The sequence below is a fragment of the Caretta caretta genome, chromosome 7 (assembly GCF_965140235.1).
Source record: "Caretta caretta isolate rCarCar2 chromosome 7, rCarCar1.hap1, whole genome shotgun sequence".
Lineage (NCBI taxonomy): Eukaryota > Metazoa > Chordata > Testudines > Cheloniidae > Caretta > Caretta caretta.
The window spans coordinates 67,541,771-67,830,128 of NC_134212.1; the positions used below are offsets into that span (position 1 = coordinate 67,541,771).

Below are 288,358 nucleotides of genomic sequence, written 5' to 3' on the forward strand. Positions count from 1 at the left end.
TAGAGACTGTGACATTGGCGATACAACCGCGAGTACTGGATGCAGTGTCGTAACTCTGTCCCCAACAGAGAAGACTTGCTCACAAGAGAAACCCCGCTAAATTGCAATGTGACCAAACTAGCAGAGGGCTAAAGGACAGAACTGGCGTGGTGATCTGCTCATTCTAAGGTCTGGGTTGTTGGGACAAGCTCACGCTACGACTGCCAGCACACGGTCTGTGCATTATTACCAAGAAACCAACACAAGTTATGTTAAAACCCTGAAACAAACAACTCTCAACAAAAGCACACAACTCTCTCACTGTGTTGTTGCAATATTTTAATACAGCATTAAAATGCTATGATACTAGAGGAAAGCTGTATACTATCCAGCTAATAAGGCACATGTCGGAATGCCATTTTATGGACAATCCACAACAGAGGCTTTACAGTCTTTTCAGCAACACAGTCACTAGTTGAGTGAGTTGTCATCTTGGTTGCTGAGGAAGGACTGGTCCCTCTGAGGCCTGTGTCCATAGGTTTTTGTTTTTAAGCTGTACAAGTTTATTAACAATTACAGAAAAGAAAATCATACAAATTGGCAACTAAAATTGACAAGGTCCATGGGTACAGCTGGTTAAAAACAAACAAAAGTCATAATAATTAAGCTAATTTTTAAAGCTGCAGAAATTCAGAAGATACAGTTTTAGCACTATTATACAATGTAGTGACTGCTGTACTAAATAACCTTTTAAAGGAAACAAAAGTCCAGTACAGGATTAGGCAAACCTTCCATTTAAGCATGGTTTAAAAACAAAATCCATTACATAATCAAGCTACATGAAACGTAAAGTGTAAAAATGCTTCAAATACATGCACATGCATATTCTATCACACTATGAATTCTAATTAAAATAGACACAAATCCCTACAACAATCTACCTTGATCCTTTTCCATTATGTCCTTTGATTGACAATATTGCTTTAGCCAGTATTGCGTAGCAGCTCTCAGTTTATTGTCTGCAAACTGCCATGAATGTCAGTTTGTCAAATGATGCCCCCCCAACCAAACCTTCACACACACCCACCCTCGCGTTATGAAAACAAAAACCCTACAATACAAAAATTGGATATCTGTGTTCCATAATTTCTGAAAGCTGAATAGTTACTGTGCTTTCAGCATTTACTGTGTCTCTCACAAGACATAAAGTGATAGTATAATATTATCTGATCCTTACTCACGAATACATCTAGTTATAGCTTTTCCTAAAGAGGCAATACTTCCCAAAATACACATATAAATAAACTGCATAAGCTCATTAATAGAAGTCTATGCACTTGAATAATACATTGGTTACTTAATACTGATATTTTCATCCAAGGAAACAAAAACAATATGGCTTAAAGAATTGCAAGGGTTTTTTGTCAGAATTATGTACCAACTTTCATATAATATTCTATGTAGACAATATTTCCTTCTTAATGTAGTTCTGTTGCATACTTTATACAAACAAAAGCATTGTAAAAAAACAAAAATGTAAATTACTTCCATAAATATTTTCTTGAGGATATACCCTTAGTTTTGCAAAATACTTAAGAAAACTCTTACCTCTGTTAGTATTCTAGTTGAGAGCAAGGCCCTTTTGAAAGCTTCCAAGTTGTAAAAACACTTTTTTAAAAAAACAAACAAACAATACTATTTTTCTTTTTTTAAAAGGCCCTCAAATATATACAAAAAAGTTACTGCAAAGAGTTTCCAGATAAGATAATTCAGTATTACAAGAAATATTTGTAACCATTCAAAAATTTTAACATCTAAAAAGGTTTCCAAAATACACACATAGTATTAAAACAAAACAAAAACTGAAATGAACTCCGTCAAGTATAACTCAAGATAAATACACATCTGCAAGTAAAACTGTAAAATACTTCATACAGGGGGGTAAACATTAATATCAATCAACTACATCTAGTAACTGCACACGATTGTCCCTTTGAAATTCATCCTAAAAACGCAAACTGTCATCCATACATCTAATATCTCTATCAGCCCTCTGAGCACTTAAGCAATATAAATGGACAGCAGTGGTTTTTGCAGATGTAAAACTGATATGCACTGATATCCAATCAGGAGTGGAGTGATGTCTTAAAAAACAACATTGTGAGGGGCTAAAATTCCATCAAACTTCTAATTATGTTGGCAGAAGCAAGTGAGAGAAACATGCTGAGTGACTTCATTTTAACAATGCTTGTATGTTGATGAATTATTGCATGCTATTCACTGACGAGCACTTGGAATATGTACTGGACACACACACGATTTAACTGCAAGCCATGGAGAACTAATCTATTTATTTCTAATACTTTCAAATGGTCTTAGTTTTTATCTACTGGTTTAAGTAGTTTCATTTTGGAATAATGGCTATAGCTTCAAGAGTCTGCAATTCATGTCTAGTCTAAATTCCATGTTGTACAAAAAGGTAAAATATAGAGGATCCTTCTATAAATGGTCTCCTCCGATATGCATAACTTCACATTATTGTTTACAGACTAGGTCCCATATAATGGGGAACTTTAAAATACACTTATTTGCAGAAATAATATTTACCTTTTGTGTATTTATTTGCAATTAAAAAGCAATTTTGAGACACCAAGGCCTTGGATTTTGCTCAGGTGGCATCATAATGTATTATGGGGAAGCAGCAGCAGAAACTGGGTAACCTGGGGCCAAGATTTAAATTATTGTGGGGGAAGTATCCTCAGCTGGTGCAAACTGATGTAGCCCTGTCAACTTTTTTTTTTCTTCCTGAGCAATAGTGATCCCGAAGATAGGTTATACATGAAGGTTCTGATTGACTAAAGGAAGGAAAAATTATGGCTTACATGGAAAAAAATGAATGCTAAAAGTCTCCAGAAGAAACAAGGAATAGGGTATGGTGCACAGTTCAGTTCACAGGTAGATAACATTCTAATGTCTATAATTAAGTTTCCCAAACATATCCATAGGGTCAAATCCTGCTTTCATGTGTGCTGCTATCAGCAGACTCAGTGAAGCAACTAGTGTGTATTCCTTCAGGCAGAATTAATTAATTCAGATGGAATTAATTTGCACTGAATTACAAATGTTTTCACTAAGACTTGCTTTTGACTTTCAATAAAACAGCTAAAACCAATTCAGGGAATATCAGTTGATGAGTTAAAAAACTAGAGCTGATCAAAGAAAAAATGGTAGAAATTTGTCATGAAAATTTGAGGAAAAAATAATCCCATATTTTCTGGGTCAAAATCAGAAATTTTGACGAAAATTTTCAAATCTGGAAAATTTCAGCTGGTCAAAAATGGGATGAATTTTTATCAAAAAAAAAAAAAGCAAAAATCATGTTGTCTTAGTCAAAATTAATTTTTTTATAAAGAAATGCATAAATCTGAAATTCAGAAAATGTAAACCTTTACTAAACACTGTGCCCTTACTAAAGACTAACAACTGTGAACTACTTTAGATTAACAGTGAAATATGTTCCAATACTGATGTATAAATCCATAAACAAATAGGATATTACCAATAAGGAAAAATACCAAGAGCTCAACATTCCAGTCCTAATAATCCCGTCAGGAGGGGGAAGGAGTTCGCTTGAAACTCTGGCCATGTGGACTTTTCCCCAGATCCACCCCTTGGGGGATGGGGTTTTTGATAATGCACAGTGAGTCTGGATGGCCCAAAAAACCCAAAGGGAAGCCAAATTTCATCCCTGTGGAAGTAGGGACAATAAGCATTGTGAGCTGACTTCTCCAGCTCTCTGGCATTTCATGCTATTCACTCTTCCTCCACACCCCATGGACTGCACCGTATATCTTGCTTCATTGATACAGATGGAAAGCATGGCAAGAATAAATTCTGCATGAAGCAACAATCTACCCCTACCAGGCTCAGAGAAGAGCATGCTGCTTCCCTTTCTGTCCCCTCTTCCTGGCTTATATATCTGTGGCGCCCCCATCATCTGGAGTGGTTTTTGTGGACTCTGGGGAGAGGGGAGCAGGCCCAGGGAGTGTTGCTTCCTGCTGTCCCACAGTCTTAGCTCCTTTGCTGCCTGCTTCTGGGCCCCTCTTCTCCAGCATAAGTGGAGAGGAGGATCCCATTCACCCCTTGTTTATTTCAAATGTGCTTACTAAGTATTAATTAAAGATGTACTTACTAGGTCACCAGTGTCAATACATTTGGTGTGTTTCATTCTACACCTCATTTGGGTATATTGTGCAAGTTTAAGTGGTAACTGCTTAATCACCACTGGCGGAAGACTACAATAAGAGGGGGATGCTATTGGTCATGAAAGGGGTTCACTGATAGAGATGTGTAGGGAAGCTTGCATAGTCCTTGCCTGGTTCCAGCAAGCAATATTTATCCTTTCCTTTCAAGAGCGTTCAAGTCACTAATTAAAATGGGGTGGGGTGGGGAGGGGAAACTCCAAAGCCCAGAGAGGTCAATGGGAGTCTTTCCATTGACTTCATCTGGAGTTGGACCAGGACACAAATGCATTTGATTTGTGTCTTCAGTTAATATGTTGACATTTCTAACATGTAGGATAATATAATGACATGAGTATTTAACCTCCAACAAGTATGTGTTTAAAAAAAAAAAAGGTTATTCTATGCATATGCAAATGGTAGTTGCATTAAAGCCACATGGGATGTATATTTGGGAACCTTGGTTTAAAGCATTCCCTAGAAATCTATAAGCTAAAAGCACCGTAATGCAATAGTGAACCTGAACAAATAACATTTAAAATGGTACTAATGTGAAAAAGACAACAATTTTGTTTAATAATGTCCTTCAACTGGTCTATGTTAAGATCCTGCAGTGGCTTAATTACAGCATGTAATTATAGCTACATATAGCTACATATTTTGTAGTGCTGATGTTCAGCAACAGTGTGTCGTCTTGGTTGCCACAAATTTGAAATTATTTTGAAATGGAGGGGTAGGTTGGTTGCTACATTCTTAGCTTTATGAAGAAAATGGCTTTTCTCTTAGCTTTTGTTTGGTGCTATTTCTTAGCTTTTCCTTTAGCTGGATATTAAGTGTCAAAGAAATTGCTGCTAATATACCATTAAGTGCTCAAGGGAAAAAATTATAGCCCGTTTATTGTATGGCCTTCTTGCAGTCTTTCCCTTTGAATTACTGACACACCAAACAATGGGTCAAAATTAACACTGATGCCAAGTTTTAAAAACCCACCTCTAAACTGGCATGCAGAAATGTTCTTATTTTATGGGCAAATTAAGAAGCTTTGTTTAGAAAATCTGTCCCTAAGTATACTTTTCAGTCTTCAGCTAAGAATGCATTCCCACTTGAAGATGCTAACTGTCTCACTTGATGGAGGCAATCAAAATCTGTGATTAGTGTTAAATTTCAGTCATATTTTTATTTTAAAATATGGTACTGCTAACTGGGCAAAATTAGTCTCAAAGTGTTTAACTTAATATTATTTTGTAATTATATAGCAGTTTTCATCCAACAACGTCAAAATGCCTTTAGACATTAAATAAACCTCACAACACCCTTGTGAGGTAGGTATGTTAAGTATTATTATCCCCATTTTGCAGATGGGGAAACTGAGGCATGGAGAGGTTCAGACAGTTGCCCAATGTCAAACAGCAGCCCACTGGCAGAACCCAGGACAGAATCCATGTGTCCTGTCTCCCAGTACACTACTCTAACTAGTAGACCACATTACTTCCTACTTGAATTTTTGGGTTCCCCATAAATTGTGAAGATTGAATTTTGTGTGAAGTTTCTAAACAAATCATTTTTGCCCTGTCAACATTTTGCCCTGTTCACAGACAAGCATGGAAATGGCAAAAGTTTCACTCTGGATCAACTTTGTGAAGATCTTCACATTTCACGTGGGAATGCTTACTACAAGTTTTTAATCTGCTTTACAAGACTTTGACTGGTTGTACTGGTACCACCTCATCCTACCTTGGTATGCGATAACTCTGGATTGTATCTATCAAATTTAACTTTGAAACAGCTTTAACTTACTATGAATGTTTCCAATTTAAAACATCACTACATAACAATAACACACAACCATTTCTTAAAGAAAATTTCATGAAAATAAAAAATGGTTGATTTAAAAAAAACACTCTCCTGTAGTTTTCTATAGAAGTGGATGACACATACAAGTCTTTTTCATTCTGTCCTTTTGCCAATGTACTCTTAAAAATACATACAAAACCAGAATACTGTCTTGAGGTACTTTCATTTCATGACATTCCCCAATCTCTGATAATATATTTTCCTTTGTAACAGGATCCTCCTGCACAAAGTTCCTTCTACCTGAAATAGGACAACCACAGACAGTTACTACATTTCTCCTAACCTATATAGGTGTTTTAGAAAGACAGAGAAGAGGGTAGGTTATGTTCTTCATGCCCCATACAACCCCTGTGGCTACATACGTATATACTTTTATATTAATAAATTTGCACAGTAGAAAACAGGACATAAAAATATTTCCAGAAAGTGGCTTTCGAACTAGTATAAATATTAAGTCTGGCTACTCACTCAATTAGGGTTTGGGGACAAATTTAATCATTCTCATTCCCCATTATTCACAGTAAATTTTGTGTGCTTGTGGCCTAATGAATAGCAAATACACATAAAGGGCCCATTTAAAAGAAATTATATGACAAGAGAAGGATTTCAGTCAATCACAGCCCAAAGAAAGCAAAAACACTATTCTCTCCCAAAAGATGCTGGAATCCTTACTGACAATCTGTCCAGTTGCTATTCTCCATTTCCATACCAAAAAACCACTCCCTCAAACAATTATACACTTGATTTTACCCTCACTGAGTCCACCTACGCCCTACCCAAGTTACATTAAGCAATGGAAGTCCAAGAAAGCAGCAGCATGGAACTTTCAAATCTTCCAAAGCAAGGAAAATATGATAGTTTCCTTTCTTTAATGCTGTGGCTTGTTGAATCTTCCTTTGTCTTGTCGTACAGCAGGAATAATGTTCATGGGGTTAGCAAGCACTCCCAATTAGTGGCCTTGCAGGTCACCTAAGTCCTGCAAAAGCCATTCATAATGTTTACTCCCCAGTGAACATTATACCTTGCCTAACAAACAGCACTTCTCTTCATTTCACCTGGCCATGATATAGGAACTGTGTAAACAATCAACAGAAACCACAGCAGTGGTTCCATTGTGAACACTATCAGTAACACTGTTTGATAGATATATAGATAGATCGATATATAAAACACACCATAGTCCTATAAATATATCTTGCACGTATACACATACACAGGAAAAGTGTTACATTCTATTAATGGTAAGGCATATTATTAGTTTAAAGATAGGCAAAATTGGCAATCTTTTTAGGTTTTTTTTTTGTCTTGGATTCTGAGTCGCTGTTGACCGCGTGCTGCCAAAAGATCTCGCAGGATGATGGGGACGGAAGAGGCCACCCTTGAAGGTTTATTGCACACGACGGCAGTAGTAGCCCAAAACTTTGCACTTCTCACACAGATGCTGAGGATGCTCCTTGCTCTGATCTGAAACATCCAGGCCATCCGGCTTTTCCAGGGGTCTCTGCAGGGAAGAAAGGGAATAGAGTATGCTCTAGTAAATGTCACTGACAATCGATTGTGTCTAGGCTTACAAAACCCAACTTTTAAGCTTATTTTGCTAGGCTTTCTCCCAGTGCAGCTAATGGTGCTATATTTTTTCCCTGAAAAGCCTAAACATGTTGCCAACCACCTGGCTCTGCAATGGTGGGAACTGTCTCGACAGCATGAATGTCATTCCCTTTCACACAAGGTCTTGTAAACCCTTATTGTAGCTGTACTGCGGAAAAAAGACTTAATTTATAACCTCATGCTATAAAACAGCCCCATTTATTGACTTGCCCCCAGTGATTATATCCCAAAGGACATTAGCACTTAGAACATAGGCATCCCATTGCCCCAGGCATGCCAGGGGGGTTAACATTATTAGGATTTAGTGCTAATACCAACAAGCCATCTTGCCAATGTACGGTTATGAAACAAGTGACAGAGGTTTGCCTGACACACACTTCCATATTTGGAGAGCTGGAATTTCCCGAACACAGCAGCTGCAAAGTGGGGGAAGAAAACTGCTCAACTAGTTATGTGGTTAAGTATTTGTAATAGCAGTTGGGTAAGATATGGCGGGGGGACAGAGGAGGGAATCAGTAAAACAGGGAGTGAAAATTCCTCAGATTTACTAGATCTTGTACTTTAAATTTCCCTGACATCTAAAAGCTTTCACATCAATTTAAAAAATAAATCACCCATACTGTATATCAAAGCAAGACTGCCTGTTTGAAAGGTGTGATGGGTACAAAGGTGACAGAGACATAAAGATGAAACAATACAATGTGCACTTTATAGTGGAATCATGAAAATGTATAACTTCTCTGGCTTTCTAAGAGTGCACTTAAAAGGCAGTCTGGTTGCTCGATGATTTGCAATAAAGGCGGCTGTGAGTGTTCAACTGTACTGTGGATAATGACAGCGAATGGGGTGTAATCTGAAAACAAGCCGAAGATTTTACACTGTGTGAGGAATAGTAACTTCTTGCTGATCATCTCAAAATATTGTTCTTGGGGAGGGAAGTGGAGAAATATAAAGTAGACATTTAACCCTGTTCACTTCCCATTCCCAAACCCTCGCTCCAGTCTTGCCTGAAGTGATAAAATGTTAAGAGCATTCGATGTTCTAAATTATCAAGATTTCTAAATTAACAACAATTAACTAGATAATCACAATGGTCCCTTCTGGTTTAAAGTCTATGAGTTTATGAATTTAAATGTCTGCTCTTCATTCCAGGGTAACCCTCTTAAAATACTGAGCATCAAAACGAAAAGGCCATTTGAAACTTTTAGAGCAGGTAGTAACAACCCAGAGTTGAAGGGGTACATTTTACTGCATTCTAAAAGAAGAATAAAATAAGCCAAAATCTAATATATTCTACTTAGCCCAAGAAAGGATACCTGCAACTTCTTGCTGTGTTCATTCTTGTTTCTGACTCCTGAGATGAACATTTTTACTTATTGCCTTTCACAGATAGTAATAATAGCAAAATGGAATTAATTCTGTGGAGATTGCCAATAGTTTGTTCATCCCTTTCTCTACAGTACATGGCCCAATGCTTTGTTCACTTGGGGCCAGATTCTGAACTGGTGTAAATGCGCATAGTTCAGTTTACTTCAAGGGACTAGCACATGATTAAACTTAATCACAAACTTCAGTACTTAGCTGGATCAAGTACAGTGTTCCCAGCATTCAAAGCCTGTGAAAGATTCCCACTGATTTCAAAGAGCTTTGGATCAGGCTATTAATGAGTTCCTTAAAAACAGAGCATTAGAATTTGGGATTAGAACTCCGGAACTGGGATTCCAGCCCCGTGCTCATTCCACTAGGCCACACAGTAGTTCTGCCAGTCTAGTAATGGATAGTTTATATATATAACCAACCAAGTTACCAAGATGAATAAGCAATGTAAGGTCTGTTTTCAATTGGGAAAAACTGTCAACTCCCCCTCCATGCTCCCCCTACCCACCCCTGCAAATATTTCCTTCCTATGTCACCCAAGGAGATGTGTTGGATAACACGTGTTTTCCCTGAAGTTTGACCCCCGTCTGCAATACAGTCTAAGTTGAGGTTCAGGCACTACAAGAGTTAATTTGTGGTCCAAGAGGAAAGCTCCTGGAAGCTTTGAAATGATACACTTAAAACAGAGCAGCCATTCGGCACAGCTCTGATTGCTTCTACATACTAGCTGTGCTCTGATTAAAGAGAAAAATACAACAGTTATCATGTTTATTGAAATAAGCCAGGTTTTTTTTTTTTTTTTTTAAACACAAGGCCTCGGGAATCGTTTTTCCTGGAAATAGTGCAAAGGACGTTGGGAATGCCTCGGACTGCCAAGAGTTTCTTGGACTGCTGTCAGAAACAATACCTCTCCATGGTTTGCGTTCCCCCTGTGATGACTGAGCTCAGCTTTTTTGGCCTGGGAGCCACTTAGATTTCAGAAATGTTATTGTTACCAGCACGTTACGACATACAGGCTGGAGAGAGAAGGGTTATGAACACAGGAAACCAGGTTGCTTGGGGCCAGCTGGAAGGCACAAAGCAGTATTAGGGCTGCTTTTTTGATGAGGCTAGAGAGCTATATCTCCAGAAACTACACTGTGTATCGAGAGGTTGCATCAAAAAAAAAGAAGTGTTGCTTCAATATTTAAATGCACCGAAGGGCTTGGCTTTGGCGTGTAGCTAAGTTATTTGCTGTAAAAATTAATCTGCCCCATTCCTATTATTCCTTTATCATTAGTAAAGATAAAACAAATATTTCATAATAAAAAAACAACGTGGAGAGTTATAGGATGAGAGCAGCATTCCTGCTCCACCCTTCTTACACCATGTGAAAGGCCCAGAGTGGTGTAAAGAGGCCCTAAAAGCCCCGTGTCCAGCTGTAGCAGAATTCCCTTAGCACAGGCATGGTGCAGGATAGCTATATGGCTGCCTCCTGAGGTTCTGGGAGCTGTACTGAGGGGACAAGAGGTTGATGGCAGGAGGGAAGTATTGAGGGCAGGCTGCAGAGACTCTGAGCTAGCTGCTGTACCACAGACAGGCCCACAGGGCTATCTAAGGGTATGTCTACAGTACAAGTGCTACAGCGATACTGTCATAGTGCTGTAATATAAACACTACAGCAATGGAAGGAGGTTTTCTGTCATTGGAGTAAATCCACCCGCTTGAGAGATAGTACCTAGGTCAGTGGAAGAATTCTTCCATCGATCTAGGTGCATCTACAGTGCGGTTAGCTCGACCTAACTACGTTGCACACGGCATGACATTTTTTACAGCCCTGAGTGATGTTGCTAGGTCGACCTAGGTTTTAGGTGTAGATCAGGCCTAAATTATGTCAAGAGCCTCTTCAACACCCCAAAATCTGGAGGGCACAAAGGTGGCTTAAAGACACCACAGCCCTCTTCCCTGGGCTGCAAGCTCTGTGACGCACCTCTGAGAGGCCCATCAGAGAATCGCACTTATGTTTCTTTGGTCACAGGTGCTGGTTGCTGGAAAAATAAGAGACTGAGAAGTAGAGATGGTAAAACAAAACAAAAAAAACCAACTGTCAACAAATTTTCATTGGGAAAATCGCTTTTCAGTTTATGAATGGTTTCATGGAAAAAATATCCATTTTTCACTGAAATTTTCCAAGTTTTTATTGAAAAACGGAAACTGTTTTAAACGGAAACAAAATGGGTTTTGGGTGTTTTGTTTTTTCAGTGAAAACCCATTTTTGTAAGTGATAAAAATTGAAAAATATCTGGTTTTTCACATAAAGTTTTCTTTGTGTGTGTGGAATGGGGGAGCGGGAAAGAAAATTCTTACTATCTCTACTGAGAAGGCATTTGGCTGCAGTGACTATCCTGTTGCCTGCATGGAATAAAGATGAAATGATTCTATAGTTAAACAGCAAGGCCTGCTTCCCAAATTAACTTTTAATTGAAGCCTTTTGCTAACCCACATTCAGCATTTTTCTGATTATAATCCCCACCCCGCTAAATAAATAATTAACAAAACAAAACCCCCCAAAAAACCCCAAATGAAACCTTATGAGTTGTTAGAAAAATAAGCAAAAAGAGAAGGAGTACTTGTGGCACCTTAGAGACTAACCAATTTATTTGAGCATGAGCTTTCGTGAGCTACAGCTCACTTCATCGGATGCATACCGTGGAAACTGCAGCAGACTTTATATACACACAGAGAATATGAAACAATACCTCCTCCCACCCCACTGTCCTGCTGGTAATAGCTTATCTAAAGTGATCATCAAGTTGGGCCATTTCCAGCACAAATCCAGGTTTTCTCACCCTCCACCCCCCCACACAAATTCACTCTCCTGCTGGTGATAGCCCATCCAAAGTGACAACTCTTTACACAATGTGCATGATAATCAAGTTGGGCCATTTCCTGCACAAATCCAGGTTCTCTCACCCCCCTCCCAAAAACCACATACACAAACTCACTATCCTGCTGGTAATAGCTCATCCAAAGTGACCACTCTCCCTACAGTGTGCATGATAATCAAGGTGGGCCATTTCCAGCACAAATCCAGGTTTTCTCACACCCCCCGCCACCGCCATACACACACAAACTCACTCTCCTGCTGGTAATAGCTCATCCAAAGTGACCACTCTCCCTACAGTGTGCATGATAATCAAGGTGGGCCATTTCCAGCACAAATCCAGGTTTTCTCACACCCCCCGCCACCCCCATACACACACAAACTCACTCTCCTGCTGGTAATAGCTCATCCAAACTGACCACTCTCCAAGTTTAAATCCAAGTTAAACCAGAACATCTGGGGGGGGGGGGGTAGGAAAAAACAAGGGGAAATAGGCTACCTTGCATAATGACTTAGCCACTCCCAGTCTCTATTTAAGCCTAAATTGATAGTATCCAATTTGCAAATGAATTCCAATTCAGCAGTTTCTCGCTGGAGTCTGGATTTGAAGTTTTTTTGTTTTAAGATAGCGACCTTCATGTCTGTGATTGTGTGACCAGAGAGATTGAAGTGTTCTCCGACTGGTTTATGAATGTTATAATTCTTGACATCTGATTTGTGTCCATTTATTCTTTTACGTAGAGACTGTCCAGTTTGACCAATGTAAATGGCAGAGGGGCATTGCTGGCACATGATGGCATATATCACATTGGTGGATGTGCAGGTGAACGAGCCTCTGATAGTGTGGCTGATGTTATTCGGCCCTGTGATGGTGTCTCCTGAATAGATATGTGGGCACAATTGGCAACGGGCTTTGTTGCAAGGATAAGTTCCTGGGTTAGTGGTTCTGTTGTGTGGTATGTGGTTGTTGGTGAGTATTTGCTTCAGGTTGCGGGGCTGTCTGTAGGCAAGGACTGGCCTGTCTCCCAAGATTTGTGAGAGTGCCCAGCGAGAAACTGCTGAATTGGAATTCATTTGCAAATTGGATACTATCAATTTAGGCTTAAATAGAGACTGGGAGTGGCTAAGTCATTATGCAAGGTAGCCTATTTCCCCTTGTTTTTTCCTACCCCCCCCCCCCCCAGATGTTCTGGTTTAACTTGGATTTAAACTTGGAGAGTGGTCAGTTTGGATGAGCTATTACCAGCAGGAGAGTGAGTTTGTGTGTGTATGGCGGTGGGGGAGTGTGTGAGAAAACCTGGATTTGTGCTGGAAATGGCCCACCTTGATTATCATGCACACTGTAGGGAGAGTGGTCACTTTGGATGAGCTATTACCAGCAGGACAGTGAGTTTGTGTGTGTGGTTTTTGGGAGGGGGGTGAGGGGGTGAGAGAACCTGGATTTGTGCAGGAAATGGCCCAACTTGATTATCATGCACATTGTGTAAAGAGTTGTCACTTTGGATGGGCTATCACCAGCAGGAGAGTGAATTTGTGTAGGGGGGTGGAGGGTGAGAAAACCTGGATTTGTGCTGGAAATGGCCCAACCTGATGATCACTTTAGATAAGCTATTACCAGCAGGACAGTGGGGTGGGAGGAGGTATTGTTTCATATTCTCTGTGTGTATATAAAGTCTGCTGCAGTTTCCACGGTATGCATCCGACGAAGTGAGCTGTAGCTCAGGAAAGCTCATGCTCAAATAAATTGGTTAGTCTCTAAGGTGCCACAAGTACTCCTTTTCTTTTTGCGAATACAGACTAACACGGCTGTTACTCGGAAACCTAGAAAAATAAGGTGAGTCTGCATGAGCAATGGAAGTAATACCAGGGACAGTGCACCACTGTCCATCGTAATTTACAGTCACAGATGTACATACTGTAATGGATCTAAGCTTACTGTGCTATGTCTCAAAGATATGGTACAGAGTTCATACCCTGGCTTTGATCATCCCTTTTGAGATTCACAGCCCTCTGTTTGTGGATCTTTCCCTGTCTGTATGGAAAGAGAGGCCCTCCCTCTCAGCCCCTACCTGTGGAGGCTTCTCAGTGGGTCCCTAAGTCTGTGTTTGCAGGAGGGTTGGAGACTGCACATGCAGGAGAAAGGAAGAGTTGGTTCAGAAGAATGAAATGTACTTAGGAGAGATATTTCAGCTCCTTTCCAATGGAGCTGTACCCCCAAGGATATGGGGTTGATAGGAGCATTAAGGTGCAGAGCCAGTGTGGAGACAAAATGTCTCTTGCAGATCCAGAGAGATTCTTCCTGTCTGGAGGCATGCTTCAAGGTCATTCCCATGGGATAGCGTGAGGGAATCTCCACATGAGGGTCCTCATGGACGTTCACTTCCCCCATCACAAGTTGTACCATGGACTGGAATGACCTGCCCTGTTCTTAGGTAATTTTTAAGCCTAAAATTACCTTGTTTGGAAGGGAGAACAAGCTGATATGCGGAGGAGAGCTATGAAATAATAAGAGCACAGAGAGAGAAGGCCAGCCAGACCCTGGCTCATAATAAAGGGGAATTTAATGAAATTCAAATGCAAGTGAACAAACAGCATGTAATTAACTCATGGGATTGTTTCAAGGTCTTAATGAGGTAAATAGATTAGCGTGGTTTAAATAAAGGATTAGACATGTATGAATTAAAATAGACTCTAAAATTACACCAGATAGGATAACAGTTACAAGCGTTTGCAATCCTCAAGTGGTCAGAAATTTCCCTCATGACACTGGTATTACAAGTATATAATTAATTATAGGTTTTGTTCTTGCTTTTCTCTGAAGGATCCAGCATTAGCCATTGTCAGATCATTGGCCTGTTCAAAGACAGCAGTTCCTATGTGAACTTTAAATGCAATTAATAATCTTATGCAGAGTATACACACTGTGTCTGTGGTGTCAGTCTACATTTTGCCCACGTGGTACATCTCCATCAGTCTTGTTATGCAGTAATGAATTTAGCCCTGAGAATGAAATTATGAAGTGTTGTGCTAAACCAAAAGGAAATAAGAATGATCAATCGTATTAGAAGTTTAAGTAATATTAATAAGTACAGCAGTTTGTATATAGCTGACATAATTCTGCATTTCTACTAACAGATAAAAAATGTTCTCCTGTGTTTAATTATGCATTCCCATTAGGGTGACACATTTTTAATGGTACAAGTAATGAAATTAATGGACAGCAGGTTTAAAACAAATAAAAGGAAGTTCTTCTTCTCTCAGCACACAGTCAACCTGTGGAACTCCTTGCCTGAGGAGGTTGTGAAGGCTAGGACTATAACAGGGTTTAGAAGAGAACTGGATAAATTCATGGAGGTTAAATCCACTAATCCCCATTAGCCAGGATGGGTAAGGAATGGTGTCCCTAGCCTCTGTTTGTCAGATGGTGGAGATGGATGGCAGGAGAGGGATCACTGATCATTACTTGTTAGATTCACTCCCTCTGGAGCACCTGGCATTGGCCACTGTTGGTAGACAGGATACTGGGCTGGATGGACCTTTGGTCTGACCCAGTATGGCCTTTCTTATGTTCTAAGTAGATTTGGAATAATAGTCTTATTTTCACTGGATTGCATTCTTACGTTAGTAGAAGTAAACTCTTTGAGGCGATTGTATGTTTGTACAGTTTGTACAGTGCCTAGCAAATGGAGCCCAACTTAGTTGTGTCCCTTAGGAAGTACCACAATAAAAATGTTAAACAATAACAAAAGACTGCTGTGTGCAAAACCAAAATGGCATTTTGTGAGGCAGAGCTGATGTAGCCTGTTAATTTGGAGTGATATATACACACACTGTGCTTTCTGATGGTTACTTTAATTCTTGTTCTTGTTCCTTGCTGAAATAAGTCATTCAGATTGGAAGTATCTGGTTACTCTTTGTGTATGGAAAACAGAACATTAGTATGCTGTTAGGCCATATGTTAGCACAACTAAGGTGAGATGTGGTTCTGGCTGTGTTAATGCCCTATTGGGTCAGTACGGCTATATGTTGATTAATGTTATTCCACTGCTATCTCTTGACAACTGTGGAATTAAAGTGCTGCTATGGTCAGAAAAGTAATTCTGGTTCAAAATGTCATTTGATGGTACTTTTTTCCAGCTTCCTACATTTCTTTTCAGCTAGATCAAGGCAGCTTACTCATGAGCAATTTTACTCCTGACTTCATGCCCTTAGAGTAAAGGGTAAAGTTAACCCCACTGACAAAATTACCTTTTTTTGGGTGATCCATACAAGCAATAGCCTGGATTCCATGGAGAATTTGTTTACACAATAAATTTATTTTCGGTCCAAGGGAGTAAATTCCTAACATCTGGAAGAAAATGGTATCCAACAAGACAAGTCAGTAACCAGCTGGCTGATTCTGTACCAGTGTCATAGACAGCAATGGAACAAGCCAGAAGGTCAAAGACATGGCTTGATCGGAGGCCAACCAGGAAGAAACCATAGACACAGATGCTACTACAAGAGGATAAGGGGAGAAAATGAATATTCAGAGCTTGGCATCTGGACTGTGATGCTGCCAAGAATGCCAAAAGAGCAGCTATGAGGACTGGGTCTACTGCTGGAGCACTATGACAAGCAACATAAATGGCAGCAAAATCCAATGCACTAGCAAGAAGAGAAGGTAGGATCAAGTGCCTCTTGGAAATTTGCTTTACAACTACCTTCTTATGTAAAAAGGCAATTTTAATATTTTTTCAAAAACAGAATTCAAGTGACAGTCCAGGAAATCCTCTGGAGCAGTGTCATGGGCTCTGTCAGTGTGATATGTTGTATTGATTTTCCGTGGTGAGGTTTGCACCACACAAGCCTCTCATGCTGCCCCATGTCCCAGCTCTCTTGTGATGGTCCATAGGGATTTCATGGCAGCAGCACAGGAAGGAGGAGTGGAGGACCAGCAGTGAAACAATTGAGGAGTGAAAATCCTAAGACATGGGGAGCTTCACACAAAGCAAAAAGAAACCATCAAAAGAAGCGACATCACCTGTGACAAGCTTTGACACTGCCTAGATCCAACCAAACTGTGTGTGATAATTCATTATAATTTATTATTTGGGGAGCATCGGCAACACCTTCTACTACACAAATTCTTCCATCCGTTCTTTTACAGAGCTCGAATGCCTTATTTGTACACAGTGCTATAAAAACATTGAGAAGACTTATCCTGCCCCAAAGAGATTCAAATCTAATTGGGACAGATAGGTATGTGAAATAACAGTGCAAGATTGAATGGAGACCTTCTCTGTGGGCAGCTGGCATTGGAACTCAATGGGTTGTAAGAAACAAAGAGGAGGTGGCCAACCCATGGAATTGTGGCTGTTCCAAGCAGAAAGGACCAAATGCTGAAACGTGTGCATGGGAGAAGACAAAAAGAGACTGCGGCGCATATGAAACAAGCAGCGGCACTGGAGCAGAGGGGATGGAAGAAGAGAAATGTAGGTGGGAACAGTCGTGACAAGCTTTGAAGTTGAGAACAACTAGTTTGTATTTGACACTAGGAAAGGGATAGAAAATAAGACAAAATTTCACAGTGCCACTGTATAAATCCAGGGTACATCCACACCTTGAATTCTGCATGCAGTTCTCATGTTTCCATCACAAAACAGATACATTCGTATTGGAAAAGGTAAAGAAAAAGGCAACAAAATGAATAACTTCCATATAAGGAGAGATTAAAAAGACTAGAACTGCTCATCTTAGAAAAGAGACAATTAACAGGAGATATGATGGAGGTCTATAAAATCATGAATGGTGTGGAGAAAGTGTATAAGGAAGTGTTATTTACCCTTCACATAACACAAGAACTAGGGGTGACCTGATGAAAAGAGTAGGCATCAGGTTTAAAACAAACAAAAGAAAGGAGCTTATGCTCAAATAAATTGGTTAGTTTCTAAGGTGCCACAAGTACTCCTTTTCTTTTTGCAAACGAAGTGCTTCTTCATACAATGCATAGTCAACCTTTGGAACTTGTTGCCAGTGGATGTTGTGAAGGACAAAACTACAACTGAGTTAAAAAAAGAGCTAGGTAAGTTGATGGAGGATAGGTCCATCAATGGCTGTTCACCAAGGTGGTCAGGGATGCAACCCATAAATCTCTGACTGGCAGAAACTGGTATACTGGACAACGGGATGGATCACTTGAAAATGCCCTGTTCTTTTCATTCCCTCTGAAGCATCTGGCACCGGCCACTGTCAGAAGACAGGACACTGTCTGACCCAGTATAGCGTTCTTCTGTTCCAACTAATGGAAGTTAGGAGTGATTTTGTGTAACTACTTTCAGGCCAGGTCCTCAGCTGGTGTACATTGATTAATGAGACTATGCTCTTATTTTAATGAGACTATGCTAATATGGCTATATCACCAGTTGAGGATATGGCCCTTTGAGCTTTTAATTATGTTCATGTCAAGATGCCCTTTTCCATTATAGGTCACAATCAAACATTTAGCAAGTGGTAGTGATAGGAATGAGCAGGGGGTTAGGATGCTAAACCCATACTGCAGATAAGAAGCATTGAACAGATACTGAGATTCTTGCATCATCAACCATCTTGTCAACAACAACAATTTATTTTTTTTAAAAGACAAACACTGACTGAAGCAGAGCACTGGCCATTATTTTTCCTTTATGGGCCAGTACCTCTGGATGTTGACTCCAAACAGCTGGTGCTATTAAGGCTTGCTGCATACCTTCTTCTTAAAAAAGGGAATTCGGAGTGATAGGGATGTATCCCTCGAATGACATTTTGAAGTGTGGTGACTTTTCAGTGAAAGAACAGACGCTGGAGTATAGTAAATTTGGTTCCTCTACTTGAATAAACTAGCATTTGCACAGCACACTTTGAATAGGGGACATACCCAGTAATACCACAAAGTACTTGGACTAGAACTGAGTGAAATTTTTCAACTGAAACATTTTCCAGCAAAAAATCCAGCTTCAGTGACACTGAAACATTTCACGAATTTGTATTAATCTTAGTGAATTGTTTCAGTCAAAGTGCCCCCCCTCCAAAAAAAAAGAAACATTTTGTTCTGACATTTTCCAGAAGAAACATTTTTGATTTTAGCATTCAAAATTATTTTTGATTTTCAAATTTCCTTTCGATTTATTTTTAAAAAATTTAAAATGTAATAACTTGCTTTAAATTAAAATGAGACATTTGATTTTGGGTGGAACAAAATGTTTTGTTTGACCTGAAATGATATTTTTTGCCCTTTTGATTAGCTGAAACATTAGACAAAAACCATTTTTGGTTTGACCCAAATGATTTTTTGAAATTGCCAGTGAACTGAAAAATCCATTATCCATCCAGCTCTAATTTCACAAGAGAATTTCCCAAGTAGTTCAGCCCAGTAGTCTGTGTCTTGTAGAGTATGTCTACACTGCCATGCCAGCTGACTTGGGCTAGGGCTGTGGGGTTATAACATTGCAGTGTAGGCGCTCGGCTCGGGGACCCTCCCCACTCTTGGGGTCTCAGAGTCCAGGCTCTAGTCTGAGCCCAAATGCCTACATTGCAATTTTATGGGCCCACAGCCCAAGCCTTGCGAGTCTGAGTTAGCCGACACAGGGTCAGCTGTGTGCGTTTTACTTCAGTGTAGACATGGCCAATGTTAAATGATTCAGAGCACCGCACAAATCCCTTATATTACTCTGATCCTATACTGTTGAAGTCAATAGGAATTTTCTAACTGACTTCAATGAGCACAGGTTCAGGCCCACAGAACCTAATTGCACCATGGGAGGAGGAACAGATTTCATCCTCACTCTATCTGCTTATGTCTTGAAGCATGAAGACTGAAAGCACTTGCAAAGCTAGTGAAACTGCAGATCACTTTAATCTCTTCACAATTTTATTAAGATGATGACCCCTCTATCAGAATGGCATAGCAAAGATAAAAAAATGACAGCTGTGATTACAGGTCCATATGCTTCAGCATGAGGGGAGGCTTCTTCAACTCCATCAAATATGGTGATTTATAAATCTCACGCTATTTTAAAAACAAGAACTGGACCAGGAAGGAAGAAAAGGACAAAACCTGGCTTCAGGGTCCGGTGTTCTATGTATCGCTTGCATCATTCTATGTATCCTACAAGTTGTTCTATGTATCCCATGTCCACAGATCTTAATGCACTTTGCCAATATTTAATTAACTTAAGCCTAACAACATTTGTAGGAGGTAAGCAGATCAGGAAACTGAGGCACAAAAAGGTTTTAGTTCCTTGCCCAAAGTCACGCAGTAGACTGGTGTCTGAGCCAACAATGAAATTCCAAAATACTAGCTCCCAGTCCTGGTTTTTGAATCAGCAGACCAAACTTAAGATGGGTTTAATAATGTGAAACTATTTATAACAGTGGTATTTCAGTGTGTGTGTGTGTGTGTGTGTATGCAAGCAATTAAATAATAAAAAGCAACTGAACAGTCCTACAGCTATAAAAACATTTTACTGTCTGTATTTCATGGCCTGTTCAGTATCTACTTGTATGGAAATGTGTTAAAATTCTTAGGGCTGAATTTTCAACAGCCCAGAGCCAGTCATAAGTGTACTCACATTTGCCTTTTAGGTGACTGACTGACCATTTGCAAATTGCTGATTTGTACGTTCTAACATAGTAACTGTGTGTGCAGACAGAATGCACATTTAGATCACAGCCTTGGAATATGGGCTTTTTTAAAAAATCAGGTCCTAAGTGTTTAGATTTACTAATTTTTTAATTAAAAAAATAAAACAACAAATTGTTTATGAACCTCTTGAAAACTATTGGATTATTTGGATCAGAGGATTAGTAACTGGATATACGTTGTTGTCCACAAAGTATTAAGGACCTTAATTAAGGACCCACTACACAGCTTCAAATCCCTATTACACTTCCTGATGTGTAGTCTGCCACATATCCTGGATGCCCCTTTGACAACTGACTACTCTAAGTCATGTATGGGGATGATAGTAGGAAGCATATTGAACTGATGCAGTCCATGTGAGCTGTCTTTTGCTGCTTGTTCTGCGTTTAAAACACTTACATATAAGTCATTTATAACCTCTTGTTAGGAACCAGAGCTCTCCCTATTTTTGTTTAAACAATTCTGAGGCTCAACTTGGATTTGAAAATCCAATTAGGGGTGCCTAGATGCATCTTTGGATGCCTAAATACCATTAAAAATCTGGCCCAAAGAGACTGGGCCTGAGTCTCTTCCATGACATCACAGGCTGCTAACAGCGGAGTGTCTAACCTCATTTGTATTGGATCAGTTTTCCTTTTTACCTATTGCATATATCATATGTCTGAACAATTCTACTATGGTTGGACAGCTGGTAATTTGATTTGCTCTTCAAATTTTACTGATTCACAGTCATTAGCTTGTTCTACTTGTTTTACAGAAATGTCTTCTCTCCTCCTTACTAGATAGTTCCACATTCTGCCTAAACCTTATATAGCTCTTCGTATCACACAGTGCTCTCTATGCCTTGTTTAGACTTGGCCAAGGTGAATTATATCTGCAGCAAACCACCTCCCTGGGAGTGTGTTAAATAATTGCCATTTTTCCATTTACAAAAATGTTCCCCAAAATTATAAAATCTCCATCACGTTTCCCCTTGAGGTATCTTGCATTTACTCCAAATTGGCTATCTTAAAGTAAGAAACTGTGGTGTTGCGTCTTTGGATACTTGCTCTAATAAGTATTTCACGTCTAATTATATTGGAATAACTAGATCCTAGATCTTGATCAGTGTCAACTGTGGTTTTCATACTTGACTTACTTCCAAGAATGAGGCCAGGAGTAGCCTCGGATTCTGTCTGGCTGCATAAGGAAACAATTCTGCACGAACACTAGCAATGTATGTTTTACATAGTCAGTATCCTATTCGATATCAAAGTAATCAGAATCTTCTAATATCAATGTTTTGGGCTCATGAGGAAATGATTTTACATGTAAGAGACCTGTGTGAACTGAATTCTCAAATGTGGGAGGTACCATATAGAATTTCCAGTCTCCCCTAACCAACTTAAGTGTTCGTTTCTACTGGGTCAAGCAAATTTAGTTTCCAGGTCCGGCGAGTGGTTTTCCTACATATGCAAGTTTCATCAGAAAATATTCATAGCATTTCTTTCTGCAGCTTTGATATAATCTCACTGCTACGGCAGCTCCATTTTCTCAACCCTTCTCTAAATTAGATCTGTGTCTAATCACACCTGAAAACTGTAATTCTCTGCCAGTGGACTCTGTGTTGCAGACTCCTAGCATTCGCACAGGATGGAAGTGTAGTGTGATGAGTGGAAGTGAAGGAGAGTAACATTTCAGGAGGGTTTCATGGGATGCTATTTTGATGGGATGCTGGGGGCTCACAAATACGAGTTGGGACCAGGCTGCTATTGCTGTCTCTAGAATCTCAGCATCTTTACTAAAGCTCTCTTTCCTACAACTCTGCTTGCTTGCTGCATCACTTATTAATACCAAAGCAAGACACCTTTTTCTTTACACCCAGGCTGTCTTGCTTTACTGTGTCACTGTCACTGTGTTAACCCCAGAGTATAGTATGTTGGGCTCATCTCTGGGTTTGTCTCCTTCACTAATCTTAAAACATTGTCCAGATGAATTGACATGGAAATGAGAATGTCATGTTCCTTAACGATGGGGTAAATCAGGAATAACTTCACTGGTGTCAGTGAAGTTAAACAGGAATAAAATTGGTGTAAGAGAGTGGAGAATCACTAATATTAGGAGGCCCGTTATTGTTAAACTTTATGCTTTACCATAGCATCTAAAGGTCCTACTCAGGGTTGGGACCCCATTGTGCTGGTTGCTGTACAGAGACAGACCTGTACTTCTGATCTGGAGACATTTTCCAATGAAAAGAAGGGTACCCAAATTTTGAAACCCTGAGACAATGATAGGCAAGCTAGTCAAGACAGCGAGCAACGGATGTCAGACTAGATGATCCAGTGGTCCCCTCTGGCCTTAAACTCTATGACACAGAATCTTGCTTGCCTAGAACTTGGCATAAAACCCACGATAATATTTGCTTACACTTGTGCTGCAAATCCTTTCCTAGATGAATAGAAATCGCTTGTTTGTGTTCACTAGGAACAAAAACCTGCAGCTGATAAGACTTGTCTGTACACTGTTACCCCAAGTTACATTTTGGGCCTACCCTGATTTAAAAGTCAGATCGGAATTCTCTTGATTCCATGCCTGTATCTCCAGTGGCCACGCTGCCCACGCTACCCTACCTGTTTGTGAGGATAAACATTGATGTGACACTTGATACATTCTTGTCCCATGTTAGCCCAGGAGTTTCCGCTCATCCATTTTCTCTTGCACTTAGGGCACTTGTATTCACCAAAGCAGCGTTTCTTGCCTTGGTACGGAGTCAGACCCTCTCCTTTTGGACGAGCCTAAATTACAAAAAGGAAAAATAAGTAGTAATGATGGGAGAACAAATCAATAGAAAATAACATTTAACCAGGAAGTTCATATAAGTTGTCCTCCCCACCCCCACAAATGGTTAGTGATACACAAAACTTCAATTTCACCAGAATAGAGATGCAAGGCTCACCAGATAGCTCCAAAATGACATTAAAAGGACATTTAGGATTCTGTGTACAGCATCTTCTGCAGTTACTGCTCTGATATCAATATCTATCCCATTACAGCAGGATAGTGTCTGATGATACTCCATCAACTTTTCAATCCAATCTTCAGTTTTCTCTTAGGAAACACAATAAATCAAACCAAACCACACTTATGACTCTTCTGTACGGTGCATCCTCCATGTTACGATAATAATAATACTTTGCGTAGCCTCAGCACCTTGCATCCACAGATACCAGAGCACTTCCAAAACAATTGAGAGCGAGAGAGAGAGAGAGGATTGCTCCCATTTTATTGACAGGTAAACTGAGGCACAAAAGCTAAGTGAATCACCCAAATTCATGTAATGAGACCATGGCAAAGCTGAAGCTCCACGAATCTGAACTCCCAGATAGCTGCTCTTAACTGCTAGTCAGCATTATTTATTCAAAGTATGTCATATATCTTAAGCACTTACACAGTACCTGTCACAGAAGTTTCAAAAATGAGTGCCTAAACTTAGGCTCGTAACTTTGGCACCTAAATAAATTGCCTTATTTTTTTCAAAAGCACTGAGCACCCAGCAGCTCTTACGGATGGTGCCCTAAATGGGCTTTAATCTTCAGAGGGCTGTTGGGCTTCCATTCCTATTTGACTCATGACCTCTCTTCTGACTCTAAGAACAAGGGTGTCAATTATTACATTGAAATGCATAATTTATCTATGAGGAACTGGATTGGGACTTATTTCATACTAGCCAGCAAATTGTCAGCAGTGGGTAATCTGAACTTACTACGAGCCATGGATGGGATTCGGATAGGTGACCCAGCAGTGAAAGCGGGAGGGACCTAGCAGTGAAAGGTCCCTCCCGCTCGGCTGGGGGAGGGGCCTTTAGCAGTAGGTGGGCTTGCCCACCCACTTCCCGGGATTTTCCAATAAGACCTAGCAGTGAAAGGCTCCATATCCCATTATTAAACCCTGGTCCATTCCCCATTGCTGTATTTATTTGCTAGCTGTAGTTAGGAAAGTTTTTTTCAATTTTGTTTGATACTCTGTATTCGTTTGTAAGTCTGTCTTACAGTGCACCTAAAGGAAATCCTTTAGGTAATTAATTGGCTCTCACAATAAGTCGCTAAATTGGTTAGGATTTGTTCAATGGCAGATTACTCTAAATAATATAATTAGTGGCGTAAAGCATCGTAGGGGGATTCTCTGATAACTGTTAATATGTTAGGTCATAAACTACATTATTTCCCTTGATTACCCTCCTGAGTATATTTCCTTCATTTCATGACTCACAAGGAAGGGCAGAAAGCAATGATTGAAATGCCCATCATCTAGAAAGTATTGAGATCCACATGGTTTCCATTTTAGATTTTCATTCTCCTACCCCAAATCCTGGAAACAGTAAATCATGTTTTTCTCTGTGGGACTGACATGTTTTTCTCTGTGTAGCCTGATAACTACATCATTGCCTCTCATAATAATGTTTACTTTTTTGCGTAACCTTTTAAGGTTGCTTAACATCCTCTGATGGATTCTAACAGCCCCAGAGTAACTTGAATGCTTTTAGGCAACACACATCCCAGTAAAGAAAATTTGTACTTAGTAAAAATAAAACTTCATCTGTGTACAGAATCTGTTTGCTTCTTGTCTCATCAATAGAAATCCTGCAGAACTTAGATGCTGATGAACTCTGATCTGGTGTGGGTTTTCTTTCACATGACTGAATATTAAGCCTTCTTGTATGTTACAATATTGCGAAAATGTGACAATGTTAAATACGCTATTACTTAGGATGGTTTTAAGTATTCTCAGCAAGATTTAGGAGTATAAAAATGCATGCACACTAGAGTACATCCATATGATCAATTACTTTATAGGATTCCATGGCTTTTTTTCCTCCTCCTAAACTGTTCCTTCACTAAATACATTAATTTGTTATATCATTGTTGGATGGATGGATGAAGATTCTAGTTTAAAAACGTACTGAAACTTGGGATTCATAACCTTAAGTATCCAAACCATGCATATATAATGTCCAGTAGCTAGAATTTGTGTGATTGATATGCTGCAAATATTTACAGAAAACTTTCAATTGCAGGTTTCATGTAGTGCAGCATTCTTTCTATTTTATTATAATCTATTTATGTCCATTGTTGCAATTTACAAGTGAAAACTACACTTAATTTATATGTAATCCAATAAAGTAGTACGGTAGGTCACAATATAAAAATATGATGGTCTCATCCTAAATGCCTGTTTATTCTTATCATGAAACCACCATTCACTCTAGTGCATTTCATAATTGCTGTTACAGCAAGGTCCAGGACTAGAACCGTAGATGGTCTTGAAGATTAGGATGGACATGTATTGGTGTGTGGGGAACCCTGAACAACACTTGTCTGCGTTGTGGCTAGGTCAAGTCAGTTCCAGTAGTAGTTGTTTTTTATTCTGAGAAGCACTACAATTCAAATCATACCAGTTTAAACAGGAGAAGGAAGCTGTGCTCAGTGCAAGTGTCCAAAAGGGAATTCTGCTGCTTCAAACCTTGCAATCTCCAGCAAACCTTCATTGTATTAGGGAAGAATCAGAGGCTGTCTACACTTTACCACAGTTACCCTGCTTGGTATTAAGTGTCATATGCAGCTGGGCTCCCCACCTCCAAGCTGGTGTTGTAAATGGTTGTCCTGCTGCTCTGCATCTGCTGTAAAAAAGTTCGTTCAACCCCACATGCTAACAGGAGTTAATCACACATCTGATGGGAGGTACTGAACACAGTTTGGACCTCCCCACACCAATTACCAAGTCCTGGATATACCCAGGTGACAGGTTTGGTCACAGAGACCCCCTTGGGACTGTCACCTGACATGCTGGAATTACCTCTGAGCCCGTTTTCCCTGCCAGCTTGGGACTCCAGAACCCTGCCTTGTTGAGCCAGACATGCTAGGCTGCTGCAACATAGACCCAGGTCTGGTCCATGCCCCCAAAGCTGCAGACTTTAACCAAAAACTGCTCAGCAGCTCACCTATCTCCAGTTCCCAATGGGATCCAAACTCCAAATAAATCTTTTTTATTCTGTATAAAGCTTATAAAGGGTAAACTCATAAATTGTCTGCCCTCTATAACACTGATAGAGAGATATGCACAGCTGTTTGCTCCCCCAGGTATTAACTCTGGGTTAATTAATAAACAAAAGTGATTTTATTAAATATAAAAAGTAGGATTTAAGTGGTTCCAAGTAATAACAGACAGAACAAAGTAAGTTACCAAGCAAAATAAAACAAAACACACAAGTCTAGGCCTAATACATTAAGAAACTGAATACAGGTAACTCTCACCCTCAGTGATGTTCCAATAAGCTTCTTTCGATGAAGTGAGCTGTAGCTCACGAAAGCTTATGCTCAAATAAATTGGTTAGTCTCTAAGGTGCCACAAGTACTCCTTTTCTTTTCACAAACTAGAGTCCTTCCTAGTCTGGGCCCAATCCTTTCCCCGGTATAGTCCTTGTTAGTTCCAGCAGGCATCTTAGGTGAAAAACAGGAGCTTTCTCATGACTGGGACCCCCCTTTTTCTCTTCCACCCCCTTTTTATAGCTTTGGCACAAGGCAGGAATCTTCTGTCTCTCTGGATCCCCACTCCTCCTTCTAAATGGAAAAGCACCAGGTTTCAGATGGATTTCACCATTCTTCCTGGGCTGGTTTACATGAACAGTGGAAGGCTTGCAAGTCAACAGAGCCATTTACAACCAATTGTCCTAGTCAGTGGGAGCCATCAATCATCAATGGCCCACACTTTGCATAATTACAATAGTATTTCAGCGCTATACTTTATATTTCTAACTTCAGATACAAGAATGATACATACATACACACATACAAATAGGATGAACACACTCAGTAGATTATAAGCTTTGTAATGACACCTTACAAGAGACCTTTTGCATAAAGCATATTCCAGTTACATCATATTTACACTCATAAGCATATTTCCATAAAACATTATGGACTGCAACATCACACCCATGTTAAGTTCAGCGCAACCCAGTTTGAGGGGTTGGGAATGAGGATGCAACAGTGTTTGATAACTGATGTTGAATATGGCACAGCCTGTAGTGTGCCAGAATAAATACAGTAGCATAAGGCCATCTCCTCAATCAGAACAGAATGATGCTAGCTGTTGTCCAGTATGGTCCTGCAAGAATGGTTTCTATGTACAATAATTATGAACGGTGCCAAGATGGATATTTTTTAATCAACTTTTTTTTAAGTTACTCACTGGCTTGTGCAGAATGTTTCCTAATGGTTTGAATCCATGACCAGCACAGTTACAAACTGTGTGACAACAACAGCGTTAGACTGCAACTAGGTTTGAAAATAGTATCACAGGCCATGACTATATGGCCTTCACCTGTATTGTTCCTAATGCCAGAAAGCCACTGTATTGAGACTCTCAGGACGGTAAAGAATTAGAGGCTAAAGCAACAATTCAGGAATGATAGCAATAGTGTTTTTCTGGTTTTGAAAGGCTGAAGACTAGAGAGAGCAATTTTGTCTGTCATTTTTGGACAGGCTGTGTGGGAAATTTACAACATCTGCCTCTCCCAGCATAGGGTTTCATTAAATTACAAACTCAACAGACAAATCAAAGCAATCTCTAAATAGCATGTCTGCATGGTGCTTGTGTGAAAACTAGTACTGGATTATCCTGCTAGATGTATTCAGTTATGCATTGACATCTGAAGTTTTTGTGTTTCCTCAACTTTCAAGTATATGTTGTAGTAATGCCAGTAAATCCTTAACTATATTTAAATCCAGGCTCATGATGGAAGATAACACACACAATGAATATTCTAACTAATACAGAAAGCTTAAAATGCAGCTTTGTGCTGAAAAGCAACTTTGCAAAAAATTTCGTTGTGGGGTAGCATGTTTATTATGTCTCAGTGATTTTCATGGCAAAATACTCATATTGCAAGTAAACAGAGGCTTCTTCTGACTGCCATTCCTGCAAACTTTACCGTGGGCTCAGTAAAGTTTTGTTCTATCCTTCTCATGCATTATCACGTGTTATAAAGGTTCTGTGGGCTAAATTAAGGCATCAGTGACCCCATTGCCTGTGTGAAAGATCTGCTCCTATAGATGTATTTATAATTTTACTTTGTTTTTGAGGACTACTTTTGAAGCAGGCACCGGAATTAATACAACCAAACAAAATATTTCCCAGCATCCTGAGGTACTAGGGGGGAATGAAGAGAGATGGGGGCAAATATTTTATGTTCTAAGAATGCAAATTTGGCATGGAAGAGGTGGGAAGCCAAGGTTTTGATTAGTGGAATAATGTGGGTTTTGTGAAGGGGTTAACTTGTGAGGTATCTGTTACTTACAGCATACATGTATACTTTGCATCTAGAAAGAGAGATGTGATAAGAAGGGATAATGAAATATCATGGACTGTCCTGACGTGTGAAAGTTAAACATTTCCAGAGAGAAGTTCCCTTGGTCAAATGGCTCCACAGGACAATTGTGGGAGGGCAGCTATTTGAGAGTTGGGGAATGGTCTTGATTGAATATTAGGTTTTTTTCCCCCCGAAGTACACTCAGTACAAAATACAAACATGTATTTAACTTTAAGGACAGTAGCATATAATGTGTGCATGTTAAGGCAAAGATGAAAAGATTGGATATACATGCTTTGAAAATATACGGTCAAATTCTCCAAAGATGATAGTCTCATTCCCAGAGGTGATTCAAACAGGTGTGGAAACACTTGCATATTTCCTGTGTAGCCACTAACTTTTGTCCACTGTTGCCTAATGGGAGTGACTTTTCTGTCATACCCTGTCAGAAGGGCATGGTGACCTATCAAAGGGTTGCTGTAATAGGGCAATCTGCCCATTTAAGGCCCTGTTTGATTACCAGTCCCATTCAGGAAGGGGTCAGGGGCTGCCTTTAAAGGGCTCAGGAGTTCATCTGGAGGGGAGCTGGCTCCTAGGCCTGGCCCTGGAACATCAAGGGAGATATAGAGTGAAAGGCCTCTAAGCCCCTACAGCCTGCGTGAGATGGGGAATGGCTTTGTTTTGTGTTACTTAGTGAGTTTTGTGTTTGAATTAATAAAATCTGCCCCGAGGGAAGGGCCTGAGAGAGACTGAGGAGCAGCACTGAGGTTTTCCTGGGCTGCTGCGGGAACCCACCAGCCTACAGTTCTTTGTTATCCATTCATGTGATAGACATTCTGTTACCCTCCTGAGACATTTTACAAAGTTCCCAAATTAAGTTTACAGAATTAAAATGGGCCCATCATTCTGGGAAAGGGTTTGTTTTGCTTGTACAGTTTCTCAGTGTGCAGGTCCTAGTTGCTCTGCATGTATAATTGTATGTAGAAAAAGCAGGTGCTTGGCAGAAAACCTGAACTTGGCAACAACTTTGGGACTCCAACTCCCATGGCTGATGGAGATTGTGAGTGCTGTTTTATTTCAATGGTTGCACGTGTGAGCAGTTGGGAACAGTACATTCAGCATATTCCATTCTGCATAGTGCAGAAAGACGGGTAGGGAACAGACGGACCACATAACTAGCCTGACCTTTTCTACCTGTAATATCTATGAAGAGAAGATTATCCGTGAACAACCTTGACTGCTTTTTACACATTTATATTCTTTGGTGTTGCAATAATTTTTTGCTTCTGAGATCAGACAACAATGGTAACCTGAATGAACTGAACTGACTGACAGCTAAGCTGTTAAAATAATCAGTTTACAGGGCTTCCCTGAAATCTGACTGGCAACTGTAACAGGAAAAAAACCTGAAATTGACACTACACCAGAAAAGTAAATTTGCAGCAGTATTGTACAGAGAAGCTGTGTGTGTGTAATGAGAAATCACTGGACATCCAAGTGTAAATGAGTACTGGCATGCACCCAAAATTTAATCCTCTGATTCACAGTCTCCTCTGATAAAGAAGGAAGATGAAAATTAAATGAGGGGCAAGAAAATGATTCTGACAAAACAAAAGCAGCTACCATTTTTTGGGTCAGTTTGTTTGAACATCTTTATTTGGGATACTTAATTGGTTGGGTCCAGAGGACTTCGTAGTACAGTTCAAGTCAATAGATTGTTGTGAATCTGCAGGCTCAGTGCACTCAAAATTCCTCATGGAAGTCAAAAGGAGTCCTTTGTGTAGAACTCTTTTGGGATGGGTCCAGGGTATCTCGTGAGATCTCTTCTGATCTAGAGGTTTCATAAATCATTTCTTTGTAGACTCAGCCAGGCCTTTTTTATTGAACATTAGAAACCCAAGTGAATTTTCTTCTAATTTCTTAACGTACTTTAATAACAAACCATATGCTATTTTTTTTAAATCTGGGCTAGTTTTTGAGGTTGGGATTTTCAAAGGAACTTAAGGAAGTCAGGCTGAGCTAACTTTCATTGAATTTCAGTGGCATCTCTACTTAGCCAGAGAATCTTACTACATGTAGACCTGGATATACATCCGTACTATAGTTCCTCATGAGCAGTAATTGTGGCAGTAAGGTGCAGGTAATGGGGTCCACTGACTCTAAAATTAATACGGCACTTTATGAACAATAATTAACTAAGCCTCACGACACTCTTGCAACGTATGGTAGTATCTACATTTATAGACTGGGAAACATGAGAGATCAAAATGTTAACTTCAAAAGGAGCTTCTAATGAAGGGTTGTTCATATTTTAGGTAGCCAACTTTAGACACACTTCAGCTGGAGGAGTGAGGGCTCAGCATTCCTGAAAATCCTGCGGGGGTCTACAGATAATCAGTCCCTTGGAAAATCAGGACTTCTGTGTCCATAGCTGGGCACCCAAAACACGGAGGCACTCCAATTTAGAGTCTTCTTTGAAAATTTGGCCTCAGTGACTTATTCAAGGTCACCCAAATCAGAAACAGAACCAGGAAATGAACCCAGGAGTCTTGACTCTGGTGGTAATTTCCTGCTTTAATTGCTAGACTACATTTACATTTGTTTTATTTTTATTTTAACCTTTAAGCCATCACAACTCCTCTCTGTCAGTAATTTCAATTAGTTTGCTGGCAAAACTGCAGCATTCTCTGCAGGCATTTTGATATTGTTTTTTATGGATGTTTATAGTTTGATGGTTTCAGAGGAACAGTCGTGTTAGTCTGTATTCGCAAAAAGAAAAGGAGTACTTGTGGCACCTTAGAGACTAACCAATTTATTTGCGCGTGAGCTTTTCATTTTCCTCCCCGTATCTTCAGTTTCCTAAATGCTGCATCAAAGGAAATCTGGATGTTCAAACAAACAAGCCAGGTTTCTCTAGTTAGAAATAGACTTAAGAAGTTGTGACAGCAGCAGAGGCTCCATTCGAACACTCTCTGGCCTTCAGTTCTGCCCAAGCCAAGCTGAAGAGGTTGACAAAACAAATATGCAAATGCTCACAAACATGCACTTGTGTGGAGGCAAAACCCAAATGTGATGATCTTGATGGGATACTAACCACCAAGAGAGAGGTCCTGGGACAGTCACTTCCAGGCCCTCTTGTTTGTTAGTACACACATTTCTTGTCTATGGGTTGCGCTGGGAGCAGGACAATTGAGTCAAACAGGACGTTCCAAGAAATTGAATGCTCCCTCATGTCCAAGGGGCTTGCAAGCTCCTCACCCTTCCAGACCAGAGGAGTCTCTCAGCCACAGTCCAAAGGTAACATGTAAATGGCTCTACTCAAACAGATTCCACAGCTTTTCCTTAGCTAAGTGCTAAGAAAGAGCAAGAAGAAACACACTTATGTGCTTCTCCTCATTGTACCTTCGTGGCTTTTCGAGCCCAAAGCCCCCTTCCACCGTTCACACAGCAGGGTTTGACTTCCCTAGACAGCTGGCCTCCAGTTTGTTTCCCCCCATGCTAGTTTCCTGTTACGCAATGGTTTGAACAGCATTTGCAGCAATCCTTTTCCCACCCCATCCTGTGGCATTTATAGGGCACCAACAACTGTTACATCTAGGCACATAATAGTGTGAAGTTAAGCACAATGATCATCCACTTGGACTTTGCTCTTTCCATCCTGTGGTTCGTTCAGTAAACTTTACCTTCTTCTCTTCCTGCTTTTTGTCTATTATGCAGATAGTTTTGTGCTAAAACACGGCCCCTGGCTTAACCTGGCTAAGTGTAGCTAGCACAGTACCCCTGCCCATTATGGAGGTGGATTGTGTTGTTAACTGCGCTAGACACACACTCTTCTCCCCTTCCTCCCAGGTAGTCTGTAGCATAGTTTCTGCGTTTAGTTGTAAATGGTAAGTGTGGAATCCAATCCGTGCTACAGCTGTTAGACTATAACTGTATTTGAAAATAACTGAAGCCATAGCATGGACAAGGCCTGAGTATTTTCAGCTGTCTCCCATCTGGGTAGCTGGGAAGCTTGTCCCAGGCTTTAAACCCTGAATTTGATAAACAGACCTACTCCCTCCTAAATCTCCAAGTCTTTCCCCCAGTATCTGACTTTTTCCCCGTACAGGGTCTAAATACACCACCATGCCAACATTTCAAATATTATCTAATGTTGCCCATAGGGATCGGTCGCATACATTTGGATCCAAGCTCTGATTAACAAGTAACAACAATTTGCTTCTGTTGACGTTCGTGTGTTGTCACCATTGCAGTTAGGGATCCAGATCCTGCCACCCCACCGTGGCCCCTTTGTGGCTGCTCTGGCTTAAGGAGTTTACTGGGAATTCCCCTCATACAAAGGAGTCCCCAGGTAGCACAGTTGCCATGCCGGCCCTGTGTCACCACCACCTTCACAGCCCCCAGTGGAGGGAATGATTCCTGCCTGCCAGTGGGCTCCTTTGGTTGCTGACAGAACAGGGCACAAGTTAGAGCAGCTGTCAAGCTGGTCTCACTACTGCCAGGGCTGAACGGGACCATAGCTGGCCCTGGGATCAGGGAATAGCAAAATTGTCACAAAACCACCTGCTCCACACCTGGTCCTGTGCCAAGTAGAGCTTAGCCTGGCCCAAGGATCTGGCCACAGACTCCTGACACTTCCCATCAGCTGACTTTTAACAATAATGTTTTATTTAGGACACATACAGAAATGCGGAAACCAAATAAATTCTCTTATCTGTCTGGTTCAAATGTTGGCTTTTAAAATCCAATGGATGTCTTTCCTTTAGCTAGATCTAGCATATGCACAGATCCATGGCCTCTTATTCTGTGCAGCATAAGCAACAAAAATGGCATCGATATTTCAGAACCCCTCCCCGCGGCATTCCTCCACATTCTCTTTTTTTATCCCTTTCCTTTCTTCAGCCAAAACCACCAATTGCCCATAATGAGATTTTAAAAGTGTTTAAGTTAATCTTTTCTGTTGGTAACTGGCCAGCAGAGCTCTAACAGGACCGATCAGATCATGCATTTCATGGAAGAACCTGCCAAATTGCTTGGCAATGATGGACATAATAAAGGTCTCTTTGCTTCCCCTGGACAATTCTGCCAAAGTATCAGTTTGCACACTCAGCAAAGAACAAAACATCCAGCTCCAATGCCCAGCTCTGAGACTGGATTCATTATAAACAACTTGCAGAAAGTTGTCTCAAAATAAAATGTAAAGGGAACAATTTATTAAACTCCTTCCCCCTCTGCTTCCCTCTCCCCCCACGCCATGTGCTCCAGGGACCAGCAGTTTGTTACATATCCAAAAGGTACAGAATGCAGCAAAAGAAAGTCAGCCTGATACTGGATGTGTGACTTACCCAGAGGGCTTCTTAAGCATTTGTGTGTAGGGGACCCTTGATCAAATAAATTCCTCTCCTTGTGATATAAGAGTAATAACAAAAACCACTAACTTGATCCACTGACTAACTCCCAAGAGAACCAGTGTTTTGTGAAGTGGGGGTAGAGGCAGAGCTTTATCTTGGAATTTGAGCTCTCTACAACCTATAAAGCCAACATTATTATAAAGTGGGTAGGGGGTAAAACCACCAAAAATCTCTGCTTTGCACTCCTTTGAGTAGTTTTGGAAAAGCGGAAGTGCAGAGTGGTCTTGCTCATGTTCAGAAACTACCATGGTATAGAACATACAGAGGCAATTGGATTGAAAATGGAGGAAGGATGGTCCTGTGATTAAACTGCAGCATTGGGAAGCAGGAATCCAGGGGTCCTGTTCCCAATTTCCTGCGTGACCGTGGACGTTTCACTGAACTTCTCGTTGACTTTTCTCTGCACAATCTTTTGGGATGGGACGTGACCTTTCAGCGCTAATGCTATCCATTAGGAGTCATCTCATGATAGAGTTCCTGCGAGGAGTCTGGTTGTAGTCCCAGACCCATGGCCATGCTCGGCAAGAGTAATGCCAAGCTGGCAGATGAGCCTCGCTCATGAGTTTGTCAAATGCTTTTCCTCATCCTTACCTGATTCTCTAGCTATTTTAAATCTAGGTTACAAATACTCTGATGCACAGATTGTGCCTTTCAGAAATGTCCCTGATATAATCTATCTATTTTCTGTGGCTATGTGAGGTCTGTGTTTGATGACATTGTTGCTTTTGAAGTATTTAACTGAGTTATATAGCCATATCTTTTTAATGATGTATATAACACAAGAGACATGCTACAGAAACCAATTTGAGGCTACTGCTGTGAGCATCCTAGTTTCTGGCCTAGCTAGTAAGCAGTAGCATAATGAGTATTCTTATTATTTGATATGGGAATGTTATGGGAAAGGAAGGGTAAGTGTTAGAAACCAAAGTGTTAACCAAAGCTTTGCTATTCAAATGGCAAACATCTATCATCCTGTTCATTGGACAACACATAGTGTGAGCTATCCAGATATTGCTGGTCAAAGGAGTTATGAGTTTGACACACTAAATCACAATATGTGGGCAACATGTGAGTGACAAACAAAGGGAATGTTACAGGAGAGGCCTCAGGTATTTTGTGGGGGCAAAATAGAGGAGACCCATTCAGCTCTCATCCCATATATGACACCGTGGGGTGGTGCCATTACTGATTCTGTGATCACTGGTTCGGGTGTATGCTCTTGACATTCCTGGATGTGTGTGAGATCTTATACAATCCCATTAATAACACAAGCTTATTGCCCTTTCTGCGTATCTTCTAGATCCAGTTTGTTAAATGCACTGAAGTTATTGCACTTGATAGAGTTGACTTTGTTAGTTATCGTTGGCATGGAACTTGTTTTGGATATGTTGCTCTCAGTTTCCTGCTCTCCTCATGTCACCCCAGTTACCATTACCATTCTTATAATCTGACCTGTCCAGGCAACAATCTTCTGATTTGTTGGGTCCCAAATAATGAAGCTAGGGCAGGCACCCCATAAAACAAGCAGGGCTTTTGCCTCCAGTCCTGCTGCAGTGGTGAGTAGGAGGCTGAGTGCATATTACACACAGTCCAGCAGGACCACCTCTTCCAGTCCTGATGATGAGGGGTCAGGATAGGAAAATGGGGAATGAGTGGCTGAAGGTGCTGCATGGCCCTCACATAGAATCATATACATTAGAGGTAGAAAAGACATATTAAGCTATCATTCTAGTCCATTTCCTTGTCAGTGCAGGATTGTTGCCTAAAGCAATGGTTTTACTGGGTCACGGCATGTAAGGCACTGGGTCGCGGCAGCTCTGGTCAGCACTGCTGACTGGGCCATTAAAATTCCCTGCACTGCTGGAGGTACGCCCACACCACAATCCCCTGCCCCAGCCCTGACACCCCCCAAACCCAGAGCCCCTTCCTGCAACCCAAACCCCTCATCCCCAGTCCCACCCCAGAACCTGCACCCCCAGCCCAGACCCCTGACCCCCTCCTGCACCCTAACCCCCTGCCTGAGCCCTGAGCCCCCCCCAAACCTGGAGTCCCCTCCTGTACCCCAAACCCCTCATCTCCAGCCCCACCCCAGAGCCCTGACCCCCTTCCACTCCCCAGCCCTGAACCCCTCCCATGCCCCAAACTTCTCACCCCCAGTTCCGTTGGGTCGCGGGCATCAACAATTTTCTTCAATTGGGTCGCCAGAAAAAAAGTTTGAAAACCCCTGGCCTACAGTACGCTTACGAGCACATTGTTCCATCGAGTTTTTCCGTTGTCTCATGCAATGAGGAGTCTACTTTTCCCTTTGAGAAATGTTTCCATGGCCCAATATGCAAGGAAGTGTTGACCTAAATCATCTCTTTCTTAATTTCATCCCAGTACTCATAGTTATACCTCCATGTGACACTGTAAGTAATTCCTTTCCCATGCTTGCATCCTACAAAAAGGTTTAGACTGTGTAGCGGGGTGGTCACCCACTCCAGGCCTGAAAGGGTTACAGCCAGCCCTGGGAGAGGGCTGGGGCTGCAAGCCAAAGGCTAGGCTAATGGGGAAGGCAGCCACAGTTGGGGCCATGCCCCAAGCAAGCCACAGCTGGCCCTATAAAAGGCTGTAAGCCAGGAGCTCAGGCAGTCTCTCTCTAGCTGTGGAGAGAGAGATAGGCCTGGCTGTGTGGGCTCAGCAGGGTACCTAGAGTGAAACAGGGCTGGGGAAAGGCTAGAGGAGCTGGGGAGCTCCAGGTTGGAAAACCCCCAGCCTGAAGGCCTTGCTGAAGGCTTAAAGCAGGTACTGGGGTTGCAGAGGGGTAGCCCAAGGTTAGGCAAAGGCAACAGGTACAAACCCTCCTTGCCGATGATGAGTGGTACAGACTGTAGTCCGCCCCAGTGTGCGGGGGCTAGACGAGGACTGGAAGTAGCTGCTGAGGCAAGGTGGGGAGACCCAGAGACTGTGGGGGAACTGCAGAGGGCAGAACCCCGAGGGAATGGGCACCGGGGTCTGGGAGGGACACGGGGGTCTGAGGCAAGTGGGACACTGGCCTGCAGAGGGCGCTCTGGAGGCTGGAGAGCTAATTCCCAGGACAACCAGCGGGAGGCGCTGCACCGGTGAGTCTCGGCCTTGCTACAGACTCTTATCACATCCTGCACAAAATCCCCAATTCGAGCTCTGCCCTACCCAAGGCATGCATACTTAGTTCTTTTAATCTTTCCTCTTATGACAGTAATTCCCCCCAGTCCCTGTTGGTTTCTATTGTTCTTCTAGGAAATCCCTCCTCTTGGTCAATGTCTTTCTAATAAGGTAGTGCTCAGAACAGAATGCAGTGTTCCAGGAGCAAAGCCTTAGAGAATGGGATGTGATACTTACTCATCATGCAACCCAAAACTGCACTCCCTTTTTATTTTCCTTCTACAAGTTTCCTATCCATGCTCTCTTGCAAATATATTACGAGTGCCCAAATAGACTTAATCTTTAGGATTGAATTGAAAATTACATTTATTAAGCAGTGTCAATGGACCTTTTACAGGTAGTTTTGAAATGTCAGAAGACTTACTTTACCATAGGTCACTTCGATGTCTGAGTAAGCATGTCTCTTTGCAGTGCCGGCTGCTTAGAAAATCAATCACCAACCTACTGTAATCACAACTGAAATTTGGATCTGGTTTCTACAATGATAAACCCTAGGTAAGATTTAGCAGCATTCATCAGTAATAGAACACACATGTTTTCTCATGCTGATTAAAATGATAGGCATGGTTGTGACAGATGAGCTGATCAAAGTCTAGAAATCCAAGAAGCTGGCTTGACAAACGCTCTATTGTTTAAATCAAATCTGTGCAGCAGATCTTTCAAAATCCTAGCCAGGCTTTTGGAACAGAGATTTTTCTTCAGTTGAGCTGATCATTAGAGCCATCCCAGGGTGAAAGGTATACAAGCAACCTTCAGACAGTGTTCAGTTCTAAGCACTGCAGCAGCTGGGCTGCCAAATATTTGTTACTGTCTGATGTCTCAACTAACAAGTGTCACTAGTGCTAGGAGAAGTCAGGAGTGTGGATACTGTTTTTTCTGTTGATGTTCAGCATTAATCCCACCCACCACATCTTGATGGAGGGGAGAGAGGCATGTAGTTTGCTAATTTACTATAAAATCCCCAGGAAGAATGGTTAAATATTTTCTCCATGGTACAGTGGTAAGCTATTTTCACAGTCCTCTGCCGTCATAATGAAGAAAAGCTGGAGGTACTCTTACAACGGAAGCACTGCACAATGAATACAGATGGACAATTATTTGAAAAGAAGGCCAGTCTTCTGAGACGTAAGTTCAATGCCCTGCTTTACCCCAGACTTCCTGTGTGACTGTGGGCATGTCACATAATCACTCTGTGTCTCGATTCCCCATCTGTGAAATAAGGATGATGTTACTTCCTTTCCCTCGCTTTTGTGTCTCCTCTATTTGGACTGTAGGCATTTCAGGGCAGGGTTTCTCTCTTCTTCTGTGCCTATCTCCATTACTGGATGTGTACAAGGATAGTAGCCCATTCTGATTCACTGCTTATCTCTTAGTAGATGAATAGTCCTTATGATCCATGTAGGCTACCACATCATCCATCTAAGATCTTGTTTCTCTGCCTTGTGTTCTTCTTCCATTATCTTTCCCTTCCAGTGCCCATAAACCTGCACTGCCCACTGAACCCCTTAAAATGTGCCCTGCAAGTCAATTCTTTCTTTTTCATAAGACTTCTGAGCGGCATTTGCTGAATTCCAACTATCTGCAATACTGTGTCTTATCCTTAGCACAATGGGACCTCAGCCTTCATTGGGTCACATAGGTGCTACTGGAATACACACAATAAATACTACTAAATTATTAATCAAACCTATCATTACTAAATGAAATCCTGTCTCTGTTGTGTACAGAGCAGAAAAGTCAATCTCTTTGGATGGGGCTTGCCGATGAAACTTCTCAATATTAACTAACCTCAAAGGTTCACAGTATGAACTAACCTCAAAGAGAGTTTATCTTACCTCAGGTTTGATTGCATTCTCAGGAACTGGTGCCTGGTGCTTCTCATTTGGAAGCTCAGATGTTATGCTTACATTTATGGCATATACAGTCCAGGCAAAGGCTGAGAGCTGTTACCATGGTAGACAAAGAGCAAGTTTCTCAAAGGCACAAAGGGGAGGTGGCTCAGTCCCCCTGTGCCTTCGAAAATTTCCGTTAGAATTAATGTCTTGCTAGAATAAAAGGAGTACTTGTGGCACCTTAGAGTCTCTTAGAGCCACAAGTACTCCTTTTCTTTTTGCGAATACAGACTAACACTGCTGCTACTCTGAAACCTGTCTTGCTAGACATTCCCTACTCCTCTCATCAAGCCTTTCTATTAAGGAATGACACTACATTGAGGAAAGCTGAGCATGAATTGTCTTGGCGAAGTGCACGTAAAGCAACAAAGTTAGGTAACTAAAGTAAGCAAATTAAGAAAGAAGAACAAAAATATAGTGTTTGGCATCAAACTGTTCTCAGAACCGAGAGAGGCAGTACCCAGTATACAGTGGTGATCTGCGTTAATTTGTGGGCTTTGTGTTACTTTGCAGAATTTCTCTCTCAGTCTCATGAGAGGATGAGCTAAAAGGAGGTTGGAGAGAGTGAATCACTCTGTCCAGGAGATGCTTTAGGCAATGACTTGTATTCTGAGCCAGAGGAAACACCTTCTCCAAGGAGTTTCTCTATTAGGGTTTCTTCAGACCACAACCTGCATAGTACAATAAGCTAAAGGAACCATATGTCCAGAAAGAATGGTTTTTGACTCTTTGCACATGTTCTTTCCTCTAGTGACATGCACTCTGCGACAAAGGAACCACTTTGGTTGGTTGCATAAAAGCTCAAATTGATTTTTTCCTCTAATATCATATCAATAACACTGAGCGCTGCTGTATGCGAAACCACTGCATTTGATCTAATTAAGTGCTGACATTTAGGACCTGATATACAAAACTGTGTGTATGCAACTCCACATATAATTTGCATGTGCAGTTACTATAAATGAACACCCAAATCAGCTGTGTGCCTTCAAATAGCCAGTTGCATGCACAACTGGCTTTTGTCTAGCACACATACCAGCAGGACCCTATGTATATCCAGGAATGTAACTGGCTGCCTAACTACCCTCCTTTTTGAAAATATATAACTGAACCTAATCCAGAATCTAAATTTTCAATAATAATATAAAAAGTAGACCTCTGGCCCTTATGGATGTGAAGATAACCATCAAACTATGAACCAAAATTTAGCTGACACAGTGAAGCAAACAGACAACCTGAAAAAACAGCTCTGAGGGAAAATAAATACTGTATTGATTATGCTATTTATTTTCATATTTAATTCACAAGGAAAGCTTCATGCGGGGGAGAGGCTGGGAGGAAGATGCGGTGCTTACATAAATCTGGGTCCTGCCATATAATTTAGGTCTAATGTGTCATATAAAACATGGGGACTTGTGTATCGGATTAGCATATGCAACAGCTAACACTGTATTTGCACACTACGGTGAAGTCAGGCATATTCTTATTTTTTTAATGGGGCCCTCGGTGTTACTTTTATCTCAAGCTATTTGGAACAATATGATTTTGTAAGTGGCTGAAGTCTTTCTTTCCCCATCTCTGATACAAAACGGCCCATACCGAGTTAATTATGAAGAAACTAGGAATGCATTCCCCTTAATAGCTTCCTGATGTGTGGTTTTTTCTCTCCCTCTTCATATGGTGCTTGAATACTTACAGTGGCAATCCCTCACTCCACACGTATGCTATGGTAAACATACTGGGACTTTTATGGTTGGCATCAGAGTTTGGGAGTGGCGAAGACCACATCCTTGCTGTAATCTAACTTGTAATCAGACTTGACCTCCTCCAGACTGAGATCAAGGCTCACGTTTTTGGTCTTATAGGACCTGTTTAATTGGGCTATGCTTGGAGAACGGTGGCCTCAGGTTGTGTTTCAGATTTCCCCAAGGGCTAATATGGTGCAGCTGGGGCACTGCTCTTATGATCACTTGGCAGGTCTAATGAGGACTATCTTTTTTCATTTAACTAGCAATATAGAAGCTCAGTCACAACCTTCTTACAGGTCACAGATCCCTCCCAGAGGTAAAGCAGATAGGAAGGAAGCCAGACATGAATGCAGGTCATACTGCTCCTATACAGGGGAAAAAAGGGGAAGTTTCTTCTCCTCTGCCATTGCTCCAGAGAATGTATATGTAAAGCACCGGCCAGGGGAAGACCATTTGGGTTGGAATTTATCAACAGCGTATTGATGACACATCTTTGTCTCCATTAGACCCAAACAGTTCAGTTTCTTTCTTAAGTGCCTGGACTAGGTGATGGATGAAGAATGAGGTTGCTGAAGATCCAAGTCAGGCCAGATGGATGGGCTTCTGGTTGGTTGCAGGAAACCTCCAGAAAATGTGAAGGGGTGGTATGTGGACCCTCTAATTGAGATGGAGGGTCAATGAGATTTGCACATTACAGGATGATTGAGTCTGATGGCAACACTGGCTAATGCTGCTTTTTGTCCTATGCATTTGGCTAGAAATCTGTTTGAACTATTACAAGGATTACTTTCCATTTAGAATTAGAAACATTTTCAAATTCTTTTGAAGGTTTTTATCTCTTCAAAACAAATCTTGGAAAGCAAAGGAAAACACTCCTAATGTGATACGGGCCAGGTGGATTTCAGAGGAAAGGATGTCGCTAAAAGAGTTCTGCCTTCTTCCTTCCTAGGCTTTTTAAATGGGCTTTTTCTCTTATCTGCCAAGTCCTGGGTTTAGAATTCTGGACCAGATTCAAAAGTTACATAAATGTTGACTTAAATTATATTGGTAAATTGATATAGTGAGTGGAAGTTGGTGTAACTTGGGTACTTAGGATACGAAAGGGTAGAGTTTTAGCAAGAAAAGCAGCCAACAGGAAGAGTAGTCTTGAGGTTAAGGCCCTGGACTGAGCCTCTGGAGATCTGGTTTTAAGTCCTAGCTTGACCACTGACTTCCTGTGTGAGCTTGTGGGCAAATCACTTAATTTCTCTGTGCCTCAGTTCCTTATCTGTAAAATGGGTAACAATAGCATGTCTCTCTATTTCATGTTGTGAAAATATATTCACTGATGTGCGCTAGGTGCTCTGATATTATGGAGCTGAGCAGTATGGAAGAGACTGTTGAGTTATGTAAAGTTCTGGCAGGTATTTTTTTTTTTAAATGAATGCTAGCCAAGGGCTGATACCAGTGAATTTGACCTCACTTCTTGATATTGCATTATTTTAAGCGTCTGGTGCACCTATATTTTCTTTTTCACACGTTTTCTCTTTTCCTTACAACTAATTGATTGGAGTAGCTGGGGCTCTCATTTTCCTCAAAACCGTCTGTGCCATCTCCACTGATGCCTCTCTCTCTCTTTTTTTGTAAATCCTAGGACCTGAGGTCCACCATGACAGCACTTCAACAAGCATTCCCAGTTTAGAAGATGGGATATGTAGATACATGGTCACTTTGAAGGATTTCTACTCATGAGTCCTTCGTGTTAAAGACAGAGTATCATCTCTTTCCTCTCACTTACTTCCCCCAAAATCAGTACAAAGACTCCCAACTCCCACCTAGTCTCCACTTCCTAAGGAAATGTAACAGAGGCTCAGTGCATGCTGGGACACTCGTACTCGTGCTGCAGCCTGTCCTTCTCTAGGATGAAATGAGCAAGAGACTCATTGTTTCCAGCTGGAATGGGCCCTTTGCTCTGAACTATTAAGAAAAGGGAAAGGAAATAAAGACCAGATGAGTAACCTCCATCCCTCCCTTCTTTTTTCCCCCCTTCCCTGAGATGATACATGAAAACACCAGTTGAGTCAGTCAGCCTGCTTTAAATTACAGCATTCTTTTTGAGCCTGGAAAAATACACGCTATGCGCACCCCAAGTATATGAACCTTGACTTTGGCTGCTGCCATCATCCTGAGATGAGTAAATGTTTATGGCATTTAACAATGCAAGTCAAGTACTTCTTCCATATCTTCCTCTACCCTTAACCTCTTTCTTCTGGAAAAACCTTGCCCTGTCATGCAAGAGTGTGCTGCAGAGCGGAAGCCCCTTCCCTTCACAACTCAACCCCTCTGTGCAGCTGCCAGGCATGATTACAATCCAACTCAAGTTTCCTTGAGTCTTAGCAGCTGGTCAGGGCTAGCATGCATGACAACACTAATGGGCATGGCTTACTGGCTTGGTGGACCTGGACTCCAGTGCACGTTTCCTTCTGGTGCAGATGTTAGGAAGGAGCTCCTTGTTGGAATAGCAACAAGATGCACTGCAGTGCATGTTGCCCCCAGCCCATCTGAACCATCTTTCATATAGTTGCTAGCTGGCTCGGCAACTCTCCACTCTTCATTCCCTTGTACTGCTCTGTTGGGCGAGTGCAGGTTTTCACTGTCTCATTAGTTGAGAGAAAGGCTTGGAGCAACAGACATCAGCACTAGATAGAAGACCACCCTGTCTCAAAAGCTTGCCTGCCTGCCTTCAAAACTTGCCCATATCTAGGCATGCAAGCACAGTGCTGGGAGAGTCTGCAGTCCCCTGCTGTCCCATCCTTTCCTCCTATTGCGGTTAAAAGTTCTACTACAGTTTACCACAGCATGGATACAAAACTAGCCTGCATCATTTGAGGAGCTGTCTGTGTCAGGCTACTAGAGTCCACTGGCAGCTGCATAAACTAATCAAGCTTTCTGATAATCAAAATTTGTTGATCTCCATAGTATTTTGGGAACTCTTAAAATTTAAATAAAGGACTAGTCAAAAGGCGATGGGTCAAATTTAATTCCCAGTGTAACTCCACACACTGTCACATTCAGACATATGGAGAGCCTTGAAGCTGAGGATAAGGAAGCTGAAGCTGATGTGGATGGGGGGAGGGGGAGAGAAGCTAGTAGGATCTGTAGTGAATGGGGCAACATGATCAAAATGGCAGGCAAAGAAGATGATTTTTCACAACAGCATTCTGGATGGAGTAAAAGGGAGCAAGGTGAGAAGTGAGGAGGCCAGAGTTTTCAGGAATGGGGGTGAGAGATGGCCAAGGAACAGAAAAGGAATTAAACAGTAGGGATGAACCATTTTTGTATTAAATCTTTCCACTAATGACCAGCCTTCAATCTCCTGGACAAAGGTTTGAGTTGTAGACCCTGGCAGCAAGTGGGCTGAGATTTCCTCATTAGTACTTTTATTTATTTGCTATTCTCCCTACTCCTCCTTTTAAAAAAAAAAACCCCTCCACTTCAGCACCTCTTAACTTTTCAAAATATATTTGGACAGTAGCCCAGATTGCTCTTCCTGTGTTAAATAAACATTTTTCCCATCAAAGACACACACAGTTTCCTTGCCATTGATACCTAGAATCTGACCACATGAGAGTCCCCACTTTGCATCTATGCATAGGTATGTGATTTCTTTCAAAACTGATGCAGACATTTTTATGGGAAGCCTGTCACCCACTGGGTCATTCTTCTGAATCCGCCTCGTTGGTGGCAGTGACCCGTAGTTATTGCCAGCTGATGACTGTTTGGTGGCCTATGTGAAAATGGGCCACTAGTCTTAGGCCAGTTGGCAGTGGTACTTCATGGAATACCTTTGTCTAGTTCCAAACACACTGAAGCCGAGAATTGAATGGGCCATAGGGAATGAACTAGCCTTGTTGTCCCAAGAGGCACCCCTCCGTGGGCCAGCTTGCAGTGTGGCTGTGTGGCTGTACCTGTTCTATAGATACCCAGAAGACTTTGTTCTCCAGCACTGGTGATCAGGCATCCTTCGCAAGCACTAAAGTCTTTCTGATAGAGCAGTGAGAGACCAGGTCTCCTCACTTCCTTCATTTTAAGGACCTAAGATCGGTGAAAACAGGAACGATGATTTTGGCCCCCATACTCATTACATTACTTAAGCAAAGACTACAAACTTGGCTGGTGACCACAGACTCAAAAGCGGGGGCTCCCTCAGGCTACATGGCTTCCTCTGTTGATTCAGGCCACAGGAGGGGGAAGCTGATCTGATTTACACTGATCCTGCTGTAGCTCTGTCTCCTAAGCACACTTCATGAGATTTGGAAGTGACCATCCACAATTCTTGTGTGGTTCTGCCTTACCCCTGATTTCAGCTATCCTATCACACACACTCCACTCGAGTCACTTCTACAGCCCAGCACAGTCAAAAGCAGAGATTAATGGAGGCCAGAAAGAAAGACCTGTTTGATGCCAGGAAGCTTCTCCTGTTTTGTGCCCATCCCCTCTGAGCTTGACCCGAGGCTATGCCACATTGTGAGAACACCCCAGGCATTCAAGAGCAGTTGTGTGTTAGAGTTGCCAAATGCCCCAAAATTCAAGACAATCACAACTTTCATGCATGTATTCTGCACCCTGCAAACCGTGGAGGTAAATCTGCCGTACAAACTAGGAAGAACACACTATGTATTAAGGAACAAAATGACATACAACTTGCTACCGGTCTTGCTAGCTGAGAACATCTTGCACTGAAAAAGCTCAAGGGACAGCTGCTGTAGTCGGCCATCATAAATTCTCCAGAGGCGTTCGTTTTGTTTCAGAGCAGCTAATTATACTTCATCTACTTGTCCCTGTTTGGAACATCTGATTCCATCCTCGCTCTGCTGTATTTACGGACTGTGCCACAGCGCTATCGCCCACGAGCAGTCAGCAGGGAACATGGCACACTTCATTATTAAACAATGGAAAAGATGAATCAATGTTTTTAATAAGAAAACGGAGGATCTTAGTAGAGGACTGCAGGGCTCCGGAGGTATGACGAGGCCATTTGTTGTTGTTCAGCACTTACATGGGTACTTTGAGCAAGAACAAGTTCAGCTTCTCTGAAGTAAAAGCCATTTATTCCTGAGAGAGACACTGAACAGACCACTGCAAATTGTCTACACTAGATGCTATTTCTCTTTTTAATGCCAGCACATATACCAGAAAATGAAATTGCACAGGACTCAGCTGGAGAAATCTGAAATATTGGTCAGTGATGCTACAGGAAAACAAAACAACATTGGGAAGTCAGGGTGAAGATGCGGGCAGAAAGGAGTTATGGTCCCCAGCCCCAATAGCCTTTCCCTACTTTTCTTCCCTTCTCTGTCTCACTCAGACATCCTGGTTTTATAACAATGCCAAACAAGGGAGAAATTCATCCCTGGAATAATTCCATTGGCCTCCGTGGTAACTCCAGGAATGAATTTGTCTTTAAATCTTTGATAAACACCTCCTCCAGAACCATCTTTGATATTGGGCGAGCCGTCTCCTTGCTAAAGCAGGAGTCCACCCTCCCTCGATCACACCTTTCACATTAAGGGCCCCCCTTTCCTTCTATCTGCAGCACTGGGGCACTTCCTTCAGCAACGTCACAGCATTGGAGCCTGATGTCTTAGGTTTTACACCTCCTTCTGTTCTGTTTGCATAGGAGGTATAGTCTGAAAAAAGTACCTTCATGATTTCGTTTAAGCACTGTGCAACACAGTTATTCTCCGACTGTTACGCTCATACCAGAGAAAAATGTTTTCAGGGCCTGATGCTATCCTTCGAGGCTTCTGGCATCACACATGCCTCCTATTACCGGCAGGAGAGGAGGCTGCCCTAAAGCCCCACGGAATCCAAACCATTTCATATCCAAGGAAACGTGTTGAGTGAGTGCCATGGGATGAATGACAATCGGTGAAGCCCATATGTCTTTGTTCAGGGACAGGGAAATACTTTCTCAGTCATAAGGGTGATTCCCTCCCCCCCCCCGCCCCAAACAGGGCGACATGGTGAAAACTGTGCTAACATTCCTGGGGGCTGAACTCGTTCTGCATCCACACTGAGAAGTCCAGACTTCTGGCTTGTCACTAGCACTCAGGCTTTTTAAAAAATCCCTTCCATTTCTGTGTTTCTGAGGACTGGTTAGCTTGATCTGCCCTGCAGGTTTCAGTGTGGTGCGCAGTTCACTTGTGTTTAGCGAGTGGCTCATTATCCAGTAGAGACTCAACTCTAGCCCTTGACTAAAAAAACAAAACAAAAGGAGAAGCCGGTCATGGTTTCCGGTCTTTAGCTGAGCCAGCATTCTGGGCTCCTTGATCACAAGTGCAGCTGTCTCTTTATAGGCTAGGATGTAATAAAAAGGGCTCAGAAGGAAACTGTCAAAATGTCAGGTGTGCCATGAAGTAAGAAACTTGGCCTCAGACAATGCCTGTGTGTGTGTGGGGTGGTGGTGGGCGAGCATCTCCCCACACTCAGGTTTTGTGTTTGGCTTCATCCAAGGGCCTCCTTGTCATAGCACAAATAATCTCATCCTGTAGTCTCCTTTTCTGCACTGTCTCTCAGCCAGCTCTGGTCAGAATAATCCCCTCTCTCAAAACCTAATGTCACAGAAGAAATGTCATCATTATTCTGCAAGACTGGTGTTTGTCAAGTTGATGGGAACAACGAGAGTATTCATTTAGCCAGGAGACAGACAAAGGGCTTCAGGAAATACCCTGCAAGGGGAAAGAAAATAAAGTTCTTCTATCAAACTCTGAACTCCAAAGGAGCTGCCATTTGTGTTGAAGCTTGATTGAACTGAAGACAGTGTGGTGCCTCATTCAGACCGTGTCTTCAGCAAGACTAATGGAGGTTTAAGTCCTTCAGATAGTAGTACTGGCAACAAAATCTCTCTTTTCACAGGGCAAAGTGGCTCTCTTTGGGAAAGAGATTTTGGGAAATCACACACACAGCAGGGGTTCCACCATTTGTGCACCCACGGCACTAGTTCACTCTACAAAATTAAAGCAATGTAAAATGGATTTACCATCACCCCTATTCTAATCACTGACGCTGCTTGCATCTCCCCAACGAGGGGTCCAAGCAGAATAGCTAGGGCTAGGCCACGCTTCCATGATGGGGGGCAGGACTTGAAGGAGAATTGCCTGCACTGTTTGAATAACCTGGCAGTCACTGCCAAGATACTTTCAAGAGTGCTTTTAAAGCATGTGCACAGCTGGAACTTCAGTGCAGAGCTCCCACTGCACAGGCATCAACCTTAAGCTGAGAGGGGAGAGAGAGAGATGTAGGCCCTCTTACAGCTTTTCTCTGTACATCAGCAGACCTCCTTCTAACAAAAAGTATCAGATGTTTCTCACGCAGTGTTGAGAGCTGCTTGTGAATCACAGTAAATGACCCAGGCTAGCATTATATTTTAGCAGCAGTATTCTGTTGTATTACAAGCAGATGACAGGAATTTAAAATGCTCAGACTGAGACATGAGTGGAGTGGGTACAATAATATACCGTGTCCTCTTTGAAATCACCACCCTCGGGAGGCCAGTCACTTGGGTGCGTTATCCTGAGGTAGGGATGGTATAATTAGAGTTGCTACAATGGAGATTTTGTATAAAGTAGTCAATGTTGCAAACTGTGTTCCCCTTGCAGGTTCAGCTGGTTAAGGTATTCTCGACTTCCTGTTCTAAATGGTTGTGTAGTGGTGCTGTGTTCTGTTAAACAGGCGCCTTGGCTGGCTCCAGAGGTGGCTGCATTTCAGTGAAAGATCAAATGATTCTTATTTTAGTAATAAAACACTTTGAGATAATAACAGTAATATTTAGGCTTACATAGCCACTTCCTCCCCAAGCGCTTCACAAACTATGCAGAATACATACATCCCTATTGATATGCCTGATATTCTGTTATCTGCTTGAAAAAGATGCACGACTGAGTTAACCCTAATCAGATTTGAACCTGTGTTTGTGGAAGTTTATGCATTCTCAGCCTGGTGCTTAAGCCTTCTAAGCTCTGCACGGGTGGATGAAGGAAAGAGAACATTTGGAAAGAAAGCAAAAAAGACAAGGAAAGAAAAAAAGGGGGGAGGGGGAATAGGGAACGGGAGTGAGAATATATTTATGGGGAATATATTTATGCGGAAAATGAACAGTGATAGTATCAGAAAATAGTGCTTTGAAGAGAAGAGAGATTTAAGAAGAACAGACAGAGAAAACTAGACAGAATTAAAAGTATTAACAACAAAGGATTACGGGCCCAATCCTACTCCCACTGAAGCTAATGACAGTGACTGTGAGGATCAATACATTAAAGACTGTGAGATGCTCAAATACTAAGGTAACAAGAGCCAAATATGTTTCTAAGATAGATGGTAAGGAGATGGCAAGGTTGGAGTCCAGCATGAATTCACCCCTGGTAAACAACACATCTGTTTATTTACATTGATTGCTGTAGATTGGTATAAAAACATTTCCTTGGCACTAAATAATGGATAAACAGCCTGCGTGTAGTCCCTTTTAAATGATCTGATCAGACTGTGTAGGCAACAAATCATAGGTAACCATGTGAATTGGAGTTTACTAGAATGAATTTCCCACCATGCCCCTCTTTGTTCTCTTTGGGCTGCTTCTATGCTTTACTGGAGTTACTAAACAGACTGATCTTACTGTATTATACTTAAATGTTTTCAGGCTCTGAATAAGGCTAGTGAAATAAAGTGCACATCTCCCAGACGTAAATTCCTGGGAGTTCCTGATTAAGTCAAGATGACCACTTAATTGGTTTGTTTCTCTTATCTCCTGGGGATCTGTGCCAGTCAAGAGCCTTCTACTGTGACGGATTTTATCATACTGGAGAAAAGCTAATTATGATGCCAGAAAACTGTAACAACACAAGAGAACTGTCTTGTTCCAAACAAGATATTTGATTACCCCAGGTACAGAAAGCCAAGATCACTGGATTCGCTCATAAATTGGTGTGAACAACTGAGCATGTCACTTGCACCAAATCATTAGAGTGCTATGGGAAGTGTGTTAGAAATGAAAACGTTTTTGCTGTGGTGGGGAGCTGAGATGCAATGATATATGGCTGGATGGTTCTGACAACAAAATATTTTTGAAGCAACTGCAAAATAAATAAAAATGCTCCATAAAGAGAAGATCCGCACAGCAAATGCCAAGGAAAGAGAACAGCTGCCCTGATCCTTTCTGTGCTTGTTTCTTTTCCAGTTTTAAAACAAAACCCATTGTATCATGCTGCCTCCAAACAAGCAGATCATTTCTATCTCTAGAGAAAATACATAGCATGCTCTGTCCACAGAAAGGTGGTAACTGCGCTAGCCATAACTGTATTTGGATGCAGCAGGAGTTTGGCTTCCTTGACCAACATGGACCAGTGTTCAAACCCAACTGTTAAACTTTGTATTGAATCCAGTTATCTATTCTACAAGATCAAACCTTATTTTAGCTGTGTTAGGGTACACTTGTATTATAAATCAGTTTCCACTCTGACACAGTCGATGTTACAGAATAGATGGATAGATCCATTCTGCAAACTACCATGTAGGGCTACAGTGTAACATTATTTGGCTAGGAAAAAATCCCTGTTGAGGGAGATGGGGAACTGTGCTAGCCACAATCATGTTAAACATGGTTTAGGGAGGTCTGGGCCTTATGTTCAAGGCAACTCTGTTACACTGAAGTAATTTATTTTTCTCCTCACCTAACAATTTCCCTCAAAGTGCAAGTTGGCTCTAACTGGAATTGTGATTGGTCTGCTGAAATGCACTTGTGCAATGTGGGATTTGCATTGTGCTTCACTATAAACAGAGTTTTGCTATATCAAGAGGTCACAAAAAGCGAGTTAAGCTACAATTAACGAACAACCACCAAGAAAGATCTCTTTTGGCTAACTCATCTCACGGTTAGCACAAAGAACAAAAGTAGAAATATATACACAGCTCCTGGCTAGCAATACAGAGCTCTTTCAAAAACAGTTTAAAGCTGATCCCAAGAAAAGCAATGACTAAGATTGCTTGGAATTCAGGCTGCAATGGCTGCGTCATGCCTGGTAGAAGCTATCAGTTCCTAGGGTGGATCAGGCTGGGAGCAGTTTGGTGATTATAACAGCTGTGAGTAGATCATTTTAGCCTTTGCATCAGTAAATGGGGAGGATGAAAGGGAAGAATGGGACATTGCCAGTAAAAAGCATATAAATAGCAGACAAAGGATTTTTCTCTCTAGGAAATACACTTGACATTCCCAAACCTTTTGTTTCCTCATTCTTGGGGAGCACAGAGCATTTCAAGTATTTGAATGAGGTGGTAGAATTTTTAGGGTGTTCAGATGGAGTTTTAATATAATTATAAGCAAAGGGGTGACACCTACACCCAAGTGACAGACAGATTCAACACAGAACCTTATAATGAAGACAGAGGATGGGATATTCAAATGGAATTAAGCACCCAAGTCCCAGAGACTTTCATTAACTCCCTTTGAAAGCCCTACCCTGAGTGTGTCAGTACAAGAGCTGAGCAAATAGTGAAGGGTCATGACCCATTACCATTTCAGCCAACTTGACACTGAATTTCACTTTGCAATATCTGCCTCGGTTGTGTATCCGATTTTTGTGAGCAAGATTTTTGATGAATGTTTGTGATTTTTGGGCACCGAGCTGCACTTCATTTTGCAATTACGTAAAGATCATTTCAGGTGGAAGTAGACTGCCATGTAAGGCAAGGCCTGTAAATTACATTCCACCATACTATGTGTAGGGCCCTACCAAATTCACAGTCCATTTTGGTCAATTTCATTGTCATAGGATTTTAAAAATCCTAAATGTCATGATTTCAGCTATTTAAATCTGAAATTTCACAGTGTTGTAATTGTAGGGGTCCTAACCCAAAAAGGAGTTGGGGGGGGGGGGGGGGAAGGTTGCGGTATTGCTACCCTTACTTCCGTGCTGCTGCTGACAGCAGCACTGCCTTCAGAACTGGGCACTGCAGGGCAGCAGCTGTTGGCTGGGAGCCCAGCTCTGAAGGCAGCCTCACTGCCAGCAGAAGTAAGGATGGCATGGTATGGTATTGCCACCCTTACTTCTGTGCTGCTGCCTGCAGAGCTGGACCCTCAGTCAGCAGCTGCCACTCTCTGGCTGCCCAGCTCTGAAGGCAGCAAGACAGAAGTAAGGGTGGCAGGGTATGGCATTGCCACCCTTACTCTGTGCTGCCACTGGTGGGGCATTGCCTTCAGAGCTGGGCACCCGGCCAACAGCCGCCACTCTCCGGTCGCCCAGCTCTGAAGGCAGTGCAGAAGTAAGGGTGGCAATACCGTGATGCCCCCTAAAATAACCTTGTGCCCCCCCACCCCCAAAATTCTCTTTTGTGTCAGGACCCCCAACTGGAGAAACACGCGTCTCGCCCGTGAACCCTGTATAGCACAGGGTAAAAGCACATAGAAGACCAGATTTCACAGGGGGAGGCCAGATTTAATGGTTCTTGATGCATTTTTCATGACCGTGAATTTGGTACGGCCCTAACTATGTGACAGCAGGAACAGCAGCACAAACATCCTTTTTTTCCTCGTCATACAGGGAAGGTGTCAATCACAAACCCCTTTTTTCTTCAAGGTCTGGTGCCCTCCTAGCTCCAGTGTGGCATGGCCTGTTAAGCCAGGCAAGTACACTTCTACAGCAGACTGCAGATCTTCCAGTGGAATACATTTCAATCTCGTACTATGGGTCATAAACTAAACTGCTTGCAGATCTTCTGAGCATTCATACGTGAAGATGAATGCAATTTTTGTGTGGTTAAGAAAAAACAAACCAACAACAAAAATTCACATTCACACTGAGAAAGAAACAGAAAATTCTGACCTGTTCATTGACTCTGGTGCTAGGTTGAACTCTGTGCTATCAGTCTGCCAAGTGCTAATGTCTGAGTAAGGACACCCATACTGTCCCCAAACTAAAAGTAAATAATCTCCAGAAAATAAAGTATATATTAGTGCTCACTGAGCGTCTCCAGGTTATTCTCCTCCTCTGGGCTGGGTGCTGGAACAATATGTATAGTGGGGGGTGCTGAGATCCATTGAACCAAACTGTAAACCCTGTATATCATGGAAACCGCTTCAAGCCAAGGGGGCCTGCAGCACCTATTCTGGGTCCAGTTCTTTCCTGCTGTGATGCTCACAGTCCTTCCTCCCCTTTTCTTTCTCCTTTTCAGCAGTAGAGCTGGTTGAAATGTTTCAAATATAATTTTTTTTTTAAAAGGAGGAAAAAAAAGTGAAATATCTCCCCCTCTTTTTTGACCAGCTCTACTCTGTGGAAAAACTATGACATATGTCTCATGCAATGAAACCTTCTCTCCAGTTAAACATCAGTATCACACCTTGTGTACTCAGCTGGGGAACCCCCATCTCTGACTACTTGCCAGTCTCAGTCTGAGTCTGACTGTGCTAGACAGATTCCTGGGCGGCTGTGGTGTGGCACTAACAGTGCCAGCTGAGAGGGTGACACAAGGCTGCTAGTGCTGACGCTTAGACTGTCACTTGGTCTCTGGACAGGACCTAAATGTGTCCTTTGAGGAGACCTCTCTTTCCCTCCACAGCCAATGCTCTTGTTCACTGCTTGTGTAATGACCAGCAAAAGCTGTTACGACAGGACAATGAGGAATTAATACAACAGGAGAATGGACGGTTTAAAGTATTCCTCAAGCTCTTGGCCAGAGTCCTGATATGTAGGCTCTTGGAGGAATGTGATCCCACCAACTTGGACTACACATGTACAGACAGCCATGGTGCAATTATTCATTAGTCTGGGACAATGGCTGTGGTGACTGGGTATCAGGGACAGGAAACTACAGATGGGTGAATTCAATCAATTCCCTTCAGCAATATTTCTGCTATCCTCAGGACACAGTGGTTAGCACCAACACAACACTCTGGGGACTCTGCTCCCACAATCTGAGGTCAGAGCACTGGGATTCCGGTAGGTAAGTGTGACTAACCAGAGTACGCAATTGCATACTTCACAGCTAGTACTAGCTCCCCAAGTCAGAGGTGACTAAATAACCCAGGGAAGGAACTGGTGACAATGGCTGGGACCAGGCATGCACATGCAATTAATTTGTATGAATGTAGCTCCAGACTCTGCCATCAGCATACCCTAATATTTCTGTAGCAGTGTTGTCACACACAAGGCCTGACTCAAGTGGCCCAGAAAAGGAAAAAGACTAAACATTTCCTTAAATCCCCATGTTCTGTCAACTTAACTCTGTCCTGCTCCCAGTCTGCCCTTGAAAGAATCAAAACTCCAGTGACTTGATCATATCCCATTCTCTTTGTTACAATTACATTCATCCAGTTAAGAAACAGAAGCTATAGTAACCAATCACAGATTGGTGATTACTAAGGATGAGCTTTGAGTACATGCAAGTAAAGTAGTTCACCAACTAATTCCATTAACTAATTCCATTCCATTCCATTAACTGGAATTTGTTTGCATACACAGGTAGACTAATAGTTATGAATAATGAATAAATCCACAAAAGAAATCGCATAATTTGCAAATAGGGGAAAAAATAAGCCAAAACCCAATGAGTAAGCTGTTTGCTCTGAATAGTTCACCCAGTTCCACTAAGTACTTATCAGGAGATTCCCATTGAAATCAGAAACTGAAGTAGTAGGAGAAATATTGTACAAACACAGTGGCAGCGGCTTTGGGTTTTTTGAACTTCAGTCCTTAAACGAGTGTAGACAGAAGCCTTGTTTATAATAAAAACATCCTGCAGGGAACTTGAAAAGGGAACCGGCTTTTCTCCTTCTGTAATAGCCTAGTTGCAAGCTTTTCCCTATGCCTGGCTGGAGAGGCAACTGTGCTCTCAGTTTATGGAAAAGAAGCATCTCCTTCAGAGCAGGTTGGTGACACAAATGCCTGTGTATCTATTCAGCTAAGACATATGTCAATGTAACACACATTTTAAAATACACAGTATAAAGTAGTATGCAAGCTGGAGGAGTCTTGCTAACCATTACTGTTCAGAAGCAGGAATAGGACAAACTTACCTTACCTTATCAAACTTACCTTACCACACTTACCTATTCTGTTTTATTCTGTACTATATAGGTTTTTGCACCACACTCATCACTGTCGTATCCGAGCACCTTTCAGTAGTGCATGAAACAACATGACTAACATCTGTCACATGCGGTTTGTTCCCTCATTCTCTCCCCAGGGAAAGAACTATGTGCAGTGGAGTATCTTATTTTGGTAGCCTTTTTCTTCCTTTTATAAATATACGTGTTGCTACGTATTTCTGGTCAAGAAGGCAGGTCAAAGAAATGTGCTTTGCACTTGGAGTGGAAGGTGGTGGTAAGGTCTGCGATGCACCTCACTTCCTGGGGGAGTTGATTCCACAGTCGCAGACAGACTCCTGAGAAAGTTCTGTCTACCGCCCAGATGAGCTTTATTCTCATTGCAGAGAGTGCCACTGTGCCAGAGAAGCACAGTTGTTGACCAAGGTCTTCACTTCGGAGCTTTATGCAGTCTTTTAGATATCCTGGGCCCAGGGCATGGAGCGCTGGAAGATCAGGAGTCAGACCTTGAATCACTTGAATATTATGTGGGAAGCCAGTGTAGAGAGCAGAAAACATGTGCGTGTGGGAGCCTGTGTTGCTGAGGCGATGCATGGCAATGTTCTCTACTAGCTGAAATTACCTACGTGCTGAAGGCTCCATGCCTAGGTGTATTGCTGTAGTCCAGCAAAGAGGTGTCAAAGGCAGTAACTGAAGCCCACTCCCCATCCCTGGGATTCAGAGCCCAAGCTCCAGCCCGAGCTGCAACGTCAAAGTGCTGTCTACAGAGCTACTTTTTATGGCACTAGTGTGAGCCCAACTCTATTCACCCAGACTGGTGGGAGGGCTTGCTCCCATGGGCTGCGTAGACATACCCCAAGAATATTCTTAGGCTATGGACTGAATTGAACGCTTGTGGGTTCGTACCTTCAGCTCTTCAGGATGTTTTCTTCTGCCCAGGAGCATCACCTTTATCTTATGCAGCTTCAGCTAGCTCTTCTTTATCCAAAAGTTGATCTCATGCAAGCACTGGGCCATCTTAGAGGTAATGGTAGGGTTGTATGCAGTGAAGGATATGTAGAACAGTGTGTTTTCTGCTTATTGCTGGCACTTGAGTCAATGTCATCTGACCAGTTCACCTACTGGCTTCATTGGGATGTTGAAAAGGACTGGAGAGAAAATTGATCCTTGTGGGACTCCACACGCAGTTTCCCATCACTACTTGTTGTGTGCATCCCTCCAAACATGACTCAAACCATTGTACTGCAACACCCTGGACCCCTTCCACCTGTCGGGTAAGAGAGCTGTGCCTTGTGGCAGATAGTATGGAATGCTTCAGAAAGTTCCAGGAGGATGAGAATGGATGGTTGCCTTTATCCACTGGATGGAGATCATCCATCAGTGCTGGTCTGAACTAGAGTAAACAGTGGATTCTCTAACTTGAAATCTTTAAATCAAGATTTGATGATTTCCATAATTCAGCCAAAGGTTATGGGCCTATTGCAGGAGTGGGAGGGAGGGATTCTGTGTCCTGCGATGTGCAGGAGGTCATTCCTGGCCTTAAAGTCTATGAGTGCCACGAAGGCGGTTTCAGTTCTGTGTCTTGCCCTGAATCCCGATTATGCTGGGTCTAGAATGTTAGTCAAATAAAGGGGCAGAGCCTTAACTCTTGTGAGAATTACACATTGCCATGGACAAAATGTTCCCTCGAGCAATTACGTTTTTGATCTATGCATGTTTGTGGAGCACTTGAAATCTGTCAGCCTGACCTCAATCTGTCCAATCCATGGTGTACACCTGTAAACGTTTGATCAGGCTGAATTATACCATAGATTTAACAACTCTTCCATAATTATTAAAAGATTAAATATGCATTTTGTCATTTTAAGTTGCTACTGCATTCTTTCAACCTGCCTCGGTGTCATCCTAATCAGTTCTACAGACATTTGGGATAAACAACTTCTGTCAGTAAAAGGAAGAAAGCATCCTTAGTATTACTGCTGAACTGCAAACAGCATCTTGAATAATTGTTATTAGATACAAACAAAATGGCTCAAAGCCTAGCTCCTGGAGTAAGAGTTCCTCCAGCAAACACATTTAATGGTCTATCTAAATCTCTCTCTCTCTCTCTCTGTCTTAAAAGGAAACATAACTATATATAAAAATAAGTCTGTAAACACCACTTTGCACTTCATTTTGAGGGGGAACATGATCCAACCAAGAAAACAGATTATATAATATAGCAGGAGTGGCCAAACTTACTGATCCGCTGAGCTGAATACAATAATCTTCAGAAGTTTGAGAGCCAGGAGCACCTGCCGGGGCTCAGAGCTTCTGCCCTGTGGCAGGGTGGTGGTGTTAGGGGTTTCAACCCCGCTCTTACCGAAGACTGAAGCCCCAAGCCTCGGCAGGTGCCTCCTGCAGTGCTGAAGCCCCTAAACCCCCCTCCCTGCTGGGCAGAAACACCTAACCCCACCACCCTGCCGCAGGGCAGAAGCCCTGAGCTCCCCCCAGAGAATAGGTGGGTGGTTGAGGGGCTTCATGAGCCACACTTGAACTGTAAAAAAGCCACTTGTGGCTCACGAGCTGGTTTGGCCACCAGCTCGTGTAATATAGCAGGCTAGCCGCATGGGCTATATCCAGATAGCAGCCGCCACCACAGTCAATGTTGTGTCTCGGTCTCACAAAATCCGAGGTAACACTGCAACTGTCCCTATTTATTTCAGTCTCCCAAAGAGAACTGTTCATTTGTTTTCTTTGTCTCTTTAAACTTGGACTTACCCCCATTTTTGATTGTAGTTAACAGCTGCAGTTCATACAGTGTGTGTGTGTGTATTACATTATTTCTGTGTTTCATTTGTTTGTGTTAGCTGGATTGTATTTTTAATGTATGGCCAAGGTGCCTAGAGCCTTGGAGAGGTTCTTGATGGTTTACTAAGGAAAGAAAGAAAGAGGAAGAAAATCTGTACTGTTTGTTGAGTGCTGCAATGATGGGCCAGATCCTCAGCTGCTGCAAACTGATGTAGCACCATTAGTCAATGGAACTATGCTCCCTAATGGCAGCCAAAAATCTGGCCCAGTGTATTTAGTGTTGTATAGCACTAAGAGAACACAAGCCTCCTACAAAGCAATAAGTTCTCAAGCCCCTTTGCTGCATAGTGTTTTGGGCTGTGAGAGGAGTATTGGGCCCCCATTAGAACTTCAGCTCACTGTTTTCTTACAATGCCTTACCTAAAGCTTGCAGGGTAGGAGCATTAATGAAAACAACACAAATCACAGGATTTGCTAACGTTAACTGTAGGCATATATCACATTGGTAGATGTGCCGGTGAACGAGCCTCTGATAGTGAGGCTGATGCGGTTAGGCCCTATGATGGTGTCCCCTGAATAGACATGTGGACACAGTTGGCAACGGGCTTTGTTGCAAGGATAGGTTCCTGGGTTAGTGTTTTTGTTGTGTGGTTGCTGGTAAGTATTTGCTTCAGGCTGGGGGGCTGTCTGTAAGCAAGGACTGGCCTGTCTCCCAAGATCTGTGAGAATGATGGGTCATCCTTCAGGATAGGTTGTAGATCCTTGATGATGCGCTGGAGAGGTTTTAGTTGGGGGCTGAAATTGATGGCTAGTGGGGTTCTGTTATTTTCTTTGTTGGGCCTGTCCTGTAGTAGGTAACTTCTGGGTACTCTTCTGGCCCTGTCAATCTGTTTCTTCTCTTCAGCAGGTGGGTATTGTAGTTGTAAGAATGCTAAGGTGCCACAAGTCCTCCTTTTCTTTTTGCAGATACAGACTAACACGGCTGCTACTCTGAAACCTGTATCAAAGCTGTTCTTCCCAGTGTACTCAGGATGCTTGTTAAAAAAATCACAAATTATAGTTTTAATTGAGGGGAAAAAACGCTATTGTAAGAAGTTGTTTAAACTCTGGGTAAAGAGCAACGAAAGGCGATTCTCTTGGTGGGAACAGTGATGGATTAAAGTGACACAGGTGCAGGGTTGTGATGCAACATCAACAAAACTCAAACATTGCTTCCTGGAGATCAGGTTTGCTGGTCTTCCTGAACTTCTGGGGCTGTCCATAAATTACATAATACATTTTTTGGTGATTTTTTTTGAGATCCACCCACCTCAGTAACACTTTGTACCACTGAAATAAACATGCAAAGATAGGGACTTCCCTACCCTCTAATGCATTACATAATTTACGGTGAGCCCACATCGAAGGTAAGAATTCAGCTAATATAATTGATAGAGCAGTTAATTAAATAGCTCTTCTTGTTTAGAGAGTTGGGTGTAAACTAGGTTTAATACACAAACAATGTGACTATATTTGCCTCGATCAAATCCCTGGAGGACAGCTGTGCTCCTCACAGCAGCACCAACACCGGGCCCTGCCCAAACTGGCACAATTGGCCGCCTTTTCTCAGAAGGCTAGCACAAGAGGGTCACTATGGGGGCACTAGTTGATCACACCTGATAGAGTTGTCTGACAGAATTTCGGTCAGACCACATGCCTGAGTGGATCAGCAGCGATCAAACTTGGGACCGCTTACTCTAAAACCGTGAGCCTCTACTGCATGAGCTGAAAGATCCAACTCTGTTAGCTTAAAGCAGACACAAATCTTTGCGCTCCAGCCACTAGGGGAGAACAGAGATCCATGCTGCGTAAGTGTGGATTATTATACTTGTATGGCACTCACCTATTTTATGGTTGGCTCCTCTGTAACATTAATTTCTATAATACACCGATTTTTATTGCACGATTGTATTAATATAGGTCCACATGAACTTTATGTAAATAACGCATCATGTATCACAATGAAATTTGTCAAGGTGACCTACTCATAAACTAGCCTAATGCTGAACAATAATCTAGTAGGTTTCAGAGCTGGATCACGGCCAGTGGGAGCCGTGATCGGCTGAACCTGCGGACGCGGCAGTTAAACAAACCAGCCCGGCCCGCCAGGGGCTTTCCCTGCACAAGTGGTGTCCCAAGTTTGGGAAACACTGTTCTAGAGCAGTGGTTCTTAACCTTTACTGCAGCCTGCACCCCTCTGGTTCTCAAAATATGTTCTCGCACCCCTTATCAAAAATCGTTGAAGTAGGTCAGTTCTTTAAACCTAGATATATTTTTTGTTTGTATATTACAGTAGTCGTTAAAAATGTATAATGTTAAAACAATACATAGGTTTGATGAAACAAAGTAATTGTACTTACATGCCTGTGCTTAATTTGTGCTTTTGATGATTTACCTTCGAAAAAAATCTGGCGTGTCTCGCACCCCCAGAAAGGGCCTCTCGCACCCCCAGGGTGTGCGTGCACCCCAGGTTAAGAGCCACTGCTCTAGAGTAACATAGCTTCAGTGCCCTCTTACATTAATGCTGTCAACCTTTCTACTGACTAATACAGCCAAACATTACTGCCCAGCCAGAATTTTAACAAATGGGACACTTTTACTTCGGGCACATGCTAATCCTCAGTTTGCGATGGACAGAAAGCACAAGAGGTTAACACAGAAAACGGCTGGCTTTTCCAACAGCTGGGTTCCATTGTGAAAGGGTCATGTGGTGCCAAGCAAAACAGAAAATAGGAAGGCGCACAGATTTGTTAGTTTGAAGTAATTGACCACATGGTGTCCAATGGTTTGTGTTCTCATGTTCTCTGGAGTGAAGTCCCCTGGGAGCTGAAGCAGGGGTTCCAGTTCCTAGCACTCTATTGTTTACACTGATGGTTTCCAGATGCTGGAGACAACGACAGTGAAATCTTTGGGACTCTGCCAAAGAACGGCAAAGACTAAAGAAAACGTTGAGGATTTTTCATTTTTATGAAAATCTTTTTAAAGAGACAGTACTTCAGTAAAAACGGCTTCATTTATAGACCTCTCTCTCAAACAGACACATGCACACTACCTCTGTGCTTAAGTAGCTGTGTAGTTAAAGTTGTAATGCAGCTAACCATGACAATGCAAGGTGTTTGCGGCGTTTCCCTAGCTCATCCTGTTGCATGTGTGCATTGTAGCATCATGTATGTGCAACATCATGGAGAACTGAAAATCTCAGTAAAACACTGAGGCAGACACGTCTCTGTCAGGCTATTAAAAGTGATGGGAAAGCCTCCGTAGGCTGTGAGTTTGAGTTTGGTTGGCAAAGCTCTCAGAAGTTCAGATACTTATGAAAGCTTGTCCAAACATTTAATTGGGGAGGGTGAGGCGGGGGAGGCTTGAAATCTCATCAGACCAAAGGGTTTGTTTTCCCCCCACATGATTTCAGGCACTTTCACGTCTGGTCCAGGCACAGCTAGGAAGCATAGAAGTGAAAGAGCAAAAAAAATGGGGCAGAGAACAATTAGGTGAATATTTCATAAGCCCCAGAACACTGAAGAGTCAGAGAAGGAAGTCTTTTGACTACAGCAGGACTCTAGCAGTTAGGAACCCTATGTTGTATTTCTAGCTCTGCCACTGACTTCCTATGTTAATCACTTAACCTTTCTGTGCCTCAGTTTCCTCAATGTAAAACAGGAATAATATTTCCTTTTCTCATAGTGTCGGAAATTGTGAGACTTAATTGATGTTTGGTAAAGGCTTTGACGACCTCTGATTAAGCGGCTATCGAAGGGCAACATTTTTGTATTTTATTTTAATTTTAACCAAAATATTTTACTTTAATATTTATTTCACATTTCCCAGTTTATCAACTGTAACTCTGGTTTTACTTGCTTTAGTTAGTCTGCATCATGGTCATAGGCATGACCTATACACAAGTTGTCCTTGCTTAATTAAAAGTGTGATGTTAAACTGATTTATACTGGTGCGACTCTGCATGGGGACATTTTTAAATGGATTTAAATCTGGCTTACAGCAGTTCATCTTGCTCCTGTAATTTATGAAGTGTGAGCTAAATTGCTATAAGCCAGGTTTAAATCAATGTAAAAGTGTCTGCACACCAAGCTGCACCAGTTTCCCTAAATCAATTTAACATACCTTTAGTTAAACCACTGCAACTTCTGAATGTAGACAAGCACTTACAATCCGATCACACTTCACTAACTTCAGTGACAGTTGTCACCTGAGTAAGGAAGGACTGATAAATCCTTTATTTTTCTTAAACATAAAACAAATGTTAATTATGGATCTCCATCTGTAAGCTGGAATTTTATGTGGCTACCAATAAAAGATCTTCCCAGTACAATCAATACTGCCCTCACTGAGGTACTTTGATTTTATAGAAATGGCCAGTAGCATGCTATTGTTATGGATTTATGTCACAAAGCAAGATTTTTACAGTAAACATTACAAAATCTCTCTTCAGGAGGAGGACAGAAGGGAAGGTCTCAACCTAGGGTAATGTGTATTTTATTATTATTACTATTATTGAAAAATTAATGTAGCCATTTTTAACTTACATGAGTCCAGGAAGAAAGAAACAGTTACCCATTTCAAATATTTTCCCCTATGTATTATCATTTTTTCTTTTTACACCATGCAGAAGTGTGCTCGGTGCTTTACGGAACAGACAGAAAGACACCCTGAAAAGTTCATAATCTAATTTTAGACTGTAATATCTTCCACTTATATTGTTAGGATCTCAAGGAATCTCAAGTTAACCTCACAATATCCCCAAAAGGTAGGCAAATATTATTACATCCATTTTACAAAGGGGTACATGGACAGGCTACAGTAAGTGGCTTGCTCAGAGTCACATAATAGTTATAAATGGAGCAGGGAACAGAACCAGGAACATGGTCTCCTAGTCCCCTGCACTGACTGGTAGACCACAATGCATGTTCTGAAGCTAAATAAGAGCACAGTTTTTGCAAATGAAAATGACCGTCAGTCCGATATATAGATTAATGGGACCTGATGTACCATTTGCACCTCAGTGCACCCTTTCCCGCTGAAGTGAGCCCTGCTGTGTCATGGGAAAGTGGTGGGGGCAGCTTTAAAAGGCCCATCAGGGCTCTATGATAGCCCAATTGTGGGAGTCTGCCCAGGAGAGCCTGTGAATCAGTCACGCCCTACTCACCCTTCAGATTGCCCTGGCTGGCTATGAGCTCCTGATTATAGAGCAATTACAGACACCTTGTTCTGCTGTGACCTTTCTCCTTCAAGAGGATGTCCACCTCATTGGGCATGTTTCCATGGGGGAAGTGAGTCTCACTTATATAAAACTGATTTTACAAAGTGCATTGTCAAAAGCATCAATCACAGTTTCTGCAGTGACTTTGTTGGATGCTGATTTTGTGCCTTCAGTATTCTGTACCCATGATACTTGTGAATGCCGAACTATGGCCCCACAAAGACATGTAGCCTTGATAAATATGTATTCAGAGCACCACCCCCCTGACAATGTACTGTGTGCTGTTGAATATATATTAAAATTAGTACACCAAACACAACCCATATTACGAACATGCAGAATGCGTATTATTATTTATCTGCCTTTGCAGCTTATATTGCAATGGCTTTGAAAAGAAATGCACAAACCCCAGTGCAAAGTATCATTCAGATACCATCAGGTTTTCATGAAGCCCTGTAACATGCAATAACAATTTCCCTATCCCCACTTTATTAAATGTGCTTAACATATTTTTGATTTTGTTTGGAGACAAGGCAGTGTGGACTTCACGTAGCCTTGCCTTCCCAATTTTTGGTAAATAACTGTTTCAACTCATTACATGGTTACTGAGAGAGACCTGTAAAAGGGTGTCTTCCACCTCTACTATCTTGAAACAAACTTTTAAGTCTGACACCTGAATGCCCTTACCCTGCAACCAAACATGTGAGCTGAAGTAAAGTTATTCCTTGGTAACTGATTACAGGCTCAGGGCCTGAAAAATTACCAAAAAAGGAAAGAGGATTTTCTGGTTGGATTCCTGCAGCTGACTGTTCTTCATGATATATAAGACTCTACATTGTGTGTGTGGGGCCTGAGGCAAAGCTGGTGGAACTCAATGGGAATATCAGGCCTTGACCTTTCTTTTGTTATACTGAAAGGACCTCTTTGGAGAACGGCTATAGTGACATCATAGCTACAGTTCTCCCAGCCCTCAGCTGAGACAGAGGGAGTGTTGTCTCTTTTGGGAGAAAATCTCTTTCTGCAAGCATTCATTGTCAGGAGTCTCCATTAAACAGGCTCTAATAAAAGCCACCCTCCAAAATGGAATAAAGCATTTTAACCAGAGTGTTGTAGCCTGAATCTAGACTCACTCATGTGAGTAAAATCACCTGTGTAAAAGCAACCTCTTGACTCAATATTCATTTCCCCCATCATCTGAAGTCTGGGAAAACAGATTTCAGCCTATTGTGATATCTCTGTCCTACTCTAGTCATTCAGTTCTCAAAAGAGTCTTTTAGTAAAAACAAGGAAGTCAAGAACTGAAGTGCAGTAAGAGTATGAATGATCTTCTTTTTGCGTCACAGTTCATGGATATATAGCATTTAAGAATGGACCCAAGGTCTGTTCCTATTGGAATTTCAGAGTTTTCCGTTTAAAATTGATTTTCATTCAGTCTATCCCTCAGAAATTCAGATGAGTGGTTCATTGCAGGAGACAAATTTCCAAGGGGAGAAGGGCTAAAGTAAACACATTAACCTCTGAGGATTTTTTATTTGTTTGTCATTTAGATTTCATAGATTTTTAAGGCCAAAAGGAACCATTATCTTCACCTATTCTGACCTCCTGCTGAACAGGCCATAGAATTTCATCCACTCATTCCTCCAATGAAACGAGAATTATTCTTCCTTACTTCAAGTATGCTAACACTAGCATGCTAAGGGTGAAATCTTGGCCTTACTGAAGCTAATGAGCATTTCATACTAAGAAAATTACATGCCAGTACAAGATATGAGAGATGGAACATCACATATTGAAATGGCAATGCCCAACAGGGCGAGTTAAAAAAGGCAAAGAGAGGCAGCCACAGCCTTGAATTTTTTTACTCTGTGTGTTTACATTAATCTTTAACCATATTCAAAAGTAGGGAGTTTTCTGTGGTTTATATTTGACTCTTTCTTGGTGCTCAAACAATATTTAGTAAATGAACTGGTAATTTACTGCTCTGCACCCAAGCTGTGGAGCAAATCTATTATTATTTTCTGTAGTACAGTAAAGACATCCCTCCCCCCAATCAGAGATCAGATTCTTACCGTGCTGGATGCTGTTCAGACATATAACAAGAAGATAGCCCATCGCAGGCAGGGACCATCTACCCCACACAATTAGAGAGCAATTAGTGTGCCTAGTTATACCCGGAGGGTGGGCTAGGCCCAAGTGAAGGTGAAGATGGGAGAGGAGTTGGGTGGTGAGCATAAAGGGAAGAAGGAGGCGGCAGTTGCTAGAGAGACCAAGAGAGAGGCAGTTGTATAGTAAGCCCAGGGAGGGCCTGTGGAAAAGGGTCTGAAGGAAATCCAAGGCAGTGAGGAGTGTGAGGGAGCAGACAGTAGCTGCTTGCCACACAATCCCTGGACTGGATGATGAAGGGCTTTGGTTCCCCCACTGGTCCATTGGAAAAGGTGGTGTAGAAACACCCTGATACACGCGGAGGAGGGCTATTGAGTTTGGAGCCCGGCCTCTCGGGAGAAAGCCCTGGGAGGCATTGCTCCGTATGAGAGTGGGAGAACAACCCTGCAGAGCCTAGGAAGGGATCAAGAGTCTGTGGAGGAGTGAGCCAACGTAGGGAGGGAGGAGTTTGAGTATTGGACCCTTTGCTTACCTGGAAGGGGTGGGACTGAGCCACCTGGCCAGAGAGAAGAGGCAGACTGCTGCAGGGTGGGAGTGGCTGTCGGCAGGGGGCACTTGAAAAGGAGAGGATGCTATGCCGTGAAGCCGCGAGGGGACATGCTAGCAGTGAGTCCACTCTGACACTGCCCCAAAGAGTTTAAAATCGTTAATATGGTTTCAACTTCACAATATAATACAGGCCAGATTCTGTTCTCAGTTACTCGGCTATAAATCCATTAACTCCATCGGAGTTGCTCCTGATTTACTCCAGTGTAACGGACAGCAGTAATTTGGCCCTATAACTTCATTTTGTACATATGCAAATGCTATTCCAGAATGCTGCACAGGAGCAAATCATCCAAGAGTGCTGGTGGCAGAGAGCACAAATTATAAAGAAACGAGTGAGTAAATAGTGGTGTTAAAAATACACTGACTAAATGGCAGCATTTAGTCATGGTTCAGATGTATGCAAAAAAAGGCACAACCAAACAATAAGTCTTTCCTGCTCCAATGCTAGCAGTTAATGAGAAAGCTAAGTACCAAACAATTAGCAAAACACCGAGGGATTTCCCCACACCCCTCCTGTTTTGTGAACTAGTTACATGTACTGTTGCCTATTTAGTGATTGTTTGGAAATTTGAATTGAAATTGAAACATTAATACACACTATAAAAGCATACACAGTGTATGATAAAATACATGTTATCTGAAAAAGTATAATAGAATTGAAAAGTATAAACATAGACTAGTTTCCTTATACAGCTGTTGTTTTTATGACAATATCAGTGCATTCATTTCAGTGATGTTGGCCAACCTAATAATTTCAAATTATGATTTGTAATCAAAGCCTAAATGAGCTCTCCCTGACAGCTAGTGATGACCTAGGGGTTGGGGGGAAAGGCTTCAGGACTGGATTGTATTTACACTCACACCTAATCTACCTAGGTATCCAGCAAACAGAGCTGTGTTACCTAAGTGACAGATTTTGGCTGGGGTTGGGTTACAAATCACTTGAATGCGGGCGAGGGAGGGAGGAATGAAATGCTGCTGTTCTTATTGTATGAGTAAAGGGCAGTAGAAATGTACTTAGCCTGTGCTGATTGAGGGCATCAAGAGAGAGGGTGGGGACAGGTGTTTCGCTTGATGGTCTGCCTGAGTCACAAGTACTATCTGACCTGCCCCGCTCCACTCCACTATTTAAAGACAGAGCTGATTAGGCTCCATAGATAGTCTTTTGTTTTGTTAAGTTAGACCTGATTTCAGCTCTAGTGGTTAAGTGCTTAGACCTACTGTGGGACAGTGTTTCTGTGGAAGAGATGACCCCGCCTGCACTAGCAGCGAGGTTCCCCCACTGAGAGCTGGGTGGAACCTCAAGAGACCAACTAGCAAAGGTCACGGTGGCAGCAGAAGGTGACGGCGCAGGGCCATTGGCAACAGAGCGACGGAGTGAACAGTGGCACAACGAACAACAGTAGCCAGAGCGAACAGTGAGCAGCTGGAGGAATGAGCAAGGTGCCTTCTTGCCCCCCACCTGGGAGGTGAACTCATGTGAAACCACCTCTGAACTCTGAGTCTGCACTGACCAAGGACAACACTGGTGAGTATTAATGAGGCTGTTAAGAATGCTGGAGACACAATACAGTTCATGAGAACAAACATGGCGGTGACATCATACTTTCTATTTAAGCAAGAGATACTGCACACTACAACTGGAGGCCAATGTTAAGTACATTGTCACTTGTTCATCCTGAAGTTAAACACTGGTTCTGACCATGACCAGCAAAGGCTCACTATCTTTCTGCAAGAAACTCAAATGACCGGTAGAAGCATGTTGTGCAACAGTGAAAGACTCAACAGTTGAAAAAGTGAAGAACTCTCTCACCACAAAAATTTTTTGCATACATGGCTGATGAATGCATCTATGCAAATGGGCATCAAGTATTAAGTCATTGTGTACGTTATCTTGATGTCAGTGGTAGGCCAGTAGAGGCATTTCTAGATGTTCGAGATATAGAAGACACATCGGCTGCATCTGTGACAATCCACATCTTAGAAGAGTTAAATGCTTGTCAGTTGGACCCCAAACAGATGGCTGTTTGTGCATTTGATGGAGCTGCAAACTTCTCTAGAAGACATGGAGTACAAGCTTTGCTCAGAGAAAAGTATAACCCTTATCTCTCCTATACACACTGTAGAGGCCATCTACTCCAACTAGCGCTAGTACGAGACTGCAGACTCTTCAAAAGACAGTTTAAAAAGCTATAAATTGAATGTCTTCATTATATACTTTTTTCAGAAAGAGTCCAAAAAGACTGAATATCTTGGAAAATTTAGAACATACACTGGGACTGAAGTTCAAATTAGTCCAACCTGGGAAAACTCTCTCGCTTTCTCATGAGCAATCCTTGGCTGTTGTCTTAAAATTACTCCAGCCATTATTACTGGCTTTGGAAAGTATCTACCAAGATGGGATGGACCTAAGTAGTGAGGTAGGTGGAGTCCAGGACAGCTGGCTGTATTTCAAGGAATCCCTGTTGAGGTTACAGGGACAAACCATCCCGATGTGTCGAAAGAATAGTAAATATGGCAGGCGACCAGCTTGGCTTAACGGTGAAATCCTAGCAGATCTTAAGCATAAAAAAGCAGCTTACAAGAAGTGGAAGGTTGGACATATGACCAGGGAAGAGTATAAAAATATTGCTCGGGCATGTAGGAATGAAATTAGGAGGGCCAAATCGCACCTGGAGCTGCAGCTAGCGAGAGATGTTAAGAGTAACAAGAAGTGTTTCTTCAGGTATGTTGGCAACAAGAAGAAAGCCAAGGAAAGTGTGGGCCCCTTAATGAATGAGGGAGGCAACCTAGTGACAGAGGATGTGGAAAAAGCGAATGTACTCAATGCTTTTTTTGCCTCTGTCTTCACGAACAAGGTCAGCTCCCAGACTGCTGCGCTGGGCATCACAACATGGGGAGTAGAGAGCCAGCCCTCTGTGGAGAAAGAGGTGGTTAGGGACTATTTAGAAAAGCTGGACGTGCACAAGTCCATGGGGCCGGACGAGTTGCATCCGAGAGTGCTAAAAGAACTGGCGGCTGTGATTGCAGAGCCATTGGCCTTTATCTTTGAAAACTCATGGCGAACGGGGGAAGTCCCGGATGACTGGAAAAAGGCTAATGTAGTGCCAATCTTTAAAAAAGGGAAGAAGGAGGATCCTGGGAACTACAGGCCAGTCAGCCTCACTTCAGTCCCCGGAAAAATCATGGAGCAGGTCCTCAAAGAATCAATCCTGAAGCACTTACATGAGAGGAAAGTGATCAGGAACAGTCAGCATGGATTCACCAAAGGAAGGTCATGCCTGACTAATCTAATCGCCTTCTATGATGAGATTACTGGTTCTGTGGATGAAGGGAAAGCAGTGGATGTATTGTATCTTGACTTTAGCAAAGCTTTTGACATGGTCTCCCACAGTATTCTTGTCAGCAAGTTAAAGAAGTATGGGCTGGATGAATGCACTATAAGGTGGGTAGAAAGTTGGCTAGATTGTCGGGCTCAACGGGTAGTGATCAATGGCTCCATGTCTAGTTGGCAGCCGGTGTCAAGTGGAGTGCCCCAGGCGTCGGTCCTGGGGCTGGTTTTGTTCAATATCTTCATAAATGATCTGGAGGATGGTGTGGATTGCACTCTCAGCAAATTTGCGGATGATACTAAACTGGGAGGAGTGGTAGACATGCTGGAGGGCAGGGATAGGATACAGAGGGACCTAGACAAATTGGAGGATTGGGCCAAAAGAAATCTGATGAGGTTCAATAAGGATAAGTGCAGGGTCCTGCACTTAGGACGGAAGAACCCAATGCACAGCTACAAACTAGGGACCGAATGGCTAGGCAGCAGTTCTGCGGAAAAGGACCTAGGGGTGACAGTGGATGAGGAGCTGGATATGAGTCAGCAGTGTGCCCTTGTTGCCAAGAAGGCCAATGGCATTTTGGGATGTATAAGTAGGATCGAGGGACGTGATCGTCCCCCTCTATTCGACATTGGTGAGGCCTCATCTGGAGTACTGTGTCCAGTTTTGGGCCCCACACTACAAGAAGGATGTGGATAAATTGGAAAGAGTCCAGCGAAGGGCAACAAAAATGATTAGGGGTCTGGAACACATGACTTATGAGGAGAGGCTGAGGGAACTGGGCTTGTTTAGTCTGCGGAAGAGAAGAATGAGGGGAGATTTGATAGCTGCTTTCAACTACCTGAGAGGTGGTTCCAGAGAGGATGGTTCTAGACTATTCTCAGTGGTGGAAGAGGACAGGACAAGGAGTAATGGTCTCAAGTTGCAGTGGGGGAGGTTTAGGTTGGATATTAGGAAAAACTTTTTCACTAGGAGGGTGGTGAAACACTGGAATGTGTTGCCTAGGGAGGTGGTGGAATCTCCTTCCTTAGAAGTTTTTAAGGTCAGGCTTGACAAAGCCCTGGCTGGGATGATTTAATTGGGGATGGGTCCTGCTTTTGAGCAGGGGGTTGGACTAGATGACCTCCTGAGGTCCCTTCCAACCCTGATATTCTATGATTCTACGATTCTATGATTACTTTTGCTACTACGTTCAGAGAAGACTATTGCCATTCTCTCCCTTGTAAGTCTACTGTTGAAACCACTTGGGTCATTAAACAATGCCATCCAGGCATCTGCTGCAACAGTAGTAGATCTTTGTCCAGCAATAGAAGCTACATTTGGATCAATCAGAGAGCTATACCTTGAAAAAGTACTGGAAGAAGCAAAGATTTCAGTCCAGAAGTTGACTAATGAAGGCATTTATATTGAATCTTTAAGTGAAGAGGACAAGAAGTGTTTGTTAAGACAACTGAAAAAGTACACAGACTTTATTCTTAAAAATCTACAACAGCAACTTACAGATTCTACTCAACCTCTTCGTAGCTTTTACAGATCCCTGTCCTATAAAACACCAACAGTTGAGTGGAGTGAGGGACTACCAGCAATGGGGCTGCCATGTGCTCAGGACAGAATAGAGAATTTGAACACCCAGTAGAATATCATATGACGAATGAACGAAGATTTTACTTCTTTTTTATCGTAACTAGTGGCTTGACCCAATCTTTATGCTGTGTTTCCTGGGATGAAAGAAGTAGGAATTCATCTCTTGTTACTCCCAGTCACAACAGCTACAGCTGAGCGTTCTTTTGCCTCATTGAATAGAATTTCGTGTTCTGAAAGAAGTCGCCTTCTGCCTGATCATGTGAATGATCTAATGAGCATATCAATTGAAGGAATGGAAGTACCGGACACACGAGAAGCCATCAAAGATTAACACATTGCATTCAAGAAGTTCATTCACAGAGTTGTGCAAAATTATAACAAGAAAACAAGAAGGATAAAGATGTAGTGCTTCATAGAAGGCTTGAGTAGCCAACTTTAATTTTTGTGATGATTTTAAAACAGGAGTTAAATCTAATTAAATGGTCATGAAACATTTTTCAGTTTTTACTATGGTGCCATAGAGCCACCTTCACCCTCCCGGTCTCACCCCTCATTGGCCGTGACACCCACCCTGTAAATTTGAACACCCCCCCCCCTTAATTTCAATTCCTGGGGAAAACACTGCACTGCAATCATTATCTCTTTCCTTCATCTCATCTCCCTCTAACACAGTAGGATGCAGATCAAATCCGAATGTGTCTTGTTTGGAGTCAGGGGAGAAAGGTTTTTCTACTTAGACTTGTGCGTTAGTGGGATCAAGAGGTATTTTTGATCACAGCTTAGCACTAATTTGTTTACAGAGGCATCTATTTTTCTCTATAAAGGTTCAACCAGGTTGTTTCTTGGTTTAAATATACTGCTTGGTTTCATGGCCTGTTGTATTGTGGTTTCTGTCCAATTCCCAGAGGACAAGCATTCCCAAGGCAAAAGCCTCTACCATAAATATCTCCCTTTTTGCTGGTCTTAATACAGGGGCCAAGGATAGAATGGGAATGGAGACTGAGACACCTATAGTGGGTCTCTTCAAGTCAGACATGAGAAGTGGGGAAACTTGAAAAGCTGCTATTTATGTTATACCTTCTCTGTGGATAAACAGAAGACTTCATTCTCCAGGGCTGTCAAGCCAACATCTTTCACCAGCACTTAAAAGAAAATTGAGAGAAAGTACTTGGACTTGGTAGCTTGACATAAAGTACGATGCAGGAAAATACTCTGGAAATGAGACTGTAATTCATGCTTTAATTAACACAGCAAACCTGTTTAAGCATTTCTTTCTTCTTTCTTTTAAACTTTGTTTACTGCAGTAAACATGGTTACAGACAGACTTATAGTCCCACTGGGACACAGGGCAGATTGGAGAGTTTTTGAACTAGCCTCCTTAATGTTTTCTGTTTTCTCTGGCAGTGTTGAAATGAACTAGGTATATAACTCAAAATGGAGTTTGGTACATGTGTAAGAGAGTCAGTAAAGCAAATGGGAGGATAGGGGGTAAAATGGACACAAGAGGTAAAAGGATATTTAATATAAGGTATTGTAGGCATGTGAGAAGCTCAGAAGAAGAGGGAGAAATGTTTGGGGCCTGGTTCTCAGTTGAGGATCTGACCAATAGGGTGACCAGACAGCAAATGTGAAAAATCGGGAGAGGGAGTGGGGGGTAATAGGAGCCTATATAAGAAAAAGACCCCAAAATCAGGACTGTCCCTATAAAATCAGGACATCTGGTGACCCTACTGACCAAGGAAGTTTAAAACGGAAGCTAGAGACAGTGGAGTAGATGCACGGTGGGAGAAGTTCCAGAGCTACTGTAAGTGCAGGGACTCTAGTCATGGCTGGCCTTTATGTGCACTGTGCCAGACATGGTGGAAAGTCGCATGTGCCCTCTACACCTCCAAGTACCAGGATGAGGGTCATCCCCCTCTGGCTTAATGAATGGTATGCTTGGTGCTGCTTGTCTTTGACAGCCTAATAAGAAACATTTAAAACACAGCATGGAAAAGCTTAAAGGCAGTGTGGAAACTTTTCAATTCCATTGCACTTTTAACAGCTGCCAAGCTGGCATTCATGTGTGCAAAGTTTGAATTCTGAACTGTGCGGTTCTTCCATGAAGATTTTCCTTACTGTAAAAATTCACTGCTCTTCTGGTGCTATTTCAAACGAACATTTCCTTTTTGCTACTTAAAAGGGTGTCTAGAAGGGTTGTTTCTCACTGTTCAGTATAGAACAACCCAAAGGAGATTTGAAAGCAAGATATGTCTCTTTACCAAAAATGTTTTTCTTCTGTTACCTATACACACTGCTTCGTTATTGTAGGGTTGCATGTGAATGCTGGCATTAAGGTTTTTTTAATACACATAGCACCAAAACATTTGATTTGTTTAGAAAAAATACATGGAAAGAAAGTTCTCCATCCGAAGTTCTCAAACGGGACTAGCGATTCTGGGTGTCAGTTTTTGGGTGCCCAAACTGAGACATCTTAAAGGGGCCTGATTTCCAGGGATTGCTGAGCACCTATCCCTCATGTAAATGTTAAGTACCCAAAATCACTCATTTTTTAAAATCTGGGCCATATGATTTAGCTAATAATGACAAGGGGGAGGGGGGGGCGGCCACATTTGAGACCCAATCCCTTTAATGTGAAACTAGCATTTTATCTTGCATCAACTTTCCTGCAATTATCATAGTTTACAACTTAAACATCTATAGTAGTAGGGTTACCATATTTGAACATTCAAAAAAGAGGACGCTCCACGGGGGTGGGGGATATTTGCTCATTGCCCCCCCCCCGCCCCAACTCCACCCCTTCCCCGCCCCATTGGACCCCTTCCCCAAATCCCCACCCCAACTCCACCCCTTCCCCGCCCCATTGGACCCCTTCCCCAAATCCCCACCCCAGCCTCGCTTCCTCCCCTGAGCGCACCGTGTTCCTCCTCCTCTCCCCTCCCTCCCAGCCACATGAAACAGCTGTTTTGCAGCACATGTGCTGGGAGCGGGCGCTCTCTCGAATGATCAGCATTCACTTTCTTTCCTGAATGATCAACATTCACTCTCTTTCTTGAATGATCAACTCTTCTTTGGGGAAAAATAATAATGGCAAAATCCCGGACGTTTTTAGATATTTAAAAATTCCTCCTGGATGGCAAGTTAAGAACCAAAAAGCCAGATATGTCCAGGAAAATACGAACGTATGGTAAACCTATATAGTAGTGCACTGATTAAACATTTTAAATCTGCAAGCAGCCAATTGCCGAACAACACCACATATCCAGCCCTAAAGCTGCAAAAGACAGGTCTCTGGGTCCATTCTCAATAGCAAGGTCTGATTAAGTGAGGGTGCATATGAGGGCAGTTTCACTGTGACAGGCAGTGAATGGGAGAGGTTATCTTCAGCACTGGTCTATGACTTCAGTCTGCTGGAACTGTGCTTGTTCACAAGCATCTGACTCCCTTCAAATACAAGTGACGTAGCAGATATCTTCACGTTAGGGAGCTATAGTTTATAGAAGGATCAGCTCCCAAAGAGACAATTACAGAAGGAGAAGACAAATAGAAAATGGTTTCAGTTGTTGCATATGGTTCACCGGTAACAAAACAAATACAAAAACATCCAAAATTATATCCTGCGTTTTGAGAGCTTCAAGGCCAAGCTCTGCTTGACCCTGCTGCTCTGGGCTGTCTTTAGAAAATGAAATGCTGTCTTTCCTCCTAGGCCTCAGAACTGTTTCCTCTCTAGGATTTATGGCTAGTGGTGGACCTCAGAGGGCTGCGGCATGTTCAGTATCATAGGAAGTGAAGTGGATTTGGCTGGAAGCATAAATTTAGGGGAGGATTTGCAGCAGATTTCTACAATGCATGTTCTTTTGTAACAGTGCCATGGTTTCTGAGGAGTCTTCTGTCCTTTTGGCTCTAAACATTTTTACACAATATGACACAATCCTTGGATTGCACATTGCGGTCAAAATGTCATCAGAATACCAGCAATTTTCACCTATTAATTTTGACATATTTATCAAGTTAATTTCATGCTTCCAGGTTCCTCTTGGGCTGATGGGCACAAAATAAGCTTTCATGCTAATCAATCTGATCAGTTTGCACAAAATGGAGAAATCTGTGATCTTTGTTGAAAGTGTTAAAAGGCTTTTGTCGTGTACAAACAAATTGTTTACTGCATACATTAGTAGTTTCACAACACACAAACACAATAAGGGCCTGGTCTTGCACAAAAGTCCTGTTGATTTCAACTGTGGCCTTGATTTTGCATCTACAGAAGTGTGCATTTACCTATTTTAGATGTGCAAACCGGTCATTGTGCATGCAAATCATGTATCTGAGCATCAAATTAAGTGCATGAACAAATCAGGAAAGGGAGCATCATCAGACTACCCACTTTGCGTGAAATCCTGGCTTCACTGAAGTCAATGTGGGTTTTGCTGTTGGCTTCAGTAGGGCCAAGATTTCATCCCTTATGTGTGTGCAAATGGAAACAAATTTTTCAGCTCACAATCAGGGTCTGTTTTGAGGGGAGCTGAAAATAGGTCCATAAATGCCTAGGGGCTCTACATTTTTCTTCCTAGGGTGGATTTGGGAACTGACTTTGATATTATAAATAATAATAATGCTTTGCACTTCTTATCATGGTACTTTTTGAATAATTGTACAAATATCACAATCCATTCATAAATATTTTTGAGTCACTAACAAAATATTTGAATAAGTTTGACTAATGGTCAAAATTTTCAAAAGTGGCTAGTGATTTGAGTGCCTCAGATTTTGGATATCTTATTTCAGAGGTCTTATTTCTTGGGAAAATATGGAGCACAGCCCCTCTGAATATCAGGACCTTTATTTATGAGTGTACAGTTTTAGATACCTTAGAGATGCCAGAACCACTGATCACTTCTGGAAATCTTAGTCATTTTGTGTATGTTTTGTCATTGCATCACTGCTACTGAATTTTGTTTTTTCTTATGGTAAACACTTATCTTTATCCTTTTCCAGACTTACAAGCCAGGTCTGTCCCCAGGACATATCACACATTTAAAGTACGAACAGTTACTGCAACATGATATATTTCTTTTACTGTGAGAATGAAGCCCAAAGCTAATGACTTATGTCCATCTCGGTATGTGCCATAATCTGCCACTTCTCATATTAACCATTTACAATCTATTTTGGATGCACGGTACAAAATATTTTAGCGGGGGATCATGAACCAGGCAAACTGACATCACTGACACTGAACTGGGAGTTAGGAGATCTTGGTTCAATACTCAAGTTTGCCCTCTTGGGCACCATAAGCCTATGTCTATGCTACAAGCTAGGGGTGCAATTCCCAGCTCATGTAAGACACTCATACAAGCTCTCATCTGAGCTAGCATGCTAAAAACAGTAATGTCGTCACATGGGCCGTAGGAGTGGTTGTATGATGTTAGCCATCCCGACTAAAAACCCGCCTAATGCCTGGGGGTACATATTTGAGGCTGCTAGCACATGCCGCCACTGCCTATGGAGATAACAGTACAGCCTAACAGAAACAGTTATAAGGAGAACTGTATTCATCATTGTGAGGTGCTAAATACCATGGTGATCGAGCTAGTGTGCTAAAATGGAGTGTAGCCATAGTGGTGCAAGCTGCAGGAGGGGCTAGCCACATTGAGTTCATACCCACCCGAGACCATTAACAGAACTGGGCCCAAGTTTGTGCTTTTGTCCAAGCAAAGCTCCCACGGTACTGATTTAAGGACCACAGAATTTGGCTGTGTATCTTATTAGTACCTATGATTCTTCTGGAAAGTGAAAATGAGTTACACACACATAGCCCTGCTTAGGCCACTTTATAGCCATGTGAACTTAAAAGCAACTTGGAATTTGCATGCATGGATCTAGTATAACTCGTTCAACCATCCATTCTACCATAGATCCCAGTCCAGCAAAGCAGTTAAACATATATGCTTAACTTTAAGCACATGAGAAGTCCCTCTGATGTCAAAGTTAAGCACACGCTTATGTGCTTTCCTGGCTCACATCCTTAGTGCTGTGAAGGGAGATTTGATTTTAAGGAATTTTAACTATAACTTTTTTTCCCCACATAGGGGGAAAAAAAAGAAAACAGCCTTATCTAAGCTCTGTTTTACTCCTCCTCTGTGTGTGTGTGTGTAGAGAGTCAGCATTTGTTACTTTTCCTAATACTTTCTCTGTTTTTTATCAGACAAGAGAGAAAAGAATCAGAAGTGAATGGGGCTCTGTTTCTGTTACTCAAAATGGCTCTAGTCTTGCTATAAAAGTATGTGTGAAAGCCAAAAAAAAAAGACAGCTGCAACCAAAGAGCCCAATAACCCTGAAATTTCCTGTCCCATTCTTTCCTGTGCAGCATGTGGGGAGTTGGGAGCTTCCAAGACAAATGTGCATCTATGTTCCCATTTAAGAAGACAGCACAGCTGCCAAGTTTATAAAATGCTACAGAGAGTCCATAAATGTGTCTGAGATAAATTGTGCTAGGAATTTAACTGCAGATAAGCCTGCTTTTATATTTTATGTCAGGTTATCCCCTAAAGTCAAATGGATGCTATTAGTAGGCAAACATTTTGATTCTATGGTTCTGAGAACCACAAAAATGTGGCTGCCTACCTTAAATGTATTCAGGTATCTCATGGTATTGAGTTGGGGTCATCGGGATTGGGAGCCTGCGAGAAACGAACTTGTAAGTCTTGCTTCCGGATGAGCTAGCAACACCATGAGACAAGACTTGCTGGTATCAGATAGGAGCTGTCCTGGCCCTGTTGTGATGTGATTGGCTAGACATTCAGATAAGAAACTTTTCTGCTGACTAAACTTGGGGTGCAATTAAAAACAGAGCTATAACAGCTAGTGAGATGGATCATACAGGATCCTGTAGTGTTACTGATGTGAGGCAGACATTCATGACCATCATGAAAATTTTGGGCTGGATGGCCCGTCTAGCTGTACAGCGAGCGGCCTTGTTCTCACTTTGGCTTTGAGAACAGCCGAGTATCCCATTTTAACCGGCATTCTGGTCTGTCCAGGGCAGGTGCGATGCCCGTGGATCACCCAGCCCTGCTGCCGTCATGTCTCCTTGATGGGCAGTGGTAAAAGCAATTCACATTCAGTTCTACTGTTCTTTATCAGCAATGTGTGTAGCAATCCAATCACTTTCCCTCTTGTCCCTTCCTTCTCTTTTCATACCTCTGGGACTAAGGTAACGGCAAGAGCAAAGACCGTCTCAGTGACATTCTTCCATTTAGAATGGAGCAGTGCAATGTCATTCCCTGCGTTACAATTAGATGTGAAAAGATTTATGCTACAGTTTGAGTGGAGGGACTCAGTGAATGGTGGCTAGTGGGGCTAGGCAGGAATATCTGTGTAATGTCTCTTTTCTCTTCTAACTGTTTTTTCAAACTCAGTTCTTCTACTCTCTTTAAACAGTAGTATTCATTCATGTGGCAGTGGTGGGGGGAAAAAAGGGAGGAGACAGAGACAAAGGAAATAAACACAAAGCAAGGGGAGTTTAAATGTCCCCCCCTCATAGAAAGACTGACCATGACCAAGACTTCTCTTGGGATGAGGGGTCATTTTATTTCATTAAATTCAAAATTCAGGAGTTTAAAAAAAAAATCTGATGGGTCAGATCCCCAGTGCAAATCAGTATAGCTTCACTGATGTCAAAGAGCTACACCAATTTATACCAGCTGACAATCTGCCCATTGCTGATCAATGAAAATAACCTTTCAGATAACAGCCTACAGTCATCTTGTTTTGGCTATGCGGATTTCCTTCCTCTAATATTTGATCTGCAACCTCATTATTGTCTACTACCATCTGCGATGGGGTGTACCTGGCCTTTCTGGCTCCCTACAGAAAACCCCATGGTCCTACGATCCTGGGAAACACGAAGTGAAGGGAAAGAATCAGAGAAGGTGGGTTCTCCAAGCATGCCTAGAGAGGCCTCATGGAAGACGCAAATCCGAGCCAAGCCGGCTCAGATAAAAGGAGCTGAAGGGCCTTAGCAGAGCAGTGCCTGTCTGGGACCAGAGGGGTGAGGAAGGGTGTCTCTCTCTGGCCAAAGGAGCTTGAGGAAAAACCAGGGTTTGGTTCTGGCTGCATTTGCTTAAGCTGGGAGAGAGAAGACCTGAGAACCTTAACCCTGAACTAAGGGTGAAGCTAAAAGGAACCAGGCAGGAAGAGGCCTAGGGAAGAAGCAGCAACACACTGAAATTGTGTAGTGTGTAGCTGCTGTTTACAGGGTCCCTGGATTGGAAAAAAGGGAACTGGGGCCCTCCCACTACTGCGTTCAGCCACAGTGGCATAAACCCCAAGAAGGGGACAGGGCTTATTTGAGAGCCCAAACAAAGGTCTGAATTTAAAGGGTCCATTATTGGATTCTTGACTGCCCTGGAAGGGAATCACTTGGATTTTGTGACTTGGCTGGATGACCAAGTCACTAAAGACTCACCAAGGTTAGCTGGCAACCTACAGCAGACATCAGGGGTGAGAAAAGGACTGTGATACCAAACCTAGCTGCTCAGAGGCACTTGTAGTGGGGCACTTACCTTTTAACATCCCTCCGCAACTTGGTACTATACTGGTACTGAGGCTTCTGCCTCCCATTGAGTCATAGAGTTTAAGGCCAGAATGGACCACCAGATCTCTAGACCACCAGTTTATGTGCTGTGGATTGCTTTTCCCTAGACTTATTAGCTTCCATTTTTCCAAGCTGATTTCATTTTGTTATTTTCTACCAACGTTTTAAACTTCTTGAGGTCCACTTCTGATATTTTTGTCTTTACTGGGTGCTAACAATATGGCCAAATTTATTATCCTCTAGAGTTCATTAGCCTGCTGACTACTCCCTCTTCTCGACATTAATTAAAATGCTAGGTAATGTCCATTGAAAAGACTGGTTTGAGCTATTCGAACGCATTGCCTGAGTCCAAACTAACTGTAACACCTCAGGGAACAAAACATCTGTACATCATTGTGGACAGATCAATGAAAACTTCTGCAAAATGATAGGATGTATAAAATGTGGGCTAGAAAATAACTGAGACTAGGTCATTGTATAAATCAATGGGATTCGCTCACGTGGGTTATGGTGTTCAGTTTTGGTCATCCAGAAATACATCTCCAGAGAGATGCAACAAAAAGGGTTAGAGGCTTGGAATGACTTTAAAGAGATTTAAGTAATTGAACTTCTTTGAGACATGACAAATAAGATGGTATATGAGAGAAGTACATAAAATAATGCAGAGAAGATGAATCACAAGCTTCAGTTGGCCCTTTTAAACATAAGAACATGGAGACATTCAATTAAATTCTAAATGTGTTGCTTTTCAATTTATAAAGGGAAATACATTTTTATACACTACATAGTTAACCAGTGGAACTCATTGCTACAAGACATCACTGAGGCCAACAGCTTAGTAGGATTTAAAACAGGATCTGACTTTTATAATAGCGAGAACAGGCTGTTATATTAGACAAGATAAAAACATTTTTAGATGCAAGCTGTCATGCTTCAGGACATAAGTCAACCACTAATTGATGGGGAATTAGAAAGAAACTTATTCTATATTCAGATTATCCCATAATTTACCATTAGGTGGTTTCTTGCATTTTCCTCCGAATGATTTGGGAGTGGCCACTGTCAGGTACTAGACTAGAAGGAAAACTGGTCTGATCCTGCATGGCAATTCCCATGTTTCCATGTTAAACAAGGCTTTCTCTAAGGAAAATCCCTGAAAGAAGATGTTTGGCAGGACTGAAGTGAGAGGATGCCCAAAACACAGGGGCCAACATGGAAGATGTAAAGGTGAGCGTGGGAGAAAGGTGACTTTAGAAACAGCTGGAAGAACATTAGAAGCAAGATTGGGTGTAAAATGAGAGCAGAGCTGTCAGCAAGAATGGGGTTGTGCAGCTCCCAGAACGTGAGCACAAGGAGCTCTAACTTTTATGCTTGAAGGAAAAGGAAGCCAGAAAAGATTCAAATGTTGTGGGGGAGGGGAAGAGGAGGGTGATGTGGCCAGAATAGTGAAAGAGAGTAATGGTTGCATGAAAGATTTGAACTCAAGTAGAGGGGCATTGTACTGCATGCATGCTTCTGTTTTAGTCCATATCCTGGAACCACAGGATAATTTACTGGAAATCCAGCCTGAAAATGCATTCCTTGTGTAATACTGTAAGTAGGAAGATACCCCCAAGGGATGAGAATTGCCAAACACTGTGACGCGGTGGAGTAAGAGACAAACCCAAACAAATGAAGACTCTCAAAAGCCTGTAGCTAAATATTTACATCTAAATCAATTTAAAAAACAGAACTTTCATCCAGTAAGAGCACAGAGTAATCCTAGAGGTCTAACTTGGCTCCACTGTTGGGGGCGGGAATGCAATTTGAAAAAACATATTTCAATGTTTGAAGCCTCCGGGACAATAAGCTGGACCAGAAAGTCCCTGGTGCTTCAGAAATTCCATCAGGTAACAAATATGGATGCTCTGCAGCTTTTCTGAGCGCTTACCAGAATAATACACATTTGTTCCTGGTAGCTAACACATCTTAAATCATGAAACACCACTGCAAATATAACCCAGCTATGCCAAGAAAGAACCAAAGAGAGGAATGGTAATGTGACCAGTTAGGATTTCAGCTATATATTTATCCAGATATTTGTCTAATAAAAACAATGTTTAATTCTTCAACCACTTTCCAGTTGGGATTTCATGGACCTTTAATCCACGTTAATGTAGCAAAATTACCTTACATGAGTTTGAAATAAACCCTTATTACAAACGTATTTTATCTCATTAGTGTGCAGATCCTGGGTGGTGGTGCAGGGTGGCCTGAGACACACAGGTCGGACAAGATGATGAGGTGGGCCTTTCTGGTCTTAGACTCTCTGACGCATTTGGAGCTTGCAATCTACATTCCTTTTTAAACGTTGGGATTCATTTAGGGTCAGTTTGTGAACACCTCCCTCTTAGTGAGCATTTACTCCCAGGATGTCAGTGGGATTATTGGTGTGAGCACCTGCTCTCCAGGGTAAGGGGCTCACAACCTGGCCGTTGGTATAACTTATCCTAAGGCACCTGCATAGTTGTTTTCATCTCCACAGAACCTCACAACTGATTCTTTATTCCTTATAATACCCCTGTGGGTTAGGTAAATATTATTATCCCCCTCCTGCCGCCGAGGAAATGGAGGAAGAGAAATTAAGTGACTTCCCTAGGATTGCAGGTGTCAGAATAAGGGACAGAACTCAGGAGTATTAAATATATTTGGGTAGCCTCATCTTCACACTTGTTTTCCCATGTTTAATTCCCCTTTTGGTATATAGCTATCAGGATGAGTAAGTTTCAAGTAACCTCTCTCTGACAGCCTCCCCCATTTCTCTAACAGTGGTAGCCTGTTCTTAATTTTCTTTATTTAAAACAAAGCAATACCGACCCAACAGGCGCCTGAAAGCAACAGGCCCAGGAATTTGTGGGCCACATGCCCAGCATGTTTCCTTATGTCTGAAAGGCCACATCAGTCTTGGTCTCAATTAAACTGGCTCCTGTCACCCTTAACTGTAGGGAATGGTTTAAAAACAAACCGCCTCTGTGGCACCTCATGGACTGTGCATAGGCCAATTTCTCTGGTAAATAAAGATTTTTAAAATTTTTACTATGATTGTGGCCAATGGAAGAAAAAGCACTAGTAACATTGGTAATTATTAGGGTTGCCAACCCTCCAGGATTGACCTAGAGTCTCCAGGAATTAAAGATTAATCTTTAATTAAAGATTATGTCATGTGATTAAATCTCCAGGAATACATCCCACCAAAATTGGCAACCCTAATAATTATAGTTGACAGAATGAAAAAAATGACTAGAAAACCTTTGTGCTCAATACATGTTCATTCCTCAGTGAATTCCAGAAGGTACCTTGATGAATTTTCATCTGTGGGCCTGTTCCTAGGCTTTGCAGAAGTAGATTTTTTTTTTTTTTTTTTTGGTGCTTTAAACCTAGCTTTTGTGTGGAGTAAACCTACATGAAGAAGATCCTCCGGAATGAATTCTTTCAATAGCTGGGTAGTGCTTTCGACTCCCACTGCTCTGTGTGTGTGGAGGGGGGGAGGGTAGGGAAGGGAAGGGTAGAAATGGCTTCATGACTCCCTGTGCAAAATAAAAGAAGCGTGATTTTCTCTAGCTTGTTACCCATATATGACAGGTTTTCCCCCAACTCCATGTGCCCACACATTCCTGGCCCCTTCCCACCTGCTTGTGACCTCCCTTAAGATGTAGCAAACCCTCTAACTTGTGTAGCTTTTAGTGCCAGCTAAAAGTTGGCCATAAGCAAGTGCCTGGTCCGAAAGTGAAACTTTGCAGGCAGCTATAGAATTCATGATTTGCCGCTCGCATCAGACAGAATTGGCCATGGGTCTCTGACTAAGCTATCTTGTGTGAATGTTGTACATAGGTTACAGAGGCTGAAGATTGCCACTGCTGTGACTTTCTCTCGGTGCTACATCTGCAATGGAAGCAAAGATACCCGCTACCCACAAGGACTTTGCTCTCCTGTCGGACTCGGTGCCATCATGTGCAGTAAAGTGGAAATGAGACTAAAATGAACTAAAACAGCTTAAGCTTCAGCTCTGGGGAGGAGGCCATCTCTACACTATCACTTACAGCAGTCTAGAGTTTGTTTAAGAAACAAGCCCAGAAGTTAACAGGACTGTAGCCTGACCTGAAAAATGGTTTCTTTTCTACGTGTGTGATCCTGAGTTATACTTAGCCAAGGCAAAAAAACCTCGTGAGAAAAAAGTTTCCCTTGTTCCTCTAGATGTGGCAACTGATTTATTTGTTATGAAGCAGTCACTCTTTTCTTCCTGTTAGGACTGGTGCCATATGCCCCCCTGACACTGCTGAATCATCCCCGCACACGCACACACACCCTACACACACACACTAGCAATATTTATAAATGAAACACTTATGTCAACAATCAACACTTGGCAGTGAAGAAAATATGACCGGAAATATCTTTAGTATCAAAAGGGTAGTTACACAGCAGGATGTATGCTACTTGAAATGCCCAGAGCCCCAGGCAGAGTACAACACAGATATGGGGGACATATCAATCACAAGAATGACAAACTGGAGGCAAAAGGAATGTGGGAAATTCAGGGGGACTTGGGTGCCTAATTCCCTCAGGTTCCTTTGAAAATCTCCGCTCAGTCTATTAAGTCAGTGCCTGTGACGTCCCACCTGCTTTCCAAGCACATAATCGCTGTCAGAGAAACAATGTAAGGAGGAGGGACAAACCCTGAAGTCCTTGCTCATGGCCTGGTAATGAGAGATGGTGATTGTTGTAGTAGTCAGGCAAGGTACTAACAAACTTCAACAGGACTTTATTTTTTAAAGTGGAAACCTCTTTTCCCAGCAGCTGCTGCACCCTCAGTACCTCTCCCTCAGCCTCTTCAACTCCTCCCCCTCCTTCCTGTTCCCTGTCCTTTCAGACTCCCAACAGCCAGTGCTCCCAATTCTAATAATTACAAGCAACATCTAAACACCACAATGATCACATACACCTCCAGTTGATTTCACTGGGGTTTGTGTGTGCTCAACCCCTTTCAGGATCTTAGTCTTTCTTTAGCTTTCTTTGGAGCTCATGGGCCAAGTCCTGAGAGATTCTCAGTTCCTGCATCCTCCACAGCCTGCAGGAGGAATGAGCAATGCTCATTTGCCCAAGGGCTGAGTGGGTTTCATTTGTCCAGCATTTGTCCCAGGATTAGCTTCTCATTCTCATTCTTTTGAAAACAATCAAACCCTAAAATGGCCTTAGTGAGTTTTCTTTTGGAAACCCTGCCTCTGCCCTGTACAGTTAGTGCAGCTTCCTGCTTGGAGATGCCTGTTGCCAGGAAGCGTCAAAGCAGAGGCCAACAGGAGAGAGAGAGAGAGCGAGAGAGAAAAGAAATATAGACCATTTGAGCTGCACCAGGGCTTGTGCTTCCACTCCGGAAATGAACTTTCCCAGTCGCTTGCCAAAAGGCCATTGTCTGGACAACAATTTCACCTTCAAAATGTTGCCCTCTCAAAAGTGAATCCCATCACAGTGGCAACATAGTGCTAGGCTTCAGCTTCTCCTCTACAGTCCCTGTGTCTCTTGATGACCAGAGTGTGAGCATTTTCAGGGTCCCACTGCGAGCACACACGTTTTCCCACTATCTTCCGCCCTATACGTCTCCCCCTTTGTGCAACTGGCACAAGAAATGGCTATTCTGTTTTGAGGGAAGAACGTCAATGGTTATGTGCAAGATGAATTCAGAACCTGCCTGCTGCAGGAGCACACCTTAAAGACAAACATCCTGCAATTGTAAATCCCAGGGTTGCCTTTTTTCCCTTGTGCCGCAGTTGGGAGTTTCTGGATGGGAGCTCAGTGCTTTCCTCTAGATTCGTCATGGGAGCTATGTACAGCTGGCCAGTTAGCTTAATAAGCATTACTAATATTTAATAGCATGCTGAGATTATGACCTAGTGCACATGAGAAAAAACTCAACTAACAGATTTAGTGACATGAATTGTATGAATAACAGTAAAATGATTAGAAGTGGGCCCAGGCTACAGAATTCAAATCCTGAGATTTTGAGTACTCCAAAACACATGGGCATTCAGATCCAGGGTTTAGATTCAGACCGTTAAATAGACAGGGCCAGCTGTGAAATTCAGACCTGAGTTAGGGCTCTGATTCTGAACCCCTCACCCTGCCAAAGTTCAGAGATGTTCAAATCAGGGATTTTGCATCAAAATCATCTCTGACAATAGCTTGCATTTAGATTTCACCTTTCATCCTCTATAGGCCTGACTGTATTGCTCTGGCATATGAACCACCAATGGGCTTCAAAGGAGGTCATGCCTGGTAAGAAACGTACGTGTAGGAACAAAGCCCTGCATAAATTGTGGGATGATTGCCTGAATTCTGCCGCAAGTGCTCTGGTTTGTGCAGTACTCTAGTACTGCAGACTGGCTTCTGATACAATTTAAAATTGCAGATTTGTGTTGAATTAAGTATGAAAAGGAATTATATAACCAGGACAGGATCACCTGTATTATTCAACAATTTGATTTTATGCTGCCCCTGAATTTTCACTGTGCTGCAGAATATTGTATTGAACCTGCCTTCTGCTGCAGAATTCTGCTGCAGAATCTAAGCTTCAAATTAAAAGGGAGAAGAGCTGTACAGTCCTTATGGCTGCAAAGGTAACTTGTCAAACAGGAAACTAATGTCAAATGGTGCCGAGTCAACTGCCTGAATGTGCAGATCTCCTGAAACAATAGCACAGGGAGGTGAAAACTGCCCCATTCGTTTCTACGGGTTGCTGATTTTGAAACCTAATAATAATTTAAATGTCAACATTAAAATATGTCACTGCTGATCATTTTAGTTGAAACATCATGTACAGGCATGCATAAAGACAGTCTTAAGTACAGGAGAACAGTACATTGGGAAATGCTTTTCATGACTATCGGAATAAGTATAATCAAAGACAAGGTACAAGCTCTGTCATGGCCGTTAATGCTTACAGATGCTGACATAAGCACTAATTGTCTTGTACAGTACACAGTGATACAGATATCTGACTCAAGTACTCAGCAGATGTGGGGAGGCTCCTTCTCTATAAATCAATTGCATCAATCAGTGGGTTAACGCATGTCACTTCAGAGCATGGCATGCATATTAGATGTTGCTCCATTTTTTTTGGGGCACTGTAGCCTGTCTCAAGTGTGGAACATGTCAGGTGACAGAGGCATCTTGAGCCTGGAATGTGAAAAATCTGATCTACAGTGTGTGCTGTACAATCAAGAAAATACTGTTTCACACACAGGCAAGAGTGAAAGAGATGCCTGACACTCATGAAACACATTACTTGCTGCAGGAAGAACAATTCATGAACAAGAGCATGTCTAGCACCTGAGAATGCAGTGGGAGAGATATGCAACCTTTCTCTATTCTTCTTTTTAACTGTTCTTTGCTTTCAAACTTCAGCCAGGACTATGAGATGCCCACTGCAATGCAACAGCACCATAAGGAGTTATGATATCTCCTGCCTCATTTACCACAGCATTTTCTAAAGCTAAAAGACTAACCCTGAGGGCAGGCTGGGAAGGGATACCTTCAAACATTTGTTATTTCTGTATCAGCCACCACCTCCCCCAGCACACACACTTCCTTGTTCTTTATTCTCATGATCAAATTAGTCAGGCTGAGGTGATGGAGGTGAAGTTCAGTTTGGCTGCAGAATTTGGATTCCAGACTGCTAAAACACCGTGGATGTGTCCTAGCAGAACATATATTCTTCCAGGCCCATCTCAAGAGGCCTATTCACAGAAGCGTTTACATGGAAACCACAACTCCTTGAGGAAAACAAAGTTTGAGAGGATCATTTCGGCCTACTTGCTAGAGTACCCTGTAATCTTTGATACTAGGTTACGCTCCAAAAATAGCTGAAGTCCTTGAATGATACACTAGAAGCAAGTGGGATGTCATGCCTTGGAGGCACATAGGCATTATGGCCAGTCGGGCTTTATACTGGACTCAAGGAGGGGAGTGCCCTTCAATGAGATTGCTCTGATCAAAGAAAGTGCATGAGTAACACATGCCATAAAGACAATATTGGGGTTTTGTATAGTGACTTTTAGCCAAGGATCTCATAGCGTCACAATGACAGAACGAATGACTGTACAGCTGGTGAGTGCTATTTGGCAAGGTGCTGCCAACATTTTAAGAAGGACTGCCTCAAAAACTGTCCCTCTTGGCTGGCAGTGAAGGTGAAATTCCCTGAGTGGGGGGAAAAAGATCTCTCAGTTCTATTCTCCTCCCTCTCTGATGGGGTCGGTTAAGGAGTAGCTCTCCTGGACAGTGAGGGCACCACTGTGCTTGTCTGGAGGAGGGGGTGGATTTAGTGGGGTTGTTTCCCTAGATGGAGGTGGAAGGTGTCGGGGTGAGCAGAGCTTCCACTCAGTGCAACAGCAGCTTGACCCTGCCTCTTCCTCTCCTCTTGCACGACTGAAGTCGCCAGTAAATGGGGAAGGCAGACTTTTGCTGGTAAAGTAACATGGTGGTGGTTGTGGGGAATTAGTGAGCAGCAGCTGGCTTAATTCCACCTTCAAAGAGGGCTGGACATTTTAACAATTTAACAGCTGGCATTTTGGAGTGGGCCTGCAAAACAATTTTTGTGTGTGCATGCACACATGCAGTACACATTTAGCATGTGGGGGAGGGTTAGTGAGATGGTTCTTTTGGGGGTGAATCACAAACCCATATTTACCTGAAAGCATGTTTGCATGTATATGTGTGGGGGTGGAATATTTAGGTTCCTCACCCCACCCCTACTCCTGCTGCAGAAATGGACCCTTGCTCAATCCGCTTTTGCAATCAGTTTATATCAGGAAAATGTCTAGACACTTACAATTAACAAAAATTAAACAGAGATTTTCCTCCACAGAGCCCAAAGGACACTGTCAACAGAACACCCTGCAACTACCGAGCTTTCTAACCTACCAAAGCTCAAATTCAGAGACCTTTTAATTCACAGTGGAATTTACCAGTACACAGAGTCTGTACTTCAGACACTAGTAAAATTTTTAATTCCACTAGAACTGCTTCACTTTCCTGAGAGCTCACACTTGCATTGTTATAGGATGTTATTCTTCTCCTGTTACTACATTTTCTGTTCCAAGCTCTGCTTGACTTCTTTTGCTCTTCCTGCCAGATTCTGTTCCTTGACACACACATTAGTTTTAGTTGTTTAGAGCCTGGGAATGCAGAGATATTCAGCTCTAGACAGATAGATTAGAAAGAAGCCCAAGTGATGAACTTCAGATCTGGATTCAGAGCCAAACTTCCCCCAATCTGGGATGTTTTGTTTCAGCCTATTATAATGATACACCTGAGCTGAGAAGTTTAGATCTAGATTCAAACTTTGGGAATGGAGGAGTTCCAGATGGAGTGTTCCTATTGGTGCCCATCTCACTCTGGGGAGGCTCAGGCCTGTGTAGAGTTTAAAAACCCACCAGGGCAGGCTAATTTCTGATCATGGACTAAGAAATTAATGTGCAACAAACTTCAATGCTTATTAAACATGCCAACAGCGGTGGGGGGAAGCTTTGAGAGAAAGGGATGGGTTTGTGGTCAAGGCATCAGGCTAGGAGAGCTGGCTTCTGGTCCTCTCTCTGGCTGCAAAAATCATTATAATGAAAGGGGAGGGGGAAAGCCTTCCATTATGTGAAAGAAATATTGCAGTGCTGTTTCCTGGAGCTGGCTTTGTCCCAGGATTTCTTGTGTGGGTGAGACTTGAAGAATTCCTCTAATCATAACTGGGATTGTGAAGAGTCTGCAGAGTAGTAATGGATAGATTCAGCGTGGATCTCTCGACCACCAGTTCTTTTTATTTTTTTATGCTGTGCGATCATTTCTTCACGAAGGGAATGGTTTCCTCAGATGTGACAAAGGGTAGCCCTTGATAACATCAAACCTTAAAACATGTTGTTTAAAAATAGGCTGGACCTGAAAATTTTTGTCCACATCACTAAACTATGGGGAAGTTAAGAGTGATCCAGATTTGAGCTTTGCAGCTTGACTGATTGGTGCTTCTTTTTGCATTTTGTTTACTGTTAAGGGCTTGCTGTGCTAAAATAAAAACAACAACACCACCACCCCCAAAACATGTTTTAAGTTGTGTTAACTCACACATTTTAACAACTCTAGTAAATGCGCTAGTGTTGACAAGGGCAGTCATGTTTAAAAATGTGTTAGCTCATGGTAAACGCATTTCCACACACAATGTGGCCATCTCTACAGTAAGTGCTAAGCTGCGTTTAACATCATGTTAGTTAATGTGATGTTTTTCCTAGTCTGGACACGTGACCTGCGTGAAGAATTCTGTTACTGGAGACTCTGAAGGGAGAAGAGAAAATGCTAGATATTCTCATGTGTGAGACCTCTGCAGGGCTCCCACTGCACAGCTGCAGTCCAGCACTGTGCAGTGTCACAATGCTAAAAGTTCACAGGGACTGCAGTTGTTTACTTTGGGGAAAGATGGGGGAGTACAGGGGAGAAGGGTGTAACCTCCCCCATGTTTTGCTAACAGCCTGACACCCCAGTACAGGCCAGTTTTTAATGATATATGCAGCTGCCGGACGGGGGTCTGGTTTCAGGGGATGTGAGCTGCAGGAGCAGGCGGGGCTCCTGGGCTTGAGAACAAAACAAAAAGAGAAATCTGTCCTCTTTCCAGACTGGGAAGAGGACTCACAAGGAAGTGCTTTGTAAGCTTAACTCATCTGTGAAGCCCTAAGAATCCCTACATGGCCACCTGCCAATGCCAGAGTGAGAGGATCCTTTATAGAAAAGCCACGGGATAGGCTCAAAATATAGTACAAAAAGCTCTTGCACGCCACAGTGTCTAGCATTATGACTTTAATAAGGAATGGGGATGTATTTCCTCTGTGTACTAGACATTCTTTTGGTAGGCAGGTATCTATGAACATGCACGTCCCCTCATCCTCTTAACTCTGGCATGCGGCAGTTTCTAAGCAGATATTTTAGAGTCCCGGTAGAAAAAGGGATTGGAGGCTCTTTAGTTTACTGCCACCTTTGTGGTTCTCGCTCAAGGGTCTGCTATCAATGTTTTTGGCATTCAAAAAAAGTTTAAAGCCAGAACACCCAGTCTAACAACAACAGTTTCTCTGTTGTGTCCTTGTGGAAATTCACATCCCTGTACTACCGGCCTCATTGTTTTGTTCAGTTTGCCAGCAGGTGCAATAATTTAGACAAGGGCAAAATAGACAAGTGCAATAATTTACAACGGACAGACTATAAAAATATATAAAACTTATATATTATGAGGGGAAAACCGCTTTGGGGGGAAAGAATGGGCTTACGGTTAAGGCATGGGAGTGCTGGTTTCCGATCCCCTCTCTGGAATACACTTCCTGTATGACCTCAGGCAAGAGACTACCTCTCTATGCCTTAGTTAACCCATCTGTAAAACAGGGATAATACTTCCCTGGCCTCACATAGATGTTGTGAGGATTAATTCATTCATGTCCACGTAGTGCTTTCAGGTCCTCAGACGGAAGGCCCCGAGTCAGCTGAAGTCTGTGTGCTGAAAGTTTAGGCCCTGATTCCCCAAAGCACTTAACTTATTTTACAGGTGTTTGACATCATCAAGTTAATCCCTTTAATTAAAATGATCTCATTACCCACTTTCCCCTTGGATTATAAACCTTTGCCTACTCTGTATTCTTCCAGACCTCAGGCAATGTAATGATGAAATTACTTTTGAAGAGTCTGGATGTTTGGACTGTTTCTTTTGGAAGGTGAAATGTTATTGAAAGGAAGTCTCTGCTTGGAAAGAGAGAGAGTGGAGAAAAGAGCTGATAGGTCATGATCTCCAAGTCACCTTATTTGTCTTTCTAGGGAGTAGCCCTCTACTCACAACTAAGACAGATTGTTAGGACACCACCATTTCCCCAGGCCTGCTCAGCCGCCTGCATGCTGTTTATGTTCCGCCCAAATCCCTCCTTTGGACTCCGGCCAGACACAGAGATTTGTGTTTGGGGAAATGAAAGCTCCCTGGAGGGTTGGAGTCATTCTAGGTGCAGCTCTGAGCCCGGCTTGGTCTGTGGGTTTTGCTGACATCTGGATGTTTCAGTCAGATGTTAGAGAAGAAGCAAAACATGTGTAGAGACTATTACATCAGACTTGGGCAAGGAGAAAGGGATAGCTAGCAATTCTCCTCCTCTGCATCTGGACGGAAGGTGCAGCTCCTGGGTTTGACACCTTTTGGAATCACACCTATATAAAATGGACACAATGGGCATGGAGGGAATGGTGTGGGAATTGGCAGCTCTGTTTCGCGTACATGCACACATGCAGGAACTGATTAAATTTAATCACCAACCATTTCTAAGAACTGATGCTCAATTCAAAGCAGTGGTGATGCACACTGAGTGATAACTGTGCCACCCATTGCATTGCTACAGGGTTTCTAAGAATGAGGATTTAACATGTGAAAATGTCCATCCTTCTCTGTGTTGCTTAGGCTGGCAGGTTGTCCGTTTAGCCACTCTCTCGCAAATGAGATGGGCCATTTCAGAGGCAGTAAAGAATGAGAGCTTTGCAAAGTTCACCGGGTTCAGTTTTCAGGCATCTGCATGAATCATTCACTTCATATGGGGTTTGTGCCCTTTGTATTTCAACGACCCCTCCCAAACGCCATTCAGCCAATGTCTTTACACCAAACCAACTTTACAAAACATAAATGCCCCCTAATTTTCAAAAGTGGCAAGTGGTTTTTTTCAGAGCCCAACTTGACACATTGTCTGCTATGTTTCTGTCTCCACCGAAGTGCTAAACTGCCACAACACAGTGGAGGACTATGGGAGCTCAGCTGAAGACCAGGGCTCAGGTATCCCAGGGGTGAGCACCCAAAATCAGCAACCCTTGTTGGAAATTTAGGCTTAGGCATGTATGTACACATACATGCATCTACAGTTTCTTCTCCCTCACCATTGCCCCAAACATTAAACAAATGCTGAGCTTGAAGTTCCCTGCAAGTGTACTTAGTGTGACGGGCGATTGACCTGGTGGCTCATGAATCAGCTCTGGTTACTAGTTTGTATTTCCTAACAGAAAGCAGTGATTTTTCAGCTCTCTCACACTCGAGATATTTTGGAAGGGCCTAAGGGTTAAAGAGAACCTCAGACCTCCAAAAATCTTGACTTAACATTACAGTGTATAAGTAAAATGTATAAAATGATTAAAGATGCAGTAGGATTCGAAACAAGTTCAGTGGTACAGAAGTCTAGCTGCCGAAGTTATCGTGACCATACTGCTTGCTAAATCGGTTTGCAGTGTTCTTACTTTTTTCCAAGTTCAATTATTCACAATAAATGAGTCAGAATTTCTACAGTCAGTCTCACTAGACTGTTTAAAAAAAAAAAAAAGTACCATGTGTATTTGAAATCAGTGCAGAGTTCTTCTATACCAGGTTACTTTCACATCATGTTAAATTCCACTTTCTAAATTTCCACTCGTGCCCATAAATTGAAAAATCTTCCCATTTCTTTACAAGAGCTTCCAGGACACCACTCTGGCAAAGAACCCTGGAAAACTTAGATCTGTTTTAGGGTTAACTTAGTTTCTAATTTTACTAAAAAGAAACACGCAGATCTGTTTCTGCTCTTTGTCACAAATGTGGGTCTAACTCCTCAACTTTCTGCTGCTTGGAGAATTCGCTTAGTGACCTGCCATATTAACTATTCAGCAATTGATTAGGTAAACTATGTGCTAGATACCTCAGAAAAAAGCCTCAAATCACCTAATTATTGCATGCATTTTCCTTTTAAATCTCTCAGATGTCATCGTTCCATTAGCTCCCTTCTGTAATACAGACCTGCAAAGTCATCAACCTAGAAATCAAAAGTGCTAACACCTCTTTTACAGCTACATCTTTATCCACAAATTGAGCTCAATCCAAAAAACCTTGACCATTAAGTTGATAAGAAATGTTGTTCAGTTCCCTGATTCCAGGCTCCTCCTTTCAGAGTTACACACAGGAATCAGCTCTGTACATTTTCTTGGATGGGTGTTTTTAGCTCCTAAGTAGCAGCTCAAAAACGCTTGCTTGCAAACTGCACTTGCTCGTTTTAGCTCAGCTATTTAGTACATGGTTACATTGCACTCACGGCATGCCAAGCAAGTGAGGGTTTCAGGCTACCCCAGTTCCATTCTGTGCCGAACTAGACTGGTTGTAGGGGGAATGCACTACTGAGACAGTGCAACTTGCATTTGCTTTCTCTAACTTGTATATCACCCATTAGGATTCAGTGGATGTATCACAGGGGTTCTCAAACTGGGGGTCGGGACCCCTCAGGGGGTCACAAGCGTATTAAATAGGGGGTCGCGAGCTGTCAGCCTCCATCCTAAACACCACTTTGCCTCCAGCATTTATTATGGCGTTAAATATATTTAAAAGTGTTTTTAATTTATAAGGTTGGGGGGTGGGGGGGTTGCACTCAGAGGATTGTTATGTGAAAGGGGTCACCAGTACAAAAGTTTGAGAACTATGATTATCAAATGGTATCCAGTTCCTGCAACTGCAGTGAGGAACAGATCCTCCTATCATTTCTGTCATCCATGGGCCTTCCTCATGTAATGTCTTGGGATCGCTTCACTAGTTAGTTATAGGCACCTCACATTTTCTCAAAAGCCTCGGTATCATTCTAACCCTGGTGGCCCCCCATTCTTGTGTATACTCGAGATCTTCTACTTCCTTAAATTCATTCCTGCCTTCACTGTGCACTTAGTCCAGGATGAACGCCATAAGCTACAATTTTTACTGTAGCTTGAGTCTTTTTATATACAGAGTGAAGATTTCCAAACTTCTCACAATTGTGCAGAACCTAACAGGACCAAATAGGTGCTTTTCCAATTCTCTCCACCCCCTAGCTCCCACAAAGAGGTTCCAATCCCTCCCCTTCTCCCCAGTTGTGGAGGTGAGAATCTCTACTAGGGAATCACAGGAGGCCAAGCTTCAAACACAGATAGAGAAATACAAATCTCAGTGTTTTATAACCACAGCTGCTGCTGTTTTGTTGTTAGCAGAAAAGTCCAGCAGTTGTGAAGAAAAGTTGTCATCATGGTGCTTATGTGGGCTGAGAAAATTTTGCTAGTTGGCAGTGGCTGAGGAGGGCACTCGTCATGATTAAGCTAATGATTCGGTCAGTGAAGAGCCAAGTATTTTATAACGTTCAGTGAATTGATGTGCTGAAAGGTTGTCAATAAAGAGCATGAGACATATTCTCCCACCTAGTTAAGTCCCACATATTGGGGATGGAACTCAGCTCTCCCATGCAGCAGTGCCAAACACTAACCTAGACCAGAGGTCAGTAATAGCATGTTGTCAAAGGTACCTTTATGGGACGTGCCGTCGTGTTGGATTTCAGATTCTGTTCTGAACCAGAAACATTTAGCTTGGCTATTTATTCAAGGTCAATCAAGTTGACATATGCCAGAAGAGCCAGTCAGTGTATTTCTTCTCGGTTTTAATTCTATTGGCAAGAGGATTTCTCACGATGAGTCTCACTAAGCATTCTGGGAAATGCTAATTGTTGCTCTTTCAGCACATCAGAAACAAATACAAAGCAATTTTTTGTATAATTAAAAACCAAAGCCAAAACTTGAAAAAACCCACCTTCGGCAACTGTTACTAACAGTGGGTCCTACTTTTATTTCCAGTATTTGTGCTTTAAACTGACCACTTTGATTTGATTTCCAAAAAAAGGTGTGAGAATTAGTGATGAAATCAGGGTGACCTCATTCAAAGAGAAGAAAAATATTTCCATCCCACTTCAAGCTTCTTAATGCCTCTGCATTTGACAAGATCAACATAGCCTGACATTGGTTTGGCACCATCAGCCAGTCTGGGTGCTGTTGTTGAAAATCATATTATATAGTTTATGAATATTAAGATGCAAAGGGTTCCTAAATTACTCAGAGTCAAAGATCATGCCATATGTTGATGGAAAGGTCATTTTCCATATAGTTTCAATAAGGTCTATGATTTGATCTTGACATTTGACCTGTACTCTGAACATTCATACTCTTTATGTATGATTTTCTTTGTAGGTTGGCCAAAATGATTAAACTTAATTAGTAGAACTCATTTATTTATAAAATTTAAAATTTAATATAAAATTTAAAATTAATTGATTGTATTTACACAGAATAGACTGTTTCTTGGATGGTAGCTGCAATAGTTAAGGTGATTCTACTATGTACAAATAGCACCTTACTCAGCAGATCTGCCCTCCATGGGCTTGATCCAAAGTCCATTAAAGCCAATGGGAGTCTACTGACTTCCCATGTGCTTTGGATCACACCTTATGGGTGTATTCAGAGGCATGCCTGGTTTACTGAGTGACAGCAATAGGATTTTACTTCTTTTTGCTACTGTTTGTAATATAGAACCAACACATCTACAGGCAGAGTGAACTGGATTATATTCCTGCTGGCAAAGCAGCAACAGAACTGATACTAATGCAGAGCCAAATCTGGCTCCTCATTAGTTCTCTACAATGCCACTGAAAACAATGGAGTTGCTGAAGGGTAATTCATGGAAGAATCAGGTTGAAGAATCTTTATTATTGGTGATAATTAAAGCTATGATCTAATCACCAGTATTTTTAGTAAAAATCACAGACAGGTCACGGGGCAATAACCAAAAAGTTACTGCCAGTGACCTGTTCATGACTTTTACTAAAAATACCCCTAACTAAATCTTACCTGCTGCAGGAGGGGGGCAGTGCTCCAGCAGATGCTGCTGCTTCTGAGGGTGGGGGGCAGCCTGGGGCCCTACCACTGATGCTCCGGGTGTGGGGGAGGGAAGGGGCAGCCACTGCTGCTCCTGGACTGCTGCTCCAGGGCAGTGCCCAGCACCAGTTGTCGAGGCCACTGGGTCAGCCGCACCAGCCGCTGCAGCTGTGGAAGTCACGGAGGTCCTGGAAAGTCACAGAATCCGTGACCTCCGTGAAAGATTTGCAGCCTTAGCGATAATCCTGCAATTGCAAAATGAGGTGTGAAGGCTCTGGTGCTATATTCAGATCAGTAGCCTGTAAGTGGCAAGGAAACCTGAAGTTTGGGCTCGAGCTCTAGTTGCAGAGCTCAGCCAGTCCAAACTCCAACCATGATAAGACATTGTGATCTAAGGTCATGAGTTAAATGTCATCATTTTGGTTCTGTGCTGACATGGCAAATGCAATTGTATTATGAAAAATAACAGAGAGAGAAGCATAGATAATGCAGCAGAGCTCTGTGCTATACACTGGATTAACTAATGACGACTCATCTCACAATGGCATTATCGCAAAGAAATCTGGAGGATAGTTTGTTCAGCCATAAGGCACATCCAGGGCTAGTCTTAAGACACAACATGTGCAAGCAATCGCTTTAAATCACATGCATTTGGGAGCCCTGCAGTTCTGTAACACTACTGAGAAACAGGCTGTCCACCTCTCTGTCTCTGGCAGTAGCACCAAGAAGAGAAGAAACTAATCACCAGTCTAGATCCCCCGCAGACTTGAAGGCCAGACTTAACCATATTCTCTCCTGTCAGCAGAACAGGAAAACCATGTTCTCTCCTGCAACAGAAATGGATTTCTGACAAGCCAGTGAAGGGACAAATACGCCATACAAGAACAACAGCGAAAGGCTATAAAGGAGAATAAATGAATTCCAGTGTGGGCCAAAGTGCTTACACAAGAACATTTACACAATCAAAGCATTGTACAAAGAAACAAAGGTCTGGCCTTGAGGAAGTCACTGCTGTTTTGTAAGTAATAGTTAAAAAATATTTGCGCTGACTGTACTGAAAAAATATGCCTTTAGAGACAGGGGCCCTAATAAGGAGCAGCCGCCAGCACCCCCATGAGTAAACATGGCTCCCTGACCCCAAAGACTGCCCTGAAATAAACACAAAAGTCTTTATACAGAGTTGCATATTCTGGCAGGATCATGGAGCTATGCAGCCTACCACTGGCCATCACATAAATATTTCAGAGCTGAATATACTCTTAGAAACACATGGGGACAAGAGGTTTCACAGCAAGAGCTTTCATAATTATTTTTTTATTATTGTCTACATCACTGGTGATTTCAGAACCCGGCACATGCAGCTGTGTTTTAAGAGTAAGTTCTCCCACTACTTCTTTGTTCTCACCCTTCTCCAGTCTCCTCTGTACCTAGGCTCACAGAATGGGATGGGGACAGGGTGATCAGATGTCTCGGTATTATTGGGACTGTCCCGATATTAGGGGCTTTGTCTTATATATGCAACTATTCCACCCCTCCCCCAACCCTCCTGGGGGGGAAAAGTGTTCTGATTTTTTTTTTATACTTGCTATCTGGTCACCCTAGGTGGGGAAAGCTTGCAATTGTCTGTAAAATGTTAGACTATAGACCATGTCTGCTTGTTCCGTGCCAGAAATTTAACAAACACTATAAAGACTGTTTAATCATTTAAGAAACAAAGCTGACTGGGAAAGGACACTGTTGAAATGGGGGATATAAATAAATACTGAAGTAGGAATTTTGTAGCTTACAGTCACAAAAGCAATGGAGTCCCAAAGCATCATCAAAACAGTGGAATGCCATGTGACTTTATTGGATCAGCTGGTTAAAAAATATCTTGGGGATCACTATTTGGGATGATGGGAATTTGGCTATGATGAGATTTGTTGCTACAAGAGATGTCTATTGGTTAGAACCTCTTTTATTGACATATTAGAGGGAAGCTAGCTGCAAGCAACAACATGATAAAACAAAAGAGCTGGAAAACTGACCAAGGAGGAAAAATTAAAAGAACTGTGGCTGGGCCTTTAAGAGAGCCTAAAGGAACATAAGAATCGCCATACTGGGTCAGACCAAAGGTCCATCAAGCTCAGTATCCTGTCTTCTGAGAGTGGCCAACGGCAGATCCCCCAAAGGGAATGAACCGAACAGGTTATTGTCAAGTGATCCATGCCCTGTCACCCAATCCCAGCTTCTGGCAAACAGAGGCTAGGGACACCATTCCTGCCCATCCTGGCTAATAGCCATTGATGGACCTAGGAGGTGACTAACTGAACTGGACACCTAGCTCCCTTAGGATGCTACAAAAATTCCCGTCTAAATATGTACTGATTAGCTAAACAAAGACTAAGTGGATGTAGGAGGTGGTACGATACCCTTATACATATATTTATAGGTATAAACTCCAAGGAGGTCGAGGAGTTGTTTAAGGCAATCCCAGGGTTACAACTGTGAGTAATCGGATTTTTCCCCCCTGATGTTCAACCTAAATTTCCCTTTGCTCAATTTCATCATAACTGAGATCTATTAGGGTAATAATCTCCCAAAGGAAGTGGTAGAATCACCACTGCTTATGATATCTGAAACTATACTGGACAAGGGACTTAAGAGTAAGTGTGGAATAGTTTGGCAGCAGCAAGAGGATGTCAAAATAACTTAGTAGGCCCTTTCTATTTCTGACTGTGATTGCTCTTTCTCCTCTTCCTTCTTTGCACCCTTCCCTGCCATATTGGTCAGACATTCACCACACCATTGGCTGAAAAGATAAGTTGTGGCTAAACCACTACTTTGGCTAAGTGACATGAAATTCTTTGTAGATACTTTGTTTTCCCCTTGCTTCCCCCTATCACAATGAGTGCAGAGAGATAAAGAGCTGCCAAAAATGGCACTTAATCTGACAAGAGAAACTAGGGATCACGCTTCAACTTCCAAGACACCAGACTCAGTACTTGAGAGGAAAGAACTCACTTGGCACTGGTGTTAATGACTACAACAAGGTGTGGGGGGTAATGGAGATTCCGGTCTTTTATGAGGAAATACATTTTTCCTTACCTATACTACTGACACTTTAAGATACAAACCAGAAAGGATTTTGAAAAGATTTCTTCTACTTTCTCATTGTTTATGCCATTTCTTTCTTTTTTTGCCTTTCTCTCAGCTTTGGTCCAACTTCAGCGAGTGCCGAACTTTTAGCAAATGAGTAGTTCAGACACATGGTTAAGTACCTTGCTGAAATGGGGCCTTGGACATGGAATATAGACTAGTCAGTTTCAACCTCGGTTCTAGACAATTACACTTTCAGATTCTTCTGCACTAACACAATGGCATTGTGTTTCAAGTTCATAACGCAGCCAAAAACAAAACCAAGGAAACTTTTCTATTGATCTTTTTTTAAAAAGTTTGTTGGTACAAATATCAAAATTTCTCTCTCTTTGAGGTCACATAGATTTGCGTGATCGGATTTACTGAGTTGTATTGGTGCCTAATGGTTTGAACCTGCCTCTGCTTTTATTTTTATTACAGTGCAAGTGTTATAGGATCAAAGACCTCCACAGCCAGAGAGAGGTTATGAAAGAAATGTTTCCATCCCTCCGTGCCAGAATAGTGCAGTTGCTCTGTGCTATGGTTTACAAAAGCAGTTCTCTTTCAGCAGTAGAAAGCCAAAAGCAAGAAAGATAAATTAATTAGTCTGTGGAACTGATTTAAAATGTAGTTGTGGAAGCCTTGTCAATGATCCATTTTAAACTGGACATTATTAAAGAATGTAGTTCAGGGAAAAATCTACTACTGGCAGTACTATGGACTAGATGACCCAATGAGTATGTTCCATTTAGAATTTTGAGGAATCTATGATTCACTGAAATGGTGACAAACTCAGGAATCTGTTTTACTACCTGAGAGTTTAAAGAATAGCATGAAGACTTCAAAGTGGATCATCCTCCCAAAATGGTGCATTTTTGAACCATTGAGTAATTCTCTAATGGGAATTTCATGTTCGTGTATCAACTAATGAGAAAGACAGCCAAGCAACACTGACTGGTATTAAATTAACCCTGGAGAAACCGTTTCTGTAACTTGCTGTTTCCAGCCATAGTTACTGTTGTCACACCTTGCAAGAGGATATGTGAAACAACATGAAAGGGACTGTACCCTCATTCACAACCCAGAAAAGGACATTTGATTGGTTAGAAAGATTTCTCCGTTTCCTCAGGTGTCTTGTTATATTTCTCTTTTCTAATGTAAGCTCTTCTGGACAGGGACTGTATTTATATTCTGGTAGTATACATCACCAAACACAAGACAGCAGCGCTTAAATAATAAAAGACTTCAGTATAAACTGAAGTGGCAATTCACTGCTGGGGTAACTCCAATGAATTCAGGGGAGTTAAGACAGCAGAGAATTTGAACAGCAGCCTCTGGAGCTCCTAAACAACAGCCAAAAAACCCCCAAAAGGCATTAAAACAAAGTTTAATAGAGAATTTGAGCTGATGGAGGTAATTGGAATTTATCTGCAAGTAACTTAGACTCAGAATGGAAAGAAAAGGTGTAAAGCGGAAACTTCTCCTTTCCAAAGCTGTAATGAGCGTGCATGATCTCTGTTTTCACTGCCTGGGACTATAGGCTTTTCCAGAGTATCCATAAATGCAGCCTTCTATAAATACACACTTTATCCAGGGTTCTTGATCAGCTTACTTGTAACTCTGCAAGACTATTAGCCTCTAAAACAGATTCCATAAACTTGCCAAAGCTGTCTGTAGACTCAAAGTGAAACAAAACATTCCAGTGTATAGTGAAGAACTTTTCCACATTACTGATGACCCAAGAGGAGATCTCAGTGATCCAAGAGGATGGATACAGGCCATGTCACATGATGAAGGTATTGTTACAGCCTGGGACATGACATCACAATTGTGCACACATTGATGGCAGTTTTAACACCTTTGTTTTTAGATAAAATTGTGCCAGACTAAGGGCAGATCTATACTTAAAATGCTGCAGTGGTGCAGCTGCTCCAAAGCTTGTCCCATCAGCTAAATTAATCCACTTCCATGAGAGGCGGTAGCTATGTTGACCGGAGAAGCTCCCCCCTCCACCTGTTGACATAGCACTGTCTACACCAGGGGTTAGATCGGTATAACTGCATCGCTCAGAGATGTGGATTTTTCACATAAGTTCATAGTGTAGACCTGTCCTATGGCAAAAGACAGTGCAGGCGGGTGAACTACCAAATGTCATCACTCAGATCATACATTTTAAAAATGCATTCTGTTCTTTCCAACATTACACATTTAGTACTAATCCAGATTCCAGGGTCCGGGAGTACCTCCTGATAAAAGAGCTCCAGTTACATCAAATATGTGTAGTGTCTATAGAAAACAGTTCACCTTTTTTCTACTGTGTCTTGCCAAGAGGCTGTAGTATTTGAGTATAAACTCACTTCCAAGCCATCCAAGATACTCTCTTCCCTAGGGTAATGACTGAAGGAATTTGGCCCAGCTCAGGCAGGGGTTAGTAATGAGACTTCCACCCGCTATTTTAGTCTGGGCTGACCTGTTTCCCTCATCTAATCCCATTTGATGAGCAAAATTCAAAAAAGTTTCAGAGGTTGGGTTTAGATTAACACCTCCAAGTCTGGATTCCTATCCAAACCCCTTAAATATGCGAAAGTAAGATGGAGATGTCTAGATGATGGACTCTCTTCAGATTTCCAGTATCTCCTGCCTTTTGGGATGGTTATACCATAATAACTTTTCCTGTATTCAGCAGGTCTGCTTCTTATTCTTGCTGGAACAACACAGCAGAGGTGTATATGATGAAACACGATGAGAAAAAGCCAACTACCCAAACTTTCAATCCTCAATAAAAGGTCAGTTGGGATTTGGTTCAGACAGAGATTTTGAAGAAACATTCTTATTTTACCTAATTTTGTTCATCAACCGTTCCCAACTCCTAATGGCTATACTCATTCCTGTGGCTCATCTTGCTGCAAGAAATGCTTCCACAGCCATCTTCTAGCGATGCAAGGAACCGGCATGAGCTGCACCACCCTTGCAATCTGGAAAAGCGAGAGATTCCTCAGTGCTTCCCCGAACTCTCCCCTGAGCCTTGATCCCTGGCATGGTCCTCAATCATGGCAGCAGCCAATTTAAAAGAAGAATTTCTCATGCCAACTAGTGATATTTGGGACAGACAAAAATATTGTCTTAAAGTCCCCAGAAATATCTGCAGTTGTGGGACACACTCTCATTGCCAGTCTAAAACAGAACTTTAACCCCTTCCTTTAGGGTCATGGAGATTTCTATAAAGTCCCCATAATAATGCAAAATAACCCTAAAGGATGCTCACTATACTAAGGAAACGTGAATGCCACTGAAAGAACTAGTGACAGTAAAGTGTTGAGATTCAAAAAGTTAAAGCTCTATAGCTGTTAAAACACCATTTGTCAACACTGCATGTCAAAATATACAAAATAATATTCTGAAATCAATCCCAAATAAGTTCTCAAGAAGCATTTTTCTTATTTCACCTATCTGTACATTTCTGTTATCAATGGAAATATTTTTTCATCGGTTTGTGCGTACAGTGAAATTAATGTATACTGATAAAAATGTGGTCCTGCCAAGCCTACTTAAAATAAAGGAATAAAAAAAATAGCAAAAATCAGTGTGATTCCCTTTGAGAGCCCAGGACAGTGAATATGTTGTGTAAACACCACTCTACAAAGCTATCACAGCATCAACACTTATTCCAGTAAAAAGAAAAGGAGGACTTGTGGCACCTTAGAGACTAACCAATTTATTTGAGCATAAGCTGTCGTGAGCTACAGCTCAAAGTGAGCTACAGCTCACGAAAGCTTATGCTCAAATAAATTGGTTAGTCTCTAAGGTGCCACAAGTCCTCCTTTTCCTTTTGCGGATACAGACTAACACGGCTGCTACTCTGAAACTTATTCCAGTCTTTACCTCCCCTTTAGCAAACTGGCAATCATATAGAACTGTGCAATGGTTGCCCGGCATGTGTCATCAAGGACTGCAAAGAAGCCACCATTTTGTTGTTCTTCCCATTAAGACACAGATTTCTGGAACTGAACGAATTGTTCTTTCATTTAAACATCTCAGAGAAACGAGAGCCTTGTGTAAACGTCAGCATGTTGCACTGTGTTCTGGTCCCGGCTATCCAGCCTGAGAGCACACATCTAGATAAGTCCGTGAAAGGGTTTGCTGGTTTGAGCTTTGTGCTTACATTTTAAACAAATAATTATGAAGGAAAAAAGCTTTGGTTTTCCCGCCGCTGGATATCACAGCTGAGCAGAGGGCTCAGTTTTTGCGTCTTGTTTTAATAAAGAGATAACCGAGGCAGCATTAGTAGCAGCCTATTTTTACAGTCTGAGAAACAGCGGTAGTTAAGAAAAAGTACAGACCAAATGAAATTTCAGTAGCCTGGTATCGGACCGTCGCCTGCCTCCAGAGTGCACTCAGAGTCTCTGTGGTGGGTCCAGATATGTGCACATATGTTCCTGGGTGAATCTAACCAGGTGAGGACAACCCTCTGTGCTACACCGAAAAAAAGACAGAATGACTGTGGAGGAAAAAAAAAGGATCAACTCAAAGGCAGCTCACCATCAAACTCAATATGCTGCAACTTTTGTTTTTAACAGATTATTGCACAGAAAGGAGCGTTTGCAGATGGACGGGGTGAGAGAGAGTAATAAGGCAGGCACGCTGGCACAAACATCACTGCATTTACGGCAACACTACAGATAATCATGAGCAGGTTAGATAAGATGCTCATGGGGATGGTCTATTTAGTACTCCTAAGAAAAGACTGAGGGGAGTAGGATCAGACTGGTCTAAATTATCTTGTTTGGCCTTGCTAACCAGGGGCCAGATCCTGTCCTTTGTAAAGTGGATGCGCTGGGAGAGGGGAATTGTTATTTCCTGCATTAGCTCACCCATGCAGAAGCAGAACAGTATTCCTACCTATCATTTGACAGGACTAGGCAGGGTGACCAGCCACTGCATTGCCAAAGGGACAAAGTAATGATATTACCATCATTGTTTACTGTTTGTATTACTGTAATGCCTAGGGATCCCACATGCGATCAGGGCTCCAATGTGCTAGGTACTGTACAAATACATATTGAGGGACACTCCCTGCTGTGCTAGATAGACAAGATGGACAAAGGGTGGGGAAAAAGGAAGTAGCAGTATCCACATTTTAGAAGTCTGCTGACTCGTACACTTGGGGTCTGATCCTCTGCTCATTTAAGTCAATGGCAATGCTCCCATTGACTGCAATAGGTGCATGAAGCCTATGTTGTGGTCTGGCAATATGCACTAGCCAGATTGCACACTACTGGTTTTCAAAGCAGTATTTCTGCCAGCTCTTTCTTCCCTTGGCACTACACTAGCAGGAGGGCTTTAGTGCTAGCTGAACAGCCAGCACTATTCAGTTCTCCAAAGGCAGCCACCTTTCTTAAGATTAAGGTTTTGCCTTAGGCCTCATCCTCCTCTGATTGACATTAATGGTGAAACCCTGACTGATTTCAGTGGGGCAGGATCAAGCCCCCAGCGAGGTACCATAATCCCAGTTGTAAGAGAGGGTGCATGAATGTAAAAACTTGAGTCTGCAAATGAGGGCTGGGTACAAATAAAATATATGAACTAATATGAACTTTGCTGCCTGTAGCTGAAGATCAAAAAACTTTGGCTAATTTGCTTCCTCAGTGAGTTTTTAGTTTCTCATGGCTCCGCTCCTCTGGGTTCCAGCCGGGACCAGAAGCAGAGGTGTCAAAATACCATGAGAATAGCAGCTCTTGCAAAATTTCTGGCCTGACCAGATGTAGGAAAATCTCATGGAAGAATCTGTTCCTGTTTGCCTTCCAGCCCTGCTTGGCAACCTCAAAAGGTTGAGAGAGGTTCTGTGTGGAAGTTTTGAACCTGAACTGAACTTTTCTTCGGTTCACCATCACTCCTGTAAACAGTCAGCTTGCTGCAAATCGGTGAGATGTGAAATGTACTAACTTCTTGCTGTCCCCAAATGCATGAAAATCAGGGAGTGAGGAAGCTATTTCTCCCGTTGTCCCAAAATTATCATTATATTAGAGTAGTGCACAGAATTCCAAAGATGGGGTCCCCTTGTGCTAGGGGCTGTACACTCAACTCAGAAGAGACACTCCCTGCTGCTAAGAACTTAATCTAAATAGACAAGGGGTAGGGAAAAGGTGGTATTTTCCTTAATTTTATAGATGGAAAAAAAATTGACAAAGAGATGACATGACTTGCCCAAGGTCACACAGGAAGTCGGTGGTAGAGACATGAATTGAACCAAATTGCCTGAGTCCCGGTCTGGTGCCTTAACCCAAGACCTTCCTTTTTCTCAAAACAGATAACCCAGACATTGTGCGATGTCTAATAGTGAACTGGAAACACCTTTAAAAACCCAGTTCTGAGGGAGTCAGGTTGGGCTCCAGCCTCTTACCACTGAGCTCACGTTTAACCCTGCTCCTTTCAACAACTTAAGCTTGCTGCTCTCAAGTTTTCTCTCTGATGGACAGTAAGCAAAACCCACAACATTAGTTCTTATGAGAAGTCAAAAAATGCCACTTTCAGGTCCAAAAACGGCTAAGACTGCACCTGACCTGCAGAGGAGGGGCGGGGGAGGGGGACATGGTTTTTACCTTCCAGGATTTGTAGTTCTGTAAAGTGTCAGACTGCAAATTTCTACTGGAGCTGCAAAAAAGGGAAAGAAAAAGAACAGCTTGCTGACTCAGCAATATAAGTCACTTTCTTCAGGGGCTGAGGACAGGAATTTGTCCATAACTTCACTGTCAGTTTCTGAAACCCTTGTTCTGCTCCTTTTAGGAGACAGCTATACCGAACTGCTGCAGTCTAATGTGATTCCCTTTGAAGGCCTCTTCCCCTTGGGAGTCCCCAAAGGAGCAAACAAAGATGAGCGTCTTGAGTGAACTGCAGAAACACAGTCCAGTGAATCTTTACATTAATGAAACAACACAAAAAACTCATGCTGTTTCCAGCATATATTTTATAGCTAGGACTTGTAGCCAGTAGCAACGGGGTAGACCGAAGTTCCAGTATTTACCAAGGAGGAGCTGGCTACAGTTTTGAAAAGCATGTGCTCCCTAGGGAGAATGTACGGGGCACTGCAACACCTCCGGGCGAACTGGGAGAGCCAGGGAATATATTTCTGACTGCGTTAGAAAGATGCCCATGCAAAGTCCATGAGTCAGAACAAACACAGCTCTGTTTCACATGATGTGGCTGGATTCTAAGGTTACATTACCGCCTTCTTGTAAATAAATTTTAAAAAAAAGGATGCTCTTTGTGACAAATTCCTTAGTATACTGCACACTGCAGCTAAATCAGAGAGGCCCCCACACAATGTCTCTGTTGTGTTACTATGGCAAATATGTGACATTGCAAGAAACAATAGCTGAATGGGACACAACTGGAACTATCTTCACTGAATAGTAAATGGGATTATCTTCCTTAGGTGTATATCTGTCCCATAACTACTGCAGTAAAACCCAACTTACTGCGCTTTGATATGTGAGTGGAATTCAAAGATCAGTTAGAGGGCTAAAGGCAGCCAGAAGAAGTTCTATTCTGTGGCCTGCAGATCTCCTCAACAGAGGGGCAGCCCAGATAGACCCAAAGATGTAAAGTTCCACTTTTATTCAAGTAGCTAGCTAAAGCATTGTTGACAGGGATCTGTCGACGGGAAGGATGATCTTGTGGTTAAGGCTAAGACTAGGACTCCTGAGATCTGGGTTCAATCCCTTGGCTTTGCTGCAGATGTCTCATGGTATCATGGGCAAGTATTTAATTGCTGTGTGTCTCAGTTCCCATTATGTAAAATAGGGACCCGCTCTCCCATCCTTTATTTGTCTAGTTTATTGAGATTATAAACGCTTTAGGGCCAGGACTTTCGTAAGTATGTATATTGACGGTGTTTAGTACAATGGGTCCTAGATCTTGGTTCAGGACTCTAAGTGCTACTGTAATACAAATAACTAATCATCGTAATAGTCTCCCCAAGGTGCACTTCCACATAACGAGGAGTTTCCCTGCAACAGGATACAAATTATGTGTGATCCTTCGTTTCCTTCAGTTTGCCAATGTGGCACCCAGTTACCTCCATGTTTTTCATTAGATCCTGCTAAAAAGCTGCAGAGTTTCTCCAAGCCAGTAACAAATAAGATTTCCCTTTGATGGATTAAACAGAACACAGTTATGTCTTTCATAATCTCTCTCCTCTCAGCTGCTATGGGACTTATTCTTGCTATCAAGCTCTGTGGCTGGATGCCACAAGTATGGGAGGGATGTACTGGTTGAGCTAGCATCGTTTGGATGGAGAGATTGTTTCAATGGGCCTGTCGCACTGTTATCTGTGAACCAAGTGGATTTCCTTTCCAGTGATAACAAACTAGATGGTCAAATATCGAACATACCCATCCTTTTGGACACCCACTGCTATCCCAAAATATCCAGTGCACTTAGGAGTCCACCTTCCTGGTAGTGCTGCTGCTATGCTCTGACCTCATGTCTAATGTACCTGAGATTTCAGATACACCTCCCAGAAAGATGTGATAGCATCAATCCTTCATCCTCCAACAATGTAACATGATACCCAGCTGTGCTGCCAATTAGAGACTGGCACGTGCAGGAATGATGTAAAGCTCTGTCTTGATCCACATAACAGGTACAGCCCAGGTTGTGGTACTGCAAACTTCCCCACACCAGCCTGTTGGCATGGCTGGACATCCCTTATAAGTGCGAGGGTCTTTGTGACCCAGTTCCATGTTTGGCTCTCTATTGAGGCTGCCAATAAGGGTATCAGTTTGTGCCAGTCATGAGAGTGGCATCTGTGATGTGGACACCTGCCCACTAGGAACTGGACTGAGACCATCATCTTATTTCCCGTGGCCACCAGAGAGCACTTTTTTTCAATATCAAACAAAAGTTTTATAGTCAAATTTCACTTCCACGAAATTTTGTGTTTTGTACAGAAGTACCTCAGGGGGAGACTGACCTGCATACAAATTTGACCTATCTCGGCTGGCGAACTAGACCAAAGGGAAGTTCTCTGACTCTTAGATCAGCAAACTGCAAGGAAGGCTACATCCCCTTTATATAAATCACCACAGCTGGCAGGAAACCCCTCTCTTACTCTTAACTTTTGATTTCCTTTTTAAGGAAGTTTAGTCAATATGCTCTCTCCCCACCCCCACCCTTGCCTTTTCCTCTCTCCCCCCCCCCCCCCTTTTCCTTGGGTGTCGTCTATTTTCTTAATTTAGATTTTAACCACTTGGGCCTGTCACTGGAAGTATAAACAGACCTGGGCTGTAAGATAGCGCAGTTGAAGTTGAAATTCTGATGTCATACGGCTATTAAAGTTTTTGTTTACTTTAACAATGACCGATCCTAATCCTAACAGTCAAAAATCATGCAAGATTTATGAAAATGTGTGCTTTTGAAACAATTATATTTTCTTAGGACACTTATTTCTTTAAAGTGGACTAAGAAGGAACTCTGCCTACTCTGTTTCTGATATTTAATATTTCAGAGAGTAACAAAATATAGAAACATGTCATTAAAGGCAGGTAATCATAATGAAATCATCTTTTTTGTTCTTGTAAGACCACATGAGTAGTTTAATCACAGGTTAATGAACCTGGTGACACAGCTTTGCCAAATCACCTGAAATACTGTGCCCACTATGTAGGGCACCAAAGACTTCAACAATTCTCTGTAGTGCAATCTTACTCTAAGACTCCTGTCTCTAGAGCTGCAGTCATCTCCCATCTTGTTTTGTTGCTGATAGAACACCTGCAAACTAAGGGGAAGAGAGGAAGACACCTAGGGTCCACTTCATTGAGAGCTGAGGACCCAGAATTATTTTAAATTCCTATTGACTCACTGATGGAATGGTCTGTGTGAGGGACAGTATATCTCCATCCGCCCAAGCTCTCTAGAAGTGCTCCGGTAGTCCGGTCCCATTAACTTCTGAGGGTGGATCATCAAAACAGGAAGTGGTGCAGATCTTAAATAGGAGATTACTTTGGAGCAGGGAGAGGGGGAGAGACAGACAGAGACTGTATTTTATAAAGATGGCTAATAAATGTATTTAGCCTACAAAACAGAAGGGCTGCTGTAGCTTTCAAAAAGTTCACCAGCAGGGGAGCCTACAGTTGCACACAAGGGTCCAGTTCCACGAGCCATTAGCAAATTGTTGAGCCACATGAGAGACAGGGTTTCAAAAGAGACTTGGAGTAGATTTCTCCAAGGAGGGTGAGTAACTTACTGGTGAATTTTGTTGCTGTTATTTTCTCCTCTTCTCCATCTTTCCTGTTACTTACAGCGTGCTGCTATGACTCCTCCTTCCAGGAAGCAAAAGACTTGTCAGTCACTCCGGTATACATTAGGTCATGCTCCACCCAATGCCCTGCAATCTGAGTTCTCCCCCAGCAGCCTCAACTCCAGAAAAGTTTCAGAGTAACAGCCGTGTTAGTCTGTATTCGCAAAAAGAAAAGGAGTACTTGTGGCATCTTAGAGACTAACCAATTTATTTGAGCATGAGCTTTCGTGAGCTACAGCTCACTTCATCGGATGCATACTGTGGAAACTCCAGAAAAGTAATACAGAAAAATACTCCCTCAGTGACACCCCACTATGAGGGAGGGACGGAAGAGACGCAGGGTGGGAAAAGCAGAAAACCACAAAAGGAAAAGGATTTACCATACCCAGCTGCTTGTACAATGCATCTGGCAAAAGCTACTGCAGCCGTGGTAGAATTCAGAAGGATCTGACTGTAAAGGAAAGATGGGAAAGAGGCCCGTCTTGTGATAGGAAACAAAGCTTTAAATAGATAAAACATGGCTGCCCTGTAGCAAATGACCTCAGTATTCAGCCTTTTTCGACAAGAAGAGATGGTCAGAGCACCCTAAAAAAAAATGAGCCTTGTCGGACAGGTATGTGGTTTGTTAAGAGCTTCCACTTCTAGGAAAACTAGTTAGCTATTAACTTGTTCCTTTCACTTTCTAGGCAGACAGAGACAGGCCACCCAGGGAAAGACAAGTGGTATACATGATGTTCCCCTACTGATGAGAACACTGAAAAAGACGGGTGAGGACAAGGTGGAGGTGATTTACAATCTCCTGTCTTACCCAATACCCCATGCTTCCAGACCACAGGATCCTTGGGAGTCTCCCTGTCTGTGTGTGTATCTCTTTTACCAGGATCTGCTCCTAATCAAGAATCTGGATGACCTGTCTCTGCCTGCCTGGAGAGTGAACAGAACAAGTGCCAGATGATGACACGTAACTGCAAATGCTTTAATCAGCCATCCCTTTGCAAACCAGTTATTGTAGGGGAAAACCAAGTGAGCGCACTCCCAGGTAAGGAAATATTGAAGGCTTCAGACTCCTTTCTCCAGGCAAGAATTTCTGAAGACCAAGCCTAGCTGCCCAAGAGTTGTCCTCTAAAGGTACATAGCTCACAGAGAGAGCCAGTGTGATTTCAAACACAAGCAGAACTGAATAGCTTTGTCAGGGGCTAGCTACTGTGGGTCGTCCCCCCTGTTTGTTGACACTTGCCTTTTTGTTGATGGGGGAGCACATTCGGCCAACCGCACAGGTTGATGGGGAGAGCACATTCTGCAACTGACCCGTGTTCCTGCAGGCAGGAATTCCCAAAACGTGCCTCCCACCCCTGAGACTGGCATAGTCAGTGACACACCATAGGGAATTGTAATCCCACACACAGTTGCTGAAGTCATGACTCCAGAGTCCATGACTATTTTGGGCACAAAGAGGCAGTCCTCCAGGAAGGGGAAACTGTGAGAGGAATCCCTGTAGAGGCTTCAGGCTTAACCACACCGAGAGAACCAGATCTATATAAGCCACAAAGAGGCTCTAAGATTGTATAACGTTCTTCAACTGGACTGGGCTAGCAACTAGAGGTTGAAGAGCTGACTTGAATGAGGGGTGAGAAAAAACTCCAGGAGTTTAAAAGGCTTTACTCTTTCTCTTGGCATTTTTCTGTATGGTAGAACAGTGTTAGTTAAAAGAGAAGTTGGGAAGTGGGAGGAGAAATGAGAAGGGAGAGAAGTCAAATAGCACTTTGTAACCAAAAGGAGGATGGAAAAGAAAAGCAACACTCAAAATACAATTACTGTAACCAGTCCCCGATGCCCACTCCTCAGAACTTTTGACTCCCTTTAAACTACCATTCATTAAGATACAAAGTTGAAAGGAATATTTTAGAGACCAGAGGCAAGTTAGAAAAATAACACCAGTGTGTGTTGACATTTAGTTCATTGAGGCTACTCATGTGTTTGAAGTTACTCAGGTGTGTAAGTGTTTGCAGGATCAGGCCCTAAGAAATCCTGGCTCCATCGAAGTTAATGGGAGCTTTGCCTTTGACTTCAGAGGGGCCAGGATTTCCCCCTAAGTCTACTCAACTTGATTGAAACTGCATTAGCAAGACAGGTGTGTGTGGGGAAGAGAGAATTCTAATTCCAGAGAAACTCAACCCACCAACACTCTTCCTTGGACTATCAAGTTACGAGCATTACATCATCATTGACAAATCCTAAAATTGCCTGTTGCAGGATTTTTTAAAGATGCAGTATCTTAAAGTTATGATGAGAAAGGTTCAAAGGTGTTCTGGCTCTTTTCAAAAGGTGTGAATGTTAAGTAGTGATTTACAATGTCTCATTCAAACTCTTTTGTGGAAAATACATTTTTTCACTGACTCTCCTGGTTAAACCTTGCGGGGGTATATTGTTACTAGCAGCTTATATAAGCCCGAGTCCTATCACCAAGGGCAGGTTATCAGCATTTTAAATAATGGAGTGCAAAGAGGTTTACTGATGTTACTGTAAATCACAACTTAACATTCATAACTTTTGAAAAGAAAAGAGCCAGAACACCTTTGAACCTTTCTCATAGTAACTTTAAGATACTGCATCTTTAAAAGATCCTGTAACAGGCAATTTTAAGTTTTGTCAATGATGATTTGTTCAGCGCCAAATATTAACCGTTCCCTGATTCATAAACAGACCAGAACTGGATGTAATGGGTGCCTTTCTTGCTCCCCAAAGAAGATTTTTGGGGGGCTAGCAAATCCTAAAGCAGAAATTTAACACGGTTCGGAACATTTTAGTAACGTTTTTTCTTTATTTCACTACTATTTGGCATATGTGCAGCATGCCTCAGGCGGCACGAGACCAGGGTTCATCACCGAATTTGGTCCGCTGGTTGGATCATTAGCTTCCTATGGAAAGATGATACTGAGCAGCAGCCACAGTAAGGCACAAACCAGTCCTGTTAGCAGACTACTGGCTAGAGAAAACACTCTTAATTAATTCACACTGAGCCTGCCACCTCCACTTAAGTAAAATATAAATCACAAATAGAATGGGTGGGGAAATGTCTGAAAAGGGATAGAGCACCAATCACTGACCCTGCTCCTGTAATGCACTCAGTATGCGGTAGACATCCTTCTCTGGGTCACATCAACAAAAAATAGGAGTCAGTTCCAGCTCTCAGGTTAGGAGTCTGGCTCTTTAGCTCAAGCTGTAGCAACTTATGCTTTTTTAGCTGTGGAGGTCCCCCTGTTTTGATCCCTGGTGTCAGCCACAACGGTGTTGCCATGGCTGTGCTTCATGTAGCAATGGGTCAGAATGCACAAGACAAAGTAAGGCTTTTTTGCCCCACCCAAAAAATAAAATAGATTTGATTTTAAGTAGCCATTTTTAACTGATATAAAATTAACATATTAGTTGCACAATTTTGTAGAAGGTTTGATTCATAGAAGTAGTATTCATACTTTACATTTATACAGCGCTTTCCACATGCAATCTCAAAGCACTTCACAAACAATATACACACAGCACCATTAGGACATAGCCCTCTTGCAGTGGTGAAGCTGGGTAACGGCTAAACCACAATAAAAAATAAAGGCAAAACATCATGCTAGCTAAGGACTCCCATTCAGTGAAGGAGTAGCCTCGAACTTTCTTTCTATTTGTAATGCAAATAGTTATTGTGGGCAAGATCCTCAGGTGGTGTAAACAGATGCACCATCATTGACTTAAATAAAACTGTCCCTATATACACTATCCCATGAAACAGCTGTGAGATCTGTCAGTCTACCACGTCAAGGCTGAACAGAGACAGCTTTGTGAAAACTCTGGCAGTGGGGAAGGTTCTGAGGTAACACCAGTAGAAGGCAGATGAAAGGGAGGAGAAGCAGGTGTGATGGAGGAGTAGACTTCAGAAATCCTAACCCTGCGATTCCATTTAAAATGAAGAACTACTCGAAAACTGGGTGCCTGCAATGTGAAAACTGCAGCATACGCACTTTTTTCTGGCAGGAGTCGAAAACACAGGAAGGCTGTTAAAATGCAAACCCCAGTGCAGCTGTTATGACTTAAAAGTTAAAACTGAGTGGTCGTGGCATTTTTTAATCCACATGGGAGACAGGGAAAGTGGAATTTGTGGTAGCCAAACTTCCCCTTGGGTAATAACTTTACCTAAGGTCAGTTGTGTATTTCCTCAGGTTATACCCAACATGTCAGGAGCATCTCCCAGAAGATCTAAGATTCACTAGATGCCTTGAGAAAAGTTCCCATATCAGCTATATAAAGAGGCTGAATTCTGCCAGCCCCTTGGCTTGACCTGGAGACTGTCTCCCCCAGGCCCTACCCTGGTCCAGGAGAAAGAGTATCCATCCATCTGGTAATGTGAGTCATGTTTTTTGCCTGCTTTGCAGTACATTTAGGGTATGTCTAAAGAGCATTTTCGAGCCCACGGGAGTGAGCTTCCCAACCCCAGTCAATGGACTTAAGCTTGTGCACTCAAACTACAGCTCTAAAAGTAGCTGTGTAGGGCAGGGGAATGAATGTTACACACAGACCTGTCTGCATCTTCTGGCTTCAGGCACACACAGAATTAACACTAGTGCTGAGCCATTGGTCAGCAGCAGCTTTCTCTCAGCATCTCTGTCTCCCCTCATTCCTCACACTTCTCTCACTCTTATCTCCACCAGCTTCTGATCTTGAACCTACACAACAACCAAACGTATACGGGGTGTACATGGGAGGAGGTTTGGGAGCAGAGGGAGAAGACACCCAAGAAGTGCTTGTGAGAGAGATACTCATGAGATACTGCTGTTCCTCCTGAGAGAGTTGGCAGTGTTCCAAGGGAATGTACTAAAATGGTCCGCGTCATACACCCAACAAGTAATGACAGGAAATCACACCTCCACCACTAGCCCCATCACTCGCAGAGTCCCTAAAGGATTTAACATTGGCATGAAACCACTAGACAGACCGGTCAGACAACATGGACCCAAGTGCCACCAATATGCAGATGAGACCCAAATCTACCTCTTCTTCACCATAAACTACCAGCTCAGATGAAGAACGGCTGATTGAAGCTAAACCCAAGCAAGTCAGAGATGATGCTGGTGGGCAGAGAAAGGCGCTTTGAAGAGACTGCAGCCCCAGTGCAGTCTCCTTTGATTGAAGGTACACCCCCCACCATTGGTCAATTCAAGTCCATAGTTTTAAAAGTGCTCCTGGATTTCTCCCCAACCCTAAGCTCTCATCTAGCAGCATTCACAAGTAACACTTTCTACCACCTCTAATGGGGTAAGATACTCTGTTCCATCCCTGCAGTCAGTGACCTGGCCTTATACACTGTTATGTTCTCTCTGAACTGCAGCAATGTAATATACTTGGGCAGGAAGCCATCAGCCCTCAGAAACTCCAGCTCCTACAGAATGCTGCAGTGCATCTCCTCAGCAACACGGTCGACCATGAACACATCAGACCTGGCCTCTGATCTTTACACTGGCTTCCCACAGTCAAGTTCAAAGTCTTGGTCCTTAGCTTCAAGGCCCTGGGCCTAACATAGCTAAAGGGGAGCGCACAGTGGTCAACAACTCTGCTCCTCAGGCACAATGGAACTTCCTACCAGCAGGGTAAAGCTCATTGGTATAGGAGACTAAGTTTAGCTGGGGGCTGGTCAAGACTGGGGAATGAACTGTGGACTATCATGAACATCAACATCTTCCACGCCATGTGCAAAGGGCATTTCTTTGACCCGCCTTTTCTCACACTAAAAAAAAAAACCCCACAAAAAAATACAGCGCTATACATACAATTCTCCTCCTGAAGCAAAGGCACCATAAGGCTGGCTTACCCAGCTTTCTGGGAAATATCCTTGTAGAGGAGGATTCTCCAGCCAGGAAAGACCTGGAATAACAACTCTGCCAACCTCTCTACCAATCTCACCCAGTAAGAGGCCATCGGGTTGGTCAGAGCTCTGCTGCACTCTGGCTATTCTCAGCTATCAGAATGGTGGCTTTCGGAAGCCAGGATGAAGTCTAAGCAGCCCTGAGACATCTTTCAATTGCATCAGGATATGAATCAGCCTCTCACTAGCTCCAGAGCACAGGGACTCTAAAGGCAGCATAAAGTGACTTTTGGCATATTTCTGCAGTGAGTAGAGCTCTACTGAAATAAAGAATCAGGCCCCATGTGCCGGAGGTATACCTATGAAGATCTGTATCTTGAAGTTCTGTTGGAGCCTGTTTGGAAACCCATCCCAAAGTCAGCACAAAGTCAAAAGCAAAGCTTTCCATTTTAATTACCCACCTACTGTCTGTGTGAAGCTGCTGCCCCTTCCTAAAAGGTGTCTTCTCCCACTTCCTTTGTGTTAAGTGGTGGCTTCACACCAAACTAAAGTAAAATGTATTTTTCTTCATTCTTCCCCTCCCTCCCCAAAATGGAAGAAAATTCCCCCATTCTTCCCCCTCACTTCATTACCAAAGTTTTGGGACAACATTTTCGGGACTTTTCTCACAGCTGTGCTTAAGATGTGACAGTTTCAAACATTCCAGGAATGAAATATAGTAGAGTATAAAGCATGTTTGTGCATCCAGGCCCACATCCAGCAAAATGAAGGAAGAAAAGAGCCATGCTGCCAGTTTTATAGTTGGACTAGTTTACTTCATGTTGCGCCTTTATTTCTGACTCAAAATTGCCATCTGTGATGCTCACTATAATTTTCCAGGACTCTGGCAACTAACACGCTACAACACTTCCAAACTTCCCTTTCCCAAGAGAAACTAAGTAACAAAAAGGAGTGGGCACTGTGTGCCTATTAGGGTTCATAACATGAACTAAGGACCATCCTCCTTCTGTTTCCTGTCCCCCTGCCTTGTGGGGAAATCTTGATTTGCTGTCAGCCTACCTCCGCCCCCTCCCCCAGCTGCTCCTTCTCCTTGAAAACTATTTGAATACTGGAATCTAAAGTTTCAGCTGTTCTAGGAATCTCTCCTGATTCTCTCCCCCCCCCCCCCCCCCGCCCCCCGCCTCAATCTCCAAGAAACCTGAGCCACCAGATGGGTGGGAGAGCTTATTGGGTTTTTTGTCTGACATCTGGATTTCATTAGCAGTCTCATGCGTGCTGAATCAGGAATGGGAGCTCAGACCAGAGCAGATGAGAATTAAGTCTTTTAGCACTGAAGAAACTGGCTTATCCCCTCCCTACCCCCACCCAGTCAGCAAACACAGCCATAAAAGTATGGGCCAAATTCAGCCCAGCCATAAAGTGATGCAGGTCCTGCTAATCGTCCTCATAGCTGCTCCCATTTATGCCCGTTTTGGATACAGTCCCCCAGATTGCTCCAAAGCAGATTACATTATTTATTTATTATCGTCACTGTTAAAAAGCCTTTGCCACAGTTTCACATTAATAGCAGCACCTTTCAAGTCTGAAGCTACAAACTCCCGTCTCCTACAGAAATGGATTCAATACAGTATGAAAGGAACTAATCCGCCAAACTAGGGCTATAGCTTGCTGCCTCGGAGTTGGATGTTAATGATACCAATGAGTATCATAAATAGGGTGGATTTGTGCAATTAAAAGTGTCATGGGCAGCAGCATGAGTGGCTGTTTTAGTCACAGTATTGCTAATCACCATAACCTTTTAGTTACTGAATAACAGAAATGTCAATATAAACAGGGGCTTTGTGTCAGGCCTATATGTGATGCTATGCAAACATTCCCTCTGTGCAATCCTTCTCGTCTTTTGTTATATCTTATCTTTTGTTAATTAGTCAACCACTTTGATGCTTGCAGATATACAACATTCATCTGTCCCTCCCCCCCAAACAAACACATCACCTTTGACTATGCCATTTATCAAGAGAGATCCATTTTCTAAAGACACGTGTCAGCCTGTGGGGGAGATTTGGGTGTGCTTCTGACTGAGCCACAAGCTGAAGCACACTGAGAAAGAGGAAAGAACAAAAACTTCACTCTAGATTTAAAAGGTGAAACAGGTCTAGAATAAGGAACCAAAACCCCAAACCAAAAAGCCCCACCGAAGAAACCAGGTCAAATGATAGATATTGGAGAAAAGCTCAGTGTGGGGTTCAGGCCTAACAACTCTTTACACTATGCATTTCAGAAGGAAGCATTTCCCAAAGATCTGCACCTCAGCATAGTGTGCATGCATCCATGGCAGTTATACCGATGGGAGCAGAGGAAACCACTACAGTCCATCGTATCAAGGCCAGGCATATCAATAATAATGCTAACAAAAAATAGACAGAACCTTTCAATCACAGATTCCAAAAAGCCAATTTTTAAAAACTCATGACATGCTATTTTACATACATGCACACAGAGAACACTTCACTCGCCACATCCATGCGACCACCTCTGGGCTGAAATGAAGCAGCTATTACACAGCAATGCTATGTAACATGTAGTAAGACAAAGTGAAAAATACCGGGCCTGATTCTCCATTGTCATGTGCCTTGTGTAGTCATTTGCAACAGTGCAAAGTGAGAATAAAATGCTACCGAATCAAAATGGTTGCATTTTTACGTCCACTTTGCATCGATGTATGTGATTACCAAGAATCAGCCTGACTGTTTCACCAATCTTCCCAACCCATGTAGTGATTGCATGGGACAGGAATATGTATATGACTTTTATATGACCATTTCAACCGTCACCTACCCATGCAAAGCAGACTGAGCAGATCACAGAATCATAGAAATGTAGGGCTGGAAAGGACCTTGAGGTTGTGTAGTCCATCTCCCTGTGCTGTGGCAGGATTAGAAACCCATGCTACAAATATTTGTGAGGGTGAAAGACTGAATTGCGGCTTGAGTTTGGGCCTCTTACTTTGCTGCCTGACATTGCACCATTTGAACTGTTGCATAAGTGGGTAGATACACATGCTAAAGTGGCAATATTGACTGGCTGGTCCATTGCTGAGTTTCATTGATTTCTTTGTAGGGACACCTGCAACATGGGTTAAAATTAACAGCTTCAAACTGATGCTTTGCATCTGAAGCCCCTGAACCTGGGGAAAATTCTGATTCTGCTCTGAACCCAGCTGAGATCCAAAAGTCCAAGTCTAGTTAAAATATGGCTATTCCTTATAACTTGTAATGTGTTTTTTAAAAAAGTCTATCGTCTACTGAATTCTGTTTAATGGAAATGAAGATCTCAGCAGAATTTTCCAAACTCTTATTCAGATTTTGCTAGTCAGAAAGTGAGTAGAAACAAAAGGTGCATAACAGTTTAATAGAAAATCAAGAACCATAGCTTAAGAATTGATTCATAAATCAAGAATGAATTACCCCCAGAATGTTCAATAATGATGGTAAAACTCCCTAACATTTTAATCAGTAGTCCATCCCAAGTTTCTGGTGTGTTAGCTATTAAACTGGCATTGATTAGTGTCTAGTATAAAATTCTTTCCCTTCTTTTCTTTAATTACCAAAAGAACACTGTAGCTTCTCTCTTCTGGAAGGGCGGGGGAGAAGTATAGAAGGAAATACTAGATCTGGGAAGAAAAGGTAGGCCCAGTTTTGGACCTATGAACCTTGGTAATAGCTTTTTAAACTACAGTATTTCATTAACAATACATCAGTTTTGATTCCAGTACCTAGTATTAAAGGCTAATGAAAAGATTATATAACTTCTCAGTATGATTATAATTTAAGCTTGATTAGTAGCTTTGCTTAGTGTATTTTTGCTACTAGGGATCCAGGAAAGGATGTTTATGAGAATATTAAGCATTGCTTTCTGGAATTTGAAGATACAGACAGACCTGTTGCCAAAGTTTCATTCACTAAATATGCAAACAGGAAACATAGTCCAGTAGTTAAAGCACAGGACTGGAATCAGTATTCTATTCCAAGCACTTTCATTTGGTGAGTAGACAAATCACTAAACTGTTCTGTGCCTCTGTTTACCTATCTGTAAAATAAGGATAACCATACATCTCTCATCCATAGGAGTGCTGTGAAGTTACATTAATTAATTAATTCTTGTGAGATCCTTGGATGGAAGACAGATCATTAATTAGCTCAAACCAATTAACAGAGTGGTCAATTTGCACAGAATTCATTCTGTACTCAAAGCGTAAGTGCTGTAAGTTTGGGGAAGATGCATTGTATTTTTCATACAAAACAAAGCGGATGAATCCCTGTGTTATGTACAAAATAGAACTCCGTCTTCTCTATGCACAATGACCCTCCATAATATAAGCAAAAATATGGCACAAGTGACTCTTTTAATACTATTAAGAGGGTGTCAAATATTTTAGAAGGAAAGATCAGAGCACTAAGAATGGCCTCTGTTGAAAATCAGTCAGAGCAAGCAAAGGAGTTGCTCTCATGAGATTATTGCCCTTGGATTTACAAGAAGATTAGCATGGCTGGGCTGACAGGTCTTCAAGGATGTATTTCAGCAAGTGTACAGAGGCACTGTCCTTTTCAAAGGTATACACTGAGTGGTGCTGCTGCACCAAGAACCTTCAATCAGTTCTTTGCTCTGGAACACTATTAATTTAAAGTTATAAAGTGTGACTTTCACAGTGCAAGAAGCAAACTGCAGCCAAATCAAACTTGTTCCAAGGACTAATGACCAGGTTTTTTTTTTTTTTGTATGTACAGTGACTTTTTAAGATGATAAACTATGAACATTAAACAAGCCCTTGAAGTGCCACAGCCAAGAGCCAACACTTTATTTTCTAATATGCACAATGATCTCTCAAACAAAAACTGTTAATCCCTGAGTCTCCCCCTGTAACTACAAGAAGGCTGACTGGCATGTGAGCAAACACGCACTGCGCTGGTAATACCTCTACTCCAGACAGCATCACCTGGAATACTTCATTGATGGCGTGTAGTACGTGATGCAGCTCGTACTTAATGTACTAGTGCTTGATGTCCATCGTTAACAGGGATTTTACAGCTACAGCTAAAGTGGTGGTTATCCAAAGATATGTGGCTCCTTTTACCTCTAATGGCATAATCCAGACGGGGTGGTGCAGCTTCAGACAAACAAGATGGGAATGATTGTGCGTGGCTCCCAATGGCACAATGCAGGTAGAGTGGCAGAACGTCAGGAGAGTGGTGGATGAGTGTCTGTCTACCTCTGATTTCAAAATCTAGTTGAATAGATTGGACATCAGGAGGGAGGTAAATGGTTGATTGAATTACCTTTAAAGTCTGAATTGCTTAGGGAGGATAGGGCAACAGGAGGGAGGGGTACGATTGACTCATTTATTTTGCTGTCTACTCCCACTGGGATGGGATGATAACTGGAAAGAGAGGAATGTTTGGGTTTTGTCTCTCTCCCCAGAATCTCCCAGACTGTCCTGGGCAAATCAGAAAGGAAGCAAAAGGTTTGAGCAATAGCTGTCAGCTCTAGCCACTAGAAGCTGCTGGTTCCACGGCTGACAAGTAGAGGGGTGTTGCCTCCTCTGCTGCTTCCTTGTTGTTCTCTCCCTACCCGTTTCCCAGCTCCCTGCTCTATGCATTAGGAGGAGGGAAGGAGAGAAGGCGCCAGTCCATTCCGCCCCCATCCCCTCAGCTTTGGCAGCAGCTCCAGCCTGCAGGGGAAGAGATAAGGAGGCACAGGGAGGTGGGGGGTTGAAATCCTGGTGATGTCACTCAATAGGGAAAGGAGGACCATGCAGATGGGAAATACTCGGGTAGAGGGAAGAAAGGGGAGAGACACTACAGCTGGTGAAGTGAGGAAACAGGGGGCACAGTACAGGGAGTGACTACGGAAGAAGAAGAGAGAAGGAAGATGCTGGGAAGGGTGGTGAGTCTGAAAAGGGGGGAGAGAACAAACCTGGCACCCCTAAAAAGGCAACCCTGCCTTTTAAACAGCCAGGCTGTAGGACACTAATCTGAACCAAGCCCAAGCCTCATTGGGGTTCTTTATTTGTGGGCAGAACTGGAATTTTCATCCAATAAGAAATGCTGAAATTAGAATCAGAAGAGTGTCAAAATACTGATAAATTTCATGGAACGAAAAATTCCAGAAAGTTTCTAATCTGAACCATCAAAACAAAAATGTTGCCATTTTCTATTGAAACAAAACAATTTGTCATGTCAAAACGATACTTTGTTTTCAAATGAAAAGTGTTATTCCTCCCCCTCCCCAAAAAACGTCAATTTAAAACAAAAACTTTTCATTTTGCTATCCCAATTGGAAAATTGAAAAATGTTGCTGAAGTCATCATTTTCCCATGGAAAATTCCTGTTGGAAAATTTCATTGACATTTAAAATGTTGATGTCAATGAAACTACATTTTCCAATGGAAAAATATTTTGTCTCAAAAATTTCAACCCACTTTTTTGCAGGTTTTACTGTATATGCATTTTTGCTATAATGCATATGGGGTTTTGCTGCTCTTTTATGTTTTTGCAATATTGCACTGTAATTAATTATTATATATAAAGGCACGGTCATGGTGTAATCCGGCTCTGGTGGCAGTTTGATCTGATAGAGGAGGAGATCTTGAAAAAGAGTCAATACAGTATCAGTATGGAGGTATGAAAATGTAGTTATTTAAATATTAAAGTAACCCAAAATACATCACACTGTCTATACAAATACATAGAAAGCCTCTGCTTATTTGGTGAAAAGCCCATGGAATTTTTTTCCTCTGGTGCTGGCAGCTAGTTGTGTTATGTTTTATCCTGCCCGTGTTGCATAGAAGGTGCTTGTTTTATGTTGCTGTGATTAATTTGAAACAGATTAGTTCATACTGATAATGAATTCAATACCCCCCAATCCTTCTCCCCATCATGAAACAACAGTCTGCTTGGAGGAGTTGCTTTTCTTTCCAGCCCCATCGCACAGGCTTTTCAGTGGGGGATCTATTCCACCTTGCTCATATTGACCTCTCTCTTATTAACATTAATAAGGAACTTATAAAAGCTATAGTTTTGCCCTAATATTCCTCCTGCTTTGTCTATAGGTCACCTTATGGGAGAGTGAGAAAACAGATACTTCTCAGTTCTACCAAATAAAACCTTGTGCCTTTCAGAGGGAATGCTTACATTTAAGTTCCCAGCTGGATATTTAATTCAGGTTTATTAAGACATTTATTGCACACTGAGCAAATATCATTTTGTTAGTAAACAGTGTTAGGAATTGCGCAATGGATATGCACCTGTGGCTTGCTCCATAGCTCACTGAGGTCAGTGGCAATCCTCCCATTGACTTCAATGGGATTTGGATCAGGCCTGTGGTATATGATTTTTTTAAATCTAATTTGGCATGTTTATAGTAACCAAGTATTTTATTAACATATGTTGACACTCTTAATCAATTGAAATATGATGCATATATTAGGGCCTATGTTTAACACTGTCCTTTTCTCTCCATCTAGGGTTACCAGAAAGCAACTGTGAAAAAACGGGACGGGGGTGGGAAGTAACAGGCGCCTATATAAGAAAAAAAACCCAAAAACGGGAGTGTCCCTTTAAAAAAGGGACGGATGGTCACCCTATCTCCATCCCACTTGATCTCAGTCAATGGGCAATAGGCTTTGAAATGAAATTGTGATTACAGAACTCACTATTCCACTGACATGAATGGGAGTTCCATGAAGGGTGATGCCACAGTACCAACCCCAAGGAAATCCTGGGGCAGTGACAATGGGCCTGTGAAGTAGCCTCTTGCTCTAATCTAGTATGGTATAATAAAAATAGACTAACATGTAAGGCTAAAGCTCCAGTCAAAAGGCACCATAACCAACAATGGAAGATCTAGAACGACCTGTCGTCGAATTCTAAAATAGAATTCTAAAATAGCGGCGTATGTTATTTTTAGACCATTTCCCTTTCTAATATCTGTTTACATTCCATTTCCCCAAACTAAGAACGTTCATAGCACTAGCAGAGCGAAAGTAAGGTGGCTGTCTGAGAGACAGCACATCAGGAAATGTTTGTTTTCGGCTGGTTTGGTGCACTTTTTGGAACCCATACGCAGAATCAAAATGTATGTTACACAGGAAAGTGGCATAATAAAAATCAAAGGGGTCGATTGGAGATTTCTTTATTTTCTCTCTCTTTGTGTAGTCACTCTCATGTGCTTGGATTAGGATCCATTATCCTTTCTCAAAACAATATCAAACTTAATCCAAATTTCAAGGACCCTGCTACAGATAGAATTTTCAAACTGGAACTCCGTGAGCTTACTATGAAAGCACAGACTGTTTGGACTAATGTGCTATCAAATGTGGCCACAATAGGCCCTTCTCTGCTTGCATACAGAAGTCTGAGTTACGTGCTGCGCTGCTAAATGATTTGAAGGCACAACACACACAGGTTATTCAGAATTTCAAAATGCAGACACCAGTGAGTGTTCTTCGATATCTCAGACCCTCAACCAGCTTAAGTTTCCAGTGTTGAAAGGGATGTTACAAAATCACAGACCACTGCACTGAGTTATTGTACACAAGACATCTGCACGTTTTCATAACAAAACTTGTAACAATCTGAAAACAGTTCTAAAACCCATAGTGCAAAGTTAAACAGCCCATGAGAAAAAACAAATCAACTAAGATTTGCTTTTTTCAAGCAGAGAATTTAAACAAATACATGTGAAAAAACCTGAACCAATTTCAAATCACATAAAACAAAAACAGTATGATTGAGATAGAAAGGGGAACAGAGTTAATATGCAATAATGAAATTTAAGGTTGAAAACTGCATATTGTTTCAGTGCATTAAAATGTGCAAACTTAGGACAGGATATTGTAAACACAGTATTTAGTTAAACATGTGCATAAGCGTTTTCAAGATCACAAACTGAGAATTAATCTCTGTTTCCAGAGATGTACGTATGTGGGAAAAAATGTCTTACGTAAATGGATGCTTAAAGTATATTTTAAAGATATAAGGCCAGATCCTCAGCGGATGTGAATTGGCTTCGTTATGTTTAACTCAGTGAAGCTACACTGATTTATACAAGCTGGGAATCTGGTCCATAACATATACAACTAAAACAAATTAATTCACTTTATTAAAAGTGTATGTTATTTTTTCTTACCATATAGGTTGTTTGCAGTGTTGTTGTAGCCATGTTGGTCCCTGGATATGAAAGGTGGGTGAGGTAATATCTTTTATTGGACCAATGGCTGTTCGTTGAAGAGACAAGCTTTTGAGCTTCACAGAGCTCTTTTTTACCTTTTCCAGATCTGAAGAAGTGCTCTGTGAAGCTCAAAAATTTGTTTCTATCACTAAATTGGTCCAATAAAATATATTACCTCATCCACCTTGCCTCTCTCAGATGTTATATGATGTAAAAGGGGGCTAATTTCTTTATGTTACAAACCAGATATTTGTTTCACATTATATACAAACACATGTATGACATTTAAATATCCCAACTTTCCATATGTAAGACTCAGAAATATAGAGGTTTGATAGCAGAGACTTGTGTGGAGGAGAGAACCAGATCTGGAGCATCCTTTTTAATTTCTGTCAGAATGCTAATATACTCCCATACAGTACAGGTGAAGAGTGCTCTCATTTCTGGATAGAGATGCACTGGATCAGAATCATCCTTGATCTTAAAGAAGTCAATGGTGTTACAGCAAGGTTGAATTTGGTCTGTTGTCTTCCTGTAGAATGTATATCACAGAATGTCCACTTACCCAGTGTAAGTAAAATACTACGTGGGCTGGTGGTTCAAATGCCATTTGTTTCTAACTAGAACTTGCATGATCCAGATCCTAAGTGATTCACAAATTCTGGGGACTGCAGCTTGTGAAATCCAGTCATATGTAACAACAGATGCCCATACGTATGGTCTCCAACCCAAGAAGATGGGGGAGTTATGCCAGCTAGCTTTGAAAGCCCTTGCTCTGCATTTGAGGGTTTGCAGAATCATGGGGATAATGTATCTGATCCCCAAATCCCCTGACTGAATAACAGTCCCAGGGCTGCAATCCCTGATTTGCCAGAAAGAATGTGTGCATTTGTTTGTAAGCCACACATATATTCACCAAGTCAAAAGGAGATCCTTCTGTGATCATCCCTAAAAACACCCCAATGCATTGTCAACATGTACTTCAGTAACTTGGCCAGAGGTTAGGGGTCTATTACTGGAGTGGGTGGGTGAGGTTCTGTGGCCTGCCATGTGCAGAAGGCCAAACTAGGTGATCATGATGGTCCCCTCTGGCCTTAAAAAATTTGCGATTCTTTGAGTCTATGTAATTGTTTAGGATTTCTTCAGGATATGTGTGGATGATTGTAGCCTTAAATTCGCTGATGTTTCCATGACCTAGAGCTGGTTTTAAGGTCTCACAGTCTCTGACTTCCTGACCTGATTCTGGGGAACCATAAAGGTAAAGGAGGATCTCATCTTTCGCTTAAAAACAAAAGTAAATTTTTCTTCTTTTTATGAAGAGCCTTGACACACACCAACCACTTGGGTTGACAGCTTGTCACTTTTTTGTAAAGATTAGATTCTTCACCATCCCTATCACAGCTACCCAGGGCTGCCCTTTGGTGTCTGTTAAAAAACAAAAGCCACACATCCTTTGAATCTTGGGCACGCGCCAGATCAGTTGACTGTTGTAGGGAGCAGTACTGCTCAGGTTACCACTTACGGTCCGAGGGTAACTACAAGCTCCCAACCAGAGGGCTGCCTCCTGACCCAACTCTGCTGCAGAGCAGCCAGCTTGATCTCTGATCACAAGGAGAGACAGCTCAATAGCATGAGGCAGCATGGTCTTGTGGACTAAGTAATGGACAGAGTGTGGGATTAAGCTCAGTTTATAACTGATGTGGTCTATATCTGGGTCAGTCCATATGGAAAAAATGTCTAAACTTGAGTGCCTGAAATTAGGCATCTCAATCCAGATATGCTGAGTGTCACTCTCCTTGACCTGAATATGTATATAGCTTTTATAGGGTCTGATTCAAAGCCCATGGAAATACTCCTCTTATTAGTTGCAATGACTTTGAATCATGCCGATATAGTGATTTTCATCCCTAGATCCCAAAATGCTTTGCAAGTGTCATTATTCACTATGCCTGTGTCTATACTGGTACATATATATTTATGTAAATATAGATATATACACCTCTGTATGTATATAGCTATCATCTACATATACGTACATATATATTCACAGAATATAAACAAGGTGGTGGAAGATATTCAAACACAAGTTTATGTACCTTTCAACTCTCCTTGGGTGGGATTAATGATTCAGTGTTTACAGTACCTGAGCGCGGAATTAAGACCACCACCTATATTTTCCAGGGCGTCTTACATACTGTCTCCATGATGAGAGTTCCTTTCCAATGTAGTGAGTTCAAATGGTTCCCTCTTTGTTGACAAGACCGTTCTAGACAGCTTGGCAACGACTAAGGGGTCAGAAGAACTCTTTGGCCAGCATTCAGAACCACATGGCTGAGGCCATAAACGTGGGATGATGTTTACCTGACAGGCCATGCATGTAGTCTTACAACAGGTCTTGCAGGCATTTGGGTAGTGATGGGACACAGAGACCGAGCAGCTGGAATCAGTGCTTGGCAGAAGCAGCAGACAGAGAAGGGGTTTGGCTGGAAGTTTTGAACACAGACCTGTTTTGCTGGAGCCCTGAGATTGAACTGTATTTCTGTTAGCTTTGTTACTGCCTTTGCTGTTAATCCACCCTTGCTCAAAGCAATAAAGGGAACTATCAAATTATAAATATAGCCTAGGAAAGACTATCCTGAATCTGCGTCCACTCATTCCTCTCCCAACAAGGAATTAAAACAGTCCAGAAGCCCAAGCATTTTGTGACTTCCCGGAAGTTGGGGGGCAGGTGGTGGGGGAGGGAAGGGCATGGAGGGATGGAGGGAGAGAGAGAGAGAGTGTGTGTTTAAAAGTACACATAAAACTAGTACAGTTAATACATGATAGTGTGATGTGGTAAAGATATTTTATTGTTTCATTGGCTTGAGTTTGGGATAGCTGTATAAGTCAAGAGTGGTGAAGCAGTGAGTGAGTTACCCGGATTATCCCAAATGGATGCCAATAAGATATTTATATCACAACGTGCCATCATGTATTGGGTATATGCCACCTATATCTCTGGGGAGGAATACCATTTTACAAATATTGTAGATTTTTCAAAAAAAATTGAGACTCCAACTATAACACCTGGGAAGCAATAAAACCTTCTAAAAATGACCTAAAATAGATTTTCTACACATCCCTATCCCCCCAGACTGATTTTCAGCTTCAATATTTCTGGATCTTTCCTGTTGGAAAGTGAGTATTGTCTCCAACTTCTAGCCTTGCAGGGCTGAGAGATATCTGACTAGAAAATCATGACATTTTATCTATATGATAGCTGTTACTGGCCCAAGACTGAATATTACCTGTCTTGGGGAAGATGTAGAGGGTGAGGTCAGAGGCAAGATCTGAGATTTAGGTTAGGGTGGAATTGTGTAGGACCTTGATAACAAGGACAAGAAGCTTCTACACAAATTAATGTGTGTGCGCATATGCCCATCTGTGAACAAACAAAAAAGTTCTCACATTACCTATCATTTTAAATTAATTATGTTGAATATTTGCCATTGTTAGATATAATTACAGAGATCCAAATTAAATTGAGGTGTGATGATTTTGGCCTCAATCCTGTAGTCATTCTATGATTGAAAGTCCTGTTGAAATCAGTGAGAATTTTGCATTTGAAAGAATAGTAGATGCCTGACTGGAGTGGAAGTTTAGCTGTTTTGGCTACTTGGATTCAAAAAATTAGTTCAGAGCAAGTCTAGGAACAGATGGAAAACAGTGATTAGTTGAAAGTGTTGTCCTCTTGGCACAATGACAATGTGACGAAACCACACGGAAACAGCTGGGTCCCAAATAATTTGGTTTACTAAATATACACAAACCTACAGTGTCTAGATGCATACATACTACTGCTCTTACTGGTTTCAGGGAGCTTCTTAAAATATAGAATACATTGAGCGCCACTAGATGGCTCACAAACTATTTAAAGGTATATTACCCTATTTCTACATGCTCCAAAAAAGTGACAGTAACCATGATCTTACAACAGTCTTTAGGGATCCCAAAAACCTTTGTAAAATCAGAGCTTTATAAAATCATATTTCAGGTTTGATACAAATGCATTGAGATGGAATTTCAAATGAAAAGAAGCTTTGGATATCTGAGGTGCTAGAAAATCAGATTCTACCTGTTGTGATTTATGCTTCTGGACTGGGTCATCTCTCAAGGTGTAATCTGAAATAAGTGCTTATATTTCTGTCAGAATGGTATAACGTCAACTCATATGGCAGTAGGAAAAGCAAGCAGTGTGTTGTTATGTTTGCAACAAGGAGAATAAGGGAGGATTAAAAAGTCCTGAAGTTAGGTAATTTTTTTATTATGTAGAAGAAACTCCATAACAAAATCTGTTTCTTATTAGGCAATTATATAAAAAAGAAAGAACAAGAATATAAATACCATGTGATTTACTGGTTTGCATATTGTCCAAGTCTGATTATTTTATCTTTCCCCCTGTCCGAATTAAAACATATTTTAAAATATGGAGTAATATTTTTAACCATTGTACCATATTCAAAATAGCTTTTGTTTTCGCTGACACTGGGAGGAATTAACCACCAAACCCTACAGCTATTACACAGTATATTAATCATTTTAAAAACCAAAATCAATTGCAGTTAGAGGGATTGGTAAAATGAAGGGGTTTTATAACATGTACCCCAATCCTGCAACTGGATCCATGCTGTTGGACCCGTAAGTTTGCACTGAGTTCCCACTGAAGTCAGTGGGGTGCCATATGTGGATCTGATTCCAGATTCAAGGCATTTGAAAATAAGACCCTGATTCTACAAAGCACTTAAGTACATGCTTAACTTTAAGCACAGGTTTAAGTACATCACTATTCAACAAAGCACGCAACTGCAGGCTTGAGTCCCAGTAAAGTGCTTGTGTTTAAGTGCTTTCCTGAATCAGGGTTTATTTTTGATATTACACACAATACTGACCTAATTTCATACCACCTCCCTTAAATATGGTCTGAAAGTATACACTGATATACAAACACACAGGCACATAGATATATTTGTTTATATAATATTACAACTCAGCCACAGAGCACATACTGTAGGTAGTATTCTCCATTCCTGTTTTGGTTCAACGGATAGCTTAATATATTATTGCTTAAATCATAATAACTCAGATCCTCAATAGCATTTCAATGGGAGTTAGATGCCTAAATACCTTTGAGGATCTGGGCCAACATGCATACAAAAATTGGATAGAGTGTACCACACAGTCAAGTTAACCTTGCTGTAGGAACCTTAACTTTTGCATGTGCTGTGCTTTAATTGGCATTAACCGATTTTCTTTTTTTTTTAAGTTATTTTCCTTAACTAACCCTGAATCTCCATTCAAGATATTGCTGATCATTCTGCCCGAAATGTACTGATTGTTAGGGAACCTGTTGCATTTCTCTCATACATACACAGAACTGCACTGTTATCTCACACAATATTGCATTGGAGTCCACTGCTGGGTATATTCAGTACAGTTACAGTTAGTATATTTCTATCCTAGTATTGAACAATGTATGTTATCACACGATCATTTCTGTGTATTTTGCAAGTACATGCTAAACTGAGTCAATTAAAAATTAAAACACATTTCTAAATAATTTTTGTCTCATTCCTGAACAAAACGCTCCATTCAGTGTATTCTGAAACAATACAATGTACAATATTTTGAAGTGCGTTTGCCAAGCTGCATGGGGCATTTTTGTCCCACAACTTCCCTTAAAATCAGAAGGAGATATGCAGCTAAAACTTCATGGAGATAACCCCCTCTTTGGTTCACACCTCTGTGACCAACTGCAACAGGAACACACTCAGTTAAAGCTCATCTGACTTTAGACTCAATTTCATGCAGACCTTGCTTAGCAGGCAAACATTCCTTCTGCCTGCAATTCTGGCTTTTATATGTCTGACACCCCTAGCTGCCATGGACTGTAGTCAATTTTACTGAGAGAACAAAGGTTACATGTTAAGAAGCGGAGTTGAAAACTGATCTAGAGGATGCCACTAAACGTGCACTTCTGTATTTTTGGAACGCCATCAGCATTTTTTTTGCCTCCGGACTCTAAGTACATTGCTTGTTGGAGCTGTGAAAGTTTGAACCGTCTCTACTTCTGTGGGAACCAGAGCACCTTAGCAATGCCACGCTGAAACCTGAGAAGATGGGAAAACCTGGCACGCTGGGTTTTGGCTCTTCAGAGAAGAAATGCAAATTAGTATATGGCTTTAGTGCACATTACGGTACCCCACATCTTTAAGGAAATAATAATGTTACCAGTTTTGCTATTGCAAAGGCAATCTACTAAGCCAAGAACGATCAAGAACTCTAGTCAAGTAGCATAAACCTCTTATATATCAGGCAAGGAACATTTTGCACTAGCTATACCTGGAGCTTGGGTTCCTGCAACAGTGTCTTAAGTTTTTCATCTGATATAGCATTTTCTCTTTCCTTACAGTGTTTAGTGCTGGGTACTTCCATTACTTGCTATATTTTTTATTAAATGTTATATCCAAAATAACTAAGAAACGTGCAGCTTTAAAATGAATTTAGCATAATCTTCAAAATGGAAAACTACACAGTAACAACCTTTACCATTGCCAAAATCTACCCACTCACTTGCCTAGAGTGAGGTGTTTTTTTGGGGAGGGAGGCGCATTTGTGTAGGTGCAGGGGTGCTGAAAGTCATTGAATCAAACTGCAAACCCAGTATATGATGGAAACCACTTTGCGCCAGGGGGTGAGACGACATCCCCCACACCCCTAGTTCCAGCACCTATGGGTAGGTGGGGCCGACACACAAGTAAAATGTCACGGTAACAGGCCCCATGATAACAGGTGGATGAAAAGAACCTTGGTCTGGCCTGGTAAAACTGTCAAGACATTTCTGCAAAGCTGCTCTGAAAAAAAAAAAGTGAGTCAAGTTCAGGAAATTGTCTCATTAGATGAGTGGTGAGGTGAAGACTCTTACAGACCATCACACATCACTTACCTGTGGACAGTCTTTGATGTAGTGTCCCTTGTTAAAACAGAGGTGACATAGGTAGTTAGGAGGTGGCCTCTTGCTGGGTTTTCTGGCTTCCGAGGAGAGGGATAGGTCAGAGAAATGCTCAGTGAGTGAGCTTAACCCATCCACTATGTTGTTAAGAGAGCCATAGGGAGAAGCACTCTTATACAGACTGCTACTCAGCGCCTGCAAAAAAAGAAAGAAAGATAGTATTGTACTAAAGGTTCTTCTAAGAGTGAGCTGAACAGCAGCAGGCTAAAAATAGCAGCAGGAACTTGGAGAGAGTCTTTTCATTAAGAACAGGGCTGCATACTTTGTGAAAGCAATATATGGGCCATTAATATAGAGGCCTCTTGGTTGTAAGCCTAAAGATAGCACGATGGATCAGGTTATCCCATTGGTGGAGAAAGTACTGAGCTCACCACAAAAAGAAAAGGAGTACTTGTGGCACCTTAGAGACTAACCAATTTATTTGTGCATAAGCTTTCGTGAGCTACAGATGCATCCGATGAAGTGAGCTGTAGCTCACGAAAGCTCATGCTCAAATAAATTGGTTAGTCTCTAAAGTGCCACAAGTACTCCTTTTCTTTTTGCGAATACAGACTAACACGGCTGTTACTCTGAAACCTGAGCTCACCACAGTTCACTCATCCCAGCCTGGCCACGAAACGATGATTGCTTTCTGATGTGATACCCTACCACAGTCATGGAGTGGTTAGAGCTTCCAAGCAAAGTGCTGAAGAGTGACCCACAAAAAGGAACATTTTTGGTGTCCACAACTATTTGAAGGGATAATATTGAAACCAGAGAAATGAAAAGAACACCAATAAAAATGTAAATGTTAATTTGCAGGCTGCTTGATGAGACAATAAACACAGTGTCCTGAGTTTTAAAGTCAAACAATAAGAAGTGCTCAGATCCGGGGGAAACTGCTGTGATTTAACTATTTCCTCATAAATAGAAAATACCCAGTTTTATCTTTCATCTGCAAGGGATCTCCACTTTCTTCAACCGGCAAATCAAAACTAAAGGAAGCCCAATTTGCCATTCTGAAGCTTCAAAACAGCAGGAAACTCAAAATCGCCTACATAGGAATTAAGTGACAACAAAAAGAAAAGGAGGACTTGTGGCACCTTAGAGACTAACCAATTTATTTGAGCATAAGCTTTCATGAGCTACAGCTCACTTCATCGGATGCATGCAGTGGCCACTGCATGCATCCGATGAAGTGAGCTGTAGCTCATGAAAGCTTATGCTCAAATAAATTGGTTAGTCTCTAAGGTGCCACAAGTCCTCCTTTTCTTTTTGCGAATACAGACTAACACGGCTGCTACTCTGAAAAGTGATAACAAGTATTCATTCTCTTTAATGCCCTGGGGCACAACAGAATAGTAACTGGCTGATAGGAGCTTTAAAACATAAAGAATAGCTTTTTCTCTGGGTTTTGCAACATGGCAGTTGTGCAGACAGGACCACAGCATGGACAGTTGTTCCCACCCAATGTTTGGGGAGGACACATTTGCCAGGGTAATGTAAGAAATTTGCACTTGTACTTATTAGGCCTGGTTCTCCTCTCACACTATTGTAACCTCACTGATTCAGTGCAGTTACTCCTAATTTACACTGATGTGCAACTAGAATCAGACCTGTTCTGTGACCATATTTTTTTCAGTGCTGTCAATCAGAAACTTTTAATGAGGGCCAAAAAATGAATTAAAAATCCTTTATATAAATAAATGCTAGAAGCTGAGATTTAGTGAGATTGTGAAATTAATTCACTAATCTTTGAAAACCTCAGATATTCATGATTTCTGTCCATCTGATGTGATGCTCAAATAATAAAGGAGTCACATAGGGATAGCTGAATAAGACTCAAACATGGATCTCTGCATAATTTGAAGGTATCGCTACATCCTAGGACAGTGGCTTTGGATATGCAAATGAAAATTAGGTGCAAGCTACACTTTGCAATCTCATTTAGCCACACCAGAGGCAAAAGTGACCAGTTACACAACTGATGAAGGGTCTAGTAGATAGGGCACTGGATTGGGAGTCAGGAGACTTGCATTCTGTTCCTGACTTTACCAGTGACTTGCTCTGCGACCCTGGGAAAGTCATTGCAACACTCTCTGCCTCAGTTTCCCTCTTATCCTTTGTCTTGTCCAATTGCATTGGAAGCTTTTTGGGGTGGCACAGTCTGTACTGTGTGTTTGTACAGGGCACTGTGCAAAGAGTCCTAATCTCCGTTGGGGGTCGCTATCTGTACTTACCTGGTGGACCTGATTCTCCCCTCATTTTACACCAGTGTAACCCAGGAGGAGCTACATTAGTATAGTAGCACATGGCATAAATTTGGTGAGCGAAGAATTGGGACCTCTGTCTTTGGGGTTGATTCTGTACATTTTGAAAATGAAAATTATCCCAGCAAGTGACTGAAAAGTTCTAACTGCTTCAGTTGTCAAGTGACTAAAGATGCTACAATAGTCATCAGCACTTATTTTCTAGGATTATGGAATTCCGTAGGAATGAAAAAATCTTGGCAACAAATTGGTAAGAGGAAGAAGTGCCATGGAACCCAGATTGTTGTTAATTAAGAGACTTCAAGAAGTTCTTCTCTCCCAAGTAGCCACTTTCACTTACACACACTTGGAATAATATGAAATGTTTTTAATAGCACATTTTGACTGAAGACTCTCCAAGTGTTTCATGTGCATTAAATAATTACAGAAGGAGAAGAAGGAGACTCCGCTGGTTGGAAGGCATGAGATGCGCTGTCCTGAGGTTGGGAGTTCCACGACCACCACTCCCAAGAGGAGAAGGCGGGTGGTGGTGGTCGGGGACTCTCTCCTCTGAGGGACTGAGTCATCTATCTGCCGCCCTGACCGGGAAAACCGAGAAGTCTGCTGCTTGCCGGGGGCTAAGATTCGCGATGTGACGGAGAGACTGCCGAGACTCATCAAGCCCTCGGATCGCTACCCCTTCCTGCTTCTCCACGTGGGCACCAATGATACTGCCAAGAATGACCTTGAGCGGATCACTGCGGACTATGTGGCTCTAGGAAGAAGGATAAAGGAGTTGGAGGCGCAAGTGGTGTTCTCGTCCATCCTCCCCGTGGAAGGAAAAGGCCTAGGTAGGGAGCGTCGAATCGTGGAAGTCAACGAATGGCTACGCAGGTGGTGTCGGAGAGAAGGCTTTGGATTCTTCGACCATGGGATGGTGTTCCAAGAAGGAGTGCTAGGCAGAGACGGGCTCCACTTAACGAAGAGAGGGAAGAGCATCTTCGCGAGCAGGCTGGCTAACCTAGTGAGGAGGGCTTTAAACTAGGTTCACCGGGGGAAGGAGACCAAAGCCCTGAGGTAAGTGGGAAAGCGGGATACCGGGAGGAAGCACAGGCAGGAATGTCTGTGAGGGGAGGGCTCCTGCCTCATACTGGGAATGAGGGGCGATCAACAGGTTATCTCAAGTGCTTATATACAAATGCACAAAGCCTTGGAAACAAGCAGGGAGAACTGGAGGTCCTGGTGATGTCAAAGAACTATGATGTGATCGGAATATCAGAGACTTGGTGGGATAACTCACATGACTGGAGTACTGTCATGGATGGTTATAAACTGTTCAGGAAGGACAGGCAGGGCAGAAAAGGTGGGGGAGTAGCACTGTATGTAAGGGAGCACTATGACTGCTCAGAGCTCCGGTACGAAACTGCAGAAAAACCTGAGTGTCTCTGGATTAAGTTTAGAAGTGTGTGCAACAAGAGTGATGTAGTGGTGGGAGTCTGCTATAGACCACCGGACCAGGGGGATGAGGTGGATGAGGCTTTCTTCCGGCAGCTCACGGAAGCTACTGGATCGCATGCCCTGATTCTCATGGGTGACTTTAATTTTCCTGATATCTGCTGGGAGAGCAATACAGCGGTGCATAGACAATCCAGGAAGTTTTTGGAAAGCGTAGGGGACAATTTCCTGGCGCAAGTGCTAGAGGAGCCAACTAGGGGGGGCGCTTTTCTTGACCTGCTGCTCACAAACCGGGTAGAATTAGAGGGGGAAGCAAAAGTGGATGGGAATCTGGGAGGCAGTGACCATGAGTTGGTTGAGTTCAGGATCCTGACGCAGGGAAGAAAGGTAAGCAGCACGATACGGACCCCGGACTTCAGGAAAGCAGACTTCGATTCCCTCAGGGAACGGATGGCCAGGATCCCCTGGGGGACTAACTTGAAGGGGAAAGGAGTCCAGGAGAGCTGGCTGTATTTCAAGGAATCCCTGTTGAGGTTACAGGGACAAACCATCCCGATGAGTCGAAAGAATAGTAAATATGGCAGGCGACCAGCTTGGCTTAATGGTGAAATCTTAGCGGATCTTAAACATAAAAAAGAAGCTTACAAGAAGTGGAAGGTTGGACATATGACCAGGGAAGAGTATAATAATATTGCTTGGGCATGTAGGAATGTTATCAGGAGGGCCAAATCGCACCTGGAGCTGCAGCTAGCCAGAGATGTCAAGAGTAACAAGAAGGGTTTCTTCAGGTATGTTGGCAACAAGAAGAAAGCCAAGGAATGTGTGGGCCCCTTACTGAATGAGGGAGGCAAACTAGTGACAGAGGATGTGGAAAAAGCTAATGTACTCAATGCTTTTTTTGCCTCTGTTTTCACTAACAAGGTCAGCTCCCAGACTGCTACGCTGGGCATCACAAAATGGGGAAGAGATGGCCAGCCCTCTGTGGAGATAGAGGTGGTTAGGGACTATTTAGAAAAGCTGGACGTGCACAAGTCCATGGGGCCGGACGAGTTGCATCCGAGAGTGCTGAAGGAACTGGCGGCTGTGATTGCAGAGCCATTGGCCATTATCTTTGAAAACTCGTGGCGAACCGGGGAAGTCCCGGATGACTGGAAAAAGGCTAATGTAGTGCCAATCTTTAAAAAAGGGAAGAAGGAGGATCCTGGGAACTACAGGCCAGTCAGCCTCACTTCAGTCCCTGGAAAAATCATGGAGCAGGTCCTCAAAGAATCAATCCTGAAGCACTTGCATGAGAGGAAAGTGATCAGGAACAGCCAGCATGGATTCACCAAGGGAAGGTCATGCCTGACTAATCTAATCGCCTTTTATGATGAGATTACTGGTTCTGTGGATGAAGGGAAAGCAGTGGATGTATTGTTTCTTGACTTTAGCAAAGCTTTTGACACGGTCTCCCACAGTCTTCTTGTCAGCAAGTTAAGGAAGTATGGGCTGGATGAATGCACTACAAGGTGGGTAGAAAGCTGGCTAGATTGTAGGGCTCAACGGGTAGTGATCAATGGCTCCATATCTAGTTGGCAGCCGGTATCAAGTGGAGTACCCCAAGGGTCAGTCCTGGGGCCGGTTTTGTTCAATATCTTCATAAATGATCTGGAGGATGGTGTGGATTGCACTCTCAGCAAATTTGCGGATGATACTAAACTGGGAGGAGTGGTAGATACGCTGGAGGGGAGGGATAGGATACAGAAGGACCTAGACAAATTGGAGGATTGGGCCAAAAGAAATCTGATGAGGTTCAATAAGGATAAGTGCAGGGTCCTGCACTTAGGACGGAAGAACCCAATGCACAGCTACAGACTAGGGACCGAATGGCTAGGCAGCAGTTCTGTGGAAAAGGACCTAGGGGTGACAGTGGACGAGAAGCTGGATATGAGTCAGCAGTGTGCCCTTGTTGCCAAGAAGGCCAATGGCATTTTGGGATGTATAAGTAGGGGCATAGCGAGCAGATCGAGGGACGTGATCGTTCCCCTCTATTCGACATTGGTGAGGCCTCATCTGGAGTACTGTGTCCAGTTTTGGGCCCCACACTTCAAGAAGGATGTGGATAAATTGGAGAGAGTCCAGCGAAGGGCAACAAAAATGATTAGGGGACTGGAACACATGAGTTATGAGGAGAGGCTGAGGGAGCTGGGATTGTTTAGCCTGCAGAAGAGAAGAATGAGGGGGGATTTGATAGCTGCTTTCAACTACCTAAAAGGGGGTTCCAAAGAGGATGGCTCTAGACTGTTCTCAATTGTAGCAGATGACAGAACGAGGGGTAATGGTCTCAAGTTGCAGTGGGGGAGGTTTAGATTGGATATTAGGAAAAACTTTTTCACTAAGAGGGTGGTGAAACACTGGAATGCGTTACCTAGGGAGGTGGTAGAATCTCCTTCCTTAGAGGTTTTTAAGGTCAGGCTTGACAAAGCCCTGGCTGGGATGATTTAACTGGGAATTGGTCCTGCTTTGAGCAGGGGGTTGGACTAGATGACCTTCTGGGGTCCCTTCCAACCCTGATATTCTATGATTCTATGAATTACGCTCCTCAGCTGCCCTGTGAAATAGCTATATTATCCCCATTTTACAGATCAGTGACTTTACATACAGCGAGTGAGAAATTCCACTCCCTCCACCCCCAGCAGAAATCCACAGATCTTCCTTGGGTTGGGACACATGCAAGTCCTCTGCAACTCATGGGGGGGACACGAGGCTACAGTACAATCCGCACATGGGTGCTTTTTCTTCTCATAGGACCCAATCCAATGCCCATTCTTGACAAGAGGAGTCCTTCATTTGACTCCCATGGGCACTGGATTGGGCCTGTAGATTCCAAAGGTGGCCACTTTCCATTCCCCATCCATGAGCTACTGAAGCCTCATGGCTGTGTTTTATGTTGGTGTATGCAGGTGCTACCCTAGGGCTTGCAGAGGGAGCCTACTTGGCCATTCCACTAGCACCACATTGTACCCTCTCCTACAGCAGTGAATATCACTGAGAGAGCACACAATTTGTCCCACAGTGAGTCAGTGGTCTAATACTGACCACCATACTTTGTAATCACCAAACACTATCTATCACTGGAAAATTCCCTTTGAGCTGTGCCGAGATTTATAGAATCCATCAGATGTTGGCAGTGAGAGGGTTAACTCTCACTCCCCAAGCAGAGGAAAGACCACAGCCACATGTCCTAATTACAAGGATTGTGAGGGTAGGACGGCTGGGCCAGCTGTGGTGAATTAAGGAGTTCCCTATTAGGCTGTATCAGGGATGTGGGTTAACTGGTGTTAGGAATTAGTGTCTTCTGGTTGGGAGAGGATGAAAATGCTAGTTGGCAAAGCCTGTCTGTCTCTTTCCCCCAATGACTGTGCAAAGCTTTGACTTGCTTTAGTTGAATCATGGGGATCTAAGCTGAAGGAAGCATTTGGAAATCTCAGTTTAAGTCCCCTATTGTAGAAAAGTTTGTCTGTGTTCAGAGTGTGGATGCACCATCCAATCAGATTTCAAGTCCCTTGTGTCCTGGTTCTGTCTGGGTATGCGGCTTTTTCACTGGTCAAAGAACTCACACACACTTATTTTGTAAAGTGCTCGTTAACTGAGTACATTAGCTCAGCTGTAAGAAGCAGGGTTAACTCTGTGTATTTGGTGACCCCATGTGTGAGAAGGATGGCTGTAATCCTATCCAGCCTCCTTATTCAAGCCTACATAGGCATGTTGGGTAACATTTTCAAGGATGCCTAAGTGATTTAGGTGTTAAGAGCCAAAGCCTCTTTTGAAAATGAGATTTGGGCTACTAAGTCACTTGGACACCCTTGAAAATCTTATCTGGGTTGCTCCTTCCTTGGCAGAGACCACCTCCTATGCTCTTTTCAGGACTCCCATGCCAAAAGGAAGACTAGAGAACCATGAAATCTGAATTTGCTTCTCCAGTTACTTAAAAATGGAGACCAGGGCAGCAATAAGAACAAGATGACACAACACCACAATTTAATTTATGTTTATAGATAATAAAAATAAAATAGGCCCTTAGCTCGGAGTGTCTATGCTGCACTTTTGCTCTAAAACTTCCTTTTGGTGCAAGCACCAGCTCAGGTCTAAAGGCAGTGAGCAAAGATGGGAATGCTAGCATAGACAAGGCTCTGGTGTTTGTACCATGATGAGTCCTGCTCAGAACAGACCTGAGAACACAGTTGCTAAAGTGCTGGTAGTGCCCTGTCATCTGTTTGTGGAGTTGAACCAGTTCTAGTAACAATGGGAGATGCCATGGGAGAAGAACCTACTGTTGTCAAGGCCTCCCAGGGTTGGGGACCAAAACAGCCAGGCAGATGAAACAACAGGAGTCAGAGTTCCCCTGAGCAGCTCCCTGTTTAACTTTAAAAAGCCAGCTCCTATATGACCAGAGGAGTTAGTGAACAAGAGGAGCAAGCCGGGGAGTTTTGCGAGAGAGTTTTCCAGGTGAAGGAGGAATGACTACGTGACCTTTGAGGTGAGTTTGTTTGTTTGTTGTGTGCTCGCTGTTTGATTTTAGCATGTAGTGTGGCCTGTTTGGGGGGAAGTGCCTGCACCTAGCAGCCCGCTAGGCAAGGCTGACGGCTTCTTGATGAAGCTTTGATCCCTCATCCTTTAGGATCCATTAACCAGGGCAGGGCTACTCAGGGAGAACCGGGGTTTAAAAAGCCAGCTTCTAAGCGACCAGAGGAGCTACCAAACGGGAGAGTTTTTTGTGAGGGGGTTTAGAGCGGGAGCATGGGAACCAGATACACCTAACATTCAGACAATAAACAACTTCCACACCACCCCCTGCCAAAAAAAACAACACCTCCCCACAAAAAAGCTGAAGGAGTAAAAATAATATAGGCAGAAGTCCAGCAGCAGAGATGGGAGAGAGAGCCTAACCCTAATCATGTATGATTACTTGCCTGGTGGCCAGGTGGCGTATGTGTGCATTCAGTGCAAGGAGCTCCTGGCCCTCAGAGACCAAGTATGGGCTCTTAAGACCAGAGTAGATGAACTGGAGGAGCTAAGGGAGACAGAGAGGTACAAGGTGAGACTTTCTGGGACACAGTGCGGTCCCACCCGTAGTCTGACTGCTTTTGTGCTGCTGAAGAGGATTAAAGTCTTGGGGAAGGACATCATCAAACTGGAATGAAGGGAAACGATCCTATAGTTGGGACCCTCCTTCCAGATGATGCTGTGGTATCCTCTTGCAATGAGGATACCTGTCTGGGGGAGGGAATCCCAGTTATTAGGAAGAAACAGGTAACAGTAATGGGGGATTCAATCATTAGAAATATGGATAGCTGGGTTTGTGATGACCGGGACAATCACACAGTCAATTGCCGGCTGGGTGCAAAGATTGCAGATTTCTCGAGACTTGTAGTCAGACTTATCTGCAGTGCTGGGAAGGAGCCAGTGGTTGTGGTAGGAGAGAGGTTCTCGAGGCCAAATTTAGGCTGCTAGGCAAGACATTAAAGTCCAAGACCTCCATGGTAGCATTCTTCGAAATGCTTCCAGTTCCACACTCAAGGCCAGTTAGATTGGCAGAACTGCAGGATCTCAATGTGTGGATGAGATGATGGTGTAGGGAGGAGGGATTTAGGTTTATTAGGAACTGGGAAACTTTTTGGAGAAGGAGGAGCCTACAGAGGAAGGATGGGCTCCACCTCAACCACACTAGAACCAGATTGCTGGCATGTAAAATTAAAGAAGTCATAGAGGAGTTTTTACAATAAAGGGCAGGGGGAACAGGTGCAGAGGAACACATGGTTCAGACACAGCCATCTGTTTGGGGAGGATCTATTAACAGGGATTCTCTATATGCTAGTAAAGAGCAGAGAACAGAAGTTGAGAAAAGTACAGGTAGGAACTGAAGAGAAAGTTAACCGAAAAAGAGTTCCATTCAATTACATAACATGAAGGCAGACAACTAAAAAGTGACAAAAGTGCTTATACAAATGCTAGAAGCCTAAATACTACGAGTGAACCTGAGTGCCTCGTATTAAATGAGGATATTGATATAACAGGCATCACAGAAACATGGTGGAATGAGGACAATCAAGGAGACATGGTAATACAAGGGTACAAAACACAGGAATGGCAGAATAGGTGGAGCTGATGGGGGAGATGCACTATATATGAAAGAAAGCATAGAATAAAATACAAAGTAAAAAACTTCAGCCCTATAATAAGGGTGAAGTGTTGGTGAAGTTGCTGAGGCCACAGGAAAATAGCCCAGGGAATCATAGCAGCATTTTGAGCAGTTGAAAGCTACGCAGTGGCCCATTGCTGCTATTCATAGGATCCCTGGGTCAGGACCCAGAGTAGTGAGTGGGCCCGGATCCCCTCACCAGCCACAGGTGAAATAAATTACTCCCTGAGGAGAGCTTTGAACCTAACCCCAGAAAGAGGACTGAAGACCCTGAAAAGGGTCAGCAATTTACTGAATATGGAACTGTGATACAACCCAGGAAGGGGACCTAACCTATTTAGTGTCTCAACTGGAGAGCTGGGGCCAGAAAGGGCAATTGCCTCCAGAGAGCAAGCCTGGGGGGGTACGGCTCGATACCAGCACCAGGACTGTTTAAAGACTGTGGACCGAGACTTTACTGTTTATCCTGGAAGAGGTTTTGTTTTGTTGAAAGCCCTCAAACTGTGTGTGTGACTTGGCTGGAGGGCTGAGTCACCGAAACTGCCTGAGAAACCACCAATACTAGTTCTTGAAATAGAACTGTGGATGTTGTGAAAAGTTTAAATCTAGACATCTTAACCATATCAACTAAACAGAAGACTCGTCTACTACTACTGTGTTTCCCTCAAGTACTGATAAGTTTGAAGAGCCGCAAATAGATCTAAGGCTAGTGAAGGTATTCTCTCTAATCAATGACCCATTGCCAGGGTTTGTCTCTCTCTTTGGTATAGTATTTATTTTTCTTAAATGAAATCTTCTAACAATAGTATCATATTTTGTAGCTGTTGAGAGTGCTTCTGGATTCATGGCTCCACAGATAGGGAAAGTACTTTTCCTGCCGAACAGGTTCAGCACAGGCAGGTGGTCATGCAAACATCCCCTCCCCTTCTCCACGAATATCTCTTAAATCGGACCTAGAGAGAGCTTTCCAGGAACAAGATGGCAGTTCAGTCTCCATGTACATTCAATCATCTTCCGAGACTGCAAGCAAGGGTCCAATTAGGGCCAGTTGGGATGGTGGCTTTTGTGCTGTGAACTACTGTCCATGAAGAACTGCACTTAGATGACCAAATAACTTTGCCTACAATTCCATTTATGTTGTTAGGTCACTGAGCATGAGAAAACTCCCTTTGGAACTGGCACTGCTGCCAGATCATCGGAGCTGCTCTCTTACAGCCAAGGTAGCAGAGAGGGTCTGAGAGCAGGATCTTTCAGTGAAAATGAGACAGTGCTGAGGAAAAGGGGACTCTTGGCAAGGTATAGTGCAACACTGTGAGAATACAGTTTCCACGGGGCAATGATCTGATGATACAGAAAGAGACAGAAGTGAAACTGGACACTGCACTGTGGAAGCGCTGCTGCAAGGTTAAAAGCTCTGTCCCTAGGCTTTACCATTACCTTTATTGAAAACCGCTACTGCTGATTCCTCAGCTGACATTGGAGAGAAGCACCAACATCTTCTCAGTAGCATGGAGAGAGGCAGGTCCCTCATGCTTGGGTGGCTTCCTCAAAATAAAAAAAAATAAAACACTCGGGAAGATAGGATTTTCCCTATTCCATTGGGCTAGTGACCCATCAAGTCAGCATCCTGCCTCCAGCAGTGGGAAAAACCTTGTGTCAGAGAATCCCGTGATCCCCCTCATCCATCAGAGTACACTAAGATATATGTGCCGTGCTGTAAATAGATGGGGGTAGAGTGAAATACCTCTTGACTCCTGCATTGCTCACCTTATGCCCTGAAGGATGGGATTAGAGTACCCATATCTTGGTATATTTGACTACAAATGCACTGGGCCAGTTTGAAATCTTAGGGGTGAAAATTAAAAACCATTGATTTATGCTGTGCAGGCTGACAAGGAACTACAGTAGCACCTAACTAAACGACCCATTTTAAAACCTATACTGGCAATCTCTTTGCAGTCTTGACTTAATTGCCATAGTGAGGTATCATGACTAACTTTCCTATAAAATATAGTCCAACATGCCACCTATAACAAAAATAAACTATAATTGAAAAGCAATCAGCAAAGAACACTTGTCTGATGTTATCCTTGTCCTGATTCAGCAAGATACTAAACCACATGCTTAATTTCAAGCAGCAAGTCGTCCCAATGACTTTAAATCACTTGGATTATTTGATGCTCGTGGTTGGCTGAATAAAGAGCTTTAAGTTTCTCCCTGTCACTTGTCCTCTTCTTATACACTGGAAATGATAAATACCACAAACTGACAAATAACATGTCACAGAAGTTAGAATGATTATACTAACGGGTCTTGCAATGAAATGCCAAAAGATGCTCAAGTCATAATAAATTGGCTTGAATTTTCTTGATGATGGGAAGGATTGTGCGTGCAAGTGGCCTCTTGGGAATGAACTAACTCACCAGTTATAACTGTCCTCACCTTCACCTAAAAACACCTGCTCACAACAAGGACGAACAGCCAAAAGAACTTGTTTTTAACAACAATAAAAGAGCTATTTTGGAAATACTGGTATGTGGGGAACAGCACCTCAAACCTGTGACTTTGTGCTCCTGCTATTTCTAAAGAGCTGAGAGGATTCCATTTTCCTATGCCAATTTTCAGTGGAGAGTGAATTTTTATAGCTGAGTAATAAACCCCTGAACATAGGGGTTTTAATGGAAATTGTGACATCACTTTAACTACAGCAGTTCAAACAGGCTCGAATAATAAAATAGGATATGTTAGCTATCAAGGCCAAGAAAGTGTCAGGATAGAGCTTTTTTTAGAAGATCTCTAATTCAGAAGTAGCAATAAACATTTGGAAATACGTGAGCTGAAAGCACTTAGTTTGGTTTAGCCAGATTCTGCCCCCAGATAAGCGTACACAACTCCCATTGACTTCAGGAGGAATGTTTGCACCTGAATGAAGATTCAGGCCTCCATCATGCAATGAGCACTGTGTGGCCTGATTTATTGCATGATCTGGCTCTCCAGTATGGGCTTCAAGACAGCAGCCTTTCTAATTACTCACCGAATGTTACTCCATTACTTGGTAAAAACATAGAACACTATACATATTAACAGAGTGGGCAGATGGACACAGTGAATAGGCTTCAAGTGAGTGACCAGATTCGTGAAGAATTATACCTAAATCACTGGGCCACTCCTGGAAGATTTCAAGATGTGATTGAGGTAATTCACTAATACTTATCCATAAAAATATCCATCTCTTATGTGGCTCTTCACCTGTAGGTCTCAAATCCCTTTACAAAGAAAAGAAGGTAAATATCATTAGCTCCTTTTACACATGGGAGCAATTGAGAGAGGTAAAGTGACTTGTCTGTGGTCACAAAGCCAGACAATGGCAGGGACAGAATCCAGCTCTCATAAATCCTAGTCTGGTACCCTATCTGCTAGATTTTATACTCTCATTTTAGATTAACTGACCTTTAAGGCTTTGATCCAGAAGAAATTCACCTCTATGGCTAATGCCATATAGAATTTACCCAGGTACCCTGGGCTGTATAGCCAAAGAAACTACTCTTTATGCTGTGGAAGGAGAGCTGCTTACTACCCCATACCTACTTACTAATAGCTGAGTAATGACATATTCAGAGGCTGTCCAATCTGATGGTACTGGGGGAGTGGTGAGAAGAGAGCCGGGGAGACATTTTAAAGGAGTTGCACCGTTTCTCTTTGGCTGCTGGCTCTGGCTATATCAATCACTCAAGTATATTTTTCTGTGGCTGTAATTTAATGAACATGATTTCAGCTGGAATTCTGTCTGGAATGAAAAATAATATTCCTTTATTCTGTGCTGGTCAATTAACCATTGAGGGATTTCCTGTCCCAGAATCAGTGGTCACAAAAAAACCCACTCTTTATAACTTAACATGATTAAACTTACATGTGATTGTTGTTTGTGCATCTAAGCAACAGAAACAAAGATAACAAAATAAGACAAGGACAACTTCATTCCTAGTCTGACCCTATTGACTTCCGTGGGGTTATATTTGTCCTGTTAAACTAGCTCCTACACCTTACATGATCGGTTTGATAAGTATGAGAATGAGACAGAAATCAAGCTCTCTCAGAAATAACAGACCACAGCTAGCCTGCTTACTTGCTAGCTTAATGCCCAGGCACCCCAATGAGAACAGCTGGACCCCAATTGAGACACCTGATTGGCCAAGCTGCCTGATTAGCTGAGGGAATCAGCAGACCTGCTCTTAAAACCAGCAGCAGGAGCAAGGCACTGGCTACTCAAAACATTCCTCTAAGGCTCTGATAGTGTCTATGCTTGTTTGTTCCCAGCCCTACTCTTGTTTTCACTCACTCCAGGTAACCTGGCTCTGACTCTAGCTCTGACCTCAGGCTCTGACTCCAGCTCATCAGACCCTCACCTCTGATTCCTGACTTTAGTTCTGATCCTTGGCTCTGGCATCTGCCCCCCAACCTCTGCTCTGATCACCAGGTATGATTTCCATTTCCTGATCCCTGACAAGCTCTACATGCAAAAACCAAGATGTACACAGCACTAAAATGAAGAGTTGGTGTCCCTTTAAAGAAGTATGCACTGGTGGTCTGTTACCTCCAGAAACTTTTGAAGCTAATACTTAGTTTAAATAGTCAGTATGAATACAGGAGGCAGGTTGGGGAGGGGAACTGTTGTTGAATGAACAATTCTACACCCCAAATAAGCCTTCACCTTGGCACAGGGAAGGATGACTACTCTTTGCAGCTTGCTCCAGCTGCCTTGATGGGGGAGAGGGAGAGTGAAGTGTAAACTCCTGTCTTTGCTGTAATGCTGGTGTGCTGGTATTAAAAATCCTTGTTAAATGATATATTAGGCCCTTTTCAGGCAAACAGTTTTGCATAAAAATTGTAGATCCCAAAGGGTGTCTATCAGAAAGCTGCCAGGTCTGGATTCAGAGAAGCACCTCAATATCTGGATCTGGACCTCTTTAGTGAGCTATGCCTCTCGTGACAATAGCCTTTCCCATAGTTTCTCTCTTCCAGAATTCTGAAATGCAGAAGCGAATAAGGATGTGAATTTAACTGGGTGAAAGGAAGATGCCTTGCCTACCGTCAGATTCTGGCAGATGCTTATTTTATCAAACCTGGTGCACCAGTGTCTGACCCCAAACTATGACAGCTGTTCCTTCCTGTAGCTTCTCAGCGTGAGGGGAAAGGAATTCTAGACCACTGTATAATCAGATATGCCTTTCTTGAGGAGAGGAATTGCAAGAATTCTCCAGAGGGATGGTGCTTTCAGACACAGATCTGGAGCTAGAGGGGTAGTATAGCTTAGTGCACTGTGCAACCTTAGGGAAGCCACCCAATCCTTCTGTGCCTCAGTTTCCTCGTCTGTAAATTAGAAGGGGTGATATTCTTGGTTTGGTGAGGATTAGCTAAAAATTCTACCCGAGACTGGTCACTTCTATGCTTCCTGTGAAACAGGCATGCAAAGAGCTCCATCAGATTTCATCACCCAACTTCCCTAAGTCTGTGCCAATGGCTAGAGAACAGCTGGGGAGGTCGGGGGAGAAGCCCCAGACTGCCTACTGAAATGCGCAGCCTAGTAGTCCACAAAACTACACGGGGCTCTTCTGACAAATTTTGTTGTACTCAAAATGACTCCCAAGTCCAAGTAGCTTCCCTTGCCCCTGCCCCTTGCTACCTGCTCCTGCTCCCTTTGCTGTCAGTGGGAGCAGCACTGAGCCCCAAATCACCATGATAGTGTAGCAGTGACCCCGGAAAGAGCCCTCAGGGTGGGAGTAAGGGATGAGAAGGCAACTATAAAGATTTCCACTGGTCAGACATACAGTCTTGAAGGAGCTTTCTAATTCTTGTACCAAGCTCTGCAGGGAGCCTTTTCATCTTCTGAATGCTAAACAACTGCCCACTTATACTAAAGAGATGTTCTAACACATGAGCACTATATTAGGGACAAGGGAGACCATTCACACTGCAAATTACTGCTACACATCCCCACAGGAGCTTTCATTCCCTCTGTCTCTGGACTGCATGCAGCTGAATCTCCCCAAGTTACAGACCACTGATCTTCCTTACCTTCTGAGGCGGGGAGAGGGATTGCAACATATTAGATCTCTGGCCAATAGCTCGATTCAAAAGTGCCTCCTTACTCTGTTAAAAATAAGCACAGAGTTTTATGGGCGTCAAGGCAGGTTATTCAAAGATGTGAGGTTAAAAAGCAATATGGGGAGTGGATGGACATATTCTAATTTTTGCACTTTAATACCTATGGTCACATTCTATTAAGTCTCTCCTTCCTACAGGAGATTTTGTCTCCGTTTGACCTATAGAGTGAAAAAAAACAAGGGTCAGGTTTCCTTTTATTTGGTGGGTCTTCTGACACTCCAAATGCATGAAAAATAATTCCTGTTTAAAACACACTAAAGAAGGCATTTACCTCCTGTGCAGTTATCTGATGGTTAAACATTTTGCTATAGTTCAATTTAACCCATAAATCTGAGACACTTTTGTTTATATACTTTTGATTTAATAATGCCTTCTTGGCACGGCAACCTGTACAATGGCTGCCAAAGTTTAAGAGACAAACTTCAGGTTACTGTCAGCAGTAGAAAACAATAAATCGTCCAGCCAGATTGAGCTTCACAATATGTTTGGGGTTTAACGCCAGTTCTTGAGTAAGATAAATGTTGTATTAACACAAATAGAAAGACAACTGTTTACGAAGCTGTAGGCTGGAATTGTAAGTTGGTAACTCCAGGTTTTGCATAGTTTTTTATGTGTCTACAACAACTCTTCTAATTGGCTGCAGTGCTGCTCAGATTATAGTCCAAGTTAGCTAGCCCTTTACCATATGATCTCTCTCAAACACTTAATTTACACGTTAATAAAGAAACAGTCTCCTTTTCAAGTCAGTTTTAAAGATTTTTTTTAATCTAGGCTTATTTTCCATGATATCGGTTGGAGGTACGAAGTCTGCCCTGTTAAATGGAAACTAATTAACAGGGGTGGCGGGGGAGGAAGGATGGATGAAAGTACACATTTACATCTTAATCATGTTCTGTTTTTTGTTTAAGCTTTCATTTACTTGTTTGGCTTCCCACAATTTAAGATGCAATCAATAAAATAACTTTCTGATAACTACAGAGTAACTTTTGCTGCTTTGGATCTATCCAGCCCAAGGGGTCCATAGCTCTGAGACATGTAACCTGGTTGTCTAGCAGTTGATCTAACCTGAAGAAATGTGGACTCCCCCCGCAAACACACCCACCCACCCTCTGGTAAGTTTGGGAGGTGGGAGCTGTTAGCTTGGGGGAAAGCCTTCTCTGAACCATGTACCTCTTTGCTGGCTGGCTGGCAAGTAGCTGAGATAGAACCAGCCTCCACATCCTCTTAAGATGTTGCTCTGTTATGTGGTTGTCAGATGGGGCAGAGCCACAGATTCTTGCCCCTTGAAGGTAATGGATGCAGGTGGTCATGCAATGACTAAAGCAGCATTATGCAGTTGCTATAAGGCTGAAGCAGCCCTCAGAATAGGCTGCAGGACTCAGAGACTGCAGCGCTTTTGTGAGCCATGCAGAAAGCTTTTACCTCACTCACGATCAGTCTCAAGAAATGCAGAACGTAATTCCTTAGTTGTAAAGAGCATGCAGTAAGTTTCAGCCGTTCAGTGGGACCTGAAGTGCTGCAGAATGAGACATCTACAATATGCAGGGATTTCAGATTTCTCTGGTTCTAAATCTGGGACTTGTTAATACATATTCAGACTTAACCAATGCCGAAAAGTCCATGATAGATCGGTGACCGTTTTAAAGTGTGATATCTCACAAGCCACCAAGGCTAGAAACAACTGTCATATCCTTGGAAAGCCGATAATCTTGGCTTCCCAAGTGTATAAAACATCTGCTTCCAGACCTGATAGGTTAGGGGATTAAAAATAAAAATGCACAAACTCTTCGTTCTGTATCTCATCTTATGTTCCCCAGGTGAATCTATGTTAGTTTCCTCTGTAACTAGATACCAATATTTTGTGTCACATGAAAGATTAGACTGACCTCACATGTCAAAGTATTATCTAACTTATGCCACTCATGAAACATTATCTGTTTAAGTCATATCAGATTTTAGTGAAATCCTGTCTTTCTAGATTTTTTGAATCTCAATAGTTTTGCAAAACTTACAAAATACTTTCAGGTTCAAGAGGAGCTACAATGGCTGAATGAAGTTTCCTTCATATAGTGTCAAAGGAGCAAAGCCTAATATTCTCTGCCTAATGTAAGCATTTCATTGTAGGTCCTCTTAAATGGAACTGCCTGAGTGTGGCAAAATGGGCATCAAATTGCATCTCAGATTTCACATAAAGAGGGAAGTGCAAATACTAACTCTTATATCTTCTGGAACGATGCAGCAGTTTTAAGGAAACATCCAATATCATTGTACTTATGTTAAATCAAGTGTCCTCTTGGCTTCACTGCCCAGAAACTTTGAACCAGAAAACATTTTCTTTTTTTTTTAGCACTATTCCTTGCCTAGTAAGCAGAGACAACATGGTGATTTTTTTTAAAGTCCATTTTCCTTCCAGAGGACCAGTACAACTACTGATAGTTGTTGAATATTAGCCATGCTTACCCCTCCCTTCATTCACCTCCCCACCCCCCCAAAAAAATTTACAATAACAGGGGGAAAGTTTTCATATCTTGGAAGAGAACTTGGTTTTATATCTGGTTTTGAGGATTTAAGATCCATGTCACTTTTCACAAGAACAGGCATGTTAACAAGTGTCCTGGTCAAATTCCTACCTCCCTACCCACATTACCTGTGCTATTTCATCAGCAAACTTGTTTTTTGCTTGCTGTTCTAAACAGCTGAGTGGTTTTCCTGTGGACTGTTCCGCCCCACGAGGATCTCTGTAGGAAGAATGAATGAAAGATCACTCCATGGTACTTAGCTACAGTAACAGCTTGTTCAGGTCCTTTGGAATGCAAGGTAAGATAAATACTGCAGGTTTACATATTCTGTGTGAAAAACCGAACTAAAAAGTCTTATGTGGTTTATCTTGGGGAGTCTGGGTTGGGACAGAAAATGAGTGCTAAGTCTGCCATCAATTAGGGGTTTCTGGGAATGCAAAATTCCAAATTGTTTATATGAGATTGGTGGAAAGATCACTGGCTGTCAGAATGAAAATACATGTAACTGGGCTCTTCTCTGCTGCTGACTTTTCAAAAACTAATTAATAAGAACTTAACTATAAATGATTGGTTCCATGTAATTCTCCTGGGAGCTGAATTAGGTTTTGCAATTAATTAATTAATTAATTCTGCTCTCTCATGCCCTTGCCAGTTTTCCAAATGTGGTTCAGCCTTTGATATGATATTAAGTGGCTATGGAACAGTGTGTGGAGGTCTCCTTTGTTGCCATGATGTAAATGCTCAAGTGTACATAAACTTTAACTGCTTAGATAATGAAGCAAAAGCATATGCACTGCTTAACTCAGCAGCGTTAATTTCAGAAACTGGGAGGGTAAAGGAGCAACAGAGGAAAGGCTTTTGCAGCTGAAGCTACTTCAAAATCAGTGGGACCAATTTAGGGCTGAGTCCTGCTGTCCTTACTCAGGTGAGGAATCCAATTGTATTCAATGGGATAACTCCACTAAGTAAAACAAGCAGGATTTCCCTTTAGTAGCCAAACTGCTCTGCTGGTTAATCCTGGCTCTGCTTTAAGAATAAGAAAGAGTTGGCATGTGTCATAATGTGTAATTTGGTCACTTGTGCTTCTTGTTTCATGCAGTAGCATGATGGCCTCAATCTGATGCACTATTCCTTAGGGTACTTGCATGCATGCTCTTTCCCAGACTCTGTAAGATGGTGTTTACCAGGACAGCAGTAGCAAAACTGAAACTGAACTGACAGCAGCAGACATATGAAGAGATGGGTGAGGTATGATAGAGAGCAGGTTTGGTACTGTGGCTTTTGCCCCACCATCCTAAAGACCCTTCTGAAAATCAACAGAGGAACAGAAACCCCCTTATAAATCTCTTAGAGGATTTTTTAAAAAAAATCAGGACGTACTCATTCAGTCTCTCTTTTTGGTAAGTGAAGTTGACTGCCTCCCTCTAACACAGCTGGACGGTGCATCTCATAGGAGACTACACAACAACAAAAAATACGTAGCAACACAGGCGTTCGAAATAAAGCAACTGTTAATGGGCTATGGAGCCTTCTATATCGAGACTATTGTTTTAAATCTGCTCTGAGTTGGTAATGACCAAAATCCTTTTCCATCCAAAACCTCATGCAGTGGCATAAGTAGAATCATAGAATATCAGGGTTGGAAGGGACCTCAGGAGATCATCTAGTCCAACCCCCTGTAGTCCTGTTCAGGTTTACATTACACCACAGAAGTTACAACTGCATTTGGCACTAATTGGCAGTTTCGTTCAAAATCTCAATGGAGATACTAAGCACTGAACAGACTGTGAAATCTGACCTCCTCACCCTTAGGGGTAATTTCTCCTAAAGAGTACTGGGGCATGCTGGCTGGGCAACAGGGAGGAAGCTTGCACTGCTCCTGGCTGCTTCCCCATAATGCCTGTGAATAAAAGGGAGGATTTCAGGTGGAAAATGACAAGCATTAATTAATGAAGAAAATGTAAAAATAAACTTAATACCGGGGCCCCAAATACATTATTGGGATTGGTATCTTGAAATCTCAAGAGTTTTTTGTTGTTTTTTTGGGGGGGGGGTTGAATTCAGTATTTCTAGGGTTACTGAAAGGAAAGATTTAAAGGGACACAGTCAGCATAAAACATTCTCGCTTCCCTCTGGAATTTTTTGCCTATTGTTTCAAGTAAGAGATAAAAATGATAGAACTGAAAAGTTGGGGTCAAAAAGTTATTTTGTTCCAGTTTGATTGCTTTGTCTATTTGACAATATTTTGTGTGTCTAGTCAGGTTCACTCTTTCACCTGCGTTGTCAGGTTCCCCTGTTTGTGTGGGGAAATAGAAAATAGCAGGCAATAGTAGCTGGAGGGGTGTACATGAAACTATTTTTAACTTGTTTTTAATTGGCTAGAATTAAAGTTCACTGTTACTTTAAATGGTCATAAGCTACTTGTAATTTACAAAAAAAGTGATGGTTAGTCATCTCCTATTATTCTGAAAGGAATCAGAGGGCAGAGGATTGTTGAGCTTTTGCCTATCATGTCAAGTGTGCAGTTCACAAGTGCCAGTAATTACATGAACAATAGTGAGAAAAATGACAATGAGGAAATTAATCAAGCATAAGAAACAGACCATCATCGTTACAGCATGTTTTGTTATAATTTTGGGCCCATAGGCCTGTTCATATGTTTAACACTGTATCGGTCTATAGACTGTGTTTCAAGCGTTAAATGCCTTTTTAATATATTACAAATCTTTGGGGTTATAAACATAATATATCCACAATTATTTTTCCACTGACCTGGAAATTCCAGCAAATCTTTGATTAAAGAGGAAATGAGTGAAAATATGTTTTGTTTTGTTTTTGTTTTTTTACAGCTGTTTAAATTTATTTTTCTACAGAGAAGAGGTAAACTACTCTGGCTCGACAGACAGGTTATGGGCATAGCTGAAATTGAAAAGCTCTCCAGAGAAGAGCCGTCAAGGAGGCTTATTGCCGTGGCCCAACACAAGGCATAGTCCTGCTGTCTTCATTTATGTAAGTAATCATTACTTGCATGAGTAGCCCTACTGAAGTCCATTTGGTACTTTATGGTTAGGGCCTTGAAGACATTGCTCTAATGGTAATTCTTGCATTTGCTTCAAGGATGACAAGCATTTGGCATGAATAAAAATACTTATTTTTGTCATCTTAAAACACACCTTTATGGTACTGAAAACAACCTTTTTAAATTTCATGGCTGTGGCTATCAATTCACCTTTCCCACACCAGATCTTAAATAAAAGTTGGCTAGTAACTGAACTTATTTATCTTGAAATGGAGACGTTAGGAAACATCTGACTGAAATATTTAAGGGATTATACATTAGTATGGATGATGAGAATATTCAGATTTAGAATAGTAAAAATTTTAAATAATCAAGAGATCTGGAAGGGATATAAACTCCCATGCTGCAGAGCATAAGCTAACTTCTATGGGGAACAGGAGGAAACTTGCCCTAGGGACAGGTTATCCCAGAACTGCCTATTGAAGGGTTTCTAGCATCTTGATCTGAGGCATCTGCTGTCAGTGACAGGATACTGAACTTACTGGACCAGTGGTATGATCATGTATGGCAGTTTGTACGTTCAGAAAATACAAAGAGTGTAGTGAAAACTCATCAGTCTCTTTTCTTACCATCTCACTCAAAACTGATAAGTTTAGAAGAAAAGGAAATCTCTCTTCACAAAGTATGAAGTTAGTGTGTGGTGTTCCTAGAAATGAGAGATGGATAACAAGTCACCTGATCAATTCCTCTGCAAGTACAAGTTAGGTCCCTACACAGTTTTTACTAGTGCTCAGTTTAATTTGAAGAGTCCGAACCTATGGGACTCCCATCACTTCCCTTCAAAGGGAAAATTCACCAGCTTTTAGACTTTACTTTGGGGAAGCCATTCTTGATATTTTGCCTTGATTTTCCCTTTTTTGATTTCATCCCACTTATGTGCACCACCATAAGTAATTCCTCTCAATACTTACTATTTACATCTTTCACATATTAATATACAGTAATATTCCTCCAGACTTTTAATCATTGCTTTGCTAAAAGTATAATTAGTCATTCTGATCATCTGCACTCATTCCACTTTGGCTCTCTGTCTGGTAATGAATGAGGTGCTCAGAGCCACCTAACTACAGCAAATGCAACACTTCTGCTACAGTTTATTATCTGGTTTCAGAGTTGCAGCTGTGTTAGTCTGTATCCGCAAAAAGGAAAGGAGGACTTGTGGCACCTTAAAGGCTAACAAATTTATTTGAGCATAAGCTTTCGTGAGCTACAGCTCACTTTATTGGATGCATGCAGTGGAAAATACAGTGGGGAGATTTATATACACAGAGAACATGAAACAATGGGTGTTACCATACACACAGTTTATTATCTGTATAATAGTAATGCCTAGAGGCCCAAGCCCCGTTGTACAAACATGTAATCAAAGGCCCCAAAGATTTTACAATCAAGTTGAGCTACAGATATACAGGACTATTTCCTACTCCCTGAGGTAATTAAAGCTTGTCTGTATTCAGTCAAAATTACAAAGGCCTTTTTTGTTGTTGTTGCCATGTAACATTTTCAGTTTGCATCTGATCTACTGTCCCCATCACACCTATATTTCTTCCTCCCACTGAATATCAGTGCATGGGAGTATCTTTTCCCGGTGTATATGTACTTACCTTTTACTATAGTTAATTTCATTTTGTTACTTTCTGCTCATATTGTTAGCCACACTTAGGCACACGAATCTCTGTTTAGGCACATACAGGCTGATATGAGGCAAGTAAAGTTGATATTTAGGTAGAAAAAAAATTAGAGATTTTAAGCAAATAGGGCTTCAAGTATCTTTGTATTGTCTCTGTCCTCACTGGCATTCACATTTCCCAGTTTAATATTACCTGTTAATTTAATTAACATTAACCCTTTTCTCTTTGGAACCTCACTAATGTGAGGATGGGCTGGTGGTCTTCAGCCACCTAGCATTCTTCCATTACAATAAGTGTTAGTACTACTTCCCACCGGACATCCATTAGATTTCTTAATTCCTCTGCCACCTGCCAAATACATTGCCTTTCTAAACTGGTGAATCCATTCCTTACAATGGTGAATTCATGTAGCTCATGTTTTCTCATTACCAACTAGTTCTTCCTTGTCTGTAAGAAGTTGATCTGGGAGGTCACAGGGTACCAAGTTATCTTCTAGTTACGCTTTTATAATCAGTAAATACTTGCAGTTATGCATGTTAAAATAATGGTAAATAGACCAGATGTAGCGGGGCTGTTGCAGAGGAAGGATTTCCCCTCTCTCCAGTGCCATGTACAGCACTGCATAAATGGTTGTGTATCAAAGACATGGTGCTTCCTCTCAAGTATAGGATTGGCCTCTGCTGGAGTTAGGACACTGAACTTGATAAGCCAAATTTGTTATGGTATGGTAAACCCCATGTCCCTATGTAATGGTGGCTATCTCTACATGACCACATCCTGTACCAATTTGGTAGGCAGCCTGTTGGAAGTGAGTATGGAAAACAACATACAAATCGGCCACACCATTATCCTAGGTCTCTCAATTACTGACACAGTTACCTGGCTGACTCTCAACTACATTAAATCTCTTGTAAGCAACCCTACAACAAACCTCAAATATTTGCCTCCAAAGAACCAGGTTATAATGAAAGTTGAGTTAAATAGCATCGTTGCTGTTCCAAAATGCCTTCATTTCATATCTTGGGCAATAACTACTCCAGTAAAATTTTATTTAAAACCAGGTCTGTTTTGTAAAATGAGTCTCACAGATGGAACAAAACATTCATTGTCAATGTACTGTTTAAACCTTTATTGTTGCCTTTTTGTTGGTACAAGGAGCTTTTATGCACCAAACAGCTGTATTCATCATGTTTATCTAGAAGGCATCCAGTGTAGTGGAAAAAAGTCTGGAGGACAAAAATCTTGGTTAAGTGCACGAGTACTTTGTGGATGCCGGCATTTTTTTCTGTCCAGTTCCTTTGGTCAGCATGCAAGTCACATACACAGGCATACCATGCAGACTTGCAAGTCCTGTATAATAGCAACTTTTCATGAACTGTCTACTTTTCCAAGCGATCTCCTCTGAAAATTTTTTCAGCTGCACGACAACATGCTGTACACATGCTTATTATATTCCCTATGATCCTATCATTTCTCAGTCTGTTGCTATTTTGGCCTCTCATTAAGTCACTCTCCAAATATTGTGTACAAGCTATGCGTCAATGATTGTCACAGCTCAGCCCGAAGCTAAGCCAAGCCAGTTCAAAACTAGGAGGAAAAATCGCCAACCAAAGTAAGCACTATATTGAAAACAGTTAACAGTTTAACTTTGGAAAGCTATTTGTGTTCCAAAGGCATCACACAAACCCACTTGATGTAAAAGAAATATACGGCACCATTGCTCCCAAAAATAATTGCACACAGTCTAACTACTAAGTATGTACTTAATGGCATTTGAAACTGTTGACAAAAACAGACATTAGAATTTCAAGAATTAAGAATGACATTGGAAGAAATCCTGTTGGGGTTTTTCCTGCCAAAAAACATTCAAGCTTCCAACTACTGGACAGAGTGGAGAAGTGTATCAGCTTGAGCTTTTTTGAGCTACAGCATGTCTAAATTCTTTGGTGATTCTTAAATGAAAGATGCTGTAGAAGAACAAATTCTTGATTAACAAGTACAATAGACACACTAATGTGAAATTAAAAAAGTGCCTCAGATCAATTGCATGCTCTGGTCAATTGCTGTCAGAAGCAGGAGAATGCATTTGTGAAAATTGCAAACAAGCCTGATCCTCTGTAAATATGAAGTATCCTCATGGAATCATGACTCCATGTTTCCTGGATATTGAATCCTACAGACTTTGTACAGTGTTCGCATTCTCAGCTGATGTGAATGAAGTGCTTTATGAAGTTGTTACAAGAGTGAAAGGAGTAAAACACAGTTGCATCTGCATACTCCCTACCTGAGTGGGGGCCTTAGCAGACACGTAGCACAGGTAAATTTAGCAGTCAGACTCACCATGAGTGCTTGGTGAGGATGGGGTTGATAAAGCTGTAGTTTGCAACATACAACAGAAGCAGCCATCTGGAAGTGGCCTAGTAAACCTAGGGACTGAGCCTTGCAGTAGAGATAGTGAGAATAGGTTTTGGATGTAGAGAAAGAACTAGAGAGAAATGTTTCCCTGAGGGTGATGTTTCTGATGGAAAGAAGGATGACGCCCTAGTTACAAATTGTACAGTGGGCACAGAAAGAAGGAACCTTACAAAGACCAAAAATCTCGACCAAGGGCTCTGTTCCTGGGACACAATTTCCCAGCTTCCCTAGCTGCAGCCACACACTACTTTTGGCTAGTTTTACATTAGGGGGAAAACACTTCACTCTGAACAGAATGGATTCTAATATTAGCAAATGCCGAGCTGCACAGTGTTCTCAACCCCCTAATGAGAAAGACTACGAAGACTGAAACTCTGGATTCTTAACTTTGTCTCGAAACCAGAATGTGTGCAACTCAAATGCAAAATGACAATATCAGTCAACTTGGAACTGACAGGTGTGCAGTTCTGTGTTTGACTCCCACTGCCTGCTGACTTTGCTAAAAGAACACTGCTTTTGAATTCTGCATTTTTTACCTTTTTTAAAGGAATTACACTGAATAAGAATTTGGACATGGAACTTCTGAATGTTGAATAACTTCCTTTTAAAAAATAGCAGACTTGTCCATTTGGGACTACATTTGCTTCTGCAAAACATTCCATTATTAAATGATGTCTGACTGAATTTTAAACTTGTTTCCTTGGTGGTTCTTCCTAATCGCATCACTAGTAACCCATTAATAAAATTATGCCAAAAATTTGGCTGCTGATTTTAACTGAAGATTCCTTAGCTTTGGTTCCTCTGCCAAAATAATAATAAAATAATAATAAATAATGAGTCCTATACTTTAAAGTGGAAGCTCCTTTTAACCTGTTCCTTAGTTTAAATAGGCTTCAGGAATGTTCTGAAACTCCATTACCTAAGAATTGCCATACTGCCTTGGACTCAACATCCATCTATTCCAGTATCCTATCTTCTACAGTGGGCAGCATCAGGTGAAAGTGAAAGAAGGACACCACATTAGGTCTTGTCCTGGTCGCTAGTAGTTAGAGAGGGTCTTAAAACCTGAACCAGGAGGTTTTATATCTCTTTTACAATTTTTGCCATATTCTTGATACCCATTTAAATTTCCAAACCCTTTTTAAATATTAAGTTCTTGGCCTCTGGAATTCCATGGGTCAGTGAGTTCCACAGTTTAAATACTTCCCCACACAACAGATTTCCTTTATCAGTTTTTAATGTCATTGACTGTTCCCTTTTTCTTGTGGTATGAGACAGGGAGAACAGAAGATTCTGCTGTAGACCATTATTTTATGTACTTTTATCACATCCCTTCATCACCTCTTTTCTAAAGTAAACAATCCCAATGTTTTCCGTCTCCCATCATTATTGATTAAAATGTTCAGCTTCAGTTCCACCACCTGCATGCTATTTATTTAAGTAAGATCTGTATCTAACAATGGTATCCTGTATTTCCAGTCCTAATTTTAAGCATGAGAGGGATGTTTTAAACTTCAGTAATTTCACTGACTTAAAATGTTATAATGTATTTGTTGTCCTTCCCCTCCTCCCCCACCCCCTCCTGTTATTAGTAATTATACCCTATCTGGTTCAGCTCCGGGATAGCAATGCAAATAAATCAGTGTAATCGTTTACCAAATTGTCAACAGAAGTTGTGTGCCTAGCACACTCCGGGGGAAGGGGAGTTGAAAATATATAAATTTAAATACAGGCCATACCTCCCGCACAGAAGCAAACGGTAATTCCCCACCCACCCCCAACCTGAAAGTGAAATAAACTTTGTTACAACTTTGGTTGTATTCCCATCTGAACAAAATGCTGAGCGCAATTCATTTGCGCAGACTTGGCAACATCAGCAACAGCAGAAAGTTACAGCTAAAGCTGCATTTTTACTGGTTGGAAAAAATAAAAAGCCATTTCCAACAAAACTGAGGGCTTTAGGGCAAGATCCGAAATTGGAGAGACAAACCAGGATCACTGGTTAAATATCCTGAACTGGTTATTTTTCACCGATTTAGAAGAAGGGAACTCTTTCTCCAGCGCTAAAGTCCTCCCCTTGTACTTTACAAAAACGATTAAACGCAAAGGCTCCCTTTGGTCCGGACAGCTTTTGTTTAAGAAAGCAGGAATCCAACTCTAGAAAAACGGGAGAAACTTCTCAAACATCATGGCGGTTGGGGCTAAATTTCAGAGTGAACTTTCTGCGATTCTTTTGCAAAGCGATCACAGATTGCAGGTCGGCTCCTCGGGCAGCAGAGACACTGTCCCCCCTCCCGGCTCCGCTCAGACGGTGTGCGAAACGATTGCACCCAGCCTAGCGAGCCCACTCGGCAGCCACGGGGGGAAAGGCACCTACCTCGTTCCTCTGGAGCTGGAAGAAGCTGTTCAGATAGCTGGAATTGAGGGACGAGCCCAGCTCCGGGCTGTTCTTGGTGTAGCTGAGATCGGGGTGCTGGGAAGAAGAGGGCTCGGGTCTGAAGGCATCAAAGGCGCTGGCCTGGTGGGTGTCTTGCAGCGACAGATAGACCCAGTTGAGGAGCTGGGCAGGCTGGTAGACAGAAGCAGCACTGGTGTCTATGGCTGACAACAAGCTCATCTTTCCCCAAAACTCTGCCGCCTGCCTGGGTCTCTGTGTTCCCCCTCCCTCCTCTCCTCTCCTCTCCTCTCCTCTCCTCGCTCACTGCCTCCGGTCAGCTCTCCCCGGGATGTTTTCTCCACCCCACGCGCTTCTGCTGGGTCCTTCTCGCTTAGGGGGAGGGGTGCTGCTCTTTATTTTGCTTTAATCCGGCCAGCCCCGCACTTTCGTCTCTCCCCCTCCCTCCCCTTCCTAAGGCGATCCGAGCCCCCCCAGCCCCGAGGCACCGCACCGCACGGGCATAGCTGCTGCCGCGGCTGCAAAGTTAGCAGGAAACTTTCTTGTGTGGGTTTTTTTCCCCCTCGTTCTCCTTTTGCTGCCAGATCCGCTATCTGACTTTATTCCCACTCCCCCAGGCAGCCCTGGAGGGGCGGGGCTGATTGACTATGCAACAGCAGCCGATCCAGTCCGCGGGTCATCTGGCCGCATATGGAGCGCCGGGGCGGGGAGATGGAAGTCCGGCGCTGCCGGGAAAGCTGAATGGACTGGCTAATTTGAATATGTATGAGGCTATAGGCCAATCAGTGGACGGCACCGCCTCCTTCCCTCCCTGCGCGGGGCGGAGGCGAGACGAGTGGCGGCGGAAGGGAATGGAACGCAGCGCGGCTTGGCTCCGAAGTGTGGGTGTTTGCTCGTGCATCTTATGTGCAAACTTTTACCGTGCGTTTGTGGGTCTGTCTCTCGCTGCGTGGGTTTCCTTTGTGATCTTCCGGGAGAAGGGCTCGCCTACCAACCGGGACTCCAGTCCCGTGAGGGTGTTTTCATGGTGCCCTGGTAGCTTGCAGTCCCCTCTTCATTTCTCAGGTTTCAGAGTAGCAGCCGTGTTAGTCTGTATTCGCAAAAAGAAAAGGAGTACTTGTGGCATCTTAGAGACTAACCAATTTATCTGAGCATAAGCTTTCCTGAGCTACTTATGCTCAAATAAATTGGTTAGTCTCCAAGGTGCCACAAGTACTCCTTTTCTCTTCATTTCTGTTTCTCACCAGGGCTAAGGACTCATTATTGGTGGGCCTGTCTCACTCAATCTTTGTCAAAACGCCAGGTCCGCAAAAGGTTCCTTGGCTATTGAGGCTGTGCCAAGACCTTGCAGAGTGAAGGTTTCCCAAATAAGGCAGGAGAGTGGTGTGAGCTCGGAAAGCCAGCTAGGTAGACTGGGATTGGCTTCTTGAGGAGCCATGGTGCAGTTAGCATACAATGAAGGGATAACTACCTAGGCCTTTTAAGGAGTCAACAGCAGAAAAGCGGAAGAGGGGTTATTCTTCTTTTGGGAAAGTGCCTGAGTGGGGTAATTACTGCTCCAAAAGCTTTTCCATCCTGCCTTCTCTGTACTGTCTGAAGATTGTGGCAGAGTAGCCATTTCTCACTACAAATCCCATGGCAATGAAACCAAGACTTTTTGCAAAGCTAGAGTCTCTGCATGAAGGTGACAATTTACATTTGAGCAAAACCCCTTGAGTTATCAGAGGCTAAAAACACAACCACCTTCCCAGAATGTATTTGCTTTGTTTTGGTTTTAAGAATCCCATCATTTTCTTTGCTTAGATAACTGAAAAACATCAACACTTTGACCCTTCAGACTTGGCTTATGAGTCGGCCTTAACGAGCGCTATGTGTGCTGTTCACATGGAAGAAAAATGTTGTTCTGAAAAAGCAAAGTTACAAATGTTTTGGAAGTGCAGGGCTGAGTGTGCACAGTAGAAAATACCATTAAGCTGTCAGCTAAAAATTCAAAAGATGGATGTGTTTTGCATATGGGAGTAGCTAGTTAACTACACAGCTATCTGGTTACAGGAATTTATAAACTCAGTTGCTGAAGATGGAGCTTGTAAAGTCCAGAGGCTTGGAGCAAGGGATGGTGGAGTTTGTAAAATGAAGCAAGATGCTAAAGGCCTTATCTGCTGAGAAGCTGGATCAGTTTCGCATACTGGTATATTTAAAACAATACCCCCCCCCCCCACACACACACACACACACTTGGGATGCAGTTGTACTGGTATAAAATGGTTTATATCAGTATAACTTTTTCCAGTATAGGAAGAGCAATAAGCTATACTGGTGAAAGAACCGTTTATATCAGTATAGCTATTCACACAATTGGTTGTACTGATAAATAACACCACTCTTTAACCAATATAGTTATGCCAGTACAAAAGCAGGCCTTAGTGGTTCTGCAAGCCCATTATCTCTGGAATAAGGAATTATTGAGATCTGCTGATAAGGGTGAATGAGACACAAAATACTGTCCCTGCCTCAAGAGCTCACACTTCAACAGGCAGGCAGAGCGGTGCACTCGGAAGCCCAGATGAGCGCTTGAAATTGTGTCTTTGGTGTAATGGACTCCCTTTTTTTGTGCATGTTAATTACCATGTCACACACGGAGTATTTTCTATCCCAGTTTTCCTGGATAAATAAAAGATGTCAGATCTTGTTCATGGGTCAAATCCAGCCTTCATTTGGCATCTTGACCTCTCATTGAAGGTAATGCAAGTCCTTAATAAAAATGGATATGACATGGCTTGTGTGATGAGTATCAAAAATATAGAGTGTGTGGCTGATTTAATGTTGCACTTATTTAATTTTTGTTGTGTTCTGACCTGGTTGTCAAACTTAACATTGCACTAACTCTGGTGACTTGTTTTTTAAACTGAATAATGGAATAACGTTATACACTGGGGTATACAATGAGCCAATTGGAAACTTATTTGTTGTTCTTTGGCACTTAGGCATCCCCTATTATTGTAATGTATGAGCCCCAGACAATCTTTAATGTATATATCCTCACAACACCCCACTACGGTAAGGCAGTGCTATTATCCCCATTGTATGGAGGGGAAGCTGAGGCACTGAGAGACTAAGTGACTTGCCCAAGGTCAAACAAGAAGTCTGTGGCAGAGCTGAGACATGAACCTGGATCTTGGAGATCACAGCCTAATATCCTAGCCAGTGGGCACTATCTTTATTCTGCCAGCAAGTGCAATACACACCATGATCACTATCTTCCCTTCATATCAGCGTTCTGGATCTTTTCTCTCATCATTCCCAGCCCCTTTCCCCCCTGCATCTCCTTGTGCATTCTTCACTCATTCCCTGCATTGAACTTGGAGCAGAAGGGGGATGCAGACCTGGAAGGAGCTAATCTCCAGAGTGGCCAGGAGAGGCACCGCGAGTCAACCCCATGACACACAGATGTAATTGTAGTCATCTTCCGGCTTTTTAGGGCTTCTTTTTTTCTGGCTTGTTCAGAATGCTGGTCTTTGGCACACAAGTGGATGTCCAGAGTACATGCACAAAGCTCTCCAAGGAAAATAGAAGGAGTATGTCATGAGGGCGGGAGGAGTTCCTGGTATATAGGAAGGAGACTATTCCAGGATTACACAGCAGCATGAGGAAAGATACAGCATCTTCAGGATCATCCACTGAGTCCTGCGCTCTGATGGGCACAGTTCTCAAATTATGAATATTTGTAACTCCACTCACAGTGGAAATTTACTCTCCAGATCATGGGGAAATACTGATCGGCCCACTAAATACCAGTCCTTCCTTGTGGATGGTTCTGGGCACTTGAAGTAAATGACCTTGCTCTCTTTTTGCTTGTGTATGCAGAGATACAAACCACCTGGAATCCACTGATTTCTCAACAGTGCCGTGCCAAAAGACATGTGGGTTGCATGAACAGAAGTCTTGGATAGTTGATTTGTTCTTTGCTGGGGCGGGGTGGTGGGAAGGAGATTGGGGTAGAGTGGGATGGTGGGGGAGGTATGTAATAAGGGAGAAGGAGCAGAATATGCCACGAGAGAGGAGTGCCTCTGGTGGCAAAGCAGAAGATGGTGGGAAGAAGGGACCACATTCTTCAGAGTGCTGCTTCTAGTGTTCATTTCAACACCTGGGAACAGGAGAAAGAAACTGACATGGGCGCAGGTCATAAAAGACCCTATTTGGAAATATTTTCAAGAAATTCCTGTACCTCTGGGTAAAAAGGAACCCATGCCAAATGCAAATTGTATAAAAAAGAGATGCAAGGCCTGGTTGTCAGAATGAAACAACCTTATGAAAAATGCTCCTCAGAAGGCAGACAAAGTAACTTAGGACAGTGATTCTCAAAGGCGGTCCACCGCTTGTTCAGGGAAAGCCCCTGGCGGGCCGGACCGGTTTGTTTACCTGCCGCATCCGCAGGTTGGGCCGATCGCGGCTCCCACTGGCCACGGTTCGCCGCTCCAGACCCAATGGGGGCTGTGGGAAATGGCACAGGCTGAGGGACGTGCTGGCCGCCGCTTCCCACAGCTCCCATTGGCCTGGAGCAGCAAACCGCAGCCAGTGGGAGCCGCGATCAGCCAAAACTGCAGACGCGGCAGGTAAACGAACCGGTCCGGCCTGCCAGGGGCTTTCCCTGAACAAGCAGTGGACGGGCTTTGAGAACCACTGACTTAGGAGACTCTTGTCTCATTTTCAAGAGACTTAGGTGAATAGGCACTTAAGCTTCAGTCACTTTCACTTAGGCATATTTGAAAAGTTTTCTACTCTGAACTGAAATAATCAGTTTAATTCATTGACTGCAGTTAATCCCTCTGTTCCTTTAATAAATCATCTTGTTGTAAATGTACAACATGCTTTGATAGAAGTTTATGTATCCAAAACACTTAAGGTTGTTTTGTTTAAACCACATCCAACAGCACGTAACATTTACCTTAATTAACTGAATTCCAGTTACCATCCCTAATGCAGCTTGATACAAATCATGAGCAAAAATTATCTCATAAATAAGCAATATATCATGCGCCATTTTCTAACATACTAAAAATATACAATAATAAGAATCTGAAAATATTAAGCTATATAATTGCTAAAATGTGTGTATATATAGTATACACTCCTAGCTAGCAAAAAGATGCACCACATCTAGTGTAAAGGCTCTATTTAGCTGTAAATCAACATGTTTTAAAAGTTATATCAACTAATGAGAATGTACCTTTTGTTTAGGAATAACTGAAGTGCAAATGGAAAAGTTGATTTTAAATCAATGATTGATTGAAATCGAGGATTTCCACTTGGTGATTTAAATTGCCTTGATTTAAATAAATCTTCCCTGATCACAAGTGGGAGGAGGAGACAAAGGGAGTATCAAAGAGAACAACGTTTCATTAATAAGAGCAATGGCTTCCATGACCCTTCAAAATGGAACTCCCAATCTTTGCTACAAAGTACTGTAGAAAGGGACTGCCTTCAACCCATGTGCACAATTCCCCCTGGGAGTTATGCATATGGACTCAATGCTTTTTTTGCCTTGGTCTTCACAGACAAGGTCAGCTCCCAGATTTCTGCACTGGGCAGCACAGTGTGGGGAGGAGCTGAGCAGCCCTCAGTGGTGAACAAACAGGTTAAGGACTATGTAGAAAAGCTGGACATGCACAAGTCCAATGCATCCAAGGGTACTGAGGGAGTTGGCTGATGTGATTGAAGAGCCATTGACCATTATCTTTGAAAACTCGTGGCGATCAGGGGAGGTCCCGGACAATTGGAAAAAGGCATATATAGTGCCCATCTTTTTAAAAGGGAAGAAGGAGAATCCGGGAAACTACAGACTGGTCAGCCTCACCTCAGTCCCCGGAAAAATCATGGAGCAGGTCCTCGAGGAATCTATTTTGAAGCACTTGGAGGAGAGGAAGGTGATCAGGAACGGTCAACATGGATTCACCAAGGGCAAGTCATGCCTGACCAACCTGTTGCCTTCTATGATGAGATAACTGCCTCTGTGGATATGGGGAAAGTGGAGGACGTCATGTAGCTTGACATTAACAAAGCTTTTGATACAGTCTCCCACGGTATTCTTGCCAGCAAGTTAAAGTAGTATGGATTGGATGAATGGACTCTAAGGTGGATAGAAAGCTGGCTAGATCATTGGGCTCAACGGGTAGTGATCAATGGCTTGATGTCTAGTTGGCAGACGGTATCAAGTGGAGTGCCCATGGGGTTGGGTCTGGGGCCAGTTTTTTTCAACATCTTCATTAATGATCTGGATGATGGATGGATTGCACCCTCAGCAAGTTTGTGGTTGACACTAAGCTGGGGGGAGAGGTAGATACGCTGGAGGGTAGGGACACAGTCCAGAGTGACCTATACAAATTGGAGTATTGGGCCAAAAGAAATCTGATGAGGTTCAACAAGGACAAGTGTAGAGTCCTGCACTTAGGATGGAAGAATCCTATGCACTGTTACAGGCTGAGGACCAACTGGCTAAGTGGCAGTTCTGCAGAAAAGGACCTGGGGATTACAGTGGACGAGAAGCTGGATATGAGTCAACTGTGTGTCCTTGTTGCCAAGAAGGCTAAGGGCATATTGGGCTGCATTAGTAGGACCATTGGCAGCAGATCAAGGGAAGTGATTATTTCCCTGTAATCGGCACTGGTAAGGCCACATCTGGAGTATTGAGTCCAGTTTGGGCCCCCTACTCCAGAAAGGATGTGGCCAAATTGGAGAGAGTACAGTGGAGGGCAACAAAAATGATTAGCGGGCTGGGGCACATGACTTATGAGGAGAGGCTGAGGGAACTGGTCTTATTTAGTCTGCAGAAAAGAAGAGCGAGGAGGGATTTGATAGCAGCCTTCAACTACCTGAAGGGGGATTCCAAAGAGGATGCAGCTCAGTGGTTCTCAGTGATGGCAGATGACAGAACAAGGAGTAATGGTCTCAAGTTGCAGTGGGGGATGTCTAGGTTGGTTATTTGGAGAAACTATTTCACTAGGAGGTGGTGAAGCACTGGAATGGGTTACCTAGGGAGGTGGTGGAATCTCCATTCTTAGAGATTTTTAGAGCCCAGTGTGACAAAGCCCTGGCTGGAATAATTTAGTTGGGGTTGGTCCTGCTTTGAGCAGGAGGTTGGACTAGATGACTTTCTGAGGTCTCCTTTAACCCTAATCGTCTATGATTCTGTGATTCTGTGGACTGAAAGCAGTGTCTGATCCTTGGATTGCAATAGTTTAACAAACATTAATGTAGCCTTACTGCACTGAGATAGTTAAGTACCCTTTAGGGACAAATCCTGCTTACCTTTCTCCTGAGTAGTCCCACTGAAATCAAAGCATGAGCAGAGCGCTTAAGTGACATGATCCACATCTTAAAACAAGTCAGTGGCAGAGCCAGGAATAGGATTTGGGGACTTCTAATCCTGGTCTCTGAACCCTAAGCAGCCTGTTATAAAAAACTGTGATGTTACAAATGTTACGAGAGGATTAGCCTATGTGCTTTGACAAATGATAGATAAAAATCTGCATCTCTAGATGGACCATTTGCAGTATTCTTATAGTCTCTTTACAAGAGCTGGTCATCCAAATGTATTATGCACAATTTATATTTCTAATGTGGCTCCAGATTAGACCAGAGTCTCAAAATGGGGTAGGGATAAAGCACCCTGAAATGTGCAAGTGAGCGTAACAGTGCTAATACATAAACAAGATACAAAGTAATTCCCTGATTTGTGGACTTATATATATATATATAATATGACTTTATAAACTTCTCTTGGGCTCTGCAGCCAAAATGTACATGCAGTGTTCCAAGCGAGTGGGTTTCACATGACCGGGGAGTTCTCATTTTATTATGAAATGATTTAATTATGCTATTGGAAGGGCATATAAAATTCTTGAAATTATAAGAAGACTTCTCCAAAACATATCTAAATCCTTAAAATGAATTCATATGTGGCTTTTGGAGTGCCTGATATACAAGTGGCATGTGTCCTGGATATGTATATACAGCAGTTCTTTAGCCTCAAGAACTGAAGGCAGGTCAGACATACTCCTTATCTGGAAAGAAATGCATTTAATTTAGCACATTATAAACTGTTTGCTGCAGGTGCATAAGGACTAGATTATGTCCAGGTGCTCAAGGAGGGGAGGGTGCAGGGACTCCTGCCTTGCACTCCTAAATAGAAGTGAGGTATAAAATTACAACCCCTGTGCTCCCTGGACTATAGGGACTGCTCCCTATGTGCCTCTGGCTCTTCTGGGGAGCAAGACAGTGGAGCAGGGGCCTTGAGGTGTGGGGATGAGGCACTGCTATGGCCTCTCTCCTCCTCAGGGAATGGGCAAATTTGCTGCTCTCTCTGGAATGGTAAATCAAGATGGTTCACTCATCCTGGGAACTGGGAAGCTCTGGGAAGAATTCTGTCACTTTGCGCTGCATCAATACAAGGTTTTGCCTAAATGATATGACTGATGCTAACATTTCCTCCTGCCCCTTCCCCTCAGGTTCTCAGAATCAGCTTTGTATCCCTGACACTTTAATTCCTTATAGGCCCCTAGACACTTCTCCCCTCCTTCATTTGGTTGTGTAATGAAAACGTAAACATGTTGTTTCTATACTCACTGGCCTATGCATTGACTTTTAATCGGCTTTATAAACCTCTTTGAAACAGTGCTACTCTATTTAACTACACTACTCTGGCATTGTTGTTAATGTAGCCTCACACTGTACAAGGCAGCACAAATGGAGGGAGGGGAGACAGCATGGCAGATGGAGACACACACCCTGTATGTGGGGGAGAGAGAGAGAGATGCACATTGCCCCTTTAAGTACGCCGACCCCACTCTAAGTACACTACCTTTAAAAAGATCAGGAAATTGAGACCGCAGCTGTGGCCAGCAAGATCTCTCCATCCTGAGCCCTGTCATGTCCCCACCCTGCTCTAAATGGAAATAGGGTAAGTGGGGGGCAGGAGTAGGGAGGAGGGGAACACCCTGACATTAGCCCCTCTCTCAGGGCCGTCCTTAGCTATTCCTGGGCCCTATGCAGCCCCCCGTGGGGGGGGCACGCCTCTGTGGGGGTGTAGGGGCTGGCCCCAGACCTCTGCGGGGGGAGTGCCTTGGCGGGCTTGGGGGAACCACTCCCCAACACTCACCGGCAGCGCAGCTGGGGCTGGGCCCCTGCACTTCCTGCTGGTGGTGAGTGCAGGCCCAGCTCTGTTGCACTCCTCAGGGGAGTGGGGGTGGGCCTGGGGTGGAGCAGGGGTGGGGGCTTTGGGGAAGGGGTAGAGTGGGGGTGGGGCAGGGGCAGGAAGAGGTGGGGCTGGGGCATAGGCCATGGGGAAGAGGCAGAGCAGGGGCTGGAGCAGCACGCAGCTGCGCAGGGCACCAAGAAATTTGGTGCCCTAAATTTTCTGGTGCTCTACGCAGCTGTGTACTTTGCATTTGGGTAAGGCCGGCCCTTCTCCCTCTTCCCCACCGCCCCTGCACAGCAAGCAGGTGGCTCCCCGGAGCAGCTCCAAGGCAGAGGGCAGGAGCAGCACATGGCAGTGGGGGGAGAGACAGCTGAACTGCTAACAATTGTTAGCCTGCTGCACAGGGAACTTAGGGGAGCGGAGAGCTGATGGGGGCTGCCGGTCCACCCTGGTTCCAAGCCCTCACCAGCTAGCTGCAACGGGCTGCTCTTCCTGCAAGCAATGGACAAAGCAGGCATTATAAGGGAGCATTGCCCAACTTTAAACAAGCGTGTTCCGTAATTGATCAGCAACATAACAACGAAACAACATTAACTGGGATGACTTTAAGTGTGGAGTTACTGTATGTGGAACAGCACAGGTCCCAGTACAGATTCTTGCAGGACCCCATCATTTACCTCTTTCCATTGCTGAAACTCACCATTTATTCCTATCCTTTGTTTCTTGTCTTTTGACCAGTTAGTGATCCATGAGATGACCTTTCCTCTTATCCTATGATGGCTTACTTTGATGAGGTCCCTCACCAAAGGCTCTTAAAGTCCAAGTACATTATATCCACTGTATCGCTCTTGTCCACATGTTTGTTGACTCCCTCAAATAATTCCAATAGATTGGTGAGGAAGGATTTCCCTTTACAAAAGGTGTGTTAATGCTTTTCCAACACATCATGTTCCATTATGTATCTGCTAATTGTGTTTTTTACTACAGTTTTAACCAATTTGCTTGGTACTTAAGTTAGTCTTACTGACCTTTAATTGCCAAGATCACCTCTGGAGCCTCCAGTCATCTGGTACAGAGGCTGATTTAAGCAATAGGTTACATGCCATGGTTGGTAGTTCTGCAATTTCATCTTTAAGAACATAAGAAGAGCCATTCTGGGTCAGACCAAAGGTCCATCTAGCCCAGTATCCTCTCTTCCGACAGTGGCCAGTGCCAGCTGCCCCAGAGGGAATGAACAGAACAAGTAATCATCAAGTGATCCATCCTTGTCACTCATTCCCAGCTTCTGGCAAACAGAGGCTAGGGACACCATTCCTGCTCATCCTGCCTAATAGCCATTGATGGACCTATCCTCCATGAATTTATCTAGTTCTTTTTCGAACCCTGTTATCATCTTGGCCTTCACAACATCCTCTGGCAAGGAGTTCCACAAGTTGACTGTACGTAGTGTGAAGAAATACTTCCTTTTATTTGTTTTAAACCTGCTTATTAATGTCATTTGGTGACCTATAGTTCTTGTGTTATGAGAAGTAGTAAACAACACTTCCTTATCTACTTTCTCTACACCAGTCATGACTTTATAGACCTCAATCATATCTCCCCTTAGCCGTCTCTTTTCCAAGCTGAAAAGTCCCAGCCTTATTAATCTCTCCTCATACGGAAGCTGTTCCATACCCCTAATCATTTTTTGCCCTTTTCTGAACCTTTTCCAATATATCTTTTTTGAGATGGGACGACCACATCTGCACACAGTATTCAAGATGTGGGCGTGCTATGATTTATATAGAGGCAACGTGATATTTTCTATCCTATTATCTATCCCTTTCTTAATTATTCTGAGCATTCTGTTCGCTTTTTTGACTGCCGCTGCACATTGAGTGGATGTTTTCAGAGAACTATCCACAATGACTCCAAGATCTCTTTCTTGAATGGTAACAGCTAATTTAGACCCCATCATTTTATATGTATAGTTGGGATAATGCTTTCCAATGTACATTATTTTGCATTTATTTAAATGTCATCTGCTATTTTGTTGCCCAGTCACCCAGTTTTGAGAGATCCTTCTGTAGCTCTTTGCAGTCTCCCTGGGTCTTAACTATCTTTTTAGTAATTTTGTATCATCTGCAAATTTTGCCACCTCACTGTTTACCCCTTTTTCCAGATAATTTATGAATATGTTGAATAGGACAGGTCCCAGAACAGACCGCTGGGGGACACCACTATTTAACCTCTCTCCATTCTGAAAACTGACCATTTTATTCCTACCCTTTTTTTCCTATCTTTTAACCAGTTACCAGTCCATGAAAGCACCTTCCCTCTTATCCTGTGACAGCTTACTTTGCGTAAGAGCCTTTGGTGAGGGACCTTGTCAAAGACTTTCTGAAAATCTAAGTACACTCTATCCCCTTGGTCCACATGCTTGTTGACTCCCTCAAAGAATTCTAGTACATGATGAGGCATGATTTCCCTTTACTAAAACCATGTTGTCTCTTCCTCAACAAATTATGTTCATTTATTATATGTCTGATAATATTGTTCTTTATTATAGTTTCAACCAGTTTGCCCTGTACTGAAGTCAGGCTTACTGGCCTGTAATTGCCACCGTCACCTCTGGAGTCCTTTTTAAAAATTGGTGTCACATTAGCTATCCTCCAGTCATCTGGTACATAAGCTGATTTAAATGATAGGTTACAGACTACAGTTAGTAGTTCTGCAGTTTCTCATTTGAGTTCTATCAGAACTCTTGGGTGAATACCATCTGGTCCTGTTGACTTATTGCTGTTTATCAATTTGTTCCAAAACCTCCTCTAATGATACCTCAATCTGGGACAGTTCCCCAGATCTTTCACCTAAAAAGAATGGCTCAGGTTTGGGAATTTCCCTCACATCCTCAGCCATGAAGGCCGATGCAAAGAATTCATTTAGTTTCTTCGCAATGGCCGTATCGTCCTTGAGTGCTTCTTTAGCATCTTGATCGTCCAGTGGCCCCACTGGTTGTTTAGCGGCTTCCTGCTTCTAATATACTTAAAAAAAAATTGCTATTACTTTTTGAGTCTTTGGCTAACTGTTCCTCAAATTCTTTTTTGGCCTTCCTAATTGTATTTTTACACTTCATTTGCCAGTGTTTATGCTCCTTTCTATTTTCCTCACTAGGATTTAACTTCTGCTTTTTAAAGAATGCCTTTTTGCCTCTCACTGCTCCTTTTACTTCGTTGTTTAGCCACGGTGGCTCTTTTTTGGTTCTTTCAAACTCTTTCTTTCTTTCAAACTCTTGAGTGAATATCCTCTGGTCCAGGTGACTTATTACTGTTTAATTCATCAATTCGTTCCAAAACCACCTCTATTGACACCTCCATTTGGGACAGCTCCTCAGATCTGTCACCTAAAAAGAATGCTCAGGTGTGAGTATCTTCCTCACATCCTCTCCAGTGAAGAGGGATGCAAAGAATTCATTTAGCTTCTCTGCAACGGCCTGGTCTTTTTTGAGTGCTCCTTCAGCACCTTGATCATCTAGTGGCCCCAATGATTGTTTAGCAGCCTTTCTGCTTCTGATGTAATTTAAAAAAAATTGCTCTTAGTTTTTTAGTTCTTCTGCTAGTTGTTCTTCGAATTCTTTTTTGGTGTGCCTAATTATACTTGACTTAACATAGTTTATGCTCCTTGCTAGTTTCCTCAGTAGGATTTGACTTCCAATTTTTAAAGGATGCTTTTTTGCCTCAAACTGCCTTTTTACTCTCCTGTTTATCCATGGTGGCATTTTTTTTTTTTTGGTTCTCTTACTGGTTGTTTTTGGTTTGTTTGTTTGGTTGTTTTTGTTTGTTTTTTATTTGGGGGTATATATTTAGTTCGAGCCTCTATTGTGTTTTTACAAAGTTTCTATGCTCTTGTGACTGTTCCTTTTAATTTCCATCGAACTAGCTTCCTAATTTTTGATAATTCACCTTTATGAAGTTAAATACTACTATGCTGGGTTTCTTTGGTATTTTCCTCCCCACAAGGATGTTACGTTTAATTATAGTATGGTTGCTATTACTGAGTGGGTCAACTATATTCACCTCTTGGGACCGGATCCTGTACTCCATTTAGGACTAAATCAAGAACTCTCTCTTCCCTTTTGGGTTCCAGGACTAGCTGTTCCAAGAAGCAGTTGTTAATAGTGTCTAGAAATTTTGTCTACCTATGCATATGGGAATGAGTCATATACCTAGTCAATATGGGGATAGCTGAAATTCCCTATTATTATTATTATTATTGGGTTTTTTGTTTTGTAGCCTCTCTAACCTCCCTGAGCATTTGAGTCTCTGTCACCGTCCTGGCCAGGTGGTTGGTAGTACCTATTGCTTTGCTTTTATTATTCAAGCATGAAATTTCAGTCTATAGAGATTTTATGGTATAGTTTGATACATTTAAGGTTTTTACTGTGTTTGACTCTGTGCTTTCTTTCACATATAGTGCATCTCCCCAAATAGTGCAACCTACTCTGTCATTCCTATGTTTTGTACCCTTTATTACCATGTTCCATCGATTATCGTCGTTCCACCAAATTTCTGTGATACCTGTTATATCAATACGAGGCATTCAAGTTCACGCCTCATAGTATTTAGACTTCTAGCATTTATATTCAAGCACTTGTCAAATTTGTCACTGTTTTGTCATTTGCCTTCATGTGATATAATTGAATGGGACTCTTTTTTGTTTGACTGTTTCTGTTCAGTTCCTACCTGTACTTTATCAACTTCTATCCTTTCTTCTTTATTGGATATAGAGAAGCCCCATTAATAGATCTTCCTCTAAAGGTTGCCTCTGTCCAAACTGTGTGCTCCTCCACTCCTTGCATCAATGGGTTTTTTTTATGTCCCTAATTTTGGGTCTTTGTCTCACACAGGGTTCCATATTTGGGCCTGGGCAGCTTGAGAGAGGTGCTTAGAATCATATGACTGGAAGGAACCTTGAGAGGTCATCTAGTCCAGTCCCCTGCACTCATGGCAGGACTAAGTATTATCTAAGTCATTCCTGACAGGTCATTGTCAAACTGGCTCTTAAACATCTCCAGTGTTGGAGATTCCACAACCTCCCTAGGCAATTTATTCCAGTGCTTTAACGACCCTGATAGGAAGTTTTTCCTAATGTCCAACGTAAACCTCCCTTGCTACAGTTTAAGCCCATTGCTTCTTGTCCTATCCTCAGAGGTTAAGAACAATTCTTCTCCCTCCTCCTTGTAACACCCTTTTATGTACTTGAAAACTATTATTTCCCCTCTCAGTCTTCTCTTTTCCAGACTAAACAACCCAAATTTTTTCAATCTTCTCTCATAGGTCATGTTTTCTAGACCTTGAATCATTTTTGTTGCTCTTCTGTGGACTTACTCCAATTTGTCCACATCTTTCCTGAAATGTGGTGCCCAGAACTGGACACTATATGCCAGTTGAGGCCTAATCAGTGTGGAATAGAGCAGAAGAATTACTTCTTGTGTCTTGCTTATAACATTCCCAGAATGATGTTTGCTTTTTTTGCAACAGCATTTCACTGTTGACTCACATTTAGCTTGTGGTCCACTACAACCCCCAGATCCTTTCCACAGTACTCCTTCCTAGGCAGTCATTTCCCATTTTGTATGTGTGCAACTGAGTTTTCCTTCCTACGTGGAGTATTTTGCATTTGTCCATATTTAATTTTATCCTATTTACTTTAGACCATTTCTCCAGTTTGTCCAGGTCATTTTGAATTATAATCCTATCCTCCAAAGCACTTGCAATGCTTCTTAGATTGGTATCATCTGCAAACATCATAAGTGTACTCTCTATACCATTATCTAAATCATTGATGAAGATATTGAACAGAACCGGACCCAGAACTGATCACTGTTGGACATCACTAGTTATGCCCTTCCAACTTGACTGTGAACCACTGATAACTACTCTCTGGGTATGTTTTTCCAACCAGTTATAATAGCTCAATCTAGGTTGCATTTCCCTAGTTTGTTTGAGAAGGTCATGAGAGAAAGTATCAAAAGCTTTACTAAAGTCAAGATATATCACATCTACTGCTTCCCCCCTATACACAAAGTTTGTTACCCTGTCAAAGAAAACTATCAGGTTGGTTGGACACAATTTGTTCCATGCTGACTGTTACTTATCACCTTATTATCTTCTAGATGTTTGAAAATTGATTGCTTTATTATTTGCTCATTATCTTTCCAGGTACAGAAGTTAAGCTGACTGGTCTATAATTCCCCAGGTTGTCCTTTTTTCCCTTTTTATAGATTGGCACTATATTTGCCCTTTTCCAGTCTTCCAGAATCTCTCTTGTCTTCCATGACTTTTCAAAGATAATCGCTAATGGCTCAGATATCTCCTCAGTCAGCTCCTTGAGTATTCTAGGATGCATTTAATCAGGCCCTGGTGACTTGAAGACAGCTAACTTGTCTAAGTAATTTTAACTTGTTCTTTCCCTATTTTAGCCTCTGATTTCACCTCATTTTCACTGGCATTCACTATGTTAGACGTCCAATCACCACCAACCTTCTCAGTGAAAACCGAAACGAAGAAGTCTGTAAGCATTTCCACATTTTCAGTAATTTTTTCCCCCTCATTGAATAATGGGCCCTACCCTGTCCTTTGTCGTCTTCTTGCTTCTAATGTATGTGTAGAATGTTTTATTGTTACCCTTTATGTCTCTCTAACTAGTTTGATCTCGTTTTGTGCGTCAGCCTTTCTAATTTTGTCCCTACATGCTTGTGTTATTTGTTTATATTCATCCTTTGTAATTTGACCTAGTTTCCACTTTTTGTAGGACTCTCTTTTTTGAGTTTCACGTCATTGAAGATCTCCTTGTTTAGCCAGGGTGGTCTCTTGCTATACTTCCTACCTTTCCTACGCAGTGGGATAGTTTGCTCTTGTGCCCTTGATAATGTCTCTCTGAAAAACTGACAACTGTCTTCAACTGTTTTTCCCCTTAGACTTGCTTCCCATAGGATATTACCTACAAACTCCCTGAATTTGCTAAAGTCTGCCTTCTTGAAATCCACTGTCTTTATTTTGCTGTTTTCCCTCCTACCATTCCTTACAATCATGAACGCTATCATTTCATGATCACTTCCACTCAAGCTGCCTTCTACTTTCAAACTCTCAACCAGTTCCTTCCTATTTGTCAAAATCAAATCTAGAACTGTGTCTCCCTTAGTAGCTTTCTCCACCTTCTGAAATAAAAAATTGTCTTCAATACATTCCAAGAACTTGTTGGATAATCTGTGCCCTGCTGTGTTATTTTCCCAACAGATGTCTGGGTGGTTTAAAGTCCCCCATTACCACCTAGTCTTGTCCTTTGGATGGTTTCGTTAGTTGCTTATAAAAAGCTTCGTCCACCTCTTCTTCCTGGTTAGGTGGTCTGTAGTTGACCCCTACCATGACATCACCCTTGTTTTTTACCCCTTTTATCCTTACCCATAGACTTTTTCAACAAGTCTGTCTCCTATTTCCATATCAACTTCAGTCCAAGCATATACATTTTTAATATATAAGGCAACACCTCCTCCCTTTTTCCCCTGCCTGTCCTTCCTGAGCAAGCTGTACCCTTCTATACCAATACTCCAGTCATGCATATTATCCCACCAAGTTCTGTGATGCCAACTATGTCATAGTTGTGTTTATTTACTAGCATTTCAAGTTCTTCCTGCTCTTTCCCCATACTTCTCGCATTAGTACACAGACATCTAAGATGCTGATTTGATTCCCTCCCCCCAGTTCTCTATTGTCTCTCCTTTATCCATGCTCTACTCCCTTATCGCTGCTTGTCAAATTTACTGGGTTCATGTGTAACTAGTGACTCTTTGCCACTTCCTGTTACAAGTCCCTTGGTAGAGGGGGTGGAGTGGCCAGCAAGCACCACCATTCTACATCTCTGGCCAGCTAGTAGCAGGCATACCTTCCAATAGCCTCTCCTTGCCCAGTACTGTCCCAGGTTTCACACGTGTAGGACCCAGAAACCATAAGCTTTGGTAACTATAACAATTACTGCAAAATTTCCAGCTGCTCAGGAAAAGTTATTTAAGGGAACCAAATGAACTTGAAAAATCCCATTTTCATCTTAAAATTTTGTTCCTGTTATTGTCACAAGTAACATCCAAAGTTATTTTACATAAGAGAGATCAGAGGGGAAGATAATTTTTCAGTGTTTACTGTGTGCATTTGACAGTACTTTAAATGGTCACATGGGCTTCCTGTCTCATGCCTAGCACAATGAAATCACTCTCACACCGTGGTCTAGTGGGAGCCCATTGGCATGGGCTTGACCAGGCTCTGCAAAAGGGTGCTCAGAAGTGGCAAAGCTGAACCTGACAGGCAGCAGGTAGTTATGTGCACAGAGAGAAAAAGAAGTTGGGCAGAAGGGGTGGTTCCTATCAGGTTTGATGCTCTCAGATCAGCCCTCAACCCACTCCCAAATATCAGCACAGGAGTATAAAACTTTTCTAAAGGAATTTTAAAAGATAAAATTGAGGGGTTATTATTTAAAGGCTCTTCGGACAGAAAATGGATGTTTTTAGTGAAAGATGTTTGGCCGCCAGAGAATGTTGATGTTTGTGAGGAAGTGGAGTGGAATGGAAACCTTCCAGTTTTGGTGAATACTCCATTCAGTCTAGTTCAGTATTGCTGAGGTGCTCTGAATTACTGGCTCACTTGGGTTTTTTAATTATTATTTTAAAAGGGAAACTAAAATTAAGGGTTTCTTAATGCCATTGTCTTTGTCCTCTTATTCCTGAAGTAGGAGATGTTAATCATCCCACTGAGGCCATGTATACATCAGCAAAAAAATGTTTCAATTGGATTAGCTTAACTCAGTTGAAAACCCACCTGAACACCCTCGGACTAGCCTACAGCACAATCATCTAAAATGATCTTAGGCCTGGCCTACATGCGTGTGAGGTTTGGTTGGTTGCTTTTTTGTACCAATATAACTATTTTGGCTAGGGGTGTGATATTTTTAAAAAAGTATGTATTTATTTTACCAAAATAATTATCCTGGTACAACCCCTAGTATGGATGTGGTTATACAGGTGTAAAAGTGCCTTACACCAGTATATCTTATTTTCCTTCCCATAGTGGAATAAGCTATTCCAGTATAAGCACGTCTATACTAGTATAACTGTCTACGCTAGGGGACATCACACCACTTAACTGTACTGGTATAGTTAAAACAGTACAGCTCTTGTATATAGACAAGGGCCAGAAAGTGATAAACACTGTCTCTCATGTTGTTAACTTAGACCAAGTTAAGTTAACTCAGCTGAGGTAACTTGATTGAAAAACACCGTTCTTTTCTCTGTGGTAATGTACCCTGGCTGTGTCTATGCTTACAGCGCCATGTACAGTACATACACTGCACAGGTATAAATACCAGGGTAGACAGTTAGGCACTGCTAGGATGAGTAAAGACATGCCAGAACCTGAGGGTATATACCCTATTTACGTGGCTCTCTAGACTTCCAAGCAGTGCCACCCACCTCTACCCTGTTATTCTTAGCAGCGTAGTGTCCCACGGCCTTTCACTGCTGTGTGTAGCTACATACGACAGTGTGAACGCAGTCAGCTTTTCACTGTGGTGTGTAGCTACACGTACCCTACACAGTGCTGGCCCGTAAGCGTGGACTAGGCTTTGTGAAAGCAAACACCATCCTATAACTGGATAAAGGCTCTGAAGGTGCTATTCCAAAGCATTCTCCTGTGCCAGATTTCTTGTGTCTGATGAAATCTGTTTCCATCAGCATGAGTATCCTGTTTTATCCTGCCATAGGCAAAACAGAGAACTGTTAGCAAGGCAGGTTTCCTGTATCTTTTTCATATGAGCCCTAAAAGGAAAGATAAAATCTACACAGGGGATTACTATAACTTGGCAATTCTCAAACTGTGGGCCGGGACCCCATTTTAATGGGGTCGCCAGGGCTAGCATTAGACTTGCTGGGGCCTGGGGTCGAAGCCAAAGCCTGAGCCCCATTGCCTGGGGCCAAAGCCAAAGGCAGAGGGCTTTAGCCCTGGTCGGCAGGGTTCAGGTTACAAGTCCCCCAGCCTGGGGCTGGTGCCCTTGGGCTTTGGCTTTCCCCCTCCTCCCGGGGCAGTGGGGCTCAGGCAGGCTCAGGTTTTGGCCCCTTCTCCTGGGGTCATGTAGTAATTTTTGTTGTCAAAAGGGGGTCGGGGTACATTGAAGTTTGAGAACCCCTGCTATAACTAAATGAACCAGAGCGATATTTGTAGTTCTGATGTAAGGAAAAATACACCTCAGTGTCCTGGTGTAAAACCTGAATGTTTTGCTTTACTTCGCTTCTTCTGAAAATCTTTCTCCCCTAGCAACCTTATCCATTATTTTGACTTGTTTTTAGTCCAGACTTTTAACAGGACCATGACAAGGGTTTGCAATAATGTTTAGGCTGGTACCAGTTTGCAGTAGATGACTGCTCCTTCCCTGTTTGTTAGGCCAGTGACTTCATCTGGTATAATGGCCTGAGCAACTCTCTAGTGCCTCTAATTTAAACATAGCCACGATTTCCATTTCCCACGTGGTCCTGCAAGGAAGATGAGCCAAAAGTATCATTAACACTATTCATCTGTTAAACAAACAAACAAAAAAAAGTGCAGGGTGATGAAGTCTGCGGGGCTGTCATTGCTCCAAAATTAACTTTCTCATGTTTCTGTGTCACGGGATATCTTATTTGCCTGAGAAACTGAGGAACCAGTGAATAGAATGTGGACTTTCTGACAAACTAGAAAATAATGTATTTTTTTATGTTTTAATAACAATTTTACTGTTGCTGTAAGAGAAGTGGGTGTGCCACAGAGTATGACAGCACATGGCTATTGAAATGTCTCAGTATGTCAACGAATAAGAGCATATTGGCTATTTTGGGTCAGACCATTGGTCCATATCTTCCAGTATTCTGTCTCTGACAGTGGCCAATGCCAGATGTTTCAGAGGGAATGAAGAGAACAGGACAATTATTGAGTGATCCAGTCCCTGTCATCCATTCCCAGCATCTGGCAGTTAGAGGTTTAAATCATAGTATCCTCGAGTTAGAAGGGTCCGCAAGGGTCATCTAGTCTAACCCCCTGCCAAGATGCAGGATTTGTTGTGTCTAAATTATCCAAGACAGATGGCTAGCCAGCTTCTTTTTGAAACCCTCCAGTGAAAGAGCTTCCACAACTTCCCTATGCAGTCTGTTCCATTGTCCTACTGTTCTTACTGTTAGGATTAATCTAAATCTTCTATCCTGTAGTTTGAACCTATTGCCTCTTGTCTTGCCCTCTGTGGCAAGAGAGAACAACTTTTTCTCCAACTTTTTTTTATGGCAGCCTTTCAAGTATTTGAAGACTGTGCTATCATATTCCCCTTTTAATCTCCTCTTTTCCAAACTAAACATACCTAGTTCCTTCAGTCTTTTCTCATATGGCTTTCATTCCATCCCTTTGATCATCTTTGTCACTTGTCTCTACATCCTTTCTATACATTGGTGACGAAAATTGGATGCAGTAGTCCAGCTGAGGCCTAACCAGTGCCAAGTAGAGCGGTACTATGACCTTCCATGACTTGCACGCTATGTCTCTGTTAATGCATCTAAAAATTGCATTTGCTTTTTTTGCAACAGCATCGCATTGCTGACTCATGTTAAGGTTGTGATCCACCACACCTTCCAGATCTTTCTCAGCAGTGCTGCTGCCAAGCCAGTTATCCCCCATTCTGTATTTGTGCATTTGCTTTCCTTCCCTTTGTGTAGCATCTTGTTTGTTTTTGTTGAATTTCATTTTATTGTCTACTGCCCAGTTCTCCAATTTATCAAGCTCCCTCTGAATTTTAGGGACACCAGAGCATGGGGTTGCATCCATGACCATCTTGGCTAATAGCCATGATGGACTGATCCTCCATAAACTTATTCATTTTTTAATCCAGTTTCAGTTTTGGCCTTCACAACATCTCCTGACGACGAGTTCCACAGGTTAACTGCTCATTGCTTGAAGAAGAACTTCCTTGTGTTTGTTTTTAAACCTGGTGCCTATTAATTTCATTGGCTGACCTTTGGTTCATGTGTTATGTGAAGGGGTAAGTAACACTTCTTCTTTTTTTTTTTTTGTCCACACCATTCATGATTTTGTGGACCTCTAGGATATCCCCCACCTTAATTGCCTCTTTTTCCAAGCTGAACAGTTCCAGTCTTTTTAATCACTCCTCATGTGGAAGCTGTTCCGTACCCTTAATAATTTTTGTTGCCCTTCTCTGTACCTTTTCCATTTCTAATATATCTTTTTTGACATAAGGTGACCAGAACTGCATGCAGTATTCAAGATGTGGGCATACCATGGATTTATATAGTGGCATATTTTCTGTCTTCTTATCTACCCCTTTCCTAATGGATCTACCATTGTTAGCTTTTTTGACTGCTGTTGCACTATTTTCAGAGAACTATCTACAATGACTCCAAGATCTCTTTCTTCCGCCATTACAGATAATTTAGAGACCATCATTTTGTTTGCATAGTTGGGATTATGGTTTTCAACACACATTACTTTGCATTTATCAACATTGAATTTCATTTGCCATTTTCTTGCCCAGTCACCCAGTTTAGTGAGATCCCTTTGTAACTATTCGCAGTCTGCTTTGGGTTTAACTGTCTTGAGTAGTTTTGTATCATCCAGACTTTGCCATCTCACTGTTTATCCCTTTTTCCAGATCATTTATGGATGAATGCTACAACCAGTGCATACCTACCACAGTGTTACTGCCACAGAATGTTGACTGTATGAACATCTGATGTATAAAATTCACTGTCATCCCCAAGTATGGATTTAGAGAGCTGCACAAACTAGCATGGTCCATAAAGCTGGGCCACTGAGGGACAACAATATAGTCCTGATACTTTTTTTAGAGATTATGACAAGAAGCCTTTTCTATGTGTATATCCTGGAAAAAACAGAAAAGATAAGGATCCTTGAGGAACCTTGTACCTCTGTGATGACTTCTGTCCTCAATTGACTCTTATCCTCTAGATGTGACTTCTCTCTGCAGAGCACCTCCCCAGCTCACTACCAACCTCCCTTAGAATTCATCGTCATTTAAAAGCTGCTGAGAGCTACCAGCCTGGCCAACTGACCCCAGTCTAAAACCTGACTCTGACCAACATGGTCGCAAGCCCAGAAAAAGAGCCTGAACTTACTGGCACGTACTTAGAATGATGATAGTGCTAAGGTGTAACTGGCGCTGTAAAGCCATCACTTTCTCAATAACCTTCCCTGAAAAGGGAAACAGGTGTAATAGACAAGCACATCATCAGCAGGGGCTGAACTTCTTAGAGGGGGTGTGTGCATGTGCAAATGCCATGCTGATTATGCCCATATAGTATTGCATGCCTAAACCATTGTTACATGCCATACTCACTAATGGCACAAATCATAATTTGCACCAAAACAAGTTTTCCTACCTTGCAGTAGAGATTTAATAGCAGGCTCCTCTAGAAAAGTTTCAATTTGACTAAGATTTAATTATCTCGACCAAGTAATACTGCAGTATATTTACTACCAGAGCTTTTGAAGTTTGTTTTTTGTTTTGTGGCGGTTTTTTTTTTTTTGTCAAGTTCTTAGATTAAATAGAATTTTTTGCAAGAAAATTTCTCTTTGAAAATGTTCAGGTTTCCAGTGAAAAAGCATTTTTAAACCCAAAACTTGGTTTTCAGTTTCTCAAAAACAGGAAGTTTCACCAAAAATTTAAAAAAGTGTCAAAAAAATTGGGGCGGGGGAGGAGAAATCACTTCCTGACTGTCTCTAATATTTATTGTATTATAAATAACACTGATCTGAAATAATCAAAATAAAAAAAATATACATAGTGGGGAAAACAGATAAGACAGGTTGAAGTATCTTCACTTTTTTACCCGCTTACCTGCTAATGTGCAATGGTGCAAATGGTGATCATTAGTGCAAATTAGCAAGGTTTTGATGGGTGTGCGTAGTTGCGCTAAAGAGTAAAAATTTTAGACCATTAAATAATGACTGCATCACTTTAATGGGAATTCTGCAGCACCTGCATCCTTTACATTTAAAATAAAGTTCTTATTTGTTTTGGGCTAGAGAGTTAGATTAGGTAGACTTTCAGAATGAAGCTGCTATTGGACAGTTTCACTATATCAGCAGTCTACTGGTACCCAGCCAGTTGCATACCAAGAATCAAAATCATGGTGAAGGATGAGAGTCGAGCTGCATTTAAGATGACCTCTGTTCATGTTTCCCTTCTATGAGTTCAGTGCAAACAAAAATCAATAGAGAGAATGCACTATCAGTATTTTTAGTTGCAAACCCACCATTATTCATATGTTTTGGAGCATTCAGACACTGTCCAGGGCAAATTAAGCTGAGAAACAGATCTGAATTCTGTGCTTTATGGTGAGAAGGTTGGGATGTGGGGCCTTATCCTTTTTTGGGGTGATTCAGAGGAATTATAGGTTGGAGAGTGAGGAACACTAAAATAATGTTTGTGGCTTCTGAGGGGAAAAAAATCAGTGTTCAAATTCACTGACTGGTGTGTAGTGTTACATATTTCATTCTCTTTGCACACAGTGCAGTCTGAACTTATATACTGAAAATATACATTGGTCAAAATTTAGGTAAAACTGACTTCTGAATCCATATTGAGGCACTACAATAGCCATGCCTTCATTTTTCAGTCTGATTCTCTCAGATTCCACGATGACTTGAATGGAAATGGTACACACCTACTGAACCTTCTTTCCTATTGCACCATATTGTTTTGAGATGAGCTATGCAGACCCAGTGCAGCTTGGAAAGATCTTGCTGGACTGTGTTCTTTTGGGTGCATCAGCAGAATTGTTCACTGAGCTCTAGTTATTCTTGTGCAAACCCAGATAGGAATGCACTGTTATCATTGAGGGTATAATCTGAAGACAGTAGCGTTGCACAGGCATTACTAGCTTAGTCAGCAGAGCAATTTATTTCTGAGGATGATAATGATATATGAGGAGTAAAGAGCCCAGCATGACTTTCAAGTCCCAGGTTCAGCCCCTTGGGCACCAGGTTTAAAAAAAATGTGTTTTACGTGGGATATGAGCAAGTTGAATCCAGAAATCTTTGAGACACAAATGATGAACATTATAGTGCTGTTTTAGCAGAGTCATATCTTGGAGCGTAACTGCACTTTAAAGATTCATGTGTTCATTCCACCATTGTAATTCTATGATTGTAAAATGGCTCTTGAAAGCAAAAAGATAAATAATTTCACTCAATACTGCTGTAAAGCTCTGATTTCTGGATTGTTTTCTGGGCTGCCTCTAACCGCTGTTCATGGAGCTTCCAGTCATCCTTTAAACTGAATCGTTTACTTTTGATTACAATGACACCAAATCTGGGACGGGTGATTAAATTCCACTGAATTAGCCACAGCTACTTTAGATACAGCTCACGCTCATTATAATCTATTATGGGTGTTTTAATCAGGGTACCTGCATAGTCCTTTTAAAGCTTGAGAAACTGCTCAACTTATGACTTCATGTAAAAGTAGAAGAACTTTATATCTTGACCTGGTTCCTTTTTCCTTCTTTGTATGTCAATGATTCCTAGAGATGGAGGGAGGTCTCACTCCTCCTTCCCACCCGCTTCTTCAAAGCAATCCCTCCTCCCTTGGTGTCATCAATAAGCCCCATGTCCCTTCTCTTGTCCTCCTTTCTTGTCCTATGCCTTGTTTGAATACTTACTTTTTTTCAGGGCTGAATAGTTAACTAACAATCCTACCCAGTATAGGGCAGTGCATAGCTATTCTAACCCTGAAGCGGAATGTGAACCATGTTGTGACTCTGCGCTTCCCATTGTGAATAACTGAACCAGTTATTTCCCCTTCTGTGCTGGCTGTGGAGGGTGAATCCAAGACGTTGCCTACTCCCTGCCTATCTCCTAGGAAGGGGAAGAGCAGCCCAGTAAAATGTTCACACTTTTTTGTGTCCTCCTTGAGATACCAAATATATTTCGGCCCCCCTCACTATATTTTTGTCTCCCTTGCCATTCTCTCACCCCCAATGATTGTCCATAAATGCCCATTAATTCCTTCGCTACTGAGGCTTCCAAAAAGTGACGGCTGTAGTGGGTTGCATTACTTGTAAAGTTGACACATGTTTGCTTGGAACTGGATTGCCATCACCAGTCCTGATTTTCATTCACTGCTGATCTGGGCTGGGTAAACCAGCAATATGGAGAGAGAAGTACCAACATCCCTAAATCATCCAGTTCCTCTTCCAAAATGTCTTCACTCTATTAACTTGGGCAGCACAGCATTGAGAGGAGGTGACCAGCCCTCTGTGGAGAAAGAAGTGGTTTGGGACTATGTAGAAAAGCTGGACGAGCACAAGTCCATGGGGCTGGATGCGTTGCAACCGAGAATGCTAAAGGAGTTGGCGGATGTGATTGCAGAGCCATTGGCCATTATCTTTGAAAACTCATGGCGATCTGTGGAAGACCCGGACGACTGGAAAAAGGCTAATGTAGTGCCCATCTTTAAAAAAGGGAAGAAGGAGGATCCTGGGAACTACAGGCCAGTCAGCCTCACCTCAGTCCCCGGAAAAATCATGGAGCAGGTCCTCAAGGAATCCATTCTGAAGCACTTAGAGGAGAGGAAAGTGATCAGGAACAGTCAGCATGGATTCACCAAGGGCAAGTCATGCCTGACTAATCTAATTGCCTTCTATGACGAGATAACTGGCTCTGTGGATGAGGGGAAAGCAGTGTTGTTCCTTGACTTTAGCAAAGCTTTTGACAAAGTCTCCCACAGTATTCTTGCCAGCAAGTTAAAGAAGTATGGATTGGATGAATGGACTATAAGGTGGATAGAAAGTTGGCTAGATTGTCGGGCTCAATGGGTAGTGATCAATGGCTCCATGTCTAGTTGGCAGCCGGAATTAAGTGGAGTGCCCCAAGGGTCGGTCCTCTGGCCGGTTTTGTTCAATATCTTCATAAATGATCTGGAGGATGGTGTGGATTGCACCTTCAGCAAGTTTGCAGATGACACTAAACTGGGAGGAGAGGTAGATACGCTGGAGGGTAGCGATAGGCTACAGAGGGACCTAGACAAATTGGAGGATTGGGCCAAAAGAAATCTGATGAGGTTCAACAAGGACAAGTGCAGAGTCCTGCACTTAGGACGGAACAATCCCATGCACCGCTACAGACTGGGGACCGAATGGCTCGGCAGCAGTTCTGCAGAAAAGGACCTAGGGGTTACAGTTGACGAGAAGCTGGATATGAGTCAACAGTGTGCCCCTTGTTGCCAAGAAGGCCAATGGCATTTTGGGATGTATACGTAGGGGCATTGCCAGCAGATTGAGGGACGTGATCGTTCCCCTCTATTCGACATTGGTGAGGCCTCATCTGGAGTACTGTGTCCAGGTTTGGGCCCCCTACTACAGAAAGGATGTGGGCAAATTGGAGAGAGTCCAGCGGAGGGCAAAAAAAATGACTATGGACTGGAACACGTGACTTATGAGGAGAGGCTGAGGGAACTGGGATTGTTTAGTCTGCGGAAGAGAAGAATGAGGGGGGATTTGATAGCTGCTTTCAACTACCTGAAAGGGGGTTCCAAAGAGGATGGATCTAGACTGTTCTCAATTGTAGCAGATGACAGAACGAGGGGTAATGGTCTCAAGTTGCAGTGGGGGAGGTTTAGGTTGGATATTAGGAAAAACTTTTTCACTAGGAGGGTGGTGAAACAATGGAATGCGTTACCTAGGGAGGTGGTGGAATCTCCTTCCTTAAATATTTTTAAGGTCAGGCTTGACAAAGCCCTGGCTAGGATGATTTAGTTGGGGATTGGTCCTGCTTTGAGCAGGGGGTTGGACTAGATGACCTCCTGAGGTCCCTTCCAACCCTGATATTCTATGATTCTATGATCTTCTGAGAGCTTCAGAAACAGCCTGAGGAATTTAAGGCTCCTTTTTCCTTTTTAAACTCTCATTATCTTGACTGAAACTTGCAAACTTGGGTTCCATTGTGGACTCTACCATTGGCTCCCTGAGACCTGGGACAAGTCATTTATTAGTTGCTCTGAGCATTGCCAGTTTTATGAAAATGTGAGGTATGTGAGGATATTCTCTTTTTACTAGTGTAATTTTGGAAAGTGTGTGTGTGTGTGTTTTCTAAGGAAAATTGAAGCTTTCTTATAAATTATTGCGACACTATTTCCCCTTCATCCCCCCCCCCCAAATAACAGGCTGTGAAGTTCAGTGAAATAAAGATTAAATATGCAAAATTGAAAAATAAATTGGTAAAAATTTTGCCGTAAAATCCTCACTTTTGCTAAACTTTTCACACGTCACCTGCCTTTTCTCAGAAACATAGGACAAGATAAGGGGGGGCAATTCACTTTAACTAAAAATTTATATATTTCCCAGCACACAGTTCTGTTCTCATAGATCTAATTCCAGTCCTACTTGAACTCAAGGTCAGTGCAACAAGGATTTTGCCCACAGTGCAATAGTCTCACAGCATATATATGCAGATAGGCTGTGCTTACAGTTATTTATTCATGACTTGTTTTTGGAAATGGTTTCAACAGCCTATCCATACCTAACCCTGCCCCCATATAATAGCCCTGTGAGTTGTGCTCAGCATAAATAAGGATAGTGTGTTCTTGGATGTGTATTCAACTTTATATTTCCCTTCAATTTAAGGTCAGAATTCTTCTATCCAGATTTCTTTGTCCTATGTGAGAATGTTTAATGCAAACTCTGGACTTGATTCCATATCGACATTTAATGGGAGTTCCATGTGCAGGACACATAATAGAAATTGGCACTGCAGAGAAATACGGTCAACAGATCAAAGAAAGGAGAAATGTGTTCCTTGCTTGATTGCTTGTATTTGAATCTGATTATGGTTCTATTTTGTGTATGTGTGTGGGGGGAAATAACACATTTTTTTTCTTTTAAGGTCATCAGGAGAAAAGTGCCATAGAAATATCTGTAAAGCACTTTTTGTATTAATTAAGCCAAAGAGTGTGCATTTGGTAGATAGCATGAAACCATTTTTTTCCAGGAGCATATGCTCAGAGCAACAAAACGTCGTGTCCCAGGTCTGAAGGAATCAGTGGTAGAGTCTGCAATGGAACCCAGAAATGCAGACTTCCACTCTCTCACTACCAACCACTAAAACCACAGCAGTAATTTGATGTGTGTTCTGGTGGGATGATGGATGCTCTAGAGCAGTGGTTCCCAAACTTTAACAACCCGTGAACTCCTTTCACTAAAATGTCAAGTCTCGTGAACCCACTCCTAAAAATGAATATTTCCAGGGATTTTCTCCTTTACCTGACTATAAATTATAGAAGCAGTGATCTGGGAAATATAAAATTTGTTTTTATGACATGCTTATTACACACTATTTATTATTAATTATCATTTATCATAACAGTATTTTTATTACATTATGAAAACAGCAACACTCTTCCAAGATCACTTTCATAGCTTGTATCACTTTGAATAAGCCTGTTATAAGACAAGGCTCCTGTTTCATCAAGGAGTATCAGATGTGAAACAGCATGAAGATATTTAAGAAGCCAACTCAAAGAGTTCCTCCTACACAAGCATTCAGGTCTTGAGCAGTCCAGGCAAACAACGCACGTTACAGCAAAGCTTAAACTTGTTCTTCATAATAATTTTTAAAACAATACTAGCTGCCCCCAGGGGTTCACGAATCCCAGCTTGGGAACCACTGCTCTAGAAGTACTTTCTATAGACTAACGATGCTTTGCACTGAGGGTGAAAGAGCCCTTTGGTCAAATGTAAGAACAGTTTTCCATAAAGGATCCTTGGGGATTAACCCACTTCTGAAAATATATTTGTGCTTTTCCTCTTCTTTAGAGGGCAGTCTAAAATGGAAACATTTACTTTAAAAAATCCGCTCTGTATTCCATGATAATATTTTAGTTTGGAGCCAGTTTCCACCCACCCCTTCCCCCTCTTTTTTTCTAGTTAGCTGACTTGCTCTGATTAGAGATCCTGGCACACATCATAGTCTGTGTAGTTTTCTTTCACCGTCCCCCTTGCCCTGCCTCTCATCATAGACTCCAGAGGAATGGTTTTCACTGTTTATCAGAGCTGGGATTAAGCCTGGCTGCATTTGAGTGACAGACACTACTGGGGAACTGTAAAGGCCTCAACACAAATTCTTCCTTTCTTTTTACACTGCTTAAACTTCATTGAAAAGTGGCACGCAGTCAGAGTGAGAAATAGCAATTTTGTAAAGCAGGGACTTTAAAGCTAGAACCTTGCTGTCATTTGGCACCCGATCAGTGGGAGTGGGGTGGAGGGAAGATGTGTTAGTAAGTTCAGACTGTTTATATCTGGAATATTTGTGGTAAACACCAATAATGCATTTCCTGCCATTCCTGAGAATGCAAAATTCTCTTATAATGGTTTAATTAAAAACCTAATCTAAAGCTGAAGGGTTTTCCAAATCAACAAGTGAAAGTAATGAAAACCATATCTTGAAACAGAGGTTCTGGATGTTTAGGATAAATTGGGTTTGCTTGGCGATGTGTGTGTGCTCGTGGTATTTGAGTGTCTGTCCAGGCCTTGGTGTTCTAAGCATAAGCTAATAATCTACTATGAGCTTTCAACTTCAAACACTTTTTCAATGAAAACCTCTACTGTTACTGTCCTATTTGACCACCTTCTGCTTTGTAGGTAGACTTCAAGTATGTATTGTTACATTTGTGGGATATTGTTTAGATTTGAAAATTTCTTTGCCCAAGATGAGAGTTTTGTTTGCAAACTGTTTTGCTGCATCTCCACTGGAATACCTCCAGCCCCCACATCCCCCATAAGTTGGCTGTGATGCATTCCCAGAACTAATAAACCTTCCTTTCTCCTAAAAAGAGGATGGCTTCCAGGTTTGCCACTAATCATTCCTAGCCTCCTGTATGTACCTGGAGAACTTCCATCTCCAGGAATGAGGACACTGTCTGCTATGCAAAGCTCAGACCTTCAGCTGCTGAAAACACTGCACTTACTCTCCTAAATATGCTAGTGGAAGTTTGAGAGTCCTTGGCCTACTGGAAAATACTTCCCTGCATTCACAGGTTCCAACCACCCGTGTGCTATTGATTAGTTTGTGGAGCAAGGATTTTTTCATTGTCCATGCTCTTTATGCCCCTAGCATACTGGCTAGTTCTGTCAGTTCACAACTTGATACTAGGCAGCCCTAAATGTTGTCTGTTTGTGCAATGTTACTAATTTAGGGCAGTCCAATAATAATGGTACAACTTTTTTTCTTTAGATTCCCCCTTCCCCCCAATACTTTACAAGGGGTATTTTATTTTTCTTAACAAATCTTTAGGCTCCTTTGTTGAAAAGATTTGGTACAAGTGTTTCCACATTTTTATCTCTAAGAGCTCTTTTGATAACAATGCTGACTTTTTGAAATCCTCACATGAAAAGTGTTATGAGTTGCTAAGTTTTATTAGTTTATATCAGAGCAAAATTACCAGCTTCAACTGCTATTTGTAACAGGGACTTAAATGTGTGAATATGAGTCACAAGAGATACCAGATGGATGGTCCCAGAGCCATACTTCCTCTGTTTGTCCACAGAATATGTAGCAGTTGCCGGTAAACGTCTCACTTCTGTTCTGAGCATTCCAGCGGTAGGTGGGCACTTTAGTTTACATGTGTCTCCAGTCCTTGTCCGCATTACATCTGGTGCTCTTATGGGAAGTCTTCGGAGATGGGGCACTGGGAAATGGCTTGAGACCACCACTTATCTCTCAAGGGGTACAAAATAGCCAACGGAACGTGACTTAGGGTTGCACCTTGCCACTGAATACTGGCTGAATTTGAACTAGTAATCCAGTCCTGCAAGTTCAGAGGAGTTTGTCCCAATGAATATGCAATTGCCAAATACATCAGAACCAACTGATCAGTCTTCATTGATCTGGTGTATGTTGCTAAAGTGTTGGGTTTATTTCATTTTCACATCAGCTCTTCTTTATGGAAACATAATCTACATTCTTGATCACTATCTTTACTGAATGTACAATGGGCCCTTTGTCCTACTTAGTATCCTGCTTTTGAGAAAGTCATAGCTGCTGTAGATTCTGACCCAGCAAGTGATCCTGCTGCGCACTGCAGGATATGTCTGTTTTGACTGGCAGTGTGAGTCACATGGTATCTTTCTGTTCATCAGCTGGGTAAGCATTACTATTTTAATTAGGATTTTGCTGAGACTCTTTTTGGAGGGGAAAAACAAGATTGAATTTTGCTTTGTTAATATTCTGCAACATTCACATGAACCCCCCCTGTTCTTTCATGTATCTAGAAAAACACCAAATGGTTTGCATTGCCAACGAAACAGCTGTAACTATGAGTAACCAGTAACTTCAACATACTGCTCCCACGTGACTTACAGACTTACACTTGTGGAAATTACTTGGCAAATAATTTGACAAAAGATATATTTGAGAAAATCCTATTCCGTTTAGCAACTAGCAGCAAACTGAAATAGGCAAAATTATTTGGTAGCATTAGAATAACTTTCTCAGCTTTACTCTGAAGTCTTTCCTCCAATAACCCTGCATTTCATGAGCACAGTGCACTCTTCCCCTTCCAAATCATTAATAAATAGATGAAATAAATGTAGTGTCTGGACTATCCCACTGTTTGTTTCTCTTCACTCTGTAGAGCAGCCATTCACCATACCTCTTGGTTTCTTATCGCTTTAATCAGGTTTTAAACCATGACAGGATTATGAACCTAACTCCATGGTTATTTATTTTCCTTAATAATCTTTTATGAGGGAACTCCTCAAAAGCCTTTTGAAAATCCACATAAATTATGTCCAGTGGCTTGCTGTCGTCAACTCTTCTGTTACTTTTTTTCAGTGTGTTCTAGCAGTATAGAGGGGCACAGCTTTCCCTCAGAGAAGCCACACTGCTTTGACCTAATAGTTTTTAGTTTTATCCAAGTGTTTTACTACTCTCTCCTTAATTACAGTCTCCATCAGTCTCCTGTAAAATGACTATCATTGTTACACAGGAGCGATTTATTATACACTATATGTAACTGCAATGCGGGGAGAGGAGAGGATTAATGGGGAACATTTTAATGGAATAAATATTTGAACTGACTGTGGCCAAACTCTGGCGAACTTTTGCAAAATACGTGTTTTACTTAAATCCCATCAACGTGTCTTGTACTCTTATGGCTTTCACTTGCTGAAGTAAAATGTTAAATTGAGTAACAGTGATACATAGGGATGGGGCTTACTGCTAGAGCTGGTCAGGGAAATATTATTTTCCCCATGAAAAGTTTCCACAAACTACATTTTCATTTTTATTAAAAAAAAAAATTCTTCCAAACTTTTTGGGGGTTTATTCAAAATTTAAAAAGAAAATAATTAAACCCATTTTTTTATGAAACTGATATTTTTGTCAAAAAGTCATTGTTTCAATGGAAAAAATTGTTTTAGGCAGAAAATTATTTACCAGCTTTTGTTACTCCACTTTGAAGCAAAGAAAATACAGTGTTACCATAGCTGCCTCCCTGAGCACAGTGCTGTGTCAAGCAAATCTCACCCTCTTGTGAAGCCATGATTGGGCCTGTTGGCTGCAAGCGTTGTGATTCAGTGAGCAACCTTCTACATCCCATGGTATCCCAACTCATATACCCTGCTGGCTGAGGAGAAAGGGGGTAATATGAGGTGAAAATGGACTATGTCCAGAACTGCAGTGGGTTGAAGGAGTGGGGAAAGAGAATAGTGCTGGAGCTTTGGCATTAAAAGGGGAGAAGAAATCTATTGTGGACCCCAGTGAGGGCCAAGAGAGAAGTTCTGATTTCCCAAGGGCTTCGAGTTCTTGCTACCAGGTCTGTCAACATAAAGCAACTTGTCCTACCCACCTCCACTCTGTAGAGCCAGAGCAGTAAGCATTGTCACTGGTGTGATTGGTGGATACCTCCCTCTGCACATTTGGCAGCATGTTCTGGACTGGAAGAATTCTGACTGCTTTGGATGGGAGGTGCCCTCGAAGGGCAAAGTATTGTAAAGCTGGGGCACTAGTTTCCTCTCAAATGCCTTGCTTTTACCATGTTACATTATTTTTTCTTCCAAGTTTGATGCCTGGCAGGGAGAGGGGGAACTGTTTTCTCACGTTATGGAAGGCGTGATCATCGCTGTTATCTTTCAAAAGGGTTGAGCAAATGGCTTTATTTATTGAGCACCAGCCAAGGAGACGTTCTCATACCTCCCTTGTCATTTACCTTTCACCATCTGTTCCATCCTCTGGTCAGCTGTGCTTTGTTTCTTCCCTAAACAGAATTTGAGCTAAAGGCACTCTGCTGTGTAAACTCTGTGTGCAAGGAGATAAACGCATCCATTATTTAGGCAATAGTCCCCTCACTGCAGATCACTTCCTGCAGTTGAGTGACAGATGAACTGGATGGCCCCCTGAGTGCGTTAAAACTTATCAGTTCTCACTTCCTTCTGGGGATGCCTGCTGCCAATGTCACTCCTGCTGTTTTGAACTGGAAAATGGAGGTGTATGAGCAGCAAGTTTTCATATGATTTTGGATTTTAATAGATTATGCATTCTCAGTAGATAGGTGTACATAGAATGGGCCCAGTTCTCTATCCGGCCCCAGTATACCACTCTGGTAGCGTAAAGGGGGGATGAATGGTCACCTGGGGAATAGCACTTCAGGTCAAAGGGTTCCCTCACTGTAATTCTGGCAGAGGAGGAATGTGGTGGGATAGAGCAGAAATAGGTGTGGCTGGCTGGATCGAAGGCTGCCATAATTCAGAGCAGCCACTGAGGATGGATTACTCTGGGGCCTGGCCAAGCCCACAATTCAGAGGGAGCAATGTAACCTCTGTACAAGGTTGGTATCAAACAGACTTTTATTTGCCTCTTTAAGCTAGAGACTTGGGTTTTTCAATTCGTTTTCAAAATGCTGTACAAAGATCTAATTAATCTTCATGTCGGCCGTATGAGGGTATAGAAAGGAAGAGTATTATTGCCATTTTGCCAATAGGGGAGCTGAGGCAGAGAGAGAGGGACTTTCCCACAGGGAGAGTGACTGTCAAAGCTGGGATTGGAACTCATTCACCCCTGGCTCCCAGCCCAGGCCAGAAACCACTGGGTCACCCTCACCGTCATTAGCCAGTCAGGCTGCTGGAATCCTCCCAGCATTCTGGTCAGTCTGCCATTCTCACTAGAATGGGAGTCTCATGACTTGCTTTGTTCAACAAGGTCCCACTACTAGGAGGGAAAGCAGTGGCCCCACTCGTGCTTGTGTGGGCTGACTATGCTGTTCTAGCACCACCTCACCAGATGTGAATTGCCATTCTCAGCAGGTGGATTTGCTAGTCTTCACAGCTGGAATTAGTTTCAGTTCCCAGCGACTGCCAGCAGTGCTTTGCACTGGGATTCCCACTCTCAGTGGCATCTGCACCGGATCATAGTTCCTGTGGAGCTCCACTAGACAGCAGCTATGCCACAGCTTTCCACTTTGACCACTCCCCATACATGCTACAAAATGGAATTGTAACTAGAGGTGAAAGAATTAGAAAAGGGTCTACAAATGTTCACTGATGCACTGTAAAGCTCTTCACCCAGGGATCTCAAAGCACTTTACAGGCATTAAAGTCTCAAGGCATCCCTCTGCGGTAAGTAGGTATCCCCATTTTACTAACCTGGTCATGGGGATATGGAGTGACATGTTTCCTTCAACCTGTATTGCTAAGTAGATGAGCTGTTATCTGTGGAACCAGCTGATCTCTCTTCATGGCTTCCTCTTTCACCTCAGCTATCATTTGTGCACCAGTCAAGCCTGGAGATGATAAATATATGCACCACTGTGTGTAGGTGAGTGTATGAGAGGGAGAAGCAGAGGCCCGTGACCAGATCCAAGGTGGGGAAGGGCATTTCTGGAGAGTTACTGTTTGAGTTTCCAGAGAACAGTTTGAGTCCAAGAGGATTCAGACTCTGCAGCACGTTGATGATGGGAGTTCAGATGCCCTCAGTGGTGATGAAGGTTTTAATGGGAAAATGCCGAGGTTTAGTTCTAAGCAGCTGCTCTTCATCCAAGTGCTGGTCTCCCCGAGGGGTTGGGACTGTTTGCATTTGATCTGGAGAAGTAGTGTGTCACCTGCATGATGCTGGCAACAGAGGTGAGATTGGACAAGACTGAGCCTTGTAGACCCCACAAACGAGTGTTTTCAGGCACAATTACAGATGACAACACTCTGGGATCGAAGAGGATTGAGTGAATCAGCTTACTACAGTTCTGTTCATTCTGCCTGGCCAATCAGGTAAGTCACAAGTGCTTTCACTGGTTCAGTGGTGTTGAAAGACCTAACAGCACTACCATGGAGATTTGCTTCATATTGAGGGCTAAACAGAGGTCCCCAGCATGACCAGTGCAGCCTTCAAACTAGGATATAATTTAGAAATAACCATGGGAGAAGCTTAGAATATTGGCGGGTCTCTCATGCTGTTGGAGAGAATTAATTGCCAGCTTCTCTGTCCCATTGCCCTGGAAGAGAAGGCTAGAGACAGGATTCACTTTGCACAATACTTTCTTGAGCACTAGTTGTTCTTTTGCATGTTTCTGGGTGGTCAATAGGCTGGCTTCCTGAAGGAGGGGTTGGTGAGCTGTATGAATATACAAAAGGATTCACTATCTGGGAACAAGTCTTTTTTGGCCTAGTTTCTTTGTCTCCTCCCCCATTCTCCATGACTTAAAAAAAACCCAGTAGTTGGATTTCTTAGTAATTCAATTTGACTCTACAGAAGCTGGAAAATTTGAATTCAGATATGAAACATCACCAGTTCAAATGTGAGGTTTTGTTATGGCTCCTTTATAAATTTAAAGATACTTAATTGCAAAACTCAGAACCAGGTTCCTATTTTAAAGAACCCAATTTTTAGAGGTGTTTTGGGTTCAGTCTTGACTGAAAACTTTATGATTCATATAATGACTGAGACTATTGCGAAAAGGATATCCTTAATATACCCTTATGTTCATCGCTTTACAGTCTTCTTTGGAAAGGGGCTCTCGTCTTTTATCTAGACTCACCTTTCTCATCAATGAATCTTCTATGCTTTCACAAGAAAAATTAAGTTTGGTGTTAATTTGAAAAAAAAAATCTCTTTTAAGTATATATGTTTATGGACATTAGTGTCTCACCAGTCCCTTAGACCAGAATTTTATATTTATCCACTGACCTGCTCACAATACAGCTCGTGTAGCTAGCAACGTAGTGAGTTTTCCCCAGTGCTGCCATAAACCACTGACCTCAGCCCTAACCTTAGAGGACCAACTCTGCAGATGTGAAAATAAAGCAGTCTTCATCCAAACTGTGTCTAGTGCATATAATACATACAGCCTTATAATTGTACTGAATGTATGTAGGTGGTTTTGTGTGCAGGAGTTCTGACTACTCATTTCTTTTAAAATATCTGGTTGGAGTCAATCTTCAGTACCAAAGAAATTACAAATACCTATATTTAAACTGTTTGTCCAAAAATGTTGTATCTATTTCTATAAATCCTTAAAACACACCTTGCAAAATATTTGCTAATGCAGTAAAATCCTCGTGTGATTACCTGTTGGCACATGCTACTACTTCCTTTCTACCAGTGTAGAAACTGTTGCTGATCACTGAGCATTATCTTATTTTTACAGATCCCCTCACTTTTTAGTTCTCCCTTTTTAATTGCTTTATTTTCCATTGAATATGTTTGAATTATTTTTATTGAATAGTGCTGATTTAAAGCTTTTGTACGTATGGATTTATAGCCAGATTGACTACCCTAAAAATTGAAGCCCTCTTTCTCTCTGCACAATGTGCATGGTATGAGCAGTTCTAGTGCAAATTTTCCCCTGTTGCCCCACCAGTATTGTTCTGGATGGACCACAGTAATTATGTTTAGTACCTTTTAGGTCATTTGGCTTTCCCCAGGCTCACAATTGCCCACACCAGTTGTCCTTTTGCACTGAGTGGACTGTACAATCAAAGTGTCCTTTGTCTTTTTGGAGCCTCGTAACCAGTTCATTAGTTATACCTTGCTCAGCCTCCCTCAGCGTCAATGTTTGTTTTCTCTCTCCAAAGTGCCTTTCAGAAGCAAACAATTCTGAGATCCAACTAGCTGGTCTTTAAATAGAAATGTGTGTTTGGCTATCATACAAAAATAGAAAAAATATAGAATAGAGAACGATATATAATAAAAGTCAGTTACGAAAAACCTTGTCTAGTCAAATACTATAGATGCTGAGGCCAGGCTCTGTTACCCTTCCTTTGCCTTTAAGACCAGCCTATGGTCCGAATACTGCAAAGTGTTCCCTATAGATGGGAGCCCCGCACCTGTTTGGAGAAGTTTGTGGATCAGGGTCCACAACAGTAATTTTCCTTATGTTATTAGCAAGGAAGAAAAGGGCCTTGCTTTTTCAGTAACAGTTCCAGCTTTCAGTTCCTCTTATGGCTAATATGCATTTCTTCTTTCCTCAAACATGTATGAATATTAATAGGGCCCTACCATTTTGGTCAATGTCATGGTCATAGGATTTTTAAAATAGTCAATTTCATGGTTTCAGAGGTTTGCATCTGAAATTTTACGGTGTTGTAACCATGGGGGTCCTGACTCAGAAAGAAGTCAAGGAGTCGTGGGATTGCCACCCTTACTTCTGCACTGCTGCTGGCAGGGGCGCTGCCCTCAGAGCTGGGCAGCGAGAGCAGCAGCTGCTGGCCAGGCACCACTGCCAGCACCAGCGCAGAAGTGAGGGTCGCAGGGTGTGGGGGGATGAGGGGTTACCATACGTCTGGGTTTTCCCAGCAGCCTCTCTGCTTGGGTTAGGGGCTGACAGCTGGAGCTGCAGCGTCTCCGCCCGGTTTGGGGCCTGGCAGCCACCCTCACTTCTGTGCTGCCTTCAGAGCTGGGCTCTCAGCCAGCAGCTATGGAGCTGCCTGCAGCCAAGGGAAGTTCCTGGAGGTGTGTCTGACCTTGCTCCAAGAGCAGCCCCTGCAGGGGAAGAGGAAGTCCTGTCCCTCGCCAGGCCAGGACAAGCAGCTGGAACGTGGTAGCTAGGGCGCCTCCAGTCCTCTCCACAATAGCCAGATTTCACAGGAGAGATCAGATTTCACAGTCCACGATGCATTTTTCACAGCTGTGAATTTGGTAGGGCCCTAAATATCAATAAGTCACTGCTCTCCTCAAGTCCTGCATCCAGATGCATCCCCTCAAACATCTCTCCCCTGACCCTAAGGTGTCTTTCCACCCTTCAGGTAACCCAGACATAGACATCCTTCATCTTTCATTATTCTTCAGGTCATGTCTTTGAGCCCAGGGTTCAAGAGCTATTATTTGGTCCATTCCTTCTAGGGTTTCCTAACTAACCATAAACAGTTATTAGAGAGACATGGAGAGGTATATCTCTTCTGGGACCAATGTCTGCTGTTGAAAGAGACAAGCTTTAGAGACGCATGGAGCTCTTCTTCAGGTTTCAGGAAAAAGTTGCTCCAATAAAAAATATTACCTCATCCACCTCGTCTCTCTAATATCCTGGGACTGACGTGGCTACAACTCCACTGCGTATATAAACCGGTATGTGTGCTTCTCCTCATTGCCAGCTATGAAGTTACTTCGGCCAAAGGCAGATGGCAGAAACAGTTTAAATTTTTCTCTCTCTCTGGGTGCCTTATATTTTCTCATACATCGGGAACAAAGCTTGGGGGTTGTTTTCTTTCCCCACCCCCCTCTTCAGCCAGTGCAGTGGCAGCAAGTTATGGAGAGAATACAGGACCTGAGCAAAGCATTTAACTTCTGTGCACCTCAGTTTCCCAATCTTTGTTTAGAAAAAGGATACCTCCCTCCCTCACAGGGCTATTTGGAAGCTAAATTTCTTAAAAGTTTATAAAGAGCTTTGAGATCCTTGATGGGAAGGCACTTTAGAAGTGCAAATGATCATCACTCACATTTGGTCTACCTTTCTGTTCACTATTCCCGACAGAAATGTCTTCCAAAGCTCTGAGAATTTCTTTCATGCACCCCTGTGACTGCCAGTCTTTTTCTTTCTCAAAATCACCTCGCAAACTAAACAATTTTAAATTTTTCAGTTGCTACAGTGTCTTAATTGAAATTAAATGTTGAAAGGCATGCTACTGCTCTGATAAAGAAGGGCTGCATTGTTGATTATAGCTCTCCCGTAAATCTTGTACCACAGCATCTCATAAAGCACAATGAATACTAGGAAAGAAATGTACAATGGTCCATTGATATCTTACTACACTTCTGAACAGTTTTTGTGTTTGTCAGCCTCTAGATTCAGAATAAAGCCATAATCTTTTCTTGAAGAATAGCTGCTAGCATAAGGCAATGGCTGAGAGTTAGGAGGAACTGTGTTCTTGTCCCATTTCAGTCACTGTGCTTCTGTTCCTTTTGCCATCCTTTGTCTGTCTCCTCCCATCTTTTGCAAGCTGTTTGAGTCAGGCACTGGCCTACTATGGCCAATGTGACTGATAATACATTGGATAGTGTATACAGCTGTGTAGATTCTTAAGCTTTGTCCATCACTGTGATATCAGAGTGCCTAGCAGATGAGTTTATAAGGCTAGAAACAAATGTAATGTTTATAAATTAAAGCAACATAAATTAATATGTGTGGTGCACATATGCTTGTATTTATGTCTCATCAGTCTCCTTTTCAGAATTGACTCTTGCACTGCATGTATTTCATTCTTCCTGCAGAACCCTGTATATCCTCTTGACACAGAATGAGGTTAGCAGATATCCCATTTTGCTTGTAATTTAAAATACCTCCCCCGGTGTGGAGACAGGGTAGAATGGGGTTAGGTAGCTTAAGGGAATCACACCGGGCCATAAAATCTTTAGCGGATAGGTCACAATTTCAAATCTAGTCCCTATCTGTAGTGACCAAAAGTCACTGTCATTTGAGAGTTATGCTCAGCCGTGTATGCAAAAAGCTATTGGTGGTTCCAATCTAGTTCCAGATACCATCATCATACTTGACATAAATTGGCCAGCTTGTTGACGGTCTCAGCAGAGAGGACAAGATTTAAATTGGAACCCTCTCCTGTAGCGCGTCGTTCCAGTTCCGGGCTGAGGCAGGATGGCCTCTCTGTCATACTTGTTCTGTGCATAACTGGAGAATATCAGTCTCTAGAGCCAGTCCTGTAGCAACCTGAATGGAACTTTGAGGGCATAATACAGGTTGCAGGAGGGAGGGACCAGGAAGTCGGTCTGTATGCACGTGGCCAGAATACTAGTGGCAGTTGCAGCATCTCTGTAAATAGTTCTCTTAATATAGAGCCTGTTTAGTTTTAGGTATATGGAATCCTCTCTTGTTATTACCCAGTACGGAGTACATAAGGCAAGCACTCTCCACTAGTACATTCACATGAAAAATGTTTGAATTAGATTGAAGAAATGATTCTCCAATTATTTATTTTCTTATCATTGCATACTGTGTTGGTCTGATGAATAGAAGGGGTAAAAATGTCACTGTCCATAGCATTTTTGTTCATATAAACTTCCTTCCTTGGAAAGTTTTCACCCACAATCCGCTAGGGTGTTTGAGAGGGACCTCCCACACTGAGTAGTTCTCCTTCCCATCTCCTAGCTGTACTGCTTGCATGAGGAACAGAGGGTACTGAGTGGAACTGCAGTGGTAATCTTTGTCTTGCCCATGATGGCCACAGGAAGTGGTCATTGCTGACCTTTCCAGAATGATGGGGGAGTCAAGGTCAGAAATCACCAACAGAGAAAAATACAATGACATAAAGATTTTTAAAAAAGAAAAGAAAGAGAGGAAGAAGACACGCTGTATATTGTACTCCAGAAAAGGAAGGGAGGTTGCTCTTTAACAAGTGGTCAGATCCATCCTTTTGTGGTTGAACTTGAGCCATGTATACTATCCCCACTACCACATGTCAGATTCTTTACTAGATTTGCACATAGACCTTTTGAAGAGCAGAGCAATTGCAGGATGAGGTCCCAGGTGTTCCTAGGCTCAAGGGTATACTCTGCCCTCTCTCTACAGTGGCACACGCATTCAAGCAAACCTAGAGGCATGTAGATCAAGGTCTAGAGACTATCCTCAATCCAGTGGGTATTTCTCAGTCTGTCTGTTTTTTCATCTGTGTGTGGCTTGTTTTACCTTCCAGGACACTTGAAATTTTTCCTGGGGAGTCCAAAAGCCCAGTTTTCATGTGTGACTGACCCAGTCAGACAAACTGAAAGGGTTAGCTAATGATCTGACGCGTCAGCCCTGTGGATGTGAATGACAAATGTTTCAGTTCACCAACTGGATAATGGTTGCATGTTTTAGCCCTCTGTGTTCGCCATTTTTGTGACACTTAGTCAGAATTCTTCTCCTTTGCCTGGGATAAGTATAAACCTTGTCATGCTCTCTGAAGCGGCTCACGAGCGAGAATACCAAACTCAGGGCAGACTGTTAAGAAGCAGGGCACAATCCACAAATTGGTTGTGAACATAAGAGCAGCCATACTGGGTCAGACCGGAGGTCCATATAGCTCAGTATCCTGTCTTCCGACAGTGGCCAATGCCAGGTGTCAGTGGTCAATGCCCAGTGCCCCAGAGGGAATGGACAGAACAGATAATCCTCAAGTGATCTATCCCATGTTGCCCATTCCCAGCTTCTGCCAAACAGAGGCTAGGAACACCACCCCTGCCGTACCGAAGCAGTGACCGGAGCCCCGGGCCCTTTTAAATCACCGCTAGAGCCCCGGGCGGCACGGGCCAGGCAGCACGTCCTCTTCTGTCCAAGGCCCCACCCCTTCCAGGGTCCCGGAGCCAGCTCCATTTACCAGTTAGTCTTCTTTTTTACTTTCACCCCTGTATAAGTCCAATACCTATCTTAACAATACTAACACACTGGTGAGACAGACTGGTTTTCAGCTATGCATTTGTCATTGTTCAGTGATGTCTAGGGGCCCTCGCATGTGCTGGCATCTGGTCTGCCAGCATCACAAACCTCATTTAGGGTGGTCTTAAATACCAAACTAAAACCAGTTGGATACCTCATTGGATGATATGTGGTAGAACAGGGTGGGCAAACTTTTTGGCCTGAGGGCCACCTCTTGGTATGGCAATTATATGGAGGGCCAGCTGGGGCAGGGGATTGGGGCACAGAGGAGGGATGAGGGCTCCGGCTGAGGGTGCAGACTCTAGGGTGGGACTGAGGATGAGGAGTTTGGGGTGCAGGAGGGTCCTCCGGGCTGGGATCAAAGGGTTTGGAAGGCTATCGGGGCTGGGGCAGGCGGTTGGGGCGCGGAGGGGCGGGGAGGCTCGGGGGTGCAGGATCCGGGCAGCCCTTACCTGAAGCGGCTCCTGCCCCATCCGCAGGCACCGACTTGACAGCTCCCACTGGCTGCAGTTCCTGGCCAGTGGGAACTGCGGAGCTGGTGCTTGGGGTGGGGGCAGTGTGCAGCACCCTCTGGCTGCCCCTGCTCCTGGGAGCGGCGCGGAGCTGCTGCACAAGCAGAGCAAGGCAAGCCCCCAACCGCACTCCCTGGCTGGAGCACCAGAGCAGGGAAAGCTCCCAACCCCGTTCTCTGGCGGGAGCTCAAGGGCCGGATTAAAAGGTCTGATGGGCTGGATGCGGCCTGCGGGTCGTAGTTTTCCCACCCCTGTGGTAGAAGCTTCAATCAGAACCTTCACTCCAGAATACCGTGCTGAGAATCTAATTCTTCATACAGTATAAGGCTAGAAGGGACAATTACATCATTGTCTTGTAAAACATAGGCCATTGAGTTTCACCCAAGGTACCCCTGTGTTGAGCCCAACTTGTGTTTGGCTAAAGCATGTCTTTCAAAGAGGCATCCAGTCTTGATGTGAAGACAACAAGAGATGGATCATCTATCATTTCTCTCAGTAGCTTGTTCCAGCAGTTAATCACCCTTAATGTTGTTAATTTCTCCCTTATTTCTCTTTTATATTTGTCTCTCTTCAGCGTCTAGCCATTGGTTCTTGTTATGCCTTTCTCCACTAAATTAAGGAGTCCTTTACTATCCAGTATTTCCTCTTCATGAAGGTATTTGGACACTGTAATCAAGTCACCTCTCAATCTTCTTTTGGATCAAACAGACTGAGCTCTTTAAGTCTCTCACGTAAGACATTGTCTCCAGCCTTTAAATCATTTTTGTGGCTCTTTTCTGCAACCTCTCCTATTTTTCAACAGGTTTTTAAAAAAGAAAAAAAAATCTTCAATTTTTCCTTTTTAAAATGTGAACAGAACAAAGTAATGCAGTATACTGGTATTGGTCTCACTGATGCTGTATATAGATGTAAAATAACCATCCTACTCACTACCCTCTTTATACATCCAAGGATCACATTAGCCGTTGTTTGCCACAGCATTGCACTGGGAGCTCATGCTGAGTCTCTTGTCTACCGTGACCCCAAATTCCTTTTTAGAGCTACTGCTGTCCAGGATACTGTCCCCCATTCTGTAGGTGTGGCCTGCACTCCTTGTTCCTAAATGTGTAACTTTGCATAATCTTTGAGCCTCAGTGTTCCCTTTTTATAAGAGTTTGTAGTGGGTGGAGAGAGATTGGAAATTGCTGTAGTAGGAGAGCTATATCAAGAACCCTCCCTCCTAACTTCCCTCCCCCCCCCAAAAAAAACCCCGAACCACCCCAAAAAAATCTTTCTTTATTTCAGTGTAAGGCACAAGAACCTTAATTTAACCTTGTGTCCTCCTCCATGTACCTTCATTCCCTATCTCTCTAGCCCTACCCCCTCAATCCCAACTCCAGAGACAGAACTACTGCATGATGTCAGCTCAAAGTCAAACATTATCTAATAAGGCAGGACATTTGCCAGAGTCCTATGGAAAAATAGGAAGATGAATGGTATTTAAATGCATGTAATTGTTAACTTTGTGCTCATCATGTTTATACAGAATCAAGGCAACTCTTAATCAACCTAACATACATGGGTGAACTTCCCCCACCTCAGGTTCAAAGCCACTTGTTGTGAGGTTCAGGGGGTATAGAAGTGACATTCTACACCTTAAAGGAAGATGATGACAGATATGATTCTGTTTACTAATGATCCACTCTCACTTTCCAGCATGCCCCTGCCATGCACTGCCCACACCATTCCCTTCTCCATACTTGGTTGCGTATTACATTTCATAATGATCTAGTGTATGACCAGTAAATTGATTGGCTTATTTCTCCCTGGTGCTCTCATGTAACCTTATTTTCATGTCTCCCCACCCCCAATCACTACACAAAGCTGCCTACTGTTGCTCTGTGCCTGAGAAAAGATGGTAGGCGAGAGGCGTCCTAGCCTTCGAGGAGTCACAGTCCTGTGGGTCACACTGCACTGTTTTCTGCAGGCCCCAAGCAAGAAATTCTCTTCTGCGATGACTGCACTGTCTCTGGGAGTTTCACCAAGTATTTGATTGGAATGAGAGATGCTCAACTTAAACTGTATTGTGCCTGTGGAGTCTTAGGTTTCTGGTGCCAGGTTACCACAGAGTTATCAGTCCTGATAGTCAGACAAATAGAAGACCAGATTTAGCACTGGCTTACACCCTACTCCGCCACAGAGAGAACAGTACAATGTAACCCCTATGACTCTTGATGCTTGAAATGCATGGAAAACTGTGGCATGACCAGGCTGCTTGGCAGGGAATTTCTGTTTGCCTTTTCTTCCTTCCAGAAATCACAGCAATGTTGGGAAGTTATACCCCATGGGTAGTCTGCTAGTAGGAAGGGAGCCAAATACATTCTTGTACTGCCAAGGGGAGAGAAGTGGGCATTTCAGCCCACAGTTATGTCCCATTATCCCACCACCATAAAGCTGTATTGAAACTGTCCCTCATCACAGTCCACTGCAGGATATCCTTTCATCCAGCCACTCCTACAACAGGCAAAGGATTATGGATTGGGGAGTAAGTGCTCCTTCCAGAAGGAGCACTGTCTTCTGCTTTCAAACAGAGAACAGCTGTAACTCAGCTCTGAATTTGGTTCAGTGCATCTGGTTGGTTAGACATGAGCATGTGTAATTATATTTTTTTTATTTGCCTTTTACTAATCCTCCATATTTCATGTTAACCCTTTCCAGAGTAACTGCCTGATTCAAATAAAGGACCGTCTAGTGGGAGCCCACTCGATAGGTGAAAGCCTTTTAATCTGGTGGTTTTCCTCACTCATCCTGTCACAAAAACCCATTCCATCCCTGTAATTTCATGTGTCCAATCTTATCCCTCCAGTATTACCTGAATGAGGGTCTAGATTGGAGGTACTAAGCAACTAATTTGAACCTAGCCTCCAGCCATTTGCATTAATACCTTATAGCCATATGGGGGTCGTAAAGTAATGAAGAAACATTAAAAAAAAAAACTAAGATAAGTTTGCTCCGGGTATTTCATCTTACAAAAACAGGAAGGGAGACAAAATGTTTGTAACCGTGGTGGAGCACAATCAGATAAGGCAGAAAATGTTGGATGAACAATACCTAAGTTTTGTGCCCAGTAAGTTCCTGTCTTCAGTTTCTTAGAGGAAGGGAGACCTTTATATCAGAATGGCATAGGGTATGTAAGCCTGTGGTCTGAATGAACTCCTTCCTGCCATCTGCTGATGAACTGAGGGAAAAGCCCCCTGAAGCAGACCATATTTGCATAGACACACCTACTTTGCTTACTTGGTCTGCAGACATACCTGTTTTGCCAAAGTGATCAGTTTTGGTTGTTTGGAGTTAAAATTCACTTAAGTCTTGAGGGCAGTAGTGGTGAAACTTTATTATCTTTGTTGTATGACTAAAGAGAAGCAGAACTGTACTTAATATACCCTCACTGAGCAGGCCATCCCAACTACAACCTCACTCACTAAGCATGAGGTAGTGATGCCAAACCCAAGTGAGAGAGGGTGCGGACAGGCATTCCTACTTGGCACTGGATTCTGTTTAAAGGGCCCTGGATGTCATTTGATCCTTCTCCTCCAATTTTTAAAGGATAGAGCTGATCAGACTCAATTGAGAATCCTTATTTCTTCTTATATGCAGCATTGTTGTAGGCATGTTGGTCCCAGTATATTAGAGACAAGGTGGGCGAGGTAATATCTTTTAGTGGAACCAACTTCTCTTGGTGAGAGAGACAAGCTTTTGAGGTTACAAAGAGCTCTTCCTCAGGTCAGGTTGTTTCTTCTTCGTGATGACTAGAGCTGAAATCACTGACAGGCTGTTTTAGGGGGCTGAGCCTTAGATTTGGTGTGGGGATAGTGTTGCTGAGAAAGGCAGCAGTGGCGAGGTTCTAAGAGCTGAAATCACTAAGGACTGGGCTAGGTGGTGAAATCTCAGAACATGGCATTGCAGCTAAAGGCAGCGGTGAGCAGAGGGACAGTAGTGACAGTAGCAAGTTGAGACTTCACTTGACTACTGCCTCAGGGGTGGGAGGAGAACGCACTTGAACGCACCCCTGGACCCTTGGATTTAGCTGACCTAGGACAACCAACCTGTGTGTGGTGCGCAGTAGAGTGAAAAGGGGAGTGGTGTGTTCAAAAGTCATTTGTCCCCTGGACTTTCCCACTGCAAGGTGAGAAGCTGCAGAAAAGAACTACTGCCCAAGATACTGCAGGGAGGGTGTTTACTTATTGTTGGTATGCTTTTGAATCTTGCTTGTGGTGTTTTCCTAAATGAATGCTGTGTTTCCTCAGCAGACTCAGTGCTTGTGATGGGGGAAGTATTGCCTCTTGGAGGCATTCGGGGTGGTGCTTAGTTTTCCCAGATTCTGGGTGGGGGTTCTAATTGAGTATGTTTTGTAATGCTAATAGGAACCCCTAGATATTGAACCCAACCCTTCTTGCTGGTGACACCACCTGACAGAAGGGTTACAAGTATATGGTGAAGCCTCCATTGGGATGAGATCACGATAAGCAGTAAAACTGTGTTTTTGTTTGTTCTCTCTCTTTAATTCCCCTTACACTCAAGATTCAAGTACTTGGTACAGATGAAATGAAAATGTAAAATGAGACTTGTCTAGAAATGTTCCTATGTCAGAAGCAGGAATTGCTGCTTCTAACACCCACGGAGTGAATACAAAGGGGTCTTTTCTCCCATTAATGTACCCATGAGGGAATCGCAATCTGTGCCTTCCAATAGCCTGAGTGGGGGTTATCCATGTAAGCCCTCCATGCATCAATGGAAGACTAGCCCTCAAAAGCTCCATAAATTGTCTCATGGATGTTTACAGAACAGCCTTTTGTCTGACTGTTCTAACCGCCAGCACATAACAAATCACAGGAGGACATCTGTAAATCTCCTTGTGTATTTCACTGGTTGGAATACGAATGCTGGAAGCTGTAATGTGGACTGGGGAGGAGGAATGACACCACAGCTGTGCAAATGATGCTAAGATGTTCTTCGCACTCCCTCCCTCCCTACTTGAGTTGCATCCCCCTCCATTTGGTCAGAGAATGTTGTAAATCATATACACTTGAGGCAGAGGAACAGACACATCTCTTGGCTAGGAGCACTGCATTGGTCACCCTGTTTTAAAGTGCACACTGAGAATAACACTATTGCAGTTTGAGGGTGTGAGTGGTCATTCACAGTCCAGGGTGCCCTGCTTGAGGGCCCAAGTGGATCCTAAACTATGATAAACATGATGCCTGCTAGGAGGCAGGTTGTAACAGAGGAACTGGTCCATGGCTATTTTTAGTGTAGCTATCGGGTGTCTTAGGATGGAAAATTGTAGAACTCAGTTCCAACAGCTCCTTCAAAGCTAGGCAGGATGACCTCAAAATATAAGTAGATTTTAAGACTGTACTATTGTTTCCCGGCATGAATACAGAGTCAGAAAAAGTGAAGGGCAGTTACTGCCAGACTGAATGCAGAAGAGAGTGGTTACAATTTCCTAGAAAGGATGGTAAACTGTAGTTTATTGGGTTCTTGCTTTCAAACAACTGGTGGGGCTCAGTCCTAATACTTCGCTATCTGTACCCCTACCACATACTTACCTTGCCTTTTAATGGTGTGTATTCCCTGTCTACAATTCTGGGCCTGAGCTGTGCAGACTGAACGGGTACATTACTGCCACATAGAGTTCAGTGCGAGCTATTGTACTTTTTTATATTCTTCCATGCAGCATGCGGCAAGTGGGAGGTGGGCTAAGTCAACTGAATGTGCAAATACACTGATGTCATTTCCACTTCCCTTCTTCATTTACATACCACATACTCCGTGGGCTAAAACAGGATCATGCTGTTAGGAGGATGTGTTCCTCCACACTGAAATAGAAAACTTGAGGTTCAGTAGTAGGTTGCATATGAGAGCTCTCATGTTTACATTAAATACCATGTAGACATGTGTGCACATAATTTATGGTAAATACACTATATTACACATCACAAAAAACTCTTATTACAATCATACAACCAGTTTCTATCTATGGGGCTAGGAAAGGTGTTTGGGCCTATATTCTCAATTATCGTAGTGTCTTGAGACCCCTGTTGTGGCTTTGTTTACATTAAAAATGTGCACAGCTTAACTTAAATCAGTTTTTAAACTGAGTTATACCGGTGCAAACACCAGTGTAAACCTCACCCTGCTTAACACTAGGTCCAATTAGGTCACGTGTTAGGCATAATTGGTGATCAAACCCAGCACGGGAGGAGCTGGGCCGTGATAAAGGAAGGTGCACAGGACAGCTGGGAAAAGCCAGAGAGGAGACCCAGGTAAAGGTAACTGGGAGTTTCCTCTTCTGGGCTAAAGGCTGACAGAAGCCTGGGAGGCTTGGAGCCAGAACTAGAGTAGGGAGGAAGCCTGGGCAGCTAGGGAAAGGCAAAAGGTGCATTGTCCTGAGCCAGGAGTAGGCCGTAAACCCCAAAAGGCAGCAAGGGTAAAGTCTAAGGGTGTTTGGACTGAAGTCTTCAGGACTGGGAAAGGAGCTTCAGGAAGGATTTGGCTCCTGTGGCAACCCATGAGGAAATGAGATCCCAGGGAGAAAGCCCTAGGGGGCAGTGCTCTGAAATAAGATCAGGAAAGAACTTTGCAGGTATAGACTGAGCTCCAGCAAGAAGCCCTGAGGAAGGAGGGGGGCCTGGAAAGGAAACCTGGGAAGCAGAGGGTGTCATGGGAGGCCACAAGAGGCAGGGAAAACCCTTGGAAGGGAGAGCTAAAAAGGCCAAGGCTACAGGAGGTGGTGATTCTCCCTGCCTCGGCCCTGAAAGAGGGCTCAGGATGGAGCTGAGACTGAGGAAGTACCATGATGATGGGAGGTGAGCAGTTCTTGCCATGGCAACCCCGAAACAGGATTCAGCAAAGTATTGGGAGCTGAGTGAGACGAGAAATACTTGAACTGAGATTTCTTTGAGTGGTCTACATTGAAGATGTTGTGGGTCTTCTTGGGGATTGCTGAACAGACTGAAATTTTATTTTATATAGACTTGGGACTGGAGTTCCCCAGAAGGGATGGGACTCAAGCGTGACCTGGTCAGGAGAAAAGGCAGACCAGCTGTTGACGGGGTGCTAGCCAAGGAGAACGACAAGGGGGTGCAGCTTCAGTAACTCCACTCTTCTACACCTCTGCTCTTATTTTGGTTTGAGTGGCTTATTTCTAAAGCACCTCGTATGCTTCTAACCCATATCTTAAAAGCATGAGAGCTGTGTGTGCCTTTGCACGTATGAGGCCCTCTGTTGTGTGGACACAATCTTCAGGTGTTTTGCAAATCCAAAGAAGTGTGTGAACTTTACAAAAAAAATGGATCTGTATATGAATAAAAAAATAAATCCTTATAAGTGGGTAAGGAACTTCTGTAAATACTTAATATCCCCATTTCCCAACATTTAGCTATGTCCCACTAAATATCCTAAAGAAATAAAACCCAGGTAAGGTTGATCCCTTAACACTAAACATCTATGTTCACCTCTGATCATTCTGAAAATCAGTGTCCCTTTAAGGCAGGTGGGGTGATTGCATTCATATCATAGAATTCAATAGCATCAACCTACTAGTCCATGCAAATTCCAGAGGGCTTGCTCCATACAGCTTCTGGGTCCCAAAGCAGACAATGTAATTTTATTTATATAGTAGAGAGAGGTTGGTGGGGCAGGGAGGTGGGTTGCTTCAGGGCTCAGTCCTTGACCTGGAGGACTTTGGGAAGGAAAGGCAGCAATAATAAAATACAGTACAAACCAAGAACAGAACAGTGAGTGTCATGTGGCCATTATAGCTGAAATGTGCCACAGAACAGGTGGGTTTCCAGGGTATTTTAAGGAACGGTGTGGGGAGATTACTTGAACATGTTGTTTGGGAATTATGGGTGTAGCTTCTTGGTGAAGTCAGTCCTGCTTACACAAGCGGAGAGTAGAAACAATCGAAAGAAATTTCCACAACATTATTCTTCCCTCCCACCCCCATGCTCTGTTTAAAAACACATATGCACAAACCCTGACGATATTAAAGAAAAAGGGCGAGGGGTTATGGGGCAAAGAGATTAATACTTGCCCTCATAGACTTTAAGGCCGGAAGGGACCATCATGATCATTTAGTCTGATCTCCTGTATATTGCAGGCCGCAGAACCTCACCCACCCACTCCTGTAATAGACCCCTGACCTCTGGCTGAGTTACTGAAGTCCTCAAATTGTGGTTTAAAGACTTGAAGTTACAGAGAATCAACCATTTACTCTAATTTAAATGAGCAAGTGACTTGTACTCCCTGCTGCAGAAGAAGGCAAACATACCCCAGTGTCTCTGCCAATCTGATCTGGAGGAAATTTCTTCCAACCCTACCCTTTCTAAAGTCAGATTCATTTCTGCAGAGGTGTCTGGAAATGGTGAGTCTGTGATACCTTTTGAGTTTTCCCACCCATCTGGGATTTAGAAACGGGGGGGGAAGGGGGGGAAGGGGGGAATTCTGAGTGATACTGTTAAAACTGAACATCACCACAATAGTGTGTGTTAGTTTCATGTGCAAGCTTCAGCAATCTGATATTTCTATAACCATGTTTATCAAAACACCATAACCTAGTATTTGTCTGACTGATTCTGTTATTTAATGTTTGTATGTTGGCTTATAGGGGTTCATGGCACTTTACCCAGTGAGTAAAGAACTCGATCTCCTGCACAGGTTACTTCCACAGTGAGACAGGACAGGATCCTAGGCGAGAGAACAGCAAGGAGGAGGGCAGCTAGAATACTCAAGAGAGAGGCTTGTTTGGATGGCACAATATGAATCATATTAGTTAGTCCCATTTATATATTACAATTTTAATCCTGCTTGATAGTTTAAAGAGAATTAGGGGATTGTTTTACTGTCCAGCTGGGCCTTAAATGAAAACCATGCGTTTCTAAAGGCTGGTAATGTGATCTCTTCCCTTCACTTCCTGTTCTAAACCTTACACTGTGCCGTTGTTGAAATCCCTGACCCTCCCCTATCTCTGAACTGTTCTGTGTACTGAGATTGGATTCACACATAGGTTTTCCTTTCCCTACCCTAAGGACTTTGTTGATAAAATGGTTACACTTTGCTCTTTGCTTAATTCTTCCCTTTCCTTGGCAACTTTCCCTGTTCCTGGCAGCTGTGGTTCTTTGTCCCAGCTGCGTTAGAAGGCAGTGTTCTCCTTACTTATCTGGGTGCATCTTATGGGAGAAGGAGAATAACTTTTGTCTCATCCAACACAAGCCTTGTAGAAATCCACATGGTATGGTCTCTTCATGCTCCAGTCCCTTTAAATCTGTGGGATCCAGGGGTTCAGAACCCTCTCTTACCCATCTGGTCAGGAGTCTTCTCGCAGCTATCTGAAAACAGAGAGAGAGGTCTTCCTACTATTTCCACTCTGCTCTGGGCTTATCTACAATACGCTAATAATTGACTGCAAGACCCTAAAATTATTCTGGTATGAAATTTGAGATTTCATCTGTTGAGATCTCAAACTGTTGAGATTTTTCTGCCGGACACTACGAAGCCCCAGTTCTAAAAGCAAACACATGTGTGATTAGTCCCACTGAATGGAATGCTCAGTGCTCATGGAACTACTCACGTGGGTAAAATTACTCTTGACTCGAGCATAAGTGTTTGCAGGATTGGGACTTAGTGGGACTTTAAATGCTCACTTAGTAAGGGTTAAGTCCTCCATTGACTTCAGTGAGAGCAGAGTTGGACCAATGCTCAAAATCCCACCCCAAATCCCTATGGCTTTCCTATGACTTGTTGCCCTCATTTTCTCTCTCTCATTCAGTAATACTTAAAATTATAAATAGATAGATGCTTTGTTTTTACAAAGAAAGGTACAAAAGATAAAGGCCTTAATGTTCACTCCCTCTGCTTTTTGTGATTCCAGGTCAAACTTCCATGAAGCAAAATAAATTACATTGTAGTATTAGCTGTTATTTTCTCTCGTTCTATTCCACAATAGACTTCTTAACATGCATTCCCTTGTGCTTAATTCCCCCCTACCTCCACCCCCTACATATCCTATTTCCACATGAGGACTGTAAAAGGGCTGTCTCAAGGGGAGATCTACTATTTCACTAGGCCTCTCCTGGCTGGAGCTATAAGCAGATTTCACAAGATAAAACTGTATTTGAAACAATCTGGAATTGCATTCCTAAATACTATGAGCCCAGTCCTGCAGCCCTTACCTGGTCCTTTGACTCAGTGAAATCAGTGCTTAATTTGTATGCATGATTTGGCCATATAAATGCTAGTGTTTTTAATACAATATTCTTATCAAGCTCTTATATAGCTAACTCCCATTGGTATCGCATATCAAAAGACTGGTTTGCACTGCTGTTGCCCGTGTATATTTTCCCCACATTTCCTGATTAAAAAGACTTAAGAACAGAGTTGCTTAACTCTTCCATTTCTGATAGTTTAATTAGAAGTGAGAATCGAATGTGACACAGACAGTAAGTAAATGCTTTTTAAAGCTACTACAACTCCGAATGCAGAAGTTCAGTGATAAGCTTCAAACAGCTGTAAAATAATGGGGAAGTTAAGCTCAGGATTTAAAATAATAGATTTCACATGCACGTAACAGTGGGAGCAAACACTGAGCAAACATTTTTCTGTTTTTTAAATCGTGAGAATATAGACAAACTTCTGACTTGTAGAATGGAAATAAATAACGTTATTGAGGCACTATAGAAGGAGGAGTAAAAAGCATGTTAACAAAATTTACAATTCATACTAAATTTGGAGTAAGTTGAAAATACCATGGAGGGCTGAGAAATAAGAGATCCGCTGCGATTAGTAGTATGAGCAGGGAATAATAAAATGATATTTGATATGGATAATTGCAACTACAACAGCTGCGGGGGAAGGGGGAGAGGCGGAATCTGAAAGGCAAATATTCTATGGGAAGGAGAAGCTTAGAAATCTGAAGAGACACTGTGGGTAATATCAGACTGCAGACTAGATTTTAATTTGCTAAGCATTATGATATCAAAAAAGGCCAATACAATTTTGGGCTGTGTGTGTAGAAGTGTTATACTAATGGAGGAAGGAATTAACATAATTCTGGTGTGACCACAAGTGGCATACTACATGGTTCTCAATTGGGGGTACACGTATCCCTGGGAGTACACAGAGGTCTTCCAGGGAGTACATCAACTCATCTAGCTATTTGCCTAGTTTTACAACAAGCTATGTAAAAAGCACTAGCAAAGTCAGTACAAACTAAAATTTCATACAGACAATGTTTTGTATATACTGCTCTGTGTACTATATACTGAAATGTAAGTACAATATTTAATTCTAATTTATTTTATAATTATATGGTAAAAAGAAAATAAGCAATTTTTCAGTAATAGTGTGCTGGGACGCTTTTGTATCTTTATGTCTGGTTTGTAAGCAAGTAGTTTTTTAGGGACGTAAAATTTGGGGTACACAAGACAAATCAGACTCCTGAAAGGGGTACAGTAGTCTGGAAAGGTTGAGAGCCACTGGCATGCTGTATTCAATTTGGGACACCTAATTGCCAGAAGAATAGAGATAAGCTAGAGGGTGTCCAGAGAAGAGCATTAAAATGAGTAGAACGCTAGAGGGATTGTCTTCTGAGGAAAGATTAAAGGCCCATTACTACAGATGTTCTTGGGTGCACAGTTCCCCCTGAAGTCACTGGGAAAGTCTCATATAGAATACCAGAAGGTTCAAGCCCTGAAACGGCTAAATAAATATGTATATCTTGACTAAGCAATAACTAAAGTGCAGAGGGTTCATGGTAACAGCCTGCAAATATTTGAAGAGTGTAAACATCAATGAGAGAGGGCATTGTTTAGGGCAGCATAATGAAGAATAATGGGAAGCAAAGGGTATTCTCTCATAGTGTGTTCTTTACTGCACTATAAACTAGGAGCAAGATCTATTCTGCAAGGGAATGAGAAACTGCAAGGCACACATTTATGGGCATTCTACAGCCAGGGAGGGTGAGTTTAGGAAAAGCTGCATGGGAAGCAGGGCATGGTTCTGAAATACAGTGTGCTCCGAGCTCATCATGTGGGAGCTTAATTTAAAAAAAAAAGAAAGGAAAAATAGGTATTCCCACAATTCTTGCTTGAGTAGAGACGGGACTGGCCATCAGATATGGAACCTTTCATCTCTAGGTCCCCGTGTGAATCCAGCTTTAGCATGGACCACGAACCCATCTCACACACCACCAAGCGGCAGTCAGGCACACAAATTGATCTCAGCTCTGATCCTGAAATGGCTCCGGGCAGATGTACCCATGAATGGGACTCTGTGAGGGTGCAGAATCTGCCTATGCAGTGCTCAGCGTAGAATCCTACATCTGTTTTTTTGCCTGACAGCAGTTCGGTGATGTGAAAGAGCTGATAGATGTCTGCTGGGGACCGGTCTGAGTCTATCTGGCAAAATTTAGTCATCTCAGCAGAGAAGCTGCAGACCAATGTGTAATAAAATTTAGTGTAATATTTTACACTAAATATCAAGCTACACTGACAGTGAACTTGATATTCGGTTGTGGAATGTGGAAGTGGTGGAACTTCCTTCTTGGACAAATCATTTGACTGGCTGTAGCACATAAAAATGTACAAAAAGGAACTATCTTGCACTGGCAAGGAGTAGGACTAAGAGATTTAGAATGTTTTTCCCCCATCTCTAACTTCTGTAATTGTAAAAAGAAAAGGAGTACTTGTGGCACCTTAGAGACTAACAAATTTATTTGAGCATGAGCTTTCGTGAGCTACCGTTCACTTCACTGGATGCATCCACTGAATGCATCCGATGAAGTGAGCTGTAGCTCACAAAAGTTTATGCTCAAATAAATGTGTTAGTCTCTAAGGTGCTACAAGTCCGCCTTTTCTTTTTGCGAATACAGACTAACATGGCTGCTACTCTGACACCTTCTGTAATTGTGTTGTCTTTCCTTGTGAGAGCACTTTGATATGAAAGAGAGAATTCCACTGGTGTGGTATATTTTCTTATTACATAGCAAGGACAGGAAGTTAACTATACAGTACTGCACAGACCTTGGCAAATGAAGCCCTCTGCCCTAAACAAAGAGCACACAAGCAATGGCAGTATTGGTGTAAGATGGTAATGAAGTCCCCATGGCACATTGGTCTGCAGCTTCTCTGCTGAGATGACTAACTTTTGCCAGATAGACTCAGACCGGTCCCCAGCAGACATCTATCAGCTCTTTCACATCACCGAACTGCTGTCAGGCAAAAAAACAGATGTAGGATTCTACGTTGAGCACCGTTTAGGCAGATTCTGCACCCTCACAGAGTCCCATTCATGGGTACATCTGTCCGGAGCCATTTCAGGATCAGAGCTGAGATCAATGCGTGCCTGACTGCTGCTTGGTGGTGTGTGAGATGGGTTCGTGGTCCATGCCAAAGCTGGATTCACACGGGGACCTAGAGATGAAAGGTTCCATATCCAATGGCCAGTCCAATCTCCACTCAAGCAAGAATTGTGGGAATTCCTATTTATTTATTTATTTATTTTATTAAGCTTCCACATGATGAGCTCGGAGCTCACTGTATTTCAGAACCATGCACTGCTTCCCATAGAGCTTTTCCTAAACTCACCCTCCCTGGTTGTAGAACGCCCATAAATGTGTGCCTTGCAGTTTCTTATTCCCTTGCAGAATAGATCTTGCTCCTAGTTTATAGTGCAGTAAAGACCACACTATGAGAGAATATCCTTTGACCTAATTTACTGAGTAGCTGGTATTCACAGCTTGCCAAATATCCAGGTCTTCAGCTGCCTATAAATGAAGGGGTTTTTAATCTCCTCCTGGTGTTCTTTCATAGGTACTGCATGTATTTTCCTTCAGAAAGGGCTTTTTTAGATTTTAGATTTTAGCTTCAGTTAATAAGGTTTTTCATTTTGCGCATGATCCTGCCTTTCTGGTGCACTCATATTCCACTGATTTTACTGGGAATTTTGGATCATCTGATCCTGGTGCTGCATGGTGATCCAGTGTCCCATCACAGAACCTTTAAATATGTGTGAAACTCTGCTTATCGCACAAAGGGACAGATGGAGAATTTCAGATTGCTCATTGTCAACTCTTGGATGCTCCCCAACGTGATCAGAGGGAGCAGTGCTAATGTGCTCCCAGAGCCCAAACATTTACCCTTCAAACAGTGATTCCAGCACCTGCTGCCCCAACAGATGTGAGCTCTGGCCCAGATCATAAACTGATGTAATTCAGTCTAGCTCCACTAACTTCAGTGATGGTAGGCTGATTTATATGCCTCTGATATCTACGGTGGTTCACTGCACTGCTGCCAGACTTCTCAGCTGGCCCAACGGGCTTTAAAACCCCCCACATTCTGATAGGAATAGATACAAAATACTTGTTTCTCATTGCTATTTTTCTTACCACTTCTTCTAGTGATCCACTGGCTTTTTGTGCATTTCACACAATGACCTCACCTTTCTAGACTTGTGAGCTACATTGCTAAAAAGAAAAGGAGTACTTGTGGCACCTTAGAGACTAACCAATTTATTTGAGTATAAGCTTTCGTGAGTTACAGCTCACTTCATTGGATGCATTCAGTGGAAAATACAGTGGGGAGATTTATATACATAGAGAACATGAAACAATGGGTGTTACCATACACACTGTAACGAGAGTGATCACTTAAGGTGAGCTATTACAGCAGGAGAGTGGGGGGGGGGGCTGTGGTGGGGGAGGGGGAACCTTTTGTAGTGATAATCAAGGTGGGCCATTTCCAGCAGTTGACAAGAACGTCTGAGGAACAGTGGGGGGTGTGGGGGGGAATAAACATGGGGAAATAGTTTTACTTTGTGTAATGACCCATCCACTCCCAGTCTCTATTCAAGCCGAAGTTAATTGTATCCAGTTTGCAAATTAATTCCAATTCAGCAGTCTCTCGTTGGAGTCTGTTTTTGAAGTTTTTTTGTTGAAGAATTGCCACTTTTAGGTCTGTAATCGAGTGACCAAACAGATTGAAGTGTTCTCCGACTGGTTTTTGAACGTTATAATTCTTGACGTCTGATTTGTGTCCATTTATTCTTTTATGTAGATACTGTCCAGTTTGACCAATGTACATGGCAGAGGGGCATTGCTGGCACATGAGGGCATATATCACATTGGTAGATGTGCAGGTGAACGAGCCTCTGATAGTGTGGCTGCCCCTCCATCCCCACGAATATGATACAGTTCTGTGGTGACCTAGAATCCTATTTTCGACGTCTCCGACTCAAAGAATATTTCCAACACACCTCTGAACAACATACTAACCCACAGAGACCTTCCTACCAAGACTACAAAAAGAAGGATTCTGGGTGGACTCCTCCTAAAAGTCGAGACAGCAGACTGGACTTCTACATAGAGTGCTTCCACTGACGTGCAGGGGCTGAAATTGTGGAAAAGCAGCATCACTTGCCCCACAACCTCAGCCGTGCAGAACACAATGCCATCCACAGCCTCAGAAACAACTCTGACATCATAATCAAAAAGGCTGACAAAGGAGGTGCTGTCGTCATCATGAATAGGTTGGAATATGAACAAGAGGCTGCTAGGCAGCTCTCCAACACCACTTTCTACAAGCCATTACCCTCTGATCCCACTGAGGGTTACCAAAAGAAACTACACCGTTTGCTCAAGAAACTCCCTGAAAAAGCACAAGAACAAATCCACACAGACACACCCCTGGAACCCTGACCTGGGGTATTCTATCTACTACCCAAGATCCATAAACCTGGAAATCCTGGACACCCCATCATCTCAGGCATTGGCACCCTGACAGCAGGATTGTCTGGCTATGTAGACTCCCTCCTCAGGCCCTACGCTACCAGCACTCTCAACTATCTTTGAGACACCACTGACTTCCTGCGGAAACTACAATCCATCGGTGATCTTCCTGAAAACACCATCCTGGCCACTATGGATGTAGAAGCCCTCTACACCAACGTTCCACACAAAGATGGACTACAAGCCATCAGGAACAGTATCCCTGATAATGTCACGGCAAACCTGGTGGCTGAACTTTGTGACTTTGTCCTCACCCATAACTATTTTACATTTCGGGACAATGTATACCTTCAAATCAGCGGCACTGCTATGGGTACCCGCATGGCCCCACAGTATGCCAACATTTTTATGGCTGACTTAGAACAACGCTTCCTCAGCTCTTGTCCCCTAATGCCCCTTCGCTACTTGCGCTACATTTATGACATTTTCATCATCTGGACCCATGGAAAAGAAGCCCTTCAGGAATTCCACCATGATTTCAACAATTTCCATCCCACCATCAACCTCAGCCTGGACCAGTCCACACAAGAGATCCACTTCCTGGACACTACAGTACTAATAAGCGACGGTCACATAAACACCACCCTCTACTGGAAACCTACTGACTGCTATTCCTACCTACATGCCTCCAGCTTTCATCCAGACCACACCACACGATCCATTGTCTACAGCCAAGTTCTACGATACAACCGCATTTGCTCCAACCCCTCAGACAGAGACAAACACCTACAAGAACTCTATCAAGCATTCTTACAACTACAATACCCACCTGCTGAAGTGAAGAAACAGATTGACAGGGCCAGAAGAGTACCCAAAAGTCACCTACTACAGGACAGGTCCAACAAATTAAATAACAGTACTCCACTAGCCATCACCTTCAGCCCCCAACTAAAACCTCTCCAACGCATCATCAAGGATCTACAACCTATCCTGAAGGATGACCCATCACTCTCACAAATCTTGGGAGACAGGCCAGTCCTTGCTTACAGACAGCCCCCCAACCTGAAGCATATACTCACCAGCAACCAGCTACCACACAACAGAACCACTAACCCAGGAACCTATCCTTGCAACAAAGCCCATTGCCAACTGTGTTCACATATCTATTCAGGGGACACCATCATAGAGCCTAATCACATCAGCCACACTATCAGAGACTCGTTCACCTGCACATCCACCAATGTGATATATGCCATCATGTGCCAGCAATGCCCCTCTGCCATGTACATTGGTCAAACTGGACAGTATCTATGTAAAAGAATAAATGGACACAAATCAGACGTCAAGAATTATAACATTCAAAAACCAGTCGGAGAACACTTCAATCTGTTTGGTCACTCGATTACAGACCTAAAAGTGGCAATTCTTCAACAAAAAAACTTCAAAAACAGACTCCAACGAGAGACTGCTGAATTGGAATTAATTTGCAAACTGGATACAATTAACCTCGGCTTGAATAGAGACTGGGAGTGGATGGGTCATTACACAAAGTAAAACTATTTCCCCCCCACACCCCCCACTGTTCCTCAGACGTTCTTGTCAACTGCTGGAAATGGCCCACCTTGATTATCACTACAAAAGGTTCCCCCCCTTCCCCCCCACTCTCCTGCTGGTAATAGCTCACCTTAAGTGATCACTCTCGTTACAGTGTTTGGTAACACCCATTGTTTCATGTTCTCTATGTATATAAATCTCCCCACTGTATTTTCCACTGAATGCATCCGATGAAGTGAGCTGTAGCTCATGAAAGCTTATGCTCAAATAAATTGGTTAGTCTCTAAGGTGCCACAAGTACGCCTTTTCTTTTTGCGAATACAGTCTAACCCGGCTGCTACTCTGAAACCTGTCATTGCTAAAAAGGTCACATTAAAGAATAGCTTATTAATAAACTCTTTTGAAGAAATCAGTTTACTTGGAAAATGCTGTTCTATGTTGTCAGCAAAAAAACTGAGAAATTAGACTGATGTTAAATCACGAGCTTAAGTTCTAAATTACCAAGAACCTTCAGAAAATTGACTTATGTGATCTTCCTCAACAAATGAAAGCACAGAGCTAAGGAAATTGAGTAATTTCCTTCTCACTGTGATATTTCTTTTTTAAAATAGCTTTGTATAAAATCTGGCTAGTGGTAATGCTAAATAGGTTATCACTTGGAATCATTTCGAATGAGAAAACGGCAAATCAGATAGTTTTCCTATGGGCTAAAATAGTGGTGTATTTTTTTTCCTTCTTATAAATGTGGTAGAAACTCTGGCCAATCTTTTTTCTAATTTAAACTGCTACAGCTCTGAGACCCCTTTATTAGGAATTAACTAGTTAAAGAATACTATAGTTAGCATGGAATCCTGCAGATTTGTACAGTGTTGCATATGCTTTTATTGTATCCAGGGTTGGGATTTTGCATTTCCAACTAGGTAGCATTCAGCAAGTATTTCAGATGTTTCTTATGGGACATTTCACCTCAGGATCCCCAATTCAGACCTAGTGCAAGTGATTGGAATGTTATTTGTATAGGAGTTGTGCATAGAAGCACCAACTGAGATCAGGCTCCCATTGTGTTAGACGCTATACAGACCTGTCGTAGGAGGCTACCCCTGCCCCAAACAGTTTTCCATCTAAATAGACAAGGGTGGGAGGAAGAGCAGAGGTAACTAGAATTAACTAGCTAGCCTAAGGTCACACAGCAGGGAAGTGGCAGGATCTGGGACTTGAACCCACGTGCTCTAAATCCCAGTCTAGTACCATCCAGTAGACCATGCTGCTTCTCAGTTGACTTCAATGGACATGCACGTGCTTGCACTAGGTCTGAATATGGCCCCCATGTCATCAACTTTGAGGGATGCTGTGAATTTACTGTGGTGTAACTGAGATCAGAGTTCGGCTGCTTGCCTGTAAAATGATTGAGGCCAAAACCCCAGACACAGACACTCCAAACCTAGAGATCTGCAATCCAAATCTGAAGCTCGAAGTGACCAATGTTTTCAAATTTAGTGTTTGAATTCAGCCCCTTTCAGCTGTGAACTCGGATCCGGTTCTTAGTCTCATTAGAGATCAGTACGTTTGATTCACCAGGCTCCCGGTTTACACTGAGTAACTACAGGAGTAGCAGAGTGGTGAATCAGGCCCAGTGTTTTCTTCTCATCTACGCATCTCAAGTGACAGCATGAATTCCTAACTCCACTCATACAACTGTGTCTTTGAAAAAGCTCATTGTATCATGTACAAAACAGGAAACGTGTGATAGTGTGAGCCCCAGAGGAAGCTCTAGAGCTAAATATCCTGCACTCTAGGAAAGCACACATCCATCTGAAACTCATCAATGGAATCAAAACATACAAGTTGCCTATGGAAGTTTAAACCTTTCCTTGCCTGCATCATACTGATTTGAAAAGAAAAAGCTTCTATATAAAAGCAAAGCAGCAAATAACAGCATGCAAACAACTAGTACCTGAGGGCATTTAAAAAGGAAATAAACAGATAAAAACAGAAAAAACAGGCAACATCATAGGCCTGTTAACTTTCATTGTGTAAATGAACTGGCTTTTTCAGTGAATTGTGAATTAAGTTAGGTCTGTCTGTGTCTTTTTCCTTTTAATTTTCATCTGTCTATATACTGGCAAATAGGACAACTGTCCTAAAAGGATCTGAGAGACATAAACACCAGGGAGGGAGAGGACTAATTCAGAGCAATTCAAACTGGTCTGAACAAGGAGCAAAGAGAAGAAACTGAACAAAGGAACATTGAGACTCAATACTAGAAATTTCCCAGCACTGCATGCTTCTAGAATCTAGATGATGCATAAATAGAATGAGAGAAACGTAATGCTGGAAAGGACCTTTAGAGGTCATTTAGTCCATCCACCTGTGCTGATTCAGGACCAAGTAAACCTAGACCGTCTCTGACAGATGTTTGACCAATCTGTTCCTAAAAACGATGACAGGGATTCTGCAACCTCTGTTGGAAGCCTGTTCTAGTACTTAACTATTCAAATGGTTAGAAAATTGTCCTATATCGAACCATTGGGCCTGATTCACTGCTGTCTTATGCCTGTGTGACTTATACCAGCACACAGTTAGTGTAGAAATGCTACCACATCAAAATACATGTTACGCTCTATCTGCACTGGTGTGAAGGAAAGAGCTAAAGCCCGTTGAAGTCAATGAAGGTGTTTCCACTGAACTCACTGACTTCTGGATCAGGCCCTAAATGTCGTCAAAAGGTACAAGACAGGGGAAAATCAGTCTTTGTTTTGTAAAGTGGTGGTAGCCCATCATCTGTGTTGTTTCAATCCAGACTGGACAAAACACTGAATAACCGAGGGCCTGGAGAGAGGGATGGACTAGAAATCATAAGCAGGTAGGAAGAGCCACTGAAATCTTGTAAGAAATTCTGTCAAATTCTTGATTGTTATTGTGCTGGAATTTGGGGGGAAATCTGTGGTTTGGAACTCCAAAGTTAAGCTCCGGTGATCATTTGAGTTTTATCATTAGTCATTCTTCTTAAATGGACTGGAAATAGAGAGAGAAACCTCTTAAAACTTGGAAATCCCACATAACACAACTATAAATCCCACTAGTTAGACAGCAATGTGCTAAATATTCAGAGAGAGACTGATAATCATATATTCCTTTGATAGACTTGGAGTTGTGCATGGGTTTCTTTCTGTATCTACCTGTGGGAAGAATATTTCTGGCAGCCTTTCAATTAAACATGGGGATGATGGTGCTAAGTGAAACACCAAAAGCTTCAGTGTTTCAGTTTATCTTTAAGCATCTAAAAGTTTGAACGCTGATCCAAAATAGCCAGACTTGCAAAAACTGGGCTGGAAACATGTTTGTGTGTGCACACAATGTTGTGTACTTGTTTCCACTGAAGCTCATACAGACACAGACCAGGAAGTGAAGAGCTGCTCTCTTTCAAGAGTGGAAAGGTGAACAGATATTTTTAGATTCTCAAAGGTTTAGTTTGAGCTTGATTTCAGTTTAGAGTTGGCTCTTACTTGATCAGAATTGGTCTGTCCATTGCTACGGTGGTTTTAATACAGAAACACAATGAATCATTTAGAGTATGATCCCAGAATCTCTGCATAGGCAAATTTCCCAGTGAAGTCAATGTGAGTTTAGCTTGTATCATGACATGAGAACTGTAGAGCAATATGTTTTTAGGTGCAGAGAACACCTTCCATATTAGGATCACAATGTGCTTTGCAAACATTAATGAACTAAGCCTCACAACAGCCTGCCCTGTGAGGTGGTTTAACTGAATTGTAGCTGTTGGACGAGATCAAATTATAGCATCCGGAAAGAACCCAAACGAGTCTTGGGTATGTGTTGGCCAACAGAGAGAAGAGCCTTTTAGCTATCTGGCATAATTCTCTAAAATGGGTATAAAAGTGATTATTCTCTCAGCTATTTTAAAGTTGTTTCCCTAGATATAATTGTTATAATGACAAATGACCAACTGAATTCCGCAGTCCCCTTGAAGTGATTGGATGGCTGATATTACCCCCTGGTTTGTTATTCTATTAAATACTATGATGTGACATTATTTCACAAACCTTTTTTGCTATTACTGCCATGGTAGTAGCACAGTAGGGACACAGCTTGTGTTGTTTTAAACCTTTAATAATAATTTTGTCCAGAACTATACTAGATAGTTAAAGGACGCCCTCTGTTGGCAGATCCATGCATAACTGCAAAATGAATAAATCCCATTTGTGTCTTCTTTGTGCTTCTACTTTGACTTTGTCAAATAACAGTAATTTAGTTAACACTGCTAAGATCTAAAACAACCGACTGCAGTCTGCAGTTAACTAATTCTAAAGCTGCAGACTCTCAATCCAATAAGCTGACATATTTACCTTAATCACAAATGTTTTATCTTTAACTTTTTACCCAAGTACTTTTTGTTGTTTTGTTCCATGCTCTATGCATAGGGATGAAGATAGTTGTCAACCCTGGGTCATCTCCTGACAGGGCCGAGGGGTCATATGTTTGGGTGTTGAACTATCCTGTTTTTAAAAAGCAGTAAAGAAATCTAAGTGGAAATGAATTTCACCATCTCGTGGGTTTTTCAGAAGTTTTTTGTTTCTCCTTAGTTCCAAATGGCTACATGACCCCACCCCTGCATGCAAGCATGTGTCCATGCGTACACGCACACATACACATACACCCACGCACACATACAGTGCTCTCCAGACTCTGACAGTTGTGATCCTGAACATGCTGCTGAACTTGCAAACCAGGCTTAACCTCGGCATCGCAAAATGGGGAAGAGATGGCCAGCCCTCTGTGGAGATAGAGGTGGTTAGGGACTATTTAGAAAAGCTGGACATGCACAAGTCCATGGGGCCGGACGAGTTGCATCCGAGAGTGCTGAAGGAATTGGCGGCTGTGATTGCAGAGCCATTGGCCATTATCTTTGAAAACTCGTGGCGAACGGGGGAAGTCCCAGATGACTGGAAAAAGGCTAATGTAGTGCCAATCTTTAAAAAAGGGAAGAAGGAGGATCCTGGGAACTACAGGCCAGTCAGCCTCACCTCAGTCCCTGGAAAAATCATGGAGCAGGTCCTCAAAGAATCAATCCTGAAGCACTTGCATGAGAGGAAAGTGATCAGGAACAGCCAGCATGGATTCACCAAGGGAAGGTCATGCCTGACTAATCTAATCACCTTTTATGATGAGATTACTGGTTCTGTGGATGAAGGGAAAGCAGTGGATGTATTGTTTCTTGATTTTAGCAAAGCTTTTGACACGGTCTCCCACAGTCTTCTTGTCAGCAAGTTAAGGAAGTATGGGCTGGAAGAATGCACTATAAGGTGGGTAGAAAGCTGGCTAGATTGTCGGGCTCAACGGGTAGTTATCAATGGCTCCATGTCTAGTTGGCAGCCGGTATCAAGTGGAGTACCCCAAGGGTCGGTCCTGGGGCCGGTTTTGTTCAATATCTTCATAAATGATCTGGAGGATGGTGTGGATTGCACTCTCAGCAAATTTGCGGATGATACTAAACTGGGAGGAGTGGTAGATACGCTGGAGGGGAGGGATAGGATACAGAAGGACCTAGACAAATTGGAGGATTGGGCCAAAAGAAATCTGATGAGGTTCAATAAGGATAAGTGCAGGGTCCTGCACTTAGGACGGAAGAACCCAATGCACAGCTACAGACTAGGGACCGAATGGCTAGGCAGCAGTTCTGCGGAAAAGGACCTAGGGGTGACAGTGGACAAGAAGCTGGATATGAGTCAGCAGTGTGCCCTTGTTGCCAAGAAGGCCAATGGCATTTTGGGATGTATAAGTAGGGGCATAGCGAGCAGATCGAGGGACGTGATCATTCCCCTCTATTCGACATTGGTGAGGCCTCATCTGGAGTACTGTGTCCAGTTTTGGGCCCCACACTTCAAGAAGGATGTGGATAAATTGGAGAGAGTCCAGCGAAGGGCAACAAAAATGATTAGGGGTCTGGAACACATGAGTTATGAGGAGAGGCTGAGGGAGCTGGGATTGTTTAGCCTGCAGAAGAGAAGAATTAGGGGGGATTTGATAGCTGCTTTCAACTACCTGAAAGGGGGTTCCAAAGAGGATGGCTCTAGACTGTTCTCAATGGTAGCAGATGATAGAACGAGGAGTAATGGTCTCAAGCTGCAGTGGGGGAGGTTTAGATTGGATATTAGGAAAAACTTTTTCACTAAGAGGGTGGTGAAACACTGGAATGCGTTACCTAGGGAGGTGGTAGAATCTCCTTCCTTAGAGGTTTTTAAGGTCAGGCTTGACAAAGCCCTGGCTGGGATGATTTAACTGGGAATTGGTCCTGCTTCGAGCAGGGGGTTGGACTAGATGACCTTCTGGGGTCCCTTCCAACCCTTATATTCTATGATTCTATGATTCAAACAAAATGTTCTAGGGGACAGATTTTCCTTTACTTGATCTTTCAGTTCTTGTTCCCTATCCCCTTCTGCTCTTGCTTTTGGAGCAGACAGTTTTCTCCAAGCAAGACAAAGCAAAGAGTAAACTATCAATCTGCAAGCAGGGTCCCTCGCTGCTCATTATTTAAACAGAAACATCTAAATATTTTTCTAGCAGTATCTATTTAACAGTTTTAGCTAGAGCTGCACTTTTCAAAAATTGTCACCCTTATATATATTTAGATCTGTAGTATCTAATGTGTGTGTGTATAATTACATCCTCCTAAACATTCATTTATTTAGAAAATGTTAGGAGCCTAGTGCTTATTAAAACTGGTAGATGAGAAGGATTGCAAAGCTGGTGGAAGTGTTTATTTATAACCGGTACAGATCTAGCCCAGGCAGCAGCAGTGTAAGCTTCCCCGTCTCTGCCATACCAATACATACTAACCCTGAGCTGGAGCCACTGTACTGTGTCTGCTAAGGAGGCCTTCTGAGACTAGTTTTTGTGGACACTGGGAACTATTCTGAGAACCACCAAACTCATTTCACAGAGGCCCTAATATAGATATATAATGTTATACCTAGCTCTTATCTATAGGATTTTCATCAGTAGATCTCAAAGCCCTTGACAAAGGAGGTCAGTATCATTATCCCCATTTTACAGATGGGGACACTGACATACAGAGAGGTTAAGTGATTTGCCCAAAGGACACCCAGCAGGCCAGTGGAAGAGCTTGGAATGGAACCCAGGTTTCCTATTCAGGACACACAGCATCTGTACAGTCTATGCCTTTGTCAGGAATCCTAATACCCAATGCAGAAAGAGTAAGGGGATTTCTATACTCAAAGTGACCTGAGAGCCGAAGAGCCCTTCTCAAGTATGCAGGCTTTAGAGCTGGGCTGAAGGCCGAAATATAGAAAATGTTGTGTTTGAGGCCATTTGTAACTTGTCCAGAATTGGCTGAGTATGATGGGGAAGAAGGGAGAGGAATTTTTAGGCTAGGTCTATACTACAGTTTATGCTGGCTTAATTTATGTCACTCGGGGGTGTAAATAATGCATCCATCTGAGTGACATAAGTTACACCATTATAAGTGCTTGTGTGCTCAGTGCTCTGTTGGCGGGAGAGCTTCTCCTGCTGACATAGTGTCTGCCACTTGCCGGGGGTGGTTTTTTTTATGCTGATGAGAGAGCTCTCTCCCATTGGCAAAGAATGTCTTCAGCACGCGGTGCAGCTGTATCGGTGCACTGAGCTGCTCCAGTGCTGTACGTATAGACGTGGCCTTAGGTAAGTGTAAATTCTCATTGCATCTGATTTGACCGTGTCTTTGTATTGCACATTCTGCCCTGGCTCTATGCGCAAAACTCCTTAATGTCAAAGGCAACTCTGCATGGGTCGTGAGTGAGGATGTACAAGAGAAATCCATGCTGCAATCTGCAGTGCACAGATGTGGGCAGAATTTTGCCTTACAGTGGGAGATTATGCACTTGAATAAATCAATACTTCTGACCACCAGGGGGCTCCCCACTTCTTCAGTTCAGTTATAGCAATACATTTATTATTGTAACAAACTAAGCAGTTCAGCTGTTTGTTAGGGAAATTCCTTAATTTTAGATCCAGATTTACCTCCTTTCCATAGATTGCTGCTGTCTCTTTCTCTCATTACTGCCAACAGTGACAGCAGAAATGCTGACTTATTAAATTGAGGCTGAAGAAATTTGTTTATTCCAATATCGCAGAAATTGATTCTGGATAATTTCAAGCTTTCTGCCCTCTGATGTTTCTTAGGAGTTCTGTTTTGGGGACTTTGTCCCCCATTTGCGGTCTGTCAGAACATAAAGATATAGGTAAAAAGGGGTTTACTTATAAACAAAAGTAAAAGGGGGTTTCAGATACGTGTGTTATCAGTTTTTTTAGTAATGCCAAAGAAAGGGACTTTTTGGTCCATAAGATGAACTATATTTATTTGCATTGCAGTAGAAACCAGGCGCCCCACTATTCCAGGTGCTACACGTGCTGTGGTGTACGCAGAGGGTGCGTTTAACACTGCAGCTGGAAGCAGGCTTCCTAGTGTGTGTAGACAGACAGTTGCTAGCTCTGCTCGAACTAGCATGCTAAAATTAGCTGTGGAGCCGGGACTAGCATGAGCAGTGGCTTGGGCTAGCTGCCTGCATATGTACCCATGGGATCTGGATGGGTTTGTATTCAGATGGTTAGCCCAAATTGCTGCCTGTGTTATCCCAAGCTACATCACTACTTCTAGTGTGCTAGCTTGGGCAGAGCAAGCGTGCGTCTTTCTACCCGAGCTAGGAAGCACGCTTTCAGCTGCCATGTAGAGAGACAGCTGCTGTCCTAAAGAGTTTATAATCTTAATAGACAAGGCAGGAGAAGGATGGAGGAAAGGAAGCATTATCCCTATTCTGAGACGGAGATTAAGTGATGTGCCCAAGGTCACACAGGAGGTTTATGGCAGAGGTGGGAATAGAACACAGATTTCCTGTGTCAAGTTTCTTAATCACAGTATATTAAAATATATAGATAGATCAACAAATTCAGGAAGAGGATAATACATCATCTACTTTGTCCTCTTTTACCTAATTTAGCAGCAAACACTTCTTGGACAAGAAACAAAAGGATGAAAGTGACTCCTTTTGTACTAGAACAAGATTGAAAGAAATTCCTTTGTTGGATGCACTAAAGTATATTTCTGCCTCTCTAAAATCTCCTGCATCAGTGGGTAAAGAGGACACAGTGTTAAAGAACAGTCATTCACTGGTCATTAAAACTTGGATAGGTAGAATTATAGGTTGTGGCTCAGCACTTCACTTTGTACCATGTTGCATGCTACCGCCTTGGTTTCCAGCTTCCAGCAAACTCACTTTTATCACTAATACCAAAGACACCCTGTTAAGGTGTGACTGGCTTTCCATCTATGCCCCAACAGAGTTTTCAGCATTTCAGGGGCAACTGTTGTAACTGGATCACCCAACAGAATTCTTCTGATGAGGTTTTTAAAGTTATTCTCTGTTTTAAAGAAAAAAGACAGTGAGGGGTGCCATGTTTGTTGTGTCTCAGTAATTCCATAATGAGTTAGCTCAGCTTACAAGTGATAGTGACTTTTTTTGGCCAGCTCTACAACCCCCAGCCTGGTACTTGAAAGTCAACCTGGGCTCTTTCTAGTTCACACAACATTGCCGGGAGCACAACTTCTGTGATCAGACCGTAGTTACCATTTCTACAGGTGCTGCTACAACCACAGTGGAATCCAGCTCCCTCTCCCACAGCTGTCTGGGGTCTGATGTGCTAACACCAGTTAAAAAGTACTGAAACTTATTTTTGTCAGGACAATAAGCATGTATGATTGATTCAGAATACACCCAGGGAGAAAATCTGCTCAGTAAGAAGGTGCTATTTTTACAGTCACCTTTCTGACCTTAACTGTACCTTTAAAAACAGGTTGCTTCACTCCTCCGCTACTAAGAAGCAGCAACCAAGACCAACATCAAAAGGATGAAAGATTTTTTTCCCCCTCTTTCGCCAGTCTTGGTTTTCTGACACCTATTACATCTTCTGTTATCTGAGCACAAACTAATGGGAACTGCTTCCTCTGCTGACTGACCCCAATGCTTTTATCTGCTTCACTATTGCTAGCACGAAGATCTTCCAAGATACAATCCAGCTTCTGACCTGTAGATGGAGCATACAAGCTCTCAACAACATAATATGCTTTGAATGGTCAACCACAGTTTCCTTACTCGGAAAATCATCTCCTGTCCAAACACAATTTAGACTCCCATTAGGAGATGAGGTGAAATTAATGTATAAACCCTGTTGGAATCCTAAATTTAAACACAACAAGCTGCCAGGTTTATTCTGATTGTGAAGTTATGCTTGTTAGTTAACTCGACTGATCAAGGTTGTGTTGTAATATGACCTAACTTTCTACCAACCTGCCCCAGGAGCTATTTATGCTGTGCATTACCAGATCTAGAACAGAGCCTGGTAGATATGTGTACCAGCTGTCGCTAGACCATCACTCAGCCTGTTAACACTTATCTTAGAGTATGGCTGCACTAGCCTCAATTGGTTGCCAACATGAAGTACTTACTTAACATATTTGTACAGGTTAATGTGGATACTCCCCACGCGTTGGATCTATGTTTTTTAACAAGAGATAAACAAAAGTCTGACAAAGACAAGTCCTTATAGTCATGCAAACTAAGAGTCTGTTCCTTTTGCTCTAAAGTGCCTTATAAGTACTGAAGTACAGTAAGTACATAAAGTGACAACTGTACGGCCCTATGGACACATGATACAATCATTGAATCTAGCTATTTTCACTTTAAAGCTTTACGTCTGCACTTAAAAGTTTTACCAGTAAGATTATATTGGTTAGGGGTGCGATTTATCTTTTTACCAAAATAGTTATACCAGTAAAACAACTAGTGTAGATGCAGTTATATCAGTCTAAAAGTGCCTTGTACTGGTATAACTTATTCCCCTTCCCCTGTGGGAATAATCTATACTGGTATAAGCACTTTCATACTTGTATAAAAGTTGTACTGCTTTAACTAGAAATTAAGTACCATAACTTCTGTTTGTAGACCAGCCTTTAGGTATTTCCATTGTATCTTTTTCCCCTGGTGATGGTTGTCATTCAGTGATTGTCCTGTGCCAGGGTAGAAGGACAGATTGTTATCTAGTAGGTAGAGTTGAGTGGAGAAACTCAGGGTGATCCACTACTGACTCAGGGCATGGCTACACTTGCAGATGTAGAGCGCTTTGAGTTTTCGTAGAGCACAGTAGGGAAAGTGCTGCATTCTGTCCACACTGACAGCTACAATCACACTGGCATGGCCACATTAGCAGCTCTTGCAATGGCCACAGAGAGCAGTGCATTGTGGTATGGGGATGAGGTGGAGTGTGACAGGGAGTGTGTTGTGTGCATGTGGAGGGAGAGAGAGTGGGTTTTTGGGGGGGCTGAGAGCATGTCAGCATGCTGTTTTGTAAGATCAGACAGCAGCAGACTCCCCCCATCCTCCTGCCTCTCTCTCTCACGCACAGCATTCCACGGTAATGGTTGCTTTGTCTCGGAGCAGATAAGCAGCCGGCTACCGGAAACGGAGCTTTCAAAGGGCATATCCGCATTCCTGCAGCGATTCCAAAACAATGAGAAGAGTGGCCACTTGACTTAAGGGGATTATGGGACATTTCTGGAGGCTGATCAGAGCTCAATAATGCAACACCTCGTTCACACTGACGCCCGGTTTCAGCCAAAGCACAACAAGCGTTAATCTTCTCGCCGAGGTGGAGTGCCAGGAGTGCTCTAGCCATGGAGTCAGAGCGCTCTACGTGCCTTGCCAGTGTGGACGGGTAGTGAGCTAGGGCGCCAGGGGATGCTTTAATGCGCTCTAACTCGCAAGTGTAGCCAAGCCCTCAGTGAGGAAACTTTCTACCTGGTTCTAAACTGGTTTAAATCATTTAGAGCTGCAGTGAAGACCTGGTTTAAGGCAGCCTGATTTGTTTTTCCTGAACTGGCTTCAAGACCCAGTATATATATATATATATATATATGTATTTAAAATTGGTTTAGTAAAGATGAGCCATGCTGCATTAAACCACCTAAACCCAGGCCTACACTTTGCCTCCCACCAGTTTTAAAATTGACTTAGCTTAACTAGGCTCAATAGCCTTTAAGTCTCTTCAGCTCTGTGCCTCAGACATGAAGTTATGGCTCTAAAGCACCTTGTGATTCTCAAGTAAGATTTGCTCTAGTAAGACAACTCACTGTTAAGCGGCAGCATCTCGGCTACAGATGCACAACTGATTCATGAGATTAATGCTAGTGCAGCTAGCTGGGCACAATGTGACAATATGAAAGGCAATGGTTTCCTTGCTTAGCGTGAGTCTTGGAGTAGAGTAGGTGGGTGAAGAGGCTTTTGGGGAACTGCATGGAAAATGCCACCATTTTCCTTTGAATGTGGCAAGGACTCTTGAGGGGAGTCAGGGCCGAGTTATGGGAACAGTGTGCTACTTCTGTGGAAATAAAACATACTCTAAATTGTTTCTAGTATTGTGCCCATAGAAATATGCTGTAATTTAAGGGCACGGTTCTGCAAGGTGTTGAATACCCTCAGCTCCTATTGAGGTCAGTGAAGCCCTCAAAAGCTTCCGGGATCAGATTCCAGGAGTGTAACATGGGGTAAATTGAGGGCATCACAAGTTGCACAACAACTGGTTTGAATTATATTTTATCCTTTAGTCCAGTTTTGTTTTTTTTTAATATGCCTGGCATTTCCCATGCCAGTAGTAAACAGCATGCACTATAGGTTGTGGAGAAATTTTTATGTGACAGGAGGAAATCTAATACCATTGCCAGAGCTACCTGCTATCAGCCTAGAGCAGCACACCCTACTTCCGCTTCAGCAGAGACTCATCCTGACATAGGGAAGGTGCTGGGGGAAAGTGTCTTCCCTTTTGCTCAGCACATTCCTTTCCAGCAATCTGCTGCTGGTGAAATATCCTGTTCCTGAACTTGCAAGGCTGTTGAAACACAACGCTACAGTTCAGCAAAGCACAAGCAGACTCCCACATTACATGCACAGCCCGGGGAGCACAGCCCAGTGAACAGAGGGTTCGCTGAAGAAAAGGAAATCCTGTGTTCAACTCTTGACCCGATTCTTAAAATCCTTATTGTATGATAGGATAGCAAGAGGTGCTTGGAGGTCAGTTCACTATCCATATCTAAGAGTCAGATGGGGAAAAGAGTTTAAACTTCTTGTTAAACTCCACCCGTTAAACCCAAGCCTCACTCACAAACCTGGGGTAGCATTTTGGTTAAAATGATGGCAATAAAATAGTTAACAATATTGAAGACTACCATTAGCCTTCAGGGTTAACACCCCATTCAGATAAATGGGATCAGTTTAAGGTTCTCTAATGACTATTTCTGCATCCAGTACCTTCAACCCCAAGCACTCAAGTGAGGCCCCCCCAAGTGCATGAGATTTTTAAAAATAATAAATTTGGGATTCTTTATGTTTATCTTCTGTTTATTTAACCTTTAGGCAAGGTTGCCTCTGGAATTAGAAATGTCTGTTTTAAAATGGAAGCTGAAATTTTCAGCTTCCATCAGGAGACTCCAGGAGTTGGGGCTTTAAGAAAAACACCAACTATCACGAGACTCCTGATAAAATTGCATGAATTGCCAATATAAAATCTGTAGAAATGGCTGGGCATTCAGGCCAGTACCAGCCTGGTCCTTCTACTATACTCACCTGCTCATTTCCCCCCCAGAAATTGCACAGTGCAATTTGAAAATTAAAGGCACAGTATACTCTCAATTATCCAACTAGGTTGGGGGACATGGATTTTATTGAATAATTGGGACTCCAGATAATCAAGATGGCAGGAGCCATTGCTCAGTGGTTTGAGCATTGGCCTGCTAAACCCAGGGTTGTGAGTTCAATCCTTGAGGGGGCCATTTAGAGATCTGGGCCAAAAATTGGGGATTGGTCCTGCTTTGAGCAGGGGGTTGGACTAGATGACCTCCTGAGGTCCCTTCCAGCCCTGATATTCTATGATTCTGATTGAACAGCAAGGTGGCCTCCCCCACCCCCCGGCCAGGGGCTTGCCCTTCTCCCCCTCGCAGTTTGGTGGGAGGTCTCTGCTCAGCCCCCCTCACTCAGTTAGTTATACCCAATCTCTGCAGGCACAAGGTGCGGGGCAGAGCAGGGAAGAGACCCCTGGCCAGGACTCTGCTCTGCTCCCCCCCAGGACCACAGCCTTCCCTGCACCTTGCACCAGGCAGGGACATGGGGCTGCAGAGGGTTTCCTGCACTGCCTCGGGAACTATTCGGCAGCAGGGGGCCACCCCTATGGCGGGGGGCTCAACCTCTTCACAATCCTGGCTGGGGGTCTCTGTTCTAATATCCTAACCGCTGCATTATCCAAATCCCTTCCTAGTCCCCCAGCATGAGATATGTGAGGTGCAAGGAAGGGATTGGGGTAAGGTAGAGGTTCAGATAATAGGTTTACAAATGTAACTAGATTAGATTTCAGGACTGAATGTGATTATGCAGAACCTATGGCCTTAGGCAGAAGAGCCAAGTGAGTTGCATAAGGAGCAATAACAGGAAAAGTTCAGCTGGCAGCAGTTGCTAAGGGAAATTGTAGAGCAATCAAAACAGGAGAGGGTGAGCCAGTCCCTTCTAGGGATAGTTCAAAATGCCGAGTGTGAAGTCAGCAGCAAAAGCTGGAATCATGTCCGGTAAAGTAGTAAAACACTACGCAACCCCATTGTAACACTTGGATTTGAATGAAATATGCTTTTGAATGGAGATGTTCATATTAATTAAATGGAAACAGGCAGCAGTTCCATCTGTTAAATCTTAATAAATTAGCTTCTTTAAAACCCTTAATCTGCTTCTCACAGAAAGATAGATTTTTTTTTTTTTGCATATATATGCTGCCTAGATGGAAATGTCTAACTAACTCCTCTCCTAATATTTGAGTGAAATTTAGTGATGGTGAAAGGTGCCAGAATGACAGCCATGGAGGCCAAAGTCTCATGATTGATTGCCTGTTCGGAGAGAAAGCTAATGTATGTGCAGAATAAGGCTTTGCAGCAAGAATTCTGTAACAGGGCACCGGAACGGGGGGACCAGAGGGCCATGGCTCCATCACTTTTTTTTACTGGCCTTAAGGGCGAGCAGTTGGTCAGAGCGGGGTCGGGGGAAGGGACAGCATAGGGGCACGTCCACAGTTCGGATGCCAGTGACCCCCCACTTTTAGGAAGCTTTCATGGCTCCTGTTCTATAAGAAAGTTTCGTATGCTGCTATCTAAAACTATTAGGTGTGTACCTTGCCCGTTACCATAGTATCTGAGCACTGCACAGTCTGCCAGGTATTTATCCTCCCAACAGCCCTGTAAGATGGGGGAAGTACTATTATTGGTATTGATAAAACTATGGCACAGAGAGGCAAAATGAACTGCACAAGGTCACACAGGAAGTCTTTGGCAGAGCAGGGACTTGAATCTAGATCTCCCATATCTTAGGCTGGTGGCCTAACCCCTAGAAACAGCCTTCCTGTCTCAGACATAGACTTTGTGTAGCTCCTGGATTTATTGACAATGGCCCAGAATTCCCAAGCCTTTTAATTCTATTTTGTGGTGGGTTTTGGTTTCTTTTTAATGAGTAAACTGTTGGGCGTCTTATCTTTGAGCTTTTCAGCACCTGAATGTGCAGCAGGACAGGTGAAAGTGCTGCAAAATGTAGGCAAGTGAAGCAGCATATGCTTCCATAGAAAAAGAAAGGAAGACAGCAGCTGTGAAATCACAGGTGTATGTGATATGGTGCTATTACTGTTACCTAGCAGTTTCCATTGCCCAGTCCCAGCATGCATACGCATGGTCTGGTGAGGGGAAGGAATAAGGCTGCAGATGAAGGTTGGGAGAGCTTCCAGGAAAATGCAGGTGCTGCAGGAAATGGTGTTTCTGATTCTTCCCTTTGAATCCGTATTGACCCAGTACCCTGGCGTAATGTTAGGGGACAATAGTCCAGATGACATTGAAAAATGAAGATCCTGATTACTTCTGGTCATTAAAGATCTTATAGCCCTTATCAAAGCAAAACACCTTGTAATAAGTCCTGGACCTGCCTTACACCTTGTGCTGTTTATACCAATGGCTGTAAATTGCTAATAAAACAGAATGGTAGCATATTACACCCACTTTGTACTCTTGTTGCACAGGGGTAAATGACTATACAAGGTGTAGGAGAATGCAGGTTCAGGGTTTTTGTTCCAGTTTGAGAACTATAGTCTGAATCCCTGAACTCCTGTAGTTTCCAGCTGGAGAAAGTAAGTACCTTTGAGTTTTCCCCTCCCAAATTGTTACAAATGTTGCTGATGCAGAATTGCTTCTGTATCTACTGCAGAGCTGGTTCCATTTCAGCAGAAGGCTCCTTTTTGGAGCTGGTTGAAAAACCAGCTTAAAAACTTTGCTTTTTAATTCCAATGTTGGGTGTGTTTGTTTTTTTTTTAATTCATAATTGACATTATATATGTATACAGCCAGCCAGCTCTACTCCCTATATTCTAGCATTTGTCCCTTCCTTATCTAAACGACTAGGTGGTACTGCTGTCAGCCACATTTTACCCTAGAGGGAGCTGAGGTTGAGTGGTGATGTGATTCTGATCCTTTTGGGATGAAGGGTGTTACACAAATGTAAAAGAGGTTCCAGTTGCAGATCTTGACTTTGTTTTACCTTGAGAGTTGTAAAGTGAATGCGGCCAAGAATGAACAAAAGGAAGGGGGGCTTTGGCAGGAGTCTTGGTAAATACCTTGCTTTTCAGTTAAACAAACTCTGAAGTAAGCAGGCACATACCTTGATGTAAAAGTCAATTCTGGCTACATAACATAGTGATTTGCACACTTTCCTTTTGGAAAATGTTTCCATTCTTTATGTAATTAAATATTCTTATATACTCATGGTTGAGCTAACATTATCCCTTTGCAGACTACACTTTGTCCCTTTTCTAAACAGACCAACTCAAAAGTACTAAATGGAGAGAAAAGTAGGAGGAGAGTGCTATGGACTGGTAGAAATATGTCACTGGCACCAACGCCTGATCCCACTGAAGTGAATGGTCAGACAGTATGGGAACAGGATTTGGTTCATAATGCTGGAACAATTATTCTGTTCCTTATCAGTACACTTAAATTACCTCAGGACTGTGATTGTGACAGTGTTGCTCTATTGATAGGTTTCAGAGTAGCAGCCGTGTTAGTCTATATCCGCAAAAAGAAAAGGAGGACTTGTGGCACCTTAGAGACTAACAAGTTTATTTGAGCATATTGATAGTGATGCCAGACTGTGACATTAATTGCTCTGAATTTAGAGATGCAGCATTCTTTACTCTGGGGGCATTCTGCGAGAAAAAAAATAGAAAAATCTGTGCAAAAAAATAAAAAATTCTGCACACTATTTTAAAATTCTGCAAAATTCTGCCATTTTATTTGTCAAAATAAAACTACATAATCACACCAGTTTCAATTATTTTGGTAATTTATTTCAAAATATCTGTCAGCAAGTGTGTCTGTAAAAATATAGACACACACAAAAATTCCTGCAGGAGTTAAAGAAACCCCAATGACAATCCAGTTACTGTTTCTCTGCCCCTTTCCCCACCTGAGCCCAGCCAGGGGACAGACACCCATAAACCTCCCCCCTCCCGCCAGTACACCCAGAGCCCAGCCGAGGGGCTGCCCTGACCCAGATATCTGCACCTCATCTCCCACCCTGAGCCCAGTCATAGCCATTGCCTAGATACCCATACCCCCTCCTCCTTCCAGAGCCCAGCTGTGCCCCCCGCAGCCCAGACACCTGCACCCTTCCCACCCACAGATCCAGAGTGAGAAACAGCCTGATGCTTGGTACCAGGCTAGATTGTCAGGCTCAACGGGTAGTGATCAATGGCTCCATATCTAGTTGGCAGCCGGTATCAAGTGGAGTACCCCAAGGGTCGGTCCTGGGGCCGGTTTTGTTCAATATCTTCATAAATGATCTGGAGGATGGTGTGGATTGCACTCTCAGCAAATTTGCGGATGATACTAAACTGGGAGGAGTGGTAGATACGCTGGAGGGGAGGGATAGGATACAGAGGGACCTAGACAAATTGGAGGATTGGGCCAAAAGAAATCTGATGAGGTTCAATAAGGATAAGTGTAGGGTCCTGCACTTAGGACGGAAGAACCCAATGCACAGCTACAGACTAGGGACCGAATGGCTAGGCAGCAGTTCTGCGGAAAAGGACCTAGGGGTGACAGTGGACGAGAAGCTGGATATGAGTCAGCAGTGTGCCCTTGTTGCCAAGAAGGCCAATGGCATTTTGGGATGTATAAGTAGGGGCATAGCGAGCAGATCGAGGGACGTGATCGTTCCCCTCTATTCGACATTGGTGAGGCCTCATCTGGAGTACTGTGTCCAGTTTTGGGCCCCACACTTCAAGAAGGATGTGGATAAATTGGAGAGAGTCCAGCGAAGGGCAACAAAAATGATTAGGGGACTGGAACACATGAGTTATGAGGAGAGGCTGAGGGAGCTGGGATTGTTTAGCCTGCAGAAGAGAAGAATGAGGGGGGATTTGATAGCTGCTTTCAACTACCTGAAAGGGGGTTCCAAAGAGGATGGCTCTAGACTGTTCTCAATGGTAGCAGATGACAGAACGAGGAGTAATGGTCTCAAGTTGCAGTGGGGGAGGTTTAGATTGGATATTAGGAACAACTTTTTCACTAGGAGGGTGGTGAAACACTGGAATGCGTTACCTAGGGAGGTGGTAGAATCTCCTTCCTTAGAGGTTTTAAGGTCAGGCTTGACAAAGCCCTGGCTGGGATGATTTAACTGGGAATTGGTCCTGCTTTGAGCAGGGGGTTGGACTAGATGACCTTCTGGGGTCCCTTCCAACCCTGATATTCTATGATTCTATGATTCTACATGCAGTTTCCTGCGCACCATGCTCTTCTTCCCTCAGGGCATGCTGGGAACTGCAGTTGCCAGGAACCCTCTAGCTCTGTCTCTCTCCCCTAGCAGTGTCGTCTATGTGTGAGTTGGGCTCTGTTGGGTCCAGTGGCCCTTAGTGGCAGCTAGCAGCACTGCAGTCCATTTCTGTGAGGGAAAGGAAATTCTGCATGCACGTTAATTTCTGCAAAATTCTGTGTTGCGCAGTGGTGCAGAATTCCCCCAGAAGTATACATTCTGTTCTGCCTGAGGGGACAGAACCTGACCTACTCCTACCTCCTCAGAAACAGCTTGAAACCCAGACCCATCATGCTGAGTGTGCCACAATAGTGAGCAAGAGGGACCAAATGTTGCACTCTCACACGCACAACTGCCCAACAACAAAATAAGTCACGCCTTAAACAGGAATAAGAGTGTTCACAAGGGGTTGCACTGGTTTAAAGATGAATTTAAATCAAACTTTCTCATGTGGACGAGGCTTCGGTCTGCATGCCCACTGAATCCTTATCAAGAGGATGCCAGTTAGATTATTGGACACTGTGATGTAGGAACAGGGCTAAGATCAGGACCATTGACCTACATTTTCTTTTTTCAGCTTTGTTGGGGTCTGCTCAAAATGACTTCTAATGAAAAAGGAGGGGAAGTAAGCACTCGGTCTGAGAAGTGTTCCGTTCTCAGTCTCTTCTTCTGTGGAAAAGGAGGATCAAATGAAATGAGACTTTCTCACAGTAACCTTAACTTAGCCCTTCTGTGTACAATCTTCCATGACAACTGGGCATCATGGCATGTGGTGTCATTCAGCATAAATGCTATGTGGCTTGTTATTATTTGTGTTACTGTAGAACCTGCCACAGTTCAGGGAAACCACACCTGTATTTCCCCTTCTGTGTTCCAACAAGGGGCAGCCTCTAAGCTCCTGGCTCCTCAGTTGTCTCCTCTCTTGTCTCATGTCTCTTTCACTACTCACTGGGTTTTTTTCAGGCAGCACAGTTCCTTGCGTACACTATGATATCCCCAGCAAGCCTGACTGCTAGCCTCTGTGCTTAGCTTTCTCTTTGAAAGCTATGAACAGCTATAATTGCCAGTAATCACAAGTTACCATACAGTTCTTTATAAGTAAACACTTTATTCTTACGATGAAAGCATTACAGAGAAATCATATAAAAAAAAAGAACAATAGAAGTTCCTATACTCATGCTAAAAGCTTACCACCAGTCATCCAGTGGTTTTAACTTCATCATAGATGATGTGTGTGGAATTATTGCATATTCAATGTAGGCTCACATTGTATGGGATGAATATATGTTAGCCACATTGTGAAGAGTGGATGGGTGGCCAAATGTGGCCCACAGCATAGCCCTGCAGCGTAGCACCTCCTTGGCTGCAGCTCTAGTTCATAGGCTAGACTATTGGCCATAGTACTGTTACACCACTTACTCCTCAGTGATAACACCTCACATAATTGTGGACACTGTGGCCCTTCTGATCTGTTTTACTCCTGATTTGGGCCAGCAGAAGAAACTTATCCACAGGCAAAGGCTCTGCTGTGCACAAACTCCTCCCATAGCTCCGACCAGTACAGCCCAACTATGTAGCATAAGTGGCATGGATGAGCCTACTGCACAAAGATGAATTTCACCCTCAGTGAAATAACCCATTTTTGTGCATATATACAAAGGGGGCAGAGTTAAGGTTGATTTGGAAACTCTAACTGTGGATGGTTTGACTTTAAAGTCTCAGTTGTAAAGCTGAGTTGGTGTCTTTTGGTGTTTTTAATTTATTTTATTTTTTGCTAGTAATATGCAGAAAGGTTGAATTGCATCTACATCTAGTCAGCAATGTTTCTTAAACTGGGACTTTGACAAAAGAAATTTTAACTGGAGAATTCTCTGCATTATTTATTTTTTTGGTTTGACTTTCTAAATATTTGGGTTTCCATGAGATCAGTCTTGCTCACCTTTAAAGAATGCATGCATGCATACAGAAAAGATTTCTACTGAGACACTCAGTTAGAAATAACTGTTTCCAGTGAAAAGGCCAATATGAAATTTTCCATTCTTTTAAATCCCAGGAAAATGTTACTGATGAAAAAGTAAAACAGGTATAACAATTACATTCTCAATAGCACCTTCCCCAGAAAATGCATCTCAGCATGCTTTACAGAGTTATACAATACAGGGTCAGATATTTGAGACCGGGATTAAAGTCAGTGGCACAACTTTCATGAGTAGGTATTCACTGGAGTGAGTAAAGGCTCCATACTCTAGCCTGCAGTTACGAGGTGGGAGAGGAATTAGGATCTATAGCCAAGTAGAATAGTTTGGTTATGTATTTTCAGATGGATTTTGAAATTGGAGAGTCAGTAAGGTAAATGGATGCAGGAAGGTTTCCAGACAACAAACTCCAGGAAAAATAAATACCTTTCCTTTCTAAACCCCATATGTTTTCAAATACCCTAGAGACTTAAAAATCCTCTCACGGTTGGAGTGCTGCATAGACATTTTTATAGTGGATGAATATTACAGCATAAGAATAACTAGTGAGGTCTAAGTGATCTCCTTCATAGTATACCTTTTACATTAATTGTTTCCAGTTTGGAGATTGTGACAGTCCTTCAGAAACTGGTTGTTTTTAAAAATGGTTAAATTTGAGAAACCAATGACAGGAGAGATATGCACCAGAATAAACCATGAGCTTTAGTGTAAGTGTAAATACTGTCATGATATCTACCCTTTGTTAAAGTGCTGTGAGATCTACTGATAAGTAATATATAAAAGCTAAGTATTATTGTTTGGTTATATCTAAAGCCAGACGTTGCACTGAACATTTAAACCAACCCTAGAATGGCTTGCAGGCTTAGCTACCTTGCTCTCCATGTTCATGAAGCCCAGTCTGTCCTCTAACAACTTACTTATTCTCCCTGGAGTCTGTACCCTCTGTGTTTTGGGATTCTTGTTTCCCCAAAGGTCCCTGAGCTTTTCTTTTCTTTGCTCTCTGCCATTGTGCAAACACATGCCTCCTTTTCATTCTGCCAGCTACTTGGCTTCATCTCCTGGTCTCTGGAGCAGTGATATTGATGCTCCAGCCCAGTTAGAATTCATACAGGGAATGGTTCATGTTACTACATACTTCCTAAGCCATTCTGCTCCTATCACATGGTACTTCCACATTTCCTTTGGTCCATACGTGCATAAGTGGTACAGCTAATACAGATCCCAGCAATACGAAGGTATAGTTTAAATGATTCCTTCCAGTGTGCATCACCGTTCACTTGTCCCCCTTGCTACCCATTCACCTAACTTTGTTAGGCCCTCTGAAGTTCCTTTAGTCTTCACTGTTTTTGATTAACCTAAATAATGTTGTCTCATCTGCAAAGTTGGATGCACTGCAGTTCTTTCCTTCTTCCAGATGGTTTATAAATCTTCACCATAAGCAATCCCTGTATAGAACTTTAGACTACCCACTTTGGCCTGTGAAAAATTGAACATTTATGTGTACTCTGTTTTCTCTCTCGGCTTGTTTCTAATCCATTACTTTAATTCTTACTCCATTACTATTTTGTTTCAGTAGTAGCCTCTTGTAAGGGACTTTGTCAAATGCTTCTTGCAAGCTCAAAAAAATTGTCAACCAGTTTACCTTCATTCACTGATTTGTTGATGCTCTCAAAGAATTCTAGTAGATTGAAGGGAAAGTCATGATTTTCTTTAACAGAAGCTGTGTTGCCTTACCTTTATCATATCATTTTCACCCAGGTGTCTAATAATTCTATTTTAAATGATCATGGCAAGCAGTTTTCCTCGTAGTGAAGTAAGGTTGATGGGCTTGTAGCACCCAGGATCATCCTCAGCACCACTTATGAACGTAAGCACAACATTCCCTACTCTCTAATACATTAGCTGATGTTAAGGAGATATTGCAGATTTTTGATAGCGGTTCAGCTACTTCATTCTTAAATTCCTTCAGAACTCTTTGGATGCATATCATCCAGTCCCCTAACTCAATCTATTTAGTTTATCCAAGAGAAGGTGAAGAAGTGACTGCATTATGCTCTACAACTACCTACATGGGATAAAGATTTCTGATAATAGACAGCTCTTAAGGTCATGTCTACATTTACAAGCTATACTGATACAGATCTGCTGCTGCAAGAGCACTCCTGTAGCCACGTTATGCCAATGGGATAGAGCTCTCCAGCTGACATAATAACACCAGCTCAACCAGCGGCTGTAGCTATGTTGGCAGGAGAGTGTCTCCCACTGACATAGCGCTGTGCACACTTTTGCCGGGTTAAGCACACTTATGGTGCTCAGGGGTGTGTCTTTTTTCACACCCCCAAGGGACAAAAGTTTTGCTTACATATGTACTAGTGTACTTAATCTAGAAGAAAAAAGGCATAATGAGATGCAATATATGCTGTAGTTCAAACAGGTTTGAGGGGTTTGCTGCAGAATTTACCAGTGAAGTTCTCTGAGGCGTGCTAGGCAGGTGATCAGATCTGATCATCACGATTACACACCTAGCCTTAAAATCCTTGTTCCAGCATCTTTTGATGCCCGTCCCTCTCCCTCCCCTCATCATTGACATGTTCTCACCTTTATAATCTGAATGGAAGCAGAAGGGATAATCAGGGCGGTTGTGTGGAAAGTAGCTACTTGCTGGATGAAAGGGAGGGTGTAAATGTAAGAGGTGTTTTCAAAATAACCATGTCCTCAGTGCAATATTTTCTAAACAAAATGTATAGCCTGAGACTACCACACCATTGCTTCTATGTACCAACCTCTTTGGAGCAGGGCCAGTCTTTGTTCTGTGCTTGTACAGAAGCGTAGTCCTGATCCACGGCTGGGGTCCCTAGGTACTGGGGCACTATAAAGAATAATTATTAATGTGGGTGCGAAAGGACAGCAGTGGAGTGGTGACTTAGTGAGGGAGGGGCTGGCTCCTCCACGTCTAAAGGGCTATTAAAAAGCCTGACCCAAATGCTGTTTTGACCTACAGTCTGTGCAACCTCAGGGTGACTTCACCGAGGTTGGGGAGGGTTCAATCAGCTGAGAGTTAGTCAAAAGGATGTTGCAAGAAAAAAATGGCATCAAATATTCCGTCAGTTTCCTTTTCGGTTTAGTGACAGTGGAAAGGAAGCCCAGTACGTGGAAGACCCCCTGACTCCACATGCAGGTCACAGGGTAGTTATGTAGTCCATGTGGGGTGATTTTTTTCAAGCCCCACCCAGACACCCGGGCTAACCCTTTGTAACACTGACCCGCCCAGCCCGGGGAACCCCACGCGCCGCTGCCTGGGCAGCCCCCTGGCTGGATGGCAGCGGGAGGGGCCGGTGCTGGAGCTCGCCCGGGGCACAGCGAAGCTCTCCGGAGCGCGGAGCGAGCCGCACCTGCGTTTTCCGAGCGGCGCGGCCCGCTGGGACCAGGGGCGCGCTGTCACGTTTTCCACCGCGGGGGCGGGGGCGTGGGGCTGCGGGCGAGTGAAAGTCTCTCTCCTCCCCGCCCGCGGCCCTGCTCTACTCACAGCGGGGGAAGGAGGAAGAGATCTTGTAAGCAGCTGCGGCTCCTCCCCTAGAGCGCCTCGGCCCACAGGACGCGCGGCCGCCTCAGCTTCCGGGGAGCCCCGCGTCCCGCAGGTAGGAGCCCGGGGGTGCAGGAGTGGCTGGGCCAGGCGAGGCGCGCAGGCGGCTGGCGGGCGAGGGGGGGACAGCGGGGAGCGGCGCAGGAGCGACCGTGGCACTTGGACGGGGCTGGGCGGGAGCCCCCCAAGCTCCTCGCCCCCTTCTTCTGCGGCGCGCCCAGCCCCGACACACCCTGGCGCCCCGGCCCCAGGCCGGTCTCCCGGCAGCCAGAAGCGAGGGAAACTCCCACCCGCTGAAAGCCCGGGGAGCTGCAGCCGGGCAGAACCCGTCAGACTCCGGCCCCTTGGCTGGAGCGTACCCAGGGTTTCTGGTGTAGCTTGACGGGGGGGCTGCTGCAATTGGACCGCAAACTCGGGGGGGCGCAGGGACTGTCGGGGCAGGTCTTTCTGTGCCGTGCAGCACCTAGCACAATGGGGGCCACAGGCAGGGCTGCAATGGCAATACGTGTCAATTGCACTGCTCAGTGACTACTACTAAAAGGACAGGAGCGGTATGTATATGGGGGGAGGGGAGAAGTATAAAATTCCATATTTACATGCCTCCCTATGCACACATTTTCCTACACTTCTTTTGGGTAGTAGCCAATAGCGTGATGCCATGTGATTGCTTCCTGGTAAGCTTCAGGAAAGTGGCTAATACAAATAACCTTCTTGAAATATATTGTTAAATGTTACGTAGGATATAAATGTGCCTTTTAGTCAGCTGAAAGTGTTTCCTCTTCACCTGAATTCCCATCCAGAATGTTGTCACATCACTCGCTCTTCTTAGGTGTGTTGCATTTAATTTCAGAAAGGGGAACTACACAAAAATGAGGCGGTTAGTTAAACAGAAATTAAAAGGTACAACACCAAAATTAAAATCCCTGCTAGCTGCATGGAAATTTTTAAAAGACACCATAATAGAGGCTCAATTTAAAAGTATACCCCAAATTAAAAAACCTAGCAATAGACCCAAACAAGTACCACTTTGGCTAAACAACAAAGTGAAAGAAGCAGTGAGAGGCAAAAAGACATCCTTTAAAAAGTGGAAGTTAAATCCTAAAGAGGAAGATAGAAAGTTTTTGTAAAGGGAAATCATGCCTCACCAATATACTAGAATTTGAGGGGGTCAACAAGCACGTGGACAAGGGGGATCCAGTGAATACAGTATATTTCAATTTTTATAAATCTTTTGACAAGGTCCCTCACAAAAGGCTATTGAGCAAAGTAAGCAGTCATGGGATAAGAGGGAAGGTCCTCTCATGGATTGGTAACTGGTTAAAAGATAGGAAACAAAGGGTAGGGATAAATGGTCAGCTTTCAGAATGGAGAGAGGTAAATAGTAGTGTTCCCCAGGAGTCTGTACTGGGCCCAGACCGAGTCAATATATTCATAAATGATCTGGAAAAGGGGATGAGCAGCGAGGTGGCAAAATTTGCAGATGATACAAAACTACTCAAGATAGTTAAGTCCCAGGCAGACTGTGAAGCTCTACAAAAGGATCTCTCAAAACTGGGTGACTGGGCAACAAAATGGCGGATGAAATTCAATGTTGATAAATACAAAGTAATGCACGTTGGAAAACATAATCCCAACTGTACATATAAAATGATGGGGTTTAAATTAGCTGTTACCGCTCAAGAAGGAGATCCTGGAGTCGTTGTGGATAGTTCTCTGAAAACATCCACTCCGTGTGCAGCGGCAGTCAAGTGAACAGAATGTTTGGAATTGGATAGATAAGACAGAAAATATCATATTGCCTCTGTGTAAATCCATTGTACTTCCTCATCTTGAATACTGTGTGGAGATGTGGTTACCCCATCTCAAAAAAGATATATTGGAATTGGAAAAGGTTCAGAAAGGGCAACAGAAATTATTAGGGGTATGGGTTTAGTGTCTGCCATATGAGGAGAAATTAATATGACTGGGACTTTTCATCCGGGGGGGAAGGCGACTAAGGGGGGATATATGATCTGATAAAATCATGACTGGTGTGGAGAAAATAAATAAGGAAGTGTTAGTTACTCCTTCTCATAACACAAGAACTGGAGGCCACCAAATGAAATTAATAGGCTGCAGGTTTAAAACAAACAAAAGGAAGTATTTTTTTCACACAATGTACAGTCAACCTGTGGAATACCTTGCCAGAGGATGTTGTGAAGATCAAGACCATAACAGGGTTCAGAAAAGAACTAGATATTCATGGAGGATAAATCCATCAATGGCTATTAGCCAAGATGGGCAGGGATGGTGTCCCTAGCCGTTGTTTGCCAGAAGCTGAGAGTGTGTAACAGGGGATGGATCACTTCATGATTACCTGTTCTGTTCATTTCCTCTGAAGCACCTGGCATCTGCCACTGTCAGAAGACAGGATATTGGGCTAGATGGATCATTGGTCTGACCCAGTATGGCCATTCTTGTGTTCTATGTTCTTATTCATGCTGGGAGGTGTGATTAGCAGTTTGTGTAGCGCTAAACATAGTGATGTGTCCATTGGTGGCACAGGCGGCCACTTGGCCTGGAGTACAAACCTTCCCGACCACCTGGCCATGTCCTGGGGTGGCAAGTCTAAGCTCTCACCCATGCTACTGTGGACACGCAGCTAACTTTAGGCACTAACGTGGGTACCTCTGTGTGAGCTGAGACACATATTGCAGCTCAAATGTAAACATAGCCAGAGAAACAAACTGTCGAATGAATGGGAATCCCTGCCATGAGGTGGAGCATATACGGGGTGGATCTAGTGTCTCAAGGGGGAATTGCAAGTGATGCTTCAGGAAGTGAGGGGAAACTGCATTGGGAAAAACAGACATGAGAGTGTGCATGGCGGCTCTTTCCCTCAACCCATAAAATATATAAATACAACTGCCATTGGGTAAGCCATCAGAAATAAATGTCCTTAAACCAAGCCTTAAAATACCTATAAGGTTGTTTTCTCTGTTTACAGTGGAGTTATGCTAGCAGAAAACTTGTCCTCATATCTAGCTCCTTATTGAGCAAGGCCGAGTTCCCAGACTCATTGAGGTTCTTTTGGAAATCCCACCTGCTAATCCTATACCTCATAGTCACCAGAAGTCCTGCATCATGAGAGCCTGTCATGCCTGCAGTGGCTTAAGAGCATAGGTACCAACCTCAGGGCAGACTGTTAAGAACCAGGGCACAAACCTCAATTGGTTCTGAGTTCTGTACTTAGATTTCACTAGCCAATTATCAAGTGTAAATTCCTCCAGCACTATACCAGCCTTAACATGGAGTCATAGACAGTCCCCTGGGGTACTCTGATCTATCTTGTGATAGATGGTCCCTTATACCAAAAATCACAAAATATTCAGATTACTCCCAGTCCCAAAGGACCAGTCCCTTACCCCAGGTCAGTTGCACCTTAGATCTATCACCAAAAACAATGCTTGTAGCCAAGCTTGTAATAAACTGTGTAAAGAGTTACTAACTAGGAAAAGGAAATAAGTGTTATTTACAAGGTTAAAGCAGCTAAACATAGATAAAAACACATGGGTTCTGATCTTAAGTTTCCAAAAGTAATAGACACTTCTATAATAAGCAAACTTTCTGTGTTCTTTAGCACTAACCTAGAGTAAGCACAGGTATTCTTTTGTTTATGCTTAATAATCTTTGCCCTTCAGAGTTCAAGCAGCATAAAAGATACAGTTCATCCTTGCTAGGGCTTTTGATTCCTTCCCACCATCTGCAAATTCAGCTGTTGGGAGGAATTCACTTGCACCTCTCCTGGTGGGGAAGGGGGAAGGAGGAGCAGTCAACAAAGTGTTTTGTCCTCTGATGTTCCCCAATGGTTTGTCTGGTGGTGGTGGCCTTCTTTTCTTGGGCAGGAGATAATGTCTCCTGCTGGAAACTAATATGTCACACTCAATGCTTCTCTTTTGTCTGGTGACTTACAGTTACAAACACTTTCAGTATTGCCTTATAACTAGGACTGTCAAGCGATTAAAAAAAAATAATCACGATTAATCGTGTGATTAATTGCACTGTTACTTAAATAATAGAACAACATTTATTTATTTTTGGATGTCTACATTTTCAAATATATTGATTTCAGTTACAACACAGAATAAAAAGTGTATAGTGCTCATTTTACATCTATTTTTGATTACAAATATTTGCACTGTAAAAAACAAAATAAATAGTATTTTTCAATTCACCTCATACAAGTACTGTAGTGCAATCTCTTTATCATGAAAGTTGAACTTACAAATGTAGAATTATGTACAAAAAATTACTGTTTTAAAAAAAAAAAAGCAAAATATTAGAGCCTACGAGTCCACTCAGTTCTCCTTCTTGTTCAGCTAGTTGCTAAGACAAACATGTTTGTCTACATTTACGGGAGATACTGCTGCCCCCTTATTTACAACGTCGCCTGAAAGCGAGAACAGGCGTTCGCATGGTACTGTTGTAGCCAGCATTGCAGGATATTTACATGCTTCAACCCCCGTGCCAGAGGACATGTGTCCATGCTGATAATGGGTTCTGCTTAATAACGATCCACAGCAGTCAGATACCACCAGCAGAAGGTTGATTTTATTTATTTATTTATTTATTTATTTTTGGTAGTTCGGGTTCTGTAGTTTCAGCATCGGAGTGTTGCTCTTTTAAGACTTCTGAAAGCATGCTCCACAACTCGTCCCTCTCAGATTTTGGAAGGCACTTCAGATTCTTAAACCTTGTGTTGAGTGCTGTAGCAATCTTTGCGTTTTGTCAAATCTGCAGTGACAGTGTTCTTAAAACGAACAGCATGTGCTAGGTCATCATCATCCGAGACTGCTATAACATGAAATATTTGGCAGAATGTGGGTAAAACAGAGCAGCAGACATACAATTCTTCCCCAAGGAGTTGTCACAAATTTAATACATATATATATATTTTTTTAAATGAGCGGCATAAGTATGGAAGTGTGTCCTCTGAAATGGTGGTTGAAGCCTGAAGGGGCATACAAATGTTTAACATATGTGGCACATAAATACCTTGAAATGCTACAAAAGTGCCATGCAAACGCCTGTTCTCACTTTCAGGTGACATTGTAAATAAGAAGTGGGCAGCATTATCTCCCATAAATAAAAACAAACTTTTTTGTCTTAGCAGTTGGTTGAACAAGAAGTAGAACTGACTGGATTCGTAGGCTCTAAAGTTTTTACATTGTTGTTTCGGTTTTTTTTGAGTGCAGTTATGTAACAAAAAAAAAATTTTTTTAAGTTGCACTTTCACCATAAAGAGATTGCACTACAGTACTTGTATGAGGTGAATTGAAATATACTATTTCTTTTATCATTTTTACAGTGCAAATATTTGTAATAAATATAAAGTGAGCACTGTACACTTTCTGTATTCTGTGTTGTAATTGAAATCAATATATTTGAAAATGTAGAAAAACATCCAAGAATATTTAATTTCAATTGGTATTCTATTATTGTTTAATCACAGTTTTAATCACATTGTTAATCACGATTATTTTTTAGTTAATTGCAGGAGTTAACTGCGATTAAGCGACAGCCCTATTTATAACATGGGATACAGATATTATGACATGAATGCATGCAGCAATTTACAAGCATTTCATAACATTTGAACACTAAACATTTGCTTAGAATTCTAATACCTATTTCAATAATACTAACACACAGGTGAGTCAGATGGATTCCAGCTATGTATTTCAGTGTTCATTTGAGAGATGGGGACCTTGGTATGAGCTACCTGGTCTGCCAGCATCATGGTGTCAAAACTATCTAAACCCTATCCAGAGATGTGGTTTCAAAAAATCATTTTAAGTTGTCAAAGCAGCTCTGTATGTAATATTTAAGGGGAAGCCAGTGTAATGACTGTGTTAGAAAAATAGTTGGGGAAAAGCAGAGTTAGCATAAGAATCCACGCAGCGATTCTTTGCCTGAGCTCAGGCCTACAGAATATTTTATGTACTAGTTCATAAATCAGCAAGTTACTGTAAATGCAGCCTCTAAAGGACCATTTACCATCTGGTAGCATGGGATGAAAAGTAATTATGATCCAGAGATGGCAAGAGAAAAGTTCTGGTCAGAATACAGATATGACCAAAGATGTTGGCCAGATGCGACAGTAGCTGTGATATTAAGAGGGCTGCTGACTCTAAAGGCAAGGCCCCATGTACTCTTTTTAGTATGACTCCTTGGTGCTGCATATAGGAAATCCTGTGTCCGTGCCAGGTAAATTCATAGCTGTAGACTTATCCTGAATTAAATCTGAAAGTGAGTAATACAACCAGTGCTCTTTCCCTTCTGTTATTTATTTTTCATATCAAATCACATCAATTTTACACTATTCCTAGACCTTCATTTCTCACTGAGTCACTTTATACAGCCAATGTAACACTATGCGTTGTGGGGGCTTAACTGTGTTGTATAGCTATATGGGGAAAAGATGAAGTCTTGACCACTGGTTAGGGGACACCTTAGGCTTTGGACACCTCGAAAGGCAACTTGGGCTTGTAAAATAAGCATAAAAGTTAGATGTTAAGGTAAGAAAAGAAGCAGTTTAAACGTTTTGTCGCTTGTCGCTTATATTTCAGAGTTAATGTCCCTGTAACAAGTGAGGGTAGTAGTTTGCCCCTCTTTCAGTTATTGGTCTAAGCTGTTTGCAGACAGAATATACTGGGAAGGTTTTTCAGCACAACCATAAGCACTAGAAATGTAGTTTTTAAAAAATTTAAATTTAGGCGGTGGAGCAGAACCCTGTGGCAAATCTGGAGGCAAAGGAGTCACTTAGTAGTTCATGGATCAGGCTCCGTGTTTGTCGCGGAAGTCACAGATTCCGTGACTTCTGCAGCAGCCCCATGCGGCTGGCCCAGGAGCCACCTGAGCAGCCCCGGCAGTACCGGGGTCAGTTGCACTGGCTGCTGCTGGGGCAGTCTTGGGGGGCCTCCTGCGCCCCAGCAGCAGGAGTTTGGATGTGGGGGGGCTCAGGCCTTGGGGTTGGGGCTGCTGCTTACCGGGGGCGGGAGGCTCCCCTCCCTCAGCTCCCCTAGCTCTGCGTGCTGCCTCTGCCGGCAGCCAAGCCCTGCCCCCGCAGTTCCCACTGCCCGCAGCTCCCAGCGGATGGGAGCTGAAGAACCAGGGCTTGGAGCGGAGCGGAGGCAGCATGTGGAGCTAGGGAGCTCGGTAAGGAGCAAGGCTCGGCCCCCCCGCCCATGCCCAACCCGTCCCAAGCACCTGCGCTCTCCCCTGCTCCTATCCCGGGCAGCGACTCCCCACCCAGCACCTGTGCCCCCCTCCCCAGGACCTGCAGCACCCCCCCCCCCGAGCCATGACTCACCCCCTCTTCCTCCTCCCCCCCCCCCCCCCACCCACACACAGTTTTAGTCGGGTATTTTTAGTAAGTCTTGGATAGGTCATGGGCTCATGAATTTTTCCATGACTTTTAATAAAAATACCAGTGGCTAAAATGTAGTCTTATTCATGGGGCCTACCTAGAGGCAGTGTCACCACAAATATGCAAGGAAGTCACCTGCAATAAACTCAGCTTTGTCACTGCTCAGCTGAAGCAAACGATTTAACATCTGGCTCTGGACTTGGGGGAGACACAATAGCACAGAGAGAACCTGTGAAAGAGAATATTGGAACTCAGTGTCATCAGAATAACAATGATGATTCAAATGTACTGGCAAATATCTGAAGTTTGATACTAAAACACCAGGGTTCTCAAAACCGAGCCTGCTAGATTTTCTACAATATACAGAAATTATATAGGGATAGAATGCACAGGTAGAACTAATAAGTAGTGTACTGATGCTTAGGTGATTGCCTTCACACACCTTTTATAATGAATAGCGTTGATGGAGGTAGTCCTTTTTAATTATGGTAAAACACTGCTATTGGCCCCAGCGTCTCAGCTAAATGGTTGGCTGTTGACCTGAACAACAGAGACCTTATGGTATTTTTCAGCTTCTGATATTATGCAAATATTGTATTTCCCTTCTGGCAGCTCCCAGGGTGAAATATCCTGTCGTGCTCCAGGTATATAAGTAGTGAAAAGGTCAGCAGTAAATATTTACAATGTATTGCTTCCAGTCTTAATTCTGGATTCTGCCCTTTGATTTTTATAAAGCTTCCTCTGACCATTGATTTTTATAAAGCTTCCTCTGACCATTCATACAGAGCTAGTTCTGTCAACAATTTATCTGCCTTTTAAAAGGGAGGAATCGCATGTGATTTGGGTATCCAAGCACTAGATATCTGCTGCAAGCTGTGAAGCTGGTCTCTGGTGCATCTACCCTAAGAGAATTTGCATCCATGTTACTGCAGAAGCCAGCTGTGTGGCAGCTGCACTAGTGCTAAACAACTGGTGTAGCTGGGGCTCAGGTATTATGTCATGACAACTTGGTCTGAACAGGCTTTTGTTTCATGGTGGTAAAAATACTAGAGCCCTGTCTACACCAATGTCTATCTAGAGCTGGGCAAAAATGTTTAGACAAATAGTTTTAGACTGAAAAATGCAGTCCCAGTGGAGCTGAAAGTGCACTGATTTTTTTTTTTTTTTTTAATACAACAGAGGTAGTGGTGTGTTGGTGTTAGCCCAGTGGTTGGAAGTTCTTGCTTGGGGTCTGGTAGACCCAGGTTTGAATCTCCCACTTTGGAACAGACCCCAAACAGACTTTTTTTGATTCCTAAAAAATTCCAATACGTTCAGATTTTAGTCTTAGAATATCATGGTTGGAAGGGACCTCAGGATGTCATCTAGTCCAACCCCCTGCTCAAAAGCAGGACCAATCCCCAATTAAATCATCCCAGCCAGGGCTTTGTCAAGCCTGACCTTAAAAACTTCTAAGGAAGGAGATTCCACCACCTCCCTAGGCAACGCATTCCAGTGTTTCACCACCCTCCTAGTGAAAAAGTTTTTCCTAATATCCAACCTAAACCTCCCCCACTGCAACTTGAGACCATTACTCCTTGTCCTGTCCTCTTCTACCACTGAGAATAGTCTAGAACCATCCTCTCTGGAACCACCTCTCAGGTAGTTGAAAGCAGCTATCAAATCCCCCCTCATTCTTCTCTTCTGCAGACTAAACAATCCCAGTTCCCTCAGCCTCTCCTCATAAGTCATGTGTTCCAGACCCCTAATCATTTTTGTTGCCCTTCGCTGGACTCTCTCCAATTTATCCACATCCTTCTTGTAGTGTGGGGCCCAAAACTGGACACAGTACTCCAGATGAGGCCTCACCAATGTCGAATAGAGGGGGACGATCACGTCCCTCGATCTGCTGGCTATGCCCCTACGTATACATCCCAAAATGCCATTGGCCTTCTTGGCAACCAGGGCACACTGCTGACTCATATCCAGCTTCTCGTCCACTGTCACCCCTAGGTCCTTTTCTGCAGAACTGCTGCCTAGCCATTCGGTCTCTAGTCTGTAGCTGTGCATTGGGTTCTTCCGTCCTACATGCAGGACCCTGCACTTATCCTTATTGAACCTAATCAGATTTCTTTTGGCCCAATCCTCCAATTTGTCTAGGTCCCTCTGTATCCTATCCCTGCCCTCCAGCGTATCTACCACTTCTCCCAGTTTAGTATCATCCGCAAATTTGCTGAGAGCGCAATCCACACCATCCTCCAAATCATTTATGAAGATATTGAACAAAACCGGCCCCAGGACCGACCCCTGGGACACTCCACTTGACACTGGCTGCCAACTAGACATGGAGCCATTGATCACTACCCGTTGAGCCCGACAATCTAGCCAACTTTCTACCCACCTTATAGTGCATTCATCCAGCCCATACTTCTTTAACTTGCTGACAAGAATACTGTGGGAGACCATGTCAAAAGCTTTGCTAAAGTCAAGAAACAATACATCCACTGCTTTCCCTTCATCCACAGAACCAGTAATCTCATCATAGAAGGCGATTAGATTAGTCAGGCATGACCTTCCTTTGGTGAATCCATGCTGACTGTTCCTGATCACTTTCCTCTCATGTAAGTGCTTCAGGATTGATTCTTTGAGGACCTGCTCCATGATTTTTCCGGGGACTGAAGTGAGGCTGACTGGCCTGTAGTTCCCAGGATCCTCCTTCTTCCCTTTTTTAAAGATTGGCACTACATTAGCCTTTTTCCAGTCATTCAGGACTTCCCCCGTTCGCCACGCGTTTTCAAAGATAATGGCCAATGGCTCTGCAATCACAGCCGCCAGTTCCTTTAGCACTCTCGGATGCAACTCGTCCGGCCCCATGGACTTGTGCACGTCCAGCTTTTCTAAATAGTCCCTAACCACCTCTTTCTCCACAGAGGGCTGGCCATCTATTCCCCATGTTGTGATGCCCAGCACAGCAGTCTGGGAGCTGACCTTGTTAGTGAAGACAGAGGCAAAAAAAGCATTGAGTACATTAGCTTTTTCCACATCCTCTGTCACTAGGTTGCCTCCCTCATTCAGTAAGGGGCCCACGCTTTCTTCTTGTTGCCAACATACCTGAAGAAACCCTTCTTGTTACTCTTAACATCTCTCGCTAGCTGCAGCTCCAGGTGTGATTTGGCCCTCCTGATTTCATTCCTACATGCCCGAGCAATATTTTTATACTCTTCCCTGGTCATATGTCCAAGCTTCCACTTCTTGTAAGCTTCTTTTTTATGTTTAAGATCCGCTAGGATTTCACCGTTAAGCCAAGCTGGTCGCCTGCCATATTTACTATTCTTTCGACACATCGGGATGGTTTGTCCCTGTAACCTCAACAGGGATTCCTTGAAATACAGCCAGCTCTCCTGGACTCCTTTCCCCTTCATGTTAGTCCCCCAGGGGATCCTACCCATCTGTTCCCTGAGGGAGTCGAAGTCTGCTTTTCTGAAGTCCAGGGTCCGTATCCTGCTGCTTACCTTTCTTCCCTGTGTCAGGATCCTGAACTCAACCAACTCATGGTCACTGCCTCCCAGATTCCCATCCACTTTTGCTTCCCCTACTAATTCTTCCCGGTTTGTGAGCAGCAGGTCAAGAAAAGCTCCCCCCCAGTTGGCTCCTCTAGCACTTGCACCAGGAAATCGTCCCCTACGCTTTCCAAAAACTTCCTGGATTGTCTATGCACCGCTGTATTGCTCTCCCAGCGGATATCAGGAAAATTAGTCACCCATGAGAACCAGGGCGTGCGATCTAGTAGCTTCTGCGAGCTGCCAGAAGACAGCCTCATCCCCCTGGTCCGGTGGTCTATAGCAGACTCCCACCACTACATCACTCTTGTTGCTCACACTTTTGAACTTAATCCAGAGACACTCAGGATTTTCTGCAGTTTCGTACTGGAGCTCTGAGCAGTCATACTGCTCCCTTACATACAGTGCTACTCCTAGTCTTCTCAGCTAGGCATTGGATTGTGATACCACATTCTCTCACTGAAGCCACTGAACAGCCAAGGAAGATGGTCCTTGGATACAAAGTCCAGATCCAACTTCCTTAAAGTTCAAGGGAGTTTTGAGGCAGTTTTAGATGGTTCCATTAGAGCAGTGGTGGGCAACCTGCGGCCCATGGGCCGCACGCAGCCCATCAGGGTAATCTGCTGGCGGGCCGTGAGACAGTTTGCGTAATTTTGCATGGCCGCCTGCAGCTGCCAGTGGCCGCAGTTCGCTGTTTCCGGCCAATGGGAGCTGCGGGAAGCAGGTTTTGGTTTGGGCTGATCTTTAATAGCATTGTTCAGCCTGCCCTGTGTTTATAAAGGGACACTTCCAACCTGAAAATCACATTTTGTCTGAAAATATTGTACCTGGGATAGTTACAAGTAGCAAGTTATCCGCTACCTTTGACAGAACTTTGGATATCGTCAGACTGGACCCCTGTAAAGTCAGCCAGTTTCTCCATTGCTGAAAAGACTCTTAAAATTGATGGAACAATTTCTTTCTCTCTTTCTTTCAATACTAATGTTAAAAATCTGGAGATGATATAGAAAGGAGACTGTCTCAGAAATGGAATGTTTAGGCTTAAAAGGATTGTATTGGTAAATGTCAGTAAATGTTGATTTCACCACATACACACAAACTAACAATGTTTACAGATAGCGAAGTAAAAAAAATGCGGCTTCGGAGCTTGATAGGGTCAAAATCCAATAATTTAGACTTTGGCGCTTTACAAATGGATGAGCAAATGGATTGTGAAAACAGAATCTGTTGACTTAAGCAGATCTATATTCTGGCATGTGATGTTGACAATTTGTGTTTTAACGGTTAATAAAACTTTAACTTTTTGAATCTTAATGTCTGTCATTAAATAGTTGTCCCAGGCATAATTTCATACAACTGTTAAAATTTAAATTGATAAAAAAGTTTAAAAATAAACATCAATATCTGTTAAAATTATTTTAAAAAATTGAATTCTGCCAAGTGTTTTTATGTTAAAGACGTAAATTGACCGTGTTCTTTTCAAAATTGTTTTGTTGATTCAACGTGTGCTGGGGTTGAGATGGGGTTTAGTGTAGACCCTAGCTACAGCAGCAGGAGGGGTTCTCCAGTCGGTGTAAGTAATCTACTTCCCCAAGAGGCTGTAGCTAAGTTGACGGAAGAAAACAGTGTAGTGCTGTCTACAGTGGGGATTTTTTCTCACCCCTGAGTGATGTAGTTAAGCTGACCTAATTTTCTAGTGTAGACAAAGCGTTACTTTCTTTTAACTACCCTTTGACAGTTTTAGTAAAATTTTAATTACTGTGGAACGCATGGATTTTTGATTTAAATACAGTTAACATGGTCCCTGTGAGGAATTAGTTGAGGCACAGCACTAAATTTTTGCCGTCATTAATGAACAAAGCACATTGTCGAAGTATGACTACTGGATACAGTACTTTGCATATTGACTTCCTGGACAATTCAGCACCTGAGGGAGTTAAGTATGTAGTGAATGTTGTGACACTAGTCTCCATTAAAAACCAAACTGTTGACTGATTTTTAACTGTGCTTTGAGCATGGTCTTGCCAAATCTAGCTAGCTTCTTACAGAGCATATATATTCATATATCTATACTGCATAGGTTTCACAAATACAGCTTCAAAGGTCTCTTCCAGCCAGTAGTTTTTAACCAGGGCTAAGCAGAGGTCTTCCAGGGGGCACACCAACTCATCTAGGAATTTGCCTAATTTTATAAGAGGCTACATAAAAAGCAGTAGCGAAGTCAATATAAACTAAAATTCATACAGACTTTTTTATACTACTTTGTATATTATACAGTGAAATATAAGTACAATATTTGTATTCCAGTTTATTTTATAATTTATGTGGTAAAATGAGTAAGGAAGCGATTTTTCAGTAATAGTGTGCTGTGACACTTTTTTTGTATTTTTTGTCTGATTTTTTTTTTGTAAGCAAGTAAATTTTTAAGTGAGGTGGAACTTGAGGGTACACAAGACAAATCAGACTCCTGAAAAGGGTACAGTAGTCTGGAAAGATTGAGAGCCACTGGGGTTTTCCATCCTAGTGTGTATGAGACTGTCTCCTTAAGAGCTAGGTATTGTTGTTGTTTTTTTCCCCTTCTTTTGCAGTCTCTGGAACAGAAATGCAAGTATTTGCAATAGAGGTTTCGAAAGACTTCTGTATTTCTTTTTTTTATTTCCCCGAGCTAGGTGGAGAGAATGCCTGAGCCCTTAGGCCACAGAGGGTGGCTGCTACATTCTCTAAGGCCCAACCTTATAAACTGTAAACAAGGCGTTGGTTTGTAATACAAATTGCTATCATGGTTAGGAATGTTGGTTTTCTTTTTTTAGACAACTTAAATATGACTGCTTTTTCCTGTGTTTGTGTTTTCATACCAAAGAAAAGGGCAAGGTTATTTTAGTACTGTTTGACTCTTTGAAAAAACCTACTCAGAGTAATTAAGACAAAAAGGCTAAATATTAAAGGCTGAAATTTTGCAAGGTTTGGGCTGTGTTGGACATATCCCCTTTTAAAATAGAATATTCTAAACCTCTGAGGAGTAATTGAACTCTGAAGAACATCCATGATATTTGTGTGGAGGCTTTTTTATCTATTCTTCAAATGACGACTGTATAGAAAATATTAGGATTAAATCATAACAGTTCAATTGAATCATCTATTCCAAGAGCTCATAGACCTAATTTGATGTCAGTTGAAGATGTTTTCTTTATACAAACATCTTGTTCTTACAGTGCATCTCAAAGCAAGAGTAATAATGTGTGTATAGTCAAAAAAACATTTTTGACAATGAAAGTACAAGAAGCATTTCAAAATGAACTACTGAGGTGCTACAAAAGGAAAATGATCAGTCAGGGCTGCTTGTCAACTAATTCCATTTCTGTTTATGTTTTGACACTGGGTGGGGAAGTTAGAAGCTTGTACAGACACTGTTAAAGGCTTTGGTCTTTGTTGTCCCCCAGTAGGTATTTAGAGACTTTTTAATAAACCAAGAGCTTGTCTACATGGTGCTATAGTCTGTACTTGAGGAGTATACATTTTAGGGCACTCCAATGTGTTGCTCAATAGCTGGCTCTCGTGGACTATGCTGGTATTCATTAAAAGTTCCCTAATGCGCATTAATGTAATCTCCCAAATCCGCAGGGGCTGAACTCCCAAAGAGCACAGAACTGAATGATTGGGAAACAAATGTTCAGCTGCATAATAATGATACAAATTTTAGCACAGGATTTTTGGAGTTAAAAGCTGGACTTTTCTGTGGATATAGCAATCGAGCTGATGATGATTGGCTGCTCTATATCATGCTATTTAATATATTATCCCTTTCCCTACTAATCTGGAATCTTAATGCAAAGTTCTCCTTTAAAAATAAGCATACAGATGTTTTCTTTCCTTTGCCTGTGACTTCCTCTGACTTAATGCTGGTGAATGGTGCTAGAGACCGTGGTCCTGCAAATGTCCCAAAATGTGCAGTGGCATAGGTGCAGACGTTTTTGTGTTGCTCCTCTGTCATATCGTTGGGCTGATTTGGAGGAACGACATCCACGGCTGAAAACCAGTTCAGGCTACAAGCTCATTCAGTCCTTGGCCTTTCCTGAAAATGTGGGTGCCCCGGTGGTATGATGATGTTGAGAACATGGGCTTACCCTGCCCATTTATTTCACATAGATTGCCAAACAGCCATTGAATTACAACTTTCAGTCACTACCAACCAACTGTGCTAACATAGTTGGGACCTACTGTGAATCATTTTTAAAGAGTCTTAGTGTGGAGCTGCTGAATTGCTCATTTCATCAAATCAGCCTTTGAAACTCCACAGTAGTCCCATTGAGGTCTCCCTTGAACATATCATGCATTTTTTCCCAGCCACGTGGTGACTCACAAGGTATAGATAGTAATTCAGAAGAACAGTGATTTGTCAAGTCTCATGTGGGAAATGCAGAATTCTCAATAACCACCGGTAAAAGAAACCTTTGCTACTTCAAGGACATAGAATAGAAAGGCAACAGTTTGTTACCATCTTAAATATGGTAGAACTCTTTTCTTTCTTTTGTCTGTCTGTCTCTTTATCACCACGCTGGATGGTGATATACTTGATTCAGTTGTAACAACTGAAGACTGAGAGTAGAACTCCAGTAATTTCACACCCTACTCTTTCAAAATAACATGGTACCTTCTCTAGCTTTACTCAAGTCCCAAGGCAATTCCAGCAGATCGGGGGGGCTCCTGAAGACCATTTTCTGTCCCCCCCACACCATGCTGATTAAAACAGAGAGGAGCAGCAGACCCAAAGAGTGTGGGGCAAAGGTAGAAGGCAGCATCCAGGCTGTGGCTATGGCTAAGGAGATCTTAAGAAAGAATTGTTGGGGGGGGGGGGGGTAGTGGCTGTAGCAGTGGTGCTGGAGAGGATCCTGAAGCAGTTGCTGGGGGAAGGAAGGGTTTGAAATCACTCCCGTTAGTGGCAGCAGTTGGTGGTCGATCTGATTCAACTCTAGTATGAGGCAGAAGAAACTGCCTAGCCACAGTCACTGGGGCTCTAGAGTAGCCCCTGGTAAGGAGTGCAGCTAGCAAGTAAGAGTGCTAGAGGGAAATCTGACCATGCTTCCTCTGCTTTCAGTGAGGGACAGAAATGTCAGTAGGCCTCCTCCAGGGATGTAGGCTGGTGTACAGCTCCAGAAACTGGATCTGGGGCAGCCACATGTCTCACCATTCATGGATGCTCACTGCTTGTGTCTTCTGGAGAAGGACTGATGAGCAAGTTTGCCTCTCTGCCTTCCTTATGGAGTCCCTTCCAAACAGGTGGGTGCCTGTTTCACCACAGATTTCTTACGGATTGTAAGCCCTGCTCTTTTTAGGCCTGTGTTCTTCATGGAACTGGTGAGATGGTTTAATTGGGATCATTTCCTGCTTGGGAAAGAATTTTGCTTCACTGAGCCTGGTTTCTGTGTGTGTGTGTCCCTTAATGTAGGGAGAGTTTTTAAATGGCCTGAATCAATACAAGAATAAAAAGCCAATAACTTGTTACATGATATTATACTACTATTGCACAGGTCATATCTTTGGCTGTTGCAGGCCTGACTCTCTCCTGCTAATGGTAGATTCAAGCTGTTTGGGGTTTTACATGGAACAGAATGCATTTTAAAAAAAATCAATGGGAAAGCGCTGTCCTATCTTATACTGGCCTTGCTTTGACACTGAAAGTAGCTGTTCCCATAGCTGTCAGTTTACTTTACAAAACGCCATCTCCTTTTCTTGTCCTGTCACTTAAACAAGACATAACACAACAGGAATTGGTTCACACCCTCATGTAAATCCCCATGGTGGAAGGGCTATGAGTTATGGGTGTCATCCTGCATAACACATCCATAACTTTGTGGATGAAGTTACATATGTACATTAAAGTTTGCAAGATTGAGGCTTAAGTGCATAGTGTTTTTAGTGATGACACCAAACTTGCCCTGGAATGCCTGCCTTTTATTATGTGGGTGTTCTTCAAGGGTAATTAGTCAACCACTGCACAGGCACAGCGGAACTACTTATGGGAGTATGGGATGCAGGGACCCTGTATTTGCAGGGGTCAAAATTATGTCTTGCTTAAATTGTGGTTGTCTGTTTACCTTATGACTTATTTGGTGTGTTTTATCTCAGACACTTTCTGGAAACATGAATACAGAATAGCCAGATGGAATCTCCTATGCTGCATGGTGTCTGTCTGAACCCATTGTGACCCTAAGAACCCTGCAATGCCTACTGGCGAAGGGTTCACTCTTCTGTAACAGCAACTCCTAATGTGCTGCTTTCATAGTATTTGTCTAAAAAAGGGTTGTGGGGGCCTGGGAGGTGACTCATAAAAGTTTGTCCTACCGATACTCATAATCATTTTGAGATGTACGCATGATGATTTTAAGGAGATACGTATAGGTGCAAAAATGTGTCTTAGAGTCTGTGTCCCAGGCAGATTTGTCAAACAAGTTTTGTCAGACAAAGGGATGTAGACTCTCCAGTCTCCCTATGTTTATGTCTAAATCAAGCACTGTAAGCCAACACAATGGAAACCCATTTTGCATACGGAACTGACTGGGGGATGTGAAATCAACAGTAAAGAGCACACTGGAGAACAAAACATTGGTGTGTGTGGGGGTATACTTGAAAGGTTTACTGCATTGTAACTGGGGGACTCGGTTATCCTGCACCTTGGGAGTAACTGATCAGTGCAATTACATTCATGAAAACGGGATCCCAACTTGTCCTGGTTGGAAATGCTGCGAAAAAGCTTTGGGTGAGACAAGACTGCTTTTAGACAGATGGTTTGCCTGTAAAAGGTAAGCTGAGACTTTAAGCAGCATGTTATACCTTCTTGTTTTCGATGTAACCATTTCTGTTCCCACTTGTTATCCTTGCTTACTGTCTCTTAGATCTTAATCTTTAATAATAAACTTACAATTGTTTTCACTATAAATATATCTCAGTGCTGTGAAGTTATCAAGGACCTGATTCTCAATTGTACCAGTCTAGCTGTGTGCATACTAGTCTTTTGGGGCCTGCAAACCTGTTAATTTCTGTGAGTGTCCAGTGACAGAGATGTGTCAAGGGGTTTGGTGGTTGGTATATGCCTATTGCTTGTCTGCACAGAGAGAGCAAGGCCTGCAGAGACCTGGAAGACCGTGCTTATATGGCTAGAGGCTGTTAGTCTCAGGAAGCTCATAAACAAGAGATTAACGCTAACAGGAGGTGGTGATGACATGCCTCACATGAGACCCTGACCCCCTCAGGAGCATAAGCATATTTCACCCAGCTCACAGCAGTATGACATTAAAAGTAACTTTGCAGTCACCCTACTTCTTAGTGTGCAAACTGTATACATTTTGGTTTGGCCTTTAAGAGATTGGTACTTATCCTTACTGACTCTTACAGTGTGACACCACTTGAAAACCTGTGTACATTAAAAGTTGTCTGGAATGTGGTCATTTTTGAGCAAGAAAGATAAAATCTTGTGGTCTTCTGGTGGCTTAAAGAAGGCAGGAGTAATTTACTGTAGCATCATGATGGGTGCACTTTGGTTTAAGTGCTGTAGTACACAGTCTAAAATCTAATCTAAGATGGTTCAGTGAGATCCTCTCTGTTTTCAGAGTTGCTGGCATGCTGAAGATCTATACTGATAGCAAAGAGGATTGTTTTCTGTTTTTGTTTCTGTTTTTTCTGGTAATCCTGCAGACTGAAAGCAGAGAAGGAGCAGAGTTGCAGCTGTTTGGCCAATGTTATCCATGCTTTCCAATGTATGTTGACTTTTTTTTTTTTTTTTACCCCCTTATTCTTAGGTATAGTCTTTGAGTGTACCATTGGATGCACAAGTTTAAGCCAGTATTTCCCCAGACAAGGATGTCAGAAAACATTTGGCTGAGAGAAACAACCTTTGGAAACCAATCAATGTAGAAGGTTTCAGAGGAACAGCCGTGTTAGTCTGTATTCGCAAAAAGAAAAGGAGTACTTGTGGCACCTTAGAGACTAACCAATTTATTTGAGCATGAGCTTTCGTGAGCTACAGCTCACTTCATCAGATGTAGAACTTCACTTAAGGGAAGGGAGGAAGGTTCTTTTTCTGAGCAGATAAAGGATGATCAGATACTACATGTGCAGTTGTGGGAAACACCCTATAAAGGGATACAATCCTGACCCCAGCTTAACAAATGTCTCCTGAACAGGAAAATACCTTCAATTTAGACAAAGGGCTTAGTGTGTCAGTAATTCAAGTCCCTGTGGAGTTGATAATCTGAAGGGGGACTCTGCTGCAGTGTCTACGTTACGTAGGAATGAATTAGCGTATTTCTCCCTAGATTGTCCTCGATTTTACCATGTGGCACCTTTCTCCTGGTTCCCAAATCTTGCACCACTGTATTTTCCCCACGACCTCCATTTGGCTCCCGCATTAACTTTTGACTACCTGATCCTACAAAGACTTAAGCATTTGCCTAGTAGCTCTTTGCCGCCACTGAGACCCCATATTCAGGTGTGTGAGGAAAAGAGCCCCATATCCATGGAGGTGGGGGGAGGGAGGGCAAGAGAGGAGGATTAGTGTTTCACATTAAGTGTATTTTTGTCCAGTGATATCAAGATTGTTTTACCTCCTTACCTTCCTAAGCCAGACCACCAGTCTAGCCTTCTTCTCACTCTCACATATGGCTCTCTTCTGTCATGGCAATAATGCTCTTCTAATTATCTTTCCCCTATGAAGTCCCTCTCTGATATCCAAATAACAAAGTTGCACTACATTCAGGTAACGTGTGGGCTAGTTAGTGTTCCTGTGGACTAGTGTTCCTGTTGGATTGCAGGATCTGAAAACATCTGCTTTAATGTGAGCTTAGTTTGTTTTCCTGTTTGAATGTTTTTGTTTCACAAAATTGTTTTATCTCACACACTGTGCAGGACTTTATGGCACTAAATGTATCCTTAGTTACTTAGTGTTAATGACTAAGTTTTTCTAACAGTTTGAGGTCTGTTTAACGGTACTCATGACAACTGTCAAAATTCCTGAAAACTATTGTGTGAAATCAGTGGATTGCTTTCAGTTTTCCAGGCTGTGATGGTCACTACACAGTCTCTGTTGCAGGGAATCATGACGATACTAGTGTATCTTGCCTGATTGCAGTTGAACTGAGTTGCTGTGTACAGGCTGAAGTGAAACAAAATGGCTTAAATAATTAATATAGCTGAAAGTGAAAGTAAACAGGCTCTAAATACCAGAATCAAATATGCTGGGAAATGTCTGACACGAGTATTTTCTGAATAATGTGAAATTTGTAGTTATTGACTACAATACTAGTCAATACTACTAGGACTAGCTTTGCTTCTGATCCTACTGTGGTATGGTTCTGTATCACTGAAAATAAATACGAATTAGAAAAATAACAGAACTCTGTAGTATGCTTTTGTTAATAGAGCTGCTTTATTGAGGAACCTTCATACTGAGCTGCTGTGTGGTGGAAACAGCGTTTTCCCCCCTGCTTTGACCTTTTTTTGACCAGGGTTTGTAACTGCTGCTTTTGTGATTTTATTTTTTTTCCCCCCAACAGCCAGGACAGAAAATGTTGGGATGTTTTCCAAGAAAGTAGCATTATGGTGTGTTATAAAATTAGCAGACTTCAGTAATGTTTTTCTCCTAATTCTGCTCCAGAGGCAATTTCAACACACAGTTTAAAATGTGAGGGGTTTTTTAGGTGAATTCATTTTTTGTTTTCCTCATTTACCATCATCTCATGAGTTGTTGAAAGCACCTTTTGTGTAGGGAATCACAGGCTCAGTGAGTAAGACTGTAGTCCTTTTTAAGGATGATTATACATGGTTCTCAGTAACATGTTTCTTGGATGGAAACCAGAAAGGTTCCCGAAGAGAAACCATGAATGGCACTTTCTTCACATGAGATAGGGCTTATGTCAAATCACAGATTGAGTCAATGTTTACACTTACTGCAATGGGTTCAAAATATTTTATTGAATTAGGTCATATCTACAATTTAAAATGGGGGAAGTCTAGACAAGTATTTGAAATTGTATAAAATAAACACACATACTTCCCATTATGGGGGGTGGGGGGGAGGGCTGTATTAAAGAACTCTAATCTGACATAATGATGAACATGACTTGCATTCAGTGTAGGGTGACCAGATCGCAAGGGTGAAAAATCAGGACAAGGTGTGTGTTTGAGGGGGGTGGTAATAAGTGTCTATGGAAGACAGAGTCCTGAATATTTGAGGCTGTCCCAATAATATTGGGACATCTGGTCACCCTAATTCAGTGTGTACCAGGACATATCTGACTTAATGATGAGAATGATTATATCTTACTCAGCCCTGGGTTTAATCACAGTTAACTGATAGGATGCTGAATGTGCCTTGTCCTCATCTACACTGACTGATAAATGAGTTCAGCATTATAGCCTAATTTGATTAAACATTGGTAAAGTGTGACAGAATTGGCACCACACTTGGATAGAATTTCTCAACAAGAGAGGAGCTGAGGCAGCATGGTTTTGAGAATTACGGTGCTAGGCTGGAGTCAGGAGATCTAGATTCTATTCCCAGTTTTGCCACTAACCTACTATGAGATTTTAGCCAGATCACTTCATCTGTGTGCATGTTTTCCCCTCCATCCTTTGTCTTGTCTTCTTTAAACTGCAAGGGCTCTGGGGCAGGCACTTCCTTACTATATATTTGGTACAGTACATAAAGGGGCCCCTGATCTTGGTTGGGGCCTTTACGCACTACTGTGATGCATATAATGCTAATTAGATTAAAAGGGGTCTTAGAACAAAAATGGACCATGACATTCCTTCTCTCATGCTCCTGAGTCATGGCACCTATACAGTCTAGCTCTGGGCATCCTACACAGTTTTGTGAAACTTTTTCTTGCTGCCCTTTGTAACAAGCTTTCTGCCAGCATTACCAACTAATTCTCTAGTTGTGCAGTAAGCTGCCTTTTCTGTATAATTTTATTTACCTTTTTGCATTTTGGTCTTATGCATATTGTAAAACAAATGCTGTCTCATTATTTCCTCCCCCCCCACCACCACCACATTGGTTTATATGGGGGGTTTATTTTTGGGGGAGTTTACTGAAGAGTGAGCCCCTCATAAACTTCTCAAAAAAATGTTACCAGCTATGTCTCTTACAGATAGATCTGTTTGTTGAGTCGTAGGCACTTCCTGTTTTGTCCTGGATAGCTAAGGAGTCCTGTTTGAATTTTGGGTCAGGTAGCTTGTATTGCTATGGTAGAACCTTTTCAGAGTTTCAGGCTGTGTCCAAGGGCGAACGCTGTGAAGGGATGTGGGATTGATCTCAGCGAGAGAGGATGGTGACTGTAGATGTTTTTGTTCTGTTTTAACGATACTCCCTTTTTCTATTTTTATTTATGTGGGGTTTGGAAGGAATATCCAGCACTTCTGTGCTTTTCATCAGTGGCTTAAGGAAATGTAGATATTGCAACTCATGTGCCACATGCTCACTGTGTTTACACAATGGGGTGTATTCTAAATCCTGTTTCAACTGCTCAGGTTTAGAATGTTGAAATAGCTGGTTCCGGCACAATGAGTGTTGAAATGAGATACTTAAGCACTTTCTCCTCATTGGACATGTGTCACTCGCTGCATGCACCAGGCTGGGGAAATGTTAGGAAGAGGGGCACAGAGGGTTATGGCAGTTCAAGTAACCTGGAGAGGTGGCAAAATGTCTCAAGAAAAATTGACAGAGCAGGCAAGAAGCTGTGAACAAATCCGCTGTTGAGAGTGGGAAGTTTGGGTGCTGGTGGACGGGACTTGACTGAAATCAAAGTGATGTTGAAAAAAATCTATTCTAATAACACATGAATAATATATTTACCCAAAAGGATTAGAGGATTTTATGTAACATATTTTGCATATTGAGGATTCCTTGCCTTTCTAGTTGAAAATAGCATGTCTTGAGTAGTAGTCTTGCTTTTTGAGTCTCCTAAGGATGTTTCTAAGTTTCTCTCTAACTTGACAACTCGGTCTATATGGGCTTTTTTTAAAAACAATTTTTAATTTAATTTCATCTTAATATTTAAAGGGTTCTGTTAGAAGATAGAATGGAAGGACAAGTTGTGATTGACTAACCTGTATGAAATTTTTGGTGGTGCTTCTGTAATCTGTTGTTAAGGTCTGGTCTGTTGTGTTCTCCCCTGCACGCGCACACACACATACACTTGATTTTATTTCTGGAGTTCTGTAATGAAAATAGTCCTGAGAGTTTCAGAATATCCTGCTGGCTCTGCATTTATTTTAAACCTGGAGGCGGTAACGTTGTATTTGGGTGCTGAAATAGTTTGGCTGTGAAAAATATAAACTGAGCGAAACAGCATTCAAGGATGGGTATCTGGATCAATAGGGTTTGCTGGAGCAGGGCCAGTGTTTTGGCTGGTTTTTGTTTTTTTTAAACTTAAAAGGAAGCACCATCAGTTTTAATCCACCAAGTGCATATATATACCCAGGTTTCCTTAACAAGAGTTTCTCCCTTTTGTTGCGCTTTGTAAGAAGTTGTGCTATATTGTACTACACAGTACTAATAAATAGAACTTGCTTAATGAGGAAATAGTATAGGCTTTTAAAAAATATTGTATTTTCTCAGGTTCATGCGTTTCAAAAGGCAGGGTTTACTTTATTGCCAGAAAACTCTGTATGTTAATAGGCCTGTTCCGTTTTCCAAAGATGAAGGGGGTGGGGAGGGAGAGAGAACAAAACAAAAAACTAGTGGTGTCGGTCTATAAAGACACTTGGAAAAGGTCAGATTTTATTGCGTAGAGCAAGTTAATATGTAATAAGGACTTGAGCTGCCAAACAATTTTCTCTTAATTTTTACATAACTTCTGTGGCTTTTCTCCTCCTCCTCCTCCTCCCCCACCCCCACCCCATACTTGGGCTAAACTGTCCTTTCAAGTACAAACAGCTGTAGTGGCATTACCAGCTGTAATGGCCAAACAAGCTTCCCAAGGCATTCTGCCCATACAGTATAGCTGATAGAAAGGAAGGGCTGTACACAGGTTCACTGCCTCTGCGTTGAGAAAGTGTGACATGTAGTTTCCCATGCCTGCTTGGTGGTGATACCAAGCCCATGCTGGGGCAGGGCCTTGGCTACATCTCCAAATCAATTGAATGCTCATACTATAGGGGGAGTATCCTCAGTTGTTAACCTCTCTTTCTTCCTGTATGAACACACAAGATGGGCAAGAAGGAAGAGGTCCTCTGTACCTTTTCCAGGCACAGGAAAAAACAGTTCTGCCTTCAGCCTAGGTTAGAAGTCTTAAATAATACTTTGCGTTGTAGGTGGTGCCATTATCACTGGGAATCAGAAAATCCTTTATATGGATAGCTCACAGGGTCTTTTAGTTTGGAACTAACTCCAGTAATGAACTATCCTTTGGGATAAGACAGTTTTGAAAAAGGCACTTGGATGTTTAGTATGATGTGGATTTGAGCCTCTTTTAATGAAGCTCAGCTTTCTTATGTTCCGTTACATTGTGGAGAGTTACAATGGCTTTCCAAGAAAAACAAACAAATCGCAGTGAATAACCTTCAGGCTGGAATGTTCTCTCTTTATTTCCTGCAAAAGGGGACACACACAGTTTTCACCATAACTTTACAGTATTTGTCTTGGCATTTCTTATCAGTAAAAATGGTGAAAAAAATTGGTGACTTATTGGACAATAGATGAGATATTCTGAGCACCAGAGACCTTTTCCCAAGTTTGAGATTTTTATGCTCTGTTACTGCTAGCTCGCCAATGGAGCCAAATTCTGTCCTTGGATGCGCACATGGCACTCCCAGTAAAGTCAATGGGATCTATGGGTTAACATCGAAGCATGGAATTTGGTCCTTATTGCTCATTTAGTATGGGGTCTATGTGTATGGTTTTAGTCCTGATTTGATACTTTAAGTTTTATATAATGTACTTGCTGATGAAATAAAAAATGGAGAATTTAACTTTTTATTTTGTTTCCCCTGTTATAGCCATGTTGATCCCAGGATATTAGAGAGATGAGGTGAGTGAAGTAATATCTTTTATTGGACCAACTTCTGTTAGTGGAAGAGGTGGTTTTCAGGCTGGAAACTCTGTATAGCTCGAAAGCTTGTCTCTTTCACCAACAGAAGTTGGTCCAATAAAAGATATTACCTCACCCACCCTGTCTCTTTTTATTGTTTTAAATCTTTTGTGGATCCACTTTTGAAACTTGTTTACCAGTATGAAAAGGACATTGTCGAGACCAGAGGTCAAAAATATGACCTCCCTGTTTTTCCTCATGTGTTAATGTTTTATAGTTAGTCTCAAAACAAATGCTTTAATGCCCGTATCCCCCCCAACACACACACACACACACACAGAGACATCCCTCCCACCCCCCCATCATGGGTACTGGGAGGGGGAAATACTGCTAAGCAGAGCAATCTCAATTCCAGAGATCTGATTTTGATCTGATTTAAGATCTGATTGTGAGCAATAGCAATGGGAGAATGATAGGAAATATAAGGGCAGGGGGCTCTTGACTGTGTCCTTTACTATTAAATATTTCATACTGCTCCAGCACTTCTCTGGATTATGCCAAAACACTGAACAAATGTTGAGATAGGTGGTTGTTTATACTGGAAAAATTTGTTTGAAAATACGGCAATTTTGACTCATGGAGGTTTCCCTCCAATCATTGTCCCAGCTGGTCAGGGTGGGACTCATTCCTTCTGTGGGACTGGAAACTCCCTCAGATACAAAATTCCACTACAGCATCCTGTTGGTGGGGCCTGGTTTCCCTGTCCCTTCATCCCTTGCTACTTCCCACTTCAGGTCAAGCTGGAAATGTATGCTCACAAGGCCACTGTTGGTATTGAGAAAGTCACGGTCACAGTGTCTGGAAACCAACTGATGCCTGAGGGGAGGCGGGAGAGGAGCATCTCAAGGATCAACCTGAAGCATACTGAAGTGGCTTCACTGGGCTTTGAATCAGTGAACCTTCTGGCTGAACGAAACTTCTTCCCTTCCCTGCCATTTTCAGTGTGCAGGGAAGGTTTCTTGTGTGGAAAATACCTGAGTTCTAAGGGAGGTGATGTTTTGTGGTCTTTCTCCACAGCATCTGCAGACTTGTGGAGGGGGTTTCCAGAGGGCTCAAGGAGGAAGAATGTCACAATACTGTCGCACATCTCTGTTCCATCATGAACACAGCCACCAATATAGTTTCCAGCTCTTCTTTGAATGTGTTCCCTGGGTGATTTGGCTTTGACCTCTCTTGCTATTGTTGCCTCCCAGGTTCATCAGCCTGTGCTTCAGTTTGTGGTCCCTTGGGGCACAGAGCTAGATACACTTTGTGAGCCTAATTTGGATTCTACCAGTTTATAACTAGAACTGGTTAGAAAATGTTGTTGTTGTTTTTTTCCCTCCTGCAGAAAATTTTGATTAAAATGAAGGGGAAAAAAATCCAAAAAAAATTTGGCAGAAAATTTTGACTTTACATAATTTAAAAAAAAGAGAGAGGAAAGAAGAAATTTTCACCTGAAAACCAAAAACTTTCACTCTTTCAATGAAAACTCAAAATTTTTATGGAAAGCTGGCACTGTCTACAACAAACTTTATTTAGTTGAAAACCCAATTTTGGTTTGAAAATTCTGACAAAAATTGCTTTTCCTACTAGCTCTGTTTATAACCTCAGCAGAGTCACTCCTGATTTATGCAGGTGTAAGCAAGATCATAATCTGTCCTTAAAATGATGATGAAGTTGCAGAATCCAAGCAAGGGTTGGGAAGTTTTACATGAGATGACTGCAGCTTACCTGGCTTGTAGAACAAATACAGCACTTCAGTAGCCAATCAAATAAAGCTGAATTTCTGCCACTGACTCCAAAATACTTTACATCTCTTCCATTCCTTAAAGCCTCTTATTTCAGTGACCCCATTGGGCTGCAAGGTATTAATTGTCAAATTGTAGTGTTTTTTTTTTTTTAATTCCCCAGTTTGGAAGAACTTGAGCTACCAAATAGAGCTCAAAATACACAAGTCAGTGTTCATGTAGCAGATGTGATGTGTGGGACAGCTGCATAAAACTTGCTCAATCTATTTTACCTAGAGATTGTGTGGGTTTTTTATTTTTTTTAAAAGGAATAATTCATAACACATTCATTTGGCACATTGTTCCTAACCCACTTTTAGGGAAAAATATGTGTAAGCAAATTCTTGTTCTTTAATCCTTGTCATGTTCTTCTTTCTTTTCTGCTTTCGTTTTGTTTCTTAAAGTGAAATGCTTTTTAAAAGACCAAAAATACTGCAAGAATAATTTAAAAATAAAAATCTCACGAAGCAGTAACTGTTCCTATGAAACAGCTCTAAAGAGCCAAATCTTGCCAGGGGCTTAGCATGCTCACATACCACTGATTACAGTGGGAGCTGGGGGGGGGGGGGGTTCTAGCACTCTGCAAGATTGCGTCTGTCTTAGGGGAAGTACAGTAGAGGACCATCTGAATTTAGGTAGACTGTACAAACACTGGGGTGCATTCGATCAACAGGGAAGTCAGAGAATTGCATGCGCATATCTGAGGGCAAGATCTGGATGATTGCATGAGACTCACCATGTTAATCCCTTAGCTAAAGGGGGAAGAGTTGCACATCTGCACCATCTAGATGAATCATAAAAAAAATCTCTAAAGTGAGTTTTGTTCACAGATATTTTTCTTATCTCAAGCCCATGACAATCTAAGGGGTTGTCTGAATTGCTTCATCGTGTCTCCGCTACGACTGGGAAGGAATGAGTCACGATAGGCCTCTGATCAGTCACACATCTGCTGACACCTGTTTTAGGCTGCTGTTGAACCTATGCCAAATTCAAACCAGTGACATGGCAGCAAAAAGCTCAATCTCCCAAGTCTGTGCAAGGGAATATAGCTCTTAAATTTGTGATATTTATACTGTGAAGATGGTTCTTGGTGGGTGAAGGTGTCTGTATTCTTGGATTGTAAATTCTGTAGCATAAAACACAAACTCTCTTAAAGTTTCTCTAACTGCAATAGAGGAAAGAGTTTTTTGTTTGTTTTCCCCATGTTCTTAAATCCTTAACTCTTTGGCAGTCATGAAAGAAGGGGGACCTTGTATATCAGCTGCCTTGTTCACCCTGATTCAAGGATTATCGTTTACTGAATAACTTTTGGGCTATTGTTGTTTCTGAAGCTTATGTGCATTAACATACTCTAGGCTTCTCTACCTAGCTCTTATAAAGCTCTTATAGATGTCAAAGCACTTTACAAAAGAGGTCAGATCCATTATCCCCATTTTGCAAATGGGGAAACTGAAGCACAGAAGGGAAAGTAACTTGCCCTTAGTCACCCAGCAGGCCAACGGCAGAACCAGGAATACAACCCAGGTCTCCCGAGTCCTAGTCCAGTACTCTATCTACTAGGTCATACTGTGTGCCCACATGGCCTAAGACCTGAGAGCAGGAGAGGGAAGCTGTGAGAATGTGGTGATGAGAAAAGTAAGCAATAGGATTTTGACAGCAGTCTGGATATCCTAGAGAATTGGATTCATTTGCCTACCTGGTCTTTCATCAATCTGATGAAAAATCTATTCAAAATAGAAATAGGCCTTATCTACAAAATTTGGATCTTGATCCAATCCTTCGTCAAAGTCTAGATGTGTTCTGGATCTGGGGTTTTGCCGTGAGACATCATGGGGATCTGGGTGAGTTGTAAAGTTTTGGTTTCAGATCTGAAAAATACCTGCAAAATTTGGAGAGACCAAATTTTAGTATTTTGCCTGGCCCGTTGCTAATTCTAGTGGATCATATTTACTACAGTTGCCAGTTCCTGACTTGGTGGTTGTTAGGATGAGTGCAAGATGCATCTGTTTTTTCTTTAGTGTGGCCCTGCAGCTAAATATTTCCTCTGTGTGTGGGTGGCAAGTTAATTGCGAGCAACGACTGTGCATTTATAAATGCTTTCAGTGAATGTAGATATTACCATGTCAGTAAGTGCTTATGTAAGTAACCAGGGATATGTGGGAAATGTTTACTGCTTTCTGTAGAATATTGAGGGGGCACCTCACGCGGTGTACAGAATTTTTTCCTTTTTAAATGCCCCTTTCTTTTAAATGTAGGTTGGCTGGGCATTAGAAGCCAAATGATGGCCATGGTCTTGCAATCAGATCTGTACAGATGGATCCCAGCACTAGAAGGCAGCTTCATTGACTTTAGTGGGGCTTTCTATGTGTGTGAGGGTCCGCTTGTGAGGATCAGTTCGCAGGATTGAGACCTAAATATACACAAACATCCACACCTTCTGCTGAGATTCCTCCTGCTCATTCTCCTGACTGGTGGAGTTGGTTAAATAATTAACCTTGTTAACACCAGCTGTAGAGAATGGACATTACAGCATTCACAGATACTTTTTGCAGCTGTAGAGTGTAGCCCTTGTTATTCCTCAATGCTCCCTGCCTGACACAGGGACAGTTAATTGAAGGAGCCACTTGTTCTTCCTGGGTGCAGCAATATGAAGCCTCCACTGCACTAGCCGCAGGGGACGAGTGATTGGGTAAATACCCGGGCTAAGTTAGTGTGCAGGGAAATCCTTATTTCAGGGAACTGGTCCTATGTGAGCAGACATCCCATTCTGACTGTACTGGAAGTGAGACAATACTCTCTGCCTTTCTAATGCTGAACTCCACACCAGGAAAGTACATTCTCAAGTACCCAGTCTAATAGATTTTCTTGTATATCCAACCTATTTCTTTGGACTTTGGTTAGTCTACCCTGTTTAGTGTAATCTGTATTGCAGTTCTTCAAATTTTGTCTCTTAAGTTAAATGAGCACCAGCAATTTGAAACCCAGTCAGCCTTTTAGAATGAGGTTATAGGCATTTTAGGTACAACACTTACACCTGCCACTTTCTGTGACCTTTCCTGATCACCCAGTGCCTCTTTAAAAATGGTTTTCGTACACTGTTTGCTTTGTGAAAGATCCATGCAAACTGAAGAGGGAAATGAATCCAAGAAGGCAGAAGAAATAGCTAAACTGACTAGACACACAATGCTGTCACGTGCCCAATGTGAACAAACTAAAAAATAAAGCAATACTTTTCTCGCTAGTCTGAGTCATTACAGGAGATCTCTGAAATAAGAGAGGACATAAAATTTAGAGACCGAGGTATAATTTTTTAAGTCATTGATGTCCCTTCCTTTATTTCTGCTGATTAGCAAGAAAAGGTGAAAGGCTGGTAGGTTTGCAACCACAAGTAGTTGAAGTCTTGAACCTTTTTCATTCTCTAATAAAACAATTTCACTGAAACAGTCACAATGTGTTTCTAAAGAAGACGTCCGGTTCGTTTATCCACAGTTAAATCTGTGGCTTTACCAATCATTTCAAGCTCTGATGAGTGACAATAGCATGTGATGTGCATGTCCAGTAAGTGGTAATGAGAGATGATGCTGTATTCCAGTCAGTGCTCTGCATATCCAAATGTATACTACATTTCATGAGTGAAGGGCTCGTCTCTGCACAGTATTTTTTTAAAATAGACATTGGTATTTTCTTACCACTAAAAATAACCTGGAAAACCTAGGAGTGAAGATTCACTGGACATTTGTCAATCTCAGATTCCTATACTGCTTTCATTACACTGCTGGCTAATGCCTGGAGATCCTGCTTCTGCAACCAAAAAGGTTAAAGAACAGACTGACTGTATTACAGTCAGAAATATACACTTTTTCTTTTAAATAGTTCACAAAACATGTGGAAGGATAAATATTCAACAAAGAGCGAGTGCGTGAATCCCATTGTATAGGTAGCAGCTTCTCAAAGGTTTTCCTTATTTACTAGGATGCTCAAATCTAGAATCAGTGTTTCAGTAGGATCACTAGCAAAGTGTTAGACTCAAAAAAGCTCCTGATAATGATAAACTGTGTACACCCTGAGAAATCAACCAAGTGGTGTCTGGGTAACCACATGACTCAGATAAATTAGTTGGTAGGAGTCACAAGACTAAAATCCTCACACACCATTTAAAAATGTTTCCTCTTAATTTCTGGGTCAAGCTTTTTTTGCTTTTTGTTTTAAGTAATTAAAAAAAACCCAAACCCTTTATTTTCATCTTGGGAAACCATTGTTGGGATTGTGCAGCTGTCTTTCCTGTTTGGATCTCTGTTCTCTCTGCAGTTATTTTGGCAGCTGATTATTTCATATACTTTACTGATTAAAGGGACACTGTCAAGACTGATGTAGCCAAAATTTGACCTGATTTTCTCCCCCCACACCTCCCTGTTACCTGTTTACAAATTCTATTAATATCGAGTATCGCATATGTCCTCCTGCACTTCCACTGTGCCCCACCCTCTCTTAGGCCTGCCCTAACCTAAAAAGTTAGGTCAACCCAGCTGCATCGCTCAGGAGTGTGAAAAATCCACATCTCTGAGCAACGTATCTCAGCTCACCTAACCCCTGGTGTCGTCAGCGTTAGGTCAACGGAAGAATTCTTTTGTCAACTTAGCTACCGCCTCTCGGGGGGGGAGGGGCGGGTTACCTGTGTCAATGGGAGAACCCCTTCTGTCGTTGTAGGGAGTGCCTACACTTGAAGCACCGGTGCTGCTGTAGCATTTTAAGTATAAACATAGCCATAGAGTTTGAGGCCAGAAAGGACCACCAGATCACTTAATCTGATCTCCTGTATAACACAGGCCACCCATGCAAGCACCCGCATGCCAAACCCAGTGACCAAAATTACATCCCACAGTGAAAGCTCTAAACCCCAATGCAGTCACTATGCATGGCCTTGTAGAGTAGGGCAGCACAAGGCATGGGGAACATTAGTGAACTAACACTCATACTCTCCGCTAATAAGGCGAACTATGATGGTTACTAGTACAGTAAGGATTACAAGTGGGTTGGGGCAATGCCCACTTAACTATATGATTGAACAGTGGCTAGTCAACAATCTACTGAAAGAATAAATTTGTTAGTCTCTAAGGTGCCACAAGGACCCCTTTTCTTTTTGCGACTACAGACTAACACGGCTGCTACTCTGAAACCTGTCATACTGAAAGAATGGGAAAGGTTGGCTAGCTAATTATGGACTAGAATCATCAAAACTTAAGCACTTTGTTGGATCGAGGCTTACATGATTATTGGGGGAGGGAGATAATCATTGTGATAACTAACTAGCCCCCATGTTGTTAATGAATAACTGGGGGGTCAGGCAGGCTAGTTAATAGATGGAGAGGCAGGTATGATTAACACATGCAAAGGGCAGAGTTTACAGGTATAAAGGTTAATTATATAACGTTTGAATGCTGTCAATTGCTGTTGCTCTTTGTGTCATTTGAGTATGCGTACTCGTACTGCTACTTTATTCTTAACATGAAGTGTTACCACACTGTCACACACATAATATTCCTTGATCCAGCACCAGGAGCTGAGAACAGGGAACCTCTGTTCATGTCTCTGTGTGTGTGTGTGTGTCAGAAAGAACTGTGTGGTTTACACAATAAGGGTAGCGCAGAGAGATCTAAAGTTTATTAGCCCACCATCTACACAATAAATGTATGTGGTGTATAAAACACAGAATATTTTTTTAAAACAACTTCATAAATTCTTGTCTCTCTTTTCTTTTCAGATCTTAGCAATGAGTTACCCAGGCTATCCTCCAGCAGGCGGGTACCCCCCAGCAGCTCCAGGTAACTTATCCAAACAACCCAATTCAAGTGGAGACAAAGCACAAAAAAGAGGGATCTGAATGGTTTCAGGAATTGGGGATTGGAACGCAGAACCTTTTTGTGTCTAGGTCATCAGTTAAAATTCAGGACAGGAGTGAATGAGCATTGTTATGTCTGGTGGTTATGTGGCCTCTTATGAAATGAATTGAGTATTTTCAGTCTTGCTCCTAACGGACAGATACTTGCAGCACACTCAACACTGGGGTCAGTAGAAAATGCATTGATTTTGATACCGGAAACCATGATTTCCAAATGTGATGAGTGATTCTGGGTACCCAACTTGTGCTGCCTTAAAGGAGCCTGATTTCCAAATGGAAGGGGCTCAGCACTTTCTGCACATCAGGCCCCCTTAGAGTGTCTCATGTTGAGCACCCAAAAACTGGTGCATCCAACATTAGTAGTCGCTTCTGAAAATTTTGGCCAGAATAAATAAATAGCAAGAAAAAATGCCCTTCTTGGCACTGGATGGGGGAAAGAACTAGAGGGCCTTGCTGCATGCTTAGTGAGGATCTATTGTGTAATTTGAGACCAATAAGCCACATGGGCCTTGGTCCTAACGTTCTCCCCAGTGCACTACATAATATGATGAAGCAGTGAACACAGCCAAATGCATATCAAACAGACAAGGCTGCTCGAGGGCTCCCAGCAGTGCTGGAACTAAAACCTCTGTAGCTACTGTTTTAGAACAGTGTTTGAACTTTGACCCGATTTGATAATGAAGGGATAAAAAGAGAGAGCTGTATTACCAGAACTGTGAAGTGCCTGAGAATGTCCCTCCTATTGGAACACTCGGCCTGCTGAGTATCCAGTGTCAACTGCTACAATCCCAAAATAGATCAAGTCCTTACATGTGAGGATTGAAGTGTCTTTAACTATATTCTGTTATATAACTCTACCAAGTTTGCTTTTGTTAATAGAGAACATAATGGTCCACGGATACTTCACACATGACTGCATGTTTCTGGTCAGGTTTCTTTTCCTATTATGGTCATGTTATCGCCATAGGTAGGTGTGAGATCTGCTCATTTGAACCTTGCAGACCTTTTAGTTTGTTTTCCTCTTGTCCAAGCAGCCTACGTTTTAATAGATATTACAGTTAAGAAATGCAAGTAGTAATGAATAGGGCAGAAAAACATTTTAAGTTTCAGAGTGGCAGCCGTGTTAGTCTGTATTCACAAAAAGAAAAGGAGGACTTGTGGCACCTTAGAGACTAACCAATTTATCTGAGCGTAAGCTTTCGTGAGCTACAGCTCACTTCATCGGATGCATTCAGTGGAAAATACAGTGGGGAGATTTATGTACATAGAGAACATGAAACAATGGGTGTTACCATACACACTGTAATGAGAGTGATCACTTAAGGTGAGCTATTACCAGCAGGAGAGTGGGTGGGGGGAAACATTTTGTAGTGATAATCAAGGTGGGCCATTTCCAGCAGTTGACAAGAATGCCTGAGGAATGGTGGGGGTGGGGAATAAACATGGGGAAATAGTTTTACTTTGTGTAATGACCCATCCACTCCCAGTCTCTATTCAAGCCTAAGTTAATTAACTCTAAGGTGCCACAAGTACTCCTTTTCATTTGAAGTTTTGTGATTCAAGGTGACTGTTTGATTATTTCAGGTAGTAATCCCTGGGGTGGTTCTGGCTATCCCCCTGCAAATCCACCTCCAATTGGACTGGAAAATGTTGCCAACTATGCCAATCAGTTTAATCCAGACTATATGTCAGGGATGGTAAGTATATTTCCATTTAACGTATTTTAAATATGATTTACTTCAATGTCAAGCTGTATTTCTACCGTAGCAGCGAGAGGGTTGGGCATGTTTTCAGTTTGTGTGTTTTTGCCTAGGAACATATAGGAGTAGTCCAAAGCGCCATACGTTCTGGGGGCAAGATTCCCAGGAAGGGGGGGAAATGGGAAGAATGTAGTGGCTGAATTCATGGCCTGATTTTTAAAAGTACTGCCTTTGAGGCTAATGTGTGCTGCTGGGAATTCATCATTTAAGAAAATCAGGCCACTAATTTAGTCAACTAAATATGGGTTTAGGAGCCTAACTTTAGGGAAAGTTGGCTTTTTTTTTTTTTTTTTTTTAAATCTTGGCTTGGTATTGTGACTCTCGCAGTGCACAGAGGATGGGGAAGAACTAATAATGCTGGTGCATATGGCTAATTGGTTCACACTGGAAAACTCAGTCCAAGTTCCGCTTTTTACCTAACTCTTCAGCCAGTTCACAGCCTTGCTCACTCAAACAAGTGACTTAGCTGAGTTTACATAGTGTGAGACAGTGTCTCATCCCTTGTCTCCTACACGCCTTCTCTAAGCCCAGATATTCCTCCTTGCAACAGATTATGGTGAAAGTAACTTTTGTAGACCTAGGAAAATGCAGAAGTGATTTATCTCTTTATTTTTATTTTATTCTTGTGCTCAAAGCAGAAGCTGCAGGAAGACTGAAATGGTGGATAAATATCCTTTCACTGTATGCTGTTTATATACAAAGTGATCAATCTAAATCTGACCTATCAATCCTCATCCTCAAAGGAAACCTTTTTCAAAAGACAAGCCTGGGTGCTTAAATACATTACTCTGCTAGACACTAAAAATTGTGGACTGAAAGGAGCCACCGGATTTATGACTTATTACAAAAATCTGTAACTCGGTATCCCCCCTTTTTGTCCTAAGACTGCAGAGGTATTAAGGAGCCACTCTGTCTTGAATGGTCCCTAATGTGCTAACTATTTATGCTAAACAATCTGTTCCACCTTGCATTTTGCTGGGACACTGGCAGAACATTTCCCAGACCTGAAGAAGAGCTCGGTGTGGCTCGAAAGCTTTTCTCTCACCAACAGAAGTTGGCCCAATAGAAGATATTGCCTCACCCACCTAGTCTCTCTGTTTATACAATGGACTTGGGCAAATTGTGGACATTTGCACCACAAAGTGAATTCCTGAGTGTTTAATATATGGAGATATTTGGTAGCTACAGATTGAAATAAGCAGCGTGTTCTCAGTAGTGTAAGTGGCAGGACAGGCAGCATGAAACTGACTAGAACCATTCTGTTCTAATCTCATTTATGCTACTGGAAAAGGAGTACTTTGCAAGAGCACAGTGCAATCACTGAAGGATGGTTCAGTGGGATTCTACCCAGATGCCCAAGTGTGCTGCAGAGGCTTTTATGAATTATGAGCTACTAGCACATCTGTCTGCCACATAAAATACCCCGGGGAGGAGGGCAAATGTGTTTTACTCACAGTATCTGAGAGCAGATCCCTGCTGATACAGTAAAACAGTCATGATCAGAGAAGGAATTGACCTCTGCCTTGTTTGGTTTTTTTAGTGTTTGGTGTTAATCAGATAACCTTTTTAGCTGTAAGGATGGCGTGGTTACTAGTGCTTGTTGTGTGAGCATGGGGACGATAATGCTGGAGGCTGTGGTTATGTGACTGTAGTTCTGATGGCTGAGGTAGAGAAACTTAAGAAGAGATGGTAGCAGATATGCATGCGTTACAACTCTTGCATACGTTTCATGTAGTGCATAGATTTTGCCCCAGAATGGGATGGGGTCAGTTTCAACAGCAAGGTCAACAGCCATTTCCCCAACACTGGTCAATCCCTTTCCTTTGGGAAAGGAGATTTTCACACATGGACATACTCTTCCCTCTCCTGACCTGGGGGGGGGTTCTCTACTTCATTTTTATTTATTTATTTATTTATTTTTTTAAACAGTGCCAAGTACACAATTGAAAGTCAACACCTGATCCATCTTAATCTATATTGCTTTAATTGTCTGTCATTGCAGGCTTCTAATTTGTCAGGAATCTTCGGAGGTGCCAATGTACCACAAAGCGCATATCCTCCTGCACCTGGAGGCTATCCCCCTCTCCCTCCTGGGGGCTTCGGGCAACCTCCATCAGGACAGCAAGCCTCTTACGGAATGTACCCCCCACCTGGAGGAAATCCACCAGCAGGAATGCCAGCTTATCCAGGATACCCAGGCAGCCCCATGCCACCACCAGGGCAGCAGCCGCCAATGACCTACCCAGGGCAGCAGCCGCCAATGACCTACCCAGGGCAGCAGCCAATGCTACCACCTGGGCAACAGCCAATGCCAAGTTATCCGTCAGGCCCAGCTGTGAATCCTTCTGTGCCTTCTTATTCAGGATCTGTGATGCCCACAATCACACCTGGAGCAGTAAGAGACATTTCAGTGTGTTTAATTTTTAATTGCTGCATGTTTCCTTTGCGTGAACCAGAAACAAACTCAGCTCAATAAAATCATGGACGAAGGAGGAGGTTTGGCCAGAGAGAGAGCTCTTATTCAGATAGCAACAATATAAATACAGACTGGGTGACATTAAATCTAATTTTAGCAAAATTATCCTGAATTAAATTCTTAAGGCGAGTTTTAAATCCCTCTTATTGAATCTGCCTTTCCTAACAAAATATTTGCATTTGCCTATACCACTTTATAAAACCTTAATTAATGAGATGCTGTGTTTAGGACCCGTGAGGCTTTCTTTTCCATATGTCCACATAATTTGAGTATAAAATGAATAAACCATTTAAATTCCATTGTAATTTTCTTCGTTTCTTCTCTGACATGGGCTGTGACTGTGGCAAGTTAGTAATGATGTGAAATCCAGTTTTCTAGCTAATTCAGTATCTAACAGTTATCCTTTTTATTGGCATGACTTAGTCTGGAAACCGAGGCACAATCACTGGTGCACCAGGATTTGACCCCCTGCGTGATGCAGAAGTCTTGAGAAAAGCTATGAAAGGATTTGGTGAGTGGTCCATGGGCTTAGTTTCTGTTGAAAGTGGTATTGCACTATTGCTCCACTGCTGCCATTCTTCATTGTTACACTTGCGAAGAGTGGAATAGTTCCAGGACTATTATCCTTCCTGTAAGAAACTAAACCTTTATCTGAGGTAATCAGCTGGGAGAGACCACAAGAATAACCAGCGTTATGAGTCTGGTATGTTTCTTTCCATTTCATTTGCAGTTGAGATTAGTGCTGGAATTAATTTGACAATCATAGCATATAACTAGAATATTTGCTGTAATGTCCCATCTGATACGTTGGGGACGCTGTGCAGTAAGGGTACAATTCAGCTCCTCGTAAAGTCAAGAAAGTAAAGAATTTAGCCACTGACATAAGTAGGAGCAGGATCAGACTCTAATAGAATGTGATAGCCTTAAAATGTCATACATTATGCACCCTTGGTGTTCACAGGAACTGATGAGCAGGCGATTATAGATTGTCTTGGAAGTCGCTCAAACAAGCAAAGGCAGCAGATCATCCTGTCCTTCAAAACAGCTTATGGAAAGGCAAGTATTTCACAGCAGACCACAAAGAGCCAACCACCACCTGCTGCCATGCCTTTTATCAACGGGCCAAACAGACCCAATGCTTGAAAAAACACTGAGAATGAACCAATGTTGATATCACTCATAAAGGAGTGCTGGTACGGGTGGGCAGCCACCATAGCCCATGCAGGTATAGCTCTGCCCTCCCTGACCTCCAGCCTGTAATCCAGTTTGGTTGAAAGGTGTCAGTCCACTTTGCTAACTGTTCGTTTTGACCTTTTGTTCAGTACACACAACATTTGAAGGTTTTTGTTTTTTTTTAAAGTTGTTGTCAGTTGCTACCATTAGTACCGTTAAATGGAACGGTTTTATATTGTGTACGTGCTACTTATTCTTGAATGTGAAAAAGTGCCAGTAAGCTGCAAGAATCTAATGCTAGTATTTGTCAATATCTCTGATTCTGAGCCTTTTTAAAAAATTATCTCCAATCAGGATTTGATCAAAGATCTTAAATCTGAGCTGTCGGGCAACTTTGAGAAGACAGTCTTGGCAATGCTGAAGACACCTGTCATGTATGATGTTTGTGAAATAAAGGAGGCTATAAAGGTTTGTTTAGGGAAATTAAGCCTTTAAGATTATGTAGTTTTTGTTAATCATGTTGGGTGCTTAAATTTCCCCCATAAACTTGTCTTTGGATTGTGTCTCTTAAATGATAGTTTATGCCCCACCTCTCAAGTAGATAACGACCAAGTGTAATTGTGAAATAGATTTGAAGCTCTTTTTTATTTTAAAAAAAAAAGAGAGAGAGAGAAACAACATTATGCAGAGGATCTGTGTTGGTGAGACTCAGGAACTGAGTTCTAAACCTGATTCTGCCATTAACACGCAGTGTGGGTAGAGGCAAGTTACTTAGATGAAAATTTTCCAGATTGGCTGCTAATTTGAGGTTCTTCCAGTCTTGGATGGCCAAGTTGAGGCATGATGGGCCTGATAATCAGAGGTGCTGAACACCCACAGCTCCCATTGGCTTCCTTTGGGTTAGGGTGCCAGTACCTCTGAAAATCAGGTCCTTAAATATGTCACTTGGGCACCGAAAACTTTGGCTGTAACCTCGGCCTTGGTTTCCCCCATCAGTAAAATGGGGATATATTTCCTATCTCACCTAGGACTTCACGTACAATGCTTTAAATGATGCAAAGCATTATAGAAATGTTGGGTATTATTATTGAAAGTTTCCAGACTGTTTTGCAAACTTTATTCTCAAGATAGTTCAATTTTTCAACATGTTAATTCTTAAACTTTTTTGATAAACTTACAAAAATGAGCTGAAATAAATATCTAAGTCCCTGAATCACAGCATCAAGGTCTATATAGAAGGTCTCAGGTGCAGGGTATAGGCAAAGTAGCCATGGGGTTGAAACAACAGTTAATAACATTAGTTGCCCTCAGAAACAGAATTAGATCACATCAGTCTTTCTCAAGTATTGTTCATTATAAGACACATTTAACTGTAAAATTTGCTGTATAAAATCAGATATAAATGATGATATCACGTAAGATACTTTGTAAGTACTTAATTAATGTCCTTAACATGGCTCTTACGTTTTCTCAAGGGGAAAAAAGCCTGTTAATGTGTGTTTGTGTTATGAGCAATGTGTGAACTATTCAGCTGGAATATTTCTTACACAAAATAATGACTTCTGAATTGCCTAGTTTTAATTCTGACCTGGCGATAGTTTCTTGGCATGATAGTACATTACAGCAGTGAGCTGTGTCCAGGATATGTGTGTATATTTTTTTTTCTCCCCTCTTCTTTGCATATAGGGTGCTGGCACAGATGAAGCCTGTCTTATTGAAATAATGTCTTCTCGCAGTAATGAGCACATTCGAGAAATCAGTAGGACCTACAAAACAGGTTAGGCTTGACACAGTCCCAGTAACTTTACTTTTTCTGATCACCCCTCAGAGCACATTTTCATAACAGTAATGGAAAAAAATCAGAGGCCTCCACCAGGCATTGGAGGCTTTAATCCTGGATTTGTAGTAAAATTGTGTACAAGTACTTATGAAATGAGCAGATATGCATAATGACTTTCGGTCTTCCAGAATTTAAGAAAACTCTGGAGGAAGCTATACGAAGTGACACATCTGGACACTTCCAGAGGCTTTTAATCTCACTTTCTCAGGTACTTCAACACTCAGTAATACTTCTGTACAATCCTTCCTGAAAAGTAGTGGACATAGTGGGATGAGAGAGAGATGGATATCCAGTTCTTCATCTGATATAAACTGGCATCCTTCATTGGCATCGGTGGAATTGTGCCAATTTACAGCTGCTGAGGATTTGCTCTCTTGTGTTTTTAGCCTCTAAAATTGAAGTGTGCTGTTTTTTGTCAGGAATATGGCCACCACAGCAGCACGTGGTCCTTACTGTGCCACATGGTATAAGATGGTGAAAGTCTCTTAGCAACGCAGGTTGAATTATTCTGGCTAAGAAGAGAATTAAAGGATAGATAGAAAAGATATAAAATTATCATGTGGCCAGGCCTCCAGGCTCTAAATATTTCTCCACTTTCCCCCCGTTTCTTTTCTTGCCTTTTTTACAAGAAAGGGAAATAAGTCATAAGTAGGTTTCAGAGTAGCAGCCGTGTTAGTCTGTATCCGCAGAAAGAAAAGGAGTACTTGTGGCACCTTAGAGACTGTGCATCCCATGAAGTGAGCTGTAGCTCACGAAAGCTTGTGCTCAAATAAATTTGTTAGTCTCTAAGGTGCCACAAGTCCTCCTTTTCTTTTTAAGTAATAAGTAGTCTTCCACTGCTTGCTCATGTTGATTCCAATTAGATGTGCACACACTGCGTGCACAGTTGCCAGAAGGTTTTTCCCTTGGCAGTACCCATTGCGCCTCTCCAGTTCCTTCTTACCGTCAGTGACGGTCGTTGGAGCGTTTCTTCTCTTGTTCAAATGAGTGATCCTCTAGCTTGCTTGTTGTTTGTATATATTTCTTTAAAATACATATATGTTATTTAAATAGTTAAAAATAGGTTTTTTAATATTAGTTTAGACTAGTTGAACCCTTGTTGCTGGGAGTTTCCCCTGCCTCCCCCCCCATTTCCCTTCCCTCTCCTGGGGCGGGGGCATGCCCCCGTGTGGAGTCTGCCAGAAGCCGATGCCAAAGAGCGACCCACACACAGCTTGTCTGAAGTGGTTGGAGGAGCCTGAAGGCACTAAATATTTCTCCACTTTCCCCCTGTTTCTTGTCTTGTCTTATAAGAAAGGATAATATGTAGCAGCGGGACACAACTTAATTTTTAAACCGCATTACAGTTGTATTGAAGGTCTGCAATGGGACATGTTCATAAATGTTTGCAGAACTGGGGTCTTAGTTTTTGAACTCAGTTGTAATTAACCCAGTTCGCTGTTTCTCCAGGAATCACATAACCTGCGTTAAAAGAAAGAAGCAAAGTGCTTCAACTACACTTGTTTAGAAAGTAATTTTGTTGTTGTGGCGCGTGCACGCGCGCACCCACACACACAGTTGATCTGATTTTTTTTCTTTTTTTTTTTTTTTCAATTTTGAAATTTTGATGCAAAATAGAGCAAGAAATGTTTGAAATTAGTTTCCTGTTTTTCTAATACTGGTTTCTGCTTACCAATTTTGCAGTGATAAAAGGGGCAAGTACTGCAAACTTCACTCCTGCAAAACTTCCAATGAAATCAGTATATGATTTCAGAGATCGATCCCCAGTTGGGAAAATGATTGTCTGTCTGTGTTAGTGCTGCTGGGTCTTCAGAGATGAGTGAAAGGCGTGGGGGGAAATGTAGAAAAATAGGTCAAAATAATTTTAATTTTGAGAAATAAAAAGACGAGTGCCTCTTAATTTTTGGATAATATTGATATCCTGTAACTACCGTACATAAATCCTCATGTCACCTTCTTCATGGATTTATTTTAATTCCCCGTCCCTGTGCAAGGATTAGTAGGATATTCTACCCAGTAATTACTTTGAAAAACATTTTATAACATAATGTCTGTCTATTAAATGGAATAACAGTAGATATATTCCAGTCTAGAATCTAGGCTTCCCTCTTGATGATCTAAATGAACAGTACAAGGCTGTGTTTAGCATATAGGATTACGATAGAGGACAGTATTTGCTTTACTTAGGTTTAGGTAAACAGAGTAACTTGTGTTGCTGTAATGTTTGGGTTGGCATCCACTTAAGTACAGGTCGGTTCATAACATTTTCTGGTGGGTTTTGGAGTAAATGAAGATGGTAACAATGTCATTCTTTCTATTGTCCTTATGCCTACACCAGTGCATTGCAACAGTAAGGCAAACGCGCTCTCCTGAGTTCACGTGAACACTATTACTTGCACACAACTATTTTTTTCTTTACTTGATTACAAGTAAATCATATATTTTTATCTGTTACTTCTATGACTAGAAATTTTATTTTCCCCAAGGTGAAAGGGTCTGCAGTTTGCTTTACCTTCAGAACCAAAATCCCCACAGTAGCAAAGCAAAAATGGTTTTGTTTGTCCCAGGTTATAAACATTAAAGTGTAACCACTTCGTGGCTTTTTTGGGGGTATGTGGGAGCTTGAGTGGAAGGGGCTGTTTTGTTAACTGAAAAGTGTGTATATTAATCGCTACTATTTGTAATTCTTTCAGGGAAACAGAGATGAAAGTACAAATGTAGACATGTCACTTGTCCAAAGGGATGTTCAGGTTAGTAAGAAATGCTTCCTCATGTACAGGTGTGTATCTTATCACCGTACGTGGGAGTTTAGTAGCACAATTCCCATGAAATCCAATAGGATTTGGTCTACTCAAACTGGGCACCTTGAAATGAGAGATTTATTTGTAGTTATTCTCTTTCAAAATGTTGTTACTACTTTTGTTGATTTTGTACAAATATTTTCTTTTGACCCTTTTTAAAAATTACTTGTAAAAATGACTGATCAAAGAGGTTATGTCTACATTGCAATTAGATACCCACGGCTGGCCCGTGCCAGCTGATTCAGGCTCATGAGGATTCGGTTTTGAGGCTGTTTAATTGCAGTGTAGATGTTCAGGCTCAGGCTAGAGTCCAGGCTCTAGGAACCTTTCACCTCACAAGGGTCTGGAGCCCAGGCTTCGACCCAAGCCTGAACATCTGCACTGCAATTAAACAGCCCTTAGCCCGAGTCAGCTGGTATGGGCCGGCTGTGGGTGGCTAATTGCATTGTGGACCAACCTGACAGAGCAATAGAACTGTGTGGTTCTGCTGCAGGAGGCTGGAAATGGAGATCCTAAGCTAGGAGGACACAGCCCTTTCGTGTTGTGGAATTGTGTTCAGTGAGGAGCTCCTTATGTCCCAGTGAGTGGATTTTGAGGAATGAGATGGAGAAGGTGAAAGAGTGTTACTCCTGAGGGAATTCTGTGCCAAAAAGAGGAATTCTGTGCATATTTTAAAATTCTGCAAATTTTATTTGTCAAATAAATGGGGAGGCTCCAGCATGGCATTGGGGAGCACAAGCCACGAACTCAGCAGTGAGGCTGTACTCAACCCTGACACAGCACAAGGACAGAGCTTGCTCCAGGACCCTGCCCCTCCATGCCAGGTGTGGGTAGGCAGGATCCAAGTGTGGAGGGGCTTCATGTTGGGGGATCCAGGTGTGGGTGGAGAGGGTTCTATGTGGGGCAATCTGGGTGCAGTTGGCTCAGTGGGGGATCTGGGTGTGGGGGGGATCTGGATGCACTGGGGCTTGTTCGGGAGCTCTGGGTGTACCAGTAATGGGACTCTGAAGGGGGGGTCCAGTTGAAGGTGGTTGGGGCTCAGCGGGGGGGAAAGGGGTCTGGGTTTAAGGGGGAAAGAGCTTGGGAGAGGGATCTGGGTGTGGGGGGCTTCGTGGGGGGAGCCAGATGCAGGCGGAGTGAGGCCCAGTGGGGTGGGGATCCAGGTACAGTTGGTTGGGGCTTGGTAGGGTGGGGATCCCGGTGCGGGTGACTCGTCTGGGTGGTCCAGGTGCAGGGGAAGTGGTACTTGTCGAGATGGGGGGTTCTGAGTGCGGGGGGGGGC

At 42.5% G+C, this 288,358-nt stretch overlaps 2 protein-coding genes and 1 long non-coding RNA gene across 7 annotated transcripts in view; 1 reads left to right on the forward strand and 2 right to left on the reverse strand.

Moving 5' to 3' along the window:
- Positions 1-301: 301 nt before the first annotated feature.
- ZCCHC24 (zinc finger CCHC-type containing 24) lies at positions 302-160,550 on the reverse strand. Of its 4 annotated transcripts, none has more exons than XM_048856155.2 (5): positions 159,854-160,538; positions 147,743-147,817; positions 131,738-131,938; positions 23,191-23,355; positions 302-7,575 (listed from the first exon to the last, which is right to left on the reverse strand). In XM_048856155.2, exons 1-5 carry the CDS (start codon positions 160,091-160,093, stop codon positions 7,462-7,464), a joined length of 795 nt encoding a protein of 264 aa, XP_048712112.1. In that variant the 5' UTR covers positions 160,094-160,538; the 3' UTR covers positions 302-7,461. The 4 variants fall into 4 exon arrangements, with proteins under 4 accessions (XP_048712112.1, XP_048712113.1, XP_074986891.1 ...); XM_075130790.1 differs by lacking the exon at positions 302-7,575 and adding an exon at positions 14,369-14,949 and having other exon boundaries at positions 159,854-160,544; XM_048856156.2 differs by lacking the exon at positions 147,743-147,817 and having other exon boundaries at positions 159,854-160,533.
- A 47,837-nt stretch (positions 160,551-208,387) lies between these two features.
- LOC142072775 (uncharacterized) lies at positions 208,388-243,613 on the reverse strand. The gene is made up of 2 exons (XR_012669345.1): positions 243,528-243,613; positions 208,388-211,872 (listed from the first exon to the last, which is right to left on the reverse strand). It is a non-coding gene; the product is annotated as an uncharacterized LOC142072775 (long non-coding RNA).
- Positions 243,614-244,062: 449 nt separating this feature from the next.
- Positions 244,063-288,358, forward strand: part of ANXA11 (annexin A11) — a 56,723-nt gene continuing 12,427 nt past the window's right edge. Inside the window, exons 1-11 of one of the 2 annotated variants that reach the window (XM_048857222.2) lie at positions 244,063-244,382; positions 260,370-260,551; positions 276,889-276,949; positions 278,611-278,723; positions 280,789-281,181; positions 281,686-281,773; positions 282,224-282,318; positions 282,790-282,903; positions 284,122-284,212; positions 284,404-284,483; positions 286,969-287,025. In XM_048857222.2, coding sequence (XP_048713179.1) covers positions 276,898-276,949; positions 278,611-278,723; positions 280,789-281,181; positions 281,686-281,773; positions 282,224-282,318; positions 282,790-282,903; positions 284,122-284,212; positions 284,404-284,483; positions 286,969-287,025 — 1,083 coding nt within the window. In that variant the 5' untranslated portion in view covers positions 244,063-244,382; positions 260,370-260,551; positions 276,889-276,897. The remainder of the gene's footprint in view (positions 244,383-260,369; positions 260,552-276,888; positions 276,950-278,610; positions 278,724-280,788; positions 281,182-281,685; positions 281,774-282,223; positions 282,319-282,789; positions 282,904-284,121; positions 284,213-284,403; positions 284,484-286,968; positions 287,026-288,358) is intronic. The other variant, XM_048857221.2, reaches the window with a different exon arrangement.

Coding starts and splice junctions, on each gene's coding strand:
- ZCCHC24 (XM_048856155.2), bottom strand. CDS start 160,093: ATGAGCTTGTTGTCAGCCATAGACACCAGTGCTGCTTCTGTCTACCAG. Junction 131,939..147,742: donor CCCTCTCCCCGCCTCAGAAG/GTAAGGAAGATC, acceptor CTTTTTTTGCAG/GCGCTGAGTAGCAGTCTGTA. Junction 23,356..131,737: donor ACATCAAAGACTGTCCACAG/GTAAGTGATGTG, acceptor TTTGTAATTTAG/GCTCGTCCAAAAGGAGAGGG.